This window comes from Periplaneta americana, chromosome 3 (genome assembly GCF_040183065.1).
Source record: "Periplaneta americana isolate PAMFEO1 chromosome 3, P.americana_PAMFEO1_priV1, whole genome shotgun sequence".
Classification (NCBI taxonomy): domain Eukaryota; kingdom Metazoa; phylum Arthropoda; class Insecta; order Blattodea; family Blattidae; genus Periplaneta; species Periplaneta americana.
Genome location: NC_091119.1, coordinates 73,493,546 through 73,781,903, shown reverse-complemented (window position 1 = coordinate 73,781,903; position 288,358 = coordinate 73,493,546).

Below are 288,358 nucleotides of genomic sequence, written 5' to 3'. Positions count from 1 at the left end.
AAAAATCCACAGACTATTAGGGAAAACACGGGAATTTTACTTGAAGCAAGTGAAGAGATAGGGTTGGAAGTAAATCCCCTCCCCCAAAAAAACAAAGTATATGATTATGTTTCGTGACCAGAATATTGTACGAAATGCAAACATAAAAACTGGAAATTTATCCTTTGAAGAGATGGAAAAATCAAAATATCTTGGAGCAACAGTAAAAAATATAAATGACACTCGGGGAGGAAATTAAAGGTAGAATGAATATGGGAAATGCCTGTTATTATTCGGTTGAGAAGATTTCATAATCCAGTCTGCTCTACAAAAATCTGAAAGTTAGAATTTATAAAACAGTTATAACACCAGTAGTTCTCTATGGTTATGAAACTTGGACTCTCACTTTGAGAGAGGAATAGAGGTTAAGAGTGTTTGAGAATAAGGTGCTTAGGAAAATATTTGGGGCTAAGAGGGATGAAGTTACAGGAGAATCTAGAAAGTTACACAACACAGAACTGTACGCATTGTATTCATCTAACATAATTAGAAGCATTAAATCTAGACATTTCAGGTGGACAGGGCATGTAGCATGTATTGGTGAATCCAAAAATTCATATAGAGTGTTAGTTGGGAGGTCGGAGGTAAAAAGACCTTTGGGGAGGCCGAGAAGTAGATGGGAGGATAATATTAAAATGGAATTGAGGGAGGTGGGATACATTTGTAGAGACTGGATTAATCTTAATGAAGGTAGGGACCAATGGCGGGCTTATGTGAGGGCGGCAATGAACTTCCGGATTCCTTAAAAAGTAGGTAAGTTTAAAAAAAAATGCAAATCGATGCCGAAATGTCGACTTTTCCCATACCTACATAAGTGTTCTGCGCATGGGGAGGTCTTTCACTGCAAACACAGCATTTTCTAATCTTTTCTCTTTTCTGACTTCCTCTCAGTCTTCGCATATGATCCACATATCTATCACTGATATCTTCTTCTGCCCCGAACTCTTTTCCAGTTCACTATTCCTTCCAGTGCATCCTTCACTAGGCAGTTTCTTCTCAGCCTCTGATCCAATCAATTCCTTTTTCTCTTTCTGATCAGTTTCAGCATCATTCTTTCTTCACCCACTCTTTCCAACACAACTTCATTTCTTATTCTGTCTGTTCGCTTGACACGCTCCAGTCTTCTTCATATTCACATTTCAAATGCTTCTATTCGTTTCTCTTCATTTCGTCGTAATGTCCATGTTTCTGCCCCATACAATGCCACAATTCACTCAAAGCACTTCACTAGATTCTTCCTTAGTTCTTTTTCCAGAGATCCGCAGAAGATGCTCCTTTTTCTATTAAAAGCTTCCTACGCCATTGCTATCCTCCTTTTGACTTCCTGGCAGCAGCTCATGTTACTGGTTATAGTACATCTCAAGTATATGAAGCTGTTCACTACCTCTAGTGCCTCATTTAGTATTCGCAAGTTTATATTCCTTATTTTTCTCTTCGTCTTGTTTGCATTTATCTTCATCCCATAGTGCTCACAGCTGTCATTTATCTCCAGTAGCATATCCCTTAGTATGGTCTCCTCTTCTGCTAACAACGCCATATCATCAGCAAATCTTATGCTCTTTATTCTTCTTCCTCCTACTATCACTCCTCCCATGTTCTGAAAACAGTTCTTTACTAAATAATCCAAGTAAATGTTGAACAGGGTAGATGAAAAAGGGCATCCTTGTCGTACTTTTCTCCGTATTTCACTTCCTTCAGACATTTCTTCTCCTATCCTGACTTTGACTCGTTGTTTCATATATGGGTTACTGCAGAGAATCCTGTGTTTCCAATGCACAGTTATTTTCTTCCATAATGGGGGAGATTTCGACGTACAGATAGTTCATTTTACGGTAATGCTGAACCTAGCGGTTGCGCGGTGCACATTCACTGCGTGACTATAGCGTCAATGGATGCGTGCTGTGCGCCGCTGCTGCCGCTGGATTTCAAGTACGAAATATTGCGTACTTGCCAATTACTTCAGACACTGCTGGAGATGGCCTCCTTCTGCAACGTATACGTATTTTGTGTGAAGATGACGTATACTATTGAAGAACGAATTAATCTAGAGTGTTACGTAAAGAAAAACAATTATAGCAAATGCATTCGTAGACTTGTGCGTAAATTCCCTAATTCAACAATTCCTACGCAGTCTTGCGTTTCGAAGTTAATGAAAAAGTGACGTAGAACAGGTTCAGTTTATAACAAACCTAGGGAGCATAAATTACATGTTTTAACTGCAGAAAAACGTGAAGATATTAAAGTGCTATTAAAGGCTGTGTGATGTATCTTGTCTCACTGTGAAAAGAGAGAGGAAGGAGATATGTCTTACTTCGTCTGTATTGTTATGGCGATGGGGGAGTGGTGCGATGCCGTCCATCCATCCAGTGGCGGAAGGGACTAGTTGATACATTCTGTAGCACAAAATAAAATAACAAAATATCTCTCTTCGTACTGTGTAGTTCCGTCACTGAGCTTGTCTTTCAAGAAACTGAGTTCCGGTAGCCTGTACAATAACAAGGTTTTGAAAGGAATCCTGAAAATTTACAACCCTCCTATAATCTCCACCCTCATTTGAAGGGACTTGGTTTTATTGTTACTGAGACAAGATAAACCTTACCAGGTATAGGATTAAGTCCAAAGAAATCTCTTCGTCGCCTAGCTCAAGAAAAAGATATCCTGCGGGTCAGCTCACAAAGCAACCTAGCTAATTAAATTCCGACCATGTAAAATAAGGTTTGTGCAAGAAATCAAGACAACAGATTTTCCCCCTAGAATACGGTTCTGCAATTGGTTTCTTGAAAATGTTTACAATGGACACCTTGATCCACAGCTAAATATATTATGCTTTGTTTAATGAAGTTCGCAACTGCAGAGGTTATATCAGCGTTGCCGGTGTGCCGGAATTTTGTCCCGCAGGAGTTCTTTTACATGCCAGTAAATCTACTGACATGAGCATGTTGCATTTAAACGCACTTAAATACCATCGACCTGGGATCGAACCCGCAACCTCTAGCTATACCAACTACGCTACCGAGGCCGACTCCACAGCTAATGTTTATGACCGATAAGGCATGGTTTTATCTCAAGGTCGTGTCAGTTCTCGATCTGTGCGATATTGGAGTGATGAAAATCAGCATATTGTACAGTAAGTCCCGTTGCACAGTGATAAAGTAGGGGTTTGGTGTGCGGGTAGTGTGAGACGAATAATCGGACCAACATTTTATAACACAACTGTGAATATAGACGTGTATGTGAATACGATACTGCCTCAATTTTTCGGCCAATATCTATATAGACGAAGAAAAATATAGTACGATTATTTTCACCAGGATAAGGCTGAACGTTCAATGGACATCATAAAGGAAGTTTTCGAAGACCGGATAATAAACAAAGGTTTGTGGCCCCCTAGATCCCTTGATCTCAGCTACTATGATTTTTATCTTTGGGAAAACTTAAAGCGTAAAGTGTATAAAAATAATCCCCATACTTTAGAACAACTGAAGGACGCAATACGATAGGAAGTGACAAAAATTACACAAGCTGAACTGCAGGATGTGTCACATAATTTGTTTAAGAAATCTAGGTCGTGCCTCACTGCAGAAGGAGGTCACCTTCAGCAGTAACTGAAGTAATCGGTAAGTACGCAATATTTTGTATTTTAAATCCAGCGGCAGCAACACCACACAGCACGCAGCCAGTGACGCTATTGTCACGCAGTGAATGTGCGCCGCGCTACCGCTATGCTCAGCGTTCCTCGTTAAATGAACTATCTGTAATATGACAAACATACGAAACACTTTAAAACCTAACATTTACACCACAAATTTTGCTCCTAAATATACCTATTTTTACCTATAGAATAATACTCCTACTCGCGTTGATCACATGTGAATTTTTCATTGGTGCCATTTTTCACACATGCCTCGTAAAATCATTTTTTACTTTCTCCAACACACTGAAACCAAAGTTCTGTAGCATTGTCATCGTAGTAATACCCACTACACGCGACACTTATTTTTTTATTGTCCAGATTATTTGATGAACTAGCTTCCTCCCCATATACGCCAAGCATTAGATGGCATCCATCTGTGGGAAAGTATAACTTCTTTTTTCTGTTTAGTCTCCTTCAGCTATTTCCTATAGCTTTCAGACGTTATCACGTCTGAGTCTTGCAATTTTCTTACTCTTTTGCCACCAGATGAAATGTTAGGAACGGAACTGGCGACAGTTCTTCAAAGGAAGTATCAGTAGATGAATGGTGAATTTGCAAAACGACTTAAGTCCCTAGAAGAAATTTTGAGAAAATTAAAGAAAACTGTTTTTGGCCTCGCTGAACCATATATTGTTACAATAGAGATATGTAAGAGAAAGTCTTAGACTAGTATAAAGTTCATACTTTTGTACTCTTCTTCAGGTCGTAAAAAATTATCTTCAGGACCTAAGTTGTCCTGCAAATTAACTTCGATCCTGCGTCATAATTATTAGGCTACTGACACATAAACATCTTTAACTAAATGTATTTGTACCAAAATCATACAATAACCTTATTGCAATTGTTGAACAACATTATTTTGAACAATTTGTTAATCACAAGAGCACAGATCTCTGATGGAGAAAAGTATGATATTAAAGAAATGTTTCTGAGCACTTATTGCCATTAAGAATTCGATTAGCGTGTTGTTCTTATTTTGTCCCGAACAACTATCTGCAAAACACACACATTTCTTTAATATACTGGATGGGACACAGTTATTGATAGGCCTATCTCATTAAGATTTTTCTTGGCCTGTCCCTCGTGGTAGACACAAAAGGACATTTCACTAGTTTTCATGTTGTGCACGAGAAAGCTGGGACGGTAAGCTGGCGATAGTAGCCTGAACTGGTGTTTAGGCAAGCATACATTTTTCACGTAGGCCTACAGTAGTCAAATGTGACAGCAAGAAAATCCTCTCTCTCGATGCTTAACTTGGCTCCATTGTGCAATACTTTTTACTTCAGCTACAAGATTAGCACGATTACTGAGCATATTACTTTTCATTTTCATGCTATGTTCTTCAAACGTAGACCTAATGAATTTTCTCAACTAAAGAATTACCTATGACAACATAAAAAAAAACATTTTGTCAGCTGATTGTATGATTAAAATTACATATTATGTAAGTTTCTTCAGTACTTGACAGACAAAACATCTTAAGTCCAGGACTAAAGTCGTTTTAGCCCTTAACCAAACATTCTGCTGCAAAGAAAAACTATACAAAAGTCGTGAATTAAAGTCATTCTGCTACTAAACGATGCCCCTTGCATACAGTAACATAATCATGCTTTCAACTCAAAACCCCCAAAATGTGGACTTGAGTCGTTTTGCAAATCCACCATTCAGATGAAAGCCTAAATGTCCTTGCGTAGATGGTGTCTACGGTGTTTTTGGAGGAGTGATACTGTCTTCCTCAACGCGAATTTCACATCCATTTTCGGCTAGAACCAGATCTTACTCAAACATGTTATTCTGCGATACTGTCAAATTTCCTTATGTTATTAATTATTAATTTGTATAGCCTTTAGAATTAAGGCGAAGAATATGCCGAACTAATTGATCTTTCATGTTTGTATTGAGAGTTGTCACTTTTCCCATTTGTCCGATATCAATGAATATTAAAATATAAAGTTTAATAAGATTGGTTGAATGGAAGATGAGTAGTTTCATATATGCAGGCAGACACACAGAGAGAAAGAGAGAGAGAGAGAGACGGACAAAGTGGCACTAAAAGCTGTATGAAGGACTGCGAACTTTCCTAAGACAAAAAACACAAACATTTTGATAGAGACAATCCCCTCGGTCGTCTAAGAAGCAGTGGCGTCTCGTGACGTAAAAGGTGCGTGAAGCAGTGTTAGGTCGACTTCTAATTTTATAACAAAAATCATGTATAGGATTATGTATATTAAATAACGGTATATTTAAAATACGTGACATTGATGATGATAATGATGATGACGATGATGATGATGATGATGATAAAATCATAAATTAACGGTAATAAATAATCATACCAATTTTTTGAAGACAAATTGAATCCTTCTGTTCATGGCAGCGAATTAATCAGTAACATCGTTGTGGAAAGGCTGATTTGTTCGTAATTTTGAGCACAATTTGGTTCTGCATTAAAATATTTGCGATTGACGAGCGTCTTTGTTGTGACATTCAGCCACGCAAATAGTTTTTAATGCGATTCATGTAAGAAAAACTCCTTTCCGCGGACAAATTTGTTAATAAACAGCCGAAATCCCTGAAGCACGCTGATTGTATAGACAAATATTACTCATTATTATTTAAAATGGGCCTAATAACTAATGTATAGCTCGCGCAAGAAACGATTACCGAAAACCAATGGTGGCGTTGCTGTCTGTTTTGATGTGTGTATGTAGGCACGCCGAGGGGGAAGAGATGCAAGTCGATGGAAGTACTGTCTCTTCCAAGAAGATGAACAAATGAGGACATCACTGTGGAAATAAAGAACGTAGCAAGAGACAAATTGGAAGCTAATTAAACGCGCAACATATGTTTACGAATGAAATAATAATACCGTGCGATACACGACACGCATTCACATGCAATGGAACAAACTAAAGTCGTAATGTAACTATCACAACGCAAGACTGATTCTATCGATGTCATTTCTCTTCCGACTGTACTCTTGAATATCATTCAAGCTATCTCGTGACCTTTCCTCTCGCCCGCTCTTCCTTAAAGCATTGTTTGATTCGCATTCCTTCCGTCGGTATTCCCTGCTTGCGAGACCTATAATAAGAACAGTAGAGAAAATAATTACAATGCACACAACGCGGAAAAATTTAACTTAGTATACAGGCTACAGTACAACGCTAACATCATAACCATGTTTTTTCAATTCCTCTTACATTATATTTCCACTTTTCTAAAGACTCGCGCTTGCTTCTTCAGCAAAACAGTTAAAAAAATTACAACTATATTCATTTAGTATAACTTTTCTATGGGCGAAATTAATTTTACGCTTTTAAATTTCTGTAATCTTCATTGTTAGAGTTGGCTACCCTGAACAGTCCCTTTGTCGTTGGTTGGCGGAACGTTGTGAATTCGTGTCTTCTACTATTTCACGTCCGACCAAAGCCATAATACTAAGGCCCGGTTGCAGAAACACAAATCAAATCAGTCCCTGATCGCCAATCAGTTGATGTCTGATTTATTTGATTGGTTTCACTTCAGCTATGGTTACCATGACAACAAGGCTACACCCCTCGCCCCGCAACAACAGTTAGGCCCGGTTGCAGAAACACCGATCAAAATATGATTGGCAATCAAGGAGGGTTTGATTGGTCATCAGTTCTATTTCTGTTGCAGAAAGACTAATCAGTGTTTGATCGAAGATCATTCTTCCATCAGATTTAATCAACAGATTTTTGCTGGTAAAGTCACTGATCATCGATCAAGTAGGCTATTTATGTTCTGTTTATAATGCAGTTACTGTAATGTATATAGTAAATAGTTATAGCGTAACAATATTGTTTTCGACATAGGGTAATGGATTCTTCTGAGGAAGAAATTTTAGAATGAAAAAAATATTATTAAGAAGAAGACGTTTCCGTGATAGACATGAATTGTTTTTATGTATAATGACAGAGAATTTGAGCAAAGATTTAGGTTAAGTAAGGATTCGTGTGTTTTGTTACTTTCAAAAATTGAAAACAATATATGCAGACAGACAAATCGAAACCTTCCACTTTCTCCTATGAACCAAGTTCTAATAATGCTGAGATTTTATGCTGTTGGAATTTTTCGGGCGGTCTTGGATTATCTTGTTAGGGTCCACAAATCAACTATTTGCCTAGTAGTTAGGAATGTTACGTATGAAATTGCTTTGTTATGGCAGGGTCTCATAAATCCCCAAACTTCAAACAGGGAACGATTTGAAATCCAGAGAATTTTCAACCATGTCAGGATTTCCAAGAGTAGCCTAATATTGGTTGTATAGACTGCTCACATCCCCATCCAATCACCTGGTTGAAATGATGCTGAACTTTATCGAAATAGAAAAAGGTTTCTTTTATGTGAATATACAGGCAATATGTAGTCTACACCATCGAAATTCTGGAATGTTGTAACCCGTTGGCAGGGTTCTACACATGACAACACAATATTTTTAATGAGTAGGTTACGAGCTCTATTTGTAAACACAGAGATGGGAAATGGAATTATTTTGGGTTATGGAGGCTATGCATATTCGAATTTCTTGTCGACTCCCCTAGCAAATCCCACAACAGAAGCCCCCTCACGTTTTTTTTTTTTTTTTGTTTGCTTTATTTTTGTTTCACTATATTGTAATCTATATACAAATAGAATCCGCCTGTTTCCTTTCTACAAAAAGCAATAAAACAGCAAAACATTCACTTGAACATTCACTTGTTTTCCTAGTTGATGCATTCGTTTCGCGACTTTTAAAGAGCATCAAATTGGCTATGGTTGCTAAATAGCGCTGTTATCAAATGCATTTCTTTCTCAAATCAGCAATTAGTAAATTTAGACACGTTTGTGCAACGCAATGTAGGCCCGGTTGCAGAAATGCAAATCAAATCAGTCCCTGATTGCCAATCAGTTGATGTCTGATTTATTTGATTGTTCATTGCGTTGCACAAACGTGAATCTCCAATCAACTTGTTCCGAAATGAAGAACATTATTTGAGGTTAATCACTTTGGCATCTTTACTAACCTGTAAAATTATAAGATACAATAATTTGTGCGTCTACTACTATATTTCATGACTGAAACTCACATTTATTGCTTTCATTGCTTTCTATGAACGTAAAACACAAGTTACCACCTCACTTTTCGCTTTCATCGCCATTAGAAAAAAACAGATTCAGATCGTATCACTTAATCCAATCATTTTTAATATTTCCAAATTTGTACGTTTTCATGTTAATTACTTACATTAAATTCTTGTATTGCATTGTAGCCTGGATCTGAATGGACACCTGGTTTGTCAGGAAGATGTCTCCTTTTCTTTGTGAGAAGTTATTATTTAAAAGAAAAGGAAAAAAATAGGGAAGTAATAAACATAAAACGTCACTCTGTTTCATCAATATTAGCTAACTACGTAATTATGTCTGTCTTTACGGAGAACCGCCAGCAGCGTTCACAAGTTGTCCCTGTCCATTCCGATTAAAAGAAGTAGATCAGGGATGGACCGTTGTCCCGATTTCCCATAAAAATTATAGTTTTGAGACTAAGTTTATTCACTCATTAATAGCGTTCTGATCAAGGGTAGGTCTTTCACTGCAAACCTAGCATTCACCAATCTTTCCTATTTTCCGCCTTCCTCTCAGTATCTACACGTGATTCATGCATCTTAATGTTGTATGTCATATCTTCTGCCCTGAACTTCTCTTCCGTTCACCGTTCCAGTGCATCTTTCAGTAGGCAGTTTCTTCTTAGCCAGTGATCCAGCCAATTTCTTTTTCTCTTCCCGATCACTTTAAGAATTATTCTTTCTTCAGCTACTCTTTCTAGCACAGCTTTATTTCTTATTCTGTTTGTCCACTTCACACGCTTCATTCTTCTCCATATCTACATTTGAAATGCTTCTAGTCGTTTCTCTTCAGTTCGTCGTAATATTCATGTTTCTGCCCACACAAAGCACTTCACTAGTCTCTTCCTTAGTTCTTTTTCCTGAGGTTCGCAGAAGATGCTGCTTTTGCCATTAACCAGAGACCGACAAAACCTCATTCAGGTCTGCCCATACTGTTTACCTTCGTGAATGGGCTTACGCACAGTCGTTCGCCTGCCCTCAACCTTCTCTCACAAGCAGGCAGTCAAAATCGTTGCACGTGACTCCAAACAGTCCCAATAATAACCCGTGAGGACTGTTGTGGGCGACGACCTGCGACAGACTATGCTACTTTCAGATGCATGATAAATAGAAACTAAGTCTCATTCAAACCTGACAGGACGCATACAATAAAGACAAACTAATGAAAACTTAGTTTATCGTCTTCTGAAACGTTTAAATACAAAGAAAACTACAGTATTTCTCGTCAGCATAATATCGATTAATAATGTCAACAGTTATTACAAATTACTTACACCTTCTTTTTCATCATAGTACTATAAATGTAAAGTCCACCGCTGTGGAGTAACGATCAGCGCGTCTGGTCGTGAAACGAGCGGGCCTGGGTTCGAATCCTGGTTGGGACAAGTTATCTGGTTGGTTTTTTTTCCGGGGGTTTCTCTCAACCAATTGAAGCAGAATTGCTGGGTAACTTTCGGCGTTGGACCTCGGATTCATTTCGCCATCATTAATTCACACGTCATCATCATCGTCATCATCATCATCATCATCATCATCATCCATACCATAGCCCGGATTCAGTTCATTGTGCGGCGTGCAATACTTGTACAAGAGCGCGGCAGTTCGGCTACTCAATCATTCACAGAATAGGTGTGGAAGCATAATAAGTCTCAGGTTGCAGTGCAAGCCTTCGAGTCCCTTTTCCGTACAAGAGAAAAAAAATGTAATGCAAACCCTTCAAACTTCGAGTTTCATGTATAAAAAGAGATCTATCTCTCAGAAGTTAAATAGGAAATAAATGTTCTGAAGAGCGAAAAACTTCTTTTTTACACGTCTTCATGGGGCTTTTATTTGTTGACAAGGAGAAAGGTAAAATGGAATTTTTTCCTACAATAATTATTGATATTCATAATAATTGTTACCAATGTATTTTCCACACTTTTTTCTTCTCTTTACCTTCTTTCCATTCATTTTTTAACTAGTCACAACTTAAGAAATGTTACTATTTTGTTGAGTCAGATATACTTTGAAAAAAATGAATGTATAACATTTATCTTATTATTTTATGAGATTCTGTAGTGCAATAAATTATTAAACTACGTTCCTTTAATGAAGAATTATTTGCCGTCATTTCATGAGTCATATACCTACATTTTGCAGGAAAATGAAATATGTAATGTTTACCTTATTATTTTATGAGATTCTGCAATAAATTGAGGACCGTTAAAAAAAACTCAACAAACGCCATTTTTTTTTCGAATTGCGGGTTTTGACGGTTTCTGGTCAATTGTAATGAGGGAAAATGATGCAGTCCTCATAATGTCACAAAAATCAAAACATTTGCCGTTGAAAATAGTGCCTCAATGTAAAGAGTTTTCACAACACTCAATATACGAAATACGAAATACGAAAAGCCTTAAATCCCATAAGGGCAACGGCCTCCTACAGGAGAGTGTAGGGTGAGCTGAAGGTCTACTACACTTGGGGAGCCAGTCCAAGAGAGCTTACACTATACACTTACAAACTAAACACATAAACAAATTATACTAACTTAACACGAAAAACAATACAGACTAAACACATAAATTATGCAAACTAAACATCCACACAAAAATATGCAAACTGAACACATAAATTATAATCCGAACACAACTGTTCACACTAAACACACGATAAAAGAAAAAGAAAAAAATTGCACAAACTGAAGACATACATAATCTTAACTCACACACAAACTAAATACCAATTGCACACATAAATTGTACAGCCTACACACCCATACTATCTAAACTAAACGCACAAAAACGATACAATTGAACACAAAAATTATACTAACTAAATACATGACATATACCAACTACACACGGAGTCAAACTATCCAAACTAAAACACACAAAACCATACAATTGAACACAAAAATTTTACTAACTAAATACATGAACTATATCAACTACACACGGAGTCAAACTATCCAAACTAAAACACACAAAACCATACAATTGAACACAAAAATTATACTAACTAAATACATGAACTATACCAACTACACACGGAGTCAAACTATCCAAACTAAAACACACAAAACCATACAATTGAACACAAAAATTATACTAACTAAATACCTGAACTATACCAACTACACACGGAGTCAAACCATACAACTGAACACAAAATTATACTAACTAAATACATGAACTATACCAACTACACACGGAGTCAAACTATCCAAACTAAAACACACAAAACCATACTACTGAACACAAAAATTATCCTAACTAAATACATGAACTGTACCAACTACACACGGAGTCAAACTATCCAAACTAAAACACACAAAACCATACAACTGAACACAAAAATTATACTAACTAAATACATGAACTATACCAACTATACACGGAATCAAACTAATCATACTGACACACACAAAAATAACTATATAAACAATACACAACTATACACAGTTTACATAGTGTTCATAATTTCTTCCAGTCTTTTCCATGCCTGCCTGTCCCTCGCTGTTCTCGTCCACTGCGCTCCAGTCTCTCTCCGAAACACGTCCGACCACCTTCTCCTTGGACGTCTTCTGCTTCTTTTCCCAATGCGTGGGTCCCACATGGTCGAGGCATACGTCCACCTGCTGCAGTCCATCCTACTCACGTGTCCGCCCCATTTCCATTTGAGACGTAGCGCCAGCCTCACTGCATCCTGCATACCGCTTCTTATTCGGATGTCGATGTTCCTTATCCTGTCTTGCAGTCTCAGCTGGAGGACTTTTCTTTCCATTTTCCTCTGGCACACACGAAGCAGGTTTTTCTGTTGCTCTGTCAGAGACCAAACTTGGCATCCGTACAACATTACTGGGATTACGCAGGTTTCCAGAACTTCAAATTTAAGTTTGGTGCTGATGTTTTGGTTTTGCAGGATGAATTTCAAGCTCCAAAATTTTTTCCAAGCCAAACATATTCTTCTTCGTATCTCTTTCTCTCTCCTACAGGAGAGTGACACAATTTGTCCCAGGTATACATAGTCGTCGACGTATTCCAGCGTCATGTTGTTAATCGTTATAGGGGTGTTGTCTGCATTTGTCATTAGTTTCATTTGGAGCCCAACTTCTGAGCTTTTCTCGCAGAGTTCAGTCAGCATTTGTTGTAGTTCCTGTCTTGATTTGGCGAAAAGTACGATATCATCCGCAAAGCGTAAATTTGATAGTCTCCTACCGTTGATGTTCAGCCCGTATCTCTTTTTGCCCCAGTCCATTTCTCTAAATAGTACTTCTAACAGACAGGTGAATAATTTTGGTGAAATGGGATCTCCTTGTTTCACTCCCCTCCCTAATTTAAATGCTTCTCCTTCCACTTCCGTTCGGATTTTTGCGTAACTGTTGATGTAGATATTGCCCAATAGTCTTATAATTTTGTGTTCGACTCCCATTGTGTCTAGAGCTTCAAGAACTTTAGAATGCTCCACTGAGTGAAAGGCCTTGCTGTAATCTACAAATGCAATATATACTTTCATGTTGAACTCGTTGACTTTTTCTGTTATTTGATTCACTGTTTGGAGATGGTCGATGGTACTGAAACTCCGTCGGAATCCTGCTTGTTCAGGTGGTTGATTTTCGTTCAAAAGTTTTGTTACTCTACTTGTCAATATCTTCGTGAATACCTTATATAAGCTAGACATCAAACTGATAGGCCTGTAATTGTTCAGGTCATCTTTTGTTCCCTTCTTGTGCAGAAGTATTATTGTGCTTTTATACCACTGGCTGGGAAACTCTTCCGTTTCTAGTATGGTGTTGAATAATTGTGTAGCTGCTTGGACTACTATTTCCTGGCCCCACTTCAGGCATTCGTTGAGTATTCCGTCTTCTCCCGTCGTCTTCCCATTCTTCAAGTGGCCTATGGCGTTTCTGACTTCGCTGATTAGAATGGGTGGAATTTCATCATCCCTTGCATACATGGTTTCGATGTCGCTCCTCAGCAATTGGGCGCCTGTATACAGAGTTCTGTAGAATTTCGTGGAGGCTTCTATTATATTTTTCCTCGAGGCTTGCCTGTCTCCATCGGTCCCCTTCACTCCTAACATCCAATGTTTGCCTTCGCTCAAGTGGATCCTTAATTTCTTTACCGATCTGCATTCCTCCAAGATTAGCCTGGTCTTGTCTGTAGTATACTCTCCTAGATCCTTTCTTATTTTTCTCTTCGTTCTATTGTTTAATTCTGCATATTCTGTTAACGAGTACTCTTGGGCTGCTTTCATTCTTCCTCGTTCTTCTATTAAGCTTATTGTATTTTCGCTTAGTTTATGTCTATTCTTTATCCCATTATTTGTGACTAGTGAATCGTTCGTAGCTTGTAGGATACTGTCTTCCATGGTGTTATAGAGAGTCTGAACTGTTGATTCTGCGATATGATATTGTTCAAGTTTCTGTTGTAATACTATCTTGTACTTCTCTATGTCGATGTTTTCTGCATTTGGTCAATATACCCATTTCTTAAATTTTCACAAAACTCAATTTATCCTCTAACTCAGTGGTTCCCAACCTTTTTTGACTGACGACACACTTTACTGAACACCCACTATATCGCGGTACACTTATTTGTTTTTAATAATAATAATAATAATAATAATAATAATAATAATAATAATAATAATAATAATAATAATAATAATAATAATAATAATTAGTGCTTTTCTTCTGGAGAAGAAGATGGTGGAACTCTGCATAGAATATTTTATAGCGGATGGAGAGTTGATTACTGTTCACTGCGCGGGAATTTTGTCGTTTTTAACCTCCTTTTCGTCCAACTAAGACTTTCAAGGTCTAAGCGGAATTCAAAGAAAAATTTTACATTAAAAACATAGTTAGTCACATAATTTTTGGTTTCATGATGAAAAACGCAATAAAAGGTGCCGTACCAGCGCATTCCGCTTGAAAAAAAAAACTGATAACTTCTATGTAGTGTCGGACATCTAGTGTTGTAGATAGGTCGATGTTAACACGCAATCGAAAAAAAAAAAAAGCAGCAACTTGAGTGGCATTAGAAAAAAAAAAAACAAAATATATATAAAAAATTTCAACCTATCTATACTGGCTGTCCGATAATAGTAATATGCGTTACAAGAGCGGTATGTTGACGTTTTCATGTTCGAGGAAAAGACTGAAAAAGCGAAACGTAGTTGAGCTTTTTTAATTTCCGAGAACATGAAAACAAACATACCGCTCGTGTATCGTACAGTTTCCCTGGAAAAGGATGAGACGATTGATTATTCCTAAGTCTCAGATGTAAGACACTGCGCATGATCGGAGACCAGAGCACTGATACACAAGATACTTAAATTCAGGCTATTTGGTTTGTTACTAGCATCGTTCCGAAATTCACTTCAAAAACTGCAAAAAAAATATGATAATATTACGTAAATAAAAGATAAATATATACATAAATCGTGTAGTTAAATCGACAATGGACCTTCATGATTTAGATCGACACTCCGCACAGAAAGGGACGCTTTCATGTCGTTTCAATAGCTCAGACGGTAAGACTTCTGCGTGTTGTGTAGAAGAGTGCGAGTTCGATTCTTAGTCTACACAACAATTTTTTTTTGTCTAAATAACGTTGAAATAGCTAAGTAACGTTGAAATAGAGATTTACAAAGTCCTGAGATTAAGTGTTAACGATCGCAAGCAATACAAAATTACAAGTTATAATATTATAAACGTTAATCTAATGAATGCATTTATACACACATATACAATGTAAATGCATATATATTAAAATCTAACAATTAAAATGAAATTAAAAATATATGTAATAATAGACAAACTTTTACAAAGGTTTAGAGTCCTTAGGCTAAGTCATTTGTTGAGTAATTATTACAATATTTTATTAATAGCTTTCCCATATGTGTAAGAAATGCACTCGCACAAAACAATTTTTGTTAAAAGTGTGCTTTGGATTATTTCATTCTCACCCCTTCAGTTAATTTTAACTATTTTATCTACGTGTTTGCAATAGTGTTTAATTTAATGTGCATTCAATTTTATTCATGTTATGATTGAATGAAAAAGCACTGTTGCAGTTATTGACTAATTACATATATTAATACTAATTATTAAATGCATCTGTTAAGTAACCAATTGCAGTATCTTTTGCAAAATCTTGAATGTTTAAGTTGTCAATAATATTTCTATACCATATACTATAATACGTTAAAAGAATTTGCAATAGATTTGGGATCCTCTATTTTATAATCATTGGTTTTAATGAAAGAATATTTTCTTTCTTAGGATATATACAAGTTTAAATTTAATAATATTCCGAATAGGTTTAATTGTGTTATCTGAATTTTGTACTTTCCTATTCAAGTATATTCTATTTCCCTCTTTCATAATTTTTGATAAATTACACTGTACTTCTTGCAGTATTTAAGAACATGAGGATCATTACATTGCTGCTCAATACATATAGATTCTTCTTTTTAATACATGAGATTTTGAAGTCCCTGCGTTATCTACATGTTTTTACTTTTGAATTTTTTCACAACATTGAGTGGAGAACATCCACTGAAGTGATTATGAAATTAAGTGAAAAATTCAATACATTTACTCTTAATATCAGTAGTACCAGTATCATATATGTTTTTCCAAGATTCATTTTGTAGACATAAATGTGAATAATCACTAGATACAGCATTTACGATCCTTTCTTAGTTTTTAAATTAATATTTTGAAATTGTTCAGTAACATTGGAAACACTTAGGATTTGTTTATCATGTTCAGACAAACCATTGATTATAGGTTCTGTCGAATAGGAATTCAGTCTAATTCTGTGTACAAAACATTTATCAATGGCTGTGCAATTTCAGCTCGTATGCTGTGGGAAAATGAGTCTACGACTAAGGTTTCCAGTTTCAAGGAGTGAATTTAATTTACTTTTACGGAAAATTCCGAGAGATAATCTATGTTTATGTCACTACAGATCACAAATTCCATATGAGATTTCTAAGGCCTTTTCTTCACAAATTCAATGTTGGCTATAAATATTAATAAATAATCTAAGAAATATGAATGATTGAAGTTAGAAGTCTGATTTACATTATAAGAAGCAAGTAGTTACATTCCTCCGCAAGATTCGAACTTTCGGTGATGGTTTTGTCGTCCAACGCACAACCACGGACCTATTCAATGCTTATGTTAATAACCTACAATTTAGCTGTAGAAATGTGGTGTCATAACTTGGGGTTTGTTTACTTAATGTAATTAGATTTAATTTGATTATTTTCGCAACAATTGGACTTCCTATTATTTAGTTATTTAATTTAGTATTGATTTATTAACTCTTACTATGCAAGATGCTTGTTATTTCAATAATTCTATATCACGTTAAATAGTCATTGTCTACACTAAAGTATTATCGTCATCCCTCATTTCTCATCATAATGGCGAACCGACGTGACATGAGACAGCGAGTTATAGCTCTAGTTGAGGCTGGATATGGGGCTAGATCTGCTGGTCGTTTGGTCGGTATTCCTGGAAGTACAGCCGCGAGGTGGGTTCATCGTGACCAAAATTTAGGGGAGGTCGAAAATCGCCCTATTCCTGGACGTTCGCGGATTTCTTCATTGTAAGAGGATGCTCTCTTATTCGAGACAGTTCGACAGGACCCCTTTCTGACTGCTAACGAAATAAGAGCAGCATCTAACTTTCCCGGCTCTTCACAGACTGTGATCAGCAGGTTGAGGAACCGCGGTATTAGGAGCCGGAGGGCTGCGCAAATGGAAATATTGGGGGAAGCACAAGCTGTCGACCATCTTGCCTTCGCTACCAATCGAGTGGATTTCGATTGGAGAAATGTAATTTTCTCCGACGAAACAACCATCTCGAGTGATTACGAAGGTCCTGTCCGTGTCTATCGTGAGGATGGTCTCCGACATGACCAGCGCTATGTGCACCGACGTGAAAGATCGGGACGCTTTAGCATATCGTGTTAGGGGTGGATGTCTTACGATGGACCTGGTGTTATAGAACGCATCGGTGGCCGGTTTAATGCGGGAACTTACGAGCACATTCTGGAAAATATATTCCTTCCCTCCGCCCGAGAACGTTTTCCCGAAGGAACATTGCTGTTCCAGCAGGATAACCATCCCGTGCACTATGCTGCAAGCATTCAAAGATGGTTTCAAAGGAGACCCGAGATCGAAATCATTAATTGGCCTCCGAAGTCACCTGATTTGAATGTCATCGAAAATTTATGGGCGGAATTGCAAAAGAGAAGGATAGCCACCTATGCCCACCGATGCCCTCGAAATCGAGACGAATTGTGGGATCAAGTTGTTGACACCTGGGAAGCTCTCGCCGGGGATCAGAACTTATTCCACAATCTCGTGACATCCATGCCGGATCGACTTAGAGCTGTAATAGAAGCTGATGGCATGTGGACAAGATTTTAAGTTAACAGGTCTCTTTTTGTTTCTTATGATTTTTGTTTGAGGAAGAATACTTTTAACTTCCAAGTAAGATTTATTTATTTTTTTGACGAGGTTCAGCCCACTTGTAAGACCCAGAAATTGGGCATAAATTATTCCATATTTTTCGACAAATTAGACAGTCGGGGAATTCTGAACAAATTAATTACACCTCAATAAAGAAAAAAGTTTTACCCGGGATCGAACACGAAACGTTTCGGTTATATAGTGGAACCGACACGCTACTATATGAGCTAACGAGACAAGACAGGACAGCACCAGTCCAGAATGTAGATCCCTTAGCAGGCATTTGCCATTCGGTACAGTGAAGCAATGATATTTTGTGACTCGAGCTATGTTGTGAAATCCTGGCCTTAAATAGCTGTCTTCTTCGTGATCCTTATTCTGGTCCTTGTCCTTGTTGTGGTCCTTGTAACAATTCTTGTACTATTTGTCATGTTATGTATCGTTACGTCGATATCGAGTGAACCGCGCTGTAGAATTTTAACTTCCGACGACCAAGAATCGTCTCATTCTTTTTCAGGGTAACTGTACATAATTTGTGCGAAGATCGTTTGTTACATATCTGAAAGAGGAATTTCTAATTAGTTGCAATGAAATCTCCATCTAGGTTTCTGTTCAATGACGGCAACTTTGGAAAACAAATATATCTATCTTCAACATTGTTCCTATAAAATGTTTTCTGTGTTTACTATACTCCAGCAGGCCGTGATATACGTCTGTATTTTTTTCCCCCCAGTCTGTAAATGCGAACTTATAACAAACGGTAAGGTTATGTAATGATTTAGAGTTTACTCAATTTTTGCAAATATTTAAAAACAATAATTAACAGTGCAATTTAGGCGAAATTGCAGTGGTAAGTTTCAAATTTATAATTATTACTATATTGAACGTCTTTAAAAATAATATGTTAAAAGCCTAAAGCAGTAAAATGAATATGACGCTTAAGCGGTAAGAATAGGGAAATTGTTATGTGTGTTACGTTGGGAATACTGAATGTGGTATTTCACACTTACCGCGTATTGGTTTTGTGCGGAAAGCAAGCAAATACGCACGATCTCGCACAAAAGATTTTTATTATCGTTTTTGAAAACTGACCTATTTAAATTACTGTGAAGTCTGCGCTTGGTGGGTTGCACAGAGTTTCTCTATACGTGGCCTTATGGTTGACAGGCCAACATGTATTTTAAATTGCAGGAGTCTGTTCCTTTGTTTAGACTTCACTATTTTCATGGTAGGAAATGCTGATTCACACAATTATGACGTTGAAAACGGCAGTTATAAATATCTTTTTAGTTTATTCGGCATCATCAACTGATTTGACAAAACATTTCCGCATATCAGACACTCGGGATTTTGTTTATATTCATCGCCAATCCTAAGGTGACCAGACGTCCTCTTTTATCCGGATATGTCCTCCATTTAGGCCTTTGTCCGGTGTCCGGGCGTATTTAAAAAAAATCAAGAAATGCCCTCCTTTTCGTAAATTGTATGCCTGATATGATCTGATTTGACGCCTTTTTCAATTAATTTGCCTGTAGGTGGCAGCAGCATCGACGGAATATATTCATTGCCAACGATCCTAAATGTCTTTGGTTACAAAATAATATTAAATTCACACTTTCTGCGGCCTTTTATGTATTTTGATAACGCTTATAGTTCCCTAGGCATTAACATGTAGTTAATTGTAAAACCATTTTATATTATTAACTTTTATCACATGTAATGCTGTAATAAAATGGATATTTACATAATTTTAAGTATAATATATACAAGAACCTAAATATAAATATATATTTTCTGTCCTCTTTAATAATTAGAATTCCCTTTATTTTCATATGTACTTATCTGCAAAATCATTATTATTAAGTTTTATCAAAATTATTTTGTAATATTAACATGCTTTTAAGCATAATATAAGCCTAAATCTGTACTAACTTATATATATTCTGTAATAAAAAATATACTGACGTTATTTATAGTATAATATAGGCCCAAGTCTAATTCTAAGTACATATTTTCTGTCCTCTTTTTTCGAACAATGTCCTCCTTTTTGAACCTTTGTGGCCTCTCTTTTTATCGATGTGAATCTAGTCACCCTAGCCAATCCACGTAAAACCATATTGCAAATATTTTTCGCTGTATTTACGAAACGCAGTACGTTTTTGTGAACCCTGAAGGGAATTTTCGCTCACTTTATTTGAATTAGCACTGCTGTAATCTAATCCAGAACTTGATTCAGACTGTCTTTTTCGAATTAAAAATGTGTCCATGATAAAATATAAATAAAGCACTTTTGATAAAAAAAAAAAAGGTCGCACTTTCACCCGCTCACACATATACACTGAAACTGACCAATATATTTTGACGATTCTAAACTCTGTTTATTACTAAGTGGGAAGAGTAAACGAATTACTAAGCATTGTTACAGGTGTTCACTTTCATTCGAATTATCGCCAGGCAGAAAAATTAACTGAGCATTGTTGCAGGTGTTCACGTTTCATTGGTAAAGTCTGTCTCAAAATAAAATGTACTATATCAAAGACAGTAAAAAATGTGTTATAAAGAGACTTTGTGGATGGCATAAAATTTATTTTTCAATTCCAAAATTTCGCGACACACTCCATGGGGCTGCGCGACACACCGGTTGGGAACCCCTACTAACTCAATATCTGACAATTTTATCTTGTTTCACAAACTACAGTATTTTACAAAAATGTAGTTAATAGATTTGCATGTTGACAACAATGATACAGTTCGAAGCTCAAATATTATATATTTTGTTGTTTCCCGCGTTTTCTGGCCGCTGTTAAAGTGCTGTATTCTGTGATTAATGATGAAAAATGGATAACAGCCCTGAGTATTCAGAATCCGTTCAAGTTACTGAAAGGGGCAGGAAGAGTAGGAACAGAGTACGCCAATTTAAAACTAAGAAATGTACAGATGCGCCTAAAAATAATGACATTCATGAAAACTGTAATCATTTATAACAGGGAAAACAGAGTATATGTGCTGAAGGTTCTTTGTGCTTAAATGATCTACTTAATTTTCGAGACAATTTTTACAGAAATAGTATAAAAGTTGAACAGGATAATTTTTGGTAAGACATACAGGGTGTAAGTGGTATAATTGCCGTCCTTTTCACAGTCGTCAGAGACTGTCTACAGGATCAAAAAATGTCCATACAACACAGGGTCAAAACTTGATAGTTTTCTTAGAAATAAATATTTCTTCTCTTATTTTATTCGCGTTATAAGGTAAACATTGGTAATTTCGTGATAATTTCATGAAAACTAATTTAAAATGAAAGTGTGTAAATATATCCTTATTCCGATTTTTTCATCTAAAAGACGATAATTTGCTGTACACATCTGGAGACATAAAAGATTGGATACATTCTTGAATATGTGCCAAAAACCACTTTTACAACTTTTTCTCGTACTTGATGGTATAAAAACAAACTGACTAGTCATACTAGTCGAGCAAAAAATATAATGAGGTGGGCGAGACCTTATTCATATTTGATACATTAAGCTGAAAGGTTGGTTATTTCGTGATAACCTTGGTAATTTCGTGATATTGCATTGATAATTTCGTGAGAGGTAGAAGAATTGTGGAAAAATTCATTAAAGTCAAATTAAATTCTCATTTATTGTTACAAGACTTCAAACATAGTAATTCCGTCTAATATTCATAGCAAGAAAACATAGAAATACATATCAACACATAATAAGAATGAAATCAAAGTAAAAATTGAAATTGAAAAGGGATCTTCTTTGCCCTGAAAGGGTGAACACTTTTATTACGGACTTTACTATAGCCTATATTACTAGGGTAACTCCGAAAGTAATGCATAACGTTTGTTTAAAAATTATATTTTTATCCTAAAGCATTGCTATTTTCACAGAATGTAGATGCATCCTTAAGGAACAAAATGTCACTTTTCCACATAATCCCCGTCCCTTTCAACTGCCTTACGTAACCTAGGAACGAGGGCCTGTAGACCAGCACGGTAAAAGTTTGGACCAACACGTCTGAGCCACTCTTTAGCAGCGTGCACAAGGGAGTCATCTTCTAACCTCGTTCCGCGAAGGGATCCTTCAGTTTACCAAAGAGATGGTAATCGCACGGTGCCAGTTCAGGACTGTAAGGCGGATGTTTCAGTGTTGTCTCTCCGAATTTTCTGATCTGGCCTGTGGTCTTGTGACTGACATATGACTGTGCGTTGTCGTGCAATAGCAGAACATCCTGCTTCTCCCGATGTCGTCGAACACGACTCAGTCGAACTAGAAGTTTCTTGGGATTTTCAACATACCCGTCAGAATTAATGGAGGTTCCGTATGGCATGATGTCCACAAGCAAGAGTCCTTCTGAATCGAAAAACACAGTAGCCATAACGTTTCCTGCCGAAGGTGTACTTTTGAATTTCTATTTCTTTGGTGAATTTGCATGATGGCACTCCATTGTCTGCCTCTGTCTCCGGTCCAAAATGGTGGAGCCATGTTCCATCTTCTGTCACAATTCTTGCAAGTAAGTCATCTAGCACTTATCATTGACACATAGCATGATAACAATTCAAACAGAAGCTACACTGAACCCATTGCGTCTCCTTTTTCTTTTTTGTTATCACATTTTGTCTTCAGATTTCTAAAATGTCTATTGTAATACAATTTTTAAAATAGTAAATGTAACACTTAATGCTCAACAAAATTTCGCCTCAAACAGCTAAGATTTCTATCAGTAAGCCTATATGGCGACTACAAATGTATCTAAAATTCCAAAAACATTTCCTAAAATTTCATGAAGGTACAATAAATCTTTGTACCAAATATCATATGCTTACTTTTAGTAATTACAAATATCCACAATATTTGTACGCCTGAGAAGTCGAAGCAAACTTGCTCTCTCTAAATATAAAAGCTCACTGAAGCAACTACAATAGTCTCACAAAGCTTAGCCGTATGTTTCTGGAAACTGGACAACATATGCAATCCCTTGGCGGAAATTTGGATCTCGTATCACCATTGGTTAGTTCACAAAAGAGCAAAGAAAAAGTATCACGAAATAACCACTGCCACGAAATTACCAATATTTACCCTACTGCTTATATCGTTAGTAAAATTACGAAAACAATTACATCAGTAGGTATAACTAGCAAGGAGTTAATATGAGTTTAAATAAATAGTTGCATATTCTATTACGTTTTCTTGAAATTAAATAAAAATGCATGCTTAACTTTGTTAATATTCTGGCGTGAGAGACGTGGCAACGTGTTCAGCAAGCAGTATTCTGCACAGACGTAATTACGAGTTCAAGCTCCCTGTCCATAGCTCTACTCCGAGCGGATGACAGTTCGATACCAGGTATTCGATAAACAGCTTACAATGTCATTCACAGTTTAGTAATACAGGTATCATGTTATTAATTTATGGAGAAAGTCGTCGTAATTCAAGTGAGGGAAGAAGATGTACCGTCAATGTTTTCCGCAATGAAGATTACCTAATCGGCGAACTTTTGTAGCGGTTTCTCAACGATTATTAGAAACTAGGGGTCTCTTATCTCGTTTTGAAAATAATATAAACAGAAATTTCTTTAAAAATGGTGCTGCTTTATGGAAGCGGGAGAGATTAAAATGTTGCATTAAAAAAAGTTTTTGTGATTTTGTGCAGTAAATCATTATTGTTTATTTTTTAGACGTACAATAAAAATGGACCAATATTCCCAATATTGTTAAATAAAATGGAAATTTATCGTAATATTCTATTAACCCTAGGATGCATGGCCTCTTGGACTTACATCAATGCATAATGGGGGCCTTTGAGGCCCCCATTATAAATTCAATGGATATTCTTATCTTTTAATTTCAATTTCAATGTTGTGGTATTTTTATTCAGTTAGTTATTCAATATAGTGCTATAATAGAATAATTATACACTATGTATATGATTTGAGTAGCTAAATATGATAAAAATTTCTCTATATGCACAAGTTCTGAAATTATAGTTCCATTATATAAAGTGGTCCTGCGCCGTGCCGTCGTGGTCTAAGGCATCCTGCTTAGGACTCGCGTTACGAAATGCGCGCTCGTTCGATTCCTCATGATGGAAGAAATTTTCTTTTGAAATTTAGGCCAGTGTATGGGACTGACGCCCACCCAGAATTGTGATGCACTTGGGGAGCTATGATAGGTAGCGAAATCCAGTTATGAAAGCCAGCTGTAATGGCTGGGGGAATCATCGTGCTAACCCCACGATACCGCCATTCTGGTTGGATGATCGTCCACCTCTTCTTCGGTATATGGACGTGAGTTCAGCAGCCTGCTGGTCGGTCATGGTCCTTCATGGACTGTCGCGCCTCGACGTATTATTATATAAAGTGAAGTCCAATGCCTTTTTACTGAAAACAGTCTTCCCACACAAGAACACTTTGCTCATTGCACACATTCTTAGAACATTTTGAGCAAAACTGAGCAATTTTTCTTTCTAAGTCACGTAAGCACAAAAATCATCTTATTTTTGGCATTATTCTTGGATGAAATCCATATCCACCTCCTGGGGCAGTTTGACTCCACACCGGGCAAATGCTTGAAGGACATTCATATTCAAGTTTGGATTGTTGACTCTGTGCTTCATATGTGGTCTTATAAGTTCAAGGTTGTAACATCGCGCCAAGTTTGTTTCTTATGGCTGCTAAACGTTGTCCTTCCAGATTTGTACAGTATACAATAGGCTACAATATTAGTTGCGATGAAATAACTCCATCCATGCTTCGGTATTGACGAATATTCCTCTTACGACACCTGGAGAAATGTTTGTAATATTATTAGTAGCAACCGGTTAGAAGGTGGTAGTGCTTTATTCCACTGAGTTCCATCACTTCCGATCAGAATGTTCGCAAGCAGGGAGTATTTTCTGTATGATTGATGTCAGATGCTTCATCACTACTTATTCTTCATCACTACTTATGTACTATGTATTCTGAACTATCTGATATAGACCAGTATTCAGGTTCATTCTCTGAAGCTTTGCTAGATTCATCCAACCATTCAGAAATTGCGGTTGAAGAATTAGAATTATCTGTGTTTATTGTAGTACTTGAAGTAGGCCTTGCTTTAGAAACACTAGTTGATGCTATATTCTATACAAAAGAATAAAACTTCTCTAAGTTTAGAAATAAGTGTGTAAATAGAAGTAAGAATAAACATTTGCATGATTTCTATTTTTTTTTCTCTCTATGAGGCCGGGAGGGGAACATCCCTATACACCGCGAACTGAGGCCTATTGTGCGCCCCTGGAATGAGTTGCAGTCCAACGAACGCACTCACGCCGAACCGACCTAAGCCCTAACACCCGAACGACCGGTCCCGTCATCCCTCTAAGTCCGTGTACCATTCCACCACAACAGCCTCCACCACATTCCCTCCCTCAAACGGTCTGAGGTATACGCCACCCGTCCCGTCTGGCCAACGGTCTGAGGTGTAGACCACCCCTCCCGTCGGGAGGGGAGTGGGTTCCTTTGCTAGGTCACCAAGTACCGTTCTTTGAGATATCCATGGAGGCCAGCCGAGAGCGTCAGGAGTATCGAAGGACCGCCGCAGGCGTGATCTGAAGGCCAAGAAAGACAACCGGAATGATAAGGAAAGGATGATGAGGAGGGGGAAAGGAAGTGGCGAGAATGAGTGGAGTTCCATACGTCTGATAAAGCTACCTGATATTCATCCATAGGAGTGAAGGAGCACTCCCGAAAAACCTCACACAGGCAACTCGTCTCAAGGGGGGATCGAACCCCGGCCCGATGTGTTCGGGAGCGAACACATTACCATGAGACTACAGCGGTGGATATTATTTATATTAGTAAGACACAAAAAACACAATTATAATAATAAAAATACTTGCATTTCACAGCACTGAGAAAAGCAGCTTACTCTGTCAATGTTAACCCTCTATGGCCCGAATTATTATTCTTTGAGGAAAAAAAAATTTTTCATGCTATAGCAACTTATATGGGCTTAGTTAAGAATAAAATGAGATTTTTTGGAAATTTTCAATTTTGTATTTTTCAAAATCGGTTTGTGACTTTGAAGACACAGTGGGCTATAAGGTTATCATTTCGCACTCGTATTCCCAAAGAATGTTTATTCCTTTTATTTGTATACAAGTGAATTCACAATAATAACGTGGTAAATATTACAGTTCAGGTTAGAAGAAAAGTAATATAGATTTAAAAGAAAATCTGGATTGATTTGCAAACACGTAAGAGTTTTTTTCAGCATTCTGACAAGTGCGTCTATGTGGTATGGAATTCCAAGAAACATTTGCTGGTTGGTGTGAAGCATAGGTGGACTTCGCACTTGGAACACATAACTTTTGGAGTTCCACCACACTTCGGCTTTTTGCAGCGTCCCTCTTTTCAGAGAAATGTGTCCAATGTGCTACTTCATCCATTCTCACTACTTTATCTGGCAAAGTTGCACTGGGTCCTCTTCTTTTCTTTACATCAATTTCAGCCTGCAATGAGGAGAAATTTGATCTTCCTCGTTTCTTAGTCTTTCCTTTCTTCTCCTGACATAGGCAAGCTGCAACTGAAATTATGAAGTCATGTAGACTGATCTGGTCCTTCGTGTTTACATTGCAGGATCTACAGCCTCTTCTATAAAGTAACCATGCATTTACCACTGTCAGATCCAACAAGTGAAAGACAATGTGATGGTACCATTTCTTGGACCGAATGGCTGTCCGATACAGGACTATAAGTGAATCCATAAGGTCGACACCACCCATAATTTGTTGTAATATATTACAAGAAAGGGGCACTGAACATAGATTATTGTTTTTTCTTTCCTGTCCCATCTCTGGACAGTAGTAGTAAGATACACCCCAACAAAAGTGCTCTGCAAATGAGTTACTTTGTTGTCTTACCACTTTGTTGTCATGAGACTGATATCATCAATCTTCGTTATGACTTCTTCTACAGTTCCTCTTCCCTGCTACTTCCTATCCTTATCAGAGGAAAACTTGCAGCCACGAAAGCTATTTGGTCTTACAGTACCAAGGGACAGAATACCAATCTTCGCTAGTTACACTTGCAACTGAATACTGGTAAACCAGTTGTCAAAATAAACTTTATGAAAATGATTTCGTGGCACTATTTGAGTGAGGCGAAGTATAACATTTCCTCTGATACCAAATCTGGTAAATTAGGATCATGCTCCACTGCACCACTATAAAGTTAGAAATTATGCACTATACCGAAGGAATTGCACAATACAAAAGCTTTGTAGTCCCACTTTTTTGGTTTGTTCGTCATGTATTGTTTCAGCCTATGTCTTCCCTTGAACACTATCATTTGCTCATCAACACAAAGATTTTCATTCATAGGAATGGAGTTGAGATTCTTCACTAAGGAATCTATAAATGATTTTATTTTGTATAATTTGTCATTATTCCTTTCTACGTTTTCATTATTATTGAAGTGAAGATTAGACTTTATTTCCTCCCACCTATTGCGCGGCATTGTATCAGCGACTGCTGGAACTTCAGTACCTTCTTTCCTATACATTCTAGAACCCGGTAAGCCATATATTGCATATAATGACATATAAAAGCAGCAACCAATGAACTGCTCAATCTCTTCTAGAGAAAGTTGTATTTGGTTCCTAGGATCAGGACTTGCTGCATAAAGGTTACTTTCATTCACCACATTGTTCAATATATTCTCATCCAATAGCTTTATGAAATAATGTATAGGCTCATCAGGGCAGTTGGTTCCATCAGGAAGTCTCCCTTTCCATGGTTGAACTGGTTGTGATTGCCTACTTTGTTTCACTTTCCAAGTAATGTCAACTGTGCCACCACGTCTTTCCGAATAAGTTCCTGCTTGGGCATTATCGTTTCCATCATCACCAGCATCATCCAAAACTTGGTGGTGGTTACCGGCAACTTCCTCATTCTCATGTGTATCACTTTCTGGAATAATTATATTTTCTTGGGTCCTAAGGTTCTGATGCACTTCCACATCTTCACTATCAGATGCTAAATCAGGGTCATCAGATGCGTAACCTCCTACAGTTTTCACTTTAGTTTCGCTTCTCTTGTTATGTCCATAAAACCTCTTTGGGTTCATCCCCAAATAGACTGTGTACGAGAAATATTGACGGTGCTGTATTATAAAGATACATTACAGTGATAAGAAAATTATGCAAAATAAGGCTGGAAGTAAATACGTTAAAACTATAAAATACAAATATTGTAAAATTTTACCGGTACCATTATTAATTTTGTTTCAGTAATCACGAAATGGTCATAAAAGACAATATAATATAATTATTGTTTAAAATTATAAAAGTCAAATATATGACATATTACAATATGAAGGCTCTGAATACAGTATAAATAGAAATAAAAAGAGGATTTTGACTGATCACTCTACATTTGCACTACCATTCTGCACGTACTTATACTCAAATGTAGTAGCCCAATGTTGCATGAAAGACACGAACGTATATTTATGAAATAATGCACGATAAAATCGATTCACTGATTTTTACATTGTATAAGTGTTAAATTTAATACTTACGAATACTGTGAATATTTTTTACCACTTAAATTCACAAAGAAATATCACAAAAAATAAACATAAAGTTCGTCGATTTCACAACCTTCCCTCTGTCAGCAAACGCTAGCTTTCCTATGCTATCTGGTGAGAACAAATTACACTACTTAAACAAACAAGGCATGGATTCTTAGCTGCCATACTGTGGCTTCAAAGACACACTGGGATACTGTGGTACTTCATCAGAAACGTATAAAAATTGAATAAAAAGGGATTGTTACTTTGAAGTCACGTTGGGCCATAGAGGGTTAAATCCAAAAATGGTTATAAAATTAAAGTGTTGCAACAATGCCACTAGGATACAAATGTCAGAAGTGCAACATTCACATATTAGCAGTAAAACATAAAATTGTTTGGCTGAGTAATGAATAAAGCAGAATAGGCCTGAGAGGCCCCCGCTGTGCATTATACGTGTAGAATTAACAAACATTAATTTTAAACAGTTTATTTTAATGTATCTTCTTAAATGACCATACAACATGTTCTTAGATATATTTTAGAAGATTACATGAAGTTTGGTGCAATTTCATAATATTTTAACACTTCTAAGAGAGTAATAAAATTGAGAAAGGCCTCAAAGACCCCCGCCATGCATCCTAGGGTTAATGAGATTGAAAGTTTGTATTTGCTGTTCATTTTATGTAAACAACGGTCCGTCCCTGCATTAGAACAGAGCATCTGTTTTGTACCGGTATGTCTGTATCCGCTTGAGCTATACCGTGTACTTGTAAACTCCCTCCTCCCTATCCAGCAACGTTGCCAAACGCTTAATACTGTAAACTTTAATAACACTAGCCTGCGAATTTCAACTTTGTGTTTGTTGCCTAAACTAAGCAATGTGATTTTATATAATGTCGATGTGCTGAATTCGAATTTTCAATCCGTTTGCTTCTATCACATCAGGTTTGTTTGCAAAATCACTTTAAATGTATTTTATAATTACGTGAATTTCATCACAAACTTTTTCATTTCACTTTTTTATTTCAAATTCAAAAACAGTATTTAAAAGACACAACTTGCTGAAATTATGTGTATGGTTGTTCATACATGTCACTAGAGTGTTTTTGCTTTGTTTTGTGTTGTTTACTTGACTATTGGATGTATAAATTAGCATAATGTATCACACAAAAAATTACACCACTTGCTTCTTAGTTGAGAAAGTGCTCCTGTTCCTCTTTCTTTTATGTTCCTCTTCAGGTATTTCATGCTTTAACATCCAACAATAATCACCAAGCATACTGATGCTCCCGCGTCCCTGGTACCTTCTTTCGAACTCCTGCAGATCCTTGTGAAATCTTTCATCTTAGGCCTACTCCTAGCTGAAAAAATAATATAGCTGAGAAAACAGAAAATTTTGATACTCATGTTACAACCAAATTCCTTTTATGTTTCAAGCATGTTAGCCAAAATGTTTCGGTAATTACGATCCTTGTTGCCAAGAAATTTTAAAACAACTTCACAAAACAACATCCATGCTGATTTCTCCTTTTCATCCATACTGTTTTTAAATGCTGCACCAGACATGTTTTCTTATGTCAGGACCATTAAATATGTATCTTCTTTCAATTTGCTTCAGATAGTAGTGGAAATTTCTCACATATGTACTTAAAACAGCCTCCTTCCTGATTTAAAGCTTTTACAAGCTGTTTCATTAAGCCAAGCTTGATGTGGAGAGATGGCAGCACAACTTTAGAAGAACTCACAAGGTTTTGGCGCACAACATTGTTACAACCTACTTCCAAATTTTGTCGAGGTGGCCAGTCTTTCATAGTCCAGTGATCAACTCGTGCCCTACTATCCCACAGGCAAAGAATGCATGGAAATTTGGTAAAACCAGATTGTTGACCCAGCAACATAGTAAGAACTTTGAAATCATCACAAACTTGCCATTGTGTTCCTATAGTCTAGTCGCAATAACAGCAGTTGCAAATTTGTGTATGATTTTTTGAGGATCACTGAATAGGCAATGGGCACTGAACCAAAAGTGTTTCCGTTATGAAGGAGGAAATCCTTTAAACTTCGCTTGGAAGCATCAATGAACAATCTCCATTCACTTAGGTCATAGTTTGGAAGTCCAAGTTTTAGCATAAATTCTTTCGCATTACTGCAATATACAAGATTATCATCTGCGAAGAAAAAGTATTTCAAGCCTATTTCACGTTGTCAGTACCAATAGAATGAGTTTGTTTAAGATTTTCTGGTCGCAAAGGGATTGGTACATTAGGCACAGGTAAAATGGCTGACCGAACAACTGAATACTCGATTTTATTTTTATGTTTAGAATCGTACCCCTTCACATCACACGAACAGAAGTAGCAGTCATTACTATGGTTCGACTGCTCTCTCCAAACCATAGGTACTCCAAAAGATAGCAACGGTCTTCTCCAATTGATCAAATGACGAAGTTCTTCAGTGCATACTCTACATACTTTGTGTGGTGCCCAAGTTTGATTCCAAATTGGCATGGTATGACTTTTTCACAAAATCTGTAATATTACACCTCTCCTTAGGCAATGTGTACAGCTGTCAAAAAAAAAAAAAAGAAAAGTGGCCGCACTCGTGAACAGCGAATATTTTCAAAGTCCACTTCGGGTCGCGGCGATGTTACACGATGCATGTGCTTGTACAAGCAGTTCCGGAACTATGAAAGTATTCCATATCTGCGCCTCGTAGACCAGCGGTAGAGTGCTTGTTTAATAATTCAAATGTCGTGGGTTCGGGCCTTCTTCAAGTTTTCATTTTGTTTTTTAATCGTTCTTTAGCGATGTAAATGATATTCAAATTATCATTTATATCCAGTTATCGTTCTTTATGGATATCACGTTATTTATATTTTGTTATCGTTCTTTAGAGATATGAATAAAATTGAGGTCATCATTTGTATTCTGTTATCGTATTATAACGATATGAATAATAATTATTATTGTATCTCCAATGGGGGTTAGTCCTATTTTACATATGTATGTTAGGGCTATAGTTTTATACACAAAAAAGATAAGCATAAAGAGAAATGGAAAAGAAAATTAAATTAGCTTACGCGATGTAAACAAAACATAAGCAATCCGTAAATTAGGCATTGCGATTGCAAAACAAATATCAGGTATCAATTTGAAACATACAAAAACATTAACAACACACATACGTAACACTTCTATAACACAAATATGCAGCTTTCCGTACCATACATCATAAATTAATACACAATAGTCACACAAACACAATCAAACTTTAATTACGACATTGCGACGACATCAAGCATCCCATAACTGACTCACATACATAACAAATCAAGCATCCGTTACAACACATACACTTCAACATAGTAACCACACTTTTAAACGTTACAAATTTGGCTCCAAGAAGAATAAATAGGACACTGTTACTAATTACTATTCTTCTACAATTTCTTAAATACATCTGTAATAAATCTGTGAAATTCTGATATGAATAATATTCACGTTTTTTATATTGTTATCGTTCTTTAGCGATTTAAATAATATTCAAGTTGTCATTTATATTCTGTTTTCCTTCATTAGCATTATAAAACAATATTCAAGTTATTTATATTGTTATTGTTCTTTCGCAATATATTAATTAAACAAACCGATATTTATCATTTATATTCTGTTATCGTTCTTTAGTGATACTGTATAAATAATATTCAAGTTATTTATATTGTAATCGTTCTTTAGCGATATAAATAACATAAATTTAATATTAGGTTTGGAAAAATCCAGTTGCATAATACTGGTATTAGTTTTTCTTTTTGTATTATTACATTATACTATCTTGAACCACAATAAAATGAAAAGGAGTAACATGGAATTGAACCTGAGACGTTGACATCTAAATTCCGACGTTCGTCCGCTGAGCTACGAGAGCAAAAGTGTGGAAACATTTTCGGAAAAATTGGCCCAATCACACTCTAAGATTTTCTGATGATTCGTAGAAGCTAGTCCAGGATGCGGGGGGCAAAGGCTAATTGAGATTTCCCGGTCTCTGACCGGGTCAAACATCCTGATAGAATTAATATTTAACCCTTGCCGTGACTTTCGGTGAAGTCCGGAGGGCCCAATTAGTCAAATCCACTCTCCTCATCTCCACGCTTGGGCCTCCTGGAATTTAATAAGATGCGAAAGAGATAGTGGTGTGCGGAAAGCAACGGGATGTTACCGCATTTAGGCCTATCCTTCCCAAGAAAACTGCAAACATGAACAAAGGAAGCTTTTAATAGAAGAAGAAAGATCTTCTGCGGACCTCTGGAAAAAGAACTAAGGAAGAGACTAGTGAAGTGCTTTGTGTGGAGTGTGACATTGTATGGGGAAAGAACATGGACATTACGACGAAATGAAGAGAAACGAATTGAAGCATTTGAAATGTGGATGTGGAGAAGAACGGTGCGTGTGAAGTGGACAGATAGAATAAGAAATAAAATTGTGTTTGAAAAAGTGAGTGAAGAAAGAATGATGCTGAAACTGATTAGAAAGAGAAAAAGGAATTGGTTGGGTCTCTGGTTGAAAAGAATAATAGACGACATTAGGAAATGTGGATCATATGCGGAGACTAAGAGGAAGGCAGAAAATAGGAAAGATTGGAGATTGCTGTGTTTGCAATGAAAGACCTGCCCATGGACAGAACATTTATGTGTGTATGTTCAGAATGCCTGGAATATCGTGTCTAAGAACAGTCGCTATTTGCAAATACTAGTCAATTCCATGCCCACTCGACTGCAAGATGATCGAGATAAGAGGAAGATAGACTAAATATTGAATTGTGGCTTTTTGTTTTGTTTTTTGAACGCTTAATTGTTTGAATGTTTTAAGGCCGACGCCAGTAAATTTGTTATGTTTATGCCACGAAAGATATTTTATTGAGAATAAAATCTTTTTTCTTTCCATTTGCAGCCACAATATCATAATGATAATGATAAAGTCATGGAATAATATATTAATGAACCTGATGTTAATTACTAAAATAATCATAAAAGAGAAAGGAGCCATTATGTCTAGTTTGTCTCTCTCAAAAACAGAACAAAAAAGGACATAAAAAGCACGAGGTTGTAGTCGAACGCAGGACCTCATGAATAAGAGGCCTGAACGCTACCATTATGCTATCGAATAACACACAGTATACTTCAATTATAACTGTAGATATCAGGCAACGTGGTCCAACAGCATGTAACATCGCCTGTCTCCGAATTGTAGCGAAGATACCCGAAGGGAACTTTGTTTCAGGAGAGCGGCCATTTTTTCTTTTGACAGCTGTACATCCTACATAATATAACAAAAGTGGTCTGGATTATTTAGACATCCTCGATGCAACATGGTAAATACTTTCTTACTGGACTAAAAAACTTTCAACATTCTACTCCACAATAAAGCTTCAAACTGATTTCGTTTCGTTTCCAGATGAAACGCAGACTAATGAGATGTGAGAGAAACTAGACGAGTTGAGTTCAGTCTCTCACCAAGGAGTGGCTGACATTTCTAGCTTTCACAAATAAAAATAATGACAAGGCTGCACGTTATTTCGCCCTAACTTCCTTATGTGCTTGCACCCTCTATCTGCTAAGAATCATCCAGTGTCCTTGGTTTTCAATATAAACACCTTAAAAATATTTAAAGACATGTTGGTTCAGAAAAGTGTGAATACAATTAATAATTATATATAATAATAATAAGTTTTCAGTCAAATACACTTTTCAAATTGTGAGGTCAGATAATCTGTTACATCACAATATTTAGTACGAAGTCACTATTATTTTCGACTTTAAAAAGTCATCTTCAGGTGCATAAGAAGCAAACAATATTTAAAAATAGGTGATAAGTTGATCTAGCAATTAATAACGTGGTAAGTAATGCACGTGCTGGCATTTACAATTATATAAATTTTGTGCCTCTTGAGGTAAACTGTACATGGTAAAGCTGAACACTGATGCTAGATTTTCGTGTGTATATAAGACAAAGAGAAGGCACAGCATGTTATTAACCTTATACAATTAAAGGCTAAGTATTCTCATTAGATCGTATCATTAAAATTAAATTTGTACAGTTTAATATTAACTATGTTAAAATGTTAAATATAATGTATAAATTTAAAAGAGATGGAGAAGCTGTGATGCAAATGCTGTTGGTGGGAGAGCACGCAGTCTAATTCGTCGTGGTGAATGCCATAGTTGTCTGAAAATATTTTAGTTAATAGGTTATTATTAATTTTGAAAAGGTTGTGAGAGCTGATATCAGCGTTTCTTAAAGGTTTATTATATTTGTACTTACATAGTTGTTCAGTTGTTTGCATCCAGACAAGGGGGCGTGTTTCACCCAACGTTACAACTCTGTCTATGAGACCAATAGTCAATAGTATGCACGCTCCGAACCACAAAATTAATAAATTCCTTTTACACTTCCTAAAAAAGACTTTACCTATTGATGATAAATATACTTTGTCAAATACACAACAACTAATACAACGTTTAAGAAAATTAAAAATCAATAAACAAGATAAACTACTCTCCCTTGATATTGAAAATCTTTATACCAACATCCCCGTTGAAGAAACTATTCATATTATTACCACAAAACTATTAGAGCTCAAACTTGACCCGATTTTAGTAAAACAACTAGAAAACCTGTTTCATACCTCCTTACAACAAAATTATTTCATCTTCAATGAGAAAATATATAAACAGGTTAAAGGTTTAGCCATGGGTGATCCTTTATCCGGCCTTATGGCAGAAATCTTTCTACAAAATTTATAAAATAAAAACATCCCCAATATACAAAATCAGCATAACATAAAAAATTATTCCCGATATGTAGGTGATACCCTAATCACGCACAATGGCACATCATCTTCTGATTCTATAGTTACTTCATTCAATAAATTACATCCCAACCTAAAATTTACTTACGAGGAAGAAGTACAAAGAACAATCAATTTTCTTGATTTAACTATTAAAGTAAATAAATCCAAACTCACCTACAATATTTACCGAAAAGTTACTTCAGTTGATTATACTATACATAAAACTTCTAACCACCCATATTCACAAAAATTATGTAAATTTAGGTATCTCATTGACCGCTTAATAAATACCCCTTTAAGTCTAACAGCTTATACAAAAGAAAGAAAATGCATAATACAACTCGCCACAAACAATGGCTTCAATAGAAACACAATTGAAAATTATATCCGAAATAGAATCAAGAAACTAGGAAATAAAAATAAAAATTTCACCACATTACAGCTCACAAACCCAAAAAGAGATATAATTAGATACCCAATGACATATTTTGGAAAAATTAATAATCATTTAACTTCATTTTTTAAAAAAGAAAATATACATATCACTTTCAGAACTAACAACAAAATAAATAGCATCATTCCCAACAAATTGCGTAAAACGAATAAATTCTCACAAAGTGGTATTTATCAATTACAATGTAAAAATTGCAATAGAAAATACATAGGACAAACCAAACGAAACTTCCACATTAGATTTAAAGAACATAAATCAGATTTCCATAATAACAGGAATAGATCTAAATTTGCTACTCATCTTATTGATTCAGGCCACGAAATTAATAATATACAAAACACCTTAAAAATTTTAAAAGTAATAAATAATTCACACCTTATCAATACTGCAGAAGAATTTTTTATTGTAAAAAATCAAGATCCTAATAATCCATTATTAAATGAGCAAATACCAAATTTACGTAATCCCCTATATCACTTAATAAAATAATATGTTATCGAATAGTCACTCCTGGCATCCCCTCTCAGTTATCTGTCCATACATCATCACTCAGTCTAAAACATGTAACGTCGGGTGAAACACGCCCCATTGTCTGGATGCAAACAACTGAACAACTATGTAAGTACAAATATAATAAACCTTTAAGAAACGCTGATATCAGCTCTCACAACCTTTTCAAAATTAATAATAACCTATTAACTAAAATATTTTCAGACAACTATGGCATTCACCACGACGAATTAGACTGCGTGCTCTCCCACCAACAGCATTTGCATCACAGCTTCTCCATCTCTTTTAAATTTATACATTATATTTAACATTTTAACATAGTTAATATTAAACTGTACAAATTTAATTTTAATGATACGATCTAATGAGAATACTTAGCCTTTAATTGTATAAGGTTAATAACATGCTGTGCCTTCTCCTTGTCTTATATACACACGAAAATCTAGCATCAGTGTTCAGCTTTACCATGTACAGTTTACCTCAAGAGGCACGAAATTTATATAATTGTAAATGCCAGCACGTGCATTACTTACCACGTTATTAATTGCTAGATCAACTTATCACCTATTTTTAAATATTGTTTGCATCTTATGCACCTGAAGATGACTTTTTAAAGTCGAAAATATTAGTGACTTCGTACTAAATATTGTGATGTAACAGATTATCTGACCTCACAATTTGAAAAGTGTATTTGACTGAAAACTTATTATTATTATATATAATTATTAACCTTAAAAATATGTTGAATACATTTTGTTTTCATATCCTAACATACTAAACCTACATATGCTAAAGTATTACAGTTTAAATAATTATGCTATAAATTGTCGTAATATATTATAAGAAAATTAAAATAACAAGAAACTGGTACGTGATAGGAACTTTTTGGCTTTGAATTTGATTTCAGCATGCTAAAAATACCCTAAAAACATTAAAACTTTGGAGGCAGGAATTTCATCGGACTAGTGTAATTAGTTAAATATTGCAATTATAAAAAAATTGTGAGGACATTTTTTCTTCCTTATGACATTAACAATCGCCAGTTAAAATAATGGCACTTATACCCCTTAAACACTATATAAACGTTGATCTACCTAAACGACATTAACAATCGCCAGTTAAAATAATGGCACTTATACCCCTTAAACACTTTATAAACGTTGATCTACCTAAACGACGTAGAGTAAAGGAGAACATTTATATATGCAACAGTGTGCATAGTTACCAGGAAAATAAAATCTGTATACTTCTGTCATCTGTTGAGATGTTGGAAAACTATCTACTGAATTAGACGCAGAATGTAAGATACCATATTATACCCTACATATATCATTTGTGACTAAAATGTCAGTTACCATGGTTTACGTCCGAGCCCCTCAAATAGTGCGTTGCTATCTCCTACCTGAACTGAACTTGAAAAAAAAAAATGTATGACACGTATTATGTCTGTAAAATAAGGGAAGGGCTCTTAGCATCCTCTCTTTCTAAGTACAAATCTGTTTTTACATATATTTTAATTTAGAATTTGGGAATATCCATACTCACATGTTCATGCTTTGCAAAAATTCTACTTGAATTAAAGTCTGTATCAGATATCGAGCAGAAATATAAAATAATAACTGATTACTGGCTGCATAAATTAAGGGCGAAGAGGTTTTTCACTATTTTAAATGAAAACAACTATAACGAATTATCGGTTTGCTTTGATTGTCAACAAAATCAGCCCTTGCACAAACTTTCAATAGGAGAAATATTCTATTCTCGTCAAGTATTGCTATATAATTGTACAGTCTTAGAGCATTCACAAAAGAAATCCCAAAATATTGTGCATTACACCTGGCTTGAGACAGATGCTGGACGAGGTGCAAAGGTAATGGCCTCGGCATTGAAGGATTACGTAGGTAATTTAGAAAAAAAGTTTACTCACAGAAAAATCCAGAAATGTAACTCTTAGATTGTTTTCAGATTCTTGTGAGTCTCAGAATAAAATTGCATAATGCTATGCTTGTTGGTTACCTGGAAAGATCTAAAGTTTTTAAAGAAATTAAACATTTCTTTCCTATCCGTGACCATAGCTATATGCCTCCGGACCGTGTGTTTGGATTGATAGAGAAAGAGCTAAGAACACATGACTCTATCACATTGCCATCATAGGATTATGAAATGATTTGAATACATGGGGACGTAAAAGTTTTTGGCAAAGACTGGCATACTTATGATTTTAAATCGATGGTAAAAAATATTGTAAAAATCAAATTACCTTTTAAAATGACAGAGATGAGGGTACTTAAAATACGAAGAAACTTGTACGAATCGTGTAAAGTGTTTTGTAAAAAACACGTATTTTTCTGCACCAATAGAAGTTCAAGTGTTTAAACCAAGAAAAACAAGAAGTGCTTCTGTGACGTCTAAAGCATCTGAACTTTCACTGGTGAAGCATGTCAGCAAAAACAAAGCTAATGATGTGAGGAAGCTAATGAGTTACTTCCATTATGGTATTTCGGAGAGGGCAAGCAAGGTATTTTATAGTAAAGTTTTAAATGAATGTGCCAAAGATTCTGACAATAGGATGGATTATGATGAGGTACCATTAAACTGAGATTTTTCTCCATGATCTTGATTTTCAGTGATTAGGGTAGTGTATTGAACAAATAAAAGATGTAATTGATTCAAATAAGAGTTACTGTAAGTCAATAACAAATTTTGAACAAATTAGGCTAGAAATTAGGTTTGAATGTGTTTAATTAGCTGTTTTAATTCATCAGTGCTTAATTATTTTAAAATACATATTAATGACTTTGATGAGGATTTTGCCAGCTGTGAATGAAAAATAATTAAACATTTTAAGGTATGTGCATTTAAAAAAGTGGATATGCTGAGTTTTGTGAAATTCTTAACTTTTGTCATATTTTTTCGAATAAATAAGAGATTTTCCGAGATTTTTCTCAACCGCAAGGCAAATGTCAGGTAATCTATGGCGATCCGCGGCCTCATGTCGCCAAATATCATCTCGCTATTACCAATCTATCAACGCTAAATAACCTTGTAGTTGACACAGCGTCGTAATAGTAAAAAAAAAAAAAAAAAAAAACTAAATAGAACGTTTCCTGTAAAATTTTTAAAATGGAGTTTGTTGAATTTTGTTAAAACGGCCCTCAATTGTAAATCTATATTTCTTTAATCAAGAATTTTCGCTTTGCAAGAAAATTAAATGTATAATATTTACCTTATTATTTTAGGAATTTCTTTAGTGAGATAAATTTTAAAACTATGTTTCTTTAATCAAAAATTATCTGCCGTTATTTCTTGAGTCCGATTTACTTCGCAGGAAAATGAAATGTATAATATTTATTTTATTATTTTATGAAATTCTGTAATGGAATAAATTGTAAAACTATGTTTCTTTAATCAAGAATTATCTGCCGTTATTTCTTGAGTCAGATACACTTTGCAGGAAAATGAAATTTGTAATGTTTACCTTATTATTTTTATGAAATTCTATAGTAGCATAAATTGTTTTAATCGAGAATTATCTGCCGTTATTTCTTGAGTTAGTTTTGAAATACACCGACAGATCGCTCGTGCACATGAAGTACAGAAAGAGTGAAATGCACGGCAACATTGCTTTCACTTGCCAGGATGCATCAGCTGGTGATTACACGTAATTTTAAACCAAGTGTACGAGTACAGTAGTAATCTGAAAGCAGAAGAGTCTTTAGTTTCAACTTTCTTTTTCTTAAATTGGAAGAGCTGAAAAAGCAATGGCTGAGTGCAATTTCTAGGAAAGATTGAGAACCATCCCCCACTTCTTGTGTATACATGAAATATTTTAGGGAAGAAGGTGTAATAAAATGTCAAATATACATGAAGGAGAATGGTGAGACTCGAAATTAAAATAACATTGTCGCAAATTTATTCAATTGCCAACCAACCTACTTAGTACTTAGGCCTAGTTAAAAGACTCCACAGGTGAGAACTGACCCTCAGTTAAGAAAGGGAGTCTCTTCTAGTTATAAATAAGACTTACAAATGGCTTTTAAGGAACCCGAAGGCTCATCGCCGCCCTCACATAAGCCCGCCAGCGGTCCCTATCCTGTGCAAGATTAATCCAATCTCTATCATCATACCCCACCTCCCTCAAATCCATTTTAATATTATCCTCCCATCTACGTCTCGGCCTTCCTAAAGGTCTTTTTCCTTCCGGTCTCCCAACTAACACTCTATATGCATTTCTGGATTCGCCCATACGTGCTACATGCCCTGCCCATCTCAAACGTCTGGATTTAATGTTCCTAATTATGTCAGGTGAAGAATACAATGCGTGCAGTTCTGTGTTGTGTAACTTTCTCCATTCTCCTGTAACTTCATCCCGCTTAGCCCCAAATATTTTCCTAAGCACCTTATTCTCAAACACCCTGAACCTATGTTCCTCTCTCAGAGTGAGAGTCCAAGTTTCACAACCATACAGAACAACCGGTAATATAACTGTTTTATAAATTCTACTTTCAGATTTTTGGACAGCAGACTGGATGATAAGAGCTTCTCAACCGAATAATAACACGCATTTCCCATATTTATTCTGCGTTTAATTTCCTCCCGAGTGTCATTTATATTTGTTACTGTTGCTCCAAGATATTTGAATTTTTCCACCTCTTCGATGGATAAATCTCCAATTTTTATATTTCCATTTTGTACAATATTCTGGTCACGAGACATAATCATGTACTTTGTCTTTTCGGGATTTACTTCCAAACCGATCACTCTACTTGCTTCAAGTAAAATTTCCGTGTTTTCCCTAATCGTTTGTGTATTTTCTCCTAACATATTCACGTCATCCGCATAGACAAGAAGCTGATGTAACCCGTTCAATTCCAAACCCTGCCTGTTATCCTGAACTTTCCTAATGGCATATTCTAGCGCGAAGTTAAAAAATAAAGGCGATAGTGCATCTCCCTGCTTTAGCCCGCAGTGAATTGGAAAAGCATCAGATAGAAACTGACCTATACGGACTCTGCTGTATGTTTCACTGAGACACATTTTAATTAATCGAACTAGTTTCTTGGGAATACCAAATTCAATAAGAATATCATATAATACTTCCCTCTTAACCGAGTCATATGCCTTTTTGAAATCTATGAATAACTGATGTACTGTACCCTTATACTCCCATTTTTTCTCCATTATCTGTCGAATACAAAAAATCTGATCAAAAGTCGATCTATTGCGCCGAAAACCGCACTGATGATCCCCAATAATTTCATCTACGTACGGAGTTAATCTTCTCAAAAGAATATTGGACAAAATTTTGTACGACGTCAACAAAAGTGATATTCCTCGAAAGTTACCACAGTTGGTTTTGTCCCCCTTTTTAAAAATAGGTACAATTATGGACTCCTTCCATTGTTCTGGTACAATTTCTTTTTCCCAAATAGCAAGTACAAGTTTATAAATTTCGCTATATAATGCACTTCCACCCTCTTGTATTAATTCTGCTGGAATTTGATCGATACCTGGAGACTTGTACTTTTTCAGATTTTCTATCGCAATTTGGACTTCTGAAAGCGTGGGTTCGGGTATAAATGGCTCAGCAGTTTGTATTTCAATTTCGTCCCGATCATTTCTATTTGGCCTATGTACATTTAGTAGTTGCGCAAAATAGTTTTTCCATCTGTTTAGGATTGATGGAGAGTCTGCAAGCAAGTCACCATTCTCATCCTTGATCACGTTTATCCTTGGCTGATATCCGTTCTTAAATTCCTTTATACCCTTATATAAATCTCGAATATTTTTATTCTTACTATTTGTTTCTACCTCATTCAGTTTTTCCTTCAAGTAACCTCTCTTTTTATTCCTAAGTGTACGACTTGCTTCCCGTCTTTCATTGAAATAATTATCTCTCTTCTCCTCAACTGGATCCTGTAAGAATTTCAATTTTGCCTGTTTCCTTCTTTCTACTACCATGCAACAATCTTCATCAAACCACGGTTTCTTTTTCTTAGTTTCATAATAACCTATGCTCTGCTCAGCTGCAATTTTGATACTATCTCTGATATTTTCCCACACGCTATTAACATCTAATTCTTTGTCAAGTTCGTCGGAACTTTCTAAAGTGGCAAACCAATTCGAAATTTCGACCTGATAATTTTGCTTAGCTTCCTCGTCCTTTAATTTCAAAATATTGAATTTAGTAATATTAACTTGTTGTTCTACTCGCTTGGCTACTGATAATCTTTCTCTTAATTCTCCAATCACCAAATAATGGTCAGAATTACAGTCTGCACCCCTGAAAGTTCGAATATCTACTATACTAGTATGTCTCCGTTTATCTATCAAGATGTGATCTATTTGGTTGTGTGTCAATCCATCTGGAGAAGTCCAAGTATATTTATGTATATCCTTATGGGGGAATGTTGTACTTTTGACAATTAAATTTTTCGATGTGGCAAAGTTGACTAATCTAACTCCATTGTCACTACTAATTGCGTGTAGGCTCTCTTTTCCAATAGTTGGTCTAAAAATATCCTCCCGTCCTACTTTAGCATTGAAATTCCCCAATAAAATTTTCATGTGATATCTAGGGAACTGATCAAAAGTATGTTCCAATTCCTCATAGAAGCTATTCTTTATATGGTCGTCTTAGTTATAAATAAGAACAATACAATAATATAATACAAATGGGTTTTAAGGAACCCGCACGTTCATTGCCGCCCTCACATAAGCTCGCCATCGGTCCCTATCCTGTGCAAGATTAATCCAGTCTCTATCATCATATCCCACCTCCCTCAGAACCATTTCAATATTATCCTCCCATCTACGTCTCAGCCGCCCCAAAGGTCTTTTTCCCTCCAGTCTCCCAACTAACACTCTATATGTATTTCTGGATTCACCCATACGTGCTACATGCCCTGCCCATTCCAAACATCTGGATTTAATGTTCCTAATTATGTCAGGTGAAGAATACAATGCGTGCAGTTCTGTGCAGTGGCGGCTCGTGACGTAAAAGGTGCGTGAAGTGTGTTAGGTCGACTTCCAATTTTATAACAAAAATCATGTATAGGCTTATTTATATTAATACCGGTATATTTAAAATATGTGACATTGATGATGATGATGACGATAATAATAATAATAATAATAAAATAATAAATTAACGGTAATAAATAATCATACCAATTTTTTGAAAAAAAGTTAAATCCTTCTGTTCATGGCAGCGAATTTATCAGTAACATCGTTGTGAAAGGCTGATTTGTTCATAATTTTGTGCACAATTTGCTTCTGCACAGAAATATTTGCGATTGACGAGAGTCTTTGTTGTGACAGGCAACTACGCAAATAGTTTTTAATGCGATTCATGGAAGAAAAACTTTTTCCGCGGACAAATTTGTTAATAAACAATCCAAGTCCCTAAAACACACTGAATGTATGAACAAATATTACTTTTTATTATTTAAAATAATCCTAATAATTAATGTAATAAGAACAGTGGAGAAAATAATAATAATAATGTACACTTAGCAGCATTAAAGAATGGGCCGGCCGACAATTTCTAAGTTACAGAGACATAACATTGCGCATGCTCGTCTCGTCAAAGCCGTAGTTCACTAGGTAACACATAATTAAATCATTTAAATTTGCTGTATTTTGTTTAAGAGTCTAAAATATGTAATAAAATCGAATGGCGTGCTGATTCTAGATACATCATAGCCCTTGAAAAGTGAAATAATTATAAAATTGATCAATACAAAATCAACCGGAGCGAATATGAATAGGAAAACCACTTATTATGCCAAACTGGCATTAACGGTTACAGTAGCGTAAGTCGTTACGGCATTGGTCTATTGAACACGTTGATAATAGTAGCTCAAGGTTCGAATCTCCCCCAAATCTTTTTTTTTAATTACAAATTTGCCACCATATGTGTCTCGCCAAGCTATAATTATGTGGCGATGTCTCTTAGGATATGCCCAAATTCAAATAATAAACCACCCTCTCTCTTTCAAGCAATACGGCTCTCTGTTAATACAACGTTCTGTCTCGTCATTACGCTTGAAGATGGCACAGAAACAATAACTCATTGCTCTGGTTCGCATAGGTTATTCTGCGTATGCTACTCTCCGACAGGACTTCGATTGGAGAAATGTCATTTTCTCCGACGAGGTAATCGTCTCCAATAGCAACGATAGTACTGCCCTAGTTTATTGTATGAATGGCCACCGATACTATGAACGCTTCGTGAGACGAATTATTAACAAGTCGGGTTGCGTGAGGGTCGAGTGTTGGGGGTGGATGTCATACGATGGGGCAGGACTGCTGGAACTCATCCACGGGAGGCTTACGGCAGAAGTCTACGAACACATTTTGGCAAATGTAATGATCCCTTCCGCCCGAAAACGATATCCAGAAGGAACACTTTTCTTCCAGCAGGATAATCATCCGATACACACCGACATTCGGATTCAAAGATGGTTTACGAGGAGGCGTGATGTCGACCCAGTCGACTGACCTCCAAATTCACCAGGTATGAATCCGATTCAAAATTTGTGGGCTGCAGTCAAAAAGATCCTACGCTCTAATTGGGCAGAACAACCACCCGTTCGGACACCTGAGGAATTGTGGCACAGAGTTCTAGATGCGTGGGAGGAGATGGCCAAGAATTTAGACCTGTTTCATAATCTCTGGACTCCATGCCGCGCAGAATGAGGGCAGTTGATGACGCAGGTGGTTTGTGGACGAGATACTAGTCCCCACCATAGACCTTGTTTTGTTAATGTATTAAAAATTGTTTTTGTTAATTTAATTACTTATTTGTGTTTGATATGCGTCCGGTTTTTTAGGATGTGAAACAAGTATTTTTGTTTATACAGGCCAAAGAAGTTTGTTAAAAAATGCCATTTCACATTTAAACTAATAAATTAAGTAAAAGTTAAAATTAAAAAAAATAATAATAATTTTACCGTACTGGGAGGCGAACTCACAACCTCTGATACGGGATACGGATGTCAGACTTCTTACCACTGGGCCCCACACTACTCGTAATATTTACTGCATTATAGAAGGACGACTTTCAATGAAGAGACACCACAGCAATGCCTTGCACTGGGTTACGTTTACACGAGTGAACCGCGCGATAGAACTTAGCATTTCTATCGACCAAGAGTCGGCCCATTCTTTTTGCCGCTAAGTGTACATATTCCTAAATACCACTGTTATATTACATACTAGTGCGTGGCTCTTCTAGTGAGCTCTATTCTAATTGGCCTGTTCCAAAAGACCACTGTTACATTACATACTACCTGTTACACAAAATACTTGCAGTTCTAAAATACTTGCTGTTACAAAATACTCGATGTTGTGGAACTACATTATGAGTTATGACTTTAAAATAACGTAACGGCCTGTTCCAAAGCACCACTGTTAAATTACATACTAGTAGTATTATCGCCACGGCCTCGTGCGCAACATTCGGCAGGTCTTTGAAATTTAATTGTATTATTGTTTTCAATAATTTCTTATGTCGCCGCTCCAGTCACTCGCCTCAATTTCAATATTGCAACCAATAAGCTGCTTCCATTATAAAATGACACCTACTTGTCTAATTCACGTGGACTAGAGATGAGCTTAAACGATATTTTGAAGTATCTGTGACAACTGTGACTGTGACAATTAAATATCTATGACTTTTATCGGTGATTTTGTCACACCGATATTTTTTTTTCAATAAGCAAGCAAAATATGAATGAATTACATCGTATTTTGTCAAACGATAAAAATTAACAGAAAGTATTGAAGAGCAGTGAAATGTGAACACGATTTCTCTATACACGCCACATTTATATGGGAAAACTAAAAAAATTATGTACATGTACAGTATCATTAACAAATAAATACTTACCGGTACCTAACTGCACAGTAACATGTCAAAAGTTAACTTCATGTACCAAGAGGTTATATTGTAGATATTGAATCAGTTGATCATTTTTAAATGTAGTTGGGTATGGAGAAATTGAGGTTATGTGCTTATCCTAATCGTTTTAAAAATTGATCCTTTTTATTGTGTAAGGTAGGTGTCCCTGATATGGCCATGCTAAGGTTTGAGAATTTTTCTAGCCGCCATTTTGAAAAAATGTAAACCACTTTTTTCTTACTCGTTCTCAGTCTAATGGACTTTCTTAAAACAATTTCCTTTCCCCATAAAAATAGCTTTAATTGTCCAAAAAGTCCTAAATTCCAAAAGTCTACCTAGTGGCCATATCAGGAACATGTGCACATGATATGGCCATCCTTGTTCCATGTTCTACAAACCGTGATTGTTTTCAGTTTGATAGCGCAGTTGTGTTAAAATTAAATAATTTTGGTGCAAAATGAATAAGAATGACACTTAATAATCTTTTTTATAATTCAAAAGTGTAGTCAAAACAGGTTTTTCTATAAAAAATTAAGTTGTTTTCTTAAAATACAAAGTTTTTGCGTAATCCCAGCTATAAGGCATATAAATTTGTCAGGTGAAAAAATCAAAGTGAAATGAACTTGATATGGCCATGGTGCATTTGATATGGCCATATCAGAAAGCAGTTAAGCTTTCATGAAAATCGTTTGATTATGAACAACTCGTAAAAGATACGCCATCAACTACAACACCAATCAACAGAACATTAAAAACTGAATGGAGTACGATGGTTTTCATGAAACAAGTCTTTGAAAAACATGCATAAAACAAAGGAGACTTACCAGAGAAAAATAAGAAGAGGTCACATGAAAACCGCAAAAAAGGCAACTGACGCCATATTGCTCAACCTGACTGGATGGAAAACGATTAAGTGACATACCAGGATGCCCTTTCATTGGATGCTGCTGCAATTTAACGGATTTTTTTGTTAACTAACTCACAATAGGGGGGGTGGCCATATCAGGAACATGGCCATAACAGGAGCACCCACCTTATAATATAATGGATAAATTACTTTAAGTCGTGCATTAACATTATAATATTGAGTCGTAGAATAAAAATTAACGAAACATGAGTATTCGGAAAAACATTGGAAAATAATTACAAAACAAAACAGTTGTTCAGACTGGATTTTACACAAGATAAAGTACTGGTAACCAATGGTGTTATTATTTAAATCGTTTAATCGCATCGTTTATAATAAGATGGTGAAACTAGTGCTGAAGTAGTTTCGGCGATTTCGGACGTGAAAATCGTTGCATTTATAAGAAATTTTTTGTGGAGATGCAGTTTGATCGGGTTAAACTAACGCTGAGATATTTTCGGTGATTTCGGAAGTGAAAATCGTTGAATTTAATTTTTTGTGGAGATGCAGTTGAACGTATATGCAAGGCATAACAAATCCTAAACTAACCAAACCTAACCTGTCACAGATTCGTAATGCAAGGTGTATACGAAGAGTACTAAGGGAACTATCTCAACGATAGTTTAGTCGTTGATCGTATATGCCTAGGCAAAATAAAAGCTTAAACTAACCAAACCTGACCTGACCTGTCACAGATTCGTATATGCAAGGTGTATAAGGGGAGTACGAAGGAAACTACCTCAAGGTTAGTTTAGCCACCATATTAGCTAATTTTGTCTCATTTGGCTTTAATACTATAGGTACTGTTGTGGCTTGTGAGAAATGCTTCGAAAGTTCGGAAGAGCATATTTTCGACCAAAGGTTTCCTTCAATAATAAAATCCATACAATAGCGTTCCAGTAAACCCTTCACAGCGACTTCATTTGTTAAAAAACACAATTCTTTTACAAGACAGATCTCTCAAATATGTTACAAACAGATTGCCTCTTTGAGTTGTGTTTTGGGTCATGTTTAAAACTCCTTTTTACTTGGAGATGCTTCAGAAATTCATGTATTAAAAAGGGAAGAGCATGTCTAACCTGTCGTACAATCCCAATGACCCTTCTACAGAACTACGAGAAATTAGGTCTTCATACAGCCTTTCAGCAAACCCTTCACCCACACCGTACTTCCGATTGTTACTGACGTTGCCTGTTGTAAAATCGACACAGGAATAAAAGTTAACTTTAAGGCACTGCTATAAATTTTTTTCTCATGCGCATTACAATTGTGTGTGACCGTAATAATGCACACTAACATCACACACAAAGCGACTTTGGCTTCATAATCCATCTCGGAAGAAAGCTTTCTACTACACTACGGTTGAGTGCTGCAAAACGCAAAAGAACTAGCTACAAATGTCGCTACGTGTGGCATGTCATGTGGCCACACGTAGCGACATTTAACGCAGAAACTGGCAGTAATTGTAGCGCCCGTGTGGCCACCCATTTTGCGACAATTACCCTTAGGTTACTCTCCTTGCAAAACTTCTTGCTATTCTAGAGGATTCTCTCTATCCAATCACAACTTTAAGGGTACGGCCACACGAGCTAAATTTGTAGCAAGTTTTCTGCTACAAATGAAGCTGCCGTAATTGTCGCAAAATGGGTCTGTCTTGTAAAAGAATTGTGTTTTTTAAGAAATGAAGGGTTTACTGGAACGCTATTGTATGGATTTTATTATTGAAGGAAACCTTTGGTCGAAAATGAAACAAAAAAAAATGTGTACTCTCAAAGAACGGTATTTTGAATAGAATATAAGTAAACACATCTATCATAGAAGTTCTCTTTTTCTTGGTTTTGCAGAATGCTTATTGGACGTTGCGGCAATTTAAACTTGACCCTTATATCCCAAAATACAACACAAAGTGGAAATGTCTTTATAAACAATAGGCTACTGATTTGTCCTGCAAAAGAATTGTACGTTTTTTACCAAACAAAATTGCTGTGAAGGGTTTGCTAGAACGCTATTGTATACATTTTATTATTGAAGAATTCTTTAGGTCGAAATTGAAAGAAGAAAAATGTATGTACTTTTTAAAGAAATATATTTGGAAGAGAGTTAAAAAATAGGGCAACTCAGCTGGACTATACATAAGCGAAGCAATATTTATTGGCACCGTATTGTTAGTAACAAAATATGTCATATATAATAATAATAATAATAATAATAATAATAATAATAATAATAATAATAATAATAATGGCTTTATTTAACCTGGCAGAGTTAAGGCCGTAAGGCCTTCTCTTACACTCAACCAGGATTAAAACTTGCTTACACAGTTGAACATAAAACTGGATCGGAATTAAATAATTACATACTGATACAATTTAGGTACATAATGAGATCAAAAGAGGTAGTTACATAAAATTTACCTCATAAAATAAAAATAAACATAGTGAAATACATATTTATGTTGTTAGAATCAAATACGAATCACATAAAAAACAGAAGCCGATAATTCAATAAAAAAATGTACACAGTAAAAATAAAAATAAACACATTAGTATACATATTACTATTAGATTACAATTAAGTAGGATTTACATAATTAAACCAGGAACCGACAATTGAATAAAATGTACACAAAAAATAGATTAATAATAAAAAACGACAACATAGTGGGATACATATTGGCGTTAAGTGATAAATAAACACGATTTCGATAATAAAAATAAGAAACAAAAAATAAAAAATAAAAATAAATACAGTGGAACACATTCCATTAAATATTTGCAACGCGTTAGGTCTGGCAACTCATCATAAGATATTTTTCTAATTTACATTTAAAGGAAATTAAAGTTCGGCAGCCCTTGACTTCAGGCGGCAGAGAATTCCAGTGACGAGAATTAGCAACAGTGAAAGATGAAGAATAAAGAGATGATGTGTGCAGTGGTATTTCTAGCGTGTCATATTGTGACCGAGTATTTAAGTTATGATACCGAGAAAGACTGTGGAATCGGACAGATAAGTAAGAGGGAGTAGAGGTGTGCAAAATTCGGTATAAGAGAGAAAGGGAATGTAACTTTCTCCTCTCATTTAACCTGAGCCACAATAATTTATCGAAAGAAGGCGAAATGTGATCGTAGTAGCGGACATTACAAATGAAACGAACACACGCATTATGAACACGTTGCAGTTTCGGGGATAAATCCACCCTGAAGTCACTGAATAAAGCGTCACAATAATCGAAATGAGGCATAATAAGAGTGTGTACAAGCGTCTGCTTTAATTTAGCTGGATAGTGGTACAATCGTTTTAATGAGTGAAGAGTGGAAAATACTTTCTTGCATGTGTATTTGATATGCGTGTTCCAGGTAATGTTAGATTCAAAATGAACTCCCAGGTTTTTCACAGTTGAACTGAATGGAATGATCGCTTTATTCAGAGTCACAGGAGGAAAGTTCAGCTTATTAATATCGAGGATTAATCTTTTATTCGAAAATAAGATAGCCTGTGATTTATCTGTATTTAAGTTAAGTCCGAATTGTTGAGACCAAGATGAAACGGATTCGAGATCTTTATTGAGTCTATTAATACAGTCACTTAGTCTATCAGGACTGGCGGAAATGTATAATTGAACGTCATCTGCATAAATATGATATCATCAATATTTAAATGACTTGGCGATATCGTTAATATAGAGACAGAAAAGCAATGGACCCAATACCGAACCCTGGGGAAATCCTGACTCTACTGTCTGCCAGGAGGAGAACCGATTATTAAAGACACACTGCTGGCGGCCAGTGAGATAGGAGTGCATCGTACTGCTATAAATCTGTCATGATAATAATTTCTCATCTAAAAGTCAATCTCCCTCTCTACTTCACTCCCTCATAAACACAAGTTAATTCTGTTGTTATGATTACATTTACAAACTGAGAATTTCAACCATTAAAAAGAAAGGGTTTTCCTTCAAATTTCAGAATGCCTTTCTTCCATTGTAGGCCTACATCTTATCCAATAGAAAACAGAGTTTACGTTCTCTTAAACATGATAGATCACGCAAATCAAGATTTCAGGTATAACTCCCTGTAAAGTTGATTTGAATAATTTCGAGGGAAAAATTGTTCCGGAGCCGGGTATCGAACCCGGGACCTTTGGTTTAACGTACCAACGCTCAACCACTGAGCTACTCGGGAACTCTAACTTGCATAATACACGTCACTGTTCGTTAACAGAAAGCCACAATTTAAGTCACACGGAGTTAGTGTGCACTCGAAGTTGGTTGCTTGACGGTTGTCAGCCCACTTTGAGGTCTGTGGATATAGAGGGAAAAATTGGATCGGTGTCGGTTAGAGTTCCCGAGTAGCTCAGTGGTAGAGCGTTGGTACGTTAAACCAAAGGTCCCGGGTTCGATACCCGGCTCCGGAACAATTTTTCCCTCGAAATTATTCATGATAGATCACGTTTCTCAGATTATTCAATTTCGGGGGAGGGGAAAACTGAAAGGTGAATCTTAGGGTATGTTACAATTTCATGTCTCATAAAGTTTTTTTACCAACAAAAGAAAATTTTAACGCTAAAAGATAAGCGGGGTGGTACAAATTGCGATATCTTATAGCTAATTCGAGAGACAAATTTCACTGCACTCATCAATGTCACTTATTTTATTTTTAAATACATTAGGCCTGAATAAAATGCCAAGGTGTTGTATGTCTGGCTGCAAATTCAATTACCAGAAAGGAACTTAGTGGCGATATTTACTTTTCCTTCTGGTGAAGTAACAAAAAAACAGGAGTAAGATTAAGAAAATAGTATTTAAAATTAGCTTACGCGTGTATCCATACGGATTTGTAAATTTACATTGCGCTAAATTATTGTAATTCTCTACTGTAAAATGAATAACTATGATTTGTTATTTCACTCTTTTTAAAGTCTTAATCTGTGTGTCCTTTACATGACATTTGATTTTCGCTTTCTATCTCATTCCTAAAAAATTATAGCATAACCATTCATTTTACACGGTTGTTTGTACTTTTACTACAATTTTTTTTTTGTTTTCTTTTGCATGATGTTTATTCTTTATTTATTGTCAATTAGTAGATAAAAGTATTTTGACATGTATATTCTTTGACTCACTGAGTCTCCTCTGGGAATTAGTAAAGCGGAAATAAATATTAATATGATTTTAAAGTTTAAAAATATGGATTTCATAATAAATTCCCAGTAACTAACAACAATGTTAATTCGTGTAAGGTGGAAAATTATTGGTCACGAATAGACCTAACATGTCAGACGGCGCCAAACTTGCTACACTTACTGCTCCGTGTGGCCGCTTCCATTTAACTCAATGCGGTCTATAATTCCAGCTACATTTGTCGCAGAAAGTTGCTACAAATGTAGCTGCACGTGTAGCCACCCATGTCGCTACGTGTGGCCACCCAACAGCAGTAAATGTCGCAGAAAAAATGGACCCGGACCCATTCGAGTTGCGACACGACCTTGGGATGCGCCAAACTTGCTACATTTACTGCTCCGCGTGGCCGCTTCCATTTAACTCAATGCTGCCTATAATTCCAGCTACATTTGTCGCAGAAAACTTGCTACAAATGTAGCTCGTGTGGCCGTACCCTAACGTTCAGTGACACAGAGTGAACTAACGTGATTTAAGTTTGATACCCCTTATTTTCAAATGTAATTAATTATCCTGTTTATGTGTAAGCGTAGGCCTATTTTGAAAGTTTGCAAGGGCAATGAGAACGATTTGATGGAGCAGTGTCTGCTAGATGTCAGATCTTTTTGGAATTTATAAAATTGCCAATTTTCGCTAACTACCCCATATTTAAAAGTTGAAAATTACTTGCAAGTTGATTAATTTAACAATATCTAGACAAATATCACTAAACATCAAGTTTAGAACATTGATTAGACCCATTAATTGGGGTGGAATAACATCGCACACGAGTACCAATGTCAGGAAGCAATGCTCGATTTCCTAAGAGTTAATAACTATAAACAACATAATGAACTTATTACAAATAATTTTATTTTAAGTTTAATTGTTTTAATTAATACTACCATGCACTGGTATGTTCGTGTTAGAACTATATATTAAAACTGGATCAGACATAAATGAGAGATGTACAGGTAAAATTATAAAATAATCTTGTAGGCTTCTTTAACTATTCAGTTTGTAATTAAAAATAGAATTGAAAAAATATTGTTACTGCATAAAAATTGAGTGGAAAATACATACTGTATAATTTCAATAGACATTTGCATATTTTCAGAAGCAGGTTGATACTTTATAGGAATTAATGATATGTTTTGTACTTACTTACTATGCTCTATAAAATGCTGTTGAAGAACATGTTCAAGAACGGAGGTGGCAGGACAAAATAAACAAAGATGGTAAGTGAAGAACAGTGTATAAATATTCAGTACAGGCTGGGTCAAATTTAAAAATCATTGTTCCGCTAATACTGTTCATGTGTACCTTATCTGGTACAAATGTTGAATATGAGGACCTCTTCAGTTTTATTAAAACTTACTGGCTTGAGGAAATAAGTGAACTATTGGTATGAACAGTGGAACAAGTGATTGAAATGAAATTAAATGTGAACATAACTTGTGCAGAATATGGACTGGCAATAAAGGATAAACTTATACTCAAGGAAGCAAGGCAAATCATCCGAGAAATATGAATGATGGTGAGTAAATCATGTAACAGCATGAAGTGAAATTAAATGTGAACATACAGTAACTTGTGCAGAATATGGACTGGCAATAAAGGATAAACTTAACATACTCAAGAAGACAAGGCAAAGTCGTCCGAGAAATATGAATGATGGTGAGTAAACGTGTAACAGCATAGATTCATAAGTAGGTAACTGAGCCACCGGCGGCGTAGCTCAGCTAAAGCGCTTGTCTGCCGATCCGGAGTTGCGCTCGGGCGCGGGTTCGATTCCCGCTTAAGCTGATTACCTTGTTCAGTTTTTCCGAGGTTTTCCCCAACCGTAAGGCAAATGTGAGGTAATCTATGGCGAATCCTCGGCCTCATCTCGCCAAATACCATCTCGTTATCACCAATCCCATCGGCGTTAAATAACCTCGTAGTTGATATAGTTTAACGTAGTCTTTAAATAACCAAGTAAAAAAGTAGGTAATTGGAATCTTATTCCAACTTTATAGGTTCTCAGGATGCAATTATAATAATGCCTCAATATTTCCATATAGACCTTTTCTTATGTTTTGTTTGTGCGCATCTATGTTTATACTCTTCCTGGTCAACAAAGATCTGGTAATCCTAATATTACACACCCTTTATTAACATTTTTGAGTAGAGGCTCTACGCTGTATCATAGGTTTTAAAATACTGAGCGAGAAGGGAATATGTTACTTGCTCTGAAATAAAATTAACAATAAATCGACAACAGTAATGTATTTAACTGGAAAGAAGGAAAACGAAAGTGAATTTAATTAATCTAATTGAAATTACAAAATTTTAAAATTCCAATTTGTGAAACAGTGCTGTCATCAATATTACAAAAATTGAAGGGTTTATAAAAAAACCAGACAGGTTCAAAAATTTCAATTTTAAGCATAGCGCAGTTCATTTCAAGCGGCATCTATTGATATAACAAGTTTCTACAAAAATCATAAAAATGAACCAGACCCCAAAAAAAAAGTCATCGGAATGAGGATAATGTTGAGGTGGCAGAAGATGTCAATAGACATGAGCAGTGGATGCGATGAGTGAAAACAGCTATTATGATGATGATGATGATGATGATACTAATAATAATAATAATAATAATAATAATAATAATAATAATATCGACGGCTTAATGTCAAAGAATACTAACTCCAAAATCACAACTTTTCAGGAGAGACAAAAACAGTTTAATTGTGTACATTTTCTTATGTTACTGCTTTAATTTAAGAGATATGTTGATAAAATTTAAACCATATATATAGAATATAACCTTAAAGACAATACAATACATATTTTCTAGAAATATTTAATGTTGTCTTAAAAATTAACAAATTTTGGAGATAGTGTTCTTTGTTACTAACACGAAGCATTCAATTTAGTAGATAGTGTTAAAAATAAATGCCAAAATATTGAATTTAAACACTCTAGTAAAAAATTATAGATCTATTTGACAATGAAAATTAATAAATTTAACTTATTGTGGAGAGCTGCAATTATCATATTTCTTCTTCTTTATAAAGGAACATTATCTAAACTCAAAACATATCTGCATTATTATAAAAGTGGCAGTTAATATTATTTATAAAGCATAAAAGCATAGGCTAATATTATCATTATGAGACTAATTTATACTATTATCTGAAATAATAATTTTAACAGTGCATTTATAAAATAATAAAAGAGCAAAGTTATCTTCAATTTACATTGCATTTTAGAAGAACAGTGTTTTAAATAGTTGCTAATGTTACGCTACTTTAATTTACCACAGCTGATGAGGAGTTTCGATGGAAAAGTTATTTAACTAATGATCAATTTATTGTAAAAAATAGGAAAGCCTACAAATTCAGTTGATTTAAAAGTCTGTCTGCACGTAATAAACCGAAAATACACACTTAACTCAGAATTTATACCCTAAATGACATTGAATAAAATTATAATCTGAATAGGATTATATTTGATTTGATTCAGTATTTGTTTTGAATAGTATCAATATCCATACCTCTCATATAAAAATTTAAAATTTCTTCTTGATTTTATAATCACTCGTTGCTCTTCATTTTGAGTATCTTCTTCTACGATTTCCTGTTCTTCATTTTTAAACTGTTGTAAAAGAAATGGTAATTTCCTGGTATAATGGTTTGTTTACACAGTTTCAATACATTTTTCATTTTCTAATCTCGTATATTTTCAGTGTACCGTGATGCTTTGGTTTAAGCTGAAGATTATCCAGCCTAAATCCACGTGTAATCTTCCTCTGTGCCTTGAATTTATGGAATTCTTCATCATAGTTGTATTTAAAAAAAATACGTGTTCACTGTCACATTTCCGATACTGGTACCACACTATATCCAGCCATCTACAATGTTTCCATTGGTATCAACTTTCTTGTTCTTTATTAATGTCTTCTTAATTTCTCTTACATCATTACATCACTCTGTTCCACTTCTATTTTTGATAGAGCTCTAACTATAGTAGGCCTATACCACTCTGATGGATCAAATATTTCTGTATATTTTGTTTTTTTTTTGCAATGTGCGCGTGTACTGTGTAAATTACATTTGTGAATGTCTTAGTTAAAAAAAAAAGTTCAATTTGAGGTACGTCCAAAACATTCACAGCGTAGAGCAGCATGGTTGATATAAGCACATTCCGGTTTTGTCTTCCACAGGTATCGGACATGAAACAGAAACTTTTACCATTTTACAGTTTTTTTCATTTGAGCAAAGAGATATGATGGTACCTCTGCAGCTCCCCTTTCTGCAATTTTCTCGTTCCATAAAAAATTTTCTGCTGTTCTATTGGCTACATCATACATGGTCAAATTATATGCAGGTAATCTACGTTTATAAAACACTCATTCCGTTTTAACATTTGGACTGTAACGCACAGGTTCGAAATCAAATTTAAAAAAGTAAAGATCGTTTATTGATGCTCTAAATTTTGTAATCTTCTTTTACTTGAGCTGCTTCCTTTCTTTCAATGTGGGACTGATGACCTTCCTCCGTCTCTATCTTCTTATGTTCAGACATGTGATCATATTTATAACATCGCATTGATCCTTTCTGGAATTATGAAAAGGTATATTAAAATTATTTTTGAAAATATGACGATAATATGAAAGGTTTTCTGCTTGGACATCAGCATTCCTGAATCCCCTCCCCCACATTTAGGCCCGTCATTGCTCTGGACGCACTGCAGCCTTAGGCTTATTGTGCTACCTATGTTTTTATCATTTAATACCGATTCATCAGCCCTGTTACCTTAATTAAGGTATACAGTCCAGATATAGAACTCGGATCAAAATCTGAATTTTTCTTTACACAATTCATACATTTTTTTGTAAATTTAAATCACAAGACAGATATTCTCTTGCAGTGTCGTTTCTTGTACTCTTGTTGGACAGTACTCTTGAAAATGAAGCAGTGTGGTTCACTATATATTCACGAGTATCTTCAGATTTCTTTACTCCGTGTTCATGTTTTCCTCTTCGATTAGTATCCACTATGTTATTGTCACTTTTTTCAAAATATGTTCTATTATTGTGTTGGATATGTCAAAGATTGCGAGAAAAAAACCCCTGCATACCCATATCTTTTCTTCGTTTTGCACCAGACAAAAATGGTGTTTTGCCTTCTAGATTCATCCTTTTTGGATTTGGATTTCCTTGACTTTTGTAAGGCCCATAAAAAATTGCCGCTTCAAATCATTATTCTCATTATTCCAATATTGTTTATGAATGTCATGTTTGTCTTTAGCACTAAATGAGAGGTTCCATTTAAGAGGACATTTTGTACAATCTTCGTCTAGAACTTTTTTTACCAGCAATTTCTTTCCACTATTTAAGGACTTGTGGGCTTTTTCCTGTTATCCAGCGTTGGACATGGACTACTAACAGCTATGCTCTTATTAGCTTCATCACTCATTCCTTTTGAAATTTTAGATGTTGCTAAAGCCATCTTCACCATTAACCTGCCCCTAGTATTCGAACTGAGTATTTCTTAGCTTTAATAAAAGAGTATCAAATTATCAGAGCAATCCTGTGCTGCGTTTCTTACAAACTGTAAACTTCTTACAAACTGAATTGATTTAAGAATGCTTGTTCTATTAATAAAAAAATTATCAATTCTCTAACAATGAACATTATGGTGACCGTATTACATTCTTGGTTGTATGTTCTGAGGCAGTGTCAACAATAAAATCTTGGAAATGTTAAATAATTTAGAGACAAAGAACACTATCTCGACTTAGTGCTCTTCTAGTCTATATTTTGTTACTGTCAAAGAAAACTAAGTCTAGATAGTGTTGTTTGACACTCAGCATCTGTCTAAATTAACACAACACTATCTCCAAAAAAAAATAAAACTATTACTTGTAGAGACATATTACTTTCACACTATATAAAGGCTACTTTATACAACATGATACTATAAATAACTCAAAAAGTCGATTTTTGGAGTTAGTGTCCTTTGACACTAAGCCGTCGATATATATATATATATATATATATATATATATATATATATATATATATATATATATTGATTTAGCATATTACCGTGTTATTGTTAGAATAATTATTTTTCTGTGCTTGATATATTTGACGTGCCAAGAATTCAAAGACTGAAGGACACAAATTTAAAAAGAGACGAATATAAACATAACAATATTGTTTTTGTTGTTCAGGAAATAATTTCAACATTAAGTTTTTAATTTAATAAGACACTTATAAAGTATTTATTTGTATCTTCATATAATTGATAATATGAATGAAACATGATTTCATATACTTTTTCTCAATTAATGTATGTACTTGTAAAATTTCCTGCAAAAAGTGGATATGTCCGAATGTTTTTTTTTTTTTTTTTTCAAGAAGTCATATAAAACTTTTTACAAAAGTTGGTAGATACATGAAATACCTATGTAAAATATTTCAGATTATTATATTGCATGAGAAACGTGAGGGACAGTTTTTTTTTTTCGTTTTCTGAAAAAAAAATAATATTTTGGACTTGTCCGGTTTTTGCTATCAACTCTTCAATTGCAATAGCAGTTTCTTTCCATACATTCGTTTGGGATGTTTTCATCGCAGAAGAATCTTTGACAATATCTTCTAAGTCAGTGGTTCCCAAACCTTTTTGAATGTGGATCCCTTTCGATTAGAAAAAAGATTCAAAGATCTTGAAATTAAATTAAATGAATTTAACCGCTAGATTAATACAGATATACATTTTATATCCTCCATATTTAGGGTAAGGTTGCCTATATCGCACCACTTTAGCATTTATAATTTTTATTGAACAATACAATTTTTATTTTCTGCATTCCTTTACAGAGATACATTCCCAGAACATTTGCCTTTGATGTAAAAAAGAATCCTTGAATTTGATTTAATATTTTTTAATGAAAATTACATTTTCGAAACACATGTCAGTGGTCCCATTTAGGCAACTAGTTTCCTAAATAGCACCTGCAATTTCTTAAATCGCACCTCCTTATCTGCAGGGAACAGGATGAAGGAAAGCTTTTAATATTGAACATATTGAAGAGTATTTGAATGAATAATGTAATAAATGCAAATTACAAGTTTATTGAAATTAATGAAAGAGAGTAACGCATCTTCAAGTGAAATTGAAAAAATAGAGTGTAAATTACGTAACATTTAAACTTTTTGAATGCGTTTTTTATTGTTATACATTTGCCATGTGCTTCACGAGGCTGTTCAGACTGTAAACTGCGTCATCTTTTCTCCATGATTATCTCGAAGCCACCTAAGAACTGCTTTATGATACAGCTGTCTGAAATGATTTGAAGATAGAAACATTTAAAGGCTGGGCCTATGAGTATTATGACGAGGCAGCTGAAACAGGAGCATACCATATTCCCGAGATAATCTAGCTTCTAAATTTTTGGAATGGGTCGTATAGGTGGACATACTGAAGCAGCACCTTTTCTATGGCAGGTTTGAGTGGCAAATAAAATGTTTGAGCTATTCTACAAATAGTTAACTGTTGTTGTAACCTGACTCAGAGCAAACAAATAACGATCCTGGAGGACCACCAGCTGATAATGAAGGATGCACTGTTTGACGTTTAAAAATTATCACATGTGGCAGAAAATACCCGGTGCGCTTGTACAACCACGGCCGACTTGATGTTCCCTTCGCTTTTTTGTATACGGCCTTGACAATAGTAATATTTTCTTGAAATTGGATAATTTCTCAATTCCACCACTTGGCGCTGTCTGCCAAGCTCTGGTGTCCACAGAAGAAATACTCAATATGAATTAAAATACATGATTAAAGAGTAATAATAACACTTATAAATAATAAATAAGAAAATAATAAGTATTATTATGTTTAGTTCTGTTGCCTAATTATGGTAAAAGCGTGAGTTTAAAAGTAGGAAAGGTACCACATAGTAACCTGTTCAGTTTAAGTAACATGATGACAGAGGCGTAATTTTGTAGTTCATTCGCTGAGTAGCACCCCTAGGCTAAACTGCGATGTTTCAAAGTAATCACTTGGGTAATTATTTACCATAACTTGTACTGAGTTTTATAATTTCACTCACTGCAGTGATACATTCCACTTGATATTGCAGATTCAAGAATCATAGTTTCAAGATTTTGCGACTCAGTGGATTATAAGCCACATTCTTCGAAGGAACAAGCTTTTCAGTTAAAGCTGCTGTAATGTTATCTAGAAGCAGCCTAACAAATTTCACAGTAATGATATTAGCAAGTCCGTTTTGGCCGTCTTCATCACAAATTGACATTGCAAGAGATGGCATCTACACAGTAACTGCTCAATTTCTGAACACAAATTTTCTAATATATTCTTGTTTGGTATTCTCTTTCGATGATTAAGCAGCTGATCTAGAATCAACTTTGCATGAATATTGCCTTCATCGGCCTCTTTCCATACATTTTCTTGTTCTTTATGTAACGGATCTCTTTCAATTGTAGTTTTTCGGTTGTTTTCGTTATCCCATCTTGCTTCTCTTGTAACACCTGATTAAGTTATGTAATTTTCACATGCAATCTGTTAATTATTTCTTTTTAGCTCCACAAAGTTGATAACGTCTGTTTGCGTCGCTTTATGGTCATTTTCAACTGGCAAGAAGGGAATGTCATTAACTGATGCTGAGCCTCTCGGAACATCTTGTTCGAACAGTGAAAAACCAATATTAAGTTACTAAAAGATTTGCGTTTCTTGGGTGGAGGGAGATCCGTTTTTGTAACTGTTCGTCATGGTCTTCTGTTATCTGTCATTTATACCTAGGATAATGAGGGAATATTGTTGGCACAGCATTTGGTTTTAATAGTCTAAATTTCCGATTATTAGAATAATCTTCTTCCCTGAAATGTAAACTACAAACGACTGAAGATGGAGAGTTGCTGTAGAAACAAAGTCTCGGCGTGAAATCACTTTAAGCCATTTTCGCATCTTTCCCTTACTTACTTATGGCTTTTAAGGAACACGGAGGTTTATTGCCGCCCTCACATAAGCACGCCATTGCTCCCTATCCTGTGCAAGATTAATCCAGTCCTTATCATCATATCCCACCGCCCTCAAATCCACTCAAATCCATTTTAATATTATCTTCCCATCTACGTCTCGGCCTTCCCAAAGGTCTTATTTCCTCTGGCCTCCCAACTAACACACTGTATGCATTTCTGAATTCGCCCACACGTGCTACATGCTCTGCCCATTTCAAACGTCTGGATTTAATCTTCCTAATTATGTCAGGTGAAGAATACAATGCGTGCAGTTCTACGTTGTATAACTTTCTCCTGAAACATTCTCCTGAAACTTCATCCCTCTTAGCCTCAAATATTTTCCTAAGAACCTTATTCTCAGACACCCTAAATCTCTGTTCCTCTCTCAAAGTGAGAGTCCAAGTTTCACAACTATACAGAACAACCGGCAATATAACTGTTTTATAAATTCTAACTTTCAGATTTTTTGACAGCAGACTAGATGACAAAAGTTTCTCAACCGAATAATAACAGGCATTTCCCATATTTATTCTGCGTTTAATTTTCTCCCGAGTGTCATTTATATTTGTCACTGTTGCTCCAAGATATTTGAAATTTTGTCCACACTTGTGGAGTAACGGTTAGCGCATCTATCCGCGAAACCAGGTGACCCGGGTTCGATTCCCGGTCGGGAAAAGTTACCTGGTTGAGGTTTTTCCGGGGTTTTCTCTCAACCCAATATGAGCAAATGCTGGGTAACTTTCGGTGTTGGACCTTGGACTTACTTCACCGGCATTATCACCTTCATCTCATTCAGACGCTAAATAGCCTAAGATGTTGATAAAGCGTCGTAAAATAACCTACTAAAGTAAAATAAAATTTTTGAATTTTTCCACCTCTTCGAAGGATACAACTCCAATTTTTATATTTCCATTTCGTACAATATTATGGTCACGAAATATAATCATCTTTCCCTGTCGCTCGGAAATTCGTGGAATGATATTGCTCCTCCACTCTTTTTTTTCTATTCGAAGTACACAATAGTACACAACAATACGCCATTTTGAATCATATCACAATAAACTCACATACCAGTAGAAATAAGCGCAATATTACTCATTACAATCGTACAAGAAACCATACACACATTCCTCAGTGAACCTTGGGAGTTAGTACCATTTGGCGGGAATTTCATATTTTCTCGATTACAGCTTTAACACAGGGATCAAAATGAATTGTCAAGGCCGGTAAAGGAGAAGCGAAGCGAGCACATCAAGTCGGCCGTGGTACAACACACACTTGTTGTATTATCGCCCTTTTCACCACTTGATATTGCACTCACCTGATGCATTCCTAGTTCAGTTAAAATTTTTGGGGTCTTCTTTTGTACGGTTGCTCATATCGCACCGGTGCGAATTAGGCACCTACAAAGTGGTGCGAATTGAGAAACTATGCCTTAAGTTATTATTTCCTTCATTCTAGCCTATAATCACCACATGTTCGAAAATCCTACTAAGTTAAATGTTCTTTAATACCTCTTTAAACGAATAACATCTTAAGATTATGGTTTCCTTTGCATACAAATCCGTTATTTACTTACAAAATGTTAGCTAAATATAAATCCATCCGAGCAATTATATTTGATACACTATCACCACGCTGCAGACACAAAGAAGTGGTAGAAATCAAGTGACATGGTGGAAGTTCATATGGTAGATTGTAACAATACAACTAGATGTCACACTACTATAGTAACTTGTTTTAAATTAGCAGTAGTGCGATTTAGGAAGAAGTGCGATTTATGCTACTCCACCCTATAGTATGTACGTATTTAACATCGACAATAGGTATGGCTATATGCTATATTAATTACCTTCCATAGCCATGAGTTCATGAACATGCAGCGGTAATGGCGTGTATTTTTTCAGTAGGCCTAATTACATGCATAATATTAAAAAAAAAAATTACCTTCAAATTGCTAATGTGAAAATGGTGTTTTATCTCGTCTCGCAAATTTCTTTCAAGATTGGGGGATATGGAAGAAAGTTGAATTCTTATATCTGTTGTGGCATCCAGGTGATAACGGAATTTTGATTTTGTTGCCGCATATCGTGAAAGTCTTACTTCGCATAGATAAGTTGTTGGAAATGGGAGGACTTTCGCCACTGCACATACGTAAATCCAAGAGCCAAATATGATTTATAGTATTTTCGTTTTTCGGTTGATTAACTCGTTTTCAAATTAGCACTGAGGTGTCAAATATGACAAGGTGATCAACTGGTTTCTGAATTTGTTGAATTGTCATTTTATTGTATTTTATTAGTCACCGATCCATTGAGAGGACACTGTATAATAGGAAAATTAAAATTCTTGGTAATATTAAATTAATATTATTATGTTCGGAATCAAAGACACGTGGTTATTAACGCACCGTTTAACACGAACACATCACACAAGCCTGCGTATACTGAATGAATATATAAATATATAATTTATTTCCAAGAAATAGTCTGCCCAGGCATCCTGGGTTGCCAAAAACACAGAATAACACACATATAAGAATAATAACGATTACAGTAAAATGGATGAGTCAAATTGAAATGTGAACTAGGAGCTAAAATTTAAGAAATAATAAATTTGTACATATATTGTAACAATCACACACTAACGGATCAAAAGGGTGGGGATTATGATATTCCGTAGAAATGATTTTTCAGAATTGCCATGGACCCTTTAATGCTAGAAGTAATTATTTTTGGAATGATGTCATGGATTCCAAATGTTTTGATAGTGTTTACGGTTGATCGTGGGATGGTGCCTCTCGCTCCGATCATTAAACCATGTACTTCCCAGGTGCCTTCCATCTGATATTTTTCTCGAAAATACGGAATAGTAGGCTCATAAATTTGTTGCTTCTCTTTGTTGACCTCAGATGGCTGGGTCTGGCTCATCTCAAATCTACTGACTTCACAATAAAAATAGCAGAAGCGGAACGCTTGCACAACAATGGACGAAATTCATTTATTTTTTTAAATACGTGTTAAAATTTATTGCCGATTAAATAACATTCTCAATCAAATTTATTTTACAATTAAGACATTAAGTCATCGAGCACATTTACAAAAACTTATTTTGGAATATAAAGTATAGGCCAATGCTTTCACGTGTTATATTCCGAAGTGATATAGTGTTAAAAGTTGTGTAGTCAATATGTAAAAACTTATTCTTAGACTGTTGGTCTCGAGAGAAAGAACTGCATACATTCACACATTATAGGACCATGCAGATAAAAACTAACTAATAACTCGCCACCCTAGCCAAGCAGACAAAAATTTTCAATAGAATTAACAACCTTAGCTGAAAAAAAAAAAAAAGACGTGTGTTTTACAGCAGTTCGAAGACAAACTCTCACAAGAGTGAGATCTGGTCACCTACCCTTGCCGATATACTAACTTTCGCGTACAGTACTGTACAATCGCGTGTGAGAAAAATGGTAGTATTATATGTTAATTTATTTCAAAATATTAGCGGATCCCCTGATAGGATCCGCGGAACACACTTTGGGAACCACTGTCTAACAGTAAGTCTAATTTTTTCACGAAAGTAGTTACTTGCTACAAAACTTACCAGGTCAGAGAGTCCGAAACCTGTATAAGAGTTGCCCATGCAGTTTTTCATCCATTCAGAACACTGAACTAGGCCTATCACAAGCTGAAGGTTGTCATGCACAGGAAAATTCTTATTGTTATAATGTTGACTATTTCGTTTATATGTCGTCATTCCATTTTCGGCCAATGAAATGTAATGAAATTTTGAATTCCAACCAATCACAGTCGTACATCGCGATAATTTCTACAGCTCGATTTATCATTATCAATTTATCGCATGGTCGTTCTTTCGTTTAGTGAGTGTCGCCAACTGTTTCCACGTAAATCGATTAGCATGAATCCATTGTACTAAATAAAGTGCGAAATCCTACTTTCACATCTACAGTTTCATCTTTTAATTCCATGTCCATTGTATCTAAAAATGACACCCCTTCATAACAATTGTTCATTTAATTAATGTATTAATCAGGTTATTTGTAATTATACTACAAAATATTTAAATTAAATTATTATTTCAGCAGATGATGAAAAACCTATTTTTGTTACAATAACAAGAGAAAAGCACAGTACATGTAATTGACATTTTTAAACCTGTATTTCGCTTTTCTCAATTGGTATTACTAAATAACATCCAATTTCTTCACTGCAGTAATCATTATTCATCTATTTCGACTTCACAATGTCTGAGTAGGTTAAATAAAAAAAAAATATACAATTATTAATATTTTTATGAGCGAATTTTAGGGATAATATATCATTTACATTTTTGTTTTATTCACGAAATAGTCCTAATAAATGCCACTCGAGGTCTGAAATTTCCCAATCGGCAAATCTTAGATCTCTTGCGATATTGCTATAGATAACTTCAACTGAGGAGTTCCCCACAGTCTGAATTCGCCTTACGCACCCCCTTCTCAAGAATCAGCGCCTTAATCCATACCCTATGTTCGCTTAACGACTAATCCACCAGTGATATATATGTTATAGTCCCGTCGCTCTAATTCCCGACAGCCACTCACGTTACAGGTCGGCTACATTTAAACATATGCGTCTTGTGATTCGCTGGTGAAGACGTCATGCATTTCCTAAGGCTCGATAAATACTTAAAATAATCGCCCGCCATTTTGGCTCTTTCGTTGGCGTTCGCAGAAAGCACACGAGGACGTTATTTGCCGCTCAATTATTTGCTGAATTACAGTGCGATTGATTTATTATCATAGGAGCTACGACATGATAATATTTAACGGTGCGGCAAATAGATTCCTCGTCTGGTAGCTCGGCAACAAAGGAATAAAAATGGCGAACGATACTACCTACCTAGACTTTATAGAGCCTTCACTTCCTAAGACGTAAGCAAAGAGGAAGAGTCACGCCGGAAATAACAGCGTCGCGACTATAGATTATACCTTTTCTTAAAATCCATGTTAAACTTCTACAACAATAAATTAATTGTGATTACTAGAAATAATATTTACCATTGTTAAGGGAGACAGTCATTTCCATAAATAGTAAATTAATTAAGGAACTGTATTGCAATACTTGATTAATAATAATAATAATAATAATAATAATAATAATAATAATAATAATAATAATAATAATCTCTATATCTTTTAAGGTTGTCAGCATACCTGAAGAATCTAAGGGAAAATACGGTTATAGCTGCGTTATAATTCAGAAGAGACTAGAGATTAAGATGACGATTGTTATTATTATTGTTGTTGCACGCCCGCGGTTCGACTCCTGAAGCAGCGTGTAATGAAGGGGCTGAGAGCAGCGCCCACAGCGCCGTGAGTCTCGGAATAATGACTCTCTCACAATGCGAAGAGTCGCTGCTTAAACAAAACTTGACACTCGACGGGGGACACAGCTTTTTCTAATGGCCGCAGCTTTCTTTATGGTTGGCGACGTTCACACAAAAACCGCGCGCGTCAAGGACCGACCATTATATCGCGACCCAGCCCCATTATGCGCCCACTACAGCGCTGCTACTGCAGTAATTGACGTTCAAAAGTGCATGCGCGCGCACGCCTCGACCAGGGGTGTACACGCCTGGAGCCTAGGTGGCCGGAGTCTTAAACTTGGACGCAAAGACATTTCAGTGCCCTGGAAACATAGTTGAATTATTTCTCAAACCTGAGTTTCATGAAGTACCTAAGTAGCAGAAATGGACAAAATAACCACCATCCGGTTTTAACGACGCTGTATCAATTATTTATTTAGCGTCGATGGAATTGGTGATAGAGAGATAGTACTTGGCGAGATGAGGCCAAGGATTCGCCATAGATTACCTCACATTCGTCTTACGATTTGGGGAAAACCTCGACAGAAGCCAACCATATAATCAACCCAAGCGGGAATCGAACCAATGCCCGAACGCAGCTCCGGATCAGCAGACGAATGCGCCTGTCGCCTGAGCTACGGCGGTGGCTCCCAGAAGAATTCATCAAGCCATGATGGTAAAACAATCCAACAAGTAGCTATATCAGTATACTGTACCACCACAACAGATCGATATTCAAAGGTCCAAGGAGGGTAGTCAGTGCGGCTGAGTTGATTTTATTATTTTTTATTGAATTACAACTTTCATTAACAGTAACAGCAATAACTGTAATAAGTCAAAGACAATTACAGTACCGGTACCTATGTACTTAGGGCTTAATTCTTTCGAGAGAGGAAAAAACGTTTTTTTTATAGTTGTTTTCCTGACATGTGAACCCTTACAAAAAATAATCATATTTCCAAGGCGATTTAAATATGAATTTTCAGTGGATGATATATCTTCAAAACAAGAGCTTTCACTTAACACCTATTGTAATCAAAGTCACAGTCACAAAGACTACAATGCACCAAAGAAAATAAACAGAGCAGCAAAAATTTCTAGAATTACGGTCGACTGAGAAAAGTTGTTTGAGAAGGAGGGTGTAGGAAAAGATGGATATTGTAACTGTATGTAGGCTTTTAAGCGCGCAGGTAAAGAACCGAATAGTAGAGTGTGGTATTGTATGTAGGCTTAAGTGCGCAGGTAAATACAGTATTATTATTATTATTATTATTATTATTATTATTATTATTATTATTATTATTATTATTATTATTATTATTATTATTAATACCGCTGCTATTTACTACTAATCCATATTTATAAAATATAGTTCAATAAGAAGCACGTAAGACAATTATTATTTTTAAAAGTAAAAATAAAGAAGCAGGGCGTTCCCAGGTTGCAGAAAAAAGTACCGGAACGGCACCCTGGCCCTTCCTGGCACAACTACACCTCTGTTTTCACACACATAAAACTGATACTGAGGATAAGAAATACAATTAAGAATCTCTTACTTGCTATCGTAACTTTTTTTTTCTTAGTTGAGTAAGCAATTAGGAAAGCAAGAAATTCTTTATGTCGATCTCTGAATGTAGAAACTTCCGTTTGCTACCAACAAATTCTACTCTTGCAACTTATAATTTAATAATCTGGCTTTTTATTTTATTAATTCCAAATCCCTTACTACATGATTAAGCTCGGGTTGGATATTAAAGTGAAGAATTTTCTTTGACGGACTAGTACTACGAAATTCTTGGCTTGTATCTGCGGCGATTTTTTTTAACTGTACGGGTAAATCATCTCCTTGTGGTATCGGCGAAATTTCAGATTAGGATTATTAGACTAATGCTGTTTTTTTATACTTGAGTCGGTGGTATGATCTTCGGACTCTCTCCAGAGCATTGGTATGGCGAATGGCATTTTACCTTTTAGCTATCATTGTAGATTAAATTTACAAGACGTACAACATCTATGAAGACAGGTACTCTTATCAAGACCATTGACCTTGCATCCGAAATAGTGTCAATAATCTCTACATGTCAACGAGGTCAATTTTCGCCATTGTTTCAATAACGTACATTTACCATAAAAATAACAACAATAATAATTTTCACTGCTATTCAAACATTTCCGCGACATAATTGATTAGATTAGTGAACAGTGATCTCAACTACAATACGAAATACGAAATCCATAATAAAATGTTTCATATGCAGCTGAAGTATTTTCAGTGCCCTTACTAGCAATAATTTTGACAAAAAGAAACTGCTATAACAAACAAAATATCAGTCTAAACGTGTATTCTTTCAATTCCTTCTCTCACCATCTGTAACCTCAAAACTACCGTAACATAATATTTCTAGAGCTGGTTTGAGACGATAACAGTGTTTACTAACTAAGCTTTGCTTTAAAATTTATAGTTAGGTCTTAGTAGGCTAATTGATTTTTCTTAAAGTGTACGATTTATTGAGAAATGGAAAAATGGTGTTCATTCGTTGGCTCAAAATTCGTATCCAATCCAATTTTAATACTTATTGTCATGTTCGTGTTTAGTGGCCTCAGATTTGTAAGAAAATAATATTTACCCCCTATAACATACAACAAGTTAAGCCTAATTTGTGTTATTTGTATTATCTCAAGTGAACAATATGCAACCAATGTGATGAATGCATAGTTTAGGCAGTGCAAATAAACTAACACTTCATATTGACAAATCAAGTTTAACCAAGTTTAATCTAATTTAGTACACATAACAATAATAATAATAATAATAATAATAATAATAATAATAATAATAATAATAATAATACCTAGGTAGCCTATATAATTAGGAACTTGAAATCCAGACGTTTGAGATGGGCAGGGCATGTAGCACGTATGGGCGAATCCAGAAATGCATATAGAGTGTTAGTTGGGAGACCGGAGGGAAAAAGACCTTTAGGGAGGCCGAGACGTAGATGGGAGGATAATATTAAAATGGATTTGAGGGAGGTGGGGTATGATGATAGAGACTGGCTTAATCTTGCACAGGATAGGGACCGATGGCGGGCTTATGTGAGGGCGGCAATGAACCTTCGGGTTCCTTAAAAGCCATTTGTAAGTAAGTAAGCCTATATATTTAAGTAACAAACTGGGTTGGGAGGAACAAGTCACTAACACCACAAGGAAAGCCTGGAAAGCACTACATTCCTCTATGCGTAATCTGAAGAAGTCTAACCGAAGGTCAAAAGAATTAGCGTACAAAACCCTTGTTCGCCCAATTATGGAATATGGAGCAGTTGGATGGGATCCGTACAGACAAAACCAAATCGATTCAATAGAAAAGGTCCAACGCAAGGCAGCAAAATATGTTAAAATGGGAAAGGGACATGGTGAAGAGATAGTAAAAGACTTAGGGTGGGAATCTCTCAAATCAAGGCGACAAAAAACCAGACTCACCGCATTGTTTAAGGCACAAATGGGACACAAAGCATGGACCGACATCAATGCTAGATTAGCAACACATCATACTTAGGCAGGACAGATCATATTAGGAAGTTTAAATGTAGAAAACAAAGAACGGACGTGGCAAAATTTTCCTTTGTTAACCGCACAATAGTAGACTGGAACAGCTTACCTGCGGCAATATTTCAGGGTGGTCCTCTCAAAATCAATACATTTAAGGAAAGGTTGAGAATATAGACTGAAAATGTAGTTGTAGGGCAGTATAATTATCGAAGTTGTGTCATGTAATTAACTAAGTTGACATGCAATTTATTAAGATGATATGTAATTTAGTTGATATGTAATTAAATTAAGGTGATATGTTATGAACTAAGATTATATGTAATTAAGTTTATTTGTAATTAATTAAGGTGATATGTAATTACTTAAATTGGTGATAGTTGGGTGAAATAGAAGTACTTATGTTAGGTTTACTTTTGCTCATTGTAGGCGTTATTACAGTCCTAGGTTTATTGCATCTATTTATTTACAGTTAGAAATAAATTGTTAGGTTTATTTTATTATTATTATTATTATTATTATTGTTATTATTATTATTATTATTTTCTTTTATTACTGTAATTATTGTATAACTGTAATGGTATTATTGTATATTATATATCACTGCCACCAGGTGTATACACAATTGTAGTGTTAATACATACATGCATACATACATGCATGCATGCATACATGCATGCATGCATGCATACATACATACATACATACATACATACATACATACATACATACATACATACATACATACATACATACATACATACATACATACATACATACATACATACATACATACATACATACATACATACATTATTGGATTAAATAGAAATGATGCAAAAGAATATAGACCTAATATAACCACAAAGTTTCATGGTTTCGAATTGAATAATCACTTGAACTGAAAAAAAGAAAAACACATAGAACATATTACTCCTAAACTGAGCTCTGCCTGTTACGCATTAAGATCCTTATCGTCTACTAGAGATATAAATACATTTGAAGTGGCATACAGGTCATTCATTACGTAGTGAAATCAAAGGCATGCGTGCCCCGTAGTTCATAGTAAGAAACTTATGGTGGGGATTGCAAGTATTTAGTAATAGTATTTAGTATTTATTGCTACATACAATGCAAAATAAATACATATTAATGATGTAGCGCACACCTGTTTGAGCAAGCTCGTGTTCGAAGGCAATTCCTATAAATAATTATTTTGCACTAAATGAAACACAAGAAAGTTTCAATAACATTACAAAACCAATACATTTATTACAAAACGAGGATAATTACGAAGATAACAGAAGAGAATGAAGCCAAGAACAGAATAATATATAAGGTGGAATGAATAAATAGTATATTGAAATTAAAAAAAAAACAAGGAAAAAAGGAGACAATTACTAAACAATTTGCTTAATTTTTTCTTAAATTTATTAAACTCAAAATAATCTAGGTCAGGATTTTATCAAAATAAAGTTGTATAACTTGGCCCGTAACTCTGGCCATGATTTATTCCAGTTGTTGTGTAACATTATTTTAGGTTCAGCTAAAGGATATGTCAAATTTCTTGTGGTAGGATAAACATTTTGAAGCAAGTGGAAGAGTATCGAGGAAAGGAAATTGCCTAGCTCACTTTCTTCTTCCTCTTACATGCAAATTGTTTTCATGAGTTAACGAATGGCCTGTACGTTGCATACTTTCATTCTAGAGTAAAATAGGTGCGTATTAACTTTACTAACATTCTGAAAAAAAAACTCATCTGAAGCTAAACATACTTTTATTTTACGAACGAAACCCTTAAGGATATTGACAGGCATGCATGAAAAGATAGAATGTAAAACTATTTTCCAAAATTTAGATATATTGATGTTACATTAAAAGGGTACAAAGGAAAAAGAGGCTCATTGCATTTTTTGCATTGTCACCATATGCACTTTATCATGAGGACTTTCAATTTATCTAGATGAAATGGGAAAAGGAAGCTCCTTATAAGAATTATATACACGTTTCAAAAATATTTATGTACAATGCAAGAATGGATTCGTTGCAGCGATACATAAAAGAAGAGAGTCATTTCATTATTGCACGAATGAAGCGACACATGCTTTGTATATTCTCACTCTGTGCATTTAGGTTTTTGTTTCCTAAGTTTGGTACAACCTGCAAGTTAAAGTTGTTTTTATTTGCTCGTTATTGTGATTGTTGAGTTGAAACTGTACAATTGTTTGGGCAGTGCCTTAATAAAGATGAATGAAGGCTTAAGTGAGGATCAGTTAGTGATGGAAAGTAAAACTAAAAGGAGAGTTATATGGTGGAATGAAAGATGTACGAAAGAAGATAAAATCACAAAGTCATGAAATGGAAGACGATTATCAGTGTAAGAAGAAGTGCTTTGAAAGAGTTAATGCAGAAAACAGACTTAAAATATTGCAAGAGTTTAATATACTTCAATCTGTAGAGGGCTTTGAAAACAAAGAACAGACTGCAGTCGCATTTCTTGACTTCACTCAAGCATTTGATCGAGTTTGGCATAAATGTCTTCGGTACAAATTACGCAAGTCCGGCGTTCCAGACTACCTATGCAACATAATGACTAGTTTCTTGTCAAATCGCACATTCTCAGTCGGAGTGGGTTGTACTCACTCCTAGTGCTGGCGTTCCACAAGGCTCTATCTTAGGTCCGATATTATTCAATGTATATACTTCGGACATCCCTGCAACACCAACTGCACAAATTGCTATGTATGCAGACAGCTATTTATGCAGCCCATCGCAACATTAACATAGCCTCAAATCACCTTCAGGAAGCCTTAAACATCATATACCCTTTGATTGAAAATTGGCGCATCGCACTGAGCTACAATAAATGCGAAGCAATGATATTTACTTTGTGTCGTCCTGCTAATCTTCCATGCATAAATCTTTCAACCAACGTGATACCGTGGAAACAAAGGATGAAGCTGTAAAATATCTTGGAGTGCACTTAGATCGCCGTCTATCATGGAAACATTACATCAACAACAAACTTCAATTGGCCTACTCAAGACTCGCCAAATTATATCCGCTCCTCAACAAGAAATCATCTCTAAAGCTACAAAATTGCATGCTACTTTACACATCTCTATTAAGACCTCTACTGCTTTATGTCTGTCCTGTCTGGTGAGGAGCTGCAATAAGTGAAATTAAACACATCCAGTCATTTCAAAATAAAATCCTACGAATTTCACTCAATTCTCCTTGGTTTGTCCGTAACAGCCAACTACACAGAGAAACCGGTATTGACACAATCCAACAGTTTATTCATTCACAAGCTAAGAAGTTCTATAACAACCTAGAAAATGTTCCAGGCCCCGTCCACTACTCTCTCGGAAGGAAGTCCACATTTCCCACCAGAATCAAGAGCCGACTTCCAATGGACCTCATATTATAATCAAAATTTATCATCACACCAACCTATGTAAATAATTATTTATTAACAATTATTCTTGTTCATTGAGGAGCCCAATCTAGGTTACCCTCAATTCAGTGTCATATATTGTATTTATATTTTTTAGAAATGATATGTATAGCGCTAAATGCGCTGATCGATCAATAAATTGTTAAAAAAAATCAGTAGAGGAACAAAATTCATATCTCTGCGGATTAATTTCAGTTTTACCTGTGCAATGTAGAAAAGAAGATGCAGAGCGACACTATGATGCCGTTTACAAATTTAGGGTACGTATCATACAAGTTGATGAATGTATAAAAGATATAGAAGTGTGCCGAAAAGCTTTTATAGCCATGCATGGAGTTAGAAAAAAGAAAGTAGAAGTTTTAGTCAGAAGTCTGAAAACTACAGGGTGTTCACCTCGAGACAAACGAGGAAAGCATGATCAACATTGAAATAAACTTATTCATGAAACCATCAGCGCATTAAGAGAGAATGTAAGGTCCTTTAAAGGACAAACTAGTCATTATAGTCTCCATGACTCATCAAGAACCTATAAATATGTTTAATATGTACCAGAACAGAAAGTTTCTTATGAGAGTTAAAGGAAAATATTTTGCAATGACTTTAATATTTCCTTCGGTTATCCGAGGACTGATACTTGCAACACTTGTAATCATATTCTGTTAAAGCAGAAAATTTACAAACTGAAATTAAAGAAGTAAGGGACACAGGTAGGAAGGAAAAAGTGGAAGCAGAGTTAAGGAAACTAATGACAGAACACCTATTTCACAAGAAACAAGCTGAATTTTTTACGAGAGGAAGAAGAAAAGTATAAATTTAAGAAAAGAAAGTAACGAAAGGGAAGCAATATGCATGGATTATGGAAAGAATTTACAGTTACCGTATATTTCACCCAATGATGTATATTACAAGAGACAGCTTTCTACGTATGCATTCAACATACATGTCCTTTCTTCTGCAGAAAGCGTGTTTTACTTGTATCCGGAAACTGAAGAGAAGAAAGGAAGTGACGACGTGTACTCTCTTGTGCACCACTTTATGGATAATTTTCTTCACCCAACAGTGAAGCACTTGGACATCTTTTATGATTCCTGTAGTGGCCAAGAAAAGAACTTTACATTATTCAGATTCCTCTACAATTTCATTAATATGGAAGAGAAACTTGAGTCTATCAAAGTCACATTTCCAGCCAGAGGACATTCTTCTATGGAGTGTGACAAAAATATGGGTTTGATAAATAGCAAAGCCAAAGCAGAACTTGCAAAAGACTGGTTTCGCATTTTTGAAGAAGCTCGTCAGAATCCATCGCCATTTAAAGAGGTTGAGGTGAATCATGACTTTTTCCGAAAGTGGACAGTGTTTTTAGATGATATGACAGAAAGTCAAGCTTTCCCACAATCCAATTAAAGAAATGCAGTTTACCAGGGGACTCTACGTTCAATTCAAAGACACTTAAAACGGCGCATGGGAAAAAGTCTCAGTTCTCAAAAAAGAATCTCTGAAGAAACCTAAATAGCCAGAAGAAGTTCATGAGTTTAAACTTCCACAATTCTCTTACATGGGTGAGCAAAGATCTTAAGCTTCTGAAATGCAGTATTTTATTTTAGTCAGAAGAGTATCTTATTAGTTTTATCTCTCACAGGAACCCTGCCAATTTCAGCTGAGAAGTTTTCCGATCTCCAGCACCTTGCAAGGTTTTGCACAAGAGAAGCAGCAGACATCTACACAGCTATAAAATACAACAAATAATCAAGTTGACAATGTATAATAGTGAATAATAAACAGTGAATAATAATAGCAGTGAATAATAAACAGTGAATAATACTATTCAAATGATAGTACACTTCACACAAATGAGCCCAATCTTTCAATGTACACTTGTGCAATCCATTGGTTAAGTGACATTTTCAAAGTGAAAAATGAAAATTTGATTATTTATAAATAAGTGTTACGAAACTAAACAGTGTATGGAAACATATTTTGTGCCAAAAACTCAAATTCATTAAAATAATATCTGATAGGTTGCGTTTTTAATCTTTAAAATACTCTCCTGTGAACTTTAGGAAATGTTGATCAACCCCTTTTTTCCCGTGTACCCTTATTATTTTGAGAACATTCTTTTCCTGGTAATGTTTTATGTTATAGACAAGATTCATTTAGTACTAATCAAAACATTAATAATTTGAATGCAAAACACAGGAATCAGATCTCCATCTATTATTTGTCATTTCAGCTTTTATAAAAAAGTTTAGTATTCATGTATACGGTCTTCAATGCACTACTGAATTAGCCTGTCTTAAAGTTTTAAAGGGTCAAGAGGAAGGCTTCAGAACAGAATTAACCAAACTTCTCTATACTCATAATTACTAATTACCCAACTGATAAATTGCTTATACTTGTAAATTGAATTAATATGTTTGTTATGTATTCCAATTATATTTTTGTATACCACTTTACTTGAAATAAAAATGCCATGTTAGTAGTTACTTTCACCATTTCAGACATGTACGTACATCGTCGTTTTGTAATTTAGTTTGCACTAGGGTCAGGTCAAAAAATTCAATTGTTCTCATAACGATATTGCTTGTTCTAAACTCCTACTTTTGTATAAAAATATTATACATGTTTATAGACTTATTATTCTTTTCTCAGCTATGTAGTCCGGTTTTCCTAAATGATGTAGCTGAGTAGTGGGACTGATATTACATGGTACAATTCTGAGTTTCTTTCCTATTTAAAGTTCATCTTACTCTTCTACAATTCAAAATTTAGCTTAACCTACATACATACCGTAAACTGGGGTAAACTTGACCAAAAAGAAAAAGAAAAGATTTCAATCATATCAAATGCACTGAATATATTTTTAAATTTCATTATTTTTTCTTAATTTCTTAAGTTTTTTTTTATAATTCTAAGTCACAATTAGGGATGATATGATTAAACCTTTCTTTTTTGTGATCAAGTTTACCCCAGCGGCAAAGTTGAGCCCGGTTTACATATATTAATTTTACAATGTGATATATAATAATATATTGTCATCATTAGTTTTACGAGTTGGGCTGTTATCCGTTCCGACTGTATACCCCATTCCACGCTTCATTTACCTTCTGGTTTGTAATTAAGAATTGCTGGTAATATGTCGAGTTTATTCGTAGGCTTTATTGACTCCAATTTTCTTTCTAACTTTCTATTTTTCGTTGATATTTTATGTATGTACTTCTTTTCTTGTATCACGAATCTTCTTGTAGTTTTGGAGAGAGTAACTAGCTCTGGAACGAGCTATGTTTCTGAGTTGCGTTTCATATGTCCATTTTTTTTCTTAATACTAATTGAGTCCAGTATTACTATCTAGAGCTGTAAAGGTCTCCATGAACATTATAACGTAACCCATCTCCTAGCTATGGATACAGAAACTTCATACCTTCGACCAGCCTTTGTAGTGCTAACTCCGCTAACAGAGGGCAATTATCCTCTCACGAACGTATACCTCTTCTATTGTGAAGGAAATGAAAGTTGAACGCATAAATCAGGTGATTACAATATTTTTCCTAGGGTTAGGGGTTGATGTGGTCAACTGCAATGTGCTGCCCTCTACACAAACGAGTGGTGAAACGAGAGGAAGGGAACAGTTTACTATGTATATGCATTGGAAATAATAAAATATAATGGTATGTTTACTTTCAAGCCATCAGAAAAGTAATGTGACATTAAATATTTTAATTTATTTAACGACTGTTTCTTTAAAACATTAATTAAAATTACCAATTCCATATACTTACAGTAGGCCTATATTATGAATGATTATTACAACGTCTTTGGAATGAGTTAATTGATGTATAGAATTAAAGCGAAGTATAGTAGAAAGATAAATGCTGTAAATAATATTAATAGACCGTAACATTTAGAAACTCAAATTAATATAAAGCCATATGAAAAGGGTGTATATTTTTTTACATGTTTAAAAATATAAAACATAATTGATTGTGTTGAATTCGAACCGTCGATCCTGTACTCCAAACACATACGCTTTGATCTCTCGACCACTTCGCCTGCCTTTAAGTATTAGATGTTTTCAGTTTTCATAAACAATAGAATGCCTCTTCTGCGTATTTCACATTTGTTTTATTTTTTTAACTACAGCATTTTACGTCTGTATATTTGTTTACCCATTTTAAATAGTAATCTCCCATGTTTTAATTTCTCCTCAGCATAGATTTGTAATATTTAAACAGAAAAGAGAAACGAATATATCTTCATGGTATGAACCAGGCTTTTGGCCCGGAACATGCGCAATGTGGCATTGTTTGACTTGAGAAAATATCTAGCAGCTCAACAATTATGTCCCTCACTGTACATCTTACTAGCAGTGTAAAGCCTTTGTTTTTCTGAACCGACGCATGCGACGTTCGAGGTGCTCGCACAAATCCGGACTACACGAGAGGTAGTGAGTAGTTTCTGTATCTGCGAGATGCGAGGTTCAGAAAAACCAAGGCTTAACAGTAATGTTCCAGAAGCCGGGTCGCAAACGTCGCCTAGATGTCATTCAGACTTTTACTCTGTTTTTGTAGAACCAAAAATGATGTACAAGGTGCGGCAGAGGAATCGGACGATTTTCAAATGGAAATAACTTAGTAGTTATGTCTATTGGAACGAATCTATTACTGCCAAAAAAAGCTGGCTAAGTATGCCATTTTGTTGACATACATTTAGATTGCCTTGAAAATTATATCCTTCAAATGGTGTTCGTCTCTCTCTATATACTCTTCAAGTCTCTCCCTGAAGTTGCATGTCGCTCTTTCCAACATTTTGCCATCAATGTTGGCGATTTCCTGGGCAATGGCAATCTTCGGATCATCAGTTGTTTGGGGCCTGTTTATGTACACTTTGAACTTCAGGTAATCCAACAGAAAGTAGTCGTAGACGGTAAGGTCAGTCTAGGGAATGTCACCACGCCGAGAAATGATATTCCCTGAAAACATGCGATGTAGAACTGTCATTGAATTTTCTGCCGTATGAGCCGTGGCACCATCTTGCTGAAACCATACAATTTGTCTATCAAACCCAAGTAGACGCCTACGCAGTTCTGGTTGAAGAAATGTCCTCAGAATTTCGACGTAGCGTTCACTATTCTCTTTCACAGTGTTCCCGTTCTCCTAAAAAAATTCGGGCCTATGACGCAGTATCTAGACACAGCACACCAAACTGTAACCTTTGCACAGTGAAGCGGACGCACATGTAGTTCGTTAGAATTTTCGGGGACCCAGTATCTAAAGGTCTGCTTTTTAACATAACCATTTAAATGGAAATGTGCCTCGTCACTCATGAACATAACTTCGTCAGCCAAAATTTTCACCATTCTCTCGGAGAACGTTCTGGTTGGACATAGTCTCCCTCATTCAATTGCTGAATAATCATAAGTTTATATGGATGAAACTTAAGATCTGAATGCAATATTCGGCGCACAGAACGGTCTGAAAGTCGCAGTGCTATAGCCTGCCGTCTAGCTGATCGACGTGGACTCCTCGTAACAGACACTCTTACTCGCTCAATGTTATCTGGCGTTCGTACACTTCGAACGTGTCCTGGTGGTTTCCTCTTGCAAGCTGATACTGATAATCTCAATATGGTATTGCGAGCAGGAACGGCTCCGTGGCGGCCAACATTAAATTGGAGACGAAAGGCACGCTGGGTTTTCACAACTGAATCACCATTCTTGAAAAATGTCTCGATAACGAAAGCACGATGCTCCGAGTTCCATACTTCCATGATTACACAAAAAATGCTAACAAACGACGGTCGATCGATATTCATAACCCTTCATGTTGCTCAATAAACGGCATTCAAAAACCGTCCGATTCCTTTGCCGCACCTTGTATTTAGACACTTGCAATAATGAAGTCATGTATTGTTGAGGTCATGAAACTGCTGCGACGATAATGCTGCTAGTGCACTCTGATTTCATAGAAACAAGACTGAATGTCTTTGAAAAACAAGACTGAATGTCTTTGAACGCCTGCGACAAATAACTCACTTGTCGCATTATGTAATGTTGAGGATCGTTCTCGGCATTTAAAATAATTTTGACAAATAAGAGAAGTTTCACAGTAGAGAGCCTGGAGAAATCGTTGGTTGTTTACTGTCATAATAATTCCGTGAAAGACGAAGAAAGTTTTAAAACAAGTTGGAAAATTAGAAAGTTAAAAATGTATCAATTAAAATATGTAGGGGAGAGTTGGATAAAACAGGATGGTATGATAAAACGGGATACCCGACTTATTTCGTTGGAAAGTGGTGCAACTTACAGAATGATGCGAGGACTTTGTTCTTAGATTAAAAGGGGACATTATGCAGTGCTCACATGAAGAACGAACACGTTAATTTTTGTTGTTGTAGAGAAAAGTTTGAAATCAGCTGCTTAACTAAATTGTTTCGATTGATTTGAATTGTCACATTCTGGGATTAAATTTGCAGAGTTGAAGTGGTAAGTCTCCTATATAAATAAAACATTATTAGTCTTTAATTCTTTGTAAAGAAAACCGCTGTAGCTTTTACCGTTTTGTTATGACGCCATGTTTTTCTTTACAATTCCTAGTCGGACAAAACAGGATACCCTATGGTTTGGCAAAACGGGATAGTATCCCGTTTTATTCAACATGCATTGCATATGTGGGATTTCACTTTAAATTCTGAATTGAATTTGTTCTCACTATGACAACCAACAATGACAGTAGTTAGGAAGAAGAGGATGAAGACAACGACGACAGAATGTGATGACCGATATCTGCGAATTATTGCCACGAGAAACGCTGAGAATACTGCTGGCATGATTAACAATGACTTTCAAACTGCGATAGGGAGACGCATATCCAATCAGACTGTATGAAACCGATTACATGATAGCAGACTGCACTCCAGACGTCCAAGGCGAGGCCCAACTCTTACACCTAGGCACCATGGACAACCTTACACTTGGGCAAGAAATCATCACCAATGGACTGTACAAAATTGGCACAAAGTTCTATTCACGGACGAATGCCGAATATGCCTTGTGCCAGATAATCATCCACAACGTGTGTGGAGAGAATCAGGTAATGGTGCACGACTCAGACATCCCTACAATAAAATGCAAGGTAGTGGGCCAGTGATGTTTTGGGGTGGCATTATGTGGGGTCGCGGACACAATTGGTGTCGATTCAAGGAATGCTGAGGGCTCCACAGCATAGGGACAACATTCTTCAAGCCATAGGAGCACCGTTTAATCAGCACTTCGGAAAGGGATTCATGTTTATGGACGATAATTCCAGAATACATCGTGCGGCTGTTATCAATGACTTCCATAATCGTGAAGGAATTGCCAGGTTTGATTGGCCCACATGTTCTCCAGACATGAATCCAATTAAGCATGTCTGGGTTCAACCAAAGAGAGCCATTCTTGCGCGCCCTGAGCCCTCACGCAATCTCGAAGACTTATGCAGAGTTGCTGTTGAAGAATGGGACAGAATGGATCAACAGTTGATAAATGTGGTGGTAGACAGTATGCCACGAAGAGTCCAAGCATTATCAATGCAATATCTCTATTGAAGTTGCTAGGATAGAGATTTGGTACTGCAGCCAATTCTCAATTTCCATTTGGCTATCCAACACCATTGCTATAATTTTGTCAACAACTGTTAAAAATAAATACATTTTCATTCCTTAGATTTCCTTCTTTTTATCTTTTATTGAAGGTCTGGTTGACAGGTGATGCAAAACACTTTTTGGTGTGTTTATTATGCATTTTAATAAAAACACATACATTTTTTCAGTTCCTTAATAATATTTGCTTTATTTTAAATAAGTATCCTGTTTTACCCAACTAGTCGGCCAAAACGGGATAATTGCGCACTTTCCAAGAAAACTGTTTTCCCACTTTAGTTATATCATTAGAAGTGAAAATCAAAAAATGTATTATGAAAGTGCATAGATAAGTGGATTCATAAGTAAAAATTGAATTGTTTCCTATCACTTCAACAGGAAATATACAAGATTCCGTGTTAAGTATCCCGTTTTGACCAACTCTCCCCTATGTAAAATGAATAATTAATACATTTATAGAAATGAAAAGGTTTAATAAAAATTGGTTACTATTATTTTCATTTGCGTCATATTATTCAACCAAATAAATCTCTACAGTGTACTTTTTTCTGCATATATGCATGTTTCAGTTTCTAGCGCATATTTCAACAGTTTTACTGTATAGTTGCATTTATTTTTCAGGGTTTTTTAGTGCATTAAGTTCCGTGGTTATTATTATTATTATTATTATTATTATTATTATTATTATTATTATTATTATTATTACTATGCCCTATTATTATTATCATTATCATTATTATTTTTATTATTATTATATTTTTCGAAAAACAACAAGAAAAAATGCTGCACACACCACTAGTCAATTGTATGTAGTGTATGTAGTATTTGTTTTATGGAAAAGCTTTTTACAGAGTTGATAGGAATAAACTTACGGGAATCCTGAAGAAAAGAAGTGTGGATTTGAAAGAAAAGAGGTTATTCAGAAATCTTTACATAAGAAAAACGAGTCAAAATCAGGATAGAAGAAGTAATGTCAGAGGGAAACGAAATAGTGAGAAAAGTAGGCCTATGATTAGGGTGCCTTTTATCACCTACCTGTTCAACATCTACTTGAACGATATAGCGAACTGTTTTCAAAACATGAGAGGGATGAAAGGAGGACGAAGAAAAATACAGTGCATAAGATTTGCTGATGATACAGCGTTGTTAGGAGAGAAGATGACAGTAGGAAGATAAATGCAAACAAGACGAAGACAATGGTTTTCGGAAGATTAATAAAGAAGGCAAAAGTGTGAATTCCAAGTGAGGTAGTAGAACAAGTGGACAGCTTCAAATATTAGGGGTGTACTATAGGCCTAAGTAGTAACATAGCTGCTGCCAGGAAGTCAAACGGAGGATAGCAATGACAAAAGAAGCTTTTAATAGAAAAAGAAGCATCTTGTGCGGAAAAACAACTAAGGAAGAGACTAGTGAAGTGCTTTGTGTGGAGTGTGGCATTCTATGAAGCAGAAACGTGGACGTTACGACGAAGTGAAGAGTAATGGCTGGAAGCATTTGAAATGTGAATATGGAGAAGAATGGAGAATGTGAACTGGGCAAAGAGAATAAGAAATAAAGCTGTGGTAGAAAGATTGATTGAAGAAATAAAAATGCTGAACTTGACAAGGAAGAGGAAAAGGAATAGACTGGGTCACTCGATAAGAAGGTACTGCCTACTGAAAGATGCACTGGAAGAAATGGTGAACGGTAAAATAAGTTCGGAACAGAAGTATAGGCCTATATCAGATAATACACAACATTAAATATTTGGATCGTATGTGGAGACTAAGAGGAAGGCAGAAAACAGGGAAGATTGGAGAATGGTGGGTTTGCAGTGAAAGATCTGCCCTTGTAGAACATTCTTAGTGAATGAATACGTTTTACTGCTGGATCCACAGGTATTTGCAATCAGTAGACCGTGTTTCCCTACTCCACCTAGGCTAACTAATTTCTATTTTTAATACTAGATGCGTTATTATTTCCTTCATATATCCGTTCTTGTGAACTTTCATGTTCAGTTTTAATCTTTTACGTATTTTATATTCCACTCTATGCAATCTATATTTGGCTAGTCAAGTAGAATAGGTATTTGTAACGACCCCTATAAGTAGGCTACCATTCTCACCTCGTATTTTTCTCACCTGAAGAGGAAGATAGAACCGATCTTCGAAAAGTTGTGAATTCCTTTAAATTTAAGAGTGAAAAAATGTGAATTTATAACTTTTCTTTACCACCCACCATTGTTTGTTCCCTCTAGATCCAAAGACATTTGCTCAAGCCTCGCAATGCGCCCCTCGCACAAATCCGGCAAGAAGAATCAGTCCGAGGAGACGACAACGTTCGTTGTGCGCTTGTCCGCGAAACTTATCTGGGCAGTTAAAAGAGAGACGTGCGGTTAGTAGAGAGGTAGCCAATTGGCTGGTCTCCTAATCTAAGGAAAATCATCAAAGAGCCAATTGTCTATTACAGTTGAGATGATTAAATCCTACGCTATTACCGTTTCGTTGCCTAGACTTCGGCCACTTCTCCTCAGTCGGTACCTTCGCGTTTCTCTCCTTTTGGTCAGCTCGCTGTACTTGTTCCCCTCCCCCCGTATGTTGTAGCTAATAAACGTCCATTTTCGGCTTTTTCCCCTCGAAATTTTCTAGCGCTCCTTCAGTGAAGCTGGGAAACCTGAAGTGAGACAATTGACCAACAGGCTTGGAGCTCACATATTCAGTTTTTCACAGCCCCAGCTTCCTTGCAAGGACGTGTTTTCACGTATATTTAAAGTTTCTCCTCCCATTTCCCTCTCTTCCATCCCATTCCGAATAGAGAGGTAGTTTCTAGCGGAAGCGAGGAAGGAGAGAGGATGAGAGTCTACGAGAGGGTAAAATACATTAATTGCTTGCTTACTGCTTAGTGTGATCGACCAATACACAAACTACACCAATAAATAAATAAAATATACCCAAAACTCCAATACACACTGGAACTTGAAAACAATAACTCCATAAATTTCCTAGACATCACCATAACAAAAGTTGACAACAAACACACCTTCAAAATATACAGAAAACCAACCACCACCACCACACACATACACAACACATCTAATCACCCCCACACAACACAAACATGCTGCATTCAGGACAATGGTACACAGATTACTCAACATACCCATGAGCCAACACTACAATGAAGAAGTGAACACAATCAAGTACTTAGCACAAGAAAATGGTTACAACCCAAACATAATAGACAACATCATAAGGAAGACAAAACAAAAACTCAACAAACACAAAAACACACAAAACACAACACAAACACAAGAACACTAACATACGAAAACAAAAACACACACAACATCGCATCCTCATTCAGAAAACAGAAATACAACATAGCATACAGAACAGAAAACACACTACAAAGACATCTCAACACACAAATAACACAAACAAATAAATACAGCCACACAGGCGTATACAAACTCACATGCAATAGTTGCGACAGTTCCTACATTGGACAGACAGGCAGAACATTCAAAACTCGATACAAAGAACACATTAAAGTAATAACCAGAGGACACAATACATCTACATATGCCGAACACATAACTCATGCTAACCACACATACAATAACATAAATACAGACATGGAAATCCTACACATACAACCCAAAAACCAAAAACTCAACACACTAGAACAATATGAAATATACAGACACACTAAAACACACCCTAATCAAATTCTCAACACACAGATCAATTTCAGAACACACACACTATTTGACACAACTCTTCATCACACGAAAGCACCCACACAACAGGCAGCGGAGTTGAGATAGCGCCGAGATCTAGTAGGCTCTGAGGATGGTGTCAAGTAGCACCGAAACAGCTGTAAGCCACACATGCTTACATAATTAACACGAGTAAGATCGCCATTTAATCAATTATTTATATTCAAGTGTTAAAAGTAGTGTACGAGAGATTCAACATAAATTCATATAACATAACGAGCCTACTTTATACACAGTAGCGAATAGATACACCAATATTATTATGGTTAATTATCAGTATAATTCTCATCTAACTAAACTTTGGTTCTTCAGGATGCAAATATATACAGCACAGCCCCCTTTCTGATACACATATGATAAGGTCGTGCGATCCATATCCTTGTCCCCAAAGGGACTGGAACAAATTGTGCTGCAACGGCAACACGAGATGTCCGAACAGCTTTAACCTCAGCTAAACAAGTTAAATTTAAATATTAATAAACTACAGACGACAACTCCGGATATTTACGCATATGTCATTAGTCTCTCATACATACCCATGATAGGTTATTCCAGGTAAGTTCTTGGACTCCTTATTTCCTCTGCCATACAGCACACCGGATCGACATATTTAAATTTATCAAAATATTACTCTAAAAACTTAAAACAACACAACTACACCATGAAAATACAGTGATAGGTTGAGACGGTTCCTCGTATAGGATAAGGAGGTTTTGATTAGATTAGTATTTCGTGTTAATATTCTCATATGGATAGTAAGTATGGGGCGTGTAAGGAAGTTCCAGAATGTGAGGCGGAAGTAACAGGTGGACAGGAAGGCCGAAGGGACGCTACGCGGACAGGAAACATGTGTCCAGGCGTGGAGTTGACTGATGAGGGAATGTATGGACTTTGCCTGCGGGTGGTCAGTAAGATGACGCCAAGCCAGGTTCCAAAAGAGATGATCTGGTAGGATGTCAGAGAATTGTCAGGACGCCGGAAGTAAAGGGATGTGCTAGTTAACGAACAATTTTTGAAGAACGCGTCTTAAGTGACGTAAGTGTAATCATGGCCAATCAGGATTCTTAATAGAGACACGTGATATATAGATAGGAGGGCGAAATTGTATGTTTGGTGGTTGAAAGTAGAGGATAGATTTGGCAGATACACAGAAGGCAGATAGACAGCGTTCGGAGAGGTCGCACTCCACATATTCTCGGCAAACCTAACTCGGAAGTATAACAATTTACGGACTTAGAATTTTTTTAGTGGGTGTAGTAAGAAGTCGTGTGTTGCATTATTATTATAAGTCTGAATTCTTTCCTCTCATCACGTTATCAACTGTCCGTTATATTACTGGTGTTTTATAGTACAAAATATATAATTACGTGAACTCAGAAATTAGTCTACCAACTTGTAGGAAGTGATAGCAGTACATTATACACTTGGACGCGCATTTCTGCTAATCTGAAACGAACACTTAATAATAATAATAATAATAATAATAATAATAATAATAATAATAATAAACGTTCTCATAGTTCTTACCAACAACTTCTGGTGTGCGCCTACATCATTTCAATCTACGAACACGTCTCCCAAACCCCATGTCCCGACCGTTTTTGCAGCTGACCTGGGACCTCATCCTCTACCGGAGTAATCTCGAGGAGGCTGGCGCCCAAATTAATCAGTGTACATAGTTAATTATTGACATCAAAGTGCCATCCTTGAGATACTTTCCATACACGACGGAGCTGGCAGCCGAGGGCAAGGAAAGGCGTCGTGGGCAACAACGACCACCGGCGACCGCATCATATTTTGGCGCCCCAACGAGTTGCCTACCGTCGCAAGGTTGAATTAAGATGGCTACCGCGCGACACTGGCAACTATTTTCTATACTGTACTCTTTGGTTCGATTACACATTGTGGACAATGCTGTCTCGCCTCGCTCGCGCATTTCTCGGCCCACATTTCACATTACACATCTCTCGGTATAGTGTGTATCCGGCCTTAACAGATGTTGGTAAAAGAAGGGTGACATTAAGGGCATTATGTCTACTGGAAATGCAGGTACTTGGCTTATTATAGCACATGTTGGGTCCGAGAAGGATTTCCTTACTGATGGGCTGCTGATGTATAAAGCCGGAGCAGCTACAGGAGATTATCATGGCCAAATGAATACTGACAATTTTGAGAAATGGTTGTAAACACAAGTTATTCAGGCTCTATATTGTGGTGATGGATAATGCGCCGTACCATGGGAAGCAGATAGATAAGGCACCAACGAAATATGTTGTTAAGGAGAACATGTTATCATGGCTCGATAAGAAAGGTATTCCTGTTTCGTCGTCTATGAGAAAATGTGATTTAATGGACTAAATTAACACATATAAACCAGTAAAGAATTTATTCAGACATGACCAGCTTCAGAAACAGCATGGCCATTCAGTATTTCGGATCCCACCATACATGTGCGATCTCAATTGCATAGAGCTGGCGTGGTCCATGATTAAGCACTACGTTCGTGAAAACAATCCTGCTGGTAATCTGTCACTGAAGACACTACAGGAGACGACCAGACCAGCTGTTGACAGGTGACGAGTAAAGACTGAGCAAGCTTCTGCAACCATGTGATGCATCTGGAACAGGATTACTGGAAAAATGACGCAGTAATGAAAGACAGCATTGACAAATTCATAATACGCCTAAACGACATCAGCAGTGATGACGACTATGAAGATAATGATAATGAAGAAGCGGAAGAGAAGGAGGAGGAAGAAGAAGAAGGTGTGTGAAAGTGAAGTTTTTTTTTGGAAACCCAATAACTACAGACCTATAACTATTCTACTTTAAAGACTTTATGTATCGCGTACCATCAGTAGCTCACGGTCAGATACGTATAATAATTGGAGTTATGATTATACTGTATAAGAAATTCACCTCTACTATAAAATTTGGTGAAATAGACATTGCCAGTTTTACATAAATTGCGTATCTACTACCCCTTCCTTCATAGATGGGCATGAAGATGCTTTTCTGAATGAGCGAAAGCGTTTGTCCAATGTAATTATCCCTAATGTAATAAGCATGTAAACATATTTGTAAATTAATGACGAAACTATACAGATTAAAATGTAAATGCACTTCTCCTAGGTGTCAAGTGCCCCTCAGTTGAAAATGATTGCTGTACATAATGAAATTTTACCAGACCTTCAACCAAAACGAAATATGAAGAGAATATTAATTGCAGGTAGAATGAAGTTCGATCCTTCAGGGAGGCAGACTGTAATTCTGACCATTATTTGGTAATTGGAGGTTTAAGAAAAACACTATGAGTAGCCAAGCGAGTAGAGTAATAAGCTAATGTTAGAAGATTCAATATTCCGAAATTAAAAGACGAGGAAACTAAGCAACATTATTAGGTCGAAATTTGAAGTAGATTTTCCACTTTAGAAAGGATCGACGAAGTTAAGAAGGAGTTAGATATTAATAGCGTGTAGGAAAATAAGTATCAAAGATAATATAAAATTGTAGCTGAGCATAGCACAGGATATTATGAAACTATTGAAAAACAAACCGTGGTTTAATGTATATTGTTCGATTGTAGTAGAAAGACGGAATCTGGAAAAATTGAAATTCTTTCAGGATTCAGTACAGGCGAATAGAGATAATTATTTCAATGAAAGACGGGAAGCAAGTCGTACACTTAGGAATAAAAAGAGAGACTACTTGAAGGAAAAACTGAATGAGGTACAGTATAAACAAATAGTAAGAATAAAAACATTCTAGATTTATGTAAGGGTATAAAGGAATTTAAGAAATAATATCAGGCAGGGGTAAACGTGATGAAGAATGAGAATGGTGACTTACTTGCAGACGCTCATTCAATCCTGAACAGATGGAGAAACTATTTTGGACAACTCCTAAATATACATAGGCCAAATAGAAATGATCGGGACGAAATTCAAATACAAACTGCTGAGCTATTTATACCCGAACCCACACTTTCTGAAGTCGAAATTGCGATAGAAAATCGAAAAAAGTACAAGTCTCCAGGTGTCGATCAAATTCCAGCAGAATTAATACACGAGATGGAAGCGCATTATATAGCGAAATTTATAAGCTTGTACTTACTATTTGGGAAAAGGAAATTGTTTCTGAACAATGGAAGGGGTCCATAATCGTACGTATTTTAAGAAGAGGGACAAGACTAACTGTAGTAACTTTCGAGTAAAAGCACTTTTATTAAAGTCGTACAAAATGTCCAATATACTTTTAAGAAGATTAACTCCATATGTACAGTAGATGAAATTATTGGGGATCATTACTGTGGTTTTAGGTGTAATAGGTCGAAAATTGATCAGATTTTTGCATAAAACACATATTGGAGAAAAATGGAAGTATAATGCCACAGTACATCAGTTATTCATAAATTTAAAAAAACCATATGACTCGGTTAAGAAAGAAGCTTTATATAATATTCTTATTGAATTTGGTATTCCCAAGAAAGTAGTTCGATTAATTAAAATATATCTCAGTGAAACATAAACCAGAGTCAATATAGGCCAGTGTCTATCGCACGCTTTTCCAATCCAATGCGAGCTAAAGCAACGAGATGCACTATCACTTTTACTATTTAACTTCGCTCTAGAATATGCCATTAGGGAAGTTCAGGATAACAGAGACGGTTTGGAATTGAACGGGTTAAATCAGCTGCTTGTTATGCAGATGACATAAATATGTTCGGAGAAAATCCACAAACTATTAGGGAAAACACGGGAATATTATTTGAAGCAAGTAAAGCGATAGGTTTGGAAGTAAATCTCGAAAAAACAAAGTATATGATCATGTCTCTTGACCGGAACATTATACGAAATAGAAACATTAAAATTGGATATTTATCCTTCGAAGAGGTGAAAAAATTCAAATATCTTGGAGCAACGGTAACAAATGGCACTCGGGAGGAAATTAAACGCAGGATAAATATGGGAAATGCCTGTTATTATTCGGTTGAGAAGATTTTGTCATCTAGTCTGCTGTCAAAAATTTTGAAAGTTGAAATTTATAAAACAGTTAAGCCTATATTACCGGTTGTTCTGTACGGTATGAATGAGAGAGAAACAAAGTTTAAGTGTGTTGGAGAATAAGCTGCTTAGGAAAATATTTGGGGCTAAGAGGGATGAAGTTACAGGAGAATGGAGAAAGTTACACAACTCAGAACTGCAAATATTGACCAAACATAATTAGAAACATTAAATCCGACGTTTGAAATGGACAGGGCATGTAGCACGTATGGGTGGATCCAGAAATGCATATAAAGTGTTAGTTGGAAGACCTGAAGGAAAAGAACCTATCTGGAGGCCGAGACATAAATGAAAGGATAATATTAAAATGGATTTGAGGGAGTTGGTATATGATGTTAGGGACTGGATTAATCTTGCTCAGGATAGGGACTGATGGCGGGTTTATGTGAGGGCGGCAATGAACCTCCAGGTTCTGTGTAGTCATTTGTAAGTTGTAAGTGTATATGCATGGTTATACAACCGGACGCCCCGGTATCCTGCTTGATTGTGAACTACAATTCCGACTATTACACTGATAGGCCTACCAAGGATCCTGTTCTTCATCCCTACATATCTCCAAATTCTGGGATTGGTTTCCTGGCTAGCCGGCGACGGATATTGCTTTCAGCAAGTGAATCACTTATGTTCATAATGAGGATGGCAAACATGTCCCACCCCAACCTCATCCAAGTCAAGGACGAACTCACCCTTTCCCCATTGGAGAGAAGAACACACACCCTTTCCCACATTTCACCCTCAGGGCCAATCGAGTCATATTTTATTAGTCACGCCAATCGGTAGTCTCTTATGTTAAAGTAACTTTAATATTATTTGTTCTTATATTGTCAATCATAAAGACATCATAATACCTACAAGTATAAAAACATATTATGTTATTGGCATACTACAATTAATAATTAATCAAAGGAACGTTTTCGGCATATAACATCATCAGGTTTTACATTCCTTTTGCAATATATAAATATATAGCCGATTTGTAAGATAAAAGAGTTAAAGTACAATAAATACATTCGATGATTTTGTAACTTCCTTCTCAATCCCAGAACAGTCGTATAATAATTGTTTATGTTGATTGCTATAATTTTATTGATCATAATGCAAAATGTAGTTTATAGAAATGGAATGTTAACTTATACAAAAGCTGGAATATCTTTCTTTATTTTCATTTGTTTTTCTTAAGTTACCAAAAGAGTAGCTAAAGAGCCAATAAATTTAGAAAACCAACAACTTGAAAGCACTTGTATACGAATGCAACTTCTTCAACAAATGCTTCTTGCATTTGTCCTGCATGTGGAGGAAATTTTTATACTGAGCAAAATGGAGAAAAGTGAGTACCTACAGTGTGAAAGATCATGCGCTTTTTTTTTAAGAATGTGTTGAAATGGAAAGTGATTAATTTTTGTGTGATGACTTCACGAAATAAATTTAGAACATTATTTTGGCTTATTTTACTTTTGTTCTTTGTCTTTTAAAAATTTATACCATTTGAAATAACATTTGTCACTACTTAAAGTATTTTTATAGCCTTTCTTCCTCATTGAATGTGTTAAATAAAATTTTAATGTAGTCTCAATGTTTAAGGGTGTTTGAGAATAAGGTTCTTAGAAAAATATTTGGGGCTAAGAGGGATGAAGTTACAGAAGAATGGAGAAAGTTACACAACACAGAACTGCACGTATTGTATACTTCACCTGACATAATTAGGAACATAGAATCCAGACGTGTGAGATGGGCAGGACATGTAGCACGTATGGGCGAATCCAGAAATGCATATAGAGTGTTAGTTGGGAGGCCGGAGAGAAAAAGACCTTTGGGGAGGCCGAGACGTAGATGGGAAGATAATATTAAAATGGATTTGAGGGAGGTGGGATATGATGGTAGAAACTGGATTAATCTTGCTCAGGATAGGGACCAATGGTTGGCTTATGTGAGGACGGCAATGAACCTCCGGGTTCCTTAAAAGCCACTAAGTAAGTAAGTAAGTAAGTCTCAATATTTAGTTCAATATTAGTTTTTCTTTTTAATTTCCTCAGTGTTCCTTTACTTCACCAGTAACTGTATACTATGAATGGTTAGTGTAGGAAGCATTAAATACTTGCATTTTGTATTAAATTTATGCTTGAAAATTTAAAATGCATTTAATTTCTGTACTGCCCATATTACCAACATATGTGCCCATATTATTCTTACACTGCAGATAATATGTGCACTTCTAAGGTTGTAGTAAAAAGCATATACATATATGCGACATAAAACAATAATTTTAGAATTTGAATGGATTATGTCTTTTAAAATAGTTATACTTTAAAATGTTTTAGATTTTCAAGCTCTTATTGTCACTCAAGTCCAAGATATAGAGTAAAATACTTTATGGTGCCCATATTTACCTAACTTTCCCTATATAAAAAAAAATATTTGGCGAAATTCACAAGCGCGGCGGAATTTCTCCATTAGAAGAAAAAAGAACTTCACAAACACTTAAAACGACTCATCACAAGCAAAACCAAATCTAAACTGAAACTAAAATATCAATTTTTCTCCTTGAAATGCTACCCTCGTAGTAATTTCCTACCGCCTGGTGCTTAAAGTAATAAAGTAATGAAAAGGACAAACATCCTACCTTTTGGCAAATTCTCAAATACGGCATAAAGCTAATGAATGACTCAGAGCTCTTTCCAGATCTTCACGAATGAAATATAAGTAAAACTGTGTGCAAAAATACTTCTATAGACTCTTCTAGAACTCCAATTAGCAGTAACCCACTTTTTTTTTTGCTAATTTTCATGATTTAAAAATGAAGCGTCATGAAAACATTTCTACATTCATATTCCTTAATAGCATATGGAAATTGACTTAAAATGCCTATTATCATCCATGTTACAAAAACCTTGTCGACCAGTGTAATAAACACAAAACAGCGGATTGCTCTTTTTAAAGAAATCAAAAATACTTTCTTGTTTCTATTTTTCTTTTATTAGAAATTAATTCTCAATTAATTCAAATTCATATATTGCCATGTGTATGCACTGTAACTGAAGATATGTAAAAATATAGTTGTGCGTCATTGTTTGCAATGAGATGAAATATAATTTCATCGATGGTTTCAATAATTGATTTTGAATATAAAATATAGATCTATTGGATAAATGGATGTGTGTACAACACATTATTACCATATAGGGTAAACATTGGTAATTTCGTGGCAGTGGTTATTTCGTGATACTTTTTCTTTGCTCTTTCGTGAACTAACCAATGGTGTTACGAGATTCAAATTTCCGCCAAGGAATTGCATATGTTGTCCAGTTTCCAGAAACATGCAGCTACGCTTTGTGTGACTATTGTAGCTGCTTCAGTGAGCTTTTATGTTTGGAGAGAGCAAGTTAGCGTCGACTTCTCAGGCGTACAAATTTTGTGGATGTTTGTAATTATATTACAGGCTTATTACTAAAGGTAAGCATATGATATTTGGTACAAAGATTTACTATATCTTAACGAAATTTTAGGAAATGGTTTTGGAATTTTAGATACAGATGTAGTCGCCATATAGGCTTAGCTTTACTGATAGAAATATTAGCTGTTTGAGGCGAAATTTTGTTGAGTATTAAGCGTTACATTTTATAATATTTTAAAAATTGTATTACAATACGAATTTTAGAAATCTGAAGATAAGATGTGATAACAAAAAAGAAAAGGGGGACGCAATGGGTTCAGTATAGCTTCTGTGTGATTTCTTATCATGCTAAGTGCCAATGATAAGTGCTAGATTACTTACTTGCAAGAATTGTGACAGAAGATGAAATATGGCTCCACCATTTTGAACCGGAGACAGAGGCAGACAATGGAGTGCCATCATGCAAATTCACCAAAGAAACAGAAATTCAAACGTGCACCTTCGGCAGGAAAAGTTGTAGCTACTGTGTTTTTCGATTCAGAAGGACTCTTGCTTGTGGACATCATGCCACACGGAACCAACATTAATTTATTCTGACGCGTATGTGGCAGCTCTCAAGAAACTTCAAGCTCGACTGAGTCGTGTTCGACGACATCGGGAGAAGCAAGATGTTCTGCTATTGCACGACAACGCACAGCCATATGTCAGTCACAAGGCCACAGGCCAAATCAGAAAATTCGGATAGACAACACTGAAACACCCACTTACAGTCCTGAACTGGCACTGTGCGATTACCATCTCTTTGGTAAACTGAAGGATCCCTTCGCGGAACGAGGTTAGAAGATGACTCCCTTGTGCACGCTGCTATAGAATGGCTCAGACGTGTTGGTCCAGACTTTTACCGTGCTGGTCTACAGGCCCTCGTTCCTAGGTTACGTAAGGCAGTTGAAAGGGACGGGGATTATTTGGATGTATTTACATTGTGTGAAAATAGCAAAGCTGTAGGATAAAAATATAATTTTTAAACAAACGTTATGCATTACTTTTGAAGTTACCCTAGTAATATAGGCTATAGGTCCTTTCAGGGCAAAGAAGATGCCTTTTCAATTTCGATTTTTACTTTGATTTCATTCTTATTATATGTTGATATATATTTCTATGTTTTCTTGCTATGAATATTAGACGAAATTACTATGTTTGAAGTGTTATAACAATAAATGAGAATTTCATTTGACTTTAATGAATTTTTCCACAATTCTTCTACCTCTCACGAAATTATCAATGTAATATCACGAAATTATCGAGGTTATCACGAAATAACCAACCTTTTAGCTTAAGTTGTAAAAGTGGTTTTTGGCACTTGTTCAAGAACGTGTCAAATCTTTTATGTGTCCAGATTTGTACAGCAAATTATCGTCTTTTGGATGAAAAAATCGTAATAAGGATATATTTAGACATTTGCATTTTAAATTAATTTTCATGAAATTATCACGAATTTGCCAATGTTTACCCTATTATTTAATACGTTAATGCTAGTATTAAATTAGTATGATAGGCCATTTTCAATAGATGGGATAAAAATTAACACATTTTTTTTTTAATTTATCCATTTTTATTTTGTTTGCTTCCCCTCTCACTCATCCAGTTTCTCATCCTCGACATGAATGAAAATTTCAAACAACGTTCACTTGCTTGGGTTTTACGCTCTTTTGGGCCGAATGGTGAACAATTTAATGATAGTAGGGTACACTGTACTCTGTATTTTCAGGTAAAATTAAGCCTCACCACATTCTTTGCCAACTTATCAGATCCCCATGACCAGCAACTGAAGATCAGTTTCCTTAGTAAGAAAAATATTAAGCAGTATAAAAGCAGAAACTATGATTTATATGTAAGAGTGCTTGAAAGAAAACGAAATTATAGAAATATGCTGTAATAATCAATGAGAATTTGATTGTTCAGTCTCAGTTTCTATTATCGCGTGTTACGGCAAAAACATGTTGGAGTTGTTCATCTCGCCGCTCCGAGTAGCGCACCTCGCCGAGCATCTCGCACCTCGCCTTGGTAGAACAAAGTTGAGCAGTCCACCTCGTCACGCTTCTCGCCGTTTCATACACTGAATGAAGTTCAATCAGCCAATGTGTTCCTTTCAATGAACACAACGCGGTAAAGTAATATTTATGAGTTGTGAGGAACACATCAGATTTGGTGAAAATTGTATCAATTCTGTCAGCAGCAGACTTTTGCAGATAGGTTGTATGTATGAATTTTAAGGGCGTCTGAGTCAACTTACAGTAATTATATCTCGATGCTAGTAGAACCGAAATACACATACATAATCAACCAATCAATTGTCTCTCATGTAACTAATAATCAATTCAGTGGCGGTTTCTCGGGGGAGGGAAGGGAGGAACGTCCTCCTCACATTTTCTTCTTTTGAAAGTAAATACCAAATAGAATATGTGCCTTAAAATTCGAGGAAGATTAGATAATTTTTAAGTTCACAGCTATAAGAAAAACTCGGTTGATCGAGTTTTAAACGACGCGCGCTCATGTGCAGTAGAAAACTGTGAGAAAGATGCGAGATTGTCTGTGTAGAGAAAAGGCACTCCATTCCTCCTCTACTGAAGTTAACACACATAGACAACAGCTCGCTAGCGGCCAGAGAAAGAAGCAGAGTTCTAAAGCGAGTAAATGAACGGAGAGGGAGGAGATCCTCCTCTGAATCAGCGCATGGGCGGGAAATAGAAACCGACTAGTCGTGCAGCAAGCTCGCTACCTACCGCTACCATCTAACGATGCTGCATTCAACCAGACTATAACACATCTAGGAGGAGGCACAATAATAACAGTTTTAACGCAACGCTATGAAAGACACCATGTAAACTTCCTTTTAATTATAAATCAAAAATATTATTCATAGCTGTATCAAATATGAATGAGGTCTCGCCCACCTCATTATATTTTGCTCGACTAGTATGACTAGTCAGTTTGTTTTTATACCATTAAGTACGAGAAAAATTCGTACCGGCACCGGGAATCGAACCCAGGACCTCTCAGCTGTGCGCGCTGAGTGCTCTCTAACCAACTGAGCTATGCCGGGACCCGATTCACGACGCCGGCCGAACTCCTCTCGTAGTATCGTGTTACGGCCTTAACGGTTTAAAGAAACTGTTGTTGAATATGGCCATAAAGTCATGTAATATGCGCTCCTGTACATATATGACGTGTATCGTCTCAAGTGCAGGCAGAAAGGCCGTAACACGATACTACGAGAGCAGTTCGGCCGGCGTCGTGAATCGGGTCCCGGCATAGCTCAGTTGGTTAGAGAGCACTCAGCGCGCACAGCTGAGAGGTCCTGGGTTCGATTCCCGGTGCCGGTACGAATTTTTCTCGTACTTAATGGTATAAAAACGAACTGACTGGTCATACTAGTCGAGCAAAATATAATGAGATGGGCGAGACCTCTTTCATATTTGATACATATATGATGTTAACGGTTTAAAGAAACTGTTGTTGAATATGGCCATAAAGTCATGTAATATGCGCTCCTGTACATATATGACGTGTATCGTCTCAAGTAAGGCCGTAACACGATACTACGAGAGGAGTTCGGCCGGCGTCGTGAATCGGGTCCCGGCATAGCTCAGTTGGTTAGAGAGCACTCAGCGCGCACAGCTGAGAGGTTCTGGGTTCGATTCCCGGTGCCGGTACGAATTTTTCTCGTACTTAATGGTATTATTCATAGCACTTTATATAGGCTACTATTCATGGTTTGAAACTTTCGTGGATATTTGAAAGTTAAAGTCGGTTTATGTAAAACAAAGAGGAAGTAGTTCTACGTAGTTGGCCCCTGAAATTCACTTCTATTCATTGTTTACTAGACAGGGCAAGAGCCAAGCTGTCAGTTTTGTACAAATATATTTGAAAATGAAAGTAGGTAATGCAAACTATATTATTTTTAACATAAACAATTGATCGGCCACCGGCAGCTTTGAACAATAATGGTAGTATGACTTTACAAGAACTGACATTCTTCAAAAGCATGTGATACTGAACTTGTAAAATGTACATGTGGCAACAAGACCACGTGGGTGGGTGCAGTGTTTTCGCTTTCCTAACAGATTATTTCCCATTCCTATTTCCGTAAAAAGTTCCCGTTACGTGTTAGTAGCTAGTCTCTTCCAACACGTGTGATGCTGTAGTGTGCTCGAAAAATGCTACGAGGTTGTGAATTTCCTTGTAATTGTTAATTTGCGCAATTATTCAACAATGAATGGAAGTGAAAACATAATATATTTTGGACAATTTAGGAAACTCAGTTTACAAGAACAGATTATTGCTATATAGAAGGGAAGGCCAACCCCAACACTACCTGGTCTTAAATGTATGCATGTAGGCTAATTTGTAGCATGTTTCATTCAATAAGATGTCATTTCGTGCTGTTTACTTCTTTCCTCCTCTTAAGAAATATGCAGGAGCCGCCACTGAATCAATTATATCTAAAGGGAATAATTTACTATATTATTAAAATGTATTACTTATTAAGTTATTAGCAAAAGTCTACTAATAACAATTTTATTGTTACCTTAACAAAAATCTTCCATTGTCAATAGATTTGATTCTTTCATAGCCTATGGAATAGAATTTAAGTGAGGGGGGCACGGATGGCCCAGCACTGCGACCTGTTGAGATCTATTGCGCTAATCCTCGATATGGAATCAGTTGCGTGCCATAGATCCTCTACGCTCACCAACCCAACCACATAACTCCCTGACGATCGGTCCCTACAGCCAACAGAAATTCATATACAATTCCTGCTTCGGCAACTTCCTCCAAGGCCCCCCTGTCGGTCCGAGGCAAAACTCCTCCCCCGAGTAGGTCCGCCTCGGGTGCTCGTTGTAGAAGCCATCCAACGTCGTTTAGCTACAATCCACGGAGGTCGGTCGAGAGAGCCAGTAGTTCCGGGAGGCCGCCTGTAGAGTGATCTGAAAAACCAGAAACGGAATGATGAGGAAAGGATGGGGGAGGGAAGCAAGTGGCGAAGATGAGTGGGGTTCCAATCGCCTGATAAAGTTACCTGATATTCAGCCATGCAAGTGAGGGGAAAGAACCTGAAAAAACCTCACCCAGGCAACTCGTCGAACCCGGGACCGCTGGATTCGGAGTTAGACTCGCTAATCCCTCAGCCACAACTGTGGACCTTTCATAGCCTAAGTTGTATAAAAGTTGTAATGTCAGTATAAACACTTTTCGTTCTGAAAACGAAACGAAAAATATTATCATTATAATCTATATACTAATAATAATAATAATAATAATAATAATAATAATAATAATAACTTTAAAATTAGCATAAGATAATGATACATAATCAATAAGAATTGCAAGACTTGCAGCGAAAATTAAGAAAAGACGGAAAATGAACTAATTACTGCCACTGAAAGTCACATACATTAACAGGTCAAGTTTTAGTACGACTAATTCCCTTCCAATGGAATAGCTCTGGAATAGTGTTAGAGATGGCCGTGGTACTACTGAAGACAGATGAGGTGAGGGTGGCACAGTAATGTTTCTTTCTGCACTATGAACGCTAGAATAGTATACTCTTTCCATAATAATTTGCTGAACATCATCTTGTCAATCGGAGACAGCTTCTTCACGTGCGGTAACCGAGACGTAAAAAGAGTAACGTCTTCATCATTTTTGTCCAATCGAGATATTATTTTTTTCTCATATTAAGCTTTGCTTATCCCTCTCATTTCCAAAACCTTTTTCCCTATAGAATCAGATCGCACTCATTTCCTGCATGCTTGGTGTAAAATATGCTTAGCAGCATCGCCAGGAGATCCTGGAGAAGGGGCATCGCTTGTACTAGCAGAGGAATGACGAATAGTTAAAGGATTCAGAAGATGGACCACAGGAGAGGTAGAAATATCAAAATTAACGGAGCTCTGGGTGTCACTTGCTTCAAAATTGCATTCATCTTGAGATTCATAGCGTATCCATTATGGTGAGATTTGTGACGTTGGTATCATATAGGAGGCCTGATGAAAATTTCAATTATTAATTTATCTCTTGTCCACGGCTACAACGCTAGACAACAATAAATTTAATAACAATGTACACGGTCATCAAATTTCACAACTTTACTATGAATTATATTGAGAAAACGGATTGAGGGAATAGACTAATGGTGTGTCGTTGCAACAACCAACAATTAGATCGTTAGTTTCAGGCAGCTGCATCCTGAAAAATCAAATCAGTTTAATCCTTGCTGAATTTCGCGGTTCGCGGCGACGTTCGTGGGAGGTGAAAGGCTTCAACATATTTTTACCCATTATGAACGCTGCGAAGTGAACTACTCCAACATGTTTTTACACAGATTTAGATTTTTGTATTGTTATGTATAATATTGGTGACTAAGGCGGTGATGAATCATGACATGTAATTTCTAATCCAGCATTTGCTTTTGTGATTAAGAGAAACCATAAAAAACTACAGTCAGATTGATCGGCCACGGGGTTTGGACCCGGGACCTCTTGAATGCGAGTCTCAAATATAACCGTCTGAGCCACCTCGCTCGGTGCAGTCATTTTGTTACAATCAGTTTGTGGCTATAATACAGACTTTCCATCTTCCCTGCATAATGGGCGAGTCATCCGCAATTAGCCCATGACTTCCTCTCTTCCGCATTGACAAGATAATTCCCAGATTTAGACATGATCGTATAACCATAGCGAATATCAGAGGAAGTGTGGTATTCCCCCTCGCTAACAAGTGTAGGAGTGGATCAGGGGTAGAGGGTTGCAACTATGGTTCGAATTCACAAGGGGTGAGGAGAACTTTCAATATTCGTCAAAGAATTTCCCCGGCTCATCAAAAAGAATTAATTTTCTATCAAAGAAATACTTTTTTCCCATTTCATAAATAGCAATATGTAAATACAAGTCTTAACATTTTAATGCAATTGCTGGAAACACGCAATAACAATGTTTCTTTATGAGGACTCTCTTCGAATGATTCATCTGCATTATGCGATTCTGCATTGCAGTATAAAATATCAAACGAGCGTTTCTGCACTAGACATGCCACCAAGACGCAAAAATGGACATAATGTTTGGATTTCTGCAATCTTCATATTGTTGCTTAAAACTCTCACTAAGTTCCGGAATTGAATGAAAACAAAAGCACTAGCGTCTGTGATTAATGGATCATGACTAAAATATTTTCCTGTCGAACGGTTTGCAGCACAAAGGATAAGGTAGGACATCATTCTACAAGAGACACCCCAAATAGGAAAAAGTCTGCAGGAATTTCGTCACTTGAAAGCTAACTGTTGATGTAAATTCGGTTAGTATATATGTATTATTTGGAATAATTACATCCATTGAAAAAGTTTTTCTTCGCTATTATTAATCAGACTCATCAGTATTACTATTTTTATTTTTATTTCATCTGAGGTTAAATATTAGAATATTGCTATTGCGTGACGATTTCGCCAGGTTCATATGCCTCAATTCCTCAATAGTATATTGTATGTATATATGTATGTGCGTGTGCGTGAGCACGTGCGCTTGTGTGTCGGTATGTAGGTAAGTATATGTAAATATTGGTTAATTCGTGACATTGATATTCAGTAGGAACTCGGTAATCCAAAGCTCAATAATCTCAACATCCGATAATCCGAATGCAGTACCAGATGTACAGTCTTAGAAAAAAGTTTTGTCGCACAGATACTTTGTAAGCAGAGCTAGGAAACTGGTACTAAAACTGTTAAGTTGTGTGAGCTTGGACTATATTTCTACCGAGTGAAAAGTAATAGAGCATCTCCGAATGTCAGTGAACCAGAATGAACTAGAACGACAAACATGTACAACCGAGTGGTTACCAAATGTGTGCTTCAATCGTCCACAGCTTTACTGTATAATAAATAAATAATACAAAAACAACTATAGTGTACTTGCAATTATTAACTTCGTAACTCCCAAACTAAAATTATTTACCCAACATATAAAAATAACAAACAAAGTATACAATTATGATTCTAGCCTCATTATAACAAATACCAATTAGCATTTTCATTTAATCAAAAGAAATATTCCTTTTAGGTTCAGAAAAAAAAAAAACAATATTTGTACTCTGAAAATATTCGTTCTACGTCACAAGACATTATTGGAGCAAATCTGAAATATGATACAGTATATCTTACTATCATCAGATGAACAACTACTTTGTCAATCTAATAGTGTTTCTTGTATGTGTCACATAATATTAACCCATAATTGTTTTCAAGAAAATTTTTCATTTCTGTTGTAATGACAGTTAGGAAGTTCGTATCGTAATTCCGATGTTGAACTTGGACTGTAATGCAGCCGAATGCATAGCAGCACGAGGCATCAAGATTTAACGAAGAATAATCCGGAAAAAAATGAACGTGTTACACACTCCTGTTTGCATAATTATTTAATAATAGATGAGTTTACTTTTTTTGAACCACGTACCACCACGTCCAGTGGTTCAGGACTACAATATAATACGAGCTTTCGCTCATCCAAAGCCGTCACCTGAACTATCGGCTTCTGATTTCATGTAACTTATTTGATTCTAACAACATCAATACGTATTACACTGTATTTATTTTTATTTTATTAGGTAAATTTTTATTTAACTGCCTCTTTTGATATCATTATGTAAATCGTATCTGTATGTAATTACTTAGGGTAAACAAGGGTGAAACGGGTCACCAGATGAATCGGGTCAGTTTTGAAACCACCGCTCTGTAAGCCAAAGAACAAAGAATACTGGATTGTGCGCTAGCTAGCGTTCAAGTTGGGAACTTCTTCAATGCAGAAAGGCGAGAAAGCAATATAACTGCATTGATTTCGGTGCGGTGTTTGAAGTAGAAAATTGTTATTATAACGATAAGTAGCAATATTTTATTTAGTTTCTTAAATTGTAGTGTTTATTTAATCTGCGTTTTACCAGTTATTATTGTGATACTTATATGATTTAGTAATTAAGTTGAAAGTGGACTCTTAAAGGACAGGTTACCCATATTTTGAGCTTCTAAGACCAATCAGTATGGCAAACCTTACGATGCAAAAATATTACTGCTCTTTGGGTGATTCGGGTCACTATTTCAAGGGTGAAAAGGGTCAGAATATTTTTAATTGATTTCATTGAACTAGGATTTATATTTGTCCTAAATGGGGAAATACAGAAGGAAGACGCAGTCTTCATGATTGGAGGAATATATGTAGAGGGCAACAAAAGCTTATCGTGAAGTACGAAGCCAGCGCCACGCTGCGGCGCTCTTCAATGTCCCACATTACTGCCTATAAAAACGTCTGGAAAATGAGGTCAGCTAACAGGTAAAGAATAGGGGAGGATAAACCGTGTTCTCAGTTGACCAATAAAAGCAATTTGCAAAGAGAATACTTAGGCCTAAACTTTCAGCTTGTGGGTTTGAACTGAATGTTCGAAAAGGTGCCCATAATCATCATCATCATCATCGTCAGGAGATGAATCATGAGATGAATGTGACACTACATGTGGGTTTTTCAATGTTAAATAGAGTGATCCTGTTTCCTTAAAGCTCGGAAACTGTGTAAAATGCATGGGAAAGGGGAATGAGTGATACCATGAAAATTGTGTTGGAGCTGAGAGTAAGAAGAGATTTATTTGTGGAAGATGTTCATTGAATAATTAAACCAGGACATTTGTTGCTTGTGATGAAGAATTAGTATTAAATATACTAGGTGAGCCATAAGTATGTTTAGAAAACTTGTGAGCGTGCTACTGGATAAAAAAATAAGAACTATTCCTTATAAGAAAATTTGACGGAAATAGTGATTTTCGTTTTCATAAGCATCTGCTCATATTATTGTGTTGTTTTGTTTTGATTTTGTACCAGTGTTTGTTTACAAACAACACAATAACAAGACAGTAGTACATTGTTTTTTGTTTTGATTGGACGCGGTGGTCCAGTGCCTTGGCCACCCAGATCACCCGACTTCACACCATTAGATTTTTACCTTTGGGGTTACTTGAAGGCTGTCGTCTATTCAACAGCAGTGAATAATGCAGAGGAGCTATTGCAACGTGTTGAAAATGCATGCCAATTGATCAGTGATGACAACATGGTGTTTGAGCGAACTCGCCAGTCGTGTATACGTCGTGCTCTGGCATGTGAAACAATGGAGGGGACATACTGAGCGCCTTTTGTAAACGTTAAATGACAAGTTTCTCGATATGTACTTGTGACACAACGAAAAAAGAACAAAAAGAAAGTATGACAATTTCTCCAATAAATAAGGATTTTCCATCAAATTTTCATGTAAGAAATTGTTCTTGTTTTTTTATCCAGGAGCACGCTCACGCGTTTTCCAAACATACTTCTGACTCACTCTGTATTTGTCTGGATCTGAATCTTCATAAGTATTTTATTGTACAAGTTTACGAATAAAAATGAAAAGTAAGAATGTTTCCATTCGCCCTTCTTGATGACGCTATTCACCCTGGCTGCTTAGGGTGAAAAGGGTCATGGAGTACTTTGTTTAATTTCTAAATATGCTAAATTGTTGCAGAGTTAATTCTAATATAAACATTTAAACGTGTAGCTAAAACTTCAATCTTTCTGACGAAGTATCACACTTTAGGTTTGATGTTAAGTTATGTGAGTTATTAGAGTAAATATGAATTTTGACCCTATTCACCCTTGCTTACCCTAAATCCGATTCAGTTGTGTGCTCAACTATGTAAGCACATGTTAGTCCTGGTGTAAAAGAAGGCCCTACGGCCTTAACTCTGCCAGGTTAAATAAAGCCGTTATTATTATTATTTTTTTATTATTATTATTATTATTATTATTATTATTATTATTACGAATATAATACAATAATAACAAACTAGCTCACTTTATTCAGAACCTAAAATATTAATATAAATTAGCAATATTCTTCAAACTATTCACGACTCTACACAACTCCACAGAACATACTGTGTATCGTCTGTAGCGAGCGAGAACAGGGCGAGGCGCGGGTGACATCTATACTCCTAGCTGTACTCAACTGAAGGCTACTGTTTTAGTACGAACTCTACCTATGTTCATAAGTCCCAGAAAGGAGGAGTGCGCATAATCAGAAGACGAGCGACCTGATTCACTAGAGAAAGACTAGTTGAGGCAATAAAATTAGTTTTGTTTCGTTGTATGTCGTCCCTTAGTAGTTAGAACAAGTGTCAAGGAAAAGAATTAGGCGCGAGTAAGTAGTGCGGTAAAGACTGTTAATAAATAAAGAAGTAAATTAATTTCACAAATATAGAAGAAAAAAAAGAACACATGATATTGGGTTCGAATACGCGACTGACTGAATCGGACACAGGCGCTCTCTCCAATAGACTACAGTTTTGTGTGAAGCAATGCAATATTCCAGGATATGACTTGGACGTTAACTTGATTTACTTCAAATTAATAATAGACATCGTTCGCATTAGTTGTATAAATAAACTATCTTGTTATGCCCTGTAATTTATAATTAATAAAGTATTGGGATGTGAAAATCGTTACTCCTTAATTACACCAGGCCAATCTCTAGGATCATGGCCGACAGGAGACAGCAAGTTATCGCGCTGGTGGCAAATGGCTATTCTGCGTCGGAGGCGAGTCCACGTGAGGACAGCACAGAAGTGGGAATATAGATATCTAAATTATGAGGAGTTTGGAAGGCGCTGTTCTCTAGGAACATGGCCGACAGGAGACAGGAAGGTTCGCGTATTTCAACAGGGAAAGTTGCCGAGATCCTTCACATATCCCGGGTCAGGTCGATGGCATTTAAGTGTGCTTAAATGCGACAGGCTCGTGTCAGTAGATTTACTGGCATGCGAAAGAACTCTTGCGGGACAAAATTCCGGCACATCCGACGACGCTGATATAACCTCTGCAGTTGCGAGCGTCGTTAAATAAAAACATAACATTTTAACATCCTTCACATAGCTCATGAAGAGAACCCGTTTCGCTCTGCGAATCAGTTAAGGACTGCGACCAACTTCCCTGGCTCTTCTCGAACGGTTATCAACTGTTTGAAAGAGGTAAATATCCGTTCACGAAGAGCCTTAATAGAGAAACATGTTGTCGACCGCCTAGTTTCCCCAACCGTTTGGATGGATTTCAATTGGGGAAATGTAATTTTCTCCGACTACCAACTACCCTGGCTTCTCTCGAACGGTTATCAACCGTCTGAAAGAGGTAAATATTCGTTCACGAAGAGCCTTGATAGAGGAACATGCTTTCGACCGTCTAGCTTTCACAACTGGTTGGATGGGTTTCAATTGGGGAAGTGTAATTTTCTCCGACGAAACTATCATTACATCCGATGGCGAATCACGCGCCAACGTTTAGGCCTATCGTGAGCCCGACACCAGATATGATCGATGAATAGCCAACGACGACAGAAATTGGGAAGATTTAGCGTGTCATGATGGGACTGGATGTCTCGCGATGGCTCTGGCGTGCTATAGCGCATCGGTGGCCGATTTGGGACACCGAATTACCTGCATATTTTGAAAACGTGCTCCTTCCTTCAACCTGAGTTAGATATCCCGCAGGAAATTTAATTTTCCAGCAGGATAACTACCCCACGTATATCACCATAAATATTGAAAAATGGTTTGCTTGAAGGCCCGAGATCGAACTCATACCTTGGCCTCCCACGACACCTGATTTATACGTTATCGCACATGTATCGGGCTGAGTTGAAAAAGAGGAGGATCGACAGATTTCGAGACCGCCCAGCTCAAAATCCAGATCCGTTGTGGGATTAAGTTCTGGCTATCTGGGAAGATCTCGCTGAGGACCAGACTATTTCCGCGATCTAGTGGATTCAATGCTCCGAAGATGCCAGGCGGTGATAGACGCCGCACAGTGGGGCCAAATAGCCTTATGCTTGGGGGGGGGACAAAAAATGAATCTCAAGTCTTTGTTTTCCTGAACCGACGCATGCAAGATGCGAGGTGCGAGTCCCCCACAAATCCGGACTACACGAGTGGTTTCTATGACTCCGAGATGCGAGGTCCGCGCACGTCGCAGTTATAGAAACTACTCACTATCTCTAGTGTAGTCCGAATTTGTGCGAGGCGGGCCTCAACCTCGCATCTCGCATGCGTCAGTTCAGAAAAACCAAGGATTTACAAAAGTAACAATATGATATATTCAGGCACTCGATAAATCTCTGAACTGTACGTTTGTAATAGTGACTATGTCGCTGGAGTGCAGCTGAACGTCAGAACCTGAGCCTAGGTGAGTCAGTGAGAGGGAAGCTCGTACATTGGAAGTAGATATATCCATCATATTATCGTATGCGGCCGGAACAACAAGGTGTGATTTAATATGATGTCTTTACCATCAGGTAAGAACATATTCATTCAATTATATATAGGTTTTGTGAATTGAATAGTGGTTTATGGGACAATAAACAGTGTACAGAAAATTGAGAAAGGGATATATATTTTAAGGTTTTAGTGTAGGCCTATATCAGGGCATATAATGTTCCGCACCGTGACATTATTTCATGTTTATTTCACATTTATTAGGCTTCAAGACTTGGGACCCGATACAATACTGTGCATGTACTATAGGTTGTTGACTCGCTGCAGGTAGCGAAAAGTAGAGATGTGTTCGGGTAACAACGTTACTGTTTAAAATAGAGTACGGTAGTATGGGGAAACAGACACATATGTAGGCCTACATTCTGAAAGTAAATATACGTTACACAATGACAATGTCAAAAGAATGTGAAAAGCATTTATTCGCCTGTCTTTTATAAGCATTTGCGTATACACAGTGTTAATGGTGGAAATAAACATGTAGCAATTTTAATTTCTTCACTTATCCTATTGGTCGTCTTTATGAAGTGCAGTTACAGTACCGAATTGCAATGCACTACAAGATACATTTTCATTGTCTCAAACGTAAATCTTTCTCGGTTATCTGCCAAACACAGTTTGTACTGTGAAAAGCTCTACGTCACATGACGTGATAGGAGCAATACGAAAAAAAAACCCTAACATCATTGCAGTCTCTAAGAGACTGTCCTTTATTCTCGGGTGACTCTATATCCACTAATTTGCTGTTTATGTTAAAAAATGTTCCATAATCAGTATTTTTATATAAAATTGATTTCCACTTCTGTTTTACACGTTCTGTAACAGGTATACTTCGTGTCTCATTAATTCTCTGTGTTATTTCCTCAACTAATTTGAGAGCTTCCGGCATTTCTTGCTCTGACTTTTCTAACCGTGTAATAGTTTCAGACACAGTTTGAAAATGGGTTTGTATGAAAACCAAATTATTCGTCAGAACCTTCAAATCTAGAGCTTTGATTATTCTGATAGCAGAACAGTCGTCACTCAATGTCTTGATTATCTGCATAATTGTACGGGAGTATTTGGCATAATAAATAGCTGCATTAAGCCGTGTACCCCAGGTAGTAACAATGGGCTTTGGAGGTAGAGGAAGAGTGTGTGCTAGTTTCTTAATTTCGCAACCGTATTTGCGTATTTGTTGGCATTCATTCTACAATACCCTCACCCACTGTACGCTTTACCACTATACTCAGTACGCCGTTATGCGGATTTCCCACTGAACTGCTCTGTTGGGTCCGAAATTTCGGAGCCTGCATATTATACTTGCCGTAAATGGAAACAAACCGTGCTCGTATCTCCTCATTTTGAAATAGGTCTAGTAGCGGTTTCAAAAATTGACAGCTTCTAAAAATCGGATAGCCAAGTACGCTTGACCTCAACACCCAAAGCATTCGTGTATCTTTTCTTCTTTGCAGGATCGGATTGCACTGATGATGTTCTTATAACTAGAAAAGAACTTTATGATACAATGAGGCAGTCAGGACGTGTACAATTACAAGATCAAGTTACGGTTACGAAAGACTTCATCCGAATGAAGACGAAATGCACGGACGAATATCTTATAGCTCTAAACAAGCAAATTTCATTTTTCGTACCCGATTTCAAGAAGACATGGCAGCAAGCTCGTAGGAGAGAAGAAAGGCGTTCGAGTATGGAAATACTCATGGTACGTCATGCCTCCAACAATTCATAAAATCCTAACCCATTGCTCAGAAATCATCCGCCACGCTATAGTCCCCATTGGTCAACTAAGTGAGGAAGCCCAAGAGGCTAGAAACAAGAAATTTAAAAAGTACAAAGAAGGTTTTTCCAAGAAAGTCTCCCGAACAAAAACAAATGAAGGTCCTCAACGTGCTGTTGATGTTCTCGGATCCGCTTATTTTTTTTTTTTTCAGGAAGATGCCAAAGAAGAAAGCCAGGCAGTTTAAAGCCTTGGTTTTTTTTAACCAACGTATGCGATTTCCGAGGTGCGTGATAGTGAGTGGTTTCTATAACTGGGAGATGCTAGGTCTGCGCACTTCGCAGCCATAGAAACCACTCACTATCTCTCGTGTAGTCCGGATTTGTGCGAGGCGTGCCTCGCACCTCGCACATCACATGCGTAGGTTCAGAAAAACCAAGGCTTGACAAGGATATCCTGGACATGCTTCGGGCACCAGATGTTCGTTCTCCGGTAGACAACAGAAGCGGCGATCCTGGCAGTGAGAACGAAGCTGAAGAGTTCCGATGTCAACTTTTTGTAATCACTCCCTAATTTTCTGCTGTGATTCGAAATTGCACTTTTCCTTGTTACAATAGCTTTACAAAAACCAAAAACTACTTTTGTTACTGGGTCATTCTCTGAAAAAGGTACAAACATTGAAGAACAAAATGAGATTTATGATAAATGTACAAAAATGTTAAGCTGACCCGTCAGACGTGTTTATTAATATAACTTAACACCTCCAGATAACTGACCAAGTTTTTTTAAAATTTGTTACTTAAATATTAGGCATTTTCTGTTTTCAGTTGTTCACGGAGTGCACGTGTGTGTCAACGGAGGGTATCTGTCTACACTACTGTTGCAGTTATACAGTCGTGGAGATCTGTTTAATATTGTTAAGGGGAAATATTTCTGTGAGATAGAGGAAGAAACCCAGAAATGGTTAAGAAGTAGTAAATTCGACAAAATTACTGGCATCACATTAATTATGAAAAGGGAAATGGTAATCAATAGAACATAAAACAAAGTATAATTATTGCAATAACGGTATTTTAACTATTTCTCCACCAAAATTTTAACTATAGTCTTCTTAACTTTCCGTGATTTATGTTTATAAAAATTCTCTTCTATATTTGTTTGCCAATAACTTCTGCAAACAACAATTGTCTGTATGCTAGATGTTTTCTGTTTTTATCTTGACTATGCAGCAGTCGGCGGACTTTCCTTCTTGGGCTTTCCTGTAGGACTTGCTTACTTTTCCTTAACCGACTCAATCTCTTTTTATACTTTTCTAGTCTTGAGTTAGTCCATCTATTTATCTTCTCTAATTCCTTTATCCTTTGTTGTAGCTTGTATCCATTTCTTCTGACCATTCTCTTCCCTCTCTCAGTCCCACTTTTTTCTATTGTCTCTTGACTGCTAGTCCTTTTTAAGGAAGGTGAACCTAGTGGTGTATTTTCGTCTACATATTGTTCCACTTCTCCTGTTCTCTTTTCTTCTTACAATAACTTTTTGCCTTCTCTTTCCAAACTTTCCTTACTTCCCTCTTTTCACGGTCGTTCATTTTGTCAATAGTCTTTATCTTTCCAGAAGCCTTTCTTTGATTATAGCGTTCTCTCTTTTCTTTTAGTCTCTTCATAAAGGATAGGGTTTTCACATACCTTCTGCCTAGATCGTCTCATACTAAATGTTTTCTGTTCTCTTTTCTTCAGAATTTGAGCATCTGACTGTTTAGGATTTTTCTTTTTTCTTAGTGTCATTGTTCTGTTTTTAGGCTATTACATAATTCTAAGCACAAATTTAAATTAATTTCAAACTTGTTTACCCTCCGCGTACAGTATTATACTCCGTGGACCAGTTTAGTCCACAGAGCAGACAAAATTAGGCATTTCATTTTTTCATTGCTTTAGTTTTGAGGTTACAACATTCGTTGCTCTCATACATTTGAATTACAACCTAATACACACGCAGAATTAGACTAAAACATTTAATGAGTTGTTCCTACCTTAATTATTGTGACCACGAAGTATAGGCCTACAGGAAGAACTTTGCGAAACTCAAAATAATTGATATTTAACATCCACAACACAAGATACACTGGTGAAGACAAGCTTTGACTGTTAAACATTATGGCTTCCTTTCTCATTAAATCCACAGACACACACTGAGAGCTGCTGCACTCTAAGGACACTTTATCGCACTTCTATTATTGTCATGTAAGGAGATTCAGTTTCCTAGGGATAAAGCCTGTTCAATTTTTGAAAGGCTGAAATCTTTCTTGTATATAGATTTCTGATACTTTATATTATTATTATTATTATTATTATTATTATTATTATTATTATTATTATTATTATTATTATTATCCTAAATATACTGTAAATGAAGACATATTCAGTAACATTTTCTATAATCCCTCGCTTCTTAGTGACTTAATTTAATAATTATTTTAAAAAATCAACATTATATTTTTCCTGTCATTTTTACTAGACGGTGACAATAAATAGTAGGCCTACCTTATTCAGAGAATGACCCTACTATGTAAATGACATTGAGACTATATATATATATATATATATATATATATATATATATATATATATATATATATATATATATTTTGCAAGAATAAGCGGGATTGGCCCCACTGTGCTCCGGTGGCATGTGGACAAAGTATTAGGTCAGTATGTGTATTTTTTTATTTTGCTTTAATTTTTTGTTTATCTCTGTTTTATTACGGGAAGAAAATTAATCGCCCAAGATTTTTTTATTCCCGTAATTGAGCCAGAGTTGGGAAATAATTCGTTCCACTATAAAAAATGAAGAGAGGTAACATGTATAAAAATTAGTTACGTTAATAAAAAAACTGAGCTAGTCGAGAATCGAACGCGCGCTCCGAAGGCAGCACGCTACTGACTGCTCCTCCGCAGAAGACTTAAGAAGGTAGCACGACAAGAGGTTTACAGCCGCTCGGCTTGAAGTCAGTGCAGACAGCACACACACAAACGTACTCGTGTAAATGGCGCATCAAATCTCTAACATTTCCACTACCAAGAGACAAGACAGAACTTTTTTCTAAGACTGTACCGGAAAGCCCAGAAAACGGGAATTTTTTCACTGAACTTTCTTGTACTGAAGATGCGTAAATAGGGCTATTTTGTAGTGCCTGTATTGTATCTGTGACTTTTATCGGTGATTTTGTCACACCGATAATTTATATCGATATGTAAGCACAATATGCATGAATTACACCGATAAAAATTAACAGGAAATATTGAAGAGCAGTGAAATGTGAATACGATTTCTCTATACACGCCACACATCTGTGATTTATATGGGGAAATCTAACAAATAAATTATGTACATGTATTATTAACAAATAAATACTTACCTAACTGAACAGTAACATGTCAGAAGTTAACCTCATGTACCAAGAGGTTATATGCATTGTAGAAATTTAATTAGTTGATAATTTTTAAATGTAGTTGGGTATGGAGAAATTGAGGTTATGTGTTTATTCTAATCGTTTTAACAGTTGATCCTTTTTATTGTATACAATATAATGGATAAATTATTTTAAGTCGTGCATTAACATTATAATATTCAGTCATAGAATAAAAATTAACGAAACATAAGTATTCGGAAAAACATTGGAAAATAATTACAAAGCAAAACAGTCGTTCAGACAGGATTGTACACAAGATAAAGTACTGGTAACCAATGGTGTTATTATTTAAATCGTGTAATCACTACATCATTTATAATAAGATGAAGTAGTTTCGGCGATTTCGGACGTGAAAATCGTTGCATTTATAAGGTATTTTTTGTGGAGATGCAGTTGATCGGGTTAAATTAGCGCTGAGGTAATTTCGGTGATTTCGGAATTTGATTTTTCGTGGGCATGCAGTTGATCGTATATGCAGGACATAACAAAGCCTAAACTAACCAAACTAACCAAACCTGTCACAGATTCGTATATGGAAGGTGTATACGCGGAGTACGAAGGGAACTACCTCAACGCTAGTTTAGTCGTTGATCTTATATGTCTAGACATAATAAAAGCTTAAACTAAACAAACCTGACCTGTCACAGATTCGTATATACAAGGTGTATAAGAGGAATAGGAAGGAAACTACCTCAAGGTTAGTTTAGCCAAAGAAGTTGGCCACCATATTAGCCAGTTTTGTCTCGTTCGGTTTTAATACTATAGGTACTGTTGTCGGCTTGTGAGAAATGCTTCGAAAGTTCGGAAGAGCATACGTTCAGTGACAGAGTGAATTAACATGATTTACGTTTGATACCCCTTATTTTCAAATGTAATTAATTACGTATTCCGTTTATGTGTAAGTGTAGGCTTATTTTAAAAGTGTGGAAGGGCAATGAGAACGATTTGATGGAGCAGTGTCTGCTAGATGTCAGATCTTTTTGGAATTTATGAAATTGCCAATTTTTCCCAACTACCCCATATTATTATATTTAAAAGTTGAAAATCACTTGCATGTTGATGATTTTAGCAGTATCTGGACAAATATCACTAGATATCAAGTTTAGAACATTGATTAGGCCTATTAATTGGGGTGGAATAACACCCCACACGAGTACTAATGTTAGGAAGCACTGCGCGATTTCCTAACACTTGATAGCCATAAACATAATGAACTTATTAAAAATAATTTTATTTTAAGTTTAATTATTTTAATTAATACTACCATGCACTGTTCGTGTTAGAGCTATACATTAAAACTGGATCATACATAAATGAGAGAACTAGACTACAGGTAAAGTTATTAAAATAATGTTTTAGACTCCTTTAACTATTCTGTTTGTAATTAAAAGTATAACTGAAAAAATATTATTACTGCGTAAAAATTGAGTGGAAAATACATTTAAGTTTATATAAATTCACAGTTATATGAAAATGTAAAGATCTCGGGGAATACATAAAATATTTATAAAGCATATGTACAGACTAACTATGAAAACAAAATGTCAGGCTCATGATTATATTATTATAATGTCACTAATAACTTTGCAACAAATCATCACTTTGCAAAAAATAATATTGAATAAAATATCACAAAAAATAATCAAATATCACCGCCCGACTGCTGTTATTGTATCACGCGCATGCCCAAACCCACGACGTAGAGGAGAAAATATCAATCACAGAGTACTGAATACGGAGCAGATTTCGATAGCGATATTTTGTCACAGATATTTCGCGTCATCAGTCACAGGTTTATCTGCGACAAAAAAAAAAATACCTGTGACAAAATATCGGTTTGTGAAATATCGGCCATCTCTAGTTTGGGGTCTCCCGCGACCGTTAGTGAACTGGCGTCAGTCTGAGTTAAGTGGTTTGTTTGTGGTGCTGTGTTGTTTGCGTTCCTGTTTCAACAGTTTGGCGATTAGTCAGATGGCCGACCACAAGAAACAAAGAGTGTGTGTGAAATTTTGTTTTCTGTTCAGGAAAACTGCAGCCGAGACCGTTGGGATGCTTCGCCAAGCCTTTAATGATGATGCTTTGGGGATATCATAGGTCTACGAGTGGTTTTCCCGTTTAAAATCTGGCAACTGGCAACTGAAGACATGCCACGCCCCGAGCGTCCTTCGACAGGAAGAAATGACGAAAACATTGCCAAAATCAAACGTGCAATTGATGAAGATCGTCGAAAGACCATTGACGAAGTTTCTGAGCAAACGTACCTGTTATGGAGCACGGTTCAGCGAATTTTAACAGAAAATTTGCACATGAGACGGGTGTCTGCAAAATTTGTTCCTCGCTTGCTCACAGATGACCAAAGAGAATACCGCGTGACAGTTTGCCGCGACTCGAAGAGCGAAGTGCAGAACGATTCAAATTTTCTTAAAAGAATTGTGACTGGGAATGAGTCTTGGTGCTATGGATACGGTCCAGAATCAAAGCAAGCATTGAGCTAGTGGAAAACTCTAAATTCACCACGACCCAAGAAAGCACTTCAAGTGCGATCCAACGTGAAAACAATGTTGATTTGTTTTTTTATGTGAATGGCATTGTCCACAAAGAGTTCGTTCCGCCAGGACAAACAGTGAACCAACATTTATATTTGGATGTGTTACGAACATTACGAGAGAGTGTGCGACGACAACGGCCCGAAATGTGGAGAAATGGAACTGGTTGCTTCAACACGACAATGCTCCAGCCCACACAGCTCTGACGGTCCGATAGTTTTTGACAAACAACAACATGGTGCTTGTGCCTCATCCACCCTACTCATCTGATCTGGTCCGTCGGACATTTTTTTGTTTCCACGGATGAAGAAATGTCTGAAAGGAAAGCGATTCAGTGATGTGAATGACGTCAAAGAAAACACGCTAACGGCTTTGAACAGTATTCTGCCTCAAGAGTTCCAGCACTGTTTGAGCAGTGACAAAAGCGTTGGGACAAGTGCATTAATGCACATGGACAATACTTTGAAGGGGATTAAAGTACTGTGAATTTAGAGTTCAATAAAAATTAAAAAAAAAAAAACATTCCGGTTATTTTTGGGTCCCCCCTCGTATGTATGTATGTATGTATGTATGTATGTATGTATGTATGTATGTATGTATGTATGTATGTATGTATGTATGTATACTGCAAATGGCAAGCAACCCGTGGAAGTGGTAACTTAATTACACACAATAATTACATACAATTAATAATAATAGTTAAAATAACCTAATTAATCAGTGGACTTAATTTTCGATTTCAATATATATATTCATGTGCACTAAGGTGTAAGCTTTGAAGTAATTATTAAATGAATAAGTAACAGATTTGGGTATGAGGCAATCACTACTTGTCACCATAAATCCATAGACCCTACTTCCTTATTATGTGTACTTATTAATTACGTATGGCCTCACAGTGGTAGCAGAGCAAATAGTGATATAGTGTTCTGGTTGTATCACTTTTTATGTGGTACTTTATTATGTGTTTTTTTCTTTCATGATGGATCTGTAACCGGCCGTATGGTACTTCTTGCGGAGGGAGGATTTACCTTACGAACTGCGAGTCAGAGGAATCAAGTCTAATACTACCCTGGGCTGCTCAACCCTACTGGTTAACTTAGGCAACCTCAATATTGTTGCTACATATTACCTGCAAATTTCCTAAGTATCGGTGCATTTATGAAACGTTCGAGTATATTCTCTTGTTTTGAAAATATGAGTAACCTTAAAGTAGTCTTGGTAGTCATTTTGGTGCAGGGGGGTATTAGTCAACAATTTGCGTGGTAGGTCATTTCCTAACGTGTTGCTAATTATGGTCAAGAATATTATTGGGTTGGCGTCATGCTTATTGACTTTAATAATTATTATATTATAGGAATCTAGCATTTCTATAGTAGACTACACTAGATTTGTGGCTAAATTTCCTAGTTGGAAAATGGGGTTACTACTTCGCTTACTGCGTTACATTGGTTCCTTGGTGGACGAGGGTTGTTTATATCCTAAGCGCGACTTGTGGATCAGGTAATTTTGCGTTTTTGGGATTTACCATTTTTCGACACAGGCACATGTTACTGATAGTAGTTATCTTGGCTACTGTTTTCTTTACGTGCCTGATTTCCCCGTGGGTTATGACGTACCGGACTATGTAGTTTGAGTATCGCTTCGGTAAAACTGTCATGTACCTACCTCGGTGATTTTGTCAGGGCCTTAACTATTTATAGTGACAGTTAGATTGATCTTTAACCGACTTTAACCATAGGTGGGCTATGACGAACTGAACTATTATAGAAATCGTTGCGGTAAATTGCGTCATGTGCCTGCGAGTTTTCTCGGTCGTCGATGGGGAACACGGTTGTCCGGTGATCTGTATTATGCACAGCAAGTTAATGATAGCCTATAAGGAACTAGTGAAGTCTTTCAAAGTCCAGGACTCGGCATCTGTCTCTAAAGCAAAATCTGTATTTAACAGTGAAAACCCCTATGGCCCTTGCTTTCCTGAAAGCACATTTCAGTGATCTTCCAAAATCTATTGTATACTTAGAATCTTCTTCATTACACCAGAAAGATTTAATTGTATGTATTTATTCACACTGCAATGGGTATATACCCGGTGGCAGTGGTAACTAATTACACTCAATAATGACAATAATAAACTTATTAATTAAAAATACAATTAATAATAATACTAATAATTAATACTAACAATAATTTATAATAATAATAATAATTGATGTGATTGACTCGCTTCTAAAGAAACAAGTACCAGGGCCTGTGGGCAAATCTATCGCAATGAAACTGAAGAAAGTACTGTAGAGAAATCTATGGTTTGAAAAAATGAAAAATGTGTGCTTCATTCTTCAGAGTGAAAGTGTTAATGATTGTCAGTTACCTTATGGGGACTGCTGCAGTGGCAGCAATGAATTTTCCACTATGTTATCATGTGCGGTCGAAAGAACATTTTCGTCCTTAAAATGTGTTTTAAGAGACAAAAGCTTCACTATTGAGAAACTTGGAAAGTATTTTGTGTACTGTAATCAAGAAGGGTACTAGTGAAACTTAGTTTTTTTTTTTTTTAAGGTTTATTGGTAAATTTTTAATATAATTTCTTGTCCAGGTTTGGATATGTTTAATATGTATACTGTACCTTTTATATACTCAAAACTGAAATTTCTGTACTTATCTGAATGCAAAATTTAAGTTATATTATATAAAATGTTAGATTTAATAATAGCTCAATTTATTTGATCCACACATGTCAAAGAGGAGAAAACAAAAATTGAGATTTTGTAAGTATTAAGAAAACTTAAAGAGATGCATTTTGTGGTACATTTTACCTTATGTAAATTTTGTTATTTAAATTTGACTATAAACGTACATTTTTAGCAATCACGCACTTTTTGCGGCGCTTTTTCACAGTTTGGACGAAAAACCTAAAAAAAAAAAAAAACATCGATTTCACCTATTCCAGTAACCTAAAATGGACTTATTAAAAATCTAAAAATCCGACCTCTACTGATGATACAAGAAGAGACAATAAATATTTAGGTACAAATAAAACTGATAGGATATCACCGAACATAGTAAATTACTGGTTAGCAACAGGTTTGTAGAAATTCATCAGAAGCTGTTAATGGACGGCAAAGTGTGCAATGCTTTGATAGAAAATAAATAAACTTAGAGTTGTTATATTTGCGTCGCATTTCCGAAGAACATGAGTGAGAACCAGCCTTTTATTACAACTGAAGATTCACAGCAGACTCTGGATTCTTCTAAATCTAACTTTGGTTTTTCTGCATTGCATGCAGTGATTCGTTGTTTGGAATGACTACTGCGCATTTTCTAGAAATAAAGCAGTGGCAGATTCTGAAGCAAGGAACTTTATCTACACGTGAAGCACGAAAGAAAGATATCAGAAAACTGTTCAGAAGTGAGAAGGGGTTAGTTGTGGAGACAAACCAAAGTCAGCCAGATGCACCAGCAATGACGAAAATGCAGCAAGGACACTTTTCCGAAATGTCAGGTAAAGTGCTTCTGTAACAGGAATCAATGAGGATCTAATCCGAAAGTTTAGTGTAATTTTAGAAGCCATATCTAGTAAATACGACATTAATTTACAGACATTAGGTAATTTTACAAAAGAAACAAAGGCTCTTTGGTAGAGTTAAAATCTTGTTATTTTATTCGTTACAGTACATAAAATGTTGCCCCACAGTGGAGATATTATTAAGTATTGCACATTACAAATTGGACAGTATTCATAAGGAGCATAGGAAATGCGGAATAAGGGGTTAAGGAAATTCAGGGAAAACCACATAAGAAAAAATTCGAGAATCGCAACAAATGAAAATTTAATAACTGTGTTTTTGGTTTCGTCTCATCCCAAAATTTCCTTCATAAGGAAAGTACTCAACTGAAGAATGTGATCCCAAAACTCGTTCAGTCCATTTTATAATTATTTTATGATTAAGATTGAGCCCTCTATCACATTTGAGCATATATTTTTACAAAACAACGCCAATCCTGGTCTAAAATATTGTGTTATTGTGCATATACTTGAGCGCTCGGTCCGTAGACTGGTGGATTACAAAACTAGCCCAATCCTTTCATAAAAATGGACTTAACACGTTTTGGGATCACACTCTACAATTTATTGCTGAGTCTGTTATTACCAATTCAGCGCCAAGCAGTTCTGTAATACAAGAAGACTTCGAACCCAATTCCAGTGACACAGACTCTGAATGAACTACGGCAAGTGTGTAATTTATTTAGTTCTTAGTTATGTTTAGTTTATAAAATTATTACTGCAATAAATAATTACCGAATACTGCTTTAGGGCTTACTGGAATAAAAATATAATGTCCCTTATGGGACTGAGAGGACCTTTCTGGCTGATGGCCTACCAGACTTATAACATAACCACTCTCCTCTATCCACAGCATCGAAATATGTTGAAACGTTTGCTAAACCATCTTTAGATAACAAACTAGAAACAAGTAAGTAATTTCGACAGTTGACGTTCTTTCATTTTTGTCCGACTAATCACCAACCTACAAACATCTAGGTACGATTACCCGTGAATTGGCTTTCAGAACGCGTTCATTGCGCTTTTTGTTGGCAGCATGTAGGCCAGGTATATATTTACAATGGGGAATGGAATCAAATTTAACGGAGGGGGGCACGGATGGCCCAGCATTGCGGCCTGTTGAGATCTATTGCGCTAACCCTCGATATAGAATGAGTTGCATGCCACAGATCCCCTACGCGCACCGCCCTAACCACATGATTCCCTTAACGACCGGTCCCTACAGCCGACAGAATCCATATACTATTCCTGCTTCGGCAACTTCCCCCAAGGGCCCCCTGTTGGTCCGAGGCGGAACTCCTCGGGTTTACAATGAGGACAATCAATTGTTAATCACCTTCCTGACTAGAGTAGCAGCGATGTTGTGTGTATGCAGGACCTGTATGTAAGGGGCATGGCAGCAGTTGTGGTAACGAGTGAAAGAGGTAAGAACTGATAGAAGATGGTTATAAGTATTCTTTTCATTCGACGTTGTCCAATGCAGAAAGAAAATGGAAATGTAAGGCCAATTCCAAATGTCGAGCCAGTGTATATACAGTTGGAGATGATAATGTAGTCTGTCGGAAGAATATTGTGCATAATCACCCACGCCCTGACCCATTAAATTTACAACGAGATGATTTATCGGCAAAGTTCAAACGGAAACCGGTGGATAACATAATTCGTTAGGCAGTTTAAAATGTTATGAACCGAACAGGGAAACGTACCAACGGGAGGACTAACAAATGAAGGTCTGTCGTGCATTAAGCGATATATTTATTTATTTATTTATTTATTTATTTATTTATTTATTTATTTATTTATTTATTTATTTATTTATTTATTTATTTATTTATTTATGTATTCTGGTGTAGTTAAGGCCATCAGGCCTTCTCTTCCACGACACCAGGAATACAAATACAATAACAGAAATAAACAGAAAAAAATACACTATATACAAAGTAAAGCTACACAAGAAATAAAGAGAGAGAGAGAAAAAAACACTATAAACAAAGTAAAGCCACACAAAAATACACACAGATTGCAGTCACACAAACTTTAAATGAGTGATTAAGTATCATAATTAGTTCTATCCTAACTAATTAACTAACATAAACAAGAAACTTGCAATTTTAATTTAGATTAAAAAAGAACAAGGAAAAAAAAACACAAATCAATACTTCTAGCAATACCTAAAAAACATTAACTAAGACAAAATTTTCCAATTTAATTTTGAATTGTGATAAAGTCCGGCAGTCCCTGACGTCATTAGGTAACGAATTCCAGAGGCGAGGTATTTCTACAGTATAGGAAGATGAGTATAAAGAAGTTCTATGATGAGGGATAGAAAGAAGTGCTTGATGTCGGTTTCGAAGAGTTGTAAGAAATTGAAAGCGCGATAACAGATAATTCGGAGTAGAAGTATGCATGATTCTAAACAGAAGAGACAGTGAATGTATTGTTCTTCGTTCCTTCAGACGCGCCCATGAAAGTAACTGGAGGGAAGGTGTTATATGATCAAATTTACGAGTATTGCAGATGAATTGTATGCACACATTATGAACACGTTGTAGTCTCTCAGCTAAGAGTGAACTTATATTAGTTAGCAAGGAATCGCAATAATAAAAATGGGGCATTACAAGCGTCTGAATAAGATTCTTTTTTAGACTAAGTGGTAAAAATTTTTTCATATGAAACAAGGAGTGAAGTTGAGAAAATATTTTTTTGTAAATGTGTGTTACTTGAGTGTTCCAATTTAGATCGCTATCCATAAAAATGCCAAGATTTTTAACTGTTTCACTGTATTTAACAATAATCCCATTCAATTTTATATGTGGTATAGTACTACAATCAAGAGTGCTTCGTAGACGATTATGTCCCATTACGATTGCTTGCGATTTCTCTGGATTTAACCTTAATCCAAATTTGTGTGCCCACAGTGAAATCGAATTCAAGTCTTCGTTTATTTTGTTTACTGCGTCATTAGTCTCGTCAGGGTGGAAATGCAAATAAATTTGCAAGTCGTCAGCATACATATGGTATCTGCAGTGTTTTATCATATTAGTCACGTCATTAATATAGATCATGAAGAGTAAAGATCCGAGAACTGATCCTTGTTGAATTCCAGATTTCACGACACACCATTTTGAAGAATAATCGCATGCAATGACACATTGTTGACGTTCGCGAAGGTAGGATTCAAACCAAGTAACAGAACTTTCAGAAAGATTCAGAAGTCTTAATTTACATAATAGAAGGTCCGTGTCAACTGTATCAAATGCCTTACTGAAGTCAAGAAATGTCAGTAATGTTAATTTACGTTCATCCGTAGCTTCACGTATATCCTCATTCACTTTTAGTAGTGCTGTAGTCGTACTATGTCCATTTCTGAACCCGGATTGGTATTCGTCCAGTAAGGCATGTTCGGTTAGATAGTTCATTAGTTGTTTGTGAACAATACGTTCCAGAGCTTTTGATAGAGCAGGTAGGATACTAATTGGACGGAAATCATTTGCACATAATGGGATTTTGATTTTAGAGATCGGACGGATAAAGGCTTTCTTCCAAAGGTTCGGGTAGGTAGAAGTTATAATGAATATATGTGTTAATGTCGGTAGTATTATGTCCAATATTTTCTTCAATAATATTATATTAATATTATCCACACCTTCAGCTTTAGAAATAATACGTTTTATTGCCGCTCTTACTTCAGTTTCTGTGATATAAGTGAAGAAAAATATTTCTCTATTCGGAATTGGAGTCATTTATAATTCGTGAACTGTCTGCTGTTTGTCGACCGTATCCAAGGTTACTGACTGTACCGTTGCAAAATGGTCATTTAGTTCGTCAAGAGAAACTGGCACTCTCTCTACCTGAGTCCTGGAATTTCCTAAACCAATTGTCCGTAAGTTTCTCCACAGTTTGGAAGGGTCAGCTCCCACCTTCAAGATGTTATGAAAATGTCTCAGTTTTGCGTTTCTAATGGCTTGAGTAGTTCTGTTACGTAATAGTTTATAATAATTATAAGAGATTTCTGTCTTGTCATGTTTAAACGTTTTGTATGCAGCGTTTCTGACGGTAATCATACTACGTATGTCAGCAGTCATCCATGGTGCTGGTGTCCTTTTTACGCGTTTAGATTTGATAGGAGCATGCTTGCCATATAAATTTATAATGTACTCATTTAGTTTAACAACTTTCTCGTCAACAGTATGTAAGGTCCATATAGAGTCCCAGGGAATCTTTATTGCGTCTTCAAATAGTTGGGTTTCATCAACACGCTTCAAGTCACGGTACCGTATGAGTTTAGGCGAGGGCTTGGGACACTTCAAAGAATATACTAGATAAATAATGTCATGGTACGAAATTCCCGAAGCCGCACATTGTCCATGTTTTTGTACTTTGTCTCCATTCCTCGTAATAATTAAGTCTAATAGGGATTCGGAAGATTGGGTATGGTGGGTGGGTTCAAGGGGGAGGACTGCTAGATCAAGAGTCTGGAACATGGTCAATAGATGTCTAGTGTAGTTCGAATCAGAGGCTAACAAATTTGTGTTAAGATCACCCATTATTAAGACGTGTTCATAATCTGTGATGAATTCCAACAACGATCTCTCGATCTCTGCAATATCGTTAATCTTCGGGGGTTGGTAAATTACACATATATGTAAAATGCTAGGAGAAAATTACTACCACTCCTTCCTGAAACACAAGAAGAAGTTCACATTAAAATTGAGGAACTTCAGCCCATATTAACCAATCGAAAAGAATAATTTTGTCAGTGAATTATAACGCATTAAAACTTCTGATATTTTCATGTAAAAATAGTTTAGAGTATTTATGTCAATCAGAAACAGTGCTTGTAGATGGAACATTTAAATACTGTACCAAGTTTTTTACCCAATTGTCTACAATTCATGCACATTCCAATGGACACTATGTACCTCTCAGGTTTTGTATCTTACCTGATAAGGCTACTACTATTTACAAAGAGACTTTTCAGTTCGTTCAACTTGAGTATGATAAACCAGGATTGAAATTCTCTCCAAAGACTATTGTAGCAGAGTTTGAAATAGCAATACACTCTGCAATTAAGTTCGTATGGCCACATATCGAACTCATAGATTGTCGATTTCACATTTCACAAGCCTGGTGGCGAAATATTCGACATCTTTGATTAGCTGTGGAATACAATAATAAGACTGATATAGGGAAATGGTTAGCCTATTGCCTTGGCCTTGTCTACTTGGAACCTTAGGATGTGGGCGAAGGTTTTGGGATTGAGAGGTCATCAATACAACCAGAAGATAAACGGCTAGTAAAATTTTCTATTTGGTTGATAATTACATATCAGAAGATGCTACATTCCCTCTTTACATATGGACTAACTCCAATAGCCACACAACTAACGCATGTGAATCTTTTCATGCAAATTTCAATAAAAATTTTAATAAGGTAAAGTACCCAAATAAGATACAGATCCCTAATATGAGATACATTCTTAACTTCTCCGGTATAATTTGCCATCTTTCGACAACTATGGGAAATCAATGTTTGTGCTTCTAAGGCATTGTGTTCTTTGCCTAACCTCAGTTGAAAGTAAGCAACGAAGCTGAGAGCAAGCAAAGTAATTTTTTTCACATTGAACTTTTTAGTGATTTTTGTTGAGGAAGTGAACAGCAGTTAATGTAAGCTACAACAAATTTATTATTAATTTTATAAAATTGCTAGCAAAATCTTGCATATAATAAGGTAGATTGTTAACAAGAAAGATAATAATTTATGACCTTGGGTAGCTATTTCATTTTTATTTATTCCGTTCTCTAATAAGAGACATCTAGGGGTCCAATTAGGAGGTAGTATCTCTTATTTAGAACCCTTATTTAGTATTATTATGATGCTCGTCTTTGAGAGTTTACGAAAAGCGTTCATGCTTCTAGTAGTGTCAGTTTGTCTACCAGGAACTACATAAGAACCGACGAAAGATTAATTGGATACCTTAAAGTAGAAAGTTGCAAAGTGCCAAAATCATAGAAAACGAAATTATTACACAGGAAGGTGCAATGTGCCTAGGAGAATTTTGTATGAAAGAGGCTACATCCACTTGTGTTTCATAACCGAGATATTTAGATGTCACGTTGGCAGGACAATGGATTTTCAGACGGTAAGCGCACTCTGTGTGTTTATGTTTTTTTTCGACTAAAAACTATGTAAATGTGCATTATACTGTACGTATCATATTGTCGGCATATTTTGAATTCAAGACACTTGGTAAGTGCATATTATAGCCTATTAATATTCAGTATATTATACATTTTTTTCATTGACAAGAACAACTCTTGAATATTACTGTAATATTGTATTCTATTGTTTATAATCTTAATTGAGGTTATGGAGGTACCATCACAAAATAAACGCAGGAAGAAGGGAACTGGTGCATTTCGAGATGAACAAAAAGCCTTGAAAACGAAGAGCCTACCATATCAAACGTACAAAAAGATTCAGATGCCAGCTAAGCAACTACCTTCCTCACAGATGAGTTCTGTTTCCACTAATCACAAAAAAGGAAGAAACAAGGTGATACCACTTTCTCTGACAAGAGAACAAGGCACGCTCCATCCGAATTTACAGAGGAACACAGGATGCGCACAAAAGAACACATAAACACTTTCCCGAGAGATGTGAGCTACTACTCAAGGGCAAGGTTCTCAAAGGAATACCTCAGTCCTGATTTAAATATGTCCAGACTGCATGCTAGTTATCAAAAACAGTACCCTCATTCTCCTGTTTCCTATATGTACTATAGACGCATTTTCTTGAAAGATTTTCCACATCTATCTTTCATAAGGCCAAGAAAGGATTTATGCAAAACATGTGACCGTTTAGCTGTAGATATAAAACATGGCAATGAAAAGTCTAAATATATGCTCGAGCTGCATCATAGAAGGGCAGAGTGTGCACAAAATATTATGAAGACTGACACCAATCTTTCACAGTTGCCTTGCAATAGATCTTCAACAGGTCATGTTTGTGCCCACACTTACAGCGAAATGTTTTACAGACGTCAGCTTTCGTGTTATAACTTTGGAGTTTGTGTATGTGATACAATGCAGTCTTACATGTGTTTGTGGGATGAAAGCATCACGAGTAGAGGTGCAAATGATATTGCCTCGTGTCTGATAAAACTGATCAATATGGACATAACAAACAAGAAGAATCTGATAACTGTGCAGCTCAAAACAAAAACCGTTTAATGGTTTTCTTGTGTTTCTTTTTAGTTGCCATTGGGTTTATTTGAGCACATAGAACAACGTTTCCTTCTCAATGGCCACAGTTTCTTGCAATGCAATTGATTGAAAAGCGAAAGAAAGTGACAAAAGCCTTCATTCCTAGTGACCTGCTTAAAATCGTACAAGACTCTAAAGTTGTAAAACCATTTCAAACAGTTCCAGTGCTAGAGTCAGATTTCCTTAATATCAAAGATGTTGCTGATCAACTAATTTCCATCAAGAACTTGAATATTTCTAAGGCATGTTGCATTCAGTATGATGTTAGTAAAGCAGGTAGTGTTTCTGTAAAACAGTCCCATGATAATGAAGCAGTGCATATCATTAAAGTGCTTAAAAAGGGAAAAAACATTAAAGATGTGCAGTCAGCATTGTTTCAAATTAAAATACAAAATAGGGAAATTACTGAAGAAAAGAAAAGGGATCTACTAGCAATGTTTCCCTACCTTCGAAATGAGGAGCACAGGCAGTCCTACAGGCAGATCTATGAGTAAAAATTGCTCCAGAATAGGAAAAATAGGTATTGGACTTTGCACCACTCTACTGCAACTGTACCCATTACTTAACCCTTTTCACAATTTGTGTTATATAATTAAATCTGGAGATATAATGTCTTTACACATCACTATTATTAATGAGTAAACATTGTACTATTGCTGTTTTCTATCAGTAAAAAACATGACACAAATATGTGTATAATTATTCTTATACTTACATTTATCTATCTTATCTCCAATGTTTCATTTTGGCACTTTGCACCTTTCTACTTTACTTACTTACAAATGGCTTTTAAGGAACCCGAAGGTTCATTGCCGCCCTCACATAAGCCCGCCATCGGTCCCTATCCTGTGCAAGATTAATCCAGTCTCTATCATCATACCCCACCTCCCTCAAATCAATTTTAATATTATCCTCCCATCTACGTCTCGGCCTCCCTAAAGGTCTTTTTCCCTCCGGTCTCCCAACTAACACTTCTACTTTAAAGTATCCAATTATCTGTAGTAATTTCACGAGAGGTCTGAGATCTGCCGATAAATCCACGAGCGAAGCGAGTGGATTTATCTGGGAAATCTCAGACCTTGAGTGACATTTATTAGGACTATTTCGTGAATAAAATAAAAATGTAAATAATATATCCCTAAAATTCGATCACAAAATATTAATAATTATATATTTACGAATACTTAACCTATTCAGACACTGTGAAGTTGAAATAGATGAATATCGATTACTCCAATAAAGAAATTCGACGTTATTATTCAGTAATACCAATTGCGAAAAGCGAAATACAGTTTTAACAATGTTAATTACGTGTACTGCACTTTTCTCTTATCATTATAATATAAATACATTTTGATTATCTGCTGAAAACATGATTTAATTTAAAATTTTATAATATAATTACAGTAACCTGATTAATACATTAATTAAATGAATAATTGTTGGAAACGCAGTTATCTAATCTGAATGAGGCAATGTAATTTTTTTTCAGATAGCCTACAATGGATATTGAATTGGAAGATGAAGATGTGTTTTATAGCCTACAGTTATAGGTTAGATTACCTGTGTGAGCAGGACCAGTGTCAGCTGTGCCCTATTTCGACCGTTACTACGTGCTACAGGGAAGCATTTTTTATAGCTCGACAAACGCATTCTCGCTGTAGTGTGTAACGGAACTAAGGCTGCATCTACACAGTTTAATATTCCAATCGCGTATGCATGCAATCTGGGAAGAATATTGAAAGAATCAAGTTTAAAGATGCATGAAGATTTTATGTCTACATGGAGCGCCGTTTTGAACGTCGTCTTCACTGCGTAAATATATTAATTAATATTAATATCAATCTTCCATTCATTGCTTTAAAGTTGAAAGAAATGTTTAACCGTATAGTTGCATCTTAATGGATTCATGATCATGAATTTACGGGGAAACAGTTGGCGACAACGACTAAACAAAAGAACGACCATGCGATAAATTGATAGCGATAAATGTAGCTGCAAAAATTATCGCAAAGTGTGACTGTGATTGGTTGGAATTCAAAATTTCATTACACTTCATTGGTCGAAAATGGAATGACGTCATATAAACGAAATATTCGGTATAATTTCAACATGGATGTATAAGTACTATAACGCGATTAAAACTAATCCTGATGTTGTGGCAAACAAGATCATGCACCGTTATCAGGATTTAGAACGTTGAGAAGTTACATACTGTATATGTGTAAATGCTTGTTGAATGAAAAGCAGATATTAGAAATACAGAGTGATCCGTTTGCGTATGGATAAAATAAGAACACTGTTAAACATTTACTACGAAACCTTATTTGTTGAAACTTTGTGTATACAATGCTGAACGATGCGAGATTTCTCAGAACTCTACATGACCCCCATTGTGCACTCTGCACAATTCATAACGGCGTTGCAATTCAGCCCATGTTCGTTGTAACATCGGAGGGGGGGATTTGTTGGAAAGCTGGAGTAATTTTTACCCTTCTTCTTTCAATTAGCCAGATTGAAAAAAGAATCAGATACGAGTACAATTTACAATAATTATAGACTAAATATTTAAAGAACATAAAAAAATTGATATATTTATACAAGCTGAAGTTCAGTAAAATAATGCAAATATACTAAGTAGTAATTACAAAATAATATAAGACTTAGAAGTTACACTCAATGACTATGCAAGTGATAACTGAATCAATATTACAAATTACAAGAATATTACAAATCAAACGTGAATTATAACTATACAACACTCAGGAAAATTACAGATAGGCTTACACACAAAAACGAAACAGTTAATATAACATATATTAATAATTTGTCTGACTACAATGAAGATTTATAATTTCAATGATAAAAGTACATAAAACAATCGAGATAGGATAAAGCAAGGTACAGGAAAATTAAGTCTGAAGTATGTGGCTTTGCACTGATCACGTGTTTGAATAATTAGGGCTATTTACTTTTAAATTGCAATATCGTTCGACACTTCCTGAGGAAGCTGGTTAGGGAATTCCAGAAAGGAATAAAATTGCTGGTGCTATGAAAGAGGAAGAATAGTGAGCTGTTTTATGGCAAGGTATAAATAATAAACGGTCATTTTTAGAATGGTGCCCAGGCTGTGGTATGAGGAGAAGAAATTAATACGTACTGAGATATAGTTAAGGGAAGAAGTATTAATGATGCGATATAGGAAAATTAGTGAATGAATATATCTTCGGTCCTGTAATCTTAACCATTGGAGCTTTTCAAGAGAAGGTGTAATGTGGTCGTATTTACGATATTGCAAATGAAACGTATGCAGGCATTATGAACACGTTGTAATCATTGGGCTAAATAAAAATTTTAATCTGTTAGTAGAATTTCGCAGTAGTCAAAATGTGCATTATCAATGAATGTATAAGAAGTGGTTTTAATTGAAAGGGTAGACAATTTTTCAGACAGTTTAATGAATGTAGAATGCATAAGACGTCCTTACATGTGTGTGTGTGTGTGTGTGTGATTTGGAAATTACACTTGAGGACCTCATCCATGTATACACCTAGATATTTAATAGAGGCATTAAATGGGATTATAGAGTCATTTAATTTTACAAAACTTATAATAGCTGATTTTAAAATGAGTAAGAGACTTGCTGCTCAGTTAGAATTACCTGCGACTTATTTGGATTCAAAGTTAACACGAATTTTGTAAACCATGCTCATGGGTGGGCAACTCGTGCTCTCAAAGTGTCAACACAACCACAGTCAGGTGGAACGAACTCTATACTGGCTGTAATGTCTGTATGCAAAACACAAGTTTGCTCGCGTCTGCAGTAAGTGGCGGCTCGTTTTAAGTGAAAAACAAAATAATCATCAGATCATTTCCCTTTAGTGATGAGTCGAAAGAGAAAGATTTTTTTATTAAGAAGGGAAATAAAGCTTATATTATGTTCTATTACTCTTTCTTACGCACGAAATTTTATGTTACAAATTAACATAGTGAAGGTTTTAGTAAAGAAATATAGTCTAGATCTGCTTTAGAACAGCTAAAGATAAAAATGGGATATCAAGAAGGTGAAAATCATATCAAATATCATTAGCACGTTGTGCGTGCGAGTTACAGAATTGCACGACATATGATCGAGTAGCTAAGAGCATTTATGGATAAATTTGAAATATGGCAGTATCATGTAGAACATAGACTTCATTTTCTTTAACTATAAACTATCTTGAAGAGTGATAAAAAGTCTTCTTATCAAATACTGTTTAAGGCCCTACTTCAAGCCCTGCAGCAGAATTCACTGGTAAGTTTGGAGAAACAGTGCCAATTGACAAGGAATACAGATTTTTCTGAAATCCTTTTGGCTTACAGCCGATTGAAAATCCTGAAACTTTATAGCTTAAATTGATAAATCTACAGAACAGCACGCCACTCAGATTCTAGCGAAATCAGGAATCGAACTGTTCCTAATGCTGCCTAAGTCAGAATTTCCAAATATACTCTTAACTACCACATTATGTGCTTAAGGCAGAGTTTAATACAAGAAAGAAGTGTAAAAGTTCTCAATATAGGCCTACAGAAAGAGCTCAGAAGTAAGTTTATTTCATTTGCCGTGACATGTAAAAAATTACTTCCTTGAATTTGTGATTGTTTGCGAATATAGACTATTTACCTTTCGGAGAACAGAGGAATACTCTTTAATGAATAAGTAGGCCTACTTGTAAATTCTCGCGTTCTATGTTTAAAGTGAGATATATAATAAGGAATATTAACAAATAGTGTAATAATAAATAAGTGTTGCAGCTATATTTCTTGCATCTTGAAAAGGTTGTATTCAACTTGTATTTCCAGTACTACACTGATTTACAAAGCTAGGAAATAATATAATTTTGGTATGTGTGTTTAGGTACAGTCTGTCTAAAATTACTATAGGCCTAATTGTTGTACCATGCATCATTCTGAAATTCAAATCATGGAGTAGATATTACGACCACCTGCATGAGCCGCCAGAGCACATCGTGGCAATAAACTGCTTTTGCAGCGAAACTACTAGAGCTGGGGACGGAGCGAGTAGAACTATCGGTTTATGTGCTTGACAGCGGAACACCGAAGTTACTCGGTTAACCGTAGCCGTTACCGGTCAGTTCAAACGTTCCAACAGAGTTTCTCGTGTTTTACTTAATTCTAGCAGACAACGTATGTACTGTTGTATTTAAATATTTTCTGCTGCAGGACAAATTATTTCCTTATCCCCGAGGCGAGCTGAAAGGCCTCTAGTGTTGAAGAGGAGTCAAGTGGGCCTAATGAACACTGACAGTCCGAACATATTACTGTCGAGGTCTAAGGCATCCCGCCTAGGACTCACGTTACGGAATGCGCGCTGGTTCGAGTCCTCATGGGGGAAGAAATTTTCTCATGAAATTTCGATCAGTGTATGTGACCGGTGCCCACCCAGCATCGTGATGCACTTGGGGAGCTGCGATAGGTAGCGAAATCCGGTTGCGAATACCAGCTATAACGGCTGGAGGGATCATCGTGCTAACCACCCGATACCTCCATTCTGGTTGGATGATCGTCAACCTCTGCTTTGGCATGTGGGCGTGAGGCCAGCAGCCGGCTGGTCGGTCTAGGCCCATCACGGGCTGTAGCGCCACGGATTATTTATATTATTATTATTATTATTATTATTATTATTATTATTATTATTATTATTATTATTAAGTCCAGGATGACAGAGAAAGTATGGAATTGAACGGGTTACATCAGCTCCTTGTTTATGCGGATGACGTGACTATATTAGGAGAAAATCCACAAAATATTAAGGAAAACACGGGAATTTTATTTGAAGCAAGTAAAGAGATAGGTGTGAAAGTAAATCCCGAAAAGACAAAGCATATGATTACGTCTCGTGACTAGAATATTGTACGAAATGGAAATATAAAAGTTGGAAATTTATCCTTTGAAGAGCTGGAAAAATTCAAATATCTTGGAGCAACAGTAACAAATTTAAAAGAAACTCGGGAGGAAATTAAACGCAGAATAAATATGGGAAATGCGTTTTATTATTCGGTTGAGAATCTTTTATCATCCAGTCTGCTCTCAGAAGAGCTGAAAGTTAGAATTTATACAATAATTATATTACCGGTTCTTCTATATGATTGTAAAACTTGGACCCTCACTTTGAGAGAGGAACAAAGAATAGGGGTGTTTAAGAATAAGGTTCTTAGGAAAATATTTGGGGCTAAGAGGGATGAAGCTACAGGAGAATGGAAAAAGTTACATATAACGCAGAACTGCATGCATTTTATTCTTCACCTGACATAATTAGGAACATTAAATCCAGATGTTTGAGATAGGCAGGACATGTAGTACGTATGGGCGAATCCAGAAATGCATATAGAGTGTTAGTTGAGAGGCCGGAGAAAATAAGATCTTAGGGGAGGCCGAGACGTAAATGGGAGGATAATATTGAAATGTATTTGAGGGAGGTGGGATATGATTATAGAGACTGGATTAACCTTGCTCAGGATAGGGACCGATGTCGGGTTTATATGGGGGGGGCAATGAACCTCCGAGTGCCTTAAAAGCCATAAGTAGGCCTATTGTTGTTGTTGTTGTTATTATTATTATTATTATTATTATTATCATCATCATCATCAACATCATCATCATCATCATCATCATATCAGAGTGTTTGATTAATATTAAAATATGTTAAAAAAGGAAGTGCATTGTATTTTTCTCCTATTTGTGTTTATTGGATTTGTGTTACCTCATCAGTTATCATTTTATTTGTATTTATTTCTACGAATCATGTTATCTAATTACTTTAATTTATCAATAATATTACTCTTCACCAAAGAGAGCATGGTTGTATTGAAGGTTAGTAATGTTATAACATAAATAAACATTATGTTCTTCAGTTTAAGATTCCACTTTTTGTTGATTATTTTATCCATTTTCCGTAATAGTAAATAATTCTATGTGTTATTTTTAAGTGTTTTAGGCAGCGCTTCATGGAGCCCGTTTCTTCTATCTTCTTTTTTACTTAGCTGCAGCGTTTAACGTTTACCTCACATGTTAATTTATTAGCTCTTAGTATTATAAATTATTTTATCACTTTTATTTCGTCTGTCATATATAAGAACACTGAAAGTTAAATAGACCTTTCAAAAAAATAACTCCGCAAATAGTTCTAATCACGCAAATGAAATTTGCAACCGCCATTTGGCAATGAAGAGAAGGACTTTTCTCTCGTCAATTGGCAAAGCGAAAGCGCTTTACTACAACGCTTTTAAAGCACGCTTGGTTTCACTTTCGAAGTACGTTCTAAAATCGACTCAATCTGTCCACACCTGTGGAGTAACGGTCAGCGCGTCTTGCCGCGAAACCACGTGGACCGGGTTCGAATCCCGGTCGGGGCAAGTTACCCGGTTGAGGTTTTTTCCGGGGTTTTCCCTCAACCCAATACGAGCAAATGCTGGATAACTTTCGGTGCTGGACCCAGGACTCATTTCACCTTTATTTCATTCAGACGCTAAATAATCTAGATGTTGATACAGCGTCGTAAAATAACCCAATAAAATAAATAAATAAAATCGACTCAATCTATCTAAATTTTAAATCTGCCGCCACAAATTTGTACTCTGTACCGTGGTGGGAATATAATGGTGTAGCAGACGGTTGACTCAAACTCGTTTTCTACTGCGCATGTCGTCACTTGGGAAGCAGCAGCGGCGCGCTAATTCGCGCCGCAGTGCTCGAGGAACAAAACAAACAGCTGTTGTGTGTACGTGCACGGTGTTAATTCTTTGTTTATATATATATATATATATATATATATATATAAATATTGTATCAGTGATGCTATTAATGTGACATGCTATTAGTATGCCTGGATGTGCAGTATCTGGTTGTTTCAGTTACAATCGAAAAACAAAAGGAACTGACGTAAAATATTATAGGTTTCCGAAGAATGAAGACTTGGCAAGACAATGGTTGCATGCTTGTAGAAGGGAGGATGAAGTCAATTTACAGCACGATGAGTTTTCTCGCATGTTACTAAATTTTATTTGCTTCGCAACTCATTTGCAAAATATATTTTCATGTTAAACTTTTTGTTTGACTTATTCCATAGATTGCTTTGAGGGAAAAGAAAGGGGGTAAAAATCTTAAGACTTAATGTTGTTTCAGCTAGAATATGTTCACTTCATTTTGAGGAGTCAAGTTACGAAGTACCTTTCAAGCAGAAACTTCTAATTTATGAACCAAAAAGCAGTCGAAATCTGAAAGTAGACGCTGTACCCACAAAAGCTCTGGCGCAGTCTTGCTTGAAACGAAAATCAACAGATAATCTGAGATTGGACATATGTGAAAAACGGAGAAGGAGAAAAGAGATTCATGACATCATTGCCAATAGTTCATGTACTCTTCAGGCCACTTCCAAAACCAGTTCAGACGAACATGTATCAGAGGATAGTGCATTAGACCTAAATAACGGAACGTGAGTACAGCAATTATATAATTATAATAACTATTAACTAGTATGTTCCTGTGTATCATATTGTTAAAATTTTTCACATATGAGTCGCTCCGCAGAAGGGAATAATTTTCTCATAGTTCTTCAAAACTTTCTAAGCTAAAAGGACTTAATTACATGTCTCATAAAATGTTAAAGCTGTAGTATCTTTTAACAACTTCCAGACAGAAAAGGCTTCAGTAAATGGAAGGATTCAATCGTCTCGAATGTCAATAGAGGAGCAAAAAAGGCGTCAATCAATGGGCATAAAATAATTATTTTCTCGCTTAACCCTAGCATTATCACGGTTGGGAAAAAATTGCCCACCCTTTTTATTTTCTAAATTTTTTTGAATTAATGAAATCTGATAGCTTTCACCTCTAAGATGATAAAGTATGCACACATGTGTACTGTTTTAGATTTCAAATATAGCAGACTAATAATTTGAAGTACTTGTTAGTGGACAGATTTTACCCACCCTTGGCATTTCATATGACCTACACTTTTAACATTTTCTAGTTAGAATTCTGTGATTTTTGTCCATTGTTGTAACTGTTTGTAATGCCGTTAAATTCGTTTACTGTTTCAATTCTCCACTTTACCATTTACTTGCAGTGTAGAAACTTGAATTGGTAAATTTGTTCTTTCTTTATTGGTGTTTATTCAAATCTAGTTATATTCAAGAATACAGAACATAGACATGAGTTGTTTTGTGGATAATAGCAGCCTTAATGTTTTGGGTGAAAGTGATATTATAGTACTATTGGAAATTGATTTACCGACGGAGTTGAAGAAAGAAAGTGGTAGTGAGGAAGATAATGCAGAAGTGGTTGGTGAGGGTAAATCAAGGTCTATTTCAAGTACTAGCTGCTAACAAGAAAGCCGTTCACATTACGAAAATTAATGTCAGATGTGGAAATTGTGGACTTAATTTGTGTAAAAAAATACTCAGATATTAAAATTGTGTGCAGGAGCATTTTACTAAAAGAAATATGCAGAATCACTGGAATGAAAAACTGATGTGTGTTTTTTTAAGTAATGTAAAAATGTTGACGACGAAACTTTATTGAATGTATTTGAGGAGCTCGGAATCAAAACGCGTTAAGTCCACATTTTATCGAGAATGCGTTTTTTTTTCGAATTTGCCTTCTTTTAGGGACACTTCATCATGCTACACTTGACATTTGTTGCAATTCACATTTTCAACCTCTTTAAAGCCAGCCTGAAATCGAAGGTCTGATTCAGAACGTATTCTGTCCTTCACCCTGAATGGATCAAACCGAGTTGAGTTCATGAACATAAGATATCTTCTAACGAAAGCAGTACACCAGAATGAACGTAATTAATTCGACACCTGCCTTTAACAAATGTTCATTATTGACTCTTTTCTAAAGTTTGCTTGTTGCTACCTTTAAGTTCATGCAGTAAGATTTAAAAGGACGGCTTTATTGCCTGGAATCTCTATTTAAATCTCCAGGCGCAGACAGTGAATTGGTGATGTGCGGTAAGTGGCATTTAAAGGCAGGTGGAGGTCGTTTGCAATAAACATGGGTCTTTTACTACAAATTGTAATATTATACTCATAATTTGGTAACAGTTTGTACAGTATGTTAAGTTTCGAAAGACTCCAATACAAAACATTGTTTGCACTCCCACCTTGTTTCGCTTCTTTCTTGTGACATTTACAAACTTTGCTTCTTTTTCTGTGGGTGGTAGGTATATGACGGGAGGGGGGGAATAAGCCCAACAGATTGTTTGTAATATTGTCGTCGTAACTCCAGCATCCCCTCCCCTTTCACTAACACTTCAGTTAGACAAGGTTAACCCTCTATAAAATGCCTGCTTCCAGGTCAAGTCGAAGATTTGTATAAATCCTTCCCTTCCTGGGTTTGCTTCCCTTCACGGTCTTACATGCAATTACGTAGACATTGAAAAGCTGAAAAGTACCTAAACATTATATTGAAGAAACATTTCTGTAGTTTTTTTACGTATTTTCCAATAATGGAGAAGGGATATAAAACTTCATTCTGACGCTGACCTGGCAGTCAACCCACAACATAACGTTATTGTGCTCTATTACGCCCTTCAGTTTCACCACTGTTTATTCCCCTTCATTGTTACCCTTTTTTCCTTTATGGTGACCATGTGAATGTTGTGCTTCGTAGATAGACCTTTTCTGTCATGTCACTTTACTGCTAATAACTCTTACAAGACCTCGATTCTGACTCCCTTTCTTAAACTTTGTTCATTCCACTTGGAATGCAGGACAGAACTTCAATGCACTTTTATTCAAACAGTTAGAATTCTGGGAAACCTTTTGCGTATATTTAGAGGAAAATAACTCCTCTTCTTCACGAAAGATCGTTTTACAACATACAACAACCCTCTAAATAGACAGCTTGAAAAAACTGCATTTGATATCTTGAATGAAAACTGTCAATAAAAGTCGCAAAGACGTCATGTCTAGAAGGCTATGCTTTGGGAGCGCATCACGTTCCTGACAAGACGTTAGTAGGGAAGGGATTAGTTAATACAGCTTCTTGGTATTTATAATCAATTAAGCTACCCCACTTCCAAAACTTTACTGACCTGACCTGAGCTAAGCTAGCAAGCTGCGAGAGATTCTGCAATGCTTCCCGCGTGACGTCATCACGTAGTAGGAGAACGGGCGAGGCTGCGCACTGCTTCACCATTATATTCCCACCACGCTCTGTACTGTACTCGGTTCAACCGAGTAATGACGTCACAGTAACTGCTCCGAACCGAACCGCTCCGTCCCCAGCCCTAGAAACTACAAACAACTTGTAACTGCGCGGCTGGCTCCGTCTGTCTTTCTATCTTTCAAGGTTTTTTCAACACTTTGTGAGCACGATTTGCCCATCCATGACCGTGCTAATATTGAGTTCAAGTCACTGTTCAATTGGTGAATTGTGTGATTTAGGATTTCAGGTCGCGTATGTGCATAAGGTATATAACGGCATCATCAGCGTAAATCAGCGGTGACCAAACTGGGTATCGTGATTATATCGTATAATAAAAGACATTCATACTAGTGAAGGGAGTTTCCTGTACATTGCTCTGTGTCTCGCTCACATACCGTAATTTCCCATAACTATGGTCCAGGCATCCAACTATGGTCCAAAACGCATTGTTTTCTACTTAGTGCTCCAAGAGTTAGGCGTTTGCCATTTAAGGCGCCACTATGATGTAATTATGTTCCCCATAGATGCTTCTATCTACCATTACACGTGGCAAAGATATGGATGCTTAACAAGGTCAGTGTGCATCGTTCTATTGAATGAGTGAAGACACGAAATCATTCAGTTTGTGATTGTTTTATTAAGCTCTCCTCTGTAGAACTGGTAAGTTATAGATATATGATTCTTTGTACAATTAAACCTGGCTATATAGTGTTTACTTTCACGTAATAATTAGACTGGCAGAGGTTAAGGACTCTGCGGGAAAAATGTTTAACTTCAAGGCTACAAGTCAGTACTCAACTATGTACCACGATTTTTCGTGGACCATAGTTGTATTTAATTTTCAAATATTTGTTTTAATGAAATGTGAACAATTTGATTATTTACTTCTGCAAATACGGTATCTCAGTATATTCTAAAACACCATTTAACATTATAGTCTAGTAAATAAAGAAACAGGCTGTTCCAGCATCAATGGTACTAGCACGAATAATGGTCCGGTAAAACGAAAACTTCAAGGTAGAAAGATCACAACCGTCCCTGTAAGTGACAATGAGAGCGATGAAATTGAATTGGATAGAGATTATGATGTTTCCGGTGTACTCTCCATATTTACAGACAGTGAGTCAGATGTGGAAAGGAAGACGAAATCTGTTAAAATAATGCTAAAGGCACATAGCTATGTGATAGTTACTTATGAGCAGAAATTGTAGCCAGGAAAAGTTTTGGAAGTGAAGAACAGTGGAGCTGTTGTTTCATGTATAGTAAGAAGCGGCAATTACTGAGGGGAGGCAATATCGGCTATTAGTATCATCTGGGTGGCCACAAAATCAGTTGAACATTGGGAAGAAAATTGAAACAATTAGTAAGTTATTACACCTTTTAATTATATCCATTGTTTGGCGTTGAAAATAATAGCGCAAGTGATAATAAAAAGAGAGTGTTTTTTCTGGGAAGCAATGTTTTCTTCATTTCATAATGGGTTTTCTGATTCTCACCTCATAAAAAAAATTGAGAAACTTTAGGTGGCCCGGAATTTTTGCCGGTGAGTGTAGTTGTTCATTATTGCAGGAAAATTACTTTCAGATTTCACTTGTTTATTGTGTGTTTATGCAATGTGTACTAATAAAAAGAATCCATGTGCTTTTCATTTATTTTTAATATTTCTGTGCTCGATTATGTTTCTACCCTTAAATTAGAAACTCTATTTATTGATTTACGAATAATTACAGATACAGCTATAGTCCATTATTGCTTTCAAGCATGAATATATAAGTGGACCATAGTTGGGCAACTCAGAACACAACTATGTACCAATGCTTATTATTTTTTCAACACTTGTAATTAAACAATTTCCAACACATATGTCAATATTTATTTAATATACACTTACAAGAGTCCGAAGCCAAAATTTCACTTAATCTGGATGAGTAGTATTGAATATACCAAGAAAAATGTGACAAATGTGGACCATAGTTAGGGGAAACTACGGTACTGAAGTTAAGCAGTGTCGGTACCATGTCGCTCTACAAACCCTCTGTCTCTACGAGCAGGAACAGAAGGTTTCGTACAAAATGGGAAGAGGAATTTATTCGCTGTTCTGTCGGAGAAAATATAATATGTTGCTTTGATCAACAGTTCAATTAGAAGTAGTAGTATATAAAAGCGACATTACAGGGCATAACAGGTATTATTATTATTATTACTATAATTATTATTATTATTATTATTATTATTATTATTATTATTATTATTATTATTATTACTTATCAGCAAGTGTTACCATGGTTCTTCAGTGGCGTATACTAGTTTAAGGGCCTGGGCTACCACTGACCCTATTATTACACAAAATATATTTTAAAGTGCCTATAATAAAATTCCTTACCTATTTATATATGAATTTCAGACGTCTTGATTGGGACGAAAATACTTTGATGACTTCGTCATTGAAATTACAGTTGGGCCGCTTGCGAAGTTTCTGTAGAAATGACTTTTCAATGGACATCAGTGCCAAGCCGGATAAACGTTCTTGTGTATGAGTTGATCTACAGTAGGATTTTATTCTCTTCAACGCAGAAAATGTACTTTCTACTGATGCTGACGTAGCTGGTATTGTCACAATTAATGTTGCCAATTTAAGGACTTCAAGAATAACTTGGTTCAGCTGGTTTTCATATATGGCAGATAATATTTCATGGATAGGTTTGTTCGAAAAATCAAAGACCTCTGCTGAATATATTACACTTAATTCATTTTTCAAACGGACTTGATCAAAGTGACTGTTATAGGACTGAAATAATTTGTTTAGTGCCTCATTCGGGAAGTTTTCTCTATAAGCAGAACATTTTTGAGAATCTAGAAGATATGTCAACTGAAGCTTTCCATAATCAGAAAATCTGTCAGTAATTTCCATGTGCATACGATCTAGTATGCTGTAATACAGCTGCCTGTATTTCAATTCATCATCTCCTTTTCTTCGCTTTAATGGTGGTTCCATTGAATTGGCTGAAGAATTTTCATTTTCCATATTACTCCATATGGACGGATACCCACTACGTCTGGACTCGAATATAGTATTTTTTAACTTTGATACCTCTTGCAAGCAGTATGCTATGTCTAGACTTTTTGTCTGAAGAATATTGTAGAGCACATCTGTATGTGCGAACACTCTAGCATAGACTTCAAGAAGAAATATATTCTGAAACTGTGTAAAAAAATACAAATATCCTTGAGCCTGCACAATTACATCATCATCCCAGTTTTCTTCAGAGTCATTACAAATGATATTTTCAAAGAAAGCAGTCAGTTGTTCTCTGTATTACTTTACTGTATTTACAAGCCGAGATGTAAAATTGCATCTAGTTGGTGCTACTTTTGGGAGTTTCTTTTTCATAAATTCTTGAGTTTTTCTGATCTTTTAGGAGATGATGAGAAAAATGCAGCTAAACCCGACAGTGTTTTGAAAAAAAATGCGGCATTCTGGAATGGATGAAGTAGTTTGTTGCAAAACTAAATTGAGAACATGGCTGTAACAATGGACAAATAGTGCTTGAGGATACTTTCCTTGAACTTTTGTTTTTAAGCCATTAATATTTCCCGCCATAACTGAAGCACCAACGTATGTCTGCAATTAATTTATTGCCGACATTGTATTCTGCTATAACACCTTCCACATGCTGAAACCAAGCAGCAGCAGTTTTGCCCGAACTGACATTTGTGAATCCTATAAACCGTTCTTGAACATTGGCAGTACTATTGACTTATCTTAAAACAGTGGACAATTGACTCTGATTAGAGCAGTCACTTGTTTCATCAACAACAATGGCCGCAAAAGGTGCTTCTTCTATTTCAGATTTTATGTTCTTTATCATAACCCCACTTATAGCAAATATTAAGTCATTATGAATTGCGGGAGAAGTACCACGAAATACTGTTGAACTCTCAAGATGATTGGCCAGTAAATGGTCAAATTCACTTAAGGAACTTAAATATTCAATATAATTTCCTATATTGCCTGATTCCACACTCTCATTACGATCCCGAAAAGCCAATTCTTGTTTTCCTAGAAAGCAGACTGCGTTAATAAGATGCAGTAAAATCTCCCGATTTTTTTTCCACAGGAGCATTGTGTTGGTTGACATGTGGAGCTTTTTGCTTATCTAGCTGTAAATCAATTCTTGTCTTCCCAAAGTTTGCAAAGTTCATGCTGCTACAAATATGAGCTTTTGATTTGTCGTGTTTTAGGACTGCCGTTCGAAGGGAGTTCATATTAGAAAACCCTCTTTTGACCACACATTAGTTTCGCAGCTAAATAACAAACATGGCCAGCAAAATAGTTTAGACAGTTTAGAACTACCACACAACCAATTCCACTTACCATATGATGTTGAAGTGAAATGGCGTGTGTACTCACGCTGTTTTTCTTTTACGTCCATGGACAAATTTAACTCAGGAGTTGGTCTTTCCATTTTCACAATTTCAACTTCCTCGTTGTATGTACGACGGTTAAAAGGCACTTTTAATAAACCTTCTATTACACAGTCATTTTCAACACAACCCTCTCCAGAAACTTGTTCTGCCATATTTTTCACAATATCACTTAATTGGGAAATTAAAAACTTAATAATTCACAATTAATATAACTGTTAGACACTCGAACAAATCACAAATTTAAAATACTGCACTGCAAGAACACAATCACATTCATGAGCTAGCGTGCTAAGCGTATTGCTGCTTCGCGCCTGCGAAGAAACCGATGACGAGAGCGGCATCTCACCCGGCCTTACACTGCACGTTGGAAACAGAAGAGAGCGAGGGGATGGGCAGTTGTGCGACCGGACAGCGTGCGCGGTACGGTCACAGGCTACCTCACGTAGCAAGCGGTTTCTCCAGTGATGCCGCCTTGACAACTTGTTTCTTTTCGAGAGCAGAGAGCGCATATAAATCTAACAATTACTTTGATTTTAATTACTGTGGTAAAACTAATAATACAAAATTATTACATTATATTATATTATAAACTTTTTCTTTTGTAATTTTCTTGGGATACCGACGGTAGCCCCGGTAGTCCGCAGAATACGCCCCTGTGGCTCTTATATACGTGCCTCAATAAATATACCTACATCTTCCCTTGAATGATAAAATAAATGCTACGCTATAATATCTCCATTTTAATTCCTTTTTTTTTAATCTTTTGATGACTATTAACAGTTATTTACTAGTTATTGATTTAATAAAGTAATAATAATAATAATAATAATAGCCTAATAGTAATAATAATACTAATAACAATACTGATAGCTTTATCAATAGCAGCAGTAATAATAATAATAATAATAATAATAATAAAATAATAATAATAATATAATAATAATAATAATAATAATAATAATAATAATAATAATAATAATAATAATATAGAGAAACTGATTGAATATTACGTGTTAGTGTAGTATGAAGTGAGCTATTAAACTCCAAGAACTGAAATCAGTCTTCAATCATCGTCATGAAGAGAAAGATGACATAATAAAATAAATGTAAGGAAACCAGCTATCTAATGGCGAACGAAATAGCTCGTTCTCTTAAGCCTTCCAACGAAGGAGAGTTTTATAAAAGCGTAATGATCAAGGTGGCTGAAATAATTTGTCGAATCTCGACTAAATATCCAGAAGAGAATTAAAAAATTTTCTGATTGTGTTCATTGAGGAATATTAAAAAAAAAAAGCAAGAAAATTTGCATTATATTTTTTATTTGTTCTTGATGACAGTAGCCACCGGCGTGGCTCAGTCGGTTAAGGCGCTTGTCTGTCGGTCTGAATTTGCGCTCGGGCGCGGATTCGATCCCCGCTTGGGCTGATTAACTTGTTGGGTTTTTTCCGAGGTTTTTCCCAACCGTAAGGTGAATGCCAGGTAATCTATGGGGACTCCTCGGCCTCATCTCGCCAAATACCATCTCGCTATCACCAATCTCATCAACGCTAAATAACCTCGTAGTTGATACAGCGTCGTTAAATAACCATCTAAAAATCGATTACAGTAGTGATATTACTGATGCAGCTATTTTTATTCGCGGGGTTGATGAAGAAATCAATGTTAGTGCCTGAACCACCACTGGTTGTATTTTTCATGCCATGTACACTTAGCGGCAAAAAGAATGGGCCGGCCGACAATTTCTAAGTTCCAGAGACATACAGTACATTGCGCATGCTCGTCTCGTCAACGCCATAGTTCACTAGGTAACACATAATTAAACCATTTAAATTTGCTGTATTTTGTTTAAAAGGCTAAAATATGTAATAAAATCGAATGGCGGGTTGATTCTAGATACATCAGGGCCCTTGAAGAGTGAAATAGTAATAAAATTGATAAATACAAAATCGACCGGAGCGAATATGAACAGGAAAACAATGTATTATGCCGAACTGATATAAACAATTGCAGTAGCATAAGTTGTTACGGCATTGGTATATTGAACAAGTTAGTAGTAGTAGCTCAAGGTTCGAATCTCCCCCAATCTTCTTTTTTTTTATTACAAATTTGCCATCATATGTGTCTCGCAAAGCTATAATTATGTGGCGATATATCTTAGAATATGCCCTAACTCTAATAATAATAATAATAATAATAATAATAATAATAATAATAATAATAATAATAATAATAATAATAATAATAATAATAATAATAAACCTTCCTCCCTCTTTCAAGCAATACTGCTATCTGTTAATATAACGTTCTGTCTCGTCATTACGCTTGAAGATGGCACAGAAACAATAACTCATTGCCCTGGTTCGCATAGGTTATTCTGCGTATGCTACTCTCCGACAGGACTTCGATTGGAGAAATGTAATTTTCTCCGACCAGGTAATTGTCTCCAGTAACATTCTGTGTATCCTGCTCTCAGACAGGACTTTGATTGGAGAAATGTCATTTTCTCCGACGAGGTAATTGTCTCCAATAGCAATGATAGTACTGCCCTAGTTTATTGTATGAATGACCACCGATACGCTTCGCGTGAGGGTCGCGTGTTGGGGTTGGATGTCATACGATGGGGCAGTACTTCTGGAACGCATCCACGGTCTGTTTACGGCAGAAGTCTACGAACCCATTTTGGCAAATGTAATGATCCCTTCCACCCGAAAACGATATCCAGAAGGAACACTTTTCTTCCAGCAGGATAATCATCCGATACACACCGCCAACCGGATTCAAAGATGGTTTACAAGGAGGCGTGATGTCGACCCAGTCGACTGGCCTCCAAATTCACGAGATATGAATCCGTTTCAAAATTTGTGGGCTGCAGTCAAAAGGATCCTACGCTCCAATTGGGCAGAACAACCACCCGTTCGGACACCTGAGGAATTGTGGGACAGAGTTCTAGATGCAAGGGAGAAGATGGCCAAGAATTTAGACCTGTTCCATAATCTCGTGGACTCCATGCCGCGCAAAATGAGGGCAGATGTTGACGCAGGTGGTTTGTGGACGAGATGCTAGTCCCCACCACAGCATTGTTTTGTTAATATATTAACAAATTGTTTGTTTTTGTTAATTTAATTATTTATTTGTGTTTGATATGCGTCCGTTTTTTTAGGATGTGAAACAAGTATTTTTGTTTATACAGACCAGGTCTCACCTATTAATAGCCCATAGGTGATGGGCAATAATATTTTTACAAGGCAGGCATAACGAAGTTTGTTAACAAATGCCATTTCACATTTAAACTAATAAATAAAGTAAAAGTTAAAAAAAATAATAATAATTTTACCGTACCAGGAGGCGAACTCACAACCTCTGGCACGGATGTCAGACTTCTTACCACTGGGCCACACACTGCTTGTGAGGTTTATTACATTATAGACGGACGACTTTCAATGAAGAGACACCACAGCAATACCTTGCACTGGGTTACGTTTACACGAGTGAACCGCGCGATATAACTTAGCATTTCTATCGACCAAGAGTCCTCCCATTCTTTTTGCCGCTAAGTGTACCTCTCCCCCGTCTCCTTACTTCTTATACTGTCTCTGGCGTGTAATCACTGCCGTTCGAGTTTTGGTCACTGCTAGCATAGAGTATGTATTTGTATTTACTTTGTTTTAGATTTTGAGATAATGTCATTTATGTAGACTGCAAATAGAAGAGGCCCCAGTTGGGATCCCTGGGGTACCCCCGAATTTACTGCCTGCCATGTTGAATATTGGTTACTGAAAATTACACACTGCTGGTGGTTATAAAGATAGAAGAACAAGTTAACCGCGTTGTCAGAGAGATGTAGGGTTCTGAATTTGCAGACGAGCCAATGTATGTTCACGGAACCGAATGCATTCGTAAAGTCTAGAAGTGTCATCACAGTTACCTTACCATTGCTTTACGAATGTCTTCAGTTATATTGACAAAACAGTAGCAGTACTATGTTCTGCACGGAAGCCAGATTGATAAGGACCCAGAAGATTGTTCTCGTTCAGATAATCAGAAAGTTGCTTGTGAATAATTCGTTTCAGTGTCTTCGACAGGGCAGGTAATATGCTGATAGGATGGTAATCGCGAGATACTGATGGGGTTTAAACTTCAGGAAGGGGGTATACACAGGATTTCTTTTTTTTTTTTTTTTTTTTTTTCAAATATTGAGGAAAGTTGCAGCCATAGGCCGGATAGATGCGTTAAAATATGTCAGTGCAGGTAATATTATGAAAGTAATTACAAGAAAGGCAGAAAATAGCAGAATAATAGGCCTACGAAATAGGCAGCAAAGTACAAGAAAGATAAAAATAAAACCTTTCCGTAATGTTTGACAGATTACGAATATCATGTCTACACAATTAAATATTTTCTTACTGTAATCAATAAAAAGAAACATTTTGCCACAAATCCAGGCTCTGCTTATTTCACTTCGCGATTAAGTCAGAAATGTGACAGATGCGCTCTCTGATAGGGTCTAGTCCCGAACACTACTAACAGATCTGTTTGGAGTATTGAAATGGTGATAATGAATGGGTACTGAAGTGGAGAGTGACAGTGGAACGATGAAGGGAAACGGGAGAATTCCAAGGAAAACCTCAGGAACTTTGGCTCTTCTAGTACAGCTGTGACAACTGAGCTGCTAATGTAGCTCGACCTTGTCCTTACGTGTAAGTTTTTATAACTGCAAGAGAGGGAAAGAAAGTGTGCTTCATGTACCACAATAGATAATAATCGTAAATAAAGAAATCGGACGGTCTACGTACCAGACAGGCTTATGATATTTTGTCTGACACCAAGTGCTAAGGAAGTGATTAATTAATTATAGTAGTTTATTTTACTATGCTTTATCAACATCTTAGGTTATTTAGCGTCTGAATGAAATGAAGGTGATAATGCCGGTGAAATGAGTCCGGGGTGCAGCACCGAAAGCTACCCAGCATTTGCTCATATTGGGTTGAGTGAAAACCGCGGAAAAACCTCAACCAGAGAATCGAACAGAGAATCGAACCCGGATCACCTGGTTTCGCGGCTAGACGCGCTAACCGTTACTCCACAGGTGTGGACTAAGGAAGTGATACTCCGTGTAATTGTGAACTGAGGTTATTATCAGGAACATTTTGAATTCGCACAAGTGTCAATGTTACTACTTGCGGAGAAAATATGAAACACTTGTAAAATGAACTAGATAACTTTTATCTAGATAGCTCACAAAAGTTGCGTAATTAAACTCCCAGACACAGCAATAAGTTGAAGTATTTTTGTGCTACAAGGTGGAGAGGTTCTCGGAAAACGAAGTAAATAACTTAGTCTTTCATCAGTCTCATGCGGTAGCAGAGTGTCACCAAGGCGGTCCTGGTTTGAATCCCGGTTAGACCTGGGATTTTTAATTGAAAAATCCATTGTGACATTTGTGGCGGGCAAAATGTCAGTTGTGGTTTTTCTCGGGGTTCTTCCGTTTCCCCATATTAGGCATCTACGTCATTCGGTCAACATTTCTCGATTTCGTCATAATTCCATAGCATTCCCCGAACGCCGGCTGACGAAGCACGGAAGGGTTAGCGCAATAGATTGTGAAACGTCTCAGTGCTGGGTTATAGTGACCCATTCAAAAAACTCCATTTCATTCTATAGTCTCACCACCCATTATACGGACATCATGCCCATGCAGATGATCGCTTACGTGAAATATTAGCTACTACTAAACACGAATATCGAATCCATATTAGTTGTAATGCTACAAATATAATGTATTGTAAGAATTTATAAATGTTACAGATTTTAAATATCATTCACTCTAAATATGACTGATCTCTCTTATTTTATTAGGTTAATGGAAAGAGTATAATTCAAAAACCTCTGCATGTTAGATATTACATACTTCAATTAAGGCATTTCTTGTAGAAATTCTAGTGTGGTTGCATTTTCTCTTTAGTTTTCCATTAGGACTGTTTTTAGCATGCGTATTCATTGCTGCGGAGTTTAGTTTTGTTAGTATTTCTGGAGATGGGACAAGGATTCATCACGAAAAGTGATATGGAACACCACAAATCAACAGAGAGGTCCATTCCATTACTGACTAAACTAACGAGGACGGCAGCGCAAGGAGGCACTCTTCTCTGAGCCCCCGCACTCCAGTTGAAGATGCAAGCAGAAAATAAAAACAATCACCCTCCTTCAAATTACACAGGGAAAGAGGAAGGGGAATTCGTATTGATGTGTGGAGAGGAATAAAACCCTCACAACTCATTCAGCAATAAATTGCTACCACACTGAGAACAGCACGCCTCATGCTCCGATATCTGTGATTTGTGTGAAGAAGACATAATATGCTAGTGCGCCTTTACTCACATAGGACAGCCATTGGTAGGCTGTAGCAAGACTTCAGTGTAAATTGTTAGCTTTTTCAGAGTTTACTCAGACTAAGACAAACCATGGACACATGCGACTTTGGTTATCTTTATGAACAGAATCTAGTTTGCTAATGTAATAGATCTATATGCTTGACTGTACTCAAGCTGAAAGCAATGTTTTGGTACCAAGTTCCTAAGACTGGTCATAATGTCTCAGGAAGAAGGCATACGTAGTGTACTATGTCCCTCTTCAGGTATAGCCTACTTTTGAGCTTATAGAATCAAAAGAAGTCCTTTGGAGAGAAATTACACACTGACAATAATAATTATTTCTTTGAACAGAAGGGTGTATCGAAAAAATTAAATTACGAATTTTAAAAACATGTAGTGCGGAAAAATTGTCATTACATCTAACAATTATGCACAAAAAAATTACAGCTCTTGATTAAATTGTCACTGAGGCGCAAAGCCTTCCAAGTTTTATTGAACTCACTAAAAACTTGAAAAAAAATTACATTCTGTAATACTGAATGTTAAGAACATTAAGATGTTATAAATGTTTGTATAGATGATCGAACAGACACTTCCAAACTAGCAACTTCAAATCAGGGTGTGAACTGTGTAGAGGGATGGAGTTGATGAAGATAAAGAGTGGTTATCACTTGTGCTTTCTGTCACAATTTCCCTGTTTTCTGTTCGTCAGTTTCTCCCGAGCCTTTGATTGTAGTATATTGTATGTGTGTTTTGTGTGTTGCTTATTATGCATTGTATGGGTGTTTTGAGTATTGCCTATTATTTCTAATGGCGAAATCTTCACCAGTAAAAACAAGAAAGAAGACTTTGTCAGAGCGGAGGGGTATTTTTGGTGCCCGAAAATAATAGAATAAAACACTCCCGACCTATCGAGATGTAATGAGGTATATTATCTCTTCACTCGCATAGAATTAAAAGGTAAGGCAGTAAAGAATCTGCAGTGCATGTAATGCAGAAAAAAGTTGCAGATAAAGTAGTGAGTAGGCTACATGGAAACACACTTCGATCTTTGTCATTTTTTTTTTCATGAAAACAATAACAGACATGATATTAAATTATCATAATGAAGTGAAGAATTTATTAAAAACAGGAAAAAAACAGGAAATCTAATTAATCTAAACTGGACTGTATGAGATGTAACAGTATAAGACTATTTGATATTGCAACATGCAAATGCCTTGACTTTGCGAACTGCAAATGTGAACAGTCGTGAAAAGTACCAGAAAAAAAGTTCCTGTCGATCAATTGACATATAGAAAAATGGCGATTGCAAGTCTGGATAATGTAGTAACGAAAAAACTGCAAAAAGAAGAGGAAAGAAGATCCATGAAATGTAAACGAAAAGAAGAGGTGTCATCTATTTCTCCAGAGTGTGCCATGCAACAAAGCAGCTCATCGGGAGAAACTGATTCTTAGGATTCGGATTTCACTTGGAAGTATCCGCTGGAATCTACATCAAGACCTGCAAAGCAAAAATGCACTTCGCAGCTGCCAGCAGTTTCTAAAATTACCGATAAAACGGATGTATCTATAAGAAAAGTAGCGGAATTACCTCAGCAGTGTTAGAAGATCTTAAACTACTGGATGTTCATTTCAAAGTGTGTCATGACGTCACTGTTGATGAGTCAGCGATTTGAAGCGAGTTTCAGCTTTTGTGTCAGAGAAGTTGCCTATTAATCAAGGCGTTCAATCTGAACTTGAGAACGTGTACGTTATAACTTGAACGTCGTAGCAACAGATGGCGGTCTGTAAAGTCTGTGTGCTACCATAACCTCTTCTGAACTGTGTTTTGCGCGGGCAAGTCGTACGCAGGGTATTTGTTATCATGGGTTGCGTACGGCAACATTCCACAACACAAATCAAATGCTCCGTGTCCATGTTGACCGACGAAGTTAATGTCAACAAATACGTAAGTAATCGTCTTAAAACCCGGTCGGGGCAAGTTACTTGGTTGAGGTATTTTCCGGGGTTTTCCCTCAACCCAAGATGAGCAAATGCTGGGTAACTTTCGGTGCTGGACCCCGGATTCATTTCACCGGCATTATAACCTTCATCTCATTCAGACGCTAAATAACCTAAGCTGTTAATAAAGCGTCGTAAAATAACCTACTAAAATCAAAAAAATAAAATCGTCTTAACCCTCTCCACATATCCCGACAGTAAGAAAAAACTCACCTCGGTACGTGTTTCCAAACAGTTCACATTCCTGCCATTACCGGCGTTACCGTACGTATCGGTAAGTACTCTTCAGAATGAAAGCCGTACTTGCTAGGCAACTTCTCTGACACATAAGTAATACACCTCTGCGGAAGTGTAGGAAGATTGAATTCTCTAGGCTCATCGACTAGCCACATGACGGCATACAGCGAGCTATGACACACTTTGAACTGAACACCCAGTAGTATCTAAAGAGGACAAAAGCAAATTAATAGATAAAATAGAAATTCAACGAAAGGTAAAGAAAAATCGTATTGTTGTCCTTAACAACGATTTAGAAGAAACAAAATTTCCCCAGGGTATTATTTATTTCGACGGAAAAAACTCGATAGCAGCCATCTCCCCGTGGCGAGTTCTGGATTGTTACAGCCTGAAAATATTGTTAAGAGTTCTGTTCAGTTATCTGGGTACTTACGTAATATTACAATTTTTAAAGTATCAGAAAATAAAAAAATATATATAATGAATATTATAGTCTGCTGCAAGCAAAGACCTGCGAAGTTCCTTAAATACAGATTTAGATCAAATTCTTAAACTTTAAAGCTATTACGCTCCGGCTACAAATCTTCGTATGAGGACCAAATTTTGTAGAGACAATAATTAACCCATATGACAACTTTTTAGCCCCACTTTTTTAATTTCTTAAAAAAAATTTAACCACCGATTACGATACACCCTATTGAACAGGGTAATTACAGATAATAATACAGTATGAAAATAATTTTGGTTTCTTTGACTTGCAAATTAGTGTACCATACAATATCTTTTCATGATTCTCTATTGTAAATGTTAACACACACAGGTTTAATTACCTGTCAACAAAGGAATGTAAAGACTTCAAAAAGTTGTCTACAGATATGGCTGAAATAAGAACTAAGACATATGACAGAATAAATAAAAGATAGGCTACACTTATTTCAATAGCTGTGTACCGGTTCCCTACATCCGAGACGCAAGTTTCATATCCCGAGAAGTGCAAGTATAATTGGTAGCAACCATATTTTATAGGTAGGACAAGTCGGAAATGACTCACTCCCTTTTGTCTCCTTATAACCTCTGTCAGCAATCCCACACTCAAAGCTACATTTCCCATTATTGCGGGACAACAGGCAGTGCGTGGTTTTCGTTTTAGTCGCTATCTGTTGAGATGCCACCATGTCTGAACGGGCTTAATGCGCAATCCTGCTTCTGCAATATTTTGTGTACGAATATCTCTGGATGACTGCCACGCGAAGTGATGTCCAGTTCTATTGTGTACTATAAATAAGAGGTGTGCTTGCTATCGCAGAAGGTGTTGTTAATTGAAACTCACTATTAATTCCTCTGAACAGAAGTACAGTAGACTAGTTGCAAGATGATTTCTGACCAAAATAACACACAAGAAAGTAAGTAGTCGCCGCCAAATATCACTGGTGTGTTGAAATATAAGTAGGCCTACAAACATTACAGACCTAACTATACAACTAGAACTATCTGAAGTGTTCGCCGTCCAGCAGCCACTTCTGGCTAGCCTTAATACATAATTCTAAGATATCCCCATTCATTTTTGGCGATTAGATTTATGTATGGACAGAAAAGCATATCTATTGTTTTTAATAGCACTTATCGACAGTGGTACATTTTAATTGCTGAGCACTGCTTCGCTCAACACAGATCTCATGTAGTTTGAATTTTTTACTACGATCAGTGCTCGCAGTGGCTATTTTTCTTAAAAGTGTCGAGACCTCCCAAAATGACCCTATATATATGTTCAATTTTTTTCTATTAAAAAATCTTTATTTAGTTCCAATGGACCCGGGAGTAGAGCTACAACGTGCTTTTTCCCAAGTGACAACGGATAGATAATCGATGGGGAAGCGACCAACTCGTCCGAAAGGGTGCGGAGATCGTTTGCTGAGGAAGCTGGTAGAGAAACTGTAAATTCGTCCGATGGAAATAATTACCTATAATCTGTCATGTAGACTCGTCCACATTCCTACTAAATATCGGTATCATGGAAGTGTAAACTTATCCGCATACCTACTTAATGTCAGTATCATGGAATGTAAACTCATCCGAGCGCTAAAGAGAACATTTTCCTTTCCATTTTATCCAGGCTTAGGACTGGCAAGTGGCATGGTTAGAAATGTTTCTCATGAAAAGAAGTACTTTTAATAAAATCTACCATGGACAAATATTAAAAAAAAAAAACTTCGGGCATAGAGGCCAGGTATTTTAACCATCTGCGTCACCCAGACGGCCTGAACAAAATTATCTTGGATTAAAATAATGTGAAGTAATTTTAATTAAATCTACTATGGACAAATTCCCTGCTTTATAATTTTCTAGGGCTTTGAATATCACCAGTTGCTTATTCCTAATAGCTCGTTTAATTATATTCTCTGTGTATTTATACTTTGTATCCTGATGTACGTTTCTGTCTGAAATTCTTTTAAAACGTTGATAAAATCGAAATTGTTTGGATGAGCAGTAAGGTAAAGTACCCAAATAAGAGACACTTTTTTTTAACTGCTTATAAATGAGGATGGAAACAGACATTTTTAATCTGAATGAGTGGAATGCATACAGCATTTCGTCTATTTTTAGAATTGACAATAGAAGTTTTAGTCAGTTTTTATTATTACATTAAATTATAAAAAAAAAGTAAAATTAAGAAATAATGATGTTTTGGAAAGGGCTTCCAAATAAGAGATAGTGTGTTATTTAACTTTACTTTTGAACATTGACAAAAGTTGTCATTTTGCTGAAAATTGAAGCAATAGGCCTATATAACATTGTTAAAACATGTAGATACTTTAATAAATTCAGGACCATTTTAAAATTGAAGGGGTCAGTGGAACAATGGTCTAATTCTTCTCCTCTACATTTTTCTAAGTGAAATTAAGATGGTTTACGAAAATAAGACAAAGTCGGTCAAATCGGACATTAATGTACTAATCTTTAGGCTACTATTGCTAATGTTAATATTTTGCTAGAGGAAGAAAAATGATAAAATATTAAACTTCGATCTCCATATTTTAATTTTAAGTTGATTTCACTTATTTTGCCGACCCTTTTAATAGACACAATTCTTATTTCACTGTATTGAGCAAGTTGGACAAATGAAAGTTTTCTTCGTCAGTGCTGCAGTCTTCGTGTGCCTAACGACGACATTTTGAACACAGTCTACTCGTATTTCTCTCCCCTGGATCCTGGTGTCCTCTGAAAAATATCCAGTTCAAAACAAGCACTGACCATCATCATAATTTTCTCCATATTCCGAGTCACTGGAGTTAATTAATCACATTTCCACATCGGATTCTTCATCACTGGACGAACTCAAACAATTCTTCTTGGACTGAGTTTTTATGTAGTTTTTGTTGTTTTTCGAACAACTTCTTGCGAGCTCCATCTTTTCTTTGTTTTTCCTTATCTAAACTCTCTCTCATTTGTTCCTGATAAAGAGTTGATATTATGATAGTTCCTTTCCTGCCCTGGATGACTTTAAATGCGATTCCCCAATGGTTGAAGCTTGCGGCTCTTGATCTGGTTGTTGCTGCTGCTGCTGCTTCTGTAACTGCGGTATAACCAAAGTCACCGTTCCTGGCGCGTGAAGTAAGTAATGGGAACGTTGAGAGGGAATAAATTATCTTTGCCACCGTCTGTGGGCATAAAAGCTGACAGCTGTGATCAGCACTTGCTGGCGTCACATCTGTTTAGGAGGTGGTACCACTCTTGGCCGAAGTGGTAACAGATGCCACTGACTGGACAGTGTACTCAAGGACACATCCCAGACACGCAAAGTGCGAGTGTCTTGCATTTGGCGCAGTCAGTGGGCTATGAGACTGACAACTGTGATTGGCAGATTGCTTTCGTGACGTGTTGGGTGTTACCGTTCTCAGCTACACTGGCAACAAGTGCTGACTGACTGGCTTTTTACTCAAGGACACGCGCCACAAACGCTGGCACTGGCTGTAGTGGCGATATTTACATAAGTCCAACGAAATTTTCGAAACCAGGAATCACAATTAAATTTAATAGTTTTAATAACTACACAAGATTTTTATTTGAAATATATAGAGAATTTTTTTACGAATTACGCATTTATATTTGGCGGCCGGGTAGCTCAGTTGGTAGAGCAGCTGGCTACGGACTGGAAGGTCTGGGGTTCGATCCCAGGTGGTGACAGGATTTTTTCTCGTTGCCAAACTTTCAGAACGGCCCCGAGGTTCACTCAGCCTCCTCTAAATTGAGTACCGGGTCTTTCCCGGAGGTAAAAGGCGGTCAGAGCGTGGTGCCGACCACACCACCTCATTCTAGTGCCGAGGTCACGGAAAGCATGGGGCTCTACCTCCATGCCCCCAAGTATCTTCATGACATGTTACGGGGATACCTTTACCTTTTTTACCTTTTTTATGCACTTATGTTTTGATCTTTAAGTAAGGTAAATATTGTTGGACTACCCAATTTTAATTGATTTTAGCTATTGATATTATTTTCAACTCAATGAATAATTAATTTCAGTCATTAATAATGATAATTTAATCGTTTCAGTTAGTAATTTTTGTAATGAACAATTGAGGACAGTGGATAATTAATGATTGAACTAACTTGTAATTAATTATAATTAATAGTTCAATTGGATACTTTAAAGTAGAAAGGTGCAAAGTGCCAAAATGAAACATTGGAGATAAGATAGATAAATGTAAGTATAAGAATAATTATACACATATTTGTGTCATGTTTTTTACTGATAGAAAACAGCAATAGTACAATGTTTACTCATTAATAATAGTGATATGTAAAGACATTATATCTCCAGATTTAATTATATAACACAAATTGTGAAAAGGGTTAAGTAATGGGTACAGTTGCAGTAGAGTGGTGCAAAGTCCAATACCTATTTTTTCCTATTCTGGAGCAATTTTTACTCATAGATCTGCCTGTAGGACTGCCTGTGCTCCTCATTTCGAAGGTAGGGAAACATTGCTAGTAGATCCCTTTTCTTTTCTTCAGTAATTTCCCTATTTTGTATTTTAATTTGAAACAATGCTGACTGCACATCTTTAATGTTTTTTTCCCTTTTTAAGCACTTTAATGATATGCACTGCTTCATTATCATGGGACTGTTTTACAGAAACACTACCTGCTTTACTAACATCATACTGAATGCAACATGCCTTAGAAATATTCAAGTTCTTGATGGAAATTAGTTGATCAGCAACATCTTTGATATTAAGGAAATCTGACTCTAGCACTGGAACTGTTTGAAATGGTTTTACAACTTTAGAGTCTTGTACGATTTTAAGCAGGTCACTAGGAATGAAGGCTTTTGTCACTTTCTTTCGCTTTTCAATCAATTGCATTGCAAGAAACTGTGGCCATTGAGAAGGAAACGTTGTTCTATGTGCTCAAATAAACCCAATGGCAACTAAAAAGAAACACAAGAAAACCATTAAACGGTTTTTGTTTTGAGCTGCACAGTTATCAGATTCTTCTTGTTTGTTATGTCCATATTGATCAGTTTTATCAGACACGAGGCAATATCATTTGCACCTCTACTCGTGATGCTTTCATCCCACAAACACATGTAAGACTGCATTGTATCACATACACAAACTCCAAAGTTATAACACGAAAGCTGACGTCTGTAAAACATTTCGCTGTAAGTGTGGGCACAAACATGACCTGTTGAAGATCTATTGCAAGGCAACTGTGAAAGATTGGTGTCAGTCTTCATAATATTTTGTGCACACTCTGCCCTTCTATGATGCAGCTCGAGCATATATTTAGACTTTTCATTGCCATGTTTTATATCTACATCTAAACGGTCACATGTTTTGCATAAATCCTTTCTTGGCCTTATGAAAGATAGATGTGGAAAATCTTTCAAGAAAATGCGTCTATAGTACATATAGGAAACAGGAGAATGAGGGTACTGTTTTTGATAACTAGCATGCAGTCTGGACATATTTAAATCAGGACTGAGGTATTCCTTTGAGAACCTTGCCCTTGAGTAGTAGCTCACATCTCTCGGGAAAGTGTTTATGTGTTCTTTTGTGCGCATCCTGTGTTCCTCTGTAAATTCGGATGGAGCGTGCCTTGTTCTCTTGTCAGAGAAAGTGGTATCACCTTGTTTCTTCCTTTTTTGTGATTAGTGGAAACAGAACTCATCTGTGAGGAAGGTAGTTGCTTAGCTGGCATCTGAATCTTTTTGTACGTTTGATATGGTAGGCTCTTCGTTTTCAAGGCTTTTTGTTCATCTCGAAATGCACCAGTTCCCTTCTTTCTGCGTTTATTTTGTGATGGTACCTCCATAACCTCAATTAAGATTATAAACAATAGAATACAATATTACAGTAATATTCAAGAGTTGTTCTTGTCAATGAAAAAAATGTATAATATACTGAATATTAATAGGCTATAATATGCACTTACCAAGTGTCTTGAATTCAAAATATGCCGACAATATGATACGTACAGTATAATGCACACTTACATGGTTTTTAGTCGGAAAAAAAACATAAACACACAGAGTACGCTTATCGTCTGAAAATCCATTGTGCTGCCAACGTGACATCTAAATATCTCGGTTATGAAACACAAGTGGATGTAGCCTCTTTCATACATAATTCTCCTAGGCACATTGCACCTTCCTGTGTAATAATTTCGTTTTCTATGATTTTGGCACTTTGCACCTTTCTACTTTAAGGTATCCAATTGCACTTTTTGGCGCTCAATTGGAAAAGAACGACCGATTATTTTCCATGAGTGTACAGTACGGCCACTGCTGTCTTCGTCTGAAATATAGTTCGGAGGGGGGAAGGAATATGGGCAAATGGATTGGGCAGGGATGTAGAGATGGAACGTTCTTATGTTATTGTAATTTATTGTATTTTGTCTGAAGCTTTAGCTTCTAACTCTCGGAAGACGTAAAAATGATGGTTTAGACGAGAAAGAGGTGGTGATCGGTAGAGGTATAGGGTGCTGAGAGAAGAGGCGTCAATGCTCAGATTGGAAGGAAAGAGAAATGGAGAAAAAAACAGGAATATCTGGGTTAGAAGCAGGCTGACTAGGTGATGGTTGCGTTCGTATGGGATGGACAGATTGCTGGCACGATAATGTGAGGTATGTATTCTTTAAGTGGAAGAAGAAACAGGCGAGAGACTGCAATGCCTCTTTCCATCTAGGTGAACGCTCACTGGCACGAACCGACCGGAACGGAAATCTACAGCAGTCCGTCTTCCGCGGAAGCTCTGACGGTCACTGCTCGGAATATTCCGGTACAGTCGACAGGCAGTCTGGTTTAAACATGGACTGGGATAGTAGTGACAGTAGCAGTTCCGAAGATGATTTTATTTTAAGCCCTGGTTTCCAACAGCCACGGATCCCACGTACCGTGCGTGAAATTCTGGTTTTTATGACAGCGTGGACTGGTTTTTATATCAGCGTGTCATTGTGTCGTTGTAAATCGAGATGGCTGACAACATAGATCTTGCACTTATTTGTTTGTTTGAACATGAGGCATACGTGGAAGAAGTTTTAATAATAAGTGCAATTAGGGACAGCCCTAATGAACTATTTAAAAAAAGGAAAGAAGAAGGCACCTTCAATGTCTTGATTAAGAAACATCTTATTGATAACGAAACAAAATTCAGGGAATATTTTAGAGTTTCTCGACATTTATTTATGACAATTCTAGCATCTATAAAAGATGACATAACCACTCCTATAAGCAATCGAGTGCCAAAACCCATATCCGCTCAAGAAAAGCTGTGTCTAACTCTAAGGTAATGAAAATCACGAATAATCACTAACACAAATCCTGTAACATATTAACAATTATTAATCAATATTTTCCTCGCTTACTAAACTCATAACATTTTTTTAATGAGTGTAGCTCCATCTGTGTGACTAGTTCACAAATTTTTAGTCTTGTTTCAGCAATTAGATGTGGCGGAAATGTCTTTATTGTTTCACCCATGCTTTTTAGGAAACAATCAATAGGATCATTTTCTCTTTTCATCCTACTTCCAAGAAGTTCTTTTATAAAAACATTTCTTTCTTCACGACTTTTTTTAATTTCTAGGAACATATTTTCTTTAGAATATTTCTGCTTTTTTACATGACGGTTCTTGGTTCTGTTCCTCATCAGTTGGTTGTCCCCTATCTTCGCCTTCATCTTTATCGTTAATGTCTTGTATCTCTATCCCCAATTCTTCATTACCTGTGACATTCTGTACAATTTCAAATACCGGTATTTGTAATTCAGTATTTATGATGGTGCTATTGCTTGGTTGGCTCACATCTGTTACTTCTAGAAGAGAACTCGATTCCGGAAAGCTACTTTTCGTTCTAAAATGCATAAAACAACTTACTTTAGCACCTATGTACTAGACTCATAGCTCTGATATGATATGTGAAATAAAAATGACAACTTCATTACAGCCAGAAATTGTAATTGGGTTTAAATTATAAAATATAGTAGGCCTAATTATAAGCATCAATTGGTACTGTTAGAAATAAAGAGAAAATAAATACCGGTATCGCATAATGTACTTACGGCCTTTCCTTGAAACACTCGTCTAAGAATCTTAAGTTTTCATTGTTATATTTGGATTTTGTGAAAGCTACAGACCCAGATGTGCTAGCCATCTTCATTTTATTTTTATTTCTTCTGTATGAATCTCTGATTGTTCTCCATCTTCCTTTGCATTCTGAAACTGATAGTTTAATTTTTATTATATTCTCATATTAATTAGGTCTGTTTACATTTTCAGATTCCTGGCCAACTGGGGAAAGTTACAGATCCTTAGCATTTCAGTACAGGATTTCTCACAGTTGATCAGTAAAATCATTAGAGACACTTTGAAAGCAATTTGTTCTAGGATGATGGATCTTGCTATACCGTTCCCTAACAAAGAAGTACTAAAAAAATTCGGCAAAAGATTTTCTTGAAATCTGGAATTTTCCTAATGCCTGTGCTTCAATAGATGGGGAACACGTACGAATTTTGAGGCCTGATAATTCTGGATCTCTCTACTTCAATTATAAAGATTATTTCTCGATCGTCTTACTTGCTCTCGAAGATGCAAAGTGTAGATTCTTGGCTGTAGACGTTGGGTCATATGGAAAGGAAGGAGATGCTGGTATATTTAACAAATCAAATTTAGGGAAATCAATACATAACGAAACGATTAAATTCCCTGAACCAATACCATTGCCAGGTACAGGTACAGTTCTGCCACATGTCATTCTTGGTGATGAGGCATTTAAACTAACAACATCAATGATGAGGCCATATCCCAGAGAACAATCAAAGTCTGACATAAAAAAGGCCATATACAATTATCGTCACTGTCGAGCAAGAAGAACAGCTGAGAATGATTTTGGAATCCTGTGTCAAGTGTTCCGAGTATTTTTTACCCCCATTGTTGTCAATCCTGAAGCAGTGGATAACATTGTTATAGCATCCTGTATCATCCACAATCTTCTACGTAATGAACAGACATCGGATTCTAGGGCAAATGCCTATTTTGTTTCTTTAGGAGAAAAGTAAAAATAATTATTAATATTTGTGTTTCATGGAAATTGAAAGGTATTCAAAGAGTTTTATAGTGCCCTAAAATGCCCTGAAACGGTTATTAGAGCCTAATTTGTTAATATTCGCCTAAAAATGCCTAACTCACTGTAAAGTTTCGCATTTTACTCTTACTTTTTATAATTTATACATGCATTCACTGCGAAATTTAAGGCATTTAAAAAGTGGAAAGTTTGCTTCACACCGGCCATGAAACCATTGATAAAGGAAACAAAATGTTTTGAATCTCACGACACTCGCAATAGATTTCACCGAATTTAACATGTTTGGAGGCATAAATGCCGACAAAGAACCAACCTTAGTTTTGAAGCAGGCAACAATCACAAGTGCTGCTACCGATTCAGAAATATACTATACTATAAAAATGACTGTTTTCGGTCCGAAACCGATTAGCTGTACTGCCCTTCAGAGTGTCATAAAATCACAATTTTTGGAGAAAGAGTGTTTTTGAAATATTTATGAAAAGTCGTAAAACTGCGAATTAGTAGGGTAAACCGTTACAAAATATTTAAAAGAATGGCCCTCCTAGTGTTAACACTACCAGGAAATGCAACAATAAGTGGAACTTTGTATTTTTGTCCAATTGAATCTCAATAACAACGGTTCATTTGAATGCTCGTTAACAGTTGCTCTTGCCCTCACCTTATTTGTGTTGAGAAGTTTTGAGCGGTAGGACGTTTTCCTGTGAAGTTTAACGCGATAATGCCGAAAAATATAAGTGCAAAATCTACATTGATCCGGCAATGGCTAACAGAATATTCAGAATTCACTTATGATGGAAAAATAATATTCTGCAAGATTTGTAGCAAACAGGTATGTAACAATAGTTGAAATATATAAATTCTATTAATTTTAATGAGTAGGCCTATAATATTTATACATTGACTGAGCTATCCTGAGGTATAATTCTTTTTAAGACCACTACACTTTAACCTTTTAAATTCCGATAGTTAAAGTATTTGCAGGTCATTAAAATTTTGATTGTTCGAACCCACTAACTTTGTGATAGAAATACGGCAATACAACAATTAGGATTTTGTTTTAATTCAGTTTACTTTACATTTTTAGATTTCGCAAGAAAAGAAGTGCCACCTAAAGCAGCATGTGCAAGGAGCGGCTCATAAGGCTAAAGCTCAGCAGAAAAATCAACTGCAACAAACTTTACTAACACAGCCTACTTCATCCAATCTCAGCAGCAATTTCTATGCTGATTTAACCAGAGCGTTTGTTGCTGCTAACATTCCCTGGAATGCAATTGAAAATCCGGTTTTAAGACAGTTTTTACAAAAATACTGCAAACAAAATATCCCATCTGAGTCGACCCTAAGAAAAAATTACTTAGACAGAATATACAATGAAACTTTAGCTTCCATTCGGGAGGATTCTTACATATGGGTCTCTGTGGATGAAACCTCAGATCCTATGAATAGGTATATAGCAAATATGGTAGTAGGAAAACTTAGTCCTGACGGACCTTCGATTCCACACCTCGTATGTGTTAAGGAACTTTAGAAAGTGAATAGCCAAGCCATTGCTTATTTTGTAAATAAAGGCCTATAGTATTTATACTCAGGTAATATAGACGATTCTAAAGTTCTGTTGTTTTGTACTGATGCTGCCTCATACATGGTTGCTGCAGCTCCACTTCTTAAAACATTTTATCCTAACCTCACGCATGTAACCTGTCTAGCACATGGCCTTCACAGGGTTTCTGAAACAATCCGGAATGAATTTCCTCTTGTCAATATGAATAATATTCACCATAGACAAAAAACGTATGGAATAGAAATTACATACAAATGTGCTTGTAATAAAACGTATGGATAGAAAAAAAAACGTATGAAATAGAAATTACATACAAATGTGCTTGTAATAAACAATAAGCAAACCATCTTTGATTAATCATTTCAAAACAACGTGAATATAGCGTGGATTGTGTAGGAAAATAATTTCTTATAAGTTATGTTGCTCCCAATTTGCATGATTGTTAACTTATGAAAACAAATGAAAATTAGCATGGCATATAAACACTATTTGAAGAAAGATAGGAGATATTAAGTAATATTCATCGTTCCTAACGATCTTTGGAGGGGCAATAACAATGAAATATGTATAAAATAAAAATTACATAACAGGTGAGCGTATAAAAACAGTAAGTAGAATCATATCTGATTAATAAGCTCAAATTACTCCAGTTTAGTGTAAGAGTGGTCTATATCTAACGATGTCTCCCAGCAAATTACTTAATTATTTAAAAACAAAAAAAAAATCATGTTAGAAGATTGAATTTGTGAATTTTCTCTGAAACTTTCCAAATATCTGTAGGCAGTCTTTTACATTAGATTGCCGAAAATTGGTTTATAGCGCATTGGCAGTGATAAAAGTGTGAAATATTCGTTCAGTGGGCGTTGGATACTCTACATTGACCTTAAATTGTAGTGTATTATTATTTTTAATCTAGTTACTGTAGAAACACCAGCAATGAGTACATTTTATTGTGTATAAGAAATATGGTTCTGTTAATTATATCAAAATAAACTTGTAGAAATTCAAGAATTGAGTTATCATTAAATAATCTCGCATAGACGGTTTCCGGATGTCTGATTTAACACGAAAATTAATGAAGAAGTAATGTGACACAAATTCAAATTGAGCGTAATACTATAAAGATTAATCATCACTATTTTTGACTATATGTTTTTAGTTTTGTGCTAAATTAAACTGCCAGGATAACCTATAAAAATATATAATAACAACAACAATCGAATTATTATTTTACAGTAAACTTACTAGATTTTCCCAACGTGTCGGCAATCATCTGCCACACATTCTCTTTTACTGCCATGTTTTTATAATTATTATTGGATAAATTGTACAATATTGGATGGTTCCGTACCAAATCTATCAATTTTTCATCCATAACATAGTTGAAATGGGATGCCATTTTTTAACAATCCCGCAGTCAGATGCCGGATCAGTTGCCGGCTATTCAAGCGGACCGTGACGAATTCTTGCGCAGACTGAGTATGCGCAGCGGCGTGACGTATTGGAAACCATCATAACGTAATGTCCATAAGAGATGTCTTTGCGTGGAAAAGAAATTCCTTCCCCGCGTTACCTAACGGGATATGCGTGACTCTTGGAAACCAGGGCTTTACTGAGTCTTTTAGCTGATGAGGAGGAAAATAAGAAAAGAAAAAAGAAAATATTGGGCCATAACTAGAGCACGGATTTTATGCAATATGAAAATGAGAAATGTGTACATAAATATGTAGCTAAAAATGACAAAATATGCAGATAAATATGTAATAAATAAAAATATGTAATTTAAAATCTAAGCTTTATTAGATGTATTTTTGCACACTAATAAAAAATTACAGGTGTACATGTGATTCAACCTCATTTAATTATTGTTTGGAGGCGCAATTAAAAATTAAATATTTTTCCATATTTTCTGTGGTCATTGATCATCTCGTCAATGACAACCCATACGTAGAAATCATCAAGTTAAGGTCTAATCGTTTCCATTGTGTCAGTATAGCAGGAGTTCAAATAACTTTTCCGGAGTGTTGATTCATGCGGAATATTGAAGTTGCAGTATTTGCGTAAGAATGCTTGAAACTTTGGCACTCCAAGTTTATACCATGATATGGTTATAGCAACCACAAGTTTTTATTAAATTCAATGGTAGAAGATGAAGAATGTTTCAGCACCACTTGTGTAAGAAGAACTTGTTTCGTTTCGACGGAGCACTTTTTTTATTTCTCACATAAAGTTCAGTTTTTAAATTCTGTCCTAATTGTGACTTCATGGAGCACTCAGTGCGTTTGTCACACACTTTGCACAGCACGATTTTACCATCGTAGTAAAGGAATCGTCAATTGAAATCCAGTATTTTAACTTGGATGCGAATGGCAATAGACTAGCTACTTGTATCACCTGATGTCAACATAAGCTTCTCAAGAAAACAGAAAAAAAAAACTATTCACTCTTCCTTCACCACGTTAGCACTACAATGACCCTCCCTTCGCATTGATATTTGTTTCTATTTTACAGTTACTTAAGAGATATGCAAAACTATTAGCATTGCAAAGAGATGTTCATTTTTGACACAATACGTTATTTTCAATTATTAAATTACATTTATACACTAGAGATGAAGGGATAAGCTTTATAAACAATTTTAAAACATAACTTAAGAATTAAGTAGAGGGAAAATTGGTGAATAAATGTGTATTCCTTCAAAATATGTAAAAATATGCAATATATGCCAAAATATTTATTATGCACCAAAATATGTAAAAACATTTAAAACTTCGGAATAATGAGCTCTTTAATATGATTCGCGGACATTTCTGCTTTTCTTATAGGTACATATATAGGAACAGAATATGTAATTAAAATGCTGTCTCTAGTCATAACATCATAAAAAAATATTTGTTGAATTTAACCATCTTTTCCCAGATTGTGTGAAGATCTAGTAATGTTTTTTCAGTACTTTCGTATGAGCGAAAAAAAAAAATTTAGAACTTCATCTGTTATTAGCACCTAAAGTAATGAAGGGAAAAATCACATTTCGAAGATCAATCAGCACAGAAGAGCAATTAGCACTGTTAAAATTAACTTTTCATCATCCATTTTAAGAATAACCTGACTGAACAAAGCACCAGCATGTGTTGAATGGGAAAATACTGAGAAGAGCCAAAACAATTTTCCTCGAAGACCGTCGAAGAGATACGAATGCTGACGATCGCCATCAGCCGTCCCGGAAATTTCTGGTAGGGTCATGTCGCGAGAATCCTGTCCGTCAGGACCGGCAGCCGGTCCTTTCCGTTCGGACAAGTGAGCGTTTGCCGTTTGAAAAACAAGCATACGTCTCTCTCAGAATATTTCCGGTTCGTTCTGTTCCGGTCGGTTCGTGCCAGTGAGCGTCAACCTCGAATGATTTCCGGCAGAGCGGAGGATAAGAAAAGACCTATCAGAACTCCAGTACTAGGTGATTTCCGACAAAGAGAGAGATGCGAATGGAGATGGTCTGCACGACAGGCGCAGATGGAAAAGTATAAAGTGGTAAGTAGAAAATGGGACGCTATAGTTTTGCACAGTTTATTGTGGAACGGAAAAGAGAAAGGATAAAAAGAGTGAGTTGTGACGGTTTATAGGCGTAGAAAGTAAATAGGGATAATAAAGTGCATGGGGTATTCAGAGAAGCTGGTAAGGTACAGTGCGCGACATATACTGTACAACTTACCGACGTGGAAAACATACATACATACATACATACATACATACACATACATACATACATACATATATACACACATACATACATACATACATAGGCCTACATACATACATACATACATACATACATACATACATACATACATACATACATACATACATACACACACCATAGAAAATAAGATAAGTTTTATGGAATGATTTTGGGACAATTTCGATGTTATGGATGTTAAATGTCATTTCTTATCTAGGTGTAAAGTCTTCAACCTTACATTGGGCCGATAAACAGCACAAAATATAAATGTTCATATTTCCGTTTCTAATAAATGAATGTTTTCCAGTGGCAGATTTTTTCTAGTTCGTGTAAATTACTAGACCGTCTTAATACTTCGTTATTGAAAATTTATTAGGACACTTATTTCACGTTTGTAACTTTAATTCAGTATCTCGCGTTTTTGCTCATTAGATGATTATGACATCATATTAAATTAGTAAGCTTTATCATATTTGGTTATTAAACGTCCTCACTTGTTTTCTTTCACATTGCATTTTCATTAACCATTAAAAGCCTGAATTATTTTTCGTCACTTTTTCGTTTATTTCGTTATATACTGATTAAATGGATGTAATTGAACACAACAATGCTTTTGTTTTCCATTGATAAAGGGAATATGTGGAATTACAGGGTATGACCATATGGTAACGCTAGGTTATTAATTGACAAATCTTAAAGGATTATTAATTACCAGGGAACGGATTTATATGGACTAAAAATATATGAAATATGTAAATATATATGTAGTTATTTTTACCAAAATATGGAATTAAATATGGATTTTTACCAAAATATGGAATTAAATATGGACTTAAAATTATAAAAAAATGACTATGTACGTTAAATATTGGTACATTTTAATCAAACTAAACAAAAAATATAATGGACGTACCTTATCTTCCAATGTAGTTTCAACAAAACACAATTTTTATTGTCTGTTACCATAACAATAGGTTACAAACATTTCTTTCAAGTGCTGAAAAGTGAATCTTCTTCTATTGTCTCTGAGGATAGATTTATACTGACTAAAAGAGCGTTCGACGTCACAAGAAGTAACTGGTACATAATTCAATTTCACAATGTCTGCTGGGGATAAGTCCAAGTTAATCTTCACTGTTGATTCACCACTCATCACAGCAACAACCTTTTGTAGTTCTTCATATCCAGGGTTTTTTGAAAGTACAGTGTCCACCTTAGCTCTTACTGCATCTGCAACTTTACCTCTACCACGATTCAGTTGTTCCACAGTACTATTTATAATTTCAAAACTTTCAGATAGTGAAAGGTGCCTATTTTGGAGACTTTTGAGCGTTTTTATGATGCATGAAAATGTATGCTGAATGTGAGCTAAGTCATTCTTCACACTTATGTCACAGGTAACTGTTTTCGCAGTATCAATTGAGACTGCATCTTCAGAGTCCAATGCAAGGAGAACATTGTTAATAGAGTCTATATGTTCGGCATAATATTCAACTGCTTCTAGCCATGTACCCCATCTAGTTAAAATTGGCTTTGGTGGCAATGGAATTTCAGGGTACATTTCTTTCAACACGTTAACTCTACTGGGAGCTTTGAGAAATACTTTTTTCACTGATGAAATCAACAAATCTACTTTAGGGAAATTGTCTCTGACCACTTCTGCCACACGATGAAATGCATGCGCCACACAAGTAAAATGAGTCAATTTAGGATATACAACAGATAATGCTTGTCCAGCTTTGACCATATAAGGGGCAGCATCGCTAATAAAGAATAACACATTATCGTACATAATACCCTTTGGCCACAGGATACCCATAGCTTCGTTGAACAGTTTAACTATAGTTTTGTTATTGCACTTTTCTAGAACATCACAATGTAAAAGAATTCGTTCAGAATATTGTTCACTTAACAAACCGATAACTACATTACCAACAAGTCTACCTTCTTTGTCGGGAGTCTCATCAATGGAAACCCAAATTGAACTATCTTTAATTTCATCTCTTATCTTCTGTATTGTCTCATCGTAGATGGATGGAGCATACGTCTTCCTAAGTGTTGACTCATCCGGGATTGTATGTTGAGTATATTTTTCAAGGAATTCCCTGAAGACCTTATTCTTTAGTTTGTAGAGAGGAATATCAGCAGAGATGAGAGAACGGCACAGGTCGATGTTAAACTCAGATCTTACATTCGATGTTGTTGGTTGTGTTAAAAACAATTGTCTCTGCTTGGAATTTAGTTGTTTGTTGGCCTGATGTTTACTAGTTGTAATGTGTTGTTGCACCAGGAACTTTTGTGTAGATGATACTGCACACTGACACAAATTACAAAATAATATTTTATTGTCAGTTGATAAACCATCTTCTTTAAATTCTGAAATGTAACTTGTTAGTTTTGATTTTAAATTGACTGAATGACGTACTTTTGGCATATTTACCGTCTTTATAGTATGATTTACAAAACTGAACCTATGTGTACTCTGACTGGCATTTAACTGTTGAGCTGCACAACTGAAGTCTGTTAAAAATTTTAAATTAAATTAATACAGTTTTGTAACTTACTTTCCCATTGTTGATAGGACTGCTAATTTTCAAATAACTCTGATGTTAAAGGGATTACTGAACATGTGTTTAAATCTCTATTGTTGAAATGTATTTTTAAAAGTTAATGGAATTTTGTTTTGTTTTATTGTTAAACCTAATATAATATGGACTGTTTTATATGAAATATGGAAAATATATGGAAATTAACGAAAATATGTACTAAACTCTAAAATATGGAAAAATATGGAAAATAAAAGTAGGATTTTTCAACCCTACACATTGTGAAACATAAAGATAATGCAAAATATAAATTATATTAGCTTTATAAGTAAATATGTATTTACATATAAATCCTTTCCCTGTTAATTACTGTATTTCCTTATATGACATCTTACAATCAATTCATTAAACTTAACTGAACTTTAACAGACAAATGATACATTCATCATTCATTCAGTGTTCTGCCCAAGGGCAGGTCTTTCACTGCAAACCTATTTTCTGCCTCCCTCTTTGTGTCCTCATATGATGTATATAGGCCTAGCTTAATGTCTTCTATCATCTGATATCTTCTGCCCCTAACTCTTCTCCCGTTCACCATTCCTTCCAACGCATCCTTCAGTAGGCAGTTTCTTTCCAACAAGTGACCCACCCATTTCCTTTTCCTCTTTCTGATCAGTTTCAGCTTCATTCTTTCTTCACCCACTCTTTCCAACACAGCCACATTTCTTATTCTGTTTGTCCATTCTTCTACATATACATTTCAAATGCTTCTAATCACTTCTCTCCACTTCGTCGTAATATCCACGTTTCTGCCACACACAATACCAAACTCCATATAAATAATGCAAAAAAGACAAAAATAAAAAAATTGCTTTCACAATATCTGAACAAAGATACATAATTTCCTCATCATTTTATATAATTTTGGTGTGATTTTCACATATTTCTGTAGTAAACTAAAACATTTATTATGCTATGACAAAAAAAAACATGGTTTTCAGAGACCTACATCAAATTTTGAGAACGCTGTATGTCAGAAGAGCATTTTCACCAGCACATCGCCGTCTTTTGTTTCCTGGTATCGGAATCACTAATGGTCCACTCCATTGTATCTTATATAATCAGATGTTTGCGAGTGCCGTCCAGAAAGTAAGTTTCCCCGGGGCCGTTTATAGAAAGAAAACAAAATTTCATGGAGAGATTTATTAGAACAGATACAACAATTATTGAACTATTTTTCAACACATTTCTCACCTGAACTGAGACATTTTTCATACCGTGGGATCAACTTTTTCTCCTTTATCGTAAAAGTCTCCCGCCTGGAATCAGAACCAGTGTGTGACAGCCGTCTGCACTCTCTGTTGATCCCACGGTATGAAAAATCAAAATTCCGGTGGGGAATATGTTGAAAAAGAGCTCAATTCCTGTATCTGTTCCAATAAATCTTTCCATAAAATTGTATTTTCTTTCTGCAAATGGCCCCAGGGAAACTGACTTTCTGGACACATCTCGTAGCTCCAATAACGCTGTATTTGGAAGTAGACGGTCACTTCTTGTCTTTTGGGGTGTTCCCGACTCCTTCAAATCTCCCATTTGAATTCTAATTCAATGGTGAGCCGGATCTTCTACTTGGCTGCCAAGCATTTTGTATACCCAATTAACAACCATGTGAAAATGGGCTAAAACAGTTTTTACACAGATAAAGCAATTTTTTGACAAACAAAACAAAATTTGTCACATTTCTATGTTTAAAATTTATCTCTGGAGAAATCAATTGAACGGATGTAACATAGGCTACTGTTTTATCCACTTACGTTTCCCTGATGTCACCATTTCCACACATTGCAATGTTGACGGTATCATTCTCTTCCTATCACAAATAACTCTTCAACTTCCTGTTCTTCTTTAAAGGGAATATCGTCTGATCCATCTATTCTGTCACTCACTATTAACAAAAATAACCTCAGCTTCAACATTCAGTTTCCTTCCACTTAGATTGTGGGACATGAGGCCTCTACATCTGCAGAGTTCTCGTCAGATATAAAGGTGGACTTCGGTGCTGTATATAGTATGCTTTAGTTTTTCGTTTTCTAATTTCAAAAGTATCTCATGCACTTTCACGCATTTGTCTGTAACATTCATTCTGTTACTTGTACTTTCTTATAACTTCTCCATCTGTTAGTAGCAAGAGAGCACAAAGAATGAGTGACAACATATTAGCCTAGCATTACCATATGGTAACGTAAGATACAATGTATTATATCCACGACAATGTTATGGACTGTAAACTCATGCTTGATGTACCCGAATACTCAATCAACAAGAAATAAAATACCACAAAAAACATTACAATCAAGTTAATCCAAGTAATAAATAAATTATCTTACATCTTGTTGTTCTCCAAAATTGCTGCTGAGAAAGCAACATCTAAATCGCATAGTTGCTCTTGTCCAACTGGTATAATAAATTTGTGATTTCATAATGTGATAAGAAAGAACCAATCATGTACTTTGGATTCACAAAGAAAAATTCCAGTTTTATGAATGAAGGATGGGTGTGAAGCAAGTTATATTGTTTTCTGCACATTATAGGGTAACAGGCCGCTTAACAGACCAACCCAATCTTTTTGTTAAGCATATGACTACTTACTGGCCCATCAAATTGTGATCAGGTATCCTAAGCGAGAATGAACTACCTCAAGTTCGCAGTGTCTCAACCAGCAAGTTATGGCTAACTCGCAGCATGAACTGTAGAGTTGGAAATAGAACACTTCACTCAGTTTGTATTCCAAAAAAAGACAGAAGTGCATGAATTGTTCTGTTGCCAAGATTAAGCTCCAGGCTCAACTGTAATTACTGACCATATAGTGCGATATAGATAGGCCTACAAGTCCCTTCTCAGGCGTGTTTGTAAATTGCATTTGGAATTAAAGTATTTTGAAAAGACCAACGCAACCCTATTACACTAAGATTATATATTATACAAAGATGAAAAGCTGGTGCCAAGAAACTCGTGAATTAATTCACAAGCAGAATAGAAATCCAAGACAATGTGGTTTACAGATGAGAAGGAATTAAAAAATTCAAAATGACATAGGTTAATTTGTGCTGCTATGGCTATTATATTATTCTGTGATAGATCACATTTCTTTGATTCCGTAGTGTTTTCCTCGGAAGCTTTAAATGAAGGGAAAATTCAATCTTCAATTAAGAAAACGAAATAAAGCTCATACATACCGTGAAGACGTTATTTCTTACATGCTTCCAGAAATAGATGACATTGTAGCAATTACTCTCTTATGCAATATGTGGACTCATCTCTGGGCAATACCTATAAATGAACGGTGCTGATTTGGTAGCACCAGATTTTCGGCATTTCTGCAGTCTAGTTTTTAAATACGTAGTCTATTTTGAGTGTGGTAAACTGGAAAATGTAGTTTACGACTACAAATTCTTGTTCACTCTAACTTTATTGTGGCCACATACATAATTTTATCAATTTTATTTCTTTCTCTTAAGCAATAATTTGTTCATAAAAATTGAATTCTTTTATATCATGTTATTTACACCCAGAATTGATTTATGTAATATTTTGTTTAATATGCTTAACTTTTATATAAACGTCAACATTTTGAACTTTTGATTGGTCAAATTAACGCTTAAAAAAATCAACAGCTTCCAAAATTTTTAAATCGAATTTTATAACTTTTTGGGCCACTGTTTACAAAGGTATATATATAATGTGTGTGAGTGTGTATATATATAATATATATATTTATATATAGCTGTGTATATACACCTGTTTATATAAATGTGAAGGGAAAGAAGGTTTTGTCAGTAGTAATTTAGAAAGAAGAACGGCATTTATTTGACATTTTATAATAAGAGATACATATATGTACATAAATATCGGGGAATTGTGTTGCGTTTTATACAGAAATACACAAAACACAGATACATAAAAATACAACACGGCTTTAGTGACTCGGAGCTGCGCTGACGGCATAGGATTCGGTTGCGAATCCAGCCAAAATACATACAGTAGTTACACAATACTTAAAGATGTCGCTACAGACGTTCATTACTAATCATAAAATACGACTTGTTAAAAACGTCTGAAAATACAACTTTGCTGCAGCACTAATAATTAGCACTGTTCACCTTACAGAGTTGCAACAGAGTTGTATATATTTACAGTATTTACATTTCTCACATCATTATCTCCATCAACATGACTCGGAAACCAACTATGTAGATAAAAGGGATTTTGTTCACTAAATTGAAGTGAATTCTCAGGTCACTGTCAGGCACTCACAAAAGCGAACTGAAGACTGTTCATGAGAGTGTAGAATTTCGAAACTTATTTCCGAATACCACACCTTTCACCAAGTTTCCTTTTGTGAAATTGAGTCATAAGTACTTCGATAGTGATTGTCGTATTTCATAATATATTCTCATTTGAATAGAGTGTCTATTTCTTATATCATACTTTGTAATGAATATGTATACCCACTTTGAATACATTGATGATGATGATGATGATGATGATGATGATGATGGTGATTATTATTATTATTATTATTACTATTATTATTATTATTTTTGCTGTTTGCACGTTTGACTTTTCACTGAATGTTAGCTAAATGGCAATTGTTTGTCGTATTCTATGTAGGAGAGTCAAGTAGGTTGTGAAGACCGTCCAGATCAAGTAAAATTATTGTGATTATAGGTCTAGACCAGGGATGCAGAATTGGCGAGAAAGGGGTGGAAAGCATAGGGAAAGCATAGGCTCCCCGTCCACGGTCCACCTGCGTTGAATGATGTAGGCTATCACATAAGACAGACACTGAATACAAATCCCCTCCCCTACCAAGTCAATGACGCGGGGATGGAAGGAAGGGGTAAGTGACATGTCTGGTGAGTGACGCAACGCCACAAATGTCGCCCAGTTCTCCAAGCCTGGTCTAGACTGAAGTGGAGTAGGTTCTCGATCGGTGCTTTAATTTTCCTTTTCCAACTTATAGTAGTTTTATACACATGAACGTCATCTGTCTAGCAATCAAATATCAGCTATCTACAGGGAAGTGCTGATAATTCCTGTAGTTTACGTCAAAGCCTAGTGATATTCTTCAAATGTGTATTTATTTAATTTATGTGGATATAAACATTTATACAACGTATGGGTCGATGCCACATTAGCCATACTCGATACAGAGAGGCCTAGCTGTTTTAGAGCTTCGATACGCGATACTACAACTTTAAAATCGAAAACATAATAGGCCAACAGGTACAAAAAAATTAAAATGCCGTACTTGAAAGAGCATTGTAAGTTTTTTGCACTTTACTACAAGTAATATATTCCGGGCCTCACTGGTTACGTCTTATGTAAGAGGCAGGTACAGAATTCCTAGGCATAAATAAATTATTCTTCTGGGGAATACCGTATCTTGCCAATTTTACTTTAACATCTGAAGTTCATTCACACGTCTTATACTGGCCAGAACCATTCTGGACGCACGGAGATATTACTAAATCTTTTGCAATATGTATGCTTACCTAGAAATTCTTCTTACGCACCATTACTGAAGGATGTCGCAGCCCCACGACTAAATCTATTGAAATTTTTGTTTTATCAATGATCTGAATTATTGTAACCTACTGTTATAAATTATTTCTGAATGGTGAAAGAGACAACTTATTTCTGTGAAGCGCAAAACAGTGATGGATAAATCACAATGTTCTCATAAATTTTTTGTAGTGAAAGTCTAAAAAAGGATGGAAGAAAGAAAGAAAGAAAGAAAGAAAGAAAGAAAGAAAGAAAGAAAGAAAGAAAGAAAAAAAAGGAAAAAAGAAAAAAAGAAAGAAAGAAAGAACAAAAAAGAAACGCATCTAAAAACTGAATAGTATAGACAAAGAACTAGCCCTTTCCCCAAAAGCACCGATTGCCCTAGGCCCGTATGCTCAGTCGCGTTTGAAACCGGTCTTGACTTATTCTTGGTCACGACCAAGTATTGAGACTAGCTTGGCGTTGACTATGTATACTGCCAAGTAGGCCTATCAAGGTATGGAGGACGCAACTTTCTCTGATGTAAATGCTAACACTGCAGATTTTATCTCGTTTATTTACTTAAGACTTTGGCAGTGTTAAACACAGTGTAAAGTTTTTTCAGTGTATTGTATAATATACAGGTAGAAATATCCAAATTTTCGGAGCTAAGTGTTGCAAAGCTAAAGACTGGAGTTATTTGTAATGCATTTATCAGGTTTTCCTCTCCTTTTACCAATGATTGAGTTGAATGTTTCTGTAAATTCCAGCATCATTACTCCACAAATCTATATAGCCTTTCCTATTTTAAATTATCATTAGTGTAATGTTAACATACCTGCATTATTTTTATGTTGGTGAACACAGGAACAACCTAATGGGGTCCATGAGTATCCGAGAGGAGGAGCTTTCCTTCTTTGTGTGACCAAATCATTACAAAGCAAAGACATTGTAAATTACTACAAAGCGTTCAACGCCTGGTATATGGTACTGATCTCGTGGCATCTTTTTTTTTTCCGCTCTAGTACAGCAAGTTAAACATTTGTTTCTTCGGGCACTCGAAGTAGTGGAGAGCTCCTTAACAAGGGAGCCGTGTTTTCAATGTGAGACAGAAATACTTAGGTTAGCCTTACTTCTCGGATTTTCCGAGACCGTACTGTAATCGGGATATAGCTAAGTTTTGGAGTCCCTAAAATAATTCTCTAAACGTATACGCTACTATAAATGCCCCGGTTGTCAGGGAATAAAATAAAAATAAAGTTATATTTCCTTTCACACGACTATATTGACTTCAATTCATACTTTCGTAGGGTGACCATACATCCCTGTCAAACCGGAACGGTTCCGGTTTGAAGGTCCTGTCCCGGTGTCCCTGCCGGTTTGCAAATTGTCACAAAAAATGTAATAAAGGAATAATTAATCATGGGCTACAACTACTAGTGCTACTGCCACTACTACTAATATTGTACAATATCGTGAGTTGGAGGGAAGTAAAAGTACAAGTTTATAATAACGATGCTGCACTAAACTATGCAATATATATTACTTATAATCGATCTGCATCACAGCCACTAAAATTGCAATCTTTCTAGCTCTTTCCCATTGACAGTGAAATCAGTCTAATAGATACAGTCGCGCAACTCATACGTATAAAATATGCCAAAATTTGACAACTGGCGCGACAGTAGCGCTCCAGCGGCAGGCAAATTAAATGTGTGCAAAGTATATAATATGTTTTGTTTTCTAACATAGGAGATAAATGATATTGCGGAGTTTATTTGATATTTTATGCCATACTGCAACTGTATATGGTTCTTATTAATTTTATTTTTTCTAAAATAACCTACAAGAAATTTACACCCAGTTAATCTGAAAAGAGTTATAAGTTCGAGAAATTGAGTCTAAACTTAAATCCTTCTGCTTCTTACTTTCAAGTGAATCATGGTTTGAAATATATAATTTGTCGAACCTGGATGGCAAATTCAATTTATTCCTAAATACATTTTATGCTTATTTAAACTCTGTATGTATTTTCTGTGAGAAAAGTTAATATTAGTAGCCTCAAAAATAAGGACGTCATTTCAGTTTTAGCCTAAGGGGAGGGATATATGGTAGATCTTATTCAGTGGCGTACTTCGCACTATTTCCTCAGAAATTAACTATTTTGCATACCATAAATTTCAGTAAATTCGATCGCTGACGTAAACTTGATAATGAATAAGGAGTTTTACCCCTTAGGAGATGCACTGAATATATTTTGAAGTTAACTTTTTTCTTTCCTTAAGTAGCCTACTGGCATTTTTTTTTTTATTAATAGAAAATAGGATTGGAAATGTGCGTGTTTGGTAGATAATTTTGTGATAGAGGTATCTAATTTCGTGATAGTGGTAAGATAATTTTATGAATGAAAGGAATACAAAGTTACTTCATATTAGGCCTACTGTATATTTATATAAATTCACAATAGTGTTTTTAAACACTAAACTATTGGATGAACTCTTATTTATGCAAGTCTATAAATGTATTTCAATGATATAGAATATTTCATCAGTTTCAACAGTTTAGGATTGTTCATGAAAGAACTTGAAATATATTATATATAAATATATTGAAATATATTAGGCTCAATAAAGCACAACACATGAAACAAGGAATAAAACATGAAACATAAACACGTTTATGACCTTATATAGAGATAGGCCTATTTTGATTAATTTGAACATTTTAGAGAGTGTTGATGTAAAAATAAGAGATCGTCCGGACAACAGTCTCTAAAACATCTTAGGGCTAATAAAATAAAAAATATTAAACAAAGAATAAAACGTGAAACATAAATACATTTACGACTCTTGTGAGTTCTTGGCCGCAATATTTTAGGAGCCCTTATTGTGAGATTGTATCTCTGTTTAAAATGAAACCACCACCATTTACTGGCACTTTCGCTACCTGCATTCAACAAATATTCTCGCCCGACACTCCAGATGATGTGCCACTTTCATAATTGGCACCGTCAAGTCAAATCCTAACTCTTGCATTTGTGTAATAAGAAGGCGAATAGGAAAGTAACGCACAATAATTTTTTCTGCGTTGGTATTGCGACTGGGAAGTTGACATTTCACCGAGATATAGTTTGAAGTTTTCACTACAGACACAATTTGTTTTGCATGTGCAACTCTAGCGAGAGAAGCGTGTGCGTATACTACGCAACAAAGATGGTGCATGTTACTATCGTCAACTTGAGAAGAGCAGCGACGTTTTGTGCAATTTTTGTGGGTTAAAGGACATAACCCAAGTGAAATTCACAGGGACATCTGTGGCTGTACGGGGAAGACTGTATGGACTGTAGCAATATCTCTAGGTGGTGTGCATTCTTCTCAGACGGCCGTGAGAACCTTTGTGATTCGCCACGTTCCGGGCGGCCGGTAATAACTGCAACCCAGCAGAATGTCACAGGCATTGAGGTGGCAATTTTTAACGACCGGCGGATCTAACTGCGAACCTTATCTTAGCAGTTCAACATTTCACACAGTGTGGTGTACGATATCGTGCATGATACATCGAAATTTCATAAAGTTAGAGCCCGCTGGGTGCCTAAGAACCTAATAGACGACCACAAGGGTCAGCGATTGTAGATTTATAGCTAGATACTTTCTGCTCCCTCACCATTTTGGCGGCTGCATTACGTTGATTGCACCATATTTCCTGTATTTATTTCTCTCTTTTCCTATGTTAGACTTAAAATCAAAATACTGTAGAGTAGGTAATTTCGTGATAGGCAATAAATAAAAAAATAGATAAAATTGAAGTACGATTTATGAGTAATAATTTTCTTCAAATAAGTTTTTATGGCAAAGGTACCTTGCTATGGGCCGAAATAATGAGGCTTTTTGGGACGCCATCATTTTCACTAGAATAAAGCTAAGAAATCGGATTCATTTCTTAAGCTTTAATTGACGCCATTAACATCAGTAATATAATCTAAATATATGCATAGTTAGAGGAACTCAAGTACTACAGTATAGTACAATTATGGACTTCTTACTTTAAATATGTACTCAGTAATCACTGGAACACTACAAAGAGTTCAAAAACTGCCGAAATTCTTAACAATATACGCAGCGCACAATACAACTTTCTGTCATGGCCAGCACAAACAAAGATGGAATCAACCATGTTTCGCCATCCGTGAAACAATGCAGTATTACTAGCAGACGCCTAGAACTATTTTCCACAGTAGGCATGTTCTTGAAAGCTTTTGCAAAAATTATCACAAATATACCTTATATCACGATAATTCCTTTCCTTACTCTACATTATAATGTTCGATAATATTAATGTTTAATTTTAATAAGTGAATAAACTCAGACTGAAATTAACAATGAAATATTATTATTTAAAACTTTATAGACATCATCATCATCATCATCATCATCATCTTCTTCTTCTTCTTCTTCATTACCTTGATTCAGTTAGGTCTTGTAAGGTTGTTCTTAGGGGTGTTTCTCATTTTGCCACTTTTGTCGTGGCCGGCACGATTTTCTTTCACCTGTAGGTTTGTATTCTAGAGCTAATTTTGGGATGCAGTTTATGTTCATTCTTTCATTTTCTGAAATAAAATGTTATGTAATATTATTATCTATTATCTATTTTTAATTTCTCCCTGATGTCTGTATTTCTGAAAATTGTTCACCGCGATTTCAAACACTTCTCTTACAGGGTAAATTTGGCTGTTTCTGTTTTGAAATTTCTGACCCTTATGCTACCAAAACACATGCAGCGTATCAGAAACCAGAAACACTTTCACTAGGGGTTATGTAGAAAAAAAATCCATTTTGTTGTAATTTATCTACAACTGGCGAGCATTTTTCCCTGGAGCATGTCAAGCTACCAATAATTATATAACAACCAAGTATTGCCATATTTCGGTTTCATCAGTATATCTAGCTATCATCCCTGTCTCTATTGAAATTATTACGAAATGTTCAGTGTAAAATGTTGCTTGAATTTACAATTTTTTTGGCGTCATTGTTATGAATCAATAGATTTAACAACAGTATTTCAGAGCACATTTCACGAGCTCTTCCCTTTGGACTTCGGGCGAATGAGTTATGTTATGTGCAGGAGTGTGAACGTTGGTTTTTAAACGAGAGCCCACAATTTACCAATTGCAGTAGTAGGAGTTGCAGCTTACTGCTGAAATATTCCTTTCAGAATAGTAGTGATAGTAGTAGTAGTAGTAGTAGTAGTAGTAGTAGTAGTAGTAGTAGTAGTAGTAGTAGTAATAATAATAATAATAATAATAATAATAACAATAAAGTTGTAGAAATGTTCAGGAATAAATTAAAAACATACCTTCAGTCTTAGCTAAAGTTATAACTTAGAATATTATGTTGTCCTATAGTATTCAATAAACAAGAATCCTCAATTTTACACACGACAGAGATAATTTCAAATCTGAAAGTAGAACAAATGCCTTGCAGAAGTTTAGCGGGAAGATACCTTAAATGGAGCAAGTGCAGAAATATTTAGAAAGAAACTAAAATCGTTGGGATACACCTGTACCCCACGAGCCTATCGTTGTAACTTAGAATGTTGTGTGGTCTGTTGGCGCTCACTAAACAACAAACCTTATTTTTACACACAACAATGACAATTTAAAATCTGAAAATAGCACAGATCTGTTCTAGACAGATAAGCGGGAAGGTACCTGAAGCGGCACAGGCTCAGAAATATGTATAAAAAAGATATCACAGAATGAAAATGTCTGGGATACAACCGTACTCTACGCGCCTAACGAAGGCAATCATGCGCTCTCAGAGATATTCTGAATCTATGTAGTGTCAATATCTTGAGATGCTCAAGATATGCGACAATATTAAGAATTGAAAAAAAAAAAAATCGAAGTTCTTCCTACAACCGCTTTTGTTAACGATACGCGCATTCTGAGAGCAAATGTCTGTGCCGCGAACTCACTGCGCTAATCACTTGGTATGCAATCATAAGGCTCATTTGTACTAAATTATCATCTGTGGTTGTCACACCAGTGTCCTCAAATACCTCACTGATTTATTTTCACACGATACATTCTTCCGGAATTTGAAACGGCCTGTATAGCCTACAACGTGGTTTAAGACGTGTGAATGAGGACACTAAGAAATTAGGAATAAATGAACATTAGATTCACTTATACGTTTCGACACATTTTCGTTATGTTTTCCTATCGATTTAATTGGAGAATATATTAATTATATCTCGCACGTGTTGTTAACACGTACGTGAAGATATCGATAATATATTATGTTAGGCTAGAATACGTGAATTTGGACGGTACCAACAGTGTTTGTGTTGGATAAAAAGAATGAGATTCATTGTAAGCTATAGTGAAAATATGTCCCCTTGCTGTATGTTTTATATCAATTTAAAGTAGACAGAATATAATTTTGTAATGTTGCTAATTATGAGAAGATCAATATGTATTGGAGGACTCAAAAATAACCAATCTGGTGTGTGTTATACAATATTATTCAGATCGACAAAAATATTTAATTTAAAGTATAGGATAAAGATTTCTAAGAGTTCGCAGTTAAGAAATAAATTTAAGTAAATAAGTTAAGTTATATTCAGCAGGAGAGCAAAATCGTTTTCAGTGCATGTTATTGACACATTACTTACATTTTAACAAAACCACACCGGAACAGAGATAAGATTTTCGTTTGAATTTAGATTCCGCATAACGTCCTTTAAGAGAATGCACTTATCATATGTCACAGACAAAATAAATACTGGCCTCAAATGAATGGCATTGCCAAATACCATCTTTCACACATAGTACACTGATTCCAATCCTCTGCAGTTGTCCTTTCATGTTACTGGTCATAGACTGAACAGAAAGCAGCATACTTACATTTAACCTCTTTGGATGTAGTTTTGTGCCTGGAACAAGAAGACTCTCCGTTATTGTAGGACACTTTCCTCTTGGTTCTAGTACGTCCGTCTTCAAAACATAATTTTTAAATGAACACGACATCATAATCTCAGATCGTCTGACTGTTCGCCGGCTCTTGGTCGTCAAAATGTGGATAGGTCTATAGGGATTGGGCAGATTTTTTCTGCTGGAGACAATCTTATCTCTCCCACATTCTCTTCATTTACCAAGAAAGGGTATTTTCTTCCTGGGTAATTACTGGAAGAACTATTAACTTCTGCATTCTCAGCTGGATATTCTGCTTCATCAGTATTCCGGCATTGGTCTACCTGGGATCAATCACTGGCATTAGGAGGAAGAAAATCCTCTCCAGAAAACACGTCGGGGTTTTCCTGTAGCCTTGAAGAAATGCTTTGCCTAATCCTTATTGGCAACTCTTTCATAGGCATAACGAAATATGGTGAAATATCAGTCTAAGTAAAAGCAGTATTTCGGATGGTTATGCATCCATTTGTCAGTTTCAGCTTCATACAAAGTTTTCAGTCGTCCAAAGAATCCTCGGTCTAGGAGCTGAAATTTATAACTGGCATCAGAATGCAGCGTTTACAAGGTAACTTGAAGCTCTCAATAATAGACTAGGTAATAACTTGAAGACTGCAATGTGACAGATGATTGTCGAGTATTAGGAGGATTGAGTCATTTTATGATGATTTGTCACAGTGAAGTACTTTAGCCAGTCGACGAATTTATGAAATCACTGTTTGAGATCATAGAGAGTGCCTTCGGGAGCATCCTTGAAGAGTTCGGGTTACATTCTCTTCCGTGGAAATATTACGGACGGTGATACAAAGAAACCAACAGGATTCATCACACTCAATCGTGACTGGTCTCTTTCTGCTGACACAACTTCGAAAACCAAACGCTTCCCTTCAGGAGAAATTATCATCTTGTTTGTGCCACTGTATCATCCATAATAGAATTACGATGTGGATTATTTTTTCTCTTCTGGCACTGACCACAAATTTTAAAAAGAGTGCTGAGTCTGTGGTTTATTAATTCCAATAACCCTACCCAAACTGCTTTTCTCTGGAGTTCGAAGTGTCAAATTATGTCTTTCCAGAAACCAATGCCGCTCTACTGCCTTTGTGGCATTAAAGAGTCGATTACCTATCTTGTTATTTTCAACGTACTCATGCAAGTTCATGAGTTGTTTCCTACCGATTCCATTGAATCTGAAATCGAGATTCCACATATACACTGCTAATTGCTTTTCCTGATCAAATGAGAAAATCTTCTTTAAGCACCTCAGGAGGTAAAAAGATTTATCTTGATTTATTTTATTTTATCTATGTAAAATATCTTATTATAATTTTATATTACTACACACAAAAAAGAGACTACAAAAATTATATTCTGTACTTACAATTTTCAATCTTTTCTGAAGGTCGACTCTTCAGTGCCAAGACCATAGGCCACTTTATGTTTACAACCTTGTTTTTAAATTAGGTTCATCAGTTTCCTGTCGGATATTCTGACATAATCAGAAATCATTCTGAAATAAAGCTTTAAGTTTAGATTCTAAATATCAGTAAGAGAATGTAGAAATGACTTTCCGTTGACAAATACTTTCTTGTTCTTAAGATCTCGCACAAACACTTCTTGGTGAACTCTACATTCGTAGGCTACTCTTTGGTACAATTGCAGTGGGGTCTAAAGAAACCCTCCGTAAGGCAGCACATGTCGGGCGTGAAACACGTTTTTGATCGTAGTATAGTAGCTTGAAAACATATCTTTCAAAATAATATATTCATGAATTAAACTCAAATGCTTATTTAGTCAGCAAACAACTTATGAAATAGAACAAGAAATTACATCAGGAAAACGGAAAAGTGATTTTTACCTTTTATACTAGCTTAAATACAGGATTTCTGTCAGCAAATTCGGGGAGTTACTTGTCCTGTCACTCTCAACAAGGCGACAATAGTGCATGCATCAATAGAGGAAACTGTCAGAAAACCGAAATGCGCACTCTTTGCGACTACGAACTCTTAGGTACTTTTATCCTAGATTTGTGTAATTTTATCACTATGAAAATGCAAAGCGATTGTTATCTAAAGGAGTATTTGGTATTTTACATATACTAATTGAACGTATGTTCACTGTTTCTCTTCAAATTCGACACTAGAATTGATCCTCCCCATTAGCTATATTAGGAAAGGACTTAAGTAAGATGACTTATTATATTCATTTTCACGCGATTATATCATAACCTAGCTCTTACTGTTAATTACAGGTGAGCACATCCTAATAATTTTCGCTAATTAATTATGCGATAAAGTGACACTTTTCTTTCGTGTAAGACATTCTCTGTTTTGTCTTTTCGAATACCCTAATCATTTAGTTCTGACATATCAGCAGTCGATATTAGTGGTAAAAGAAAACAGTGGAAAGGAGATCGAGGAGGAATCATTGTCCTATACCAGCTGTTGAACGCTCAAAATAGAATGTTCAGCATGATGCATTGCCCATAATTTCCATCAAGTAAATACTATCTATTGTACAGTATACCTTCAGACTCATCACAAGAAAGTGTATTTATTTGTTTCTTTTTATTTTTACCGGAATCGACCCATGTTGTTTCGGTTCAAAGCCAACCAAATCTGAGCTTCCTTGGCTCCCTTCTGTTTCTTATAGGCTTGACGTATTCGGTCAACAACTGCTATGGCAGTATATCCCATGGCATTGAATCTACTAAACCTGAATCACTATGAACGTATTCCGAATCTCAGCGCTGAGCAATCTGATGGCATCACACTATTCCGAATTTCACCGATGGAGTCAGTGATGCTCCACCGGTGTCGCACCGGTGCCATCAGCTTGCAGAGGTGGTGGCAGTCTCCATCAGCCGCCATCAGTGAATCTGATTGATCCTTGTATAGGGCGGGAATTAGCAAACGAATGACATCGTGCACTGTTGTGTCATGGCGGTGTGTTCTGCTTTAGTTCTGCTATATTGTTTGTAATGAGCACAACGTAAAAACAATATGTTAATGGCTTATGAGCGAACATGTCAACGGACCAGTTATTACTACCGGTTCAAGAAATAAGTTGTTTATGCTCTCTTTTCTTTGAACGAGATGGCAGTACGAAAATTTCGCAAAATTTTGCTAGAGTAGCACAGACAACAACTTATACAGTCGCCATGACAGCCATCGATCCTTCCAGCAGTTTGTTCCTTATTTCGCTGCAACGTGACGTCATTGATGCCACCGGACCGGTGAGATTCGGAATACGCTGTATATGAATAGAGTAGAAGGAAAGCCAACGCATGTAACGATACCTCTCTACTAATTTCTGCTGACCCAACGAGTTTCACTATGCAGCATTATCATTTGCCTCGAATTCCACACCCTGCTGCAGACATTTTGATGACAGGTCAGAGGGATATGAACCATGCTTTACTTGTATCTTGTTACATAATCTTTGTTGATGTCTAGTCAATCCATGTCGTGAACACCGTGTAGTAATCAAGCGACTTTTTTGTGTTACAGAAATTCTCATATTCCGTATGTCAGACCGTGTTTAGTTAAAAATTTCGCGTTTAGTGGGACACATATTCATGATAATGCAATGGAGCCACGTCTCTTCGACGCTGATCTTAGAGTTGGCAGCCATGCACATACGTCACGTTGCGGAATATGGCGGCCGCCGTTGTGAGGAAGCTACATGTCGCCGCTGGGGGCGCCTGGTAAGGCGTGGCAGGGCAGCACGCGGTGCCCCCGTCTGGGCCACCCAGCAGCTCCTTCTCCACGCTGGCCTGCTGCCGCAGTTGTTCTAACCTTAGTTGGTTTTGCCGCTTCCACTTGGTTCTGCAACAGAGATGGTAGGATAATTGGATTGTATTCAGTGATGCTTGAAAGTCTTCTTTTCGCAAAATTGCCGTTTAAATGTTTGCTGAAAAAGTAAAGAGAGAATGCATATGCTCAGAAACAAGTAGATAAATAATGAGTGTACGGACATACAACCTTTACATTATCTTCACATTTCTAATTTTTTAGCGAAAAAGAACTAAGCAAGAGACTTGTGAAGTGCTTTGTGTGGAGTGTGGCATTGTATGGAGCAGAAACGTAGACATTACGACGACATGAAGTGGCTGAGAAGAAACTGCCAACTGAAGGATGTACTGGAAGGAATGTTGAACTGGAGAAGAGTTCGAGACAGAAGAAGATATAAAGACAGCAAATAGAAGATATTGGAGATCTGTCCTGGGCAGAAAACTATGAATCAATTAATCTTCCAAACATCAAAGAACTATGCAAATCTGGCTTTCAGGTAGTAGCTCCCTGTAAAGCAGGTTTGAATAATTTGAAGAAAAAATTGTTCCGGGGCCGAGTATCGATCCCGGGACCCTTCGATTACCGCACGAATGCTCTGCCAACTGGAACTATACACAACACCGCCACAATTCTTCCTTTATATCCACACAACTCAATGGACTGACAAGACGCCAGAACCCAACTTTGAGTGCACACAAATTCTATGTGACTTAAATTGTGGCTTTCTGTTAACGTACCTCCAGTAACGAAATATATTTCGTTAACATTAAATAATAAGAGGTAACTATTATACTGGAATATCGTGAGTAAGAGGTCTTTTAAGATCTCACCACACCAACGCGAAATATTCGCTGAAATGGCGGCGACGAAAATTTTGCGCATGCAGCGGCAATGAAATTATCACGTTAAGCGAAGCGTCAGTAATCGCATTCTCTGTTAACAATAGCATATTCTCCTCGTCTGATGAAGAGGCTCTTTCATTTCTTACCTTAGATTAGCTGTTATATTCTTAAGGGCTTGTAATACGATAGCCAGGTAAGCCTCCAAATACGTAAACTGCAGTTTTGCAATCTGGAAGATAAACATTTTGTTCTGTACTACGAACGGAATTTAACTGCAGGGTTGTTATCCGGAAGATATAGTAACATCTTTATTACGTTGGCAATGAAGCTACTGTAAATATAGTGAATTTTATTGCATTGGTATACATTTCCCCGAGTATTTAATGTTTATGTTTCGTGTTTATAGGATGCTATTTATTTCGAAGTTTTATTTTAAGCATTATTGTTATTATAATACTGAAGCTCCAGCCAAGAAAAGAACAGAAAATTACACATATGAAGGAACTGAAACTGAAGACTATGGAAGCATTACATGGAAGCAAACGGTAAGATTGTAAAGGTTATTTTTCTTTAAAAATAATAATTTCTACCATACGATGCATTTTTTGTTTTAATTAGTAGGTCTAAACAAAAAGGATGCGAGTTCCAGCGAAAGTGCATTTGTCTCCATAATCAATGTCGTAATCATTTTGTTTTATTCATGTATAATTATTTGCAGATGAAGTGTAGTTAACAATTATTTTTGTATTGCAGTTAATATTAGTGTGCTTTCAATTTTTGTGCACATTATTAGCTGGTATTATTAGTTAATATTTCGGTAAGTTTTTAGAAATAGCGCATGTTACTAGTGACGTAGGTTTTAAATCCTGGGTCGAAGGCACAATAACTCATTAAAAAAAAAAAAAAAAAAAAACGTTCACGACACTGATAATAATGAATGATGTCTTTGACCTGCCTTTCTACTGCTCAACAATAGTTATGTTACCGGTATGTTTTTTTGTTTCCTGACACTATTTTATATTCTACTATTAGCCTACTTATGTCAGGTGACTCATACAATGATTTGTTACTGCGTTCGACTCTCGGCAATAACCATACTCATATTAATAAGGATTTCTGACACCATCAATATATTTATTAATGAAAAAGATTACTTCACTTTGTTTCCACTTGCCTTAACAATTTATTTGTTTAGCTAATGTCACTCATTGTATATTTGAAGCAGTGACGTAACTTACAACCCCTCAAACTCCGCGTTGCAAGGGAGCTCCGAGGTCGGGGGGGGGCCGAAAACGTTCAGTGCTACTGACGCATATTTGGAAATGAGTTCGAGTTCAAGGCCCACATTATGTATTTTCTATACCCCATAGCCACTATTTTTACTCTCTGGCATATGGAAAACTGTGGTAACGACCACCATCACTGGACCTGAGGATGCGCATACAATGATCCAACTGGTAGTATTTCGCATCTTACACCCCCGTCGATTGCCTCAGTAGACTCGCCCACAACCATAGTGCAGTGACGCCAACGTTGAAAATGTGATAGTTAGGCCTTTTTTTTATGGGTGGAGACATTGTTTCTCAAAGTGTATTTTCATATCATCAGGTTGCCAGCCGTAGTCGCAGCATAAAAACAATAAACGCACATTGAAATAAAGAAGTTTTGTATAGCAACACGTCTGCTTGTTACTAGATTTAATTAATCACTTTTATCATATATTGTGACAATAAAATCTTTTAAAAGTAATTATGAACATTTAAGTGGTGCAGAAAAACGCAAAAGGAAAACAAAAAAAACTTGAAAAATATATTTCGAAATTGACAAAAATAGACTCAGGGTTTCGACCAAACAGTCAAATACAAACTAGCTGTGGTGGAACGAATTCCAGTGTTTCAGTACCATGACTTAAGAAAGATTTAGTGCTCTCATTGTATTAAGTATTGAATGTGAAAAGGCCCAAAGATTTGATCTACATGATCTTATTGAGTCATTTGCTTCTCAAAAGGGCAGAAGAGAAAAGCGCTTGTTGAACTAATTGAAATGTAAGAGTTCATGACTATGAGACTGATATCTCACTCCGCGAAGTTTCTCCTGCGAATACTGAATCGACGTTTGGGCCTATATTATAAGATGGACGGATAGTTGGAAGAAGAGCAGTTTGGCTTCAGGAAGGGAAAAATTACGTCGAATGCAATTGAACTAACTTATTATGAACAATCGTCAAAAGATATCAAGAGAAGAATTAAGACGTATATAAAGTATTGGTGGATCTAGAAAGGACATTTGACAGAGTGGATTGGAATAAACTGATGAGAATCCTGAAGAAAATAGGTGTGAATTGGGAAGAGAGAAGGTTGTTCAGTAATCTTTACATGAAACAACGGGTCAAAGTTAGGATAGGAGAAGAAGTATCAGACGGAAGTAAAATTGGGAGAGGAGTACTTTATGGATGCCCTTTATCACCTAATCTGCTCAACATCTACTTGGAGATTCAGTGAAGAACTATTTTTAGAACATGGGAGTGATAGTAGGCCTATTTTAAGTGTGAGCTGGGCATGACTAGGAATTTGGTTTTCACTTCATTTTAGGTACAGACTAAATTATAGATAATAGATACCAAAAGTTTTATGAAGGTAAGTTGTTTAGTTTAGTCAACTGTCCGAAGACAGGTCTGAACCTCACAAGTGATACCAATGAGGCAACTAGGCCAGGAGTTAATGGAGTAGGATGGCCAGTTACTTTCCCCCTCCATTGCATACATCGCCTATTAGCTACATATTACACTAATTGAGATGCACACAAACAATTGTTCTTCCTCTGATACATATCGTCAAGTGAGAAGTACTGCCTGATAATAGATGTCGTCGTTGTTCCTGCAATAACTCTATGTTCAAAATATAAAATTTTTCAGTAGGAAGAAAAAATACATTTATTCATCCTGTGGCAGCCGTACATAGGAGACTGTGCATTCTTACATTTTCGAAACAAAGAAATGTAATTGCATGTAGAAGATTTTATTATTTGATGTATCACTATTTAAGTTATTTAATAGAGCAAAAATATGAAAATCGATAAATATGTCACATAGGAGTTATTGCAGGAACAACGACGTTGTAGGCTACAAATCAGTCAGAACCTCATCAGAGGTAGTACAAATTTTTGCTCATGACATTAACAAACGATTGATTGATTGATTCATTCATTCATTAATAAATGATAATATTAGTAAGTAAAGAGTAAAAAGTGGGCCTATTTTTCTGGCCTTATAGTGACTGATTTATTTCTTTTTTGTATTTTCGTAATAAGTTTCTTTATATCATATCATAAGGAATATTAAGGATACTCGCCACCGGCATAGCTGGGTTGGTTGAGGCGCTTGCCTGCCGATCCGAAGTTGCGCTCGGGTGTGGGTTCGATTCCCGCTTGGGCTTATTGCCTCATTGGGTTTTTGCCATAGATTACCTGACCTGAGTTTTCCCCAACTTTAAGGCGAAAGTCAGGTAATCTATGGCAAATTCTCGGCTTCATTTCACCAAACACCATCTCGCTGTCACCAACTCTATCGACGCTAAATAATCCAGTAGTTGATACAACGTCTTTAAATAACCAATTATAAAAAGTAAGAACACTCAGGATTTTGTTGACGTTTTGTTTTGTGTTTGAGGTAAATTAATACCATTATTCAGTCCTTTTAGCAAGATTGTATTAAATAATAGTTATTTATGCAACGTTCACATAATGATACCTATTAAAATTAATGTTTAGGTACATTCTTCTTTATATTGACAATATGGAAGTATGAATATGGTTTTAGCATAGTCTAGTGCATACAGTCAAGAAGCTCAATACGTAGAGAATATGCATCCAATGACAGTTGAACTTTAGTTGCTAGCCATTAGGATCATTACTATCGCACAGTCTATTGTTCCTTGTACTCTCAGTTGCTAACCGCTTGGAGGATTGTATCAAGAGAAACGCAAAAAATCACCTCAAATTTCGTGATTGTATGTACTAGACTGTGGTTTTAGATAGTGGAAACAAAACAGTGACGAATGAGATAGTGATAAACAAAAGAATGCAATTAATTCTTATTTGCAGTGCCTATAGGTACGAAAATAATGAAATCACAGTTTCTTTTTGTAAGGTTTAACGTGTATGAGAAATTGTATTCCAAAATTGTACTGTTCATAATATGTATGTCAATAAAATCGAAAGAAAATGTGTAGTTTTGTAGTTGTTTCCATTTTAATTGAATTTACTACACTTTTGCAGTTTGATTAATGCATTTAACATCTCGAAATTAATGGTATTTATTGAATTAAAAAATCTGTATCCAAATGACATTAATTTTGATACAGATGATCATTGCATAATAAGTCCATTTCAGTATGATCATAGAAAAATATTTTTACAGAGTATATAATAACTGTCTTTAACCTTATCACCTGTTCAAAATTCACACAGGTTAAAAAAACATAGCTCTTTTGGGTATGAAACGTCAGTTTAGTCTTAGCTCTTTTCCAACTGACCTACATAATATATATATATATATATTTTTTTTTTTCTTAAAATGCCTTTTGAGGAAAGCTTGTATAAGCAACATATGTCACAGTAGCCTAGTCTGAAGTTGATTTACATATTTGTTTCAACAATTTTACCAAAAATTAGAAACGTTGTACAGCGTTTATTGAATATCTCGAAAACATGTTTGGTGTTTAGCTCATTTAGATTTTCCACTCTTCATTTAATTTAGCTAATATCACTTGTTTCATTTATTATGCTGGTTTTGATCATTCTTGTCTTAATTATTATGCTTGTTCGATTCACGATACATAGGAAACCTACTTGATTTCTTGATTTTAGGTAATTTAAAATTCAGGACTATTTAAATTAATTAGGCGATAAACAAAAGTGTACTTGAATGGGTTATTTATGAAAGGACATAAGTCTTGAATACTAAATTTTTAGCAATTAAAGAAAAACTGCTTATAAGCCGAAATTTTGAAATTAAGGCTGAAATAAAAATTGTATCATAAATTCTACAAAGTATTTAGAGTGTGGGTCTCTGGCGTTTCGTCAGCCCACGCGAGTTGTGTGGATATAGAGGGAAAAGTTGAGACGGTGTCGGGTGGAGTTTCCGGGTAGCTCAGTTGGCAGAGCGCTGGTAAGTTCAACCAGAGGTCCCGGGATCGATACCCGGCCCCGGAAAAATTTTTCCCTTGAAATTATTCAAATCTGCTTTAGAGGAAGCTTTACCTGAAAATCTAGATTTGCATAGTGTGAAACTTAGTCCTCTTCATATCTAAATCGATGTACACTTAGCGGCAAAAAGAATGGGCCGGCCGACAATTTCTAAGTTCCAGAGACATACAGTACACTGCGCATGCTCGTCTCGTCAACGCCATAGTTCACTAGGTAACACATAATTAAACCATTTAAATTTGCTGTATTTTGTTTAAGAGGCTAAAATATGTAATAAAATCAAATGATGGGTTGATTCTAGATACATCAGGGCCCTTGAAGAGTGAAATAGTAATAAAATTGATAAATACAAAATCGACCGGAGCGAATATGAACAGGAAAACAATGTATTATGCCGAACTGATATAAACAATTGCGGTAGCATAAGTTGTTACGGCATTGGTATATTGAACAAGTTAGTAGTAGTAGCTCAAGGTTCGAACCTCCCCCAATCTTCTTTTTTTTTTTTATTACAAATTTGCCATCATATGTGTCTCGCAAAGCTATAATTATGTGGCGATATATCTTAGAATATGCCCAAACTCTAATAATAATAATAATAATAATAATAATAATAATAATAATAATAATAAACCTCCCTCCCTCTTTCAAGCAATACTGCTATCTGTTAATATAACGTTCTGTCTCGTCATTACGCTTGAAGATGGCACAGAAACAATAACTCATTACCCTGATTCGCATAGGTTATTCTGCGTATGCTACTCTCCGACAACACTTCGATTGGAGAAATGTAATTTTCTCCGACCAGGTAATTGTCTCCAGTAACATTCTGTGTATGCTGCTCTCCGACAGGACTTTGATTGGAGAAATGTCATTTTCTCCGACTAGGTAATTGTCTCCAATAGCAATGATAGTACTACCCTAGTTTATTGTATGAATGACCACCGATACGCTTCGCGTGAGGGTCGCGTGTTGGGGTTGGATGTCATACGATGGGGCAGTACTTCTGGAACGCATCCACGGTCTGTTTACGGCAGAAGTCTACGAACACATTTTGGCAAATGTAATGATCCCTTCCGCCCGAAAACGATATCCAGAAGGAACACTTTTCTTCCAGCAGGATAATCATCCGATACACACCGCCAACCGGATTCAAAGATGGTTTACAAGGAGGCGTGATGTCGACCCAGTCGACTGGCCTCCAAATTCACGAGATATGAATCCGTTTCAAAATTTGTGGGCTGCAGTCAAAAGGATCCTACGCTCCAATTGGGCAGAACAACCACCCGTTAGGACACCTGAGGAATTGTGGGACAGAGTTCTAGATGCAAGGGAGAAGATGGCCAAGAATTTAGACCTGTTCCATAATCTTGTGGACTCCATGCCGCGCAGAATGAGGGCAGATGTTGACGCAGGTGGTTTGTGGACGAGATGCTAGTCCCCACCACAGCCTTGTTTTGTTAATATATTAACAAATTGTTTGTTTTTGTTAATTTAATTATTTATTTGTGTTTGATGTGCGTCCTTTTTTTAGGATGTGAAACAAGTATTTTTGTTTATACAGACCAGGTCTCACCTATTAATAGCCCATAGGTGATGGGCAATAATATTTTTACAAGGCACGCATAACGAAGTTTGTTAACAAATTCCATTTCACATTTAAACTAATAAATAAAGTAAAAATAAAAAAAAAAATAGTAATTTTACCGTACCAGGAGGCGAACTCACAACCTCTGGCACGGATGTCAGACTTCTTACCACTGGGCCGCACACTGCTTGTGAGGTTTATCACATTATAGACGGACGACTTCCAATGAAGAGACACCATAGCAATGCCTTGCACTGGGTTACGTTTACACGAGTGAACCGCGCGATAGAACTTAGCATTTCTATCAACCAAGAGTCGGCCCATTCTTTTTGCCGCTAAGTGTACCTACACCCAAAGAGCAGCTATTACATTACAAGCTCATTTTGACAAAATAATGACTTAGGGCCTTTCATAAATAACCCATGTATTTAATTTACAAACATGTTAGATTACTTACATGAAAGAGATATCTAACCAAAAAACCCAAAATCTTCCAGAACCTTAATTTTAATAGTAATAGTAATAATAATATTAATAATAATAATAATAATAATAATAATAATAATAATAGGCCCCTAATAATAATAATGGAAGTGAACTTGAAACAATCAACTTTTGTAATAAAGTTTCATCACCTGCATCTCACCATGTTTCAGCAAAACTCCTTTAAGATATTGTCATCATACAGAATACAAATTAGCACATACGAATATCTTGAACAGCAATAACGTTATGGAATTCTGTACAGCAAACAGTTCGAGTAATGTTCCGTAATATGTATTTTAATACAACAGGTATTGCTGTTGCCTTGTGAGAAATGCTTCCAAGTTCAGAAGGGCGTAATAGTGACACAGAGTAAATTAACATGATATACTTTTGATACTCCTTACTTTAAGTGTAATTAATAAAGTTATCCTATTTATATATAAGTGCATTCTTTAAGTGTGCATGGACAATAAAGACGACTTGATGGAGCAGAGTTTGCTGGGCGTAAAGTTTTGCTAATTCATCCTATAATATTAGCTGTATTTAAAATTTGAAAATGATATGCAAGTTGGTAATTTTAACAATATCTAGACAAATATCACATAATAAAATAAAAACATGAGACGGTTCCTCGTATAGGATGAGGAGATTTTCATTAGATTAGTATTTCGTGTTAATATTCTTATATGGATAGGATGCGCGGACGTGTAAGTTAGTTTCAAAATCTGAGACGGAAGTAACAGGTGGACAGGAAGGCCGAAAGGAAGCCAGGCTGACAGGAAACATGTGTCCAGGCGTGGAGTTGACTGATGAGGGAATGTATGGACTTTGCCTGCGGGTGGTCAGTAAGATGACGCCAAGCCAGGTTCCAAAAGAGATGATCTGGTATATGTCAGAGAATTGTCAGGACGCCGGAAGTAGGGGGATGTTCTAGTTAACGAACAATTTTTGAAGAACGCGTCTTAAGTGACGTAAGTGTAATCATGGCCAATCAGGATTCTTAATAGAGACACGTGATATATAGATAGGAGGGCGAAATTCTATGTTTGGTGGTTGAAAGTAGGGGATAGATTTGGCAGATAGACAGAAGGCATATAGAACGCGTACGGAGAAGTTGCACTCCACATATTCTCGGCAAACCTAACTCGGAAGTATAACAATTTACGGACTTAGAATTTTTTTAGTGGGTGTAGTAAGAAGTCGTGTGTTGCATTATTATTATAAGTCTGAATTCTTTCCTCTCATCACGTTATCAACTGTCCGTTATATTACTGGTGTTTTATAGTACAAAATATATAATTACGTGAACTCAGAAATTAGTATACCAACTTGCGGGAAGTGAGAGCGAGATATTATACACTTGGACGCGCATTTCTGCTAATCTGAAACGAACACTTAATAATAATAATAAACGTTTTCATAGTTCTTACCAACAACTTCTGGTGTGCGCCTACATCATTTCAACCTACGAGCATGTCTCCCAAACCCCATGTCCCGACCGTTTTGCAGCTGACCTGGGAACCTCATCCTCTACCGGAGTAATCTCGAGGAGGCTGGCGCCCAAATTAATCAGTGTACGTAGTTAATTATTGACATCGACGTGCCATCCTCGAGATACTTTCCATATATGACGGAGCTGGCAGCCGAGGGCAAGGAAAGGCGTCGTGGGCAACGACGACGACGACAGACGACCGTCGCAGACGTGGCGACCCCAACGAAGGCCGACCGCTTCAAACATCAAGTCCAGAATATTGATTATTAACTTAGGTGTAGTAATACCACACGCGAGTACTAATGTTAGGAAGAACTGCGCATATTAATAAGGGTTAATAAAACAATTAATAAGCTTGTTATGTTTATTAAAACCACTCTTTCTTACAATATTAACTTTGCACTATTACCACAGTCTAGTATATACAGTCACGAAGCTCAATACGTAGTAAATATGCATCAATAGATAGTTGCTAACCACTAGGGTCGCTACTATCGCCTCATCACAGAGAATGCGAAATAGTACCTGCACAGTCTATTGTTCATAAACTCGAGCTTCGTGACTGTATATACTAGACTGTGCTATTATCTTAGTAAAATTTTAAATTATACAAATTCTATATAGGTAAGTTCTCTAGTAACATTTCTGTACTAAACAATGTTGTGTTATTCTGAAGAGCTAATGAAAGACAACAAAGACGCGAATATGAAATTATTGCCTCTAATCGGGCTGTATGTAGGCTAAAATTTTTCTGTTAAGATATGCTGAAGCTTACCAGTTTCTTTTAATTCCAATTCAGTTTCACCCCATATTGTCATTGTCATAATAATAAAATTAATTGTATAAATTTGGATATTTCCTTATAATTTCAATCAATTTCTCACAACACGCCACCTTTAAATTCATGACGGCAGCGAATAAAACCGCAAAAAGCGAACATAAATTTCAACGCTACAGTTTCGCAGACGCCCAGCGATACTTTCGCGCCGGTGTGGATCCTCTCATACCAGAGATCTGCACAACGTCCCAGCTCATGGGCTGCTTCCGCACTGGACCATACTGGGTTTCACATTGTAGGACGAAATAAGCCCGTGACGTTATACGCGGGCCGAGCTGGGCCGGGCTGCTTGCGAAGCAGTTTTTTGAGGTGTACTGGCATCAAGGCATCGGTTTTTGTTGCGTTATTTTACGACTCTCAGGTTATTTAGCGTCTGAATGAAATGAAGGTGATAATGCCGGTGAAATGAGTCGGGGTCCAACACCGATAGTTACCCACCATTTGCTCTTCTTGGCCTGAGGGAAAACCCCGGATAAACCTCAATCAGGTAATTAGCCTCGATCGAGATTCGAACTCGGGCCACCTGGTTTCGCGGTCAGACGCGCTAACCGTTACTCCCACAGGTGTAGACAGCTCCTAAAGGTTTGGAGCTTGAATTGATAAATCTGCAGAACAGCACGCCACTTAGAGTTTCGGTGAAATCAGGAATCTAATTGCTCGCTATGCTGCCTAAGTCAGAATTTCCAAATCTACACTTATTTGCCTCCTGTCTATAAGTATTCTACAAACAAAACTCAGCTCGGACTCCTCGCGGCGCGCGTGCTATACCTCTCTTACTCCCCTGCAGTAGGCGTGAGAGCATGCTGGGAACGGGAGCATACGTCATCTGGGCGAGACAGTCATGCCCACTGGTTTCTGCGCACTGGGTTTTCCTTGTTGGATGCCTATAGTAAGCATATTTCGTTCCACATAAGACTTCCAGATTTGAACCAGATTTTAATGCAAGAAAGAAGTGTCAAATCTCTAAACGCACAGAAAGATCTCAGGAGTAAGTTTATTTCATTTTCCGTGATATGTAAAACAATAAAATTACTTCCTTGAAATTGTGACTGTTTAGGAATATAGGATAATAACTTCTGAAAGTAGAGGAATACTCATTAATATATAAACACTTATAGACAAATATTAACAAGTAGTGTAATAATAAATAAGTACTGCAGTTACCGGTGTGTTTGTTGTATCTTGAAAAGATGTTCAATTTATGTTTCCAGTACTACATTATATCGTATTCTAATTAAGAAATATTGGTACGTGTGATTAGCTACAGTTTGTATAAAACTACTACAATTGTTGTACCATGTGTCATTCTGAAATAATATATATCATGGATCAGACGTCATGACCACCTGCATGAGCCGCCACAGCGCACCGTGGCAGAAACTGCTTCTGCAGCGTAACTACAAACAACTTGTAACTGCTGCGGCTGGCTCTGTCTGTCTTTCTTCCCGTCAAGGTTTTTAACACTTCGTGAGCACGAGTTGCCCATCCATAAACATAACGGCAATTATACATTCAGTCGGTAGTTGATACAATAAGTGGATTTGAAGAAGGTGGAATGCATAAGGGGGGGGGGAGTGGAAGTCAACGAACTTCAAAGTGCAAGTCCGAACAAACATTACAGAACTACAGCTCAAGAAGAAAAACTCGATGTCCACGAAGTTCGATAAACTTGAACCGAACATAGAGTTTGTAATGCAAGACGCTAATAGACCTCATTCTCTACAGAAAAAAGCACAGCGATCACGGTTCGTGGTTCAGTGCGTTCTCTGTCTACCTCTGGAACTCTAATGCGAACGTTATCTCCGAATGTCGGCGAAAACTTATTGTCAAAATTTTTCATCATTTTCTGGACTTAAGTGTTCAGACTATGATGAACTCTACGTTTGCTTTTCGTGATAAGTGCGTCTGCTTTTCGCGTCTTGATTTCAGACAGTGTTTGCACACTGGTGCTGGCTGGCCAGAACGCGAATTAAAATTTAATCCCTCCACTTAATTTCGCGATTTGTCCATTTCACCTGGTCAATATGCGGAGCGTCCAGTCAATTCGCGAAATAGCCGATTTCGTACTTTGGCAGTAACATTAATCTATATAGGCCAATGTAGGTAGGATATAACTACAATAAGGTGTAACAAAATGTAGGTATGTCAAAACTTTAGGGACACATTCCTCACATGTAGAGAATGATAATATGTTATATGTACACGGGTCGGGAAACGCTTATTTCCTTGTTAGAGCTCCTCTTATACAACTCTGCTTACATTGTATGATGCGCAATGTAGTGTGGGATGTCACCATGACTATCGTGTAGCAACAAGCCCGCACTAGAACAATCTGATTAGATGCAGAGTCTCTTATTTACCTCAGGTTATAATGCCATTATTAAACATTTAATGTGGTAAGGGTCATTTCCTTTTTGTGCGTTTCCCACAGTTCTGGTGTGGGATGTAATGTACACCATAGCTGTGATGGCATTCCACACAAATACAAAATAGCTTGCTCAGCATATAATGTAAGCAGGGTTTATAAAAGAGCTGTAACAAGGAAATAAAGCTTTTATGGATCCATGTCCATATAAAATATTTTCATTTCTTACATAATGTGAGGAATGTTTTCCTAAAGTTTTGACAGGTTTGTTACACTCTGTATTTGTATAAATAAATATACTGCATATATATATATATATATATATATATATATATATATATATATATATATATATATATACTGTATATATACTGTATATATAGGGTGTTTCAAAAATACGGGGCATAATTTCAGGTATGTATTTCCCACATGTAGACAATCAAAATAGTTCATTACAACATGTGTCCGGAAATGCTTTATTTCCGAGTTATGGCCTTCACAACATTGAAATTCACCGGAACCATACCTGATGTTTTAGAAGACACTCCACTGATCAATCGTCAACACATTCACTTCTTGCATGATGGCGCTCCTGCACACTTCAGTCGTACGGCTCGCCGGTACTTGGATCGAAGGTTTCCTGATCGGTGGATTGGTAGAGGTGGCCCAATTGCTTGGCCTCCACGCTCACCTGATCTGAACCCTCTCGATTTCTACTTGTGGGGCCATTTAAAATCATTGGCTTATTCGTCTCCGGTGCCTGATTTGGAATCCCTTCGGAATCAAATTGTGGCATGTTCTGAGGACATACGCAATACTCCTGGAGTTTGGGATCGTGTTCGCAGGTCAATGAGACATCGATGTGAGGTCTGTATTCAAGCAGGAGGTGGACATTTTGAACATCTTCTGTAATGACAACGACCTGCCGAAAGAAAAACGTTCCGGTGAAATTCAATGTTGTGAAGGCCATAACTCGGAAATGAAGCATTTCCGGACACATGTTGTAATGAACTATTTTGATTGTCTACATGTGGGCAATACATACCTGAAATTATGCCCCGTATTTTTTAAATACCCTGTATATATATAGATATATTCGTCTTACCAACACTGGTCTGAAACCCTGCATAAATTTCAACAAAGCCAATATTAATCATTCTGTGCTTCAGCTCTTGGAGAATTGTTCACATGTAACTATTTTAAAATTTCGTACAGTAAGAAAACTTCAAGAATAGCCTATCTGGTTCCGTAGTCTCTGCTTTCATATAGTGAATGATTTTGACAGTAATTTGTGTTGCAGCGCTGAAAAAGTAATTTATTTTTCAATCAGAAAAGGCGTTAAATTCTAAGCTGGAAAGTTGTGGATGATGATGATGATGATGATGATGAGGAGGAGGAGGAGGAGGAGGAGGAGGAAGAGGAGGAGGATGAGTAATGATGTGGACGATGGAGAAGATGTTATTTTTGTCCTGTTTCACAATCGTTTATTAAAAAAAGTATAGAATTGTTTTAATCGCGACTGCCAAACACGGTTCATAGAGTCACGTTTTCCGGTATGTCGAGAATTGTTTTGACTGATGTGAAGATACTTGCAAACGAATATAGTCTACTCTCATTCCTTTATGACAAATTCTTGGCATAACGTTGCTGACAATCACTCACCTGCGATTTTGATACCAAGTTTTCACTTGAGTTTCCGATAAGTTCAGAGCGTCTGCCACATCACTGCGATCCGCCACTGATAGATACTTTTGACAGCGAAACTTGCGCTCCAGATAAGCGAGCTGCGCATGCGTGAAAGCAGTTCTCCTTCGTCGTGGCTTACGTCCTTTTGTGCCACCATCACCACCCCCACTACCTCCACCGACAACCTCAACTTCTGCCGTCTCGGACGCGTCTTCACTCGGGTGATGATGTTGGTGGTACGCAGTCTCCAGCTCCTCCTCAGAGTCTTCTGAAAAAAAAAAAGTGCAACAGTTTGCAATATGGAGGCCAATTTTTAAAATAGTAACAATTTTTATTTTCGTCACATTTGTGTTTGTGTGTGTGTGTATGTGTGTGGTGGTGGTGTTTATTTTGCAAATTAATATATTGCTGGAATAAAGCTCAATATTTCAATTAAATTACAGGTCTAAAAAATAGATACCTTTTTTAACATAACATGCGTAACTTACAAGTTTCGTGAATATTCTTGAAATTTCCTTTACAAATTCAAGATTTAGCATTTTTGTTTTCATTTCTCCTAGGCTAAATTTCATAACGAAAATATTTTTCCTTAGTAAAAATTCAATGCCTAAAAATAATATTCTCACAATATGTAGCAAATGAACCACTAACGTTTTAGGAGAGAAAGAAATAACCTGCATTTATCTTGAATGTTGTTGCTTCTTAGTGAAGTCATGGTTGGGGTATCACGTGATATGAAGGATTCACACGATGCATCATTGTTCCGGACAGAGACTCACTATTCAGTCACATCAGTATCGAATTCAATAATTGTTATGATGTTAGTAGTTCTATATTTTATTTGGTTATTTTACGACGATTCGTCAACTGCTATGGTTATCTAGCGCCTGAGTGAGGTGAATGTGATAGTGCCAGCGAAATGAGTCCAGAGTACAGCGCCGAAAATTAACCAGCATTTGCTTTTGATGCGTTGAGGAAAACCCCGGAAAAAACCTCGACCAGGTGACCAGGATTTGAACTAGGGCCCGTTAGTTTCACGTGCTTACCATTACTTCACAGCGGGCGGTGGACTAAGTTCTATATTAAACTAACATATTGTAATAAATCTATTATATATCATTATTGCATTATATCCATATCCAAAATTATTTACTTTTTATTACTTTGTTTACATTTTCCGAATATACAAAATAAACTTTAATTCAATTTTGAAATTAAATTAAACAATTGAATAAGGGACAAATTAGAAATTAACAACAAAACTAAAGGATGCGAAATACTCTCTACAGCTCTACACGAAATAAAATATTTCTTCCAACGATTTAGATTCTGGAAAAGTCCCCATAACACGTATAGCGTTCCCTCGTTGAATGGCAATACTAATTCTTTGGCGGAGGAAAGCCGTAGAGCGAGAGTCACCGTTAAGTGCTGATAAATACTTGCCGATATCAGAAGTTAACAACTTCGCCTCGGAACACCATGGGCCCATAAATTCTATGGCGAAAACGACAAAATTATATCTATCCAGAAGATCGAGATACTTATTGCGTTTAATTGTAACAGCAGATGCAGTCGAACTAGAAGTTTCTTGAGATTTTCAACATACCCGTCAGAATTAATGGTGGTTCCGTGTGGCATGATGTCCACAAGCAAGAGTCCTTCTGAATCGAAAAACACAGTAGCCATAACGTTTCCTGCCGAAGGTGTACTTTTGAATTTCTATTTCTTTGGTGAATTTGCATGATGCCACTCCATTGTCTGCCTCTGTCTCCGGTCCAAAATGGTGGAGCCATGTTCCATCTTCGGTCACAATTCTTGCAAGTAAGCCATCTAGCACTTATCATTGACACATAGCATGATAACAATTCAAACAGAAGCTACACTGAACCCATTGCGTCTCCTTTTTCTTTTTTGTTATCACATTTTGTCTTCAGATTTCTAAAATGTCTATTGTAATACAATTTTTAAAATAGTATAAAATGTAACACTTAATGCTCAACAAAATTTCGCCTCAAGCAGCTAAGATTTCTATCAGTAAAGCTAAGCCTATATGGCGACTACATCTGTATCTAAAATTCCAAAAACATTTCCTAAAATTTCATGAAGATATAATAAATCTTTGTACCAAATATCATATGCTTACTTTTAGTAATAAGCCTGTAATGTAATTACAAACATGCACAATATTTGTACGCCTGAGAAGTCGACGCAAACTTGCTCTCTCCAAACATAAAAGTTCACTGAAGCAACTACAATAGTCACACAAAGCTTAGCTGTATGTTTCTGGAAACTGGACAACATATGCAATCCCTTGGCGGAAATTTGGATCTCGTATCACCATTGGTTAGTTCATAAAAGAGCAAAGAAAAAGCATCACGAAATAACCACTGCCACGAAATGACCAATGTCTACCCTAATTATTTTTTCTATTAAAAATGTAATTTTGCAATAAGTATTCATCATAGAAATATTGTTATAAAATCCATACTTTGAGAGATAGAGAGATTGTGTTTGCAGTAGAAACTTCATTTTTCACAGGCAATTGGTCCGTTTATAAAACTCAGGAGGTTTCACATAAGTATAAGGACAGGAATGAAACCTCTTTTGAAAGGGTGTTCTTAAATGTTTGGTAAAAGTTGTATATTGATGTTCCGCAACATGCGGAACCCGATTCACGTAAAGTGAAGTGGATAGGCATACAAACATACATACATACATACACACATACATACATACATACATACATACATACATACATACATACATACATACATACATACATACATACATACATACATTAAGCGAACGGGCTAGCAACGTAGAAAAGAGGAGAGGAGAGAAACGGGAGCGCCTGGGGAAAACTGGAGAGAGAGTTTGCTCGAAAAGGGGTGCGAATTCGGTGGGTAGGAGAACTGATTGACGGGAAGCAAGGGTGGGGGGAGGTTCTCGCCTATCGAAGCTCTGCAACCAAATGGCCCGCGATTCGACGACCGACGAGAGGTGGAGGGGTTACTCTCTGCTAACAAGCTCCGCTGACAAATGGCCGGCGATGGGCGTCCACAGAGAGGGAAGTCAAGGGTATAAAACCCAGTATTTTCTAAGAGGGGTTCAGCACGTGAAATAAAGACAAGGTTGTAAACGGGGGGGGGGGCAGGTAGTCAAGAAGAATGATACTAAGGTAGACTGGTTAGGGAGATTGGAACGGGGAAGCGGAGACAGAACCGGCGATGTGTTTCTGTTCCGGGGAAAGTGTCGGCCGTGAAAACCCGATCCGACGAAGTACAGCACGCTGGTTCAGAGGAAGAGATGTTGTCGGTGGCAGAGGGAGCATGGCAGCTTTCCCCCCTAGTCGACAACGAATGAATCTATGGCGATTTGGTCTGCCTTATATAAACACTCGGGATTCGCGCTATTTCTCCCGCTCTTTGGCGTGGGTTTGAGCGTTATGACGCTAAAACGTCAGAATGCCCGCTAAAACTTTGTGTCTTGTAGCTAGCCCCGCGCTTTCTTGTCCATGTGGTCACCCGACTGCTAAGAAAAAGCACAAGTTGTCGCGATGAATTTCAACTTTATCATTTAAAAGTATATTTGGTACTATTATTTCGGAACACAATTACACGCTCATTCCCAAGAAAAGATTGAGATTAATGGAAGACAGGGGCGTACGGAAGGGTGTAGGGTTACCGGTTTGAACCCCTTTCTTGAACAGATTTGAGTATTTCTTTTATCCATAATCGTTTTTCCTTGGGGGAATAGGGGGAATGTGGGCACGTGGGAAATATGGGCAATACTACGTTTTCATGTCGAAACTCTTGCAACGAATTATGTTTCTTCGCTAATTACGGTTAGTATAAAGTGAGAGTATCGTAATGGTTGCTGTGGGAAGCACGCTGTGCAGTATTGTCTCGTATTGTTGTTAAAATGGCCATCTAAAATGTGAGTATTGACTTCAAAGGATACTAAAATTTCTCAATACTTATTTTAGATATGTTATATGCAATAGATTACACATCAACTTTAGAACATAGTTAAAATCTAATAGTATACATACAGAATATACATCTTGAACTGCCGTTCTATTGCGTCAGACGTTGTTTTGTGAATAGTTTACGGTAGAGCCAACTGTTGAAAGTAAACCCTACATGTAGGGGTAATATGGGCGCTAATGTTCGGGGGAATATGGGTAAGCATTACACTTCATAAAATGACTCTTCAATCTTGATGAAAATGGCCTACAAATGATTACAAGAGCGAAAGATATCATTGCACCCAAAGAATACAAGTGGTGCATTGCATTTACCCTAAAGATAAGGGAGAAACCATTACCCTTGTGGCCGGCTTCAATGCAGCAGGGAACTACTTTCCTCCAAGTATCATTATAAAATAAATAAGGACAATAATGACTGAAAGAACAGCTGGCTGCTGTCAGTAAGGTGTACTTCTAGCTACAAGCAGTCTAACTACATTAACGGAGACACGAGGTGTGATCATTAAATTCCGAGTCCTGTCTCATAAGTAGAAATAAAATTACCTCATTTAAATTTGGCTGCCATCCCCTTCAAGGTAGTCCACTTGGGCAGCTATACACTTATCCCAATGTGTGTGCCATTTTTGGAATGCCTCCTGGAAGTCGCGTTCTTGAAGCCTGTCAAGCACCTCCTGCGATTCGCGTTGGATCTCCTTCACAATGCCAAAACGGTGACTCTTTAGCTTGAATTCATCTTCGGAAACAAAAAAAGTCGCAGGTGGCCAAAGCTGGTGAATAAGAGGATGAGGAACGACGACTATCTTATTAAGAGTGCGAAACTGGAGTGTTGCGAGAGCTCTGTGAGCTGGCGCAGTGTCGTCGTTGCTTTTTGTCCAGAGTTGTGGTCGTTCATATTCAAAATGGACGTGAGGATCATTATGCACAATTTGTCGCATTTTATCGACATTTTCGGCAGTGTTGCACGTGTGTGGTCGACCTGGCCTCTCGTCGTCCTTCAGCGATGTTCTGCAATTCCTGAAACGCGATTGCCACTCAAAACACCTGGCCTGACTCACTGCTTCATTCCCGTAGGCTTGCTTGAAAATTTCATGGGTTACGGTTGCCGATTTCCCAAAGAATTTGACGTTGGCTCTCTGCTCCAGTTTCGAATCCATCGTGATTTCGCAAATGCGCGGATGCACGTGCTAAAAAAACCTTGTGTAACACAGGTGTCATTGAAGATAGCGCTTCGAAACTTTGTGTCGTGTCTCTTCAAGGTCGTCTAGTGCCACTGCTGCGCACGTGTGTCAATCACGTGATCCCTTCGCCCACAGTAGACACATTCTCGTAATTTAATGATCACACATCGTATATTTTTCTTAATAATCAAGAACTTCATTGTTTATTTCAACATCAGTAAGTATGCACCTGCAATTTTGATAGTAGATGGACGTGATTCACATAGTTGTAATCCTGACACTCTTAACTTTGCAGTAGAAAACGGATTATGCATGTTTTGTCTTCCTCCACACACCACAGCCTGGCTTCAATCAGCAGATAGGGGTCTGTTTGGTTCTCTGAAGAAAGCTTACAACAGTGGCGCTACAGCTTTCTTCGGGCAACATAGGAGACCTTTTACGAAGGTCGAGTTTGCTTCCATTGTCTAAGAAGCATGAAACAGATGTGTCAATGTATGTCTGGCTGTAAATACTTTCCGAGCTTCAGTCCCTTTTCCACTGCACATGAGTTTCATTCCTGATTATGTTTTCATTGGCTCTACAGCATCAAGTGACAAACCTACAATTCATACAATTCCTTCCACGGATTCAAATGTCTTAGAATCTCCAAACGTCATTCATTGCCAAAACGTTACATCATCTGTCAAAGGCCTTACGCAATAACCATCACAAATTGCATATACAATATATAAAATAGTTAATATAGTTATATTTTCAAGTATTTTAAGTGTTTTTTCACTTCTTTCAGTTGACTGTGATTCACATCGTTAATGCCCATTTTACTCCCACACTCGGGGGAATATGGGCAAAACACATTAACTTGCATTTTGCAGTTTTACTTGCTTATGTTTAGGAGTAAGCAGCCAAGATTCTTATATAATATAGCTAAACTGTTAAGAAACATATCCTAGCTGTAAAATTAATTATTAGAAAAAAACCGAGAAATATTGTACCCGAAATAGTACTAAGGTGCCCATATTCCCCCGTCTTCCCCTATTTAAAAATATTTTACTGCCAGAATAACAAAATCTACACCGACATAAGGCATAGTCCTCCTACCCATCCTTCAATATATTCATCATGCCAGTTTCATTCTTCATCCTTGATGAGTTCCATGTTCCATTATTGTGTTTAATAATTAAATTATTTCAATATATTTTGCTTGCATGGATTTTTATGGTATATAAAGTAAAGTGTCTTAGCTATCATATACAACTATTAGGGTCTATATCTGGTGACTATATATATATATATATGATTATTGTGTAAATGTAATAATGACAAAATTATTTTTTATTGTACAAAATTAAACAGAAGATCAAATTTGTTAGAAATTGAATGGCTGTGAAAAAAAATATATATCTTTGAAAGATTTTACAAGGATATTTATGAATATGTTCTATTAGAACATAGTATAAATAAATATTCGTAACATAATAATAATAATAATAATAATAATAATAATAATAATAATAATAATAATAATAATAATAATAATAATAGCATTGATTGAATGAAGGGGGGCATAGCAACGGTCGTAAAATAACCAACTAAAATAAAATTAAGATATTTGGACTTTCTCCATTGCTAATTTTCAAAATCGTAGCACAACGTTTCGAAGAGTAGATCTCTGTTCGTCGTCTCGGAGATCAGCGGTATTCTTATTTGTCCCGAATAATATTGCACGACTGACTGATTTATAAGTTTTGTTCTTGTGAACTTACTTTAGGAGTATGTTTTCAATTCAATATATTCTTTCAATACTTTATTTTCAATAATAATTTAAATAATAATAATAATAATAATAATAATAATAATAATAATAATAATAATAATAATAATAATAATAAATTTGATTTAATTGTAGGTCTCTTATTTTAATCTGTCAAAGACAAAATGGATAAACACGATGGAAAATATAAATCACAGCTTTTTTTTTTTAATCAGTGCTGTGTCCGGTGCTTCTTCCTGACAGTTCTGGGAATCCCAGAAAATATGCATAAAAATTTCGCTTCATAATACTGTACTTGGAATAACATATTCCAGTTCTTCAGTTTCTGACGTGTAGAGAATTATTAACTAATTGTTCTTTTGTTACTGAAATGTTAAATAATTATGAGCGCTTTATTTCACATGTTATAGTTGATGGTGGTTTTAGTTTGCCGTGTTATCGGAGTGGTTGTTGTTGATATTCGTTGTACTGATATTGAGATCGTTTTGCTCTGTATAGGATTGATCGTTTGCTAGCATTTGTTTTCTTAGTTTGTATTATTATTATTGTAGATGAACACAGTGTTGTCTCACGTATGCCGTAGGTTATTTAAAGCGTTCATTTCTGACTGAGGCGAGTACTTTAGCGAGGAACGGTTTCAATTATTCATGCCTTGGTTGTGTGTTCAATACGTCGACTTTTTGTCCGTTCAGTGCAGTTCAAAGTGATTTATGGGAAGTGGCTTATTATTTGCGGCGTTCTTTATCTGTAGTTTTTGTAAATGTGGCAATTGTGCTCGGTTGTTAAACCTGACTGGAATACTAAACTTTTTAATTGTTATAAGACATATTTGAAATAGAAGATGAAAACAAATTGTTCGTTTTGTTGTTCAGTTAAAGTAAAACATTTTTCAGTTTACGTTCGTATGCGATTAGAAAAAGTTTATTGTTTATTATTGGTTTAGTAGTGATCCTGCTCGAAAGATATGTTTGCAGAACGATTTAGGATTATCAACTCATAGTGTTATTGATTGGTCCTCTTTTTGTTGTGAAGTTTGCTTGGAGCGGTGTTAAAAGAAATCTAAAAAGAAAGTTAGGTGATGTGGATGTAATTGTTGAGATCGATGAAGCTAACATTGGCAAACGCAAATAAACGTATAAAACTAGTTTTTTCTTTTGAAGGATAGGAAGCCTTTGGTGAGGTTGAAAGAGAAAATCCTCAAATTAGTGCCTGTATAAAGTAGAAATGCAGATACATTATTGACTATAATAAAATTAAGGCGAATACACTGGTGGTACTCGTATGGTTAATGATTCTTGTAAAGCTTATAAGATGACTGTTTCAACATTAAAGATTTTGTTCATTTAAGAGTAAGTTAACCATAAACTGAATCCTGTTACAGGTGCTAATACAGGCTGTTCAGCAGAATTTCTGTTAAAATGAGTTTATTCCAATGATACCAAATAATATCAATCGTTTTAAAGGCTATTAAAGAATTATACCTGCCGTTTCATCTACAACTGATAGGTACCATTAATCATTTTTACTGTTTGTATTAGGTAAGGTTGGAATGGAATGAAATAGAATTTAGGAAGGGGGCACTATAATCCAGAATTGCGACCTTTCACGGTAAATTGCGCTAACCCTCAAGTAGGCGCATTCCCAAACCCATACTGTCTGACTACACTAAGGTTCGCTGCATACCCAGGTTTCGATCAGGCCACCCCCCCTTCCCCACATCCCTAGGCAAGCCCCCTCCGTGCGTCGCCAGCTGGCGTGCAGGGAATGCTATAGAATGATGACGAAATGGAGAAATGTTGACGGAATCATGTAGATTCATAATATTGGAAAACGGAAGAACCCCGATAAAAACCCCAACTGCAACCTTGTCCGCCACTGATCTCACTGTGAATTTTTCAATGACCGGGACTCGAACCTGGACTGCCTGCGTGACAGGCTGAAGGTCTGGCTACTCAGCCACCGCAGGGGACAGGTAAGGTTAGTTTAGGTTAGGTTTCAAGGGGTAATTTTAGTTATTATAAAAAACGCTTAAAATTGTTTTTTTTTTTTTTTTTTTTTGTAAAAATCGAAAATGGCGGCTAAGTCCTTTACGAATATTCATTTACACTTACATTTTGCCAAACCTGCTATAAACAGGAACTTCAACAAATTTAAATATATATCTTAATTATTTGTAACTTGGCCACTATGACGTCATCAAGACTTAAAAAATTACAAATTATACTTTGAAATTATGTTATTTTTTTCATCTACTTTCCTTCTTTTCACTTCTTTCTTATAATGTATTCTTATATTATATTACTTTATTATTCACTACCATATATCATGTTTCGTAATTATACACATACAACATTGATATATCAAGATTAACTTGAACTACGAGTAACTCGGTCCAGGAACCTTCGGATTAGCTACTAAACCATCGGCTTAGTTCTTTTGCTACTAATGTTACCCCTAATGTTCTATATAGACTTATAACAAATCTCAAAACCTTATTCCTTTGCTGTGGTCGTGCCAGAGAATCAGTCCCATTCCGAGGCTTATTTGAAGGTTTCATAATAATAATAATAATAATAATAATAATAATAATAATAATAATAATAATAATAATAATAATAATAATAACAATAATAATAATAATAATAACAATAATAATTTAAAATTAACAATGTCTTACTTATTTACCACATCTCATCTTTATGTTGTGACGTGTTTTCTAAATGGTTCAATAAATAATGAAATAGTATATTTTCCTCCTGGATTTCTCGCATATTATGTTGGTAATTAAGAATGGTATGATTTAATATTAAAATTTATTTTGTCTGGCAACATGAAATTCATTTCTTTAACTAAATAGTTTACGATTCACGAGACCTAACCTAAAAATGTAGTTTGTTCACGTGAAATTATTAGTACGAATTCCAAAACCAGAACACTACTTTAAAATGTATAGCTTACTTAAAATACTTAGAAGAGCTTTCTTGAAGTCGTTACCATGCTATTTCCTCTCTTGGGCATTTTAATAAAAATCTAAACATGAAAGAATTTCATTAAAATGTCAAATATATTTACTTGCATGTTTCATACGAAGTAGGTTTGTAAGCTATTTGTTATTTAATTTAGAAAATAACTGTCAGTTGTAGTATTTGTCAGTATCCGAAATTCAAAAAGAAGTTGGTAAAAGAAATTTCAACCTGAAAGCTAGAAAATCACTATAATCCACTGCATATGTAGTAATAGGAGAAAAAGGTTAGGTTTCACCCTTGGGGTATTAAGTAAGCTGATCCAAACTATAGTACATAAATAAATTGCTTTATATTATCGAAGAATGGTAATTAGAACTCAGTTGAACGTTAGAATTGCAGTAGAAGAAATTCCATCTACATACAGTAGTTCTTCTATAGTGGACACAAAAATAACGTGGAAGGAACTTCATTTGGAAACCAGCGTCAAATTTTTCCAGATCATAAACTTCTACCCTCCAGTTAAAAAAAATGGATTGGCTGTGGTTCAGAAAATAAAGTATCAGTTAACAATACACAGGTTTTAAAAATATGCCACACGCTTTATATTGCAGTTACTGCTATATACAGCGCATGACATTTAAGGACCTAATTCAGGTGGACATTAATAATGTCATGTTTGTATCGGTACAGGCTCATGAGACCATAAATATTTTTAATAAGACACAGCTATGGTGTCAGTATTTTCCATAGATAAGAAACATTTCCACTATAGAAGATTCTAGCAACAAGGAAATGAAGAAGTTCGCTGAACAGAAGAATAGGCGAGCCGAGTTTCTATTCAAGTAAAGGTGACGTAATTTTTTTAGCAATGAGCTTAAATTTTCTGTAACTATAAGTTGAATATTCGGTAATCCCATTGAGAATTCTTTGACTTGATCTTACCAAATTACTTTTCGTTACGAGTTTCATCGACGCTACATGTTTCAGTACTTGATACAGAGTTAGTAAATAACCTCTTAAAATAGCGCATAAGAGAGCCCGTTGCCAGCGTATAATCGAAGCAGTTTGCCAGGGGATGTTTTCTGTTGTGCTACCAACTACAGTGCTGAGAGGGCTGTCAAGTGGCACGTGGCGCACAAATTAGGCGCTGCTGATGTATTCCATATCATGCACTTTCTCTACAAGGTTCCTCGTTTTTTCTCTCCCCGTTTGAATCATTCTGTTCTTACTTAACGAGTCGCAAAAACGACAACTGATTATGGGAGGAAGTATACGAATAAAAGGGTGTATAATTCTACAACACATGTATTGCTACTTTCTAGAATTACAATTTTGAATTAGGAAACTTAAAATGCTTATTAACAATTGTTAATAATTGTTAATTATTTTTCCATATGACAATCAACTTCTAATATAAATAAAACATTACGAACTATTAACGTGCAATAGTAAGTAAAACGGTATTAAAAGATTACACAATCTTTAAAATAGACATTTCTTCCTACTACTCTTCAAATTTAAGGAACTAGGCCTTGCGTAACATTAATTCTTGTCAGGGGCCTACGAGTTAGATTATCAGAAGCCAGGAACTTAATTGTTTATTTATAAAACCTCCTCATCTATAACCCTGCAGTTTGGCGATGGTTATAATAATTGCGTTTCTGAGTTCTTCGAATCTCGAAGACGCCTGTCAACGACAAACTTTTAAGTTTCACATATTCACCAGAGTTCGGCGTTTATAGACGCGTTAACGCGTAACGTAAGGGGAATCATTCAAGCATTCTGTAGCTGATAGCCTATATTGTATTACTGTGTTAAGGCATTTTGTGGCATATATGTAAAAAAAGAAGAAGAAACGTTGAAGTCACAAGAGTGAGCGAAAAAGAAACCTCTAAAGACAATAATTGGAAATGTTCGAGTTCGAGAAGAGATTGTTAACAGAATGATATGAATTCTGATAGAATTATTGGACAGTTATAGGCTACTTATGCACTTTTCACGTATTTTGTTGTAAACATTAGGTATATACAGAGAGTTCTGAATGATTCTTCTGCATTAATTTGTAGACATTATTGGTAGGAAGCTGCAACATCCCAATCTTAGTTGTAAGAGAGGTAGTTTGAATGGAAAGAAAGGAAACAACACACTGATGTTTTGTATGAACAACCGGAATGGATTATAAATTGAGGGGTCCACAAAATTATGATCAGTGAAATTTCGCTTTTTAGACAGGTCCTACGATCTGTTGCGCTTTTCCTAAGCTATATACTCGTACATGTGGCAGTGCACGAGCCAATGCCAGAGCACTCTGACTAATTCTAGGATACGACCCTTTTCGTAACATACTTATTTTTTTCACGTTATACTTAATGTGGGATAGCTCCCTCTTGCAGCGGACCACTCAATTGTATTATGTACTATTATTATTATTATTATTATTATTATTATTATTAGTATTATTATTTATAACTGCGATATCGCACCATCTACCCTTAAGTACTAAATACGATAACCTATCACTGATAAATTCGACCTTTTGTACTGCTGATTTTATTCTTTTATGAATAAAGAATCCTGTTCCTAATTGGTGATTATCGTTTCCTTCCCCATAATACAACAAATAATCTCCTAGCTGTGTTATGCATTCCCATCTAACCTAACTTCCTGTACTCCCACAAAGTCTATTCTATATCTAGCTAGTTCTTTTGCTACTAATGTTACCCCTCCTGTTCTATATAGACTTGTAACATTCCAAGTACCAAATCTCAAAACCTTATTCCTTTGCTGTGGTCGTGCCAGAGAATCAGTCCCATTCCGAGGCTTATTTGAAGGATTCGTAACAAGCTGTTTTTTTACGGTGAAGGGGTTGTTAGCCCTTCGCCCAACCCCCAAGCTGGAGGACCACCCCTCATCGGCTGTCCGCGACTGCTTATTCAATATATTCACAGCTACCCTCCATATCTGGAGGCCGTCTCCTCGATCCGCAACCTGAGGACGCGCCATGCCGTGGTGATAGGGACATAATTAGGAACATTAAATCCAGATGTTTGAGATGGACAGGGCATGTAGCACGTATGGGTGAATCCAGAAATGCATATAGTGTTAGTTGGGAGGCCGGAGGGAAAAAGACCTTTAGGGAGGCCGAGACTTAGATGGGAAGATAATATTAAAATGGATTTGAGGGAGGTGGGATATGATGATAGAGAATGGATTAATTTTGCTCAGGATAGGGACCAATGGCGGGCTTATGTGAGGGCGGCAATGAACCTCCGGGTTCCATAAAAGCCAGTAAGTAAGTAAGTAAGTAAGTATTATTATTATTATTATTATTATTATTATTATTATTACTGTATTAATATTAGCATCATTAGTATTCGCAGTATTTAATATCCCGTACAGCAGAAAATCCTATTTTACAAAGTACATAGACACATATGAGGCGAATGGCCTGAAGATTTTACGAAGCCGAAGAAAAACAATTCCACGAAATTTAAGAGTTCATGACTATGAGACTGATATCCCACTCCGCAAAGTTTCTCCTGCGAATACTGAATCGACGTTTGGGCCTATATTATAAGATGGACAGATAGTTGGAAGAAGAGCAGTTTGGCTTCAGGAAGGGAAAAATTACGTTGGATGCAATTGAACTAACTTATTATGAACAATCGTCAAAAGATATGAAGGGAAGAATTAAGACGTGTATAAAGTATTGGTGGATCTAGAAAGGACATTTGACAGAGTGGATTGGAATAAACTGATGAGAATCCTGAAGAAAATAGGTGTGAATTGGGAAGAGAGAAGGTTGTTCAGTAATCTTTACATGAAACAACGGGTCAAAGTTAGGATAGGAGAAGAAATATCAGACGGAAGTAAAATTGGGAGAGGAGTACTTTATGGATGCCCTTTATCACCTAACCTGCTCAACATCTACTTGGAGATTTAGTGAAGAACTGTTTTTAGAACATGGAAGGAGTGATAGTAGGAGGAAGAAAAATGAAGTGCATGAGATTTGATGATGATATGGTATCATTAGCAGAAGAGGAGACGATACTAAGGGATAAGGTAGTAGAGATAGATGACAGCTGTAAGCAGTATGAGATGAAAATAAATGTAAACAAGACGAAGATCATAATCATAGAAAGAAAAATAAAGAAAGTAAACGTGCGAATAATAATGAGGCAGTAAACCAAGTGGACAGCTTAAAATACTTAGGGTATATCTACTAAAGCAGTAACTTAAGCTACTGTCAAGAAATTAAAAAGAGGATAGCAATGGCAAAGGAAGCTTTTAATAGAAAAAGGAGAATCTTCTGTGGACTTCTGGAAAAGGAACTAAAGAAGAGACTAGTGAAGTTTCTTGTGTGAAGTGTGACAATGTATGGGGCATAAATGCGGACATTACGACGAAGTGAAGAGAAACGAATAGAAGCGTTTGAAATGTGGAGATGGAGAAGAATGAAACGTGTGAAGTGGACAGACAGAATAAGAAATAAAGCTGTAATGTAAAGAGTAGGTGAAGAAAAAATGATGCTGAAACTAATCAGGAAGAGAAAAAGGAATTGGCTGGGTCATTGGCTGAGAAGAAACTGCCTACTAAAGTGTGCTCTGGAACGAATGGTTAACTGAAGAAGTGTTCGGGACAGAAGACGGTATCAGATGATAGACGACATTAATATATTTGTGGATCATATGCAGAGACAAAGAAGAAGTCTGAAATTCGGGAGGATTGGAGAAAGCTGGGTTTACAGTGCAGCACTTGCCATTTGGTAGAACACTAGTATGTTTGTATACATGGTGATTCCAAAAGGATTATACAAATTTGTAAGCTTGTAGAAATTTATTTAGAAAACATATGAAGCTGGTTGCAATGCCATCTGATAGCAAAACTGATCAAGTTTTCACTGACATAGCTTTGTGATACCTAGTTCTGTCACTGCATGCGCTAACGTAGTTCATCTCAAAATAACTCCTTTCACAGGCGCAGAGTGAGCTCGCTGTGTGTTTTTGTTTCAAGAAACGAAATCTGCGACAGTGGTTCAGCGTAGATTTCGTACCCAGTATGGCAAGGATCTTCCTACCTGGGCAACAATTTATTCTTGGCATCGTACTTTTGTTGAGACTGGCTGTTCTATTACCCATGCCAAATCTCCCGGACGTCCACGTGTGGCTGTGGTCGAACAAGTGAAAGCTTTGTTCAAAATCCTAGAACATCAACGCGGCATGCTTCTCGTGAGACTGGGATTCCATAACCAACCGTTTGGAGCATTTCAAGGAGACGTTTGCACTAAAAACCATACCGATTTAAATTGGTGCTACACATTACTGATGAAGATAAGGTGGGTCGACGAGATTTCAGTGTAGTAATGTTTGGTAGGATTGAAGAAGTTGATACGTTATTGAACCACGTGATCTTTAGCGAGTCAACATTCCACGTCACTGCTAAAGTAAATACCCAAAACTGCAGGATCTGGGGCTCTGAACCTCCACATCTCCATCTGCAACATCTTCGTGATAGCCCAAAAGTGAACATGTTATGTATCTTAAGTAAAACTAAAGTGCACGGCCCCTTCTTCCAGGGAAAAAAAAAACTATCAGTGGTTTTGTCCATCTGGATATGCTACAAAATTTTCTCATCCCGCAAATAGATGAAGATGTTCAAGAAGGGGAAATCCAATTTCAGCAGGATGGTGCACCTCCACACTGCCTCCAAAACGTTCGTGATTTTCTCGATTTGAGGATTCCTGGTCGGTGGATTGGTCATGGAGGACCGACATCATGGTCACCTCGGTCCCCCGACTTCACACCGCTTGATTCCTCCTTATGGGGGTTACTTAAAAATCAAATTTATGCTCCATCCTTACCTGTCAAACTCGCTGAGCTCAGAAACCGAATCACCGCCGCAGTTGAGTTAGTGACGCCGGATATGCTGCAGCGAGTTTGGCAAGAAATTGAGTTCAGGTGGAATGTCTGCCGCATGACCAACGGAAGTCACAAAGAACCATAGTGAGTGAAAACTTGGTAAGTTTTGCTATTACATGGCATTAAAATAAACCATTATCATTATTGTTATTATTATTATTATTATTATTATTATTATTATTATTATTATTAAAACCAAATTTGAATGTTTTCTAAATAAATTTCTATAAGCTTAGAAAGTTGTAAGTTATAGTCCTTTTGGAATCACCGTGTATATATAGCTTATAGAGAACTCGGAAGTTCGTTGCCGCCCTCACATAAGCCCGCCATCGGTCCCTACCCAGAGAAAAATTTATCCAGTCTCTACCATCATATACCATCTCCCTCAAATCCATTTTAATATTATCCTCCCATCTACATCTCAACTTCCAAATTCCGGCCTTTCAACTCCGGCCTCCTAACTAACACTCTATAAGCATTTCTGGATTTGTTCATACGTACTACATGTCCTGCCCATTTCAAACGTCTGAATTTAATGTTCCTCATTTTATTATGTCAGGTGAAGAGTTGAGTGTATGGCCTTAACTCTGCCAGATTAAATAAAATATTATTACTATTATTATTATTATTATTATTATTATTATTATTATTATTATTAAGAATACAAGAGTGCCGTTCTGCGTTGTGTAACTTTCTCCATTCTCCTGTAACTTCATCCCTTCCAAAGCACCTTATACTCGAACATCCTTACCCTTTGTTCCCCTCTCAAAGTGAGAGTTCAAGTTTCACAACCATACAGAAAACCGATAATATAACTGTTTTATAAATTCTAACTTCCAGCTTTTTTGAGAGCAGACAGTGTTGCTGACAAAAGCTTCTCAACCGAATAATAACAGACATTTCCCATATCCAGTTGGCGTTTAATTTTCTCCCGAGTGTCATTTATATTACTGTTGCTACAACATATTTTAATTTTACACTTCTTCAAAGGATAAATTTCCAATTTTTATATTTGCATTTCGTACTATGTTCTGGTCACGAGACATAATCATGTACTTTGCCTTTTCGGGAATTAATTCCAAACCTATATCTTTGCTTGCTTCAAATAAAACTCCCGTGTTTTCCCTAATAGTTTGTTGATTTTCTCATAACCCAGAGATGCAGAACTTAAGAAGGGAGGGGTGGAAACATGGAAAAAGAATTCGTTCTCCCGTCCACAAGTCCGACACCTTCAATGATGTATATGTGACTTTTGGCAAGCACACTGCCTATATCTCTTCTCCCCCTACCCTATAATGACGCGAGAGTTGAAGGGAAACGATGAGTTACGTGTTCCAGCTTGTGACGTTCTGCTACAAATTGCAACACAGTTTTGCAACCCTGTCCTAACATATTTACGTCATCCGCAAAGATAAGCAGCTGATGTAACCCGTTCAATTCCAAACTCTCTCTGTTATTCTGAACTTTTCTAATGGCATATCCTAGAACAAAGTTAAAAAGTGAAGGTGATAGCACAGTCTAATATATACAGTCACGAAGCTCAATACTTACTAAATATGCAAACATAGATAGTTGTTCACCACCAGGATCGCTACTATCGACTCATCACAGACCCTTTCCCCGGCAGACGATAAAATGTATTGTACTTTCGATATTGTATTCTTTTGAAAAAATTAACACCTTCCTTCCACTATTGAAATGTGAAATACATAAAGTTTGTATATTATTTTCATAAAGTATATATTATATTTTATAAACTCACCTTCCTGGATCTTTCGGAATAAGAATAACTCTGACCTCTTTTTCTTACAATATTTATAGTACCACAAACGTCTCCTTGTCCCATATTATTATTCAAATTATTATATTTTAGCCATTCACAGTTATTACAACCGATAACGAACATTTCACAGTTTACACAACTTTTCACAACAAAGCGAAATGCGGCACAGTCAGTGCCTTTTCGATCTAGACCAGGCCGTAGTGTATGTTCAGGTTTTCTCTTTCAGTGTATGGACCTCAGTGAAATATTATATTGTAACTTTATTGCGTATCATTGCTAAGTTTTATTTAGTATAAGGTGTCCATAAGTTCCGTTTACTTCTTGTTGCATAATATGTTGCAGAAATAATTACAAAACTGTGTTATTTTAATGTGAAGAGAATTTTACGTGTTAACATAATCTGTTCGCATCAACATTTTAAGTTTATAATGGAAGGTATTTTGAGGTTCAATAAAAACGAATTTGTATTGTGATTTTAATTTAGCACATCTACCTTCCTTAATTGTAGACAGAAAATTTACCATACCACTCCTATGAAATTAGTGTAGGCCTACGTACGATTGTGTTACTTCGTCTCTTAGGTAGTAGATAAATACAATAATTCAGTACTCAATTGCAGTATTAAAATACAGACAAATAGAATGTGACGGGTGTCATACATGACATTATGTTTAATTATAATGTATAATTGCGAATATAGGAATATAAGTTAAATATAGTAAACATAACCTATAATATCCATATGACATAACATACATATGTAGTTGCAGGCATTGGAGACCACTAAAATTAGACAGAAAGGGGCAACTGGTACAGTAAACATGACCTATAATTTCAACATACCTAAATATTCGTGCGGTGCAACTGAAAATTATTGAATCGTGCATAAATGAATGTACAAGAATTTCGCAATATTTAATCGAAATAAAAGCCGGTATTACACAATAATTGTCAAAAAGAAGATCTGATCAATAGTCGATATATTACGCCTAAAACCGCACTGATGATCCCCAATAATTTCATATACATATGAAGTTAATCTTCTCACAAGAATATTGGACAAAATTTTGTACGACGTGAACAAAAGTGATATTCCTCGAAAGTTACAACAGTTAGACTTTTCCCTTTCCTTGATGATTGGTGCAATTGTGGACTCCTTCCATTATTCTGGTATAATTTCCTTTTCCCAAATAGCAATTAAAAGCTTATGAACTTCGCTAGATAATGCGCTTCCAACCTCTTGCAATAATTGTGCTGGAATTTGATCGATATCTGGAGACTTGTACTTTTTTAGCCTTTCTATCGCAATTTCGACTTCAGAAAGTGTGGGTTGGGTGAAGCATTTAAACTAAAATAACCAAGTTTGTTGAAAACCGGTAAGTGGTCTTTTCTTCGGTTCATGTTTGCCGAGTCTCTGTAGAACCGGAGCTTCCTTTGCGTTTGTTCAATCTTTCCCCTTCCTTACATAATATGTTCAGTGCCCTTCCCCTTAGTTCCTACTCTCTCTGCACTTTTATGCTTTAATTACGTAAGGATGTCAGGCACATAAATCTTGTGAAGTTACGCACATTACTGAGTATTGGTAATTTTTCTTGTTATTAATATGACTAAATAGTCACAAAAATATACGTAGGCTATAAATAAATGAATATATATATATATATATATATATATATATATATATTATATTTTTACACGATCGTGTTTTATGTTGTATTTCCAGCCACAGCTGTTAGGTCTTGAAAGTTAGAGTTCTCACACAGAAACTTGTTGCTAGGGAACCCATGCTTCAGAACATGAAACTATACAGTGCACTTATTGTTACTTAGTTACCATTAGAGTGCAGTTTTGCGAAGGTTTTGGAATAATATTGCTCTAAATTTTCAATGCAAAATATATTGTATTTGCAATCTTAAAAATATGATCGTGTAAAGAATGTTGCACAATACACGTTTGTGAAGTGCATTATCAAATCTCGGAAGTTGAATAACTCGCTCTGCTCGTTTTTAAATATTTCCTCGATTTTGTAAAAAGCACTTCCCAACCTTGTATCACAATACATTTATTAAAAATGCTTAGGTCTATGTTGATTAGTACCGACTATTACTGTGCAATGTTCAAACATGAGAGAGGAAAGAAGGTCATAAAAACTTCGTCTTATTTCATATGAAAAACTAATCGCAAAATCTGTGCTAAAATCCTTAAGCGGTTAGAACATGAAGGGGTGAAAGTAGAAGACGCGAAATCATTTTATAGCAATGTGGAAGAAACACCACACGTCTACTTTTGCAGAGCGAATATGGCGAATATCTAACTTCGTCATACTCGACTAACTTGAATCCGAGCATACCTAGTACATGTAATACACGACGCTAATACCTTCGTCATCCGTATAGTCACACATCTATTGTCACCGAGCAATAGTGATTTAATTGAATATTACCTATTTCAAGGATGTAATTATAGCTACTTTCCGTCTTAATTGGTATATTAACAACTGTCATGTATTTTTAAAACATAACGTGGTGTACTTATATGCACACCCGTAAAAAAAAAAGTGACCGCACTCGTGAACAGCGAATATTTTCTGAGTCCACTTCGAATCACGGTGACGTTACAAGTCGCAGGCGCTTATAGAAGCAGTTTCGGTACTATGATGTATAAGCAGGAGAAATTCGATATCTGCGTCTCGTAGAGCAACGCTTAATAATTCGAAAGTTATGAGTTCGAGCCTCATTCAAGTTATCATTTATATTCTGTTATCATTCGTTAGTAATAATAAAATTTAAGTTATCATTTGTATTCTGTTATCGTTCTTTAGCGATATAAATAATATTCAAGTTATCATTTATATTTTGTTATCATTCTTTAGCAATATGAACAATAGCCTATTCAAGATATCATTTATATTCTGTTATCGTTCTTTAGTGATATAAATATTGTTCTAGTTACCATTTATATTCTGCCATCGTTGTTTAGTGATATAAATAATATTCAAGTTATAATTTATATTCTGTTATCCTTCTTTAGCAATATAAATAATATTCAAGTTATTATTTATAGTCTGTTATCGTTATTTAGTGATATGAATAATATTCAAGTTATAATTTCTATTCTGTTATCGTTCTTTAGCGATATAAATAATATTCAAGTTGTCATTTATATTCTGTTACCTCCTTTACCTATATAAATAATATTCAAATTATCAATTATATTCTGGTATAGTTCTTTAACGATATAAATTATATTCAAGTTACCATTTGTGTTCTGTTGTTCTTTAGCGATATAACGAATAGCCAAGTTATCATTTATATTATGTTATCGTTCTTTAGCTATATAAAGAATAGCCAAGTTATCATTTATATTATGTTATCGTTCTTTAGCTATATAAATAATAGCCAAGTTATCATTTATATTCTGTTATCGTTCTTTAGCTATATAAAGAATAGTCAAGTTATCAGTTACATTCTGTTATCGTTCTTTAGCTATATAAAGAATAGCCAAGTTATCATTTATATTCTGTTATCGTTCTTTAGCTATATAAAGTATAGTCAACTTATCATTTATATTCTGTTATCGTTCTTTAACGATATAAATAATATAGAAATTTAATTTTAAGTTTGGAACAATAGGTCCACATCTGCATAATACAAGTGTTAGTTTTTCCTTCTTATATTATTAAATTATACTGTCTTGTAATACAATGAAATGGAAAGGAGTGACGAGGATTTAAGCCTGAGACGTTGACATGTAAATTCCGACGTTTTTCCAACTAATCTACTGGGGCACAAGTAGGCCTAAAGAACCATGCGGAAAAATTGGTCCAATCTCTCTCCAAGGCGTCCTAATGATTTGTGGAAGCTCGTTCAGAATGCCTAGGATGCCGTGGCTGAGCACAGTCGCTATTTGAAAAGACTAGTCGATTACATGCCCACTCGAATGCAAGATGTGATCGGGATGAGAGGAAGATGGACTAAATATTGAATCGTGGTTTTTATTTTATTTTATTTTTTTTATTATTTTTTTTACTTCTAACTTTTTTAATTTTATAAGGCAGACGCCAGTAAGTTTGTTTTGTTTATGCCACGAAATATATTTTTGTTGAGAATATAATAGTTCCTTCTTTCCATTTGCAGCCATAATGTCATAATAAATAGGGTAAGGTTGTCTATATCGCACCACTTTAGCATTTATAATTTTTATTGAACAATATAGTTTTTATTTTCTGCTTTCCTTTACAGAGATACATTCCCAGAACATTTACCTTTGATGTAAAAAAGAATCCTTGAATTTGATTTAATATTTTTTAATTAAAATGACATTTTTGAAACACATGTCAGTGGTGCCATTTACGCAACTAGTTTCCTAAATAGCACCTACGGTTTCTTAAATCGCACCTCTTTATCTGCAGGGAATAGAATGAAGGAAAGCTTTTAATATTGAACATATTGAAGAGTATTTGAATGAATAATGTAATAAATGCAAGTTACAAGTTTATTGAAATTAATGAAAGAGAGTAACGCATCTTCAAATGAAATTGGAAAAATAGAGCTTAAATTACGTAACATTTAAACTTTTTGAATGCGTTTTTTATTGTTATACATTTGCCATGTACTTCACCAGTGCCTGGTGTCTTCAGACTGTAAACTGCGTCACCTTTTCTCTACGATTATCTCGAAGCCACCTAAGAACTGCTTCATAATATAGCTGTCTGAAATGATTTGAAGATAGAAACATCTAAAGGCTGGGCCTATGAGTATTATGACGAGGAAGCTGAAACAGGAGCATACCATTTTCCCGAGATAATCTAGCTTCTAAATTTTTGGAATGGGTCGTATAGGTGGACATACAGAAGCAGCACTTTTTTCTATGGCAGGTTTGAGTGGCAAATAAAATGTTTGAGCTATTCGACAAATAGTTCACTGTTGATGTAACCTGACTCAGAGCAAAGAAATAACGATCCTGGAGGAGCACCAGCTGATAATGAAGGATGCACTGTTTGACGTTTAAAAATTATCACAGATGGCAGAAAATACCTGGTGCGCTTGTACAACACACACTTGTTGTATTAACGCCCTTTTCACCACTTGATATTGCATCCACCTGATGCATTCCAAGTTCAGTTAAAATTTTTAGGACCTTCTTTTGCACGGTTAGAATTCCTACAGTTGCTCATATCGCACCGGTGCGATTTAGGCACCTACAAAGTGGTGCGAATTGAGAAACTACGCGATAAGTTGTTATTTCCTTCATTCTAGCCTATAATCACCACATGTTCGAAAATCCTACTAAGTTAAATGTTCTTTAATACCTCTTTAAATGAATAACATCGTAAGATTATGGATTCCTTTGCATACAAATCCGTTATTTAGTTACAAAATGTTAGGTAAATATACATCCACCTGAGCGATTATATTAGACACACTATCACCACGCTGCTAACACAAAGAAGTGGCAGAAATCAAGTGACATGATGGAAGTTCATATGGTAGATTGTAACAATGCCACTAGATGCCACACTACTACAGTAATTTGTTTTAAACTAGCAGTAGTGCGATTTAGGAAGTGGTGCGATTTATGCTACTCTACCCTAATGCTAAATTCATAGCATAAGACATTCATGAACCATGATAATTACTAAAACAGTCATAAAAGTGACAGGAGCAATAATATTCTCTCTCTCAAAACAGAAACAAAAAACATAAAAAGCACTACGTTGTGTTCGAACGCACGACTTAATTAATATAAGCCCGCTACCACTACGCTAGAATAGTAATTAACAGGCAGAACACTTAAATTATAACTGTACAATTAGACCACGTGGTTCAACAACATGTAACATCGCCTGTCTCCGAACTGTAGCGGAGATACCCGAAGGGAACTTAGCGTTTACTTTTTCTTTTGATAGCTGTACAGTCTTAGAAAAATGTTTTGTCGCACAGATACTTTATAAGTCATAGAAAGAAGGCAGTGCGCGTGATCAGAGGACGAGCGACCTGATTCTCTAAAGAACGTCTAGTTGAAATAATAAAATTAGTTTTTTTTCCGTTGTGTGTCGACCCTTAGCAGTTATAAAAAGTGCCAGGGAACAAAATTCATCGTAAATAAGTAGTGCGGTGAATACTGTTAAAGGAGCAGTCCGCGATAAAATTCAATATTTCGATTATATTATAGTATGTTTATCAAAGTAATCCTTGGATTAACGGCTTTTGTCGCATCTCTCTACGCCTGTTAGTTTGCGAAATATTTAAGGTCTTACTGCAAGTTCTGACGTCATAACCACTGATCGCTTCATAAGACTGCGTTGTAGTTCCGTTTGACATACAGTGTAGAATGAGTAAATACATATTCATAAATTACAGTCAGTTATTATTAACACACTTAAGAACTATCACATGCGTATATTGTAATAATAACAATAACTTACCCAAACTCTATTTCAATTTAAATCCCGTCTACAATTCATTCTGTTCCGGAAATCATTTTATTCACCACACATGAAAGTATAACCACTCTATTCCTTCTTCCAATTGCTGTCCACGAATTTATCCAAGCAACAAACTGCTTATAAGCAACATATCACCACGTTTTGTTCGTTGTATTGTCTTTTGTAAGTAGTTATTTTTCTGCTTGTTTAGAGTTTTTAGACTAAGATTATGTCTAGTCAAATTTAACGCTTCTGTGTCTAAAATAAATGTTCGAAAATAATGATTATCCGTAATACAGACAATATTTTCTTTTTTCAGATGAAAAACTTGATCAATTTCACAACAACACAAACTCTCCATGTCTGTTGTCATTATTTCACATTTCGTACACTTACACCAATATTTATTCCTGGCCCTCCCTACCGTTTCAAAAACCTGGTTATTTTTAATTTCGTACTCATAGTGATTAGAACGACTTGGGTCTGGTAAAGATTCAAATTGAGAAGGTTTAATATTTCGAACCATTATAACCTAAGTCAACGCCTTCTCTGAGTGAGTGAATGTATATGAGACGTGAAATATTCGTTATGAATGAACTGCAAATATTTGTTTATCTCACGTCAACAATAAATTAGTACATGATTTTGTATTATTCTATTGCGTCATAGTTGTTGAGTCACACGGTTTAGGCACGAATGCTATGTGGGAATCTCTAAAACATGTGTACATTACCATCATCCTTTGCCCTAGAACTTTCCAAAGTAGAGCGCCATATCAAAATAGAAAGTTTATTCGAATAAAATACTGAAAAACTAAAAGACGTAGTTTTCCATTTTTTACAAATATTTTACCGATGCATTGCCTTAAGATGAAAAGTCCAGAACGTCCAAGTCTACAACGGATCCTTGCGCGAGCGGTGAAAGCCCGTCAGACATTCATGCAAAGTCCTCGGCATTCCGCTGTCAGGCATGCCTTAGCTCTAATATCTTCTCGTTCTCTGCAGCGTATCATCCATGTTGATCTACACCAGTGGTTGCCAAACACCACGAAATTGTGACGTAATGGAAATGCAACCCGCACACCACTATCGCAGGGAGAGGGGTGAAGTGGATATCTCCTCAGGTAATGCAGTGAATAACAATGCAGAGACGGACTGTGACCAAAAAACAAAAACAATACAATATTCTTCTATTTATTAACTATATACACTTTATTCACGTTAATTTTTTATCCTCCTATTCATTATTTTTGTGTTATTAATAAACTAAAATAAATTTATTTTCTTATTTACCATAAAACGAGCGTGCACTTTACATCAACAGATATTTGAAATTATAAAAACGTACCAGGCTGGTCACGAAGTTGTAAATTACACTACATACGTCGAAAAAAACGTCGATTAAGACACAGAAGCCAATACTTTTTATTGTTTATTTATTAATGAAATATTCAAATTACACTACATACGTCGAAAAAAAGTGGAAGTATTTTACACTGATTAAGACATAGAAGCCAATACTTTTTATTGTTTATTTATTAATGAAATATTCAGATTACACTACATACGTCGAAAAAAACGTCGAAGTATTTCACCCCAATTAAGACATAGAAGCGAATACTTTTTATTGTTCATCTATTAATGAAATATTCAAGTTACAGGTAAGGGCGTGGTAGTCTTAATAACAAGAAGAATAATGGCAACGTACATTGTTCTTTTATACGGCATTTAAAATTTTACAACAAATTAAGTATCTCATATTTTTGCTATCTGCACAAAATAAATACTCCTTAAAATTAAGTTTGTGCTTATTATCTGTTTTCGAAAAGATATCGAAACATATTATCCTACACACTTGTAACATTACATGCGTACGTCCGCTGCTGATAAATGTCTTTACTTATATCGAAGTGATGGCTGTAAACAGAGGGTGACAGTATGATGCCATGGTTACGCTTGAGTGGAGACAGGGGCATGTGTCGCGACACAGCTTTTGGCGATCACCGATCTACACTTTCACCCCTACAAGATACAGGTTGTACAACAACTGAACGAACGTGACAAAGTTGCCCGAAGGGCGTTTGCCATGAACTTCCTTGGTTGCTCAGCAGCCGAGCCGCAGATCTTGAACAACTTAGTGATGTGTGAGGAGGCCCATTTTCAACTCATCGGGAGTGTGAACAAGTAAAATTTCCGGTATTATGCACCAGGTAATTTACAAATGCTGCATGAGAAACCGCTCCATAACGAACGTATGACAGTGAGATGTGCCGTTTGGCGTCATAGACCCTTATTTCTTTGAGGACCACAATGGCCGTGCTGTTACAGTTTCTAGTCATCCCTGTGTGAAATGGCAAATGCTGTTCTTCTTCCAGCATTGGCCAACCGCAACCTAGCTCCAACAGGACGGGACAACAGCTCATACGGCTCGACAGTTCATGGGTATTTTGCCCACTGCGTTTCGAGACCGATTAATTTCCAGATTTGAAGACGTCAAATGGTCAGCACGGTCGCCAGATTTGATTGCTCCTGACTTCTTCTTATGGGAGTATCTGAAGAGTGAAGTCTTCGCCACACGCCCTCAAATATTGGCAGACCTTAAGGACCTAATACGAGACGCCGTACAGGAAATCCTCCTGGACACTCTACGTCGTATGATGCAGGCTTTCGTTCGCTGCTTGGGGGAATGCATACAATGTAATGGTAGTCATTTACAAGGTGTCATATTCAAGAAATATTTGTTTACCCAGCATTATCATTGATATTAGTAAAATTAGTCCTACACATAAATACACTACAACTGCACAGTTCTAATATACCCTGTACCGATACTTCTATTTTCTTGAAAATCTTTCTTTTTACTTAAAATGAATAAGATTGCCAATCCCTGACGAACATTCACCCAGAAATGCTTGCATTATTTTTTTGTTTATTTTTTAAATTATTTTTGTATTTATCATTTCATAATAACTGCAAAAACAAAATAATTGGGATAAAAATGTAATGAAAGGTACACACACAAGAAAAGGACCGTCCTATTTATATGTTTATATATATATATATATATATATATATATATATATATATATATATATATATATATATCAAAAAGAGGAAAGTTATAAATTTGAATTTACTAAAAATGAAAACATCTGGTTCCCACTGTAAGTTTATTTACAATCATAATGCAACAGGAGATAGGTCACTTCTACTGAAATTTATACATTTTATATTATAAATTTGTATAATGACAGTACAATATTCCCAGTCATTGATGTACTATTTTATAGCACTGGAGCACTTAGATCTACATGTTACAAACGGGGCCCAACAGATATGAATAAAATACCTGAAATAACATAATGCACTATGAGTATGAAATGAAAACACGTTATTCCTACTATAATAAGTTTTACATTGTAAAAATTGGGCAAGGCACACATGAATATTTCCAAAATCATATGAAGAAAATAATAACATAAGCCATTCTCAAACATGTGAATCATTTTGCAAATTAGAACGTTTGCTTGCACCATGTAATTATTATGAATGGTCATATTCACTGCAATAAAGTGTAAGCAACAACAATAGTTGCTTTTCATTTGTTGAGTCTCAATATTGAAAATAGCTGTGCTATTTTTTTTTCGAAGTCTTCAATTGTCAAGATTTACAATTTTGTATAAATACAATGAAACACTTTGTGCGAAGTCTTCCATCACATTTTGTTTATCGTTTTGTGCATTTCATACGACATTGTCTCCATCTGATTTGTTTCTCTTGGGGAGCAACAAAATGATCTAGACGATCATTATTTTGAATCTTTTTTCTGCCTCTTTTGTGGTCTTGCAGATCGTGAACTGCATCGTTTTCCATATGTTTCAAGCAAGTTACAGACAAATCTTCTTCTGAAAGTCAAATCACAACACATATAGGGTAAACTAGGGTCTGTTGGACAGTCGGGCATGTTGGACACTCCGTACTTTAACGTGTTACCACGCCACTTGTGGGCACCACATTCAGCTAGAAGTCAATGACGGAAGTAGCCACGAGTGGGGCTACTTCCGTCATTGACTTCTAGCAGAATGTGGTGCCCACAAGTGGCGTGGTAACACGTTAAAGTACGGAGTGTCCAACATGCCCGACTGTCCAACAGACCCTAGTTTACCCTATTCATACAGTAAGGAAACTATGTGTTAATAGTGCTATGACAACATATTAGCTGAGCATCACTAGCGCAACTACTGGCGAATAACTATAATTACTAACTTGGAAAAATAAATGAACAGGCTACTTCACAAATTATGTACTATTAATTAAAAATATGCATATTATTGCATGTCTGACATCTTAAATTTAAATAAATTTAAAGAAAGAGGCAATATAGAAAATACAGAATTTTACTTGTGAACTGGCACCAATTTTAAATGACACTTAACCTATAATTAAATGTACTGCAGCCCTATCAATATAAGTATAATGACTCCATAATGAATCACTGAAAGATTAATGTCACTGATTTTACTAAAACTAAAAATTATACATCAATAGAATAGAAATTTCATTATCTATACTAATAATAAATCTGTAACCGAAATTTTTCTGGTAATTTTCGCTTTTCCAAAAATAATCGGTGTTAACATATATAATTAATCATCCTGAGACTGAAAATTGCTTTTTTTTTTATTTTTGCTTGTATGTCTGTCTGTCTGTCTGTCTGGATGTTTGTTACCTCTTCACGCGATAATGGCTGAAGCGATTTATATGAAAATTGGAATTAAATTAAGTTTGTTCTAACTTAGATTTTAGGCTATATTGAATTCAAAATACTTTATTTAAATGGGGGTTATAAGGAGGCTTCAATTAAATAAATCGAAATATCTCCCTTATTATTGCTTTTCGGGAAAAATATTACATAACAAAAGTTTCTTTAAAATGATTTCCGATAAGTTTTATTCTATGTAAAATTTTGATAGGCCTGATATTTAATGAGATAAATGAGTTTTAAATTAACAATGCTTTTATTATTGCCACCTAACGGGCTGTAATGAAATAAAAACAAATGCCTTCGTCTATAAGAGGCCTTGGACGACAACAACAAACGGAAGATATTAATATACAGAAAATGTTTCTGTCTTTGTATGAAGTAATCTCGGAAGCAAATTAACCGATTTGTAGGCCTATAATTATTATTTCACCATTGGAAAGTGTAGTTTCTCTAGATGGACATAATGCTATAATGTTATTATAGTAACTTCTGAGTGAATCGAGGACAGGTAAGATTAAAATATATTCTTATGCACAGAAAACTTGATATTCTGTCGAAATATTGTATAATTTGATTATTGGAACTTTATTTGGTCCACATAAAATACTATATTTTATACACTTAAGAAACTTAAGTTTGGTTCATAGAACATAATAGTTAAGAGTTTAGTCGTAAAGATGAGTATTTTTACTGCACCAAAAATACAGCTGTCCACACCTGTGGAGTAACGGCTAGCGCGTCTGGCCGCGAAACCAGGTGGCCCGGGTTCGATTCCCGGTCGGGGCAAGTTATCTGGTTGAGGTTTTTCCGGGATTTTCCCTCAACCCAATATGAGCAAATGCTGGGCAACTTTCGATGCTGGACCCCGGACTCATTTCACCGGCATTATTACCTTCATCTCATTCACACGCTAAATAACCTGATATGTTGATAAAGCGTTGTAAAATAACCTACTTAAAAATAATACAGCCCATAATAAATAAGCATTTACCATAGAGCTCACTGGAGCTGAGTTATTTTAAAAGGTGTCACGAAATGGCGTTCCTGCGCTCATAATTTATCCATATTCGTTTCCTGTGTTTCTAAAAATAATATTTAATCAGGGTACCTCATTTTTTTTATTTGCATAAACAATGAGCAAGTTGGCTCAGACAGTAGCGTTTGAGACACGCATTCGGGAAGTCCCGGGTTCAACACACTAGAACAATATGAAATATAGCCTACAGACACGCTAAAACACACCCTAATCAAATTCTCAACACACAGATCAATTTCAGAACACACACACTATTTGTCACAACTCTTCATCATACGAACGCACCCACACAACAGGCAGCGAAGTTGAGATAGCGCCGAGATCTAGTAGGCTCTGAGGATGGTGTCAAGTAGCACCGAAACATCTGTAAGCCACACATGCTTACATAATTAACACGAGTAAGATCGCCATTTAATCAATTATTTATATTCAAGTTTTAAAAGTAGTGTACGAAAGATTCCACATGGACACTCTATTAATATGGAGTGATTTATTAAAGGATGCATTCAAGACTAATTTAGAAAACTGTTAAACGAATTATCCTTGCACCAAAAACCAATGTTCTCTGAATCAAATGACCATATTTTAATTATTTGCATGTAATAACAATTAAGAAACATGTTAAAGGAATTATCATTGCACCAAATTAGTGGTCTCTGGATCAAAATTATCGCATTTTAATTACTTAAACACAATTTCAATTAAGAAACATATTAAACGATTTATCCATCTATCAAACACGAATGTTCCCTGGGCCAAATGCCCTATTTTAATTATGTAATTACTTTATATTTATTTCTAACAAGTGCAGCGGAGCGCACGGGTTCGGCTAGTATACAAATAATGTTTGTGCATTTGTATGAAGTAATCTCAGAAGCTAATTAACCGATCTGGATAATTCCTTCACTATTTGAAATTGTAGTTTCTCTAGAATGTAATGCTACATATCGTGGGCTTACAAGGAAAAGGTATTAGGTCTAAGTCCAAAAAGATAGTATTGAGATAAATCAACATGAAAGTTTGAATGTTTATGAAAAATCTGATTTTGCATTTAAATTCATCTAATAATAATAATAATAATAATAATAATAATAATAATAATAATAATAATAATAATAATAATAAGATGAATATGAGGATGTTCGGTGGGAGGGAATAGATAATATTGAGGAGTGTTGTGATAGTGTGTCTAGGTTATGATGAGTGGATAAATTTTGAAAACGAGACGCAAGATAGACAGGAGTGGAGAAATGCAATATGTGAAAGAGAAGGGAAAGACAGTGTGGATTTTCCTACGATCTTCTAGACGGAGCCAGGACAACATTTCGAGTGATGGTGTTACGTTATCAGTCCGGCGAATATTGCAGACGAAACGGACGCACATATTATGAACACGTTGTAGTCTCTGCACCGAAGTAACTCTTAAGTCAGTAAGCAGAATATCACAGAAATCGAAGTGGGGCATCACGAGTGTTTGCACTAATATTTTTTTTCATGGAAAATGGTAGAAAATTCTTCAATCGCCTAAACGAGTGGATTAATGAGAATACTTTTTGCAGGTTTCTGCAACTTGAATGTTCCAATTATAAACTTTTATCCATATAAATACCTAGATTCTTTACTGAGTTACTGAACGGAATTTCTACTCCTTCTTGTTAAATAATACATGTATTAAGCCGCATATTAGCATGTTTTGCAGATTTAATTATGGTTTTAACACAGCTTAAATTGAATTGAATGAAACTATATACTCACAGATTTTGAATTTCATGATATAAAGAGTGCGTTAATGATTGATCTTTTTTAGAGGCTAAATCACAAGCTTACTAAGAGTCATCTTCAAAATCATAACTTATCATTTCCAATATCATCCACAACAGGTACTGGAACCTTGTCAACTGCAGTGCCACATGTTGGCAGAGTGTTGTACCAGCCATGCAAATCTTTAGGAATGATATTTGCTCGACTGACATTTAGAAGATTATTCTTTTTGCTGAGTTTATTGGCAATGAATTTGAGTATTCTGTTAACGATCGTTTTAGACAAATAAATTGTTGTCTCTCTACACAAATTTTTATTCCTCTATATTCATCAGAATACCCACACTTGTATTGCAGAACCCAAAATTTTCTTACGTGTAATTGAAAGACTTTACTTTGAGCCAATTAACATCACCATTCTCATCTTTGTAGTAACGGTTAGCGCATCTAGCCGCGAAACCAGGTGGCCCGGGTCCGATTCCCGGTCGGGCAAGTTACCTGGTTGAGGTTTTTTCCGGGGTTTTCCCTCAACTCAATATGAGTAATGCTTGGTAACTTTCGGTGCTGGACCCCGGACTCATTTCACCAACATTATTACCTTCACCTCATTCAGACACTAAATAACCTGAGATGTTGATAAAGCGTCGTAAAATAACCTACTTAATTTTTTTTGCCACCTGCTGTAGGTTGAAGTATTTCTTTCAGAGAAGAGGTTCAGAGTTTACGAATAATTTTTTTTCTAAAAAAAACACTGCTTCCAAACACAAAGGAGGAGGAATCGTAAAAACAGTGGCACTCGTCAAGATTTCCTCCTTCCTCGAGTGCTGCTGATGATGACTCAATGAAGAATGAAGTCTTTCTACCTTCCAATAGGCTGAACAAACCTCCTTTCGCCGCTTTTCAGAAACGTTTTCAGTGCACTTAAATCCACACAAGTTACAATTTAGAGGTTTCAGGAATTTTAGCATCTTGTGATTTTTTTTATATAGGGTGATTCACGAGGAAAGATAAAAAATTTAGGATGTGAATTCTGAAGTCATTCTGAGTCAAAAAGTTCAAATGAATATAGGTCCGTTATCGAACGGTTACGGAGATATGGCTCTTTGATTTCACAAAAACTTCTGAGATTCCATTGTACTAACTCGCATTTAGAGGCAGATAACGGACAAACTTAAAGTTTATATTCACGTATGCATACATACCTAATATTCTAGACGTCGGGGTCGATGTTTTCGCACATTTTCAAAGATACCTCCTTCTGCTTCAATGCACTGTTGCGCTCGGGCGTGAATCGCGCTCATCGCTCGGGAAAGTTGCACGTATGTAGCTGTTCTTTATGCCGCATCCAAAATACGGTCGATTAGCGCCTCTCTCGTTTCTCCCTTCTTTTGCTATACCAAGTCTTTCATCCAACCCCATAGACAGTAAGTACTCTTCGATATGGTACCCTTCTGTTCGGAAAGCGTCGTTCATATTCAGCGACGGCACGCAAGGAACTTCCATCGCACAAACCATAAACATACACAATATCGGCGTATTCTGTAGTCGAAAATTTATAAGGCATCTTGAAAAACACAACTTAATACTTCCGATAACTGTACCTGTATAATTACTGTACTGTAGGTAGCTGACTGAACTGCTGTGAAATGATAAGTGATAGTGTAGGCTATTTGTGTTATCTGCGGGTTCTGTGTCATTACATCAGACAAGGGCAGACGATTGGACATTTGTAATGCCCCACTACCCGGTTTGTTTCTCTTATCTACATCGCTCACAATGCAGATTCCAATGTTACGTCATTCATTGCGATCTTGACCTTGACCTTGACCTTGTCTCACGTCTCACGTATCACGTCAGCATATGGTAACGTTTGATTCACATTGGGGCGAGACGTTTTACCAAAAAAATGTATCTAGCTCCGCCATCGTTCGAAAATGGACCTATGTTCATATGAACCTTTTCACTCAAAATGGCCTAAGATATCGTATCCTAAATTTTTTACCTTTCCTCGTGAATCATCCTGTATATTAAACAATCCCTACCTTAAATTTTATCACATTGCGTTTCCATTTGCTTTGATTACTTTTTCTCCATCTACTTCCACTTTCTTGAATTGGTTCCCTAGGTGCCGCACATTTTTCATTGTGTTCTGAATGCTTAGAGTTAATGGTAATGAGAATCTAAATTTGTAAATTCACTTGCGAAAGCATTATCAATTTTCTCTAACACATCTCTTTCACTTACGACTGATGTTTCTGCTGGTAAATGATCATTTTATTCATTTTACCATCATGAATAATAATTGTTGTTATAATAAATTAAATCATCATGTTTATTCTATATGTTATGTATTATTTAATTTACTTCGCCTATCTGCAGTTCCACTCATTCAAGACGAGTAATTCTATATTTTTGGTTACACCCTTCTCACAGTTCTATTGTTAGATCATATCAAATGAAATTTATTAATCAAATATTTGTAATAAGAAATGGAATATCCACAGTAAATATTTGAATGATGAATTTGCAAAACGACGTAAGTCCACATTTTGTGGGTTTTTAGTTGAGAACATGATTATGTTACTGTGTGCAAGGGGCATCGTTTAGTAGCAGAATGACTTTAATCTACGTATTTTGTATAGTTTTTATTAGCAGCATAATATTTGGTTAAGGGGTAAAATGACTTTAGTCCTGGACTTAAGTTGTTTTTCCTGTCAAGTACTGAAGAAACTTACATAATATGTAATTTTAATCATACGCTCAGCTGACAATTTTTTTTGTCTGTTATCATTGATAATTCGTTCCGAACTTATCTCACCTTTACCATTCCTTCCAATACATCCTTCAGTAGGCAGTTCTATTCAGCCAGTGACACAACCAATTCCCTTTCTACTTCTTGATCATTTTCAGCATCATTCTGTCTCAACACTTTCCAACACAGTGGTTTATCCCCGATCAATGAAACCAAAATTGAAGATATTCGAAAAATGCTTAAGTACATTCGTGCTTATATTTTACGAAAACATTATAACATGGGAGACAACAAAGAATTGAAAGATGAAACTAAGCTGCGGTCTCGTTATAACACTCCTGAGAGTTGTCTGTGCTCTTGTTATTAACATATTGTTCAAAATAATGTTGTTAAACAATTGCAATAAGGTTATTTTATGATTTTGGTATAAATACATTTAGTTAAATATGTTTATGTGTCAGTAACCTAATAATTATGATGCAGCATTGAAGTTAATTTGCAGAACAACTTAAGTCCTGAAGATAATTAAATTTTTTTACGACCTGAAGAAGAATAAAAAAATATGAATTTTTATAATAAAGCTATATCTCTTACATATATCTTATACAGTATATAAAAAATTATATTGTAACAATATATGGTTCAGATAGGATAAAACCAGTTTTCTTTAATTTTCTCAAAACTACTTCTAGGGACTTAAGTCGTTTTGCAAATTCACCATTCATTTACTACCTTGTTGACATTAGGTGGTCTACGTTTAGAATTTGTTTTGGTATTGTTTTAATGTTATAATACGTTATTTAAATAGTTTTAATAATGAACCTACTGGATCCCAAAACAAGATTTAAAAAATGATTAGATACAGCATAAAAATAGCAATTTCACCTCAAAATGTTAAAGTACAGTATTTATTTATTTATTTATTTATTTATTTATTTATTTATTTATTTATTTATTTATTTATTTATTTATTTATTTATTTATTTATTTATTTATTTATTTAGTTATTTATTTTTGGATATCATGTATATTTTAAGAATAGTCACTTACTAGCAATCACTTCAGCATTTTTCTGCAAAGCTAGCTGCAATAATTTTCTTACTCTTGTCATATAATTATTCCTGTTTATGAGAAAAACATATACAATCAATGTTAATCACTTGCATAGATCACTGTGTACCTGAGTAGGTTATGCGCTAAAATCATTCTGCCTGTACAGATATTCTGAAAGTGATATTGAGGTGTACAGGCAAAAGGTATTAAGTGCACCTAATACTCTTTTCCTGTCAACATTTTGTTTGTATTGTACTTAATTTATGAAGGTTTTATTACTAAGGACCTATAAGAATTAAGACTTAATTCGTTTCCCCAGTAGACAAAGCACAATTTCTTGTACTTATTACCATTAATAACTCATTTTTCGCATTTTTGGACTTAATACCTTTTCCTTGTAAACCCACGATATGAGGACTGAGGTAAGATTAAAATAGATCTTTACGCACAGAAAACTTGGTATTCTGTCGAAATATTGTATAACTTGATTATTTAAACTTTATTTGGTCCACAAAAAATACTCTAATTTTATACATTTCAGTTTCTTTTGTCCACAGATCATGATACCACTTTTAAGAGTTTTGTCGTAAAGATGATTATTTTACTGGACCAAAAATACATACATATATAGAGCTCACTGGAGCAGAGTTATTTTAATTAGTGTCACGAAATGGCGTTCCTTCACTCATAATTTACCCATATTCGTTTCCTGTGTTTCTTAAGGTATATATGTACACTCACAAAACGCAAAACATGATGAAAAATTAGAATTTTCAAAATATAACTTTTAAATAGAGAATTTTCTCCCCTTTAATTTGATATAAGGATTTTCGATTTATGCCTTATGTTTTTTCGGATAAGTCCCATTTTCAAAAATTCTGCGTCATCAGCCACGGTCACTTCTACGAAGATCACTCCAAAAGTAAAGCACAATATTTTTTTAAATTTATTTTTTATTCTAAACCTTTGCAATTTATGGAGATCATAGATACATCCTTCCCTCTTGTATTCAAATTTAATTTAAGTCGTTCCCGTGAGTGGCGCCATGATGGCACTTCTTCGAGATGGCTGCTGTACTTGGATGGACAACACTGAAACATCCGCTTTACAGTCCTGATCTGGCACCATGCGATTACCATCTCTTTGGTAAACTGAAGGAACGAGGTTTGAAGATGATGACTCCCTCGTGCACGCTACTAAAAATAAGCTCAGACGTGGTCCAGACTTTCATTGTGCAGGTATACAGGCCCTCATTCCAAGGTGGCGTAAGGCAGTTAAAAGGTGCGGGGATTATGTGGAAAATTGACGTATTGTTCCTGAAGGATGTATCTACATTCTATGAAAATAGCAAATCTGTAGGATAGAAATGTAATTTTTAAATAAATATTGTGGATTACTTTCGGAGTGATCCTCGTAGCAGTCAATCCCCTCGTCCAGCATTGCTTGTAAAATAAACTTCTTTCTAGTCCCAAAATAGATGCATAGATATCAGTGCATGAGCATTAGATTGAAAACACGTTTTTACGTAATGAAGTAATTTATAATCTTTTACTGTTAGTCATGGACGGTATGGATGGTTAGGTGATGATGTAGGTGGACTCCACAAATTTATTGAGTTTTATCAATTAGGAAGTGCTGCAGAATCTGAAAACTTATGCAATACAGGTATGAATGATCAGTGATTCAACATACATATTAATTCTTGTGGCGGAAATTTTATTTTGTCTATAATTATAATATTTACAAATCAGAATTCTCTTTGAGGTTATGTATAATGTATAATGACAACAATGAAAAGTCACAAGTCGTAACCTACATTGATTGACTCAATTTAATGCTAAAACAAATGAAAGGCGTACTTTATTACAAAATACAGGAGTACCACTGCCTTCTTCATCATCATGAGTTGCAAAATATGTAATAAAGGTGTGAAAAAACAACATATGACCAAGGCAATACGTTGTGTTACATGCAACCTGTTATTTCACATTAGTTGTGTCGTTTTGAAGGATGAGGATATTGAACGATATGAATCTGAAGAAAATTCATGGGAATGTAAATTCTGTAAAGAGCAAAATAACAGTAAAACAACGGACAATGATAAAAATGTTACTGAGTGTGGGAAACCTGAAGTTAGTGTAAAGGATGTTTATAAGTTACTTGTTTCTTTGTCTGAGGAAGTGAAAGAGCTAAAGAGACTAGGTAAAGACAGGGAAATTGAATTAGCAAAGTCTTTGGATCTTGCACATGAAAAACTTGATGCAAATATTGAATTACTGCAAAAGCATGCCGATATTATTGATGCATGTATGCAGGAAGTGGAACAATTAAAAATTGCAAATAATAATTTACGTGAAGAAAATACTGAATTGAAAATGAAAATCATTGATCTTGAGCAGCACTCAAGAGTGAACATGGTTGAAATACACGGAGTGCCTGTGAAACCTGCAGAAAATCCTACTACTGTTGTGCAAGATATAGGAAGAGTTCTTGGTCTTGAAATTAAAGATGAATTTATTGATGCTTGTCACCGTCTGAAGTCCAGGTCTGATACTCTACTTCCTGCTATTGTAGTTAAATTCACTCATCGGCGGTTTAAAGAAGATATTCTGAAGCAACGAAGAGTGAAGCGTAACTTCAACACCCTTGATTTAGGCTACAACTTCAATAATCCAGTCTACATCAATGAATCTCTCTGCAGTGACAGGAGGAAACTCTTAGCCAAGGCTCGTGAAGCAAGAAGACTTAAAAACGCCAAGTATGTATGGACAAGGAACGGAAATATATTTCTCCGTCTTCATGATCAATCTCCTGTTTTCCAAATTATAAATGAAATCGATATTACTAAATTTATTGAATCTCATTGAGTGCAGTAACTGATTTTACAATTTATTATCAGAATGTTAGAGGTCTTAAGACAAAAATAATGATTTTTTTAGTAATGTGCTTTGTAATAATTTTACTGTAATAGCATTAACTGAAACTTGGTTAAATAATTCATTTTATAATTCTGAAGTAATTGATGACAGGTATATTGTTTTTAGGAATAACAGATCTCCTAATATTTCAAAGAAAAAACATAGAGGGGGAGTACTATTAGCTATAAAATCCTCATTCGAAGTTGAACGTATTTTCGAAACAGACAATAATTTGGAATGTATTTGGGTTAAATTATTTTATAATCATACGAAATATTTAATTTGTGTAGTATATTTCCCACCCAATTCAACAACTGAAATTTATAATAACATTTTTGAAATCGCTTATAAAAATTATAAAATTTTTTCAGACAGTAAAATTTTGATTTTGGGAGACTTTAATATACCTGAAATTATTAATGATAAGTATGATCTGTCGAGAGGATCGCTTAAAGCAAGAGAGTTAATGAGATTTATGAATTTATTCAATTTAAAATCGAGTAATAAAATATCTAATATAAACAACAGAACTCTTGATCTCATAATAAGCAATATAGAATATTTAGAGGTTGAAGAAGAAATTCCGTCTTTAGTACAGATAGATATTAACCACCCTGCAGTGTCTGTAACATTTAAATTAGTTAAATTAGTAACTCTGTCAGTCAGTCAATCTGGACAATATAATTTCCATAAAGCTGACTTTGAGAAATTATATCGACTTATACAACAATGTGACTGGACATATCTTTGTGAGGATGTTGATCTTGCTGTTCATATATTCTATACTAAAATGTATTTTATTATAGATCAATGTGTTCCTAGAACTAAACCATACAAAAATAAGTATCCTTTATGGTTTAATAATAATGTAATAAAAATTTAAAACTTAAAGAAAAGTTTAGAAAGAAAAAACATATTTCAGAATATTACTTACTGATGTATCAATTTTATCGGAGTCTCACGAAAAATGAAATGAAAAAAGCTTATGATCAATATGTCAATAAAATAGACAGTACAATTTTGTTTGATTCTAATAGTTTCTGGAATTTTGTTAAAAATAAAAGAAAAAACACAAATTATTTGCGTTGCATGGAATATAATGGGAAAAAATTGTCATTGTTGAATGACATATGTGAAGGTTTTGTCAGCTATTTTCAATCTGTTTATTCTTCAACTGAACCCACTTATAATGTGGACCCTGTGTGTGATGTATCAACTGATATAGTCAATGATTGTAATCTCTTAAACATAATGTATTTTACACATGAAGATGTAAAATGTGCTATAAGACAATTACGTCCCAAAAAATCTGCAGGACCAGACTGTATACAACCTTATGTATTTAAAGCCTGTGCAGATAATTTAGTATCACCACTAACTAGTATATTCAATCTCATTATAAAATACAGCTGTTTCCTTAAAGAATGGAAATGTACAAAAATTACTCCCATATTCAAGTCTGGTAAAATTAACGAAATTCAAAATTATAGATCTATTGCAGTTTTATCGACACCAGCTAAAATATTTGAATCATTAATATATAAACAAATTTATACTTACGTAGCAAAATCAATTTCACATAATCAACATGGGTTTATGATTGGAAGATCAACTGTTACAAATTTACTACATTTCACTCAATTTGTTTCCTCCCAACTAGATAATAAATTACAAGTTGATGTTATTTATACAGATTTTCAGAAAGCATTTGATAAGGTTGACCATGATATTCTTTTATTGAAATTGAAACAATATGGATTTTCCCTCTCATTGCTATCGTTAATTAAATCATACTTGAAAGGAAGAGTACAAGTTGTGAACTTTCATGGACATACTTCTAAGCCTTTTACGGTACGTTCTGGTGTGCCTCAAGGTTCCAATCTTGGTCCATTATTGTTTTTATTGTTTGTTAATGATATTGTGAATTGTGTACAACATTCTAAAATTTTATTATTTGCGGATGATATTAAATTGTATAAAGAAATCAAAACTATATCTGATTGTAAGCTACTTCAAACAGATATTACAAACTTACGTATATGGAGTATTAATAATAAATTGTTATTTAATATAAATAAGTGTATACATATGACCTTTTCTAGATTGAAAAATACAATTAAATTTTCATATAAAATAGAGGCAACAGTTTTACCAGCAGAAAATGAACATAAAGATTTAGGTATATTATTTAGCAGCAATTTTACATTTTATAGTCATATTAATAATATTATAAATTTGTCCTATAAAAGTTTAGGTTTTGTTATGAGAAATTCTCGTAAATTCAAAGTGAAAACTATAATAATTTGTATAATTCCATTGTTCGATCTAAATTAGAATATGCTGCTGTTATCTGGAACCCAGTTACTAACAAATATATTCTGTTACTAGAAAACATTCAAAATAAATTTCTAAAATGGTTATATTACAGACTTTATAATGATTATCCTACCTATGAGAGTTATGCTACAATGCTTCAACATTTCCATTTTACTAGTTTGCAAATTCGACGAAATTGTCAATCTTTAAACTTTCTTTATAAAATTATTAACAATAAGTTGGACTGTGTTGGTTTATTTTATTACATAACATTATATGCACCTAAGCTTAAAACGAAATTTCGAAATTTGTTTTACATACCAAGGACAAATACTGAATCCCACAAAAATTCCCCAGTTTTCCAAATGTTACAGTTATACAATAAATTACATCCTCATCCGAATGTTGATATTTTCAATATGAATTTCTCTAGATACAGAATTATTTGTTATCATATTTTACAGAATATTGTTGTTAGTTAATTTGAAGCCACTTTCACACCTTATTTCAATTTCTCTTTTTTTCTTTCTCTTATTTCTATTTTGTTTCAGTTTTTAATAAGTGTATGTTTCCTTTTCCTTGTTTATGTTTTATCAATTAATTTGTTAGTCGTGAACATTGTAATTGGGCTTTGCCTGTTATGTTCATCAACAAATGAATAAATGAAAATGAAAATGAAAACTGTAAATTTGTGTGTCAGTGATGTTGTACGTCATTTTAATAAGAGTCCAAAAGTATAAATTAAAATTCTGAGGAGGATGAGAATAAACCCTGGGACAAACACCATCGCAGGATTTGTTGCATCAATGGAAAATAAGGACAAAATGCCAAAAAAAACATTCAACACCTGAAGTTAAAACAAGGAGGAGGTAAATAATTGATTAAATGGCACAATTAACACGAGTAAGATCGCCATTTAATCAATTATTTATAGCTATTCAAGTGTTAAAAGTAGTGTACGAAAGATTCAACATGGAAGGAGGAGGTATTTGAGAGGCAGAAGGAAGCTGAAACTGGACCGACATGAAGCTGCTTAAGGGGTGGCATATGATGATGGAGTCTTCTAGGCTCTGAAGTTTGTGGTTCATTTCCTGCAAATAGTAATTTTAGGATATTTAATTCTTTTAAACATGATATCTCAGCCAAATATGGTGATACCAAGAAGATATTGATGTCATTTTGAAGCTAGAAATGTCCCCTAGTGCCTGACAATGAGTAAAATAACATTCATATAGCTAATAATTATGTATGGAGTTTTAAATGACATATGCAACATAAAATATTAGTATAAGTTACATATATATGGTAATATTTAATTGATGTAAATTAAAATAAAAAATAGCTCTATGTCAGGCACTAAAGAGTAGTTTTATCTATAAAACAGTGAAAAAAATATGGCTCTATCTTAAAAACTGCATGAGCTATCATGTTTCAAGTTGTATGTCAAAATTATAAACAAAATAACTTTTATAAACAATTTAGACATAACTTCAAGGGATCTGTTCACTTCATTCTCTTCCTGGTACCATTCTCAATTGTATAAAAATTTTACAGAGCAAAATTATGCAAAACAAAATTTTTTGTATGTAAAGGTGTAGGCCTACATATACCTTAAAATAATATTTAAGTAGGTTATCTCATTTTTTTTATTTTAATAAACCATGATATACAACCGAGCGAGTTGGCTCAGATGGTAGCGTTTGTGACACGCATTCTGGAGGACCAGGATTCAAACGCCGTGGCCGACCAATCTGACCGGGATTTTTCATGATTTCCCTTAGTCATAAATGCAAATTCCGGATTGGAAAGATACATGCCATGATTCATCACAGCCTCAATTACCAATATCAAAAATATTAAACAAAGTCTATATTCAGTTACATGAACACAAGCCATCTACAACACACAATAGAAACAGGAACTCAACAAGAGTAAAAACGGCCTACTGATATACCACACATTCTAAACACTCGACATGACTACAGATCTTAAAGCATAAATAATTAACAAAGAAAAAAGATGCACAGTAAGGCCAACATAAAAAATGATCTTGGTACATAATCCACTGTAAATTGACATTAATTTGGAGTGATTTATTAAAGGATGCATTCAAGACTAATTTAGAAAAATGTTAAACTAATTATCCTTGCACCAGAAACGGATGTTACCTGAACCAAATGATCCTATTTTAATTATTTGCATGTAATAACAATTTATTAAGAAACATGTTAAAGGAATTATCATTGCACCAAATGAGTGGTCCTGGACCAAGATAATCGCATTTTAATTATTTAAATACAATTTAAATTAAATAACATATTAAACGATTTATCCTTCTATCAAACACGGATGTTCCCTAGACCAAATGTGCTATTTTAATTATGTAATTACTGTGTATTTATTTCCAACAAGTGCATAGGAGCGCACGGATATGGCTAGTTGTACAATAAATTTAATTAAATAATCATCAACAAAAAATAGATAAATTCACATACCGTGATATTACTGATAATAATTGACAAAAACTGTAATTCACACTTTTTAACAGCACCTGAGAGATTCGAAACTTTAGACAAACAGAAGTTTAGGATTTTTAAGAACTGATAAAAACATCGTAGGCCTATTCATCGCTCCAAATGGGATATATAAATATAGTATAGAGTGCAGTGATAGGAAATACCTTCTTTCCGATAGTAAGTAGAAAAAAAAACAGAATATACAGATATCCAATAATACTGTCTGTAGAGCAGTTTAGTTCTTTTCATAAACATTGCTATAAGCTTACAAACTTTAACATCAATGTCATATCGCGTGTGTGGGATCTTTCGATATATCAGTAGTCCATCGAGAATTGTTAAGATTGTGTTTCTATTGTATGTTATAGATCGCTTGTGTTCATGTACTTACTGTACCTAATTTATTTGGATTTTGTCGTAATATGTATGATATTGGTGTTGAAGGCAATAATAAATCATGGTATGTACATTTCCAATCCGATATTTGACTGAGAAAAACCATGAAAAATAAACTTAGATCCGTCAGCTACGGAGATCGAATCCGGGACCTTTCGAATGCAAGTCCCAAAGTTACCCTCTGAGCCATCTTGCTCGGTTATAGCAATAAGGTCTTATTGAAATTCATAAATCGATTGTTCTCGAAGTGTCTGTGCATGGACGGCAATTTTCACTCAAATATTTTGTATTTTGTTTTAGCAAGTTCTGTCGCCGAATTTTTATAACCCATTTTTTACATCTGAAATCATTACAGCAGAATTAACTTAACAATTGAACTAAGTAAAAGATAAAACCCCGAAACTTAGCCACTTTAGGAACACATACCAAACCTAAGCCAGTAGTCCTACGCTATTGATGCGATATGATACGATACGATACGATACGATACTATACGATACGATACGATACGATACGATACGATACGATACGATACGATACGATACGATACGATATGATACGATACGATATGCTTTATTGTGACCCAACCGTTCAGTTCTGCTGACCTTTCACATTCCTGTATTCGGGCCAGCATTCTCGTTCTTACACTTCACATCATTTATAAATTTAGTGGATGACTCAGACACTGCTATTCCTTCATTCCTCACTGCGTGCTTCCGTGTCCATTCATTTCACTTATCACCTCCTCTATTTCGTACTTTAATAATATGTTATTATTTATCATTCTAAAGCTATCTTAATCTAATTCCTCTATCCCTAACACTTCATTTACTATTTAATTCAGTCTCTATGTTCCCTACACATAGTACTCACTACCGTTTCTATCTCTTCCTGTTTTACTCATGTGGCATAAATTATGTTTCGTGTCCTCTATCCCACCTGATACTATATTTTTTCCTTTCATACTTCTTAGTCCTTACTGACATGTAGCATGGCTAATTTCTATTCCTAGCTCACTTTACTTCTTACATCACTTCACTATTTCATTTACTACCTTTAAACTATATTCTTATACTTTACCTTATTTATAACATTCTGATCTTCTCACCCTTTCTCTCCCACTATATTCCATCCTTTTTTCTTTTCAACATCCTTTTCCGCTAGTTCACCACTTACACACCATTTTCTTAAATTGTAGATTTTGTTTTTCTTTACTATTACATACTTGCTTCCCATTCTCTGTTTCCTTCTCAATGTCTTTGTTTTTCTTTCTAGTCGACTCATCTCTTCTTTTCACTTTATCTTCTTTCCCTGCCTTCTCTTTACTTGTCACTTGGTGATCTATATTAATTTTGTTTAATTTGCTTCATCTGCAGAAATTTCCACTATCTCTTGCTTTCTCGTAGTCTTTATTCTCCTTCCCTCTTGCTAGACCTTGGGGAGAGGTCATCATTGATTTCCTCCGAGAATATAAGAGAAAGACATTACACTAAACCACTAATCTCCACTCTTTTCCTGCCGTCACTTCCTCCGTTTACTACCTTCGTTGTCACGCACGCTGGGGTTCTAAGCCTCGCGCCTGTGGAATTTGCGGAATCTGCTGTGTCTGTTCATCCACCTCAGCACTCTCTTGTATTCTTGACTTCCCATCTTCATCTAACTGTTTCAACTATTTCTACCATTGAATGTTTTTTCACTACGTCTCTTATCTTATCTTTCAGATACTTTCTTTTTTTCCTTCTTTACGTTTTCTCCTATTTCTGTCCAGTTTATACTTTCCATGCAAAATTCTACATCGAAAACTCTCCATTAATTTTCAGTTTATCTTTATATAGCCTCACAAAGTGCCCATTTCTCCTCGCCGCCATCAAAAAGGGTACCAAAACATTTCTCCTACATCTCACTTCGTATTCGAAGTCTTTTCAATACTAATGTCCACTAGCCTGCGAATTTCAACTTTGTGTTAGTTGCCTAAAGTAAATAATGTGATTCTATATAATGTCGATGTGCTGAATCCGAATTTTCAATCCGTTTACTTCTATCACGTCAGGTTTGTTTGCAAAATCACTTTAAATATATGTATAATTACGTGAATTTCATCACAAACTTTTTCATTTCACTTTTTTATTTCTAATGCAAAAGCAATATTTAAAAGACACAACTTGCTGAAATTATGTGTATGATTGTTCATACATGTCACTAGAGTGTTTTTGCTTTGTTTTGTTTTGTTTACTTCACTATTGGACGTATAAATTAACACAATGTATCTCACAAAAAATTACACCACTTGCTTCTTAGTTGAGAAAGTCCTCCTGTTCCTCTTTCTTTTATTTTTGTCTTCAGGTATTTCATGCTTTAACATCCAACAATAATCAGCAAGCATACTGATGCTCCAGCTTCCCTGGTACCTCCTTTCGAACTCCTGCAGATCTTTGTGAAATCGTTCACCTTGCTCTTCGCTCAAAAATCCTAGATTTTCCGGGAAATAATCTAGGTGAGAAAACAGAAAATGAATTTTGATACTCATGTTACAACCAAGTTCCTTGTATGCTTCAAGCATGTTAGCCACAATGTTTCGGTAAATAGGACCCTTGTTGTTACCAAGAAATTTTGAAACAAATTCGCAGAAAAATATCCCTGCTGCTTTCTCCTTTTCATCCATAGTGTTTTTAAATGCTGCATCAGACATCTGTTTTCTTATACCAGGACTATTAAATATATCTTCTTTTAATTTGCTTCATATAGTAATGGAAATTTCTCACATATGTACTTGAAACAGTCTCCTTCCTTATTTAAAGCCTCTATAATACAAACTGCTTCATTAAGTCAGCTTAATGTGGAGAGGTGGCAGCACAACTTTAGAAGGACTCACAAGGCTTTGGCGCACAACATTCTTAGAACCTAGTTCCAGATTTTATCGAGGTGGCCAGTATTTCATAGTCCAGTGATCAACTTGTGCCCTACTATCCCACAGACAAAGAATGCATGGAAATTTGGTAAAGCCAGATTGATGACCCAGCAATATAGTAAGAACTTTGAAATCATCATAAACTTGCCAGTTGTGTTCAATGTAGTTCAGTCGCAATAACAACAGTTGCAAATTTGTGTATGATTCCTTGAGGATCACTGAATAGGCAACAGGCACTGAACCAAAAATGTTTCCGTTTTGAAGGAGGACACCCTTTAAAGTTCGTATGGAAGCATCAATGAACAGTCTCTATTCACTTAGGTCATAGTTTGGAAGTCCAAGTTTTAGCATAAATTCTTTCATATTATTGTAATATACAAGATGATCATCTTCGAGGAAAGAGGATTGAAAACCTACTTCGCGTCGTCGGTACCAATAGAATGATGCTTCTGGGCACAGCAGAAATTTTTCTTGGAGTCTAGAACCTCACAACTCAGCTAAATCTTTAAAGAGGGCAAGATCCGTCACTAAGTCATTTAATTCACCCTGGTTAAAACACCCATTCTGCAGCATCCGATTCTAGTAGATAGTCACTGTAACTCGTCACAATTTCCTTCACTTCTATATCAGACTCAGATGAAAACTGTTCGAGATTTTCTGGTCGCACAGGGATTGGTACATCAGACCCATAGGGCACAGGTAAAACGGCTGACCGAACAACTGGATACACGATTTGCTTATTATTTTAGAATCGTACCCCTTCACATCACACGAACAGAAGTAGCAGTCATTACTATGGTTCGACTACTCTCTCCAAACCATAGGTACTCCAAAAGATAGCGACGGTCTTCTGCTGTTGATCCAATGACGATGTTCTTCAATGCACACTCTACATAATGTGTGGTGCCCAAGCTGCAAAACTGCTTGAACGAGTATGGTACTGATAATTTTGTATTTGTTTCCCAGTCTCTACAAGTTGCAAAGCTATTTATTTATACCGTAAGATAGAATGTAAGTTGGCCCTAACTGCGTTAAACAACCTTTATCTCGACACATCACAATGAGTTTTTAAGTTTATTTTTTTGCAATCGTATATAGGTCCTAATTATTGCAGACCTTCCCGGAAAAAAGAATGTAACCAGCAAAACTGTAATTCATGTGTCAGAAGAAAGGAAAATACAGTAATTTCAGGAGCATATTTTATTAGGCCTTTATTTATTATTTAGCTAAACAAGAATTACTGTAAAGTTTAGTTATTGCTCTTAGAGTTTGAGTTTCAAATGGAATTATAGTAATGAATTAAATACTATTATAGTCACAATCATGCCATGGTATGAAAGAAAAATTTCACAACCTCGAGCAGGATTCGAACCTGCGACTTCCAGGTGTCCGGTCAGGCGCTCTACCACTGAGCTATCGAGTTCGTCTCACGCCAAAGGCTCGGAATTATCCTTTCATACTGGCGACTCTGTTATAGAGTACTGTCCATAGCGTCTGATCTTAGTCAGCACTGCTTATGGCTGGAAAGAAACTTTACAAATGTAATCTTCATCTTACGATGTTTGGTGACGTATATACGTCCGTTGATGTGACATATTAATGAATTAAATACTATTATAGTCACAATCATGACATCAACGGACGTATATACGTCACCAAACATCGTAAGATGGAATTATAGTAGTTTTATCCGTATTTACTTTAAGTCCATTATTGTTGAACCATATATTTGATTTATCGTTTGTCTTCGAAATAGGCCTACTTTTTATAAGCTATAGCTCACTGTCTCTTTATCTAAGCAGTAAGGACATAAAGAGCAGAAATTAAGGACATTACACAATTCTGTTCATTAACAAAGCACTCAAATGCATATAAGGTGAAGGTCTAGTGTATAGTTTTTAATGAAGATGAGCAGGAAATTAAGAAGTTGTAGGTACAACTCTATGCAGCAGGCGCCTTCTATCGTAGTTGTTTACTATATATTTATTTTCGAAATGTCGTGAACACAAAAAGCTATGCTCAGTAGAATACCATAGTCTATATCTCCTTTCATATTTATTACCCATTGTTTTATCAGTTCCATATTTTTCAAGGTGAACCTGAAAAAAGAAGAAACCTGTAAATATACGGAAATAAAATTGGAAGCTCCATTATAATATGTTTCGCTTCAATACACTGCGCATGTGTAGTAAACAAGAGCCCCTGCATCTGCGTATCAAACACATGGAAAGTAGACGAAATTATGCAACGGAAGGCGCTTATTTAATGGCTGCCGTATTTCGTCGCAGGAACACCCAGAGCTCTATGTGTTTTCTTTTAATTCATCCTGAGTGTCCCACAACAGAGCTATAAAAACCGTCATATCCCACTGCCGCACCCTACACGTGTCCCATACTTGAAACATACGTGTATGTGGAAAATGCGCAGTTTTAATTCTTCCCACATCATTATTTTCTGCACATCAGTTTCAGACTTTTCATGCTTGGAAATCCCTATTTAATATCCTATGCATTCCTGTATTTCCTAATTACAGAATCCGTGTATGTCGTATCTTTTGTGTCATTCGGATTAAACTGTGCAGCGACCTAGCGCTTGTACTCTTAACACTTAGGCCTATTTTTCTCTGTTATATTATGGTGTGAGAGTACCTATTTTACATTGAATATTCGATATTTTCAGAACAATAATAAGGTTTACAATATATATATATATATATATATATATATATATATATATATATATATATATATATATATTGTAATTTCAGTGGAGTTGCAAGAATTAGGAGACAATAGGGACATATAAAAGGAAATCAGATAGAAAGTGGGATTTTACGGAAGTAATGATGGAGCAGATAAAGAAAACTAGCTACAGGTGAGAGCAAAAGATCCATTGCACAGGATTTTAATATAAACAAGGCGAACATCATTGCTTGTCCTCTGTGTTCTGAAGAGTATACGGAACCTCCTGATTGCGACTGGATAACATGTGACTAATGTAATAATTAGTGGCATGAACACTGCACAAGTTATAGTGGACGTGGATTATTTGTTTGTGATGACTGTGAATAAATTTGATTTGTTGAAGTTGGTTGTGATTTTTGTGTCTCTGTTTGTTTACTTTTTGTTCTTGTTGATAAAATCTGTCATCACCTAAGAGATTTAATTAACCATAACGTTTGAATTCATCTCTATTGACAGAAGAAACAAAATGATGATATAGGGTAAACTAGGATCTGTTGGACAGTCGGACATGTTGGACACTCTGTACTTTAACGTGTTACCTCGCCACTTGTGGGCACCACATTCTGCTAGAAGTCAATGACGGAAGTAGCCACGAGTGGGGCTACTTCAGTCATTGACTTCTAGCAGAATGTGGTGCCCATAAGTGGCGAGGTAACACGTTAAAGTACAGAGTGTCCAACATGCCCGACTGTCCAACAGACCCTAGTTTACCCTACAGATAATAGTTAAAATAAATATAGTATATGTGTACCCTTGAACTTCACTACTGCGTGCTCTTAGACCATTATGTCGTCTAAAAGTTCGCATTTTCAGTACCTAATGTAATTAATTAGGTAAACGAAGAAGAATTTAATATTACTTTAAGATTTTTACAATGTCCATGTTTTTGGAAACATTCTTCTGTTTTCTATAAAAATTTCACATGTATTAACTAAACCACTAAGCAACTAGAGCTCAAAATAAAAAAAGGGTATTCTTACCATACTTTCTCCTATACATAGGGGGCTTACTTACTTACTTACCCAACACAAAGCAAAATTAGAAATACATAAACAAGTTGAAGTTAAAGGTATTTGAAAAGACAAATTACCCATAAAACGAATATCTTGAGAATCCTTTATAACATGAATTACTATACCAGCACATATAAATAATAGTGCCTTAAATAATGCATGAAATGGCTTTTAAGGAACCCGAAGGTTCATTGCTGCCCTCACATAAGCCCGCCATCGGTCCCTATCCTGTGCAAGATTAATCCAGTCTCTATCATCATAACCCACCTCCCTCAAATCCATTTTAATATTATCTTCCCTCTACGTCTCGGCCTCCCCAAAGGTCTTTTTCCCTCAGGCCTCCCAACTAACACTCTATATGCATTTCTGGATTCGCCCATACGTGCTACATGCCCTGCCCATCTCAAACGTCTGGATTTAATGTTTCTAATAATGTCAGGTGACGAATACAATGCGTGCAGTTTTACGTTGTGTAATTTTCTCCATTCTCCTGTAACTTCATGTTATGTTTCTAAATTTTATTATAACCATTTAGATCATTAAACAAAAATTAAATATATTGTATACAAATACACTACTTAAATATCGAGTTGTCTTCTACATTCTCTTTCTTCCTGAGCTGTAAGGCTCTGCGTCTCTTCCATCGCTTACGGTACGTTTAATTTCTAATGCCTTGTCCTTACATTGCATTCAAGGCAAAGGAATTTATTATGCGACATTTAGTTTTAAGTTTATTTGAGCGATGCTGTATAACTTTTACGGATTCTTCTTCTAAAGCTATCACCGTTTTTAGCTATCTTTTGGTCAGTCGCAGTATTATAATGAAAGTGAATTTTTAAATAACAAATAGAAAGCAGCGCAAATATCACAATGCACAAAGGATCTCGTATAATAGTACAAAGCGAAATTCGTATTTACGAAACAGCAGTTCGACGGATTTTAGCGTAACTTATGCAGCAGAGAAGAGGGAAATAGAAGAACAGCCAAACAAATGATAAACACTTACGAAGTGAATATTTAAAGGACTAGGCAGGGGTGTGCTGGCAATAATTTAATAAAGGGTTCGCAAAGAAAAGAAGAAGAAGAAGAAGAAGAAGAAGAGTGGTGGCCAGCGGAGAAATACGGAGCAGAGGCAGGGGAACACAATTTTTTTGTTAATAATAATAATAATAATAATAATAATAATAATAGTAATAATAATAATAATAATAATAATAATAATAATAATACATTTTTACCTTCAAAATAGGTTCGAAACTGTAATTTCGTTCACCGATGTGTTGAGCAAGATATCACAAACGGGACCGAGTTCCATTCTTTCATAGGTTTACCAATTGCCAACAATTTTAATAGTCATTAAACTGACAAGTGGGAGACTGCAAGCTTATTTCTTTCAAAATTGGCAATGAAATTCATTACATTAAAGTCTCTTTCAGCTAACGCGCTGCTAATTCTGATTGAATTCGAGAGATTTTTTTTTTACTATAGTTAATGGCAAAGGGACATTGTTATTTGAAGGGTTCAGAATCATAGTGGGCCAAGCGCCATTTACTAAAACCGTAGAAAACAAGGGTTAAAATGAAGTTATTACCATAATTCAATGGAAACATATAGCAAGTAATATAACGTATACACATTAAAACTAAATGATATATATCAATCTTCATTAAACTATGGTATTCACTTAACTTTAACCTTTGCTTTCTCCTTTTTTTAATAACTGGTGCTTGGCCCACTATGCCTCCGAACCCTTCATTTCCTATTAAGTTATCCTCCACGAAATCTCGAAAATCATAATTATACACAGCCTCCAACAAGCAGTGCAAAAGCTGCTAAATTCCTATCTCATCTTCAATCGGTCATATTAGCAGAATGTGTGTGTGCCCAATGCCTACCCACTTTCACGTGCGTGATTCGGGTTCCGCATATTGCGGATAGATGGCAGAACTGTGACCCATTTTCTAGTTGTACACCACTTCGGCGGGTCACGCTGTACATGATGTGTATCTTTGGAGAGTTATGTCGTGTACTAGGGCGAGTCTTAGCAGAATGTAGAATAGGAGGTAGTTAAATTAGAAACGTACATTACTATTATTCGTTTTCCTCACGAGCTATTCTAACAAAGAACTCGAAACTAATATACATACTATTTAACAAAGGGCTCGCGCGAGCCCTTGCGACTTCCCTCCAGGACATCCCTGGGACTAGGCTTTTAGGCTTATTCAAAGAAAAAGTACAGGACAGTAATATTATTTTACAGAATAAATACTACAGGAAAAGATAAAATGATAACAGAGAACATATTACTAATTTCATTAAGGACAGAAGAAAACATTGGAAGTAGCACATGAATAAACAGGAGGAATATCAACTAGTGATAAAGGTAAACGAGATCGACTCTCAGATGAGAAAATAGGGAGAGTAAAGTAATTACTACTACTAATACTACCACTATTAACTTATTACTAATTACTATAAACACCTACTAGTAGTACTACTATTACTACTTACTACCATTAGGTCTAGCCTACTGCTAGAGCCAATGCTAATATCACTACTGCTACTGCTATTGTCCTGAATCGTAGGTGCACGGTCTAAGGCGCATGCGTAACGGAAAGATCGCAGTTTCAATTGAGGCGTTTCGTAAGAGAAGGGCGAGCCCGCCAAGGGTCGAATTTTGTGTTTTTTACACCTCCAAATATTTAAGACACATATCTGGAACATAAGCCTGGCAGACGTTGGCCAGCTCGCCCTTACTACATCGAAATTATCAATCTTTCTAAGGTTGAAGAAACTGCGTAGCCTGTAACAGGTACATAACATTCATATTACTCAGTATGAGAAGGGCGAATACGCCACTCTGCCTGAAGGCGCGCGTCATTCATTGTCTCAGTGTTGTTGTAACCACACAGACGAGTATAACTGTAGTGAGAACTTACGTGTATTTATGGCCATTGTAATAGTTTATTATGAGTAATAGTGACAATGATAATCAATCAGGCTTATCTGGTTATTATAAGAAACGTCAGAGGCATGTCGAAAAATGGAAAAACGTACAAGCAAAGATTAAACGGAACAAAGGTGAATCGTACAATAGTACGAAAACATCTCGACATGTACAAGCTCGCGGTATAGGCCCGCCATGTACTTGTGGATGCTTCAACTCATTAGGTATGGACAAAATACAACCTGTATTTCGTAATTTCTGGGAGTTGGGTGATTATGATCTCCAGAACGCCTATACTTCTAAGCTCGTAACCATTGTTGATGTAAACAGATGTATTATGAACAGGCCGACATCTCTTAGCTGGTTTTACCAAAGAGGTGTGTAACTCCAATAAAACTCACTTCTGATAAAGTAAAGGATATGAAAGCTCTCCTTATCTATGTGCCACAGAACGTTTCTGGACGCGTGATCGGCAAACAAAACGTGCAACTAGCAGTGACTGACTCAGAGGAACATCTTCATGAAAATGTTGTAATGGATTATTAGCGCCCCTGTTCCCAGAACAAGTGAGACCACTTTTGATAGCAAGGATAATAACATGACAGGCATCTACTTATTTTTGTTTATTAATAATTTCAGACACTTTGTAAATGACAGATCACAGTTTTTATTTATTATTATTATTATTATTATTATTATTATTATTATTATTATTATTATTATTATTATTATTAATGTCTGCCACTATTGAGTTCATTCTACGCCCTTTGCTTTTCCTAATATACTGTTTTCAAATTATTCCCATAATAATTTCGAGGGAAAAATTGTTCCGGGGCCGGGCATCGAACCCGGGACCTTTGGTTTATCGTACCAACGCTCAATTTTTCCCTCGAAATTATTCAAATCAACTTTACAGGGAGTTATACATGAAATCTTGATTTGCATATTCCCATAATATTGATGAGTTTATGATGTCATCTATGATCACTATTAAGTTGAAATATTATATTGGATATTTAATTGCAATTTTCAATAAAGGTATTCGTTTTTCAGTGTACAAAGTAATTATAATTATTTACAGACGTGTCCTTGGCGACTTCACTCTTATCTCGTTTACAGGTAAAATACTTTGAACATCAAATATATCTACATGTAGGCTACATTTGGCGGGTTCGCCCTTCTCTTACGGAACGCCTCAATTCTTCATGGGGGAAGAAATTTCTTCTTACGAAGTCTCTGCCAATGTATGTGACCTGTGCCCACGCAACATTATGATGAATTCGGGGAGTTATAGTGAGGAACGAAATCTGGTTTCTCAAGCTAACTATAACGGCTGGGGGAATCATCGGACTAAACACATGTTACGCCCGTACAGGTTGGATGGTCGTTCACCTCTGCTGAGACATATATGAATATGAGACCAGCAGTAGTCTGATAGTCTTTGACTCTTCATGGGTTATTCCGCAATATATTTCTTCTTAATTTATTAAGTAAGCCTATTATTTACTAGTAGTATCATTTCTATTTATACTATTTTTCTCGAGGTGTTACATCATCTAGATCAGTGGAATTCAAACATTTTTGCTTGCGTACCCCCAAAATACATTTTTTTTTACCTTCGTATCCCCAAACTGCATTGCAATTATATAAGAAGTAACAAAAGACTATGATTGAGGTTGAGTGCAAATTAAATGATGTTAACGATTATTATTATTATTATTATTATTATTATTATTATTATTATTTTAATATATACAGTAGTTATTGATGTAATAATAATAGTAATGAATTAAGTAAAATGTTACAGATGCCACGAAAACAAGAGTTGATATTGTAAAAGAAAATATGTAAACTACAATAGTTATCAACAAGTAGGCATACAGTAGTAGGTAGGCCTATAATAAAATAAATGTCACCATTTTTACATACCTAGTCAGCAGGATCATACATTGAAGATCATTAATCCAGATGTTTTGGCCTCTTCCTTTTTAGTCCATATGACGACGCTTATCAAATGCTATGTTATGTTATTCAACTCCAATAATTTTGAATATAGCGAGATGCTGTTTGATGAGATAAGGTTGAGGATTCGATATGTGATTATCTGACTTTCGCCTTACAGGTGGGGAAAATGTGGGGAAAAACCAAATCAGGTAATGAGCTCAGGTGGGAATGGAATCCTCGCCAGAGCGCACTCCGGACCAGCAGGCAAGTAGGCCTACGCCTAACGCCTGAGCTGCGTCGGTGGTTCGCATTCCTTTGAACTAAAACCAGACCTCTTAGCCTATATGTCGGGCTCCCTGAACGTGAGTGATCAGCACGATACAGGGCTTTCGCAGAGACAAGAGACAAACAACCATTCCTGAGGAATATAGATAAATCTGCGCCCAAACCGAGAATCGAAGCACGAACCGCTTAGTTGAGAAACACAGGCTACCCTCTAACCAAAGCGGTTACTTTGACTATTATAACTTGTCTTTACCTTCTATTTCAAATTCTGCGCACCTCAATCCTAAGTTATCCGTCGTCTCGTCTTGTGTATTTATGCTCTAACCATAACCTAAATACTCGAGCTTAGATCACCGGTACATTCAGCATACCTCATGATAACATTTCCCGATACTCTTCATCATTCACCGTTTCAATTTCTCGCCATTGGAACTCCCTACCTCATACCTTAAAGGGCTGTCAGACATTTACTCATTTCAAAACCCGGTTGTCAAATAGACTGCTTAGACCAGACGTCGGCAGAAATGTCATCGCGTTGCCTGTTACTAAGTGATGTTGCAGGGGTAGGCAAGGAATACAATCCCCCCTCCCAACCAATCCTTTGCAGGTACATTGTACAGTCACGGAAGAAAAAACTGGCCGATTTTTATTTTATTTTAGTAGGTTATTTTACGACGCTTTATCAACAGCTTAGGTTATTTAGCGTCTGAATGAGATGAAGGTGATAATGCCGGTGAAATGAGTCCGGGGTCCAGCACCGAAAGTTACCCAGCATTTGCTCATATTGGGTTGAGGGAAAACCCCGGAAAAAACCTCAACCAGGTAACTTGTCCCGACCGGGAATCGAACCCGGGCCACCTGGTTTCGCGGCCAGACGCGCTAACCGTTACTCCACAGGTGTGGACAAAAACTGGCCGATGAGCAGCAAAACTCGTAATATTACTTATGCCGGTTTTGTTGTGATTATCACAGTACAGAGTGTCTAAGAGGGATACTGCTTACTTCCCCTCGAAGTTGCTGGGTTAGGAGAGAAAGGTTTTCGGACTGTTTTCTGTACAGAGTGTCTAATAGGGACACTATTGCCTTCCCCTCGTAGCTGTTGCGCTACGGGAGACTGGCTTTCGGAACGGTTTTATTTACATCCTACAGTAGCCTATGCAGATATAGTGCCGCCCCTAGGCAGTGCTAGAATTTGCCGACCCCATCTCCCACAAAGTTTATGGGCAGTTATTATACAGGTGACGTTTAGTTAGTTATTTTTAAATGAAATGTTACAATTCAGAAAACAAATTACTGGAATCAAAATACATGCATCTTACTTGTGAATTATAAGGATTTCCTCCGGACTTTCTTCACAGAGAAAGCAATGATGGTATTATCAAAGTCGATCTGAAGAAGCCTATCAGACTCGATGCAAAGAAACATAATATTCAAACCTATTCATTGTTGAAACAAAATTGATTTTTGAAAGGCAGGCTGTGGTTTATTTTTAAGCATTGTTTTTGTTGGTGGTATAATTATTACGAGTATTTCTTACTTCGATAGGAGTATAAAGTAAATTGAAAAATAAACTCCAACTCTTTGCGGAATAAACCTTTCAAATCGAATTATATAGTGCACATGCTGGAAGTGATTAAATAGTATTGTTGACGATATAGGCTTTTATATTGTGAATGTAACTGAGAGTTGTTGTTACTATTCATAGCGATAAATAGCTAATAAACACACATGCAATTTGATTTTCAACACTGCATTCTTGTTCATACAAGCAGTTAAATTTAAGCTGTTTCATAGTATAATAACGTGATACCTGCATTGCAGCAGCTATTATACCTATATAACTATGCAGCTGCACACTTTCCTTTCACTCTTGCCACGACCACAACAATGTGATAACAAAACAATATCTGAATTCCACAAAGTGTTCAAGAAGAAACTTCAGAAAATATTTACCAACAAGTGTTTTAAAAATAAATTTCACTGTAAAATGAAAATCAAAAAGAGAAAGAGAGAGAGAAAATGCCTAGATTGCCTAGGCCTAAATCCGACATGGAGCCTATGTGTATAATTGCAACGTTTGTTGTGCTTTAGTCGACATACAAAAAATTGTTTTGCCATTGGTTTTGCCATTGTGGGTATGAGGAATGTTGTTAATGTTATTTTTATCCCCTCTGTTCGTCTCTCTTCACTCTAAATGCATACAGTTTTTATGGTTTATGACTAGGTACTGTATATTTCGTGTTCTTTCTAGAGTCCTAGGCACGTGACCCTTTCCAGCCCTACTAATAGATTTTGTCTATAAATAGCCACAACCACTTCGAAGATCATCATTAGTATTTCAGTTCGATAGATATGGACGTCAAAGCCAAAGTAATTGCACTGATCGAGTAAGGCAGATCTAGCGCGGCACAGCTGAAGAACGCTATAGAGTTGCGACTAGAACAGCGTCCAGGTGGTGGGCGCACTATCAAAAGCGAGGATACGTAACTTGTAAACCTGGTAGCGGAAGATCCAAGACATCAACACCACAACAAGATCTTATGTTAATAGAATGTTCGAGGCGTTTTCATATTTTCATACTTCTAAAATGCTTGTGGCCGGCACGGAATTTCTTGCTTCCAACAGAACGGCTATGTGAAAGGCTCAATAGTGCCAGCGGTGAAGGAAGTTCTGACTAAAGACCATCGAATTGATCGTGTCGCATTTTTCCAAATCCATTACAACTATCCATGGAAAGAGGTCATCTTTTCGGACGACGTGTTTATAAACTACAGCACAGGTCCAGTGTAAGTATATCGACCGAAACAATCCAAGAGATTTGACCCTGAATATGTAGTCCAAAGACAACGCAGTGTTTGTTTGTCCATGTCGGTGTGGTATGGATTTCTGGTTATGGTGGCGGTGCGCTATGGAAGATTCATGGGCATATGAATGAGCATCAGTAGCCTATACTAATATAGTCTACTGGAAAATGTGATGCTACCTAGTGTTCGTGTGTTTAACCCCGAAAAAAATAAAATTCCAACATGACTTGTCTTCGGTACACACATGCGTCGCCGTGCAGCGGTGATTCAACATTCACAGGGACGATATCGAGAGGTTCCCATGGGTGTCAAAAAGTCCTGACTTAAATTCCATAGAAAATGTGTGTACGGAAGTGTAACGCGGTGTTAATGTGTAACTACCGAGTCGGTGTCCTAGAAATGCAGACGAATTGTGGGATCTCGTTGCAGATGTTTAGGATGATGTTGCATTGTCAGATAAATACAGTAGGCCTATATCCAAAGCCTTGTTATTTCTGTAAGAAGAATGGATGCAGTGATCAATGTCAATTGTTTATGGACAGGTTACTAAGTCCAGGAGAAAACTGTTGTATATCACTGAAGCTACCTAGGTAGAAGAACATTTTAATTTGTGATAAAAAGAACATTCAGTATTAATTATTTTACTTCAGGAATGTATATTTATCTTTTCTTTTTGTTTTAGAACAAAAATAAACATTATAGCTTTAAAAATAGAATAAATAAATGTTCTAGTAAACCACTCGAACCACTTATATAATCAAACGATTTCCTAAATTGCACAAAAATTATTTCTAACTAACAAATCTATTTATGTTTCTCTTCCCTCGTTATTATTAATTGTTTACCGAAATTAATTTATATGTATTTATTTATTTCAATTTACCTGAATGTTTACTTATATAATTTGTACTGGATTACCTTACTTTATCTGACTGTTCACTTCTATATCATATTAGCACTGAGTTCCTATGTATTGTATCTATCTCAATTTTGTTTACTCTTCGTCGTCTGTTTTGCCAGGAAGATATTAAAGTAAAAATAAACCATAAATAAATTAAGTATGTCTGTAGAGTAAAGAGAGGCGAACAGAGGAGTTGATAATGAAATCAGTAACATTCCTCATACCCGCAATGGTAAAAACAATAATATAACAAATTTCTGTGTACCGACAAAAACACGAGACTTTCAACCTTATAGAATGTGAACAGAAACAGTACGAGAGCCTTTCTCTCCTAGCCCAGTAACTTCGAGGGAAAGTAAACAGTAACCCTCTTAGACACTCTGTACTGTGATAATCACAACAAAACCGGCATAAGTAACCTTACGAGTTTTGCTGTTCATCGGCCAGTTTTTTCTTCCGTGACTGTACTGTACAAGCAGCTACCAGTGGCGTAACATGCAGCTAGTTAGGCATGGCTCTGTCCAAAGGTAGGAAACATGTATTTAAAGAAGAATGGAAGGAAACTTATTTTCTTGTGCTTACGGAAACAATAGTGTATGTTTAGTGTGCTCGAAAGTTTTAAAGGGCATTTATCAACACAATATTAAACGTCATTATAATGTAGCCTATGTCATAAAGAGCATCAGAAGATCACAGGTATTTATGAATATTTTAAATCTAAATTGCAGTACGAAGGGCAATATAAAAACGTAGTAGATATGTACGATATGGTGCGATCATTCATTACAATAGTAGATATCTGGAAATCAAATATGAGGGAAAAACAGTTCCATAATTTCTTATGCTTACAATCTCTTACTGATATTTCTGAATCAAATTTAAATAATTATGCTCATCTAAATCTAAAAACAGAATTTCAACAACGGAGATTCGGTGATTTTAAAAATATTGCGAATCCTTTGACTATAGACATAAACGAGGTTAAGCCAGAAATGCAGCAAGTAGTAGCTGATTTACAGAGTGATACATATTTACAAACGCGGTGCAAAGGCATGCGTGGTTTAAATTTCTTTAAAATTCTGTCTACGAAAAAATATGCTTCCCTTAGGTTATTCGCCGCCAATGTAGCGGCTATGTTTGGTTCCAATTACAGTTTCCAACATTTTTTGTTTTCAAAATTGAACCTCTGCAAAATCAAAACAAAGATCGCGGCTGAAAGATGAAAGTTTGTTCGCTATCTTGAGATTGGCTACTTGTGACATAAACTTAGAATTCTGTGGTACTTTACAGTAAATATGAAGTTTGTGATGGCTGCACGTCACTGATGTCTGAGCGGGCCCTCAACCCTATCCACAACCATGCGACGTCATGTGTATTGATGGTTGCATTGCCTGATGTCATCGTGAGTACAATTCTGCCGATGACTGGCTTAGACTGTGAGCTTTTCTAAAATACATTTTTTCTAATATATGATTTTATTTTAATATATATATTTTCTTTATTATTTTAACAATTACTTTAATTCGCGTTACTATAATTGTTTGAGTCTTAGAATTAAATTTAACTAAACTTGTTTTCATTTTGTTATTGTTATTATTATTATTAGTAGTATTATTATTATTAATATTATTATTAATTGTATAGCCTATTGTTCCTGTATTTATGCCGTTTATATATTTGCTATTGTTATAATACTGGTTGACTGGAAGAGAAGGCTTTATGACCTTAACTTTGGCAGTAGAAATAAACCTACTACTACTACTACTACTACTACTACTACTGCTGCTGCTGCTGCTGCTGCTGCTGTAACTAATTCTACTACTATAGCCGTGTCGCTGTTATTTCCGGCGTGGCTCCTCCTCTTTGTTTACGTCTTAGGCTGGCCGCGTTGTTGCCCATTCTACACCTGATTGCCTCCGAACAGGACAGTATATTAATTAAAAGCTGTCTATGTATGGCAGCAGTGGAAGTGCATAACGTCATCAACAGCCAATAACAAGACGCGCACGCTTCAATGGAGCCGACCTGCAGCGTGAATACCACTACTTTTACAACTGATGTAATTCTTTTCTGGTAGAGTGGTTGCCTTTCTTATTGATACGCATATATCCCACATACGAGTAGATGCTTGGGTTCAAGTGAGGACAAGGACAACGAATTATTTGGAACATGAAACCACTTTGCATGCATTCTTTTAAAAGGAATCCAAAGTCTGGTGTCACCAATCATACATTTATGGCACGCACAAAATCCCTGTGCCTAACTGAGAGGAAAGTCGGAAAAATAATTTAAGCTTCAGATTAATTCTCGAACTTCTGGAAAAATAACTAAGGAAGAGACTAGTAAAGTGCTTAATGTGGAGTGTGGCATTACATGGGGCAGAAACGTGGACATTACGACGAAGAGAAGAGAAACTAATAGAAACATTTGAAATGTGCATATGGAGAAGAATAGAAGAATGGAGCGTGTGAAGTGGACGGACAGAATAACAAATGAAGTTGTGTTGGAAAGAATGAGAGAAGAAAGAATGGTGCTGAAACTGATCAGAAAGAGAAAAAGGAACTGATTGGGTCACTGGCTGAGAAGAAGCTGTCTACTAAAGGATCCACTGGAAGGAATGGTGAACGGGAGAAGAGTTCGGGGCAGAAGAAGATATCAGATGATAGACGACATTAAGATATGTGGATCATATGCGGAGACTAAGAGGAAGGCAGTAAATAGGAAAGATTAGAGAATGCTGGGCTTGCAGTGAAAGACCTGCCCAAGGGCAGAACACTTTTGTATGTATGTATGTATGTATGTATGTATGTATGTATGTATGTATGTATGTATGCCCATGTCTAAATAATTCAACACGATCGTGATAATATGAATACCATATCTAGACAGTGCATATTAGCCGAAGGCTTTAAAAGCTTCAGTTTTAAGCGCCTGAAAAGACACTGAAATATTTAAAAAAATTGGCAGGTAAAAATGCATTGAAAAGCTGTAAACTGGAGGAAAACATCACTAATATATTTAATTGTACTTGCATCTAAGTTAAGAAAACATATGATTGATGAAATACAAAAAACAATTATTATAACATAATGAATATAATGACATAAGGGGGGGATGTAGGGCGGATATGACCAAAAATCACATTTTTTAAAAAGTGGTTTAAAATAAACTTTATAGTCTTGAGAATGTGTCCACAAAATTTTACGGCCGAATTCCAATTATAAATGGGCTTCAAAAATTTAAAGAGCCATGGCCGCTCTGTGCCACGCCCACTTTTTTACCAAATACTCCAGTTATCCTTCATTTTCTCTCTTTTTGTACATGCAAACGCCCGGAAAGGCTATATGTTTGAGTGTAGATGGCTGTGAGCAGGAGTACCACGTGTATTTTAGGCGGGAAGAGCATGCTTGCTTTGATTTCTTGGTTTGGAGGTAGTAAACACGTGTTTGTTGTGAAGTTGGTTTTGTAAGTTTTGTCTTCCACGAGTGTTATTTATACAGTATGCCTCGTTTCAGTAACAGTGTGTTTAGAAAAGTGATAAAAGGTATTATAAATAATACAAAAAAGAAACGTGTGTGTGTGTGTTCAAGAAAAGGTTAGGGCATTACCAACTCTCAATGTAGAAGGACAACAGAGCAGGTCTAGCATAAAGATTGGAGAAGGAATTGAATTGAAAAATAATGTTGATGAAAGTAAATTGAATACAGGGTTTAGAATAATTGATTTGTCCATTCTTTCCTCTGCCATAAACAATGCCTGTTGTTGCTCAACTTGTGGCTCCAAATCACTCAAAATTCATGATGATGAAAACAGGTTTGGTGTTGTTTGTACTCTCCATATAGTGTGTGATAATTGTGGATTCGATTCACAATTTAAAACTTCTAATAGAAAAAATAATGCATATGAAGCCAATGTTAGATTGACTTACAGCATGATATGTGTTGGTGTTGGGAGGGAAGGAACAAATTTGGTTTGTGGTCTTATGAACATGCCTCCACCAACAATACGTTACACTGATACTAATAATGTGCTACTAAAATCCCTGAAAAAAGTGTGCGATGTGTCTATGACAAAAGCAGTACAACAAGCAGTCTCTGTAAATGATTGTGATGGAAATGATCTATCTGTGTCCTGTGATGGTACTTGGATGAGGCGTGGATTTTCCTCCCTCTATGGTGTATCGACCGTAGTCAGTATCGATACAGGTAAAGTATTAGATGCCCAAGTACTGAGTAAGTACTGCACTACATGCTCCACCAGAAAGAAAAGTGGAAATAAAAATGAAGAGGACCAATGGGAAGAAAATCATGCTAAGTCTTGCTGCAAGAATTATCATGGTTCTAGTGGTGGGATGGAGGCAGCAGAAATGAAATTAATTTTTCATCGCTCCCAAGAGAAATATGGTGTACGCTATGTAAAGTACTTGGGAGACGGTGATTCCAGTGCCTTCAAAAGTGTGTTTGAAAGTGAGCCATATGGATCAGATTGCCCTATTGAGAAGCTGGAGTGTGTTGGACACATCCAGAAACGTATGGGTTCTAGGCTGCTGAAACTTACCAAGGATATGAAGGGTAAGAAACTGGAAGATGGTAAGGTGATTGGAGGAGCTGGACGACTAACTAAGAAGGAAATCCAGTCAATACAAATGTATTATGGAGCTGCCATCAGACAGAATGTGGGTAATTTGGACAGTATGCAGCATGCTGTATGGGCAATCTACTTCCACAAGTTATCCACAGATGCCAAACCCCAGCATGGTTTGTGTGGCGAGTGGTGTCCATACAAGAAGGCACAAAACAATGCACAACAATACAGCCATAAACATAGTCTACCAGAGCCAGTCATGAATGCCATGAAACCAACTTTTAGGGCTCTGGCCAAGCCAGATCTCCTAAAGAAATGCGTTCATGGCAAAACTCAGAATCCCAATGAGTCTTTGAATCAGCTGATTTGGAAGCGCTGCCCTAAAACTCTGTGTCTTCAACAGTAGTACAAATAGCCACATTGGATGCTATTTTGGTCTATAATGATGGCAATGTAGGGAGAATAAGAACTCTTCAGGAACTTGGATTTGAACCAGGTGCGTTCACAAGAAACATACTCCAAGGTATCGACAGCAGGAGAATCGACAGTGCCAACACTGCTCTTCAAAAAATACAACAAGAGGCACGGCAGAGAAGATCCCTGAAGAGGAAGGAAGCTCAGGACCTTCAGGAAGAAGAGGAGTATGGTGCAGGGGATTTTTAGAGGTACAAAAATGGATATGGCATGTCGCATGTGTATAGAAATCTTTACAATAAGTTTTCCGTACTTTACATTTTTCTATAGTTAAGGAACATTTTCTCAGAAACTATTTAAGATAAAGCAATGAAATTTTGCACATATATTTATCACTGAATTATACAAGTTTTCCTGCAGAAAATTTTATTTCACATGTGAATTGAAAGTTTTTACATTAGATAAAGTAGTAACATTTAATAAAACAAATTACCATACATATAAAAAAATATTTTGAAAAAGGTATTTGATATTTTAAACTTCTGTCTGCAGAGATTGGTTAGATATAGTATTGAGAAAATGTACACAAAATTTCAAATCAATATGTCCAATAGATATTGAGAAAATGTCCCTTTCTTCCGACACATCAGGTTAGGATACGTTGACTTATAACTTCGCTTCCATATATGCTAGACTAGACGGTAATTCGGAAGGCGGGTGGCCACTAGATGCGCCGTAGCCTGTATGGCATGTGACGTCACAAGCTTGAACAGGAGAACCAATCAGAATCAGTCTGTAACAAGTGCTTCTCGAGTTACTTTGTTCACGTGTGAGTGTTTTAAAACATCGAATAAGTAAAACTAACATATACTGTCTGTGTGTAAGATAAATAAATGGAAGGAGATACTATAAAAAGACAAGTACTGCACAGGCAGGCGCGGGAAATAGTGTCTAAGGTGTATAATTACTTTAAAAACATTAACGAGCAGAACTCTGCCGGGCATCATGGTGCTGGCCGCAGCGTTGCCAACGCGCAGGAGACGACTGCAGAAGCATGTGGTGTGAGTTTGCGAACCGTGCAAAGAATTGTTAGTGAAGGAAAGAAATCTTTTAATGTGAGTGGAACTGCCACGTTTCGTTCTCCTGGAAAACATCCTCGTCGTGAAAAAACAGTCCCTGAATTAGATTATTTTAATAAAAGTGTGCTGCGACGTACAGTATTAGATATGTACCGCGAAGGAGAATTTCCAACAGCTAAAAAGCTAGTAAAGAAAATGAACGAAGCTGTAGGGTTCAAAGGTAGTGAAACTTCTATGCTTCGCATAATGAAAGGAATAGGTTTCACTTACAAGAAGTGCAATGATGGAAGGAAGATGTTAATGGAACGCACTGATATAGTAGCAGCCAGGACTCAGTTCCTTAGAAAAATGCATGGAATTAGAGGAGAAGGAACATCGAAAATATTTTACCTGGATGTAACTTGGGTAAATCAAAATCACACCAGGAAATATTGCTGGAAGATGAGCGACGGAACGGGAGGTCTTAAAGTGCCTGTTGATAAAGGGGGACGCCTCATCGTGTGTCACGCAGGATCCGCGGAAACGATTTATTCCGCAGTGCAAATTAATATTCAAATCAAAAAGTAAGAATACATCTACTGACTACCATTCCGATATGAACTCAACCGTTTTTAAGAGCTGGTTTGTCGAGCAGCTTCTTCCAAATCTTCCTCCACATTCTACAATAGTTATGGACAACGCCAGCATTCATTCTGTGCAACTCGAGAAAGCTCCATCCACAGTTACAAGAAAGGCAGACATAATTATGTGGCTAAAGAAGCAGAACATTCCACATTCGCCTTCACAAAACAGAGAAGAACTTTTACATATAGTGAAGTCCAACAAACCACAATGCAAGTCATATGAATTAGACACTATTGCATCAAGCCTTGGCCACAATGTAGTGCGTCTTCCCCCTTATCATTGTCACTATAACCCTATAGAATTAATTTGGGCACAAATGAGGGTTATGTCGCTGAAAGAAACAACACTTTCAAGATTTCAGAAGTTGAGAAACTTACAAATGAGGCCATTGAAAGCATCTCGACATCTGCCTGGGAGAATTGTGTGAGACATGCAGAATATCTACAAGAAGAGGATTATCGAAGGGAAATTTCGAGATACGAAATCATGGAGCGGTTTGTAATTCACCTTCGAGAATCCGACTCTGAAGAATCTGACGGGACTGATGATGGAGTCAGAGACTTCGATTGAAACCAGGTACTGAATATTTATTAAATCCTAATTTATATTAAATGTGACCGAAATGTGACAATATAACATGGTACTCATAGTTATTGTTTTAGGGTATTTAACTAGATAAAATAATTTGCGCCTAGAAATAGACCTAAATACAATTTATACTTAAATAGTGTATCATTTTTTCTAGTAATACACCGTATACATTTCGTATTAAAACTGTGTGTAATAATAATAATAATAATAATAATAATAATAACAATAATAATAATAATAATAATAATAATAATAATAATAATAATAATAATAATAATGTAATAATACCGCACAAAAAATCGTAAAACTTGGTATAAGCATTATTAATAAAACGTAAGATTTGATAATGTTCTGATAAAAGGTTTGTCATGCTTGCAGTAATCAACGGTTAAGGTCATTATTGTCTTTTTAAAATTGAAATTCTCTCCTTAGCTACTTGTATTGCGCGCGCGCGTGAAGTACGATGTGGCAATACTGTACATTGCCTTTCTCTCGCTATCTGTCTCTCTCGACGCAAACGCTAGCAGCCGACCGCCTTCCGAACTGACGTCTAGTCTAGGATATTGCGAATCGGCACTGAAGCACATACATTCATTGTCAATTATCCTACCAAATTTCAAATTTATAGCTTCAAAACTGTGGAAACCATGATGAATACAAAAAACGGTGCGTTTCCGGCCTACATCCCCCCATAAGGAAACTAAATAAAATCATAGTTGTGTTGAATAAAGATAGAAAAAAATATCGAACATTATTGCGAAAGCAATATCAATGATCTCCATAATTGGCATTACAGTAAACCACTAACACTTTCTCAAGATTGGAACACTAAAATTTGTGTCTTTGGCGTTTGTTCGGTAAGATAAATTTGTGTGCCAAAAAATACCTTTCAACATCAACTAAGGTCAGTGAACCATTCTTAAATAATCCTACTCTAGCTGCAGTAAATCCCTTTGGAAGCTCACCACCACTTCCAATTAGCATATTATAAAATGAATGGATAGTTTTACAGCCAGGATTTCGTGACAAAACACTTAAATTTCTCATATATTTGAGAGGCATGCTTACCAGGAGCTTCTTCTAATATTGCCTTCTTGCACCCAAAACCAGTGACATTGATTCACGTAAAGACAGACTCCTGACTTCTAATTGGTGAATAACGATAGCTAAAAATGTTAAATTTGCATCGATATATGCCAAATCTACCTTCAGTTTCTTCTCTTTTAACAATAATATTGTGCTTCTTCTTGGATACACTGCGCATCACTCTCTTCAAATTATTTCCCTACGTTATTTCTGCTATCTTGTCAAAGTTCTTGGCGTAACACGCCACTACTTTCAACCATGTCCCCACCAAGTTACTATGGGTTCTAGATATAAGGGAGTGTCTGGCAACTTTCTTTAGATGCACTAATGAAACGAACTTATTTAGGCTACTGTTGGAAATAGATTTCTTATTTTTTTCCGCAATCCGATGTAGCCTACACCATGGGCAAGACAAGTTCGGTGTGTAAGATTAGAGTAAATGGCTTCAAAAGCTGGCCTGCTGATATTATGTAATCCGCTGCATCTGTCAACATTAAAAGTACCCGTTGATCTTCAACGCCATTAGGATACAATAATTTTAATCCTGAATTAACAAAGTATGCAATACTTTCGGAATTTTTTCTCTCAATTTATTTCGAACACAACAGATGAACCTTTCGTGATTCTTTTTCACTCATTTCCCCAACAATTACCTCACTTAACTAGGCTACATGTCGCCCAAGTGAACATGAAGTTTCATCAGCTCATCCAAATGCATCTGTAGCCAATATCATCTCTAATTTCTTTAAATGTTGACTGATTGGCCTACCAATTCAAGGTAGTTCTTCGCAATGTCGATTATGAAGTTAGCCCTATATTTTGTATACTTTTCCAGGAATTCTCTCACTTATGGATATTGTAAAACATTTCAAGAAATTCTAACTCTAGCACAGCGGTCATCAACACAATGCACTCTCGGGATAGCGTCTCTTACCCGCAGGTCTCTTACAGCACCAGCGTGCACCCGTGGCTGCTGGTGGGGATGCTTTCTCCCTCACAACGGTGCATATTGCGATACACTGCTTACCCGTTACCCATTTCAGCGAGTGCTGACGATCGCTGCTCTGGAAAATGCACGACACATGTCATAGTAAAACTGATTGTGTGTTCCCGAAGAGGAAGTTTTGGATTAAGAGTGATTGTTATGTGTTTGCTGCCGCTTACAATTTCCTTAATAGAGAGACGATTTTTCGTGCTGATAGGGCTATAGGTGACATTTCTGCTCTGCGGAAATCTATCAAGAAATAAAATAACAATTATTATAGATTGGGTAATACGAAACATAGCCTATCTAATATGTATGTAAATATAACGACAAAGTGTCGTACCACTGCGGACAACCCAAATTGTAACACATTCTATTTAAAATAAGTTTCAGGGAGATTTCTATAAACAGAAAGTTAATTTAATTTGCCATTCGCGCAATTATTTGATAATTAATTAGTATAATAGATATAGCCTATCGTTCGTGCTGTAAAGATAAAAATAAAATTGATATTAAGAACATAGGCCCTAAATGCATTGATAAAACAAACTATTTAATGTAAATAACAAGATAAAGGCAAATTTTTTATCCTCACCATCACTTCTATATAGAACAGCGGTGACCAAAACTCGAACAACAATGATTACATGCGAGAGACAGTCTAAGGGCCGATTGTATAAACCATTTAATCTTAGATCAGAGGTTAAATTGATCCTCGTTCCAGCTGAACTTGGAATTTTGTGTTGTATAATGTCTAATCTGAGATTAATTTGTCTTAAACTGAAGTCAACTTTGACTGAAGAAATTTCTCCGATTAAGTTAGATGATCCAAGTTCAGTTATTTCTTTTCTGTTTGAAATATACGAGTAGCAGATTGTGCAAAAAGAATAACCATTATTATTATTAATAATATTAATAGATGTGGTAGGTACATTTATATATATTTTCTTCAGTTTCATGCCTTAATACACAAACATTCTTACATTTTATAAGGCTTTAGCGTGTTCAGCAGTATCAAATAACATAACCTATAATTATATTATGTTTATAACAACCATTAATTATTAATGGATATAATAGGTAGGCTACATTAATTTTCAATTAACTGTATTACTAAACGAAAATTGTCGTTTTATGAAGCTTTATTATGTTTAGCAGTATCAAACACCATAACATGATAACAATTTGGGGAAGAGTCAACCTTCTTATTGTCCGCCATTATTTACAATGCACAAAACAAACCAGTATCTCCAACAGAGTGTACGGAAAGTCGCCAAAAAAGTAGTTGTAAAGTCGCTAGATTTCTCATTATCAACAAAGAAAGATTAAATTTTGTCACTATGGGGTGCTAAAAGGGTCGCTGAATCCCTATTTAAGCCATATAAAAGTTAAAAAAATTGTCGTTGAAAAAGAGTTAAAGTCGCTACATTGCCAACACTGAACAAACCTGTACAACATGGCCCGCGCATCACATATTTCACCTGTTTATGCGATGTTGCCAAGTCCTTTTCATGTGAACTTATATTGCATTTGAACCAAGGTAATTTGATCGCAGAAAAGTTTTATACAATAGAAGAAGTGTCTGAACTCAGTTCACTTTCCGATTTTCGATCAAAGTTGATCTTTAGTCAGGGAGTTTTATACAATTGGGCCTAAAGATACTCCTCCACGGAGCTAGTTTTCTGTCCATTGCAATGAATTTCCAGCGCAAGGTCGGTATTGCACCGTGTAAACTACACAGCGAGCTGCTAGATTGCAGAAGCTATGAGGAAAACGCGCACAAATGACTTCTGGCTTGCAATACGATCCTTGCGCCGTGTACACAGCGATAAGGAAAGTCTTGCGCTATCTCCTTCAGGCATGGTCAGATTAGATCATACCTGCACAAACAGCGCTCAACGAGCGCGCGCGCTCTTTCCGAGCGGGAGAGCTGTGTTTACCGCTCGCCGAATCGGAGAGGAAGATACGTCAGAATGACATAGACCTGCTATAGATAGAGAGGGAAACGACCACTCAGCTATCTAGTGGAGTGCAGTGCGTATTCTCAGTAACTGTTTCACGTTGCTTACATACTGCTACAGTACGGTATGGAGGAATCTAAAAGACGGAAAAGTAGTGATCAGGCAAATTCTTTCAATGTTGCATGGGAAAATGCTTATTTTTTCATAGCTGCTTTACCTGCCACAACATTTTGAAAGGTAGAAAGAAACATAACATAATGCGTCATTACGAATCCAGACATAGAGATACTAAAGATATTAATCTTCAACAATTTTAATATCTCTCTTCAGGGAAAAGGCCAGCTCAGTGTTGATATGTTGAATAAATTACGGGATTTCAGTCGTAAACTTACACTTTTCGAAGTCAGTTTCGGGAAGGTAATATGACTTACTTTCGAACGATAGAAACTGCTCGTGATGAAGCCATGTTAAAGGATTATGTGCAAATATTAATTGAAATTCAAAACGAATTTAATTCTAGGTTCCAAGATCTTGTCTTAAGGTCCACACCTGTGGAGTAACGGATAGCGCGTCTAGCCGCGAAACCAGATGGCCAGGGTTCGATTGCCGGTCGTGACAAGTTACCTGGTTGAGGTTTTTCCGGTGTATTCTCTCAACTCAGTATGAGCAAACGCTGAGTAACTTTCGGTGTTGGACCCCGGACTCATTTCACCGGCATTATCACCTTCTTCTCATTCAGACGCTAAATAACATAAGCTGTTGATAAAGCGTCGTAAAATAACCTACTAAAAATCTTGTCTTAATTGGAAAGAAGTTTAAAGTTATCATAATAAATTCTTCAACACCAGTTGAAACAATGCCATGTAAGTTAAAGGTGGGTCTGGTTGGCGCAGTTGGTATAGCGCTGGCCTTCTATGCCCGAGGTTGCGGGTTCAATTCCGGGCCAGGTCGATTGCATTTAAGTGTGCTCATATAACTTCGGCAGTTGCGAGCGTCGTTAAATAAAACATAACATTTAACGATTTACAACTCGGACTTATTGATCTTCAATGTGGCCTAAGGGCTAAAGATCGTTTGAATAATACTATTAGCCTGGTTGAGTTTTACAGGACTAAACATTAGCAATAATACCCACGACTACATAGGCTGGCTGTGAAAATGATTGCTATGTTTGGCTCAACATTTATATTTGTGAGAAACTGTTTTCTATAATCAACTTTAATAAAGGCAGGCATCGAATATCTGTAACGATCATTACGATCAGTAGGCTACTGTTCCTTTCAGCTGCCAACAGCATAAAACCTCGTTTTCATGTACTGATAAATAAAAATATAAGAAAATGATATTATACATTTAAGTAGGTAGGCCTATAAAATTTCTATTATTTCTGTAAAATAAATATTTCTGTATTAATTAATAAGTCCAAGATAGTTTTGCAAACACTGAACGGGAATTCATTTCATAAACACTTGTACTAGTACTTCCCTTTTGTGTATATTTTGTACGAGATCACCCCTTCTTCCAGTCCACCCTACACTGAGCGCAGCTAATATCTGCATTCCGCTCATGAGCTGTGAGCCGGCTCGGAGAGCGGAAACCTTGTGCAGGCCTGGATTAGATATTATGTTAGCTGGCGCAGCAAGTCTTCTATAGGGTGCTAGATTTCTCATTGTGTTTATTGAAGAAAAACTGCAGAAGAAATACAAAATACCGTAAGTATTGATATAAATGATAATATGTTTTGTAGGATGTAAATCTGCATTTATTATAGTATATATATATATATATATATATATATATATATATATATATATATATATATATATTTATTTATGTATATATATATTTATATATAGACACACACACAACACACAGGGTGCTTAAAAAAGTGCCGCATATTTTTATAGCATCACCTAAACATTAATGATCCACCATTGCTTTCCAACCCCTCATTTAGATCAGGGAGTATAGGTCGAAACTAGAATCAAAGATCCTATAAACATGTGTCCGGAAACAAATATCTGTTAAGATATGAGCCATATTGTAGGCCTATAATCATATTTATGATTTACATCAACACATTCCCAGATCCGGGTGTTTAGCCTCTCTCTGAGCGCTACTGCGCGTTTAACCCTCAATGGCAGGGCAATATTGTCCGTGATGCACGCAATTGTGGGGGTAGGAGGAGGCAGGTACCTATAGGTCGCTCAAGCTAACACGAATCACCCAGCCCTGCACTAACCCATTAATAATAAATATTATAATAGGTGTGGATTGGAAAGACAGAAGGTAACCTTTATATGAAACAACGAGTCAAAGTCAGGATAGGAAAATAAGTGTCTGAAGGAAGTGAAATAGGGAGAGGAGTACGACAAAGATGTCCCTTATCACCTACCCTATTCAACATCTACTTGGAGAATTTGGTGAAGAACTCTTTTCAGAACGTGGGAGGGGTTAAATTTGGAGGAAGAAGAATAAAGTGCGTAAGATTTGCTGATGATAATATGTCGTTGTTAGCAGAAGAGGAGATGATACTAAGGGATATGCTACTGGAGCTAAATGACAGCTGTGAGCGGTATGGGATGAAGATAAATGCAAACAAGAAGAAGACCATGGTTGTCGGAAGAAAAATAAAGAAGGTAAACTTGCAAATACTAAATGAGGCAGTAGAGCAAGTGAACAGCTTCAAACACTTGGGATGTACAGTCACGGAAGAAAAATCTGGCCGATGAGCAGCAAAACTCGTAATGTTACTTACGCCGGTTTTGTTGTAATTATCACAGTACAGAGTGTCTAAGAGGGATACTGTTTACTTCCCCTGACGTTGCTGGTCTCGGAAGGAGAGGCTTTCTGTCTGTTTCTGTTCACATTCCATAAGGTTAAAACTCTTGTGTTCTTGTCGACATAGGCCTTACAAAAATTTTCTTAGTAAGCATTGTAGTAGTAATTTTCAGATAAGTCAATATACAATACAATATAACATAAATATTTATTTGTTATTCAGTCTAAATGTGTTTTAAAAAAAGATCAATAAAATTTATAAATATAAATATTCATTCAAGTTAAAGGTTAAAATAATGCTAACGTTTTCGCCTATTAGCATCTTTAGGCATTTGAGCAATATTTTATATTAGTTACTTACGATACGTATATATTATAGAACGAATTGCATCATGAACATCTCAACTTCCTGTTGAAAGTCATACCTGCATTCTACGTTTCAACCATCTGAAATTATTTCGACGTCCGCTCAATATGAAGTTTAATATTGGAATCAATAATAACCATAAGATTCTATCATTGTAATACATATAATTACATCAATAACAACGGCACAAACCAGTAATTGGTAAAAATATAGACCAAATGTATACATTAATAAGACATTATAGAAGTAATCAATTTTTATTACAAGGTAATATTTTATTTAATTTGAATCCATTTTAAATCTACAATTTAATCTTTGTGTCCTATAGCAGTTTTAATTATTGTCGTAAATTTAAGTAGAGATGAGGATTATTAATTCAACTATCACACATATCAAAACAATAATTAACTCAACTATAGTTTATCATTTAATTTGCACAAATTATTTTAATATGTTAGTTTTAAGATTGATTAATGTATATATTCAACAGTCATGCCTTTTACTGTAAATTAATGTATCACATGATATTGTTGGCTCAAGTGCCTGAAGATGCCAATAGGCGCAAAACGTTAGCATTATTTTAACCTCAACTTCAATGAATATATATTTTATAAATTTTATTGATCTTCTTTAAAACACTGATAAGTCATTTAGACTGAATAACAAATAAATATTTATGTTATATTATATTCTACAGAAATTTGTTATTTCATTGTTTTTACCATTGCGGGTATGAGGAATGTTACTGATTTCATTATCCTCTCCTCTGTTTGTCTCTCTTTAGTCTATAGACTACGGGAACTCAACCTTATGAATATTGCGGGCCAATATTAAAAAAATATATATTATTGGAGGGCCACAGACATCGTCCAATAATAAATTATTTCCATAAATGTCTTGCTAATTTGCGATTACTCTAATTTATATTAATTAATAATACAGGTCTGTTCAAATATTTTTGTTTTAATTTTAAGTTTGAAACTTTAGTATCGGGCACAGCTGCTATAGACATACTACGTTTATTTATGGTTTATTCTTATTTTAATATCTTCCTGGCAAAACAGACTGCCAATATGACGAAGAGTAAACAAAATTGAGAAAAATACAATACATAGGAACTTCGTTCTAAGGCGATATAGGCCTAGAAGTGAACAGTCAGATAAAGTAGAATAAATATAAATTGATTCAGGTATTCCAATACAAATGGTATAAGTGAACATTAAAATAAATTGAAATAAATATATATAAATTAATTTAGGTAAAAAATTAATAATAGTGACGAAAGAGGAACATAAATAGATTTGTTAATTAGAAATAATTTTTGTGCGATTTAGGGAAACGTTTGACTATATAAGCGGTTTACTATAACTTATGTATTTATTTATTCTATTTTTAAACCTACAGTATTTACTTTAGTTCTGAAAATAAGGGAAAATATATATTCCTGAAGTAAAATAATTAATATTGAATGTTCTTTTTATCACAAATTAAAATGTTCTTCTTCCTATGTAGCTCTAGTCCTAGTCCTTCTGGACTTAATAATCTGTCCAGAAACCATTGGCATTGTTCACTATATCCATTCTTCTACTTACAGAATTAACAAGGTTGTGGATATATCTATCTGACAATGCAACATCATCCCAAGCATCTGAAACGAGAGCCCACAATTCGTCTGTATTCCTAGGACGCCGACCCTGTAGTTGTTCATTAACACCGCGTTGCATTTCCGCCCCACATTTTTTATGGGATTTAAGTCAGGACTTTTTGGCACCCATGGAACCTCTACGACATCATCCCTGTGAATGTTGAACCACCGCTGCACGGCAACACATGTGTGTACGGAAGAAAAGTCGTGTTGGAATTTTATTTTGTTTTCTGGCTGAAACACACGCACACTAGGTAGCATCACATTGTCCAGTATATTGGTGTACTGATGACCATTCATATGCCCATGAATCCTCCATAGCGCGCCGCTATCATAACCAGAAATCCATCCCCACACTGACATGGACAAACGACCAATGCGTTGCCTCTGGACCACATATTCAGGGTCAAATCTCTTGGATTGTTTCGGTCGATATACTTGCACTGGCCCTGTGCTGTGGTTCATAAACACTTTCTCATTCGAAAAGATGACCTCTTGCCATGGATAGTTGTAATGCATTTGCAAAATGCGACACGATCAATTCGATGGTCGTCAATCAGAACTTTACCGCCACTCTTCTCGGCACAATATTGGCACTATTGAGGCTTCTACGAGCCGTTCTGTTGGAAGCAGCAAATCCCGTGTCGGCAACAAGCATTTTAGAAGTGTGAAATGGAAAGTGCCTCGAACGTTCTATTAACATAAGATCTTGTTGTGATGCCTTGGGTCTTCCGCTACAAGATTTACGAGTTACGTATCTTCGCTCTTAATACTGCGCTCACCACCTGGACGCTGTTCTAGTCGCAACTCCATACCGTTCTCCAGCTTGCGCCGCGCTAAATCCGCCTTCCTCGATCAGTGCAATTACTTTGACTTTGACGTCCATAGCTATCGAACTGAAATACTAATGATGATTTTCGAAGTGGTTGTGGCTATTTATAGACAAAATCTGTTGGTAAAGATGGACAGGGTCACGTGTCTAGGACCCTAGAAAAAACACGAAGTAAGCTATACAGTGGTCATAAATCATAAACGTAGTATGCCTGTAGAGTGAAGACAGACGAACATAGGGGATGAAAATTACATTAACAACATTCTTCATATCCGCAATGGCAAAACCAATGGCAAAACAACTTTCTATATGTCGACTAAAACACAACAAACGTTGCAATTATACAAATACAGTATATTGTAGACTTTAAACAAAACCATTCCGAAAGCCAGTCTCTCGTAGCGCAACAGCTACGAGGGGAAGTCAATAGTGTCCCTATTAGACACTCTGAACAGAAACAGTCCGAAAGCCTCTCCTTCCTAGCCCAGGAACTTCGAAGGGAAGTAAACACTATCCCTCTTATACACTCTCTACTGTGATAATCACAACATAACCGGCATAAGTAACATTATGAGTTTTGCTGCTCATCGGCCAGATTTTTCTTCCGTGACTGTACTATAAGCAGTAACATGAGCTGCAGCCAGGATGTCAAAAAGAGGATAGCAATGGCCAAGGAAGCTTTTAATAAAAAAAAAAGGAGTATCTTCTGTGGAGCTCTGGATAAAGAACTAAGGAAGAGACTAGTGAAGTGTTTTGCGTTTGGTGTGGCATTATATGGGGCAGGAACATAGACATTACGACGAAGTGAAGGGAAGTGACTGGAAGTATTTGAAATGTGGATATGGAGAAGAAAGGAGCGTGTGAAATGGACAGAAAGAATAAGAAATGTGTGGACTTCGGTCCTACGTTCATAGACATCTATGACGTAGTGCAGAGGGCGACCACTAGAGGGAACCTCAATTAACACAATCGGAAATTTCCTGAATTCTGTTCTGGATATTTAGTCGATAAATGCGTAGTTTTTCAAAATTAATTAACAACTGTCATTCGAAAAATTATTTCAGCCACCTTGATCACTACGCTTTTATAAAACTTTCCTTCGTTGGAAGGCTTAAGAGAACGAGCTATTTCGTTCGCCACTAGATAGCTGGCTTCCTTGCATTTATTTATGTCATCTTTCTCTTCATGACAATGATTTAAGGCTGATTTCAGATCTTGGAGTTTAATAGCTCACTTCATTACTCCACTAGCACGTAATATTCAATCGGTTTCTCTTTATTATTATTATTATTATTATTATTATTATTATTATTATTATTATTAGTATTATTAAATCAAAAACTAGTAAATAACTGATAATATTCGTCAAGAGATTTAAAAAAAGGAATTAAAATGAAGATATAGCTTAGTAATTATTTTATCATGCAAGGGGAGATGTAGGTCTATATATTGAGGCTCGTATATAAGAATTATGGTAACACTTGCTGATAAATAATAATAATCATACTAATAATAATAATAATAATAATAATAATAGTACCTGTTATGCCTGTATATTCAGCGTAATGCTCTGTAATATAGCTTCTATATACTACTACTAATTCAACCGTTGAGCAAAGCAACATATTACATTTTCTCCGACAGAACAGCGAATAAATTCCTCTTCCCATTCTGTACGAAACCTTCTGTTCCTGCTCGTAGAGACAGAGGGTTTGTAGAGCGATATGGTACCGACACTGCTTACCATCAGTACGTGAGCGAGACAGAGAGCGATGTACAGGAAACTCCCCTTACAAATATGAATGTCTTTGAGTACACGATGTAATCACGATACCCAGTCTGTTCACCGCTGATATAGAATAATTTAATTTTGTGAGTAAGTTTACATTTTTACTCGTTGCTTTATTGCAATTGCCGCACATTATCAGAGTTCCGTCTGTAGTGAAAGAGGAGAATTTCGCTACCCATTGCTGATACAAAGACTCCTTCGTGGGTTTAATTTTTGGCATTTCTACATAATTGCGCTATTACATTATTACTACCATGATATCCGACGCTAATTTTCTATTAAAAAAGAATGGCATTTCACTCGCTCTGGAGTGCACTCATTACTGAATCGTCTGTTGTCAAATCGGGGAGTCAATGGAGTGCGCACTTCCAACACTAAGAATGTACACTCCAGCAGTGCATTCAGAAGTGTAGGCCTACGTATGTGAGGCCCTTTAGTCTAGCAGATATCATGTATAATGTAAACAATTCCAATAAGCTAGGCACTGTCAAACATGTCTATTTTAGACGTACCGGAAGCCTATTTGCTTTAAATTGTAAAAATAAGACCAGGGATAAAATCGCAATAATAATAATAATAATAATAATAATAATAATAATAATAATAATAATAATAATAATTTTTATTAGGAATATTCCATTACAGGCCTGCAATGTTTCTCCTTCAACCCAAATAATTCTGCTGTCACCAAATGTCCTTGCTCATAGCATCATCGTCACATAGTCCTTTTCTCTGAATGCTCCGTTGAACTCCATCCAACCAACATTCTCGTGTCTACCCCTTCCTCTTGTTTCTTCCTCCGACCAATTCAGCATCTTCCATGGTATTCTGTTCTCAGTTATCCGTTTTAAATGTCCATACCAACTCAAAAGTTTTTATTCTTTTGTTTCTAAAATATTTCTGTCCACCTACATAATTTTCCACTGATTGAGGTTCTGGCTGATATGTAGGCTACATCTATTATCAGGCAGTAGGCCTAGCCTACATCTCACTTGACGATATGTGTCAGAGAAAGAACAATTGCTTGTATGCATGCATCTGAAGCCTGATTGGTGTAGGGTAAATTTGCCTATTTCCGTGATACCCCTAATCCCGTGATACAATTAAGTAGGATTCACATAATTAAACCAGACACCGACAATTGAATAAAATGTACACAAAAAATAGATTAAGTTAATAATAAAAAAACAACACAGTGGGATACATATTGGCGTTAAGTGATAAATAAACACGATTTACGTGATTACACAATAAAAATAAGAAACAAAAAATAAAAATAAATACAGTGGAACACATTCCATTAAATGTTTGCAACGCGTTAGTTCTGGCAACTCATCATAAGATATTTTTCTAATTTACATTTAAGGAAATTAAAGTTCGGCAGCCCTTGACTTCAGAAAATAACCCACTACAAAAAATATTCGTACATCACTAGCGAAGCGAAAAGCACATTCGACCATATTGATACAAAAGAAAATGCGAGCGGGGTTTTAGTTCCTACGTAGTATGTCTCCTCTCACATTATATATCCCCTCATCTAATCCACTCCAAACTTGTCTCATTCCTCGGCCTTATGTCGCTTAGCTATCCCCTCATTTAATCCATGAAACCTTTTAACTCGCAATATGTACGCAAATAAGTTGCGTTTCAAAGTGATTCGACCCCTATACTTATGGCAAGTACGGGTTTCCGATGTTAATCTAGGTTCTAAGGGCTTGAGGCTCCAGGTTCTATTCGGGCTCTTTAGTAGATGATGAAACCTTACCTGCAGGGTCAAGGAAAGATAGCCCATTTGTTAGCGTAGGATTAATGTCAATCAATTAGTCAATCAATCAACCATCAATCAACACCCATTCGTCAGTGAACATGGAATGGACCGAGCAAAACACGTTGCACTTTATGAAATTATACAGAGGAAAAGAAATTTTGTGAAATGCCAAACACCACAAGGAATTTTAACAAAAGTTTAAGGAACGATGCTTGGGAGCAGCTGGCGCGACCACGGATGTTACGACCCAGCGTTGCGGACCGATGATGCGGAGCGAACCATCAGATGTCGGTATTCCAGCGTAACAGTCAAAGGACTCAGCTCTGAAGTTGCAGTATGTGTGGACGCTGACACAAATACGTTGGACTACGCATGCTGACGTCACACTGGGATGTTAATGATTGCAATTTGAATTTTATTGTTTCCGAATTATTATTAAATTCAGCAAACCATGCTGCACCAGTACCATGTTCATGCGTTATACTTATTTATGTTTATTTTATGTTCAACTTCATTATTATTATTATTATTAGGCCTATTATTATTATTATTATTATTATTATTATTATTATTATTATTATTATTATTATTATTAATATTAGCATCATTTATATTCATACGACTATTTTATTGACACTGATTATTTCCTGATTTATTGTAGTATTCAATGAGATCCAAAATTGTAACATCTATGTTAATTCGCATTCGGAAACCAAAATCACTGTCCATATACAAAATATTACTGTCAATAATACGAATAATCAGCAAGTATGAAGTTATTGGCATGTAAAAACATCTCAATAATATATTATTATACTAGCAAGTATAACTAATAATAATTATTATTATTTGTATACATACTGCTGATGTCTACACTACGCTCATACACACGACATAATAAATTACTTATTAAAAATTAAATACACGCAAACACTAAAAAGTAATTAACACTTCTTAGGAACACCAAATCGAAGTTACTCTCAATTTCTCAATTGTTAATTGAACATAATTCAATACACCGATGCGAAATGAGTTTAAATCACCGCCAATTACGGTGGTCAACTCCCTAGAATTTAAACTTATTAAACAATAAAGTACTACAATAATTAGGCATATCATATTTCTTCTGTCTGTGACTTTCTAGTCTTACAGTTCTGCATTACGTGTATTAAAATCATCACACTTTACTAGTAATATTTTATTATATTCAGTTTCGTCATGCGTAAACAGCATTAAACATTTATAAATAGAAGTATAGGCTATACAAATAAATACTAAGATTCTGTATTCCTAAAAAAGAAAAAAAATTACAAGGTTTTGTACTTTAAATAACAAAATCGTTCTAAGAACTCGTTTCTGAGTAATAAAGACTCTGCTATTATTTACAGCATTTCTCCTTAAAAGGTACCATGGTTAAAATGAGAATAATATATAGATAAGAAAGAATGTAGATTCATCGTAGACCTAAGCTGTAAAAATAGCAAAATTTACGGTATTTAGCTTTTTTTTAAATAAAATCAATATAGGCCTACCACTGTAAAGTGTTGTCGACAAAAAATTCAAGAAACCTAATATTATCCACAGATGTAATATAACAATTATTAAAATTGATAGATGGATGGACGGACAGGCAGACAGACAGACATATTTATTCGTTCCATAATATCTTACAGTTGCTTTAGAGTATAGAATAAAGAACATGTCAAATTCTTTAGTTTAAAATATAAAAATGCAAATACGAAATATATACAGAATTAATACCTTAATGACAATAACATATTATACAACAGAATATATTTAGATTAGATTAGATTAGATTTATTTATTTAACCTGGTAGAGATTTCATAGTATTAAAATATTTACACTACCAATATGTGAAATGTCAAGAATTCATCTACAGAATAGAAAGTGTGAGATATTAAGTACGGTAATTTTTAGTTCTACTTTAAATAATGCAGAATTTTGATTATGACTCAATGTCTTGAAGACTACTGAACATTTTTATTGTCATGCAAGGCACTCCCTTTGATAGTATGATAAGTTTGATGATGGCGTTTGAAAATCATTCTGTCTGCAGGTATTTATACATGTATGGCTAAATTAGTTGGAAATTTTCTTTATTACATTAGAGGAAATTTATTGAAGAGTATAATGTACTGATTTGTTAAAGTCAGAATCTCTAATTAAAAAAAAAATTGGTCTACACGATTCTATAGCCTTTGCTGCAACTATTATTCTAATTTCTCTTTTTGTAATAATATATTTTTACTGTCCCCAAAATATTATTTCGTAGAACATAATGAAATAAATATAGGCAAATATATTGTCTTTAAGATACTCCTATTTACGAATTGTTGTAACGACCTAATTGCGAAGCATGCTGAGCTACGTTTGGGGGTTATTTCATTAATATGATGGTTGCAGTTTAATGTAGACCTATTATTAATATGCAAACCAGTAAATTTGGTTGTTGATGTTTCTAGTAGAGGTATATTGTTGATAGTTGTGTCTGATGTTTCAGAGATTAAATTTGAAGAGATTTTAAATTGAATTATGTTAGTTTTATTAATGTTTAAAGCTAGTTTATCGGTTGTAAACCAGTCATAAATTTTAAGGAAAAGCGTTTCTGTTTTATATTTGAATGTGGCAAAGTTGCTGTCTGTAATTATGATACTTGTGTCACCTGTAAATATTATAGGATAATCTGTTCCTTTTATTAAGGGGCCAAGATCATTTATAAAAATTAGAAAAAGAAGAGGTCCTAATAGAGATCTTTGCGTGACCCCTGTATGAACATTTCCCCATGTTGAAGTAGGTTTAAAGGTGTCACTGAATGCGTTGATTTCAACTTTTGTTGTAAGGAGCAGTGATTCGTCCGTCGCGTGGGGACATTAAGCCTGGCGGCCCTCTTGGTGCTACTGGGCAGAGTAGGTACGTGCCGGTACCGGGTTTCCCCTTCTTCCTTCCTCACCATCATCATCCCCACCCATTCCCTACACTACATTTATACATACACTCACCCTAGTAGCCTACACGACATAATTCTTCATAGATACACATCATGTATAACGTGCCCGCCGAAGTGGTGTGCAATTTGAAAGTGGGCCACAGTCCTGCCACATATGTGCAGTATGCGGAACCCAAATCACGCAAGTGAAGTGAGTGAGCATTAGATACACAGATAATATTAAAATGGATTTGAGGGAGGTGGGATATGATGGCAAAGACTGGATTAATCTTGCTCAGGATAGGGACCAATGGTGGGCTTATGTGAGAGCGGCAATGAACCTCCGGGTTCCTTAAAAGCCAGTAAGTAAGTAAATAATGTCCCTAGTTATTTTGATTTTATTAGTCAAGTTTAGAATAAATTGTTAAAGTAAAGTTATTTGGCTTTTAAGGTTACTTTGTGTTTCATTTAACTGATAAAATTCTGGAAGCAATTAATAAAAAAATACAAGTAGGAGGGATATTCTGTGATCTCTCCAAAGCCTTCGTTTGTATTAATCATAAAATTGTACTACAGAAATTAGACCTATTAATTTGCGGTCATTACTATTTCTACTTTAAATACATTGAGTTCTCTTTGTTTTGCATGAGATTCTTATGTCTTGTGTAATCCAATTATTTTTAGATATTTGAGAATTTTTGTGCTTTACAAGAAAACTTAGTTCAAAGATATTTAATAATGTATTATGAAACGCATTGAATTTACTATTCATATCTTCATTGACATAGCCTATACTGATTTCCAGGTTTCATTTTTTAATTTAGCTTCAAAGTCCTTTAAAGATTCTTCATTTATGATTCTTAACCTAATTTTAGTCTTGTGTGCTGATTCAGCAATGTTATTGCATATTATTGTACGGTTGCCAGAAATCGCATCGTCACTGCCACTCTTTCTTGAACTGAATGTGGTATCCTTCTTTGCAACATTAGGCGCCAGCAAATATTTAATTTATTTCTACTTGTATATGATATGTAACTATGTTTGCCACCATTGCCTCTGTTTCCGTTTCTTTTTGCACGCAAAATGCAAATAAATATAGGCTGCTGCAACTACGTCAATGATTGAAAGTAGGAGTATCTGAACTGGCGGACGCTGGTACGTTAGGGCCCAATTTTACCAAACTTCGTTACAATAACGCTAACAGCATGTTAACTAACGTGTTGTTAAAAATTAAACATCCTGTTAGTGTAATAGTGTTTCACCAACCATTTGAGGTAGTTTGATTAGGTAACATTATGTTAAGAGTAATGTAACAGGAATCAAAGAAGCAGTGATTGTATGGAAGTTTACTGAACGTGCCTTTAGTTGGTGTAGTCATTTGTTTTAGCGGGGAGATGTATTTTTTACATTATGGAAGTATTGGAGACTAACATAATTACAACGGAAATCGAGTAAAAGAAAGTGTAAGGAGCAGTAATTTTACCTCATATGAGAAATATAATTATTTTAGTATATCTAGCAATTATATGAATGTAATTGAACTCAAACGTAGTGATGGAACTTTCATTAGGAACAAACATGGGTTAAAGAGACCCATGTTTGTTCCTAATGAAAGTTCCATCACCCAATATTTTCAATCGCCATTTGGATGTGAAAACGCAAACTATGAAACAAATCAATGTTATGAAAATATTAAAAGAAATGCTAAGACGGGTCATGCACAAGATACAGTGGAACATTTGAAAACTGACGGTGGTACTTTCACTCTCAAAGTTGATATTTGTACGAAGATTCTTTCAATTATCCAGGATCAAATAGAACCAATAGAAAATGAAAATAATTCTGATGCTGAATAAGCGTTAACATTATTTTCATATCTTATATATCTAACATATCTTCACACGTTATTAGTCATAATTACATGTGAACTCTTAAATCAGTGAAATAAAGAAATATCGTTTTGAAAATCTGCAATTATATCTGAGTATTAATACGAAATAATAATCACAGAAATGCTTACGTTAATAAACACATATCTTCTCTTTACTGAGGATGCAGTGCTAATATTAATATGAATAATTTTAGTATTTATGAACATATCTATTCTGAATAATTAAAAATGCTGAATTAGTGATTGCAGCTAATTGTTTTCACTGCAAATATATGTCGATATAATAATGCGACGTGTAACATATATTCTCTGGCAGCCATGATTCACGCTGTAACAGGACGTTAAGGATTTAACTGAGGGAGTAGCATTGTTAATTTAGCAGTGAGTTTAACATGATGATAGCAGTAACAACAGTTGATGAAACATCACTTCCGTTAAGTTTGCTGTTAAACTGCCTTAACGTAATGTTAAATATTTAACAATGGTTGGTGCAACCGGGCCGTCGTGTTGCGGACTTCGGCGCGGGTTTATAAAGTTCATCCCGCAACGTAATAGCGCAACCACCGTGCGTAGCATTGCCCTGGCGCGGGTCGTGGTTGCGCTACGGGTTTCGGCGCGCATATCTGTACGAGGCTTAAAGAATACGCTCGCACACATACAACCTAAAGAATAGGCCTACGCTCGCACACCAAGTATAAAGAATACGCTCGCACACATACAACCTAAAGAATAGGCCTACGCTCGTACACCAAGTATAAAGAATACGCTCGCACACATAGGCTACAACCTAAATAATACGCTCGCACACATACAACCTAAAGAATACGCTCGCACATATAATCTACAACCTAAAGAATACGTTCTCACACCAAGTAGGCCTATAAAGAATACGCTTGCACACATACAACCTAAAGAGTACGCTCGCACACATAGTAAGCCTCCAACCTAAAGAATAGGCTACGTTGACACGCACACATACAACCTAAAGAATACGCTCGCACACATACAACCTAAAGAATACGCTCACACACACATAGCCCAAAGAAACAAGCGCGGACAAACACACAATCTAAAGAATACGTTCTCACACCAAGTATAAAGAATACGCTTTCACACATGCAACCAAAATAATGCGCTCGCACACATACAACCTAAAGAATACGCTCACACACATACAATCTAAAGAATACGCTCACACACACATAGCCCAAAGAAACAAGCTTGGACAAACACACAATCTAAAGAATACGTTCTCACACCAAGTATAAAGAATACGCTTTCACACATACAACCTAAAGAATACGCTTGCACATACACACCGTAAAGAACACAAGTGCGCGCACACACAACCTAAACAGTATGCTCGAACACACACTCGCGTGCATACTTTCTCGTAGAGTTTACCAAGTCTGTATGCTCTTATCATTTGAGCTATAGCGAAGCATAGTTACGTCAACAACGTCCGGTAGCGGTGTGCGCAAAGACTAAGATGCACAGCTGTCCGCTGTTTGAAACCTGTGGTAGCGGGTTCCAAGCCCGACTGGGAATATGTTCATCCATCGGGAATTAGTGGTGGAGTGTGATTTTGTCGCTGTGACAAGTTTGTCGCTGTTCCTACTGTGACTGTAGTTCCAAAATCACAGCTCCGACCGATATGTAAATCATAGCGATGGCTAATCTATGTGTAGACTATGTGATAGTTCCAGAATCCAGTCAACTGCAAGTCGGAGGATTAATTTTAAGGACAACATAACTGCAATCTAATTAATTTTCATTCCACTCTAAGATTAACGTCGGAAATTCTTTGATACTCAAGCTATAATGCACTCGCTATATTCTCCCAGGAAAGATTCACCCAATCATTCGCAAACATTCTTAAGCGAATATACGCGCCCATACATCGCGGTATCGCAGCGCAGAGCGTGTTAGCCGCGTTAATTATTAGCCTGTTCTTCATAAAAAGACATGGTACCCATATATCTTATTAGCAGAAGAGCGATGAACATAAACATCTGTCGGCTCATGATGAGAAACATTCACATTCGCCAAGAATCGTTCGAATGCAACAAGCACACTGTAACAAAATCGCTATTACTTATCTGTTACAGCGATTTTTCCGGAGCTGTCACAGTTCGGAGCTGTGACGGCAAAACACTGTCACATCTCACTTCTATTGGTGATGATGATTTATGTTGTCTTAGGGTGATATAGCTCGCGCAAGAAACGATTACCGAAAACCAATGGTGGCGTTGCTATCTGTTTTGACGTGTGTATGTAGGCACGCCGAGGGAGCAGAGATGCGAGCCGATGGAAGTACTGTCTCTTCCAAGATGATGAACAAATGAGGACATCGCTGTGAAAATAAAGAACGTAGCAAGAGAAAAATTGGAAGCTAATTAAACGCGCAACATATGTTTACGAATGAAATGATAATACCGTGCGATACAAGACACGTATTCACATGCAATGGAACATACTAAAGTCATAATCTATCACAACGCAAGACTGATTCTATCGATGTCATTTCTCTTCCGACTGTGCTCTTGAATATCATTCAAGTTATCTCGTGACCTTTCCTCTAGCCCGCTCTTCCTTGTCGCAGTGTCTGATTCGCATTCCTTCCGTCGGTAATCCGTGCTTGCGAGACCTATACAAGGCATCGTGCTTATCACACGCTATAAGAGGTCAACAATGTGTTTTACATCCAGCAGATAATAAAAACAATACCGCAAAATAAAGGAGGATAAATGATAAGCAACAATCAAAAGCGGCGGCATTGGAAGTAATAATAATAATAATAATAATAATAATAATAATAATAATAATAATAATAATAATAATAATAATAATAATAATACTCTAATAATAATAATAATAATTATTATTATTATTATTATTATTATTAGAGTATTATTATTATAAACTAATAGCAGGGATAGTAGCAGAGTCGCGGCGCACCTGTGTGTTGCAGCAGCACGTCTCCCAGCAGGTCCTTGATGAGGAACGACTTGCCTGGCTGCATGGCGCCTCCCCACTGACTGACAGACACCACCCACCGCGTGTTCTGATTAGACGGGTGTGCCCCGCCCTCGCGTCTGCGCATCATGACGCTATTCCCATCATGGCGGCGTCAGGACATCGATCTCCCCACAAGAACCCGCGATCTTGCCACCGGTAACACAAAAGCCTCGTGACAATGCCAACTGGACACTGAACTAACCTCTAGAATGTTATGTAAAAATACACCTAGCTGCCTTTAAGAAATACAGGTTTGAACCTCATAAGTAGCATCATTCATAAGGCAACTAAGCTGGGATATAAATAATGAGGTAGGTGTCCAGTTCCTTCCCCTCTCCCTCTATTGCATACATCGCTGACTAGTAAATATTACATTAACCTGACTTCAGATATATACAAACAATAATCCTCTGACACATACCGTCAAGTGAGATGTAGATAATGCCTGATAATAGATGTAGGCTACATATCAGCCAGAACCTCAATCAGGGATAATAATATTATTATTATTATTATTATTATTATTATTATTATTATTATTATTATTATTATTTAATAAGGTGAAGAAATGATAATGGAATGGATAAATTTTGACAGAATGATGTCGATAGGCCTACCAATATTGCAGAAACACAAAAACCCTGATAAAAATATCAACTGCAATCTGACACCCCTCAATGAAAAATTCCATATCTAACCGAGATTTGAATCCGGATCGCATGCGTAACAATTTCATGGTCTAACTAGACTATACAGCCACCTCAGGGACACTTCTAGGTAGGCCTAGTAGGTAGTAAGGTTAGAGATCTTTTTATAAAAGCATTTTTCATGCATGAATGAGCCAAAACAAAGCCTAACATTCAGGTCACTTGAAAAGCCGATTTTCGTAGACTAAAATGAAAAATAATTTTGTAAATGATTGCAAAACACATAGGCCTACCTAGACCTACAGCTTTTTGTGACACATGAATTACGTAAACTTGTAGGTAAGCCTACTTCAACAGCACATTAAAAGGAAGTTAAATAGTCTTTCTTCGATTTTTATTTATTTATTTATTTATTTATTTATTTATTTATTTATTTATTTATTTATTTATTTATTTATTTATTTATTTATTTCCTTCCTACTCTGTTTCTATTCTTCTTATGAATAAGCTTGCTTGTTCATGTGAATTTGCAGGTCTATACTTGTGTCCTGAAGTGTGTCATTGTATGGGTAGGCTACCTATAGCTCGAGATAAAGTAGGTTACGAATATGGTTATTTAACTTAAACAAAAATGTAGTCTAATTGATAACATAGAAAACAAAACTGATGATTTTAAATTCTCAGAATGTAGGCCTAAGCCTGTAATGAGAAAGTTCAACCTACTACTTAGGCCTATGTCAACTTGATGTAATTGCATACTTGTACCGGAGCTGTAGCTAGGCTATACCTTAATGAAACTTACAGGCTAATTAGGCCTTCATGTTTCATGTTTCATATTTCATTAAGATGATTGACGCATGCTTGTTCGTGCATTTATGTGCATATTTTGCACGTTTGACCATATTTTCACATTAAAAGCATATTTCATTCATATTTTTTTATTCTTTTATAGCGAAAACTGTTTCCTAGCTTTTTGGATATTGGTAAAACATGGTAATTAATTTACTTTTTATTGCTTCATGGTGTTGTGCATCAAACATGTATAAATGTCGGACTTGTGATGAGATATTTTGATAAAATAGAATTTCAAAATTATTTCGTTGTAAATTTAGGCCTATTAGTGTGAGAAAATGAAAAAGAACAAAATTTGGTTTTGTGCACAGGACAGTGGTTAGGCCTATCTGGTAGAATTATCGTAGTTATTTACTTTAACGACACCTTGGGTTTACCGTAGTGGCCTATGTGGGATCGTGTTGCACTGTGTTTTACCCTTCTTCAATATACCTTCATTTCCGCCTGAAGTTGAAGACTACATAGTTTAGGTAAGACTTGAGGCCGAGGAATGTGACAAGAGTGGAGTGTGTTAGACATGGGGATAGTTAAGTGACGGAGACCAAACACTCTGATAAGTTTTGTGTGGGTTAAATGAGGCCGATGAGGGAATATGTAACTTTGTGCCTTTACGGGGTTACGTACAGCTTACAGCAGTAAAATTTTTGGAAATGTTCAACATTTTTTTCCTCCATTACTGTTTCTTGTACAATAATGCAAATTGGTTTGTATAAAAACTTCCTTCTGCTATATGAAAAAAATAATATTTTTACGATTTTAAAAAATTATTTATATAAAATGTCGGCACTTCACTATGCAGCGTTTTCCTCATAACTCAAAAACTTCTTAACTTTTTCATGTTCTCTCTCTTTTATTTTATTGCTGTAACTCATGTTTACAATATCATGCTCTTTCAACTACATTCCTTAATAAATAATACTTTTTATGTTGTGTAATAGAAAATACTGATATTTGACCATTTTTAAATGAATTTATTTTTGTCAGACAATCTATTGTACATATGGCAAGCATAAATACACAAAAAATTTCATCACAGAAAGTATATAGTTTTTGAGT